The 205,354-nt window shown below is 40.5% G+C and overlaps 4 protein-coding genes and 2 pseudogenes across 16 annotated transcripts; 4 read left to right on the forward strand and 2 right to left on the reverse strand.

Annotated features, from left to right (window-relative positions):
* The first annotated feature begins 1,457 nt into the window (after nucleotides 1-1,457).
* On the forward strand, nucleotides 1,458-20,584 carry LOC130704588 (tigger transposable element-derived protein 1-like; annotated as a pseudogene).
* A 1,723-nt stretch (nucleotides 20,585-22,307) lies between these two features.
* IER3IP1 (immediate early response 3 interacting protein 1) lies at nucleotides 22,308-50,259 on the forward strand. Its single transcript, XM_057526149.1, has 3 exons — nucleotides 22,308-22,478; nucleotides 48,088-48,189; nucleotides 49,071-50,259. The coding sequence occupies exons 1-3, from the start codon at nucleotides 22,388-22,390 to the stop codon at nucleotides 49,124-49,126; spliced, it is 249 nt and encodes an 82-aa protein (XP_057382132.1). The 5' UTR covers nucleotides 22,308-22,387; the 3' UTR covers nucleotides 49,127-50,259.
* Nucleotides 50,260-54,429: 4,170 nt separating this feature from the next.
* HDHD2 (haloacid dehalogenase like hydrolase domain containing 2) lies at nucleotides 54,430-99,220 on the forward strand. 3 transcript variants are annotated; one of them, XM_057526146.1, is made up of 7 exons: nucleotides 54,430-54,583; nucleotides 67,609-67,724; nucleotides 70,535-70,738; nucleotides 75,465-75,549; nucleotides 86,757-86,973; nucleotides 89,031-89,094; nucleotides 93,541-99,220. In XM_057526146.1, the coding sequence occupies exons 2-7, from the start codon at nucleotides 67,619-67,621 to the stop codon at nucleotides 93,642-93,644; spliced, it is 780 nt and encodes a 259-aa protein (XP_057382129.1). In that variant the 5' UTR covers nucleotides 54,430-54,583; nucleotides 67,609-67,618; the 3' UTR covers nucleotides 93,645-99,220. The 3 variants fall into 3 exon arrangements, with proteins under 3 accessions (XP_057382129.1, XP_057382130.1, XP_057382131.1); XM_057526147.1 differs by lacking the exon at nucleotides 54,430-54,583 and adding an exon at nucleotides 54,764-54,894; XM_057526148.1 differs by lacking the exon at nucleotides 54,430-54,583 and adding an exon at nucleotides 54,778-54,914.
* On the reverse strand, nucleotides 89,006-198,101 carry KATNAL2 (katanin catalytic subunit A1 like 2). Of its 11 annotated transcripts, XM_057526135.1 has the most exons (18): nucleotides 197,969-198,098; nucleotides 151,698-151,768; nucleotides 137,505-137,671; nucleotides 136,154-136,196; nucleotides 132,295-132,412; nucleotides 131,104-131,202; nucleotides 128,500-128,598; nucleotides 128,213-128,290; nucleotides 125,260-125,358; nucleotides 123,088-123,151; nucleotides 122,776-122,894; nucleotides 119,651-119,758; nucleotides 118,214-118,305; nucleotides 115,952-116,062; nucleotides 102,599-102,761; nucleotides 101,678-101,780; nucleotides 100,822-101,164; nucleotides 89,006-91,107 (listed from the first exon to the last, which is right to left on the reverse strand). In XM_057526135.1, the coding sequence occupies exons 1-17, from the start codon at nucleotides 198,017-198,019 to the stop codon at nucleotides 101,025-101,027; spliced, it is 1,725 nt and encodes a 574-aa protein (XP_057382118.1). In that variant the 5' UTR covers nucleotides 198,020-198,098; the 3' UTR covers nucleotides 89,006-91,107; nucleotides 100,822-101,024. The 11 variants fall into 11 exon arrangements, with proteins under 11 accessions (XP_057382118.1, XP_028018412.2, XP_057382120.1 ...); XM_028162611.2 differs by lacking the exon at nucleotides 119,651-119,758 and having other exon boundaries at nucleotides 136,154-136,193; XM_057526137.1 differs by lacking the exon at nucleotides 125,260-125,358.
* LOC103016325 (elongin-A-like) lies at nucleotides 164,752-174,064 on the forward strand. The gene is given in 3 exon segments (XM_057527026.1): nucleotides 164,752-164,760; nucleotides 171,690-171,981; nucleotides 171,984-174,064. Coding segments are annotated over 3 exon segments (2,382 nt in total).
* A 4,550-nt stretch (nucleotides 198,102-202,651) lies between the features above and the next one.
* Nucleotides 202,652-203,147, reverse strand: LOC114235886 (small nuclear ribonucleoprotein Sm D3-like; annotated as a pseudogene).
* Between the last annotated feature and the right edge of the window lie 2,207 nt (nucleotides 203,148-205,354).

Below are 205,354 nucleotides of genomic sequence, written 5' to 3' on the forward strand. Positions count from 1 at the left end.
ATTTTAATGTGCCTCAGTTTACCTTTTAACAGCATAACAGCCAAGCATGAAAAGAGGGAGCTACAGACCCACTCTTGGGCTGGAAACTCAATATCTAGGTCACTTCCCAAGCTCCATCCCTGTCTTTGTGAACTCAGTTGCATGGTGCTCCTGGGTCCTTGTGAAGCCTGGATGCACAGACAGATTCCTGTTTTCAGGAATATATATATAATATATATATATATATATATATAATATATATATATATATTCAGTCGAGTCCGATTGCCTGAAGTTACTTGAATAGACCTCTAAAAGTAAAATATACAAACAAATGCTTAACCCACTACTTGTGTTGCTTTAATAGTCCCAATTTTACTTACAGCTAGGTCTAAAGACATAAAAGACATTTTCTATGTTCCCTGCTCCAGGAAAGTATGCTGGGAGAAAACCATGTGGTTTTCCTATTACTTAGAAAGAGGAAAGATATTCCATAATATAACAGGTTTTCAGAGCCCTCACAGCCCCCATATCCTTTCTAACATCTGTGGGCATCCTTCCTGATGTACTTTGGTTTCCCTACCCCACCCACCCACCCCATCTTTCCTGAGTCTATGAGGTTGATTCAACAAAGATTAATAAGGAAATATTTGTAAAGAGAGCTCTTTTATTTAACAGCTACATAAATAACAACAGACATAGGGAAAATCCCTTGGGAGATACTAATTAATTCTCAGAACTCCTAAGAGGTTTCCTTCCTTTAATATTGAGTAACAAACAGGGGAAAATCTTGGCAACAACAGATGGGTGTTCCATCTTCTGGAACAGAACTTTTTATTCTTAACTCACAATAAGTCAAGGTTAATTGATCCTTGTAGCTACTCCAGAAACAAACTGAACTGGTATCATATTCTCAGATATCTGAAGGCTTAAGAACTAATACTAGAGAAATAAATATGGTCTAAGGTTTTATACCACCACTTTTACCTTGAACATATTTGATGCTACCTATTGTCTACAAAATAAATCCCCAATCCTTAGCTGTTGTTCAAGGCCCTGTATACAGGCATACCTCATGATATTGCACTTTATTGCACTTTGCAGATATTGCATGTTTTACAAGTTGAAGTTTTGTGGCAAACCTGCGTCAAGCAAGTCTATCAGTGCCATTTTTCCAAAAGCATTTGCTTATTTCCTGTCTCTGTGTCATATCTGTTAATTCTAGCAATATTTCAAAACTTTCATTATTATTCTATTTGCTATGGTGATCTGTGATCAGTGATCTTAGATGACCCTATTATAATTGTTTTGGGGTGCCACAAACATGCCCACATAAGATGGCAAACTAAAGAGATGAATGTTGCATGTATTCCGATTGCTCCTCTGACCAGCCATTCCCCCAACTCTCTCCCTCTCCTCGGACCTTCCTATTCCCTGAGACACAGCAATATGGAAATTAAGCCAATTAATAAGCCTACAATGGCCTCTAAATGTTCAAGTGAAAGGAAGAGTCGCACATCTCTAATTTTAAAATCAAAATCCAGTGATGAAGCTTAGTGAGGAAGGCGTGTCGAAAGTGGAGACAGGCTGAAAGCTAGGCCTCTTGTGCCAAACTGTTAGCTACACTGTGAACACAAAGCAAAAGTTCTTGAAGGAAATTAAAAGTGCCACTCCAGTGAACACGGGAATGATAAGAAAGCAAAACAGCCTTATTGCTGATATAGAGAACGTTCTAGTGGTCTGAATAGAAGATCAAACCAGCCACAACACTCCCTTAAGCCAAAACCTGATCCAGGGCAACGTCCTAACTCTCTTCAATTCTATGAAGGCTGAAAGAGGAGAGGAAGCTGTCGAAGAAAAGTTTGAAGCTAGAAAGGTTGGTTTGAGGTTTAAGGAAAGAAGCTGTCTCTATAACATCAGAGTGCAATGTGAAGTAACAAGTGCTGATGTAGAAGCTGCAGTAAGTTATCCAGAAGATCTAGCTAAGATAACTAATGCAGGAGACTACACTGAACAATAGATTTTCAATGTAGATGAAACAGCCTTCTATTGGAAGAAGATGCCATCTAGGATTTTCATAGCTAGAGAGGGAAAAGTCAATGCCTGGCTTCAAAGGACAGGCTGACTCTCTTGTTAGGGGCTAATGCAGCTGGCGACTTGAAGTCGAAACCAATGCTTATATACTATTCTGAAAATCCTAGGGAACTTAAAAATTATGCTAAATCTACTCTGCCTGTGCTCTATAACTGGAACAACGAAGCCTGGATGACAGCACATCGCTACACAACATGGTTTACTGAGTATTTTAAGCCCACTGTTGAGACCTACTGCTCAGAAAAAAAGATTCCTTTCAAAACATTACTGGTCATTGTCAATGCACCTGATCACCCAAGAGCTCTGATGGAGATGTACGAGATTAACATTGTTTTCATGCCTGCTGATACAAAAATCCATTCTGGAGCCCACAAATCAAGAAGTCATTTCCACTTTCAGGTCTTATTATTTAAGAAATACTTTTCATAAGGCTATAGCTGGGGACCTTCAAGATGGCAGAGGAGTAAAACGTGGAAATCACCTTCCTCCCACAAATACATCAAAAATATATCTACACGTGGAACAACTCCTACAGAACACCTACTGAACGATGACAGAAGACCTCAGACTTCCCAAAAGGCAAGAAATTCCACACATACCTGAGTAGGACAAAAGAAAAAAGAAAAAACAGAAACAAAAGAATAGGGATGGGACCTGCACCTCTGGGAGGGAGCTGTGAAGGAGGAAAAGTTTCCACACACTAGGAAGCCCCTTCACTGGCAGAGACCGGGGGTGGGTGGGTGGGGAATCTTCAGAAACATGGAGGAGAGCACAGCAACAGAGGTGCAGAGGGCAAAGAGGAGAGATTCCCGCACAGAAGATCGGTGCCGACCAGCACTCACCAACCTGAGAGGCTTGTCTGCTCACCTGCCAGGGCGGGTGGGGGCTGGGAGTGAGGCTTTGGCTTCGGAGGTCAGACCCCAGGGAGAGTACTGGAGTTGGCTGCGTGAACACAGCCTGAAGGGGGCTAGTGCACCACAGCTAGCCAGGAGGGAATCTGGGAAAAAGTCTGGTACTGCCTAAGAGGCAAGAGACCATTGTTTTGGGGTGCGTGAGGAGAGGGGATTCAGAGCACTGCTTATACGAGCTTCAGAGACCAGCGTGAGCCGCGGCTATCAGCTCGGACCTCACAGACAGGCATGAAATGCTAACGCTGCTGCTGTAGCCACCAAGAATCCTGTGTGCAAGCACAGGTCACTATCCACACCACCCCACCCGGGAGCCTGTGAAGCCCGCCCATGCCAGGGTCCCATGATCCAGGGACCACTTCCTCGGGAGAACACACAGCACACCCCAGGCTGTTGCAACGTCACGCTGGCCTCTGCCACCGCAGGCTCGCCCCGCATTCCGTACCACTTCCTCCCACTGGCCTGAGGGAGCCACAGCCCCCTAATCAGCCACTCCTTTAACCCTGTCCTGTCTGGATGGGGAACAGACACCTTCAGGCGACCTACACACAGAGGTGGGGCCAAATCCAAAGCTGAACCCCAGGAGCTGTGCGAACAGAGAAGAGAAAGGGAAATTTCCCCCAGCAGCCTCAGGAGCAGCGGAATAAATCCCCACAATAAACTTGAACGCTGCATCTGTGGAATACCCAAATAGACAACGAATTGTCCCAAAATCGTGGCAGTGGATTTTGAGAGCAACTTAGACTTGGGGTTTGCTGTCTGCAGCTGATTTGTTTCTGATTTTTATATTTATCTTAGTTTAGTGTTTAGCACGTGTTATCATTGGTGGATTTGTTTATTGGTTTTGTTGCTCTCTTCTTTTTTATTATAATAAAATTTCGGTTTTTATTTATTATTTTTTTTAATTTTTATTTATTTTTTCTTTCTTTTTTTTCTCCCTTTTCGTCTGAGCCATGTGGCTGACAGGGTCTTGGTGCTCTGGCCTGGTGTCAGACCTGAGCCTCTGAGGTGGGAGAGCCAATATCAGGACATTGGACCACCAGAGACCTACCAGCCCCATGTGATATCAGTCAGTGAGCGCTCTCCCAGAGAGCTCCATCTCAACACTAAGACCCAATTCCACCCAACGACCAGCAAACTCTAGCCCTGGATGCTGCATGCCAAAAAACTAGCAAGACCGGAACACAAGCCAACCCATTAGCAGAGAGGCTGCCAGAAATCATACTAAGTTCACAGACACCCCAAAACACACCACCAGACACAGCCCTGCCCACCAGAAAGACAAGATCCAGCCCCACCCACCAGAACACAGGCACTAGACCCCTCCACCAGGAAGCCTACACAAGCCACTGACCAACCTCACCTATGGGGGGCAGGCACCAAAAACAATGAGAACTACGAGCCTGCACCCTGTAAAAAGGAGACCGCAAACACAGTAAGTTAAACAAAATGAGCAGACAGAGAAATATGCAGCTGATTAAGGACCAAGGTAAAAACCCATCAGACCAAACAAATGAGGAGGAAATAGGGAGTCTACCTGTAAAGGAATGCAGAGTAATGATAGTAAAAATGATCCAAAATCTTAGAAATAGAATGGAGAAAATACAAGAAACATTTAACAAGGACCTAGAAGAACTAAAGAGCAAACAAACAATGATGAACAACACAATAAATGAAATTAAAAATTCTCTAGAAGGAATCAACAGCAGAATAACTTAGCAGAAGAACAGATAAGTCACCTGGAAGATAAAATAGTGGAAATAACTATCACAGAGCAGAATAAAGAAAAAAGAATGAAAAGAATTGAGGACAGTCTCAGAGACCTCTGGGACATTAAACGCACCAATATTTGAATTATAGGGGTCCCAGAAGAAGAAGAGAAAAAGAAAGGGTCTGAGAAAATATTTGAAGAGATTATAGTTGAAAACTTCCCTAACATGGGAAAGGAAATAGTCAATCAAGTCCAGGAAGCACAGCGATGCCCATACAGGATAAATCCAAGGAGAAACATGCCAAGACACATATTAATTAAACTAACAAAAATTAAATACAAAGAAAAAATATTCAAAACAGCAAGGGAACAGCAACAAATAACACACAAGAGAACCCCCAGAAGGTTAACAGCTGATTTTTCAGCAGAAACTCTGCAAGCCAGAAGGGAGTGGCAGGACATATGTAAAGTGATGAAAGGGGAAAACCTACAACCAAGATTATTCTACCCAGCAAGAAACTCATTCAGATTCAACACAGAAATTAAAATCTTTACAGACAAGCAAAAGTAAAGAGAATTCAGCACCACCAAACCATCTTTACGACAAATGCTAAAGGAACTTCTCTAGGTAGGAAACACGAGAGAAGGAAAAGACCTACAAAAACAAACCCAAAACAATTAAGAAAATGGTAATAGGAACATACATATCGATAACTACCTTAAATGTAAATGGATTAAATGCTCCAACCATAAGATATAGACTGGCAGAATGGATACAAAAACAAGACCCGTTTATATGCTGTCTACAAGAGACCCACTTCAGACCTAGGGACACATACAAACTGAAAGTGAGGGGGTGGAAAAATATATTCCATGCAAATGTAAATAAAAAGAAAGCTGGAGTAGGAATTCTCATATCAGACAAAATAGACTTTAAAATAAAGACTATTACAAGAGGCAAAGAAGGACACCACATAATGATCAAGGGATCAATCCAAGAAGATATAACAATTGTAAATACTTATGCACCCAACGTAGGAGTACCTCAATACATAAGGCAAATGCTAACAGCCATAAAAGGGGAAATCGACAGTAACACAATTATAGTAGGGGACTTTAACACCCCACTTTCACCAATGGACAGATCATCCAAAATGAAAATAAATAAGGAAACACAAACTTTAAATGATACATACAAGATGGACTTAATTGATATTTATAGGACATTCCATCCAAAACCAACAGAATACACTTTCTTCTCAAGTGCTCATGGAATATTCTCCAAGATAGATCATATCTTCGGTCACAAATCAAGCCTTGGTAAATTTAAGAAAATTGAAATCATATCAAGTATCTTTTCCAACCACAACGCTATGAGACTAGATATCAATTACAGGAAAAACTTTGTAAGAAATAAAAACACATGGAGGCTAAACAACACACTACTTAATAACCAAGAGATCACTGAAGAAATCAAAAAAATACCTAGAAACAAATGACAAAGAAAACACAACAACCCAAAACCTATGGGATGCAGCAAAAGCAGTTCTAAGAGGGAAGTTTATAGCTATACAAGCCTACCTTAAGAAACAAGAAACATCTCAAATAAACAACCTAACCTTACACCTAAAGCAATTAGAGAAAGAAGAACAAAAAAAAAAAACCCAAAGTTAGCAGAAGGAAAGAAATCATAAAGATCAGATTAGAAATAAATGAAAAAGAAATGAAGGAAATGGTAGCAAAGATCAATAAAACTAAAAGCTGGTTCTTTGAGAAGATAAACAAAATTGATAAAACATTAACCAGACTTATCAGAAAAAAAGGGAGAAGACTCAAATCAATAGAATTAGAAATGAAAAAGGAGAAGTAACAACTGACACTGCAGAAATACAAAGGATTGTGAGAGATTACTACAAGCAACTATATGCCAATAAAATGGACAACCTGGAAGAAATGGACAAATTCTTAGAAATGCACAACCTGCCGAGACTGAACCAGGAAGAAATAGAAAATATGAACAGACCAATCACAAGCACTGAAATTGAAACTGTGATTAAAAATCTTCCAACAAACAAAAGCCCAGGACCAGATGGTTTCACAGGCGAATTCTATCAATCATTTAGAAAAGAGCTAACACCTATCCTTCTCAAACTCTTCCAAAATATAGCAGAGGGAGGAACACTCCCAAACTCATTCTACAAGGCCACCATCACTCTGATACCAAAACCAGACAAAGATGTCACAAAGAAAGAAAACTACAGGCCAATATCACTGATGAACATAGATGCAAAAATCCTCAACAAAATACTAGCAAACAGAATCCAGCAGCACATTAAAAGGATCATACACTATGATCAAGTGGAGTTTATCCCAGGAATGCAAGGATTCTTCAATATATGCAAATCAATCAACATGATACACCATACTATCAAACTGAAAGAGAAAAACCATATGATCATCTCAATAGATGCAGAGAAAGCTTTCAACAGAATTCAACACCCATTTATGATAAAACCCTCAAGAAAGTAGGCATAGAAGGAACTTTCCTCAACATAATAAAGGCCATATGTGACAAACCCACAGCCAACATCATCCTCAATGGTGAAAAACTGAAAACATTTTCACTAATATCAGGAACAAGACAAGGTTGCCCACTCTCACCATTATTATTCAACATAGTTTTGGAAGTTTTAGCCACAGCAATCAGAGAAGAAAGAGAAATAAAAGGAATCCAAATTGGAAAAGAAGAAGTAAAGGTGTCACTGTTTGCAGATTGCATGATACTATACATAGAGAATCCTAAAGATGCTACCAGAAAACTACTAGAGCTAATCAATAAATTTGGTAAAGTAGCAGGATTCAAAATTAATGCACAGAAATCTCTTGCATTCCTATACACTAATGATGAAAAATCTGAAAGTGAAATTAAGGAAACACTCCCATTTACCACTGCAACAAAAAGAATAAAATATCTAGGAATAAACCTACCTAAGGAGACAAAAGACCTGTATGCACAAAACTATAAGACACTGATGAAAGAAATTAAAGATGATACAAACAGATGGAGAGATATACCATGTTCTTGGATTGGAAGAATCAACATTGTGAAAATGACTCTACTACCCAAAGCAATCTACAGATTCAATGCAATCCCTGTCAAACTACCAATGGCATTTTTCACAGAACTAGAACAAAAAATTTCACAATGTGTATGGAAACATCAAAGACCCAGAATAGCCAAAGCAAACTTGAGAACGAAAAATGGAGCTGGAGGAATCTGGCTCCTGGACTTCAGACTATACGACAAAGCTACAGTAATCAAGTCAGTATGGTACTGGCACAAAAACAGAAATATAGATTGACGGAGCAGGAGAGAAAGCCCAGAGATAAACCCACGCATATATGGTCACCTTATCCATGATAAATAATGCAAGAATATACAATGGAGAAAAGACAGCTTCTTCAATAAATGGTGCTGGGAAAACTGGACAGCTACATGTAAAAGAATGAAATTAGAACACTCCCTAACACCGTAAACAGAAATAAACTGAAAATGCATTAATGACCTAAATGTAAGGCCAGACACTATAAAACTCTTAGAGGAAAACATAGTCAGAACACTCTATGACATAAATCACAGCAAGATCCTTTTTGATCCACCTCCTAGAGAAATGGAATTAAAAACAAAAATAAACAAATGGGACCTAATGAAACTTAAAAGCTTTTGCACAGCAAAGGAAACCATAAATAAGATGAAAAGACAACCCTCAGAATGGGAGAAAATATTTGCAAATGAAGCAACTGACAAAGGATTAATCTCCAAAACATACAAGCAACACTTGCAGCTCAATATCAAAAAAACAAACAACCCAATCCAAAATTGGGCCGAAGACCTAAATAGACATTTCTCCAAAGAAGATATACAGATTGCCAACAAACACATGAAAGAATGTTCAACATCATTAATCATTAGAGAAATGCAAATCAAAACTACAATGAGATATCATCTCAAAGTGGTCAGAATGGCCATCATCAAAAAATCTACAAACAGTAAATGCTGGAGAGGGTGTGGAGAAAAAGGAACTCTCTTACACTGTTTGTGGGAATGTAAATTGATACAGCCACTATGGAGAACAGTATGGAGGTTCCTTAAAAAACTAAAAATAGAACTACCATATGACCCAGCAATCCCACTACTGGGCATATACACTGAGAAAACCATAATTCAAAAACAGTCATGTACCACAATGTTCACTGCAGCTCTATTTACAGTAGCCAGGACATGGAAGCAACCTAAGTGTCCATCGACAGATGAATGGATAAAGAAGATGTGGCACATATATACAATAGAATATTACTCAGCCATAAAAAGGAACGAAACTGAGTTATTTGTAGTGAGATGGATGGACCTAGAAACTGTCATACAGAGTGAAGTAAGTCAGAAAGAGAAAAACAAATACCGTGTGCTAACACATATATATGGAATCTAAAAAATAAGTAAATAAATAAATGGTCAGAAGAACCTAGGGGCAAGATGGGAATAAAGATGCACACCTACTAGAGAATGGACTTGAGGATATGGGGAGTTGGAAGGATAAGCTGGGACAAAGTCAGAGAGTGGCATGGACATATATACACTACCAAACGTAAAATGGATAGGTAGTGGGAAGCAGCCACATAGCACAGGGAGATCAGCTCCATACTTTGTGACTACCTAGAGGGGTGGGAGAGGGAGGGTGGGAGGGAGGGAGATGCAAGAGGGAAGAGATATGGATACATATGTATACGTATAACTGATTCACTTTGTTATAAAGCAGAAACTAACACACCATTGTAAAGCAATTATACTCTAATAAAGATGTGAAAAAAAACCCAATATGATCATCTCAATAGACACAGAAAAAGCTTTCGACAAAATTCAACACCCATTTATGATAAAAAGTATACAGAAAGTAGGCATAGGGGGAACCTACCATAACATAATAAAGGCTATATATGACAAACCCACAGCCAACATCGTTCTCGATGGTGAAAAACTGAAACCATTTCCTCTAAGATCAGGAACAAGACAAGGTTGCCCACTCTCACCACTATTATTCAACATAGTTTTGGAAGTTTTACCCACAGCAATCAGAGAAGAAAAAGAAATACAAGGAATCCAAATCGGAAAACAAGAAGTAAAACTGTCACTGTTTGCACATGACATGATACTATATATAGAGAATCCTAAAGATGCTACCACAAAACTACTAGAGCTAATCAATGAATTTGGTAGAGTAGCAGGATACAAAATTAATGCGCACAAATCTTTTGCATTCCTATACACTAATGATGAAAAATCTGAAAGAGAAATTAAGGAAACACTCCCATTTACCATTGCACAAAAAGAATAAAATACCTAGGAATAAACCTACCTAAGGAGACAAAAGACCTGTATGCACAAAAGTATAGATGCTGATGAAAGAAATTAAAGATGATACAAACAGATGGAGAGATATACCATGTTCTTGGATTGGAAGAATCAACATTGTGAAAATGACTATACTACCCAAAGCAATCTGCAGATTCAATGCAACCCCTGTCAAACTACCAATGGCATTTTTCACAGAACTAGAACAAAAAATTTCACAATTTGTATGGAAACACAAAAGACCCTGAATAGCCAAAGTAGACTTGAGAAAGAAAAACGGAGCTGGAGGAATCAGGCTCCCTGACTTCAGACTATACTACAAAGCTACAGTAATCGAGACAGTATGGTACTGGCACAAAAACAGAAATATAGATCAATGGAACAGGATAGAAAGCCCAGAGATAAACCCATGCACATATGGTCACTTTATCTTTGATAAAGGAGGCAAGATTATACAATGGAGAAAAGACAGCCTCTTCAATAAGTGGTGCTGGGAAAACTGGACAGCTACATGGAAAAGAATGAAATTATAACACTCCCTAACACCATACGCAAAAATAAACTCAAAATGGATTAAAGACTTAAACGTAAGGCCAGACACTATAAAACTCTTAGAGGAAAACATAGGCAGAACACTCCATGACATAAATCACAGCAAGATCCTTTTTGATCCACCTCCTAGAGAAATGGAAATAAATACAAAAATAAACAAATGGGACCTAATGAAAACTTAAAAGCTTTTGCACAGCAAAGGAAACCATAAACAAGATGAAAAGACAACCCTCAGAATGGGAGAAAATATTTGCAAACAAAGCAACTGACAAAGGATTAATCTCCAAAATATACACGCAGCTCATGCAGCTCAATATCAAAAAAACGAACAACCCAATCCAAAAATGGGCCGAAGACCTAAATAGACATTTCTCCAAAGAAGATATACAGATGGCCAACAAACACATGAATGGATGCTCAACATCACTAATCATTAGAGAAATGCAAATCAAAACCACAATGAGGGGGGCTTCCCTGGTGGCACAGTGGTTGAGAATCTGCCTGCCAATGCAGGGGACACGGGTTCAAGCCCTGGTCTGGGAAGATCCCACATGCTGTGGAGCAACTAGGCCCGTGAGCCACAATTACTGAGCCTGAGCGTCTGGAGCCTGTACTCCGCAACAAGAGAAGCCGCGATAGTGAGAGGCCCGCGCACCGTGATGAAGAGTGGCCCCTGCTCGCCACAACTAGAGAAAGCCCTTGCACAGAAACGAAGACCCAACACAGCCATAAATAAATAAATAAATTAATTAATTAAAAAAAAAACACACAATGAGGTATCACCTCACACCAGTCAGAATGGCCATCACGAAAAAATCTCTAAACAATAAATGCTGGAGAGGGTGTGGAGAAAATGGAACCCTCTTGCACTGTTGGTGGGAATGTAAATTGATACAGCTGCTATAGAGAACAGTATGGAGGTCCCTTAAAAAGCTAAAAATAGAACTACCGTATGACCCAGCAATCCCACTACTGGCCATATACCCTGGGAAAACCATAATTCAGAAATGTCATGTAGGGCTTCCCTGGTGGCGCAGTGGTTGAGAATCTGCCTGCCAATGCAGGGGACACGGGTTTGAGCCCTGGTCTGGGAAGATACCACATGCTGCAGAGCAACTGGGCCCGTGAGCCACAACTACTGAGCCTGCGCGTCTGGAGCCTGTGCTCCACAGCAAGAAAGGCCGCGACAGTGAGAGGCCCGCACACCGCGATGAAGAGTGGCCCCCACTTGCCGCAACTAGAGAAAGCCTTCGCACAGAAACGAAGACCCAACACAGCCATAAATAAATTAATTAATTAATTAATTAATAAAAGAAAATATATCATGTACCACAATGTTCATTGCAGCACTATTTACAATAACCAGGACATGGAAGTTACCTAAGTGTCCATAGACAGCTGAATGGATAAAGATGTGGCACATATATACAATGGAATATTGCTCAGCCATAAAAAGAAACGAAATTGAATTATTTGTAGTGTAGTGGATGGACTTAGAGCCTGTCATACAGAGTGAAGTAGGTCAGAAAGGCAAATGCAAATACCGTATGCTAACGCGTATATATGGAATCCATAAAAATAGTTCTGATGAACCTGGGGGCAGGACAGGATTAAAGACGCAGATGTAGAGAATGGACTTGAGGACAAGGGGAGGGGGAAGGGGAAGCTGGAGCGTAGTGAGAGAGTAACATTGACATATATACATTACCAAATGTAAAACAGATAGCTAATGGGAAGCAGCTGCATAGCACAGGGAGATCAGCTCGGTGCTCTGTGACCACCTAGAGGGATGGGATAAGGAGGGTGGGAGGGAGACGCAGGAGGGAGGGGATATGGGGATATATGTATACGTATATGTATACATTCACTTTGTTATACACCAGAAACTACCACAACATTGTAAAGCATTTATACTCCAATAAAGATGTTTAAAAAAAAAAAAACAAGGCTCTAGCTGCCTTAGATAGTGATTTCTTCAATGGATGTGGAAACCTTTGGAAAGGACAAACCATTCTAAATGCCATTAAGAACACTCATGATTTTCCAGGGAACAAGTCAAAATATCAACATAACAGGAGTTTAGAAGAAATGGACTCCAACCGTTATGAATGACTTTGAGGGGTTCAAGATTTCAATGGAGGAAGTAACGGCAGGTGTGGTAGAAATAGCAAGAGAACTAGAGTTAGAAGTGGAGCCTGAAGATGTGACTGAATGGCTGCCATCTCATGATAAGACTTTCACGGATGAGCAGTTGCTTCCTATGATTGAGGAGAGAAAGTCGTTCCTTGAGATGGAATCTACTCCTGGTGAAGATGCTGTATAAGCATCTGGTTGAAATGACAACAAAGGATTTAGAATATGGCATAAACTTAGCTCATAAAGCAGCAGCAGGATTTGAAAGGGTTGACTCCAATTTTGAAAAAAGTTCTACTATGGGTAAAATGCATGCTACAGAGAAATCATTCATGAAAGGAAGAGTCAATCAATGTGGCAAACTTCATTGTTGTCTTGTTTTAAGAAATTGCCATAGCCTTCCCAACGTTCAGCAGCCACCACACCCTGAACAGTCAGCAGCTATCAACACTGATGCAGGATCTTCTACCAGAAAAAATATTATGACTCCCTGAAGGCTCAGATGATGGTTGGCATTTTTTAGCAATAAAGCATTTTTTAATTAAGGTATATACATTTGTTTAGACATAATGCTATTGCATACTTAATAGACTACAGTATAGTGTAAATATATCTTTTATATGCACTGGGAAACTAAAAAATTTTGTGTGACTCACTTTATTGCAGTGGTCTGGAACCAAACCCACAATATCTCTGAGGTAAACCTGTAACTTGGACCCAACCTACATTTGCCATCTTGTAGCAGGACTGTTTTCCTACATTGGCTCCCAATTCCTACCTTGTTGCCTTTGCTGACACCATTTCTCCACTTGAAAGACCCTTCTTCCTTTCTCTCTTCTTGCCTAAACTCTGTCTAATCCTCAAGGTTCAGCAGCTTAAGCCCACCCCTGGCTCTGGCTCTGAACCTTCCGATTTTCTCCCTCCTCTAAAAGCTTTAGGGGTAGTTGGTTTTCTGCACCAGTCACTTGGCCTTTCTTATGTACTGCCTTGGGTTTCTTATTACTTGCTCTATCTTATGTGTGCCCAATGAGACTGTAATCTCCTTTAGGGCAGGAGCAAGCTGTCCTGATCCTATAACATACTCCTCTTGGCTGGATAAATGCAGCTGCTCCATAAGTGTTTTCTAATGCAGATAACTTGGATGTCTTAAATGATCTAAACTTGTATATAGGTTTGTAGAGAACTGTCAGAATTTGGGCAAGGCTCAATTTACAGAAATGTGGCCAACCAAGCTAATCTTCTTTCTGAGCCATGCTCCCTTCATTATTACCACTCCTCTCTCCCTCCCCACTTATTCTCTTCATAGTCTCCATCTGTCCTCTGCTTATACATACAGATGCTTCTTGACTTTCAAACTTCCATCTAGTATGGAGCTTTTCTCCAGATCCAAAGAAGGTTAACTCCACCAACACCAACAGATGACTCTGAAGGTAGTTTGCACAGTGCCACGTATTTAAGAATAAATGAACCTACCACAGTTCTTGAACCCTGCCTTTTCCTCAAGCTGCTGCCTTCTTTCTCCTTCCTGTCACTCCCAATTCCTTTTTCTTAATTCTTTGTAGATTTATTTGCTGCTGGGAACCCAGCTTCTGCCCTCACAAATGGCCACATTCAACTTGACATTATATTGTATCATGAGTTTGTTGGTCTGCATTTTATTTTGCTGAGTCCTGATTATATTTCTTATTGAGAGAAAAGGGTGTCTTTTCTTTCTTTATTTCTTCACCCTTTCTTTCTTTCCCTCTTGCTTTCTTTTTTATTTTTTCTTTCTTTTTTTCTTTCTTTTTTTTCTTTATTTTTTCTTCCTTCCTTCCTTTCTTTCTTTCATTCTTTCTTCCGTTCTTTCTTTCTTTCTTTCTCTTTCTCTCCCTCCTTCTCCTCCTCCTCCTCTTCCTCCTCCCCCTTCTTCTTCTTCACTATATTTTTAGTTAGGATAGATTAAGAAATGTTGCACTAACAAATAAAACCCTGAAATCTCACTTGGTCAGTAGATTAATATTATGAAAGTTTATTTCTTGATCATATCACAGTCCACAGTGGAACAGGAGAAAGTTTCCTTCTATGCTGTGGCTCTAACAACACTGAGATCTTTGCAGCTCTCCATTGGCTTCAGTCTATCCATCCAGCTACCAAAGGGAAAAAAAGATCAAACAGAAAATCCCCTGTTTCTTAACTGTCTTGACCTGAAAATGAAATTCAGTTCCATTGGCTAGAATTCAATTACACAGTCCCACCTAACTGTAGGGAACACTGAGAAATGTAGACATGTTGTGTACCTAGGAAGGATCAAACTAGGTCTTGCTGAACACTAATGATCAATACCACACCTGATCACTTCTATCTTCCAGCTGATTCTCATTTTATCTATTACATAGAATTTATTTTTAGAATTTATCAATGCTTTTTAGGACTATGGCATACCATTCATTGTAGGTTTTTTTCGTTGACTGCTTAGTTTAGTTTGGTCAATTCTTATATCTTTTTGTTTTTTACCAATCTATTGCTGGAGTACATCTTCAAATAACTTTCTCCAAAAGGATTCTAGAAAATTATCTATACATAAGTTTCCTGAGGGCAGGGCCTCTGTCATGTTTATTGTTGTATATCTATTGCCTAAAATAATGCCAAAATAGGTACTCAGTAAATATTTGTTGACTGACTAGGCAAAAGCTTTCTGAGTCTTTTGTACATTTAAAAATATTTTTTAAAAAGAGTTTTGTTTAGAAAATGTTAGTTTTGCCTTTGTTTTTAAAATCTTTATCTTGCCCTCACCATTAATAGATAGTTTGATTGGCTATAGAATACTAGGCTCAAAATTATTTTCTTTCAAAACCTTGAAAGAGGCACATAATTGTCTTCTACATTTAGTGCTAATCAGTTTCTCATTTCTTTATAGATAACATTATCCCTCCCTTGAATCTTTTAGAATCTTCTTTTAATAGGATTTGAAATTTAAGATTTATGATTTACTAAGCTTTGAAATTTCATGATGGTGGGTCCAGGTTTTTCTTAAGCATTTAAACTATTAAGTATCCAGTAAGTCTTCTCAGTCTGAACATTCATGTACTTTTCATCTCTGAAATTTTTGATTTTTGTTTTTATTTCCTATCCTGCATTTCTGTCCTTATGAAGCTCACTTTTCCTATGGTTTCTTTCTGTCTCATATTTTCTGTCTCTATGGTACTTTTTTTTCTATATTCGTGAATATTGTTTCAACTTTATCTTCCATTAAACCCTTTTGGAGGGCTATCATGTTTTAACTTTAAGAATTCATCCTTTTCCTCTGATTCTTCCTTTTGTATAAAAATTTCTGTGTGGGTGGGTGGGAGACTCTGTTTAAATGCCTTTCAAATCACTTTCATTATCACTAATTGGTCTTTTTTTACTGAATTATCTCGTTTTCTCCTGAAGTCAGTTTTACTGATTTTTCATCTTAATCTTTCCTCTCCATGTTGCTGGTTTTCATCATGTCCTGGTTGCCTGTTTATATTTAATAATAATGAACTTGAGTGACTACTTGTATAATGGTGTGGGGAGAAATATCTAACTAGAAGCTCTATGCACGTGGAAAAGTATGTAATCAGCAACTCAGCTGTAGACCCAACTACTAAGGAATCAGTCATCAAGCTAACAGCTTCCCCAATGTCAAAATAAGAATGGCCCTACACTAGAGCAGCACTGTGCACATTAGAAGTCTTAGCTCTCCTCAGGTAGTTTAATTTCCTAAGAGGAAAGTACTTTCAGTCTTGCCCAGGGGTAAATGCAGACTGTTTGCTATATTGTTCAAGTAGTTTGGGAGTCAGGCTGGGAAAGTCGACTATTTCATAAATAGATCATCAGTCAATCCACCTGTTTTCAGCCCCAATTTTCCTTCTGGATCTCTGGTGTACCTCTGAATCAAGAGCTTTCGTGAAATTTTCAGGACAGTAACTTCCACTTCCATGCAACCCTTTCATGGTTCATTCTTGGCTACAGCTTTATCCACTGAGTGTCATTCATTGATATGCTTTCTTCTATTTTTTGTCTTCCAGAGATTGTTGAAATTTCTTATGTTCCTCTGTATCTTTACTGTTAGAAATGTATGTCACCTTTTTATTCCTTTATAATTTAATGGAGTTTAGGAAATAGTGAAGAGAAATACATGTGCTTTATGTGCCATCTTGAACTAGTAGAAATGCATATATATTTAAAAGCTCCCAGGTGATTCTGATGATGTGCTAAATTTGGGAGACACTGTTCCAAACTATCTTTTATTCTCACTTTCCCTTTATTTTAAGCACTGAGCATTTAATGCTTTGTAACTCCTTGCATTCTATGGCTCATTTTTCTTACTGGTTGATGACTGTCATCAGAGCAGAATATCTGATTACTACTTGTGCTTAGCCTACTGCATCTTACCCTACCCCTTGTACAATGTAAAGTACATCTTACAAGTTCAATAAATTCTCCTTGAGTAAAAGAATGAAAAATGAATGAATGAGGGCAGGAATGATATGCATTTGAGTAACTGGTTTCTCTAGTCTTTTTATGCTGCTTTCATTTACTCAGATTTTAAAAAATAGAACTAGTCAACTATATGCAGCCATTCAGGATTTATTCCCGTTAAAAATAGATACAGTAACTTATTTTTATTTTTTAAAGAAACTTTCTATTTCCAAGAGCCCTATTTCCAGAAACACTTCATATTGCACAAGCTTTCAGCTTGCAAATGGTTTCATTTGAGTCTTATACCAGGAATAGCGTGTATGAATCCATAAACATGAATGAGGCTCATCTTGTGGGATTTTCCTATTTTAGTCCAATGCTTACCTCAAATAGAATGCATTTGGGTGAATACTGCTGCCATAAACCCATTTAAACTCAAGGTAGCCACTGTAAATAGCAGGATTAAAAGCAAACATACCTCAGTCATCATTGATTCATATCTCAGACATAAACAATAAAATAAATGTCTATTAAAATATATTAGGATAAAAATGTTAAAAACCAATAATCCATTTTTATTCTTCATGGTGAATCTAAATATTTAATAAATAACATGTCTAATCCTTATCTTAATGAGTTATTTTTTAATGAATGCAGAAAAAATAGGCATGGAAAGAGCAGCCAACACGTTTATTGAAGAATTATTCTAAGATTTGACTTGTGAAATTTTTTTCTTTATCACATACCTGATATTTTTCATTGAGTTAGTAAAAGGTTTTAGTCAGTTTATATAGTGACTATTTTCTTCAATCAGCAAGTTTTTTTGTTTTTCACAAATGATTCGGGTACTGTGCATAGCGTTTAAGTCATCCGGAACAATGGGGATGCAATCAGAAAAATCCAGAATGTGGAAAGTTTTACAGAACAAATGACCCCATCCTCTCAACAAATAAATTGCTTTTCTTACTTGGTTTTAGAAGAAGTACTTGGGCTGCTCTGGGGAGGATAAACTGTAGAGAGGAAAGGGGGAAACACAGAGACCTGTTAGGAGCTATTGCACTGCTCTATGCAAGAGATGATGGTGAGTTGGATCGGGGTTTTAGTGGTACAGAAGGTGAGAAGTAGCCAGACTTGGATATATGTATGTTGAAGTTCAAGTCAAAAGAATGTGCTGATGGATTGTGTATAGAGTATGAGAGAAAGAGCTAGAAGAATGGAGTTGCCATTATCTAAAATGGGATGCAGGAGAAGCAGATTTCAGAAGGAAATCAGGAGTTCAGTCTGGGGCAAGGTAAATTTGAGATATGTATTAGATCTAAGTGGTGATCAGCTGGAAATACCAGCCAAGAGTTCATGGGTGAGTTCTGGGTAGGAGATATAAATTTGGGAGTCTTCAGAGTATATAAATATTTTTAAGCTATTAGAATAAATTAGATCACCAACAGAGTAGATAGAGATCTCTTCCTTCAAAAATACTGTGGAATGAACAACCCCGAAAGTTAGTGACTTAAAACAATCATTTATTCTCATGGATCTGTGGTTGGGTGAGGGTTTGCTGATCTAGGCTGGGCTAGACTGGGGTGATTTGGTTCTCCTCCAAGTGGCTCTCATCCTTCTCCTAGAACTAGTAGACTAGGTTTTGTTGTTGTTGTTTTTTCATGGCAATGTCAGAAGCACAAGAAGAAAAGGAGAAATATATGAGGCCTTTTGAGGTCTAGGGTTAGAGCTGGCACAGAATTACTTCTGCCTCATTCTATTGGCCAAAGCAAGTCACATAGTTGAACCCAAAGTCAAGGACCAGCAAAATGGGAAGGCAAAGGCATTGATACAGGAAAGGGTAAAAAGTAGAGTTCATTATTGCAGTCTCTCACAAGTCCAAGGACTGACTCCATCTTGAGTCATCTTAACTTTAAAAGATAAGCTTGAATTCTGTATCTACCCTGCTCCCCACATTTAATCAGTGGCCAAATGTATTACCCTAGACGTAATCTTAACCATTGCGCCCCCTTGCCTAAAGGAACTTCATTGAAGGCATCCCTTCTTTGATTCTTGTCAACGGAATAAAAACATGGACTCTATATTACTAGTTACAAAGAAAGTCTGAAGCAAGATGGTCCAGGGTGCCAACTTGTGCCATCTAACAGTCTGAAGAGAATAAAAGCAAAACAAAACTTGAAGAAGAATATGATAAGGAGACATTTGTGTCTGAAACTGGAAAAACAGTCTCAACCTCAGTAGAATTGTCTGATAGGATATCTAACATGGATGCCTGAAAACGTATCATACAGACATCAGAAGCTCAGCACCAAGCAGCAAGCTCTAATTTTAAATAGGCCATAGCCAGTAATTTTTTCAAGCCACTAATATGCAGAATATTTTATGCATTACCCAGTTCTTTGTTTGGGGACGGATTTTTTTTTAACTGAGACAACTATTTTATAAATACATTTTCAAATTCCGGAATTTGAATTTTTTTGGAAGTACAGAGATCAGAGGAACAATTCTTTTTAAGGATATAATCTGCTGTTACTAGCTTAGGCTACAAGTCTGGATTTTTGAAAAGTAATGAATCAGATAACATGGTACAAGTACTTGTACACTATTTATATTTTAAGCTGCTTTTGCTAGATCTAGAGATTTTGGGGGCTGAAGGAGCCCTAGAGATCATAATTGCCTAATTTTATAGATGATGTAACAGAGGCCCACGGAGGTTAACCTGATTCTTTTGACAATAAAAGAATCAGATCATGTGAGTTGTAACCCAGTGGCTGGTGACAGAAAGGGGTGACTATAGGATGCTTTTCTCTCACCTCCACTCCATCCGTCCCCATAATCTCCAGTCATCCCTCTTTACCCCCTCTTCAGTAAGCATCAATCTAGTAAAAACTGTAAGTCACTGCTCAACCAAAGCTTCCAGACAAGGCCCCCGGGTACCCCTCCTGCCACCCAGCCCAGTGTAGAAATCCTGGGATGGTCACTGTCCACTTACAAGGACAACCTTCCTTCTCTGTCATTAGTATCTAGGGTTTTGTGGGCCTGGAAAAACCAGAGGATTTGTTGGCATCCTGTTGTTTCTTTTATTCCCTTTACTTTATCTTCCTGTATTTCTCCCTACCTGATTTGCACTTAGGGCCAATTTTGGAGATGGTATTTATGTATATCTGTGGGAAGTGATACATCTCTTCTTCCCTGTAGGCACTAACTAGTTGGCCTATTTAAGCTTAATTTCTTCTTGGGAGTTTAACTAATTATTCTTTTATTTTGGCTAGTGTCTCTTCCAGCAGCTGCAACACACAGGCTTCCAAAGTCCTTTCTGGGTCTAATGTGTTGTTTTCCCTTTTTTTTAGGGGAAACTGAGAAGTTCAGGAGATGATTACTTTGTATATTTGCTCTCAAAAAGTATCTAAAATTTAATGTGATTGGACTCAGCCTCTTACTGCTGCTGTCAAAGATAAAACTGGACATCAGAGTGGTAAGACAGAGTTTAATCAGTAATACACTATTGCAATTTCGATTTGTACAGAAGTGACTGGGCATTTTAAAGGGAGAATGAGGGAGTAGAAAGGGAAGTGAGCAGGGGCTCAGTAGAGTTGGGGAAGCGGAAAAATTACCAAGGGGTGGTCAGTGTAAATGCTGATTAGGCCAGCTGTGTCTGTTAGCTGCAATTATCAAAATTAGGATTCTTCCTTCATACAGAGACTGGGAGACAGAGGCCCTTCCTTCCTGGAAGGGAAGGCCCTATCCTTCCTGGTGATTACATTTTAAAGGAATGGCTTTCAGGTCCTTGAGAAAGACACCCTTGAACTGTAGGAGCTACATATATATCTCAAAGGGATAGAGGAAAGATTCACAATTGTAAATCCATTTTAATAAATGCTCTAAGAAAGGATGGTCAGGGGCCTATTTTCAGGTGTTGGGTAGAACAAACAGTAAATTCTTTGGGGAGCCTTGAGCTTTTTAGGCAGGCACTTGAAGGGGGTCTAGGGTCATCCTAGGGATGACTTGAGCTGTTGGGAACTATGTTAAAGTCTTTTAACATGGGGGTAGGGGAGTGGATGAAATCATTTGTGTTGAGAATCTGTAGTTTTTACAGGCCAAGGTTTGAGGTATAGTCGAGATGAGGGCTCAGAGGGCCTGCTACAGTTTGATCAAGGAGAGAATGTTTCTCTCTGAGTAATTTTAAGACATGTTGTATGGTCAGGCCACCCAAGATGGCTGTTCTCTTGCTCTCTGTACATCCCCTACTTGACCAGTGCCTGCTTCACCTATACCCTGCTCTCATGACTGACCTTGATCTTCCTACATACTTGCCCCCACCCCAGCTAGTGACTGTATGTGCCTCACTGCCCCCTTATAACTGGTAATCTTCACGCTCCTCCCCCACCCCCAGAGCAAAAACTGCCACCATGTCCTGCCTGCCATGGGGTGTCGCTCCAGGACCTTGCTTCCGACATGTAGATCCTCCCCTCCGCACCGCCCCCCCTCCCCACCCGCCCCAATCCATTAAATCATGTATCTGTTGCTGACTCCGGGCTCTTCCTTTGGTCTTGAACCTGGGCAACTACAGCCTTACAGGCCTGTGGGGTACAGCCCAAAACATGTTATTTTAGTTTAATTTTTTAAAAAACTTTATTTGCCAAAGCCTTCCTTTTTTCCATCTGTAAAATAGGAATTACTTATTAACATCTCATACAGCTCTTAGGAGCATCTAATGCAGCGCTGTCCAATAGAAGTATTGGACAAGACTCACATGCCATTATCAGTAACCTCATAGCCACAGTTTAAAAATAGTATATAGAAATAAACAGTAAAAATTAATGTTAGTAATTATTTTATTTACCTAATATATTCAAAATATTTCAACTTGTAATCAACATTTTAAAATTATTGGGAGATTTTACGTTCTTGTTTTCGTCCTATGTATTTTACATTTACAACACCTCAGTTCGGGCCAGCCACAATTCAAGGGTTCAGTACTTCTGGCTGCTGCATTGGACAGCGCAGCTCTACAGGCCTTGCTGATGTGAGCGTGGGGCGGGTCTTAGCCAGATGGGAGCGGAGCTTTTCAGAACGCGTTTTGGGCCTCGTCGGTTGCCGTAAGAAGCGCCGGCCGTGGCGGCGCCACGTCCTTTGCCGCGGAGGGAAGGGGGTCAGTTGGGCCTCGGGGCGGGTGGTCATGGCCTTTACGCTGTACTCGCTGCTGCAGGCGGCCCTGCTCTGCGTCAATGCCATCGCCGTGCTACACGAGGAGCGATTCCTCAAGAACAGTGAGTGGGGCCGCGGGGGCGGGCCGAGGGGGACGCGGCGGGCCGAGGGGGACGCAGCGAGCTCCGGGGGCGCGGACCCGACTCGGGCCGCGTGAGTGGACCACTTGGGCCGGGACAGACGGGCGGCCGAGGGCTCTCCTCTTGGGGCCCTTCCTTGGGTGGGGAAGCCGAGCCACTTTCGTCTCACCAGTGGAGTGAAGATTGTTCAGTGGGGTGAAGATTGTTCAGCAGACGCCCACTGTGTGTCGGACCCTGGGTGTCGGGATGGGGGGAGGCGGGGGTGAGCCAGGGAACGCCCCTGCCTGCGTCCAGTTTAGGTTAGGAATTTAGTACCCTTCTCTGTGACCGCTTTTAGTTGTCAGAAACCTGGGGTGTGAGTTTTCAATGAAAAAGGAAGGGGTGTGGCTCATTTTGGAGCGTAGGTAGGTAATCAGAAGAATGAACTGATGGAAGGCCATAGGGGTTCCTGGGCTTTGGGGATAAGAGGAAAGGAGACGTGTTGGGGTTATCACGCCATCCAGTCATCCATGTTCCAAGAAAAGTTTATTCAGCACAGTTTATTGGGTGCCTAGGATATGCCAGGCTAGAATCTGAGAATACAGAGAAGACAGAAGTTATGCCTACCGGGATCTCACAATCCAGCGACCTCCATGCCAGCTGGGCAGACTGCTTTTTTTCTGCATGAGGCACAATTAAGGCAGGATACCTCATGATGTGCATCATTTGTCACAGCGTACCAAATATGTCTGTGTAGATCACTGAAACTCAAACCCATGAGCAAGATTTACTGGTTTCATTTATTCCTTCAGGAGAGATTTATTGAGCACAAATTATGCGCCAGGCGAAACTGAGGTTAAAACAGTTGCCCTGCCCTCCTAATGAAAGTTAATCTAAATAAAAACTGAACAAGTACCAATAACAAGTATGCAGAATGTTACGAAAGAGAAGTGCTGAGAGATACTAACTTGTGAATCTTTGAAAGTTTGGAGGAAGTGTGTCTAACCCGAAATCAGATAAGTCAGTAAACATTAACTAGGTGAAGGGTCGGGAGGTGATAAGTAAGAGCTGGTGTGAAAATTGGTGTGGAAAGGTTGTAAGCAGGGCAGTGACATGACTTGATTTGTGTTATTTGCTGGTTACTGTGTGGAGAACAGATCAGAAGTGTAGACGAGTGGATGTGGAAAGCACCATTCCAAATAGGGCAAGTAGAGATGGTGGGTATAATATAAGTTGAATGGGTATAATAACAATAATGATACCTAACACTTAACACTTACCATGTGCCAGGATCTGTATCAAGTGCTTTCTACATATTAACTTGTGTAACCCTCCCAACAGCCCTATGAGACAAATACTGTTTTCATTCCTGCTTTACAGATGGGGACCAGAAACACAAAAGAGTTGGTAGCTTTCTTAAGATCACACAGCTAGAGAGCAGCAGAGTTAGGGTTCAGTTCAGGCAGTCTGACTCAAGTTCATCTCTTCACCACTATGCTATCCAGAAAAGTAGAAGGAATCACACTGTGGGTTGAATTGTATGCCCCTAAAAGATATATTGAAGTCCTAACCCTTGTTTCCTTTTTTGGAAATAACGTCTTTGCAGGTGAAATTAAGTTAAGATGAGGTCACACTGGAAAAGGATGGACCCTAAGTCCAATGAGGTGTCCTTATGGGGAGAGAGAGATACAGAGACACACAGACACAGGGGGAAGAAGGCCATGTGACAACAGAGGCAGAGACGAGTGGTGCAGCTGCAGTCCAGAGAATGCCAAGGATTGCCAGTAACTACCAGAAGCTAGGAGAGAGGCATAGACGACATTAACCCAAGAGCCCCGAAAAGGAACCAACTCTGCCAACACCTTGGTTTTGGAGTTCTGGCCTCCAGAACTGTGAGAAAATAAACTTTCATTGTGTTAAGCCACATAGTTTGTGGCATTTTGATATAATAGCCCTAGGAAACTAGTACAAATCAGAAGATATTTTAAATGTAGAAAAAATAGAACTTACTGTTTGGACATTGGGAATGAGGAGAGAGGAAAAAGTCAAAGATCTCTCTTGGTTTTCTGGTTTAAGCAACTGAGTGAAGGGTAGTAGCTTTACTGAGTTGGCACTGGTGGGAAATTGTGGGGTGTGGTGCAGGTAACAAGGTGAAGAGATAAAGAAGTTTCGCACATGCTGAGGTTGAGATTTCTGTGAGATACGCAAGTGGAGATATGGAATAGTCAGTTGGACTTAAGTCCATAGACCAGAAGCAAGAGCCAGAGCGGAGGCTGAGATTTGAGTTTGTCAACCACAGATGATAAATTAAGCCATGTGAAGAGATGAAATTGTTCAGGGAACAATAGAATAGAGTACAAAGGAGAACTGTTGACCAGGACAGTCCTAAAATCTCTTCCAGTATTTAATGTTCAGGTAATGATAGAAGAGCTGACAGGAGAAATTGATGAGTGAGCAAAACAGAGAGATGGGGAAATCTAAACAGTGGGTTTCACAGAGGCCAAGGAGTGTTTGAAGCAGGAGAGGGAATACAACAGCGGAATGTTCTGAGAAGCCAAGCAAGATAAGGACTGAAAAGTGTCCTGAGGATTCAGGGTAGTAGAGGTCATTGGTGATTCTGTAAGAGCAGTTACAACAGTGGGTAAAATCCTCATTGGAATGGGGAGGAGCGAGTGGAAAGTCATAGAATGGAGACAGCACAACTATCCAAATGTATCACTGAGTTGGAGGAGATGAAATGGTAGCTGGAAGGGGATGCAGAGATATGTTTTATGATTCTTTTGTTTTTTAGGTCTCAGCAGCGACAATGAGAACTAGTTAGGTCTCTTCAATAAGTCAATGCCATGAAATAAGTGGGGAGGAAGTGACCACTGAGGCAAATATACAAAATATGAAAAAGACAAAAAGAGAGAGAGATGTAGGGAGATATTCATATGCAGCAGGTGGACATTGATTGAATTCTAGTTCAAACATATCAACTGTAAAAAACATTTTGGTAACATTTGAAGAAATTTGAGTATGGAGTAGATACTAGATGATATTAAGGAATCACTGTACATCTTGTTAGTGTGATAAAAATGCATACTGAAATATTTCAGTACCAGTAATTTATTTTTAAAGTAATCAAGCAGAAAAAAAGATGAAGCACGTAGGCAAAAAAATCAATAATTATTAAATCTGAGTGATATATGTTTTAAAACTTTCATAATTAAAGGTTAGAAGAGGAATTGCTAGGGGAAAAGATCTAGTAATGAGAGAAAAATAAAAGGTACAAGAGAGAAATGAGGTAATTGATAACTCAAGGGTTCTGAGAAGGTGGATAGGGATGGGTCCTAAGGCACAAATGGAGGAGATGGCATTAAGTGGGAGGTGGGATACTTTCTTCATTGAAAAAGGAGGAAGGATTAGCTGGAGAAGGAGAAGGTTCCCAGATTAGGTGGCAGGAAGTTTTTCTTCATTCCTTATAACAAATAGGCCAGTCACTGTGAGCTAGGTAGAAAAGATGTAGCAGTGAGCATAACACAGTATCTTTGTTCTCATATCTTAGAGTCTAATGGTAGAACAGATAAATAATTATACAAATAGCTGAGTCTAGGATAAATGCTTTGAAGGAAGAGAACTGCGTGAGAACCATGGGAATATAACCTCCTGGTTGAATCAGAACAGCATCAGTTCCTAAGGAAATAGCATTTAAAGCTAAGTCCTGGAATAGGAATAGGAATTAGCCTATTTTTAGGTACCTTTAAGACTTTAAAGTAGAGATATCATGTAGGCATTTACATATACAGGTCTGGTGCCCAGACGGGAGGAGGTCTGGGAAGGATTTACACATGGGGGTTTTCGGTGTTGGCTGGTGATTTGAAACCATTGGAATGAAGGCTATTTCTCAGAGGAAGAGGTTCAAGGATTGAGTCCTGAGATTACTCTTTCCTGTCAGGGTTCTTGGTTGCAAGCAATAGAAGCTGACTCTGCCTGATTAAACAGAAAGAAATTTACTAAAAGGTTGTTGGACAATAGAACAATGGAGCAGAGTGGAGAATCCAAATACAGACACATATTTATATGGACACTTAATTTATGATAAAGTTAACAGTAGAGTGTGATAGAAAGGATGGTCCTTCAATAAATGATTCTAGGTTAACTGGATATTCAAAAAGAAATAAGTGAATCTTGACCCTCTGCCTCAGGCTAAACACATAAGCCAATTGCAAGAGCATTGTAGATCTAAATGAGAAAGGTAAAACAAAGCTAGAAGAAAACAAACTTTTTCTGAAGGGGCCATATTAAAAATAGTAGGCTTTTGCAGGCCAGGAGGCAGAATTGAGGCTATTAAGCAGGTATCTATATAACCGTTTATAAATGTGAGACATCATTCTTTTTCCCCCCAGCTTTGAGATCTAATTGACAAATAACGTTGTCTAAGTTTAAGATGTACATGTGATGATTTGATACACGTATATATTGCAAAATGCTTACCACAGTAAGGTTGGTTAGCATATCCTTCACCTCACATAATTATCATTTTGTTGTTAATGTTGTTGTGGTGAGAACATTTAAGATTTACTCTCAGAGCAACTTTCAAGTAAACAGTGTTGGATCACCATACTGTACAGTAGATCCCCAGAGCTTATTCATCTAATAACTGAAAATTAGTGCCTTTTGACCAACATCTCCCCATTTCCCCTACCACTCCACTCCTGGCAACCACCATACTACTCTCTCTTTCTATGAGTTTGATGGTTTTAGATCCCACGTATAAGTGAGATAATACAGTACTTGTCTTCCTCTGCGTTATTTCACTTAGCATAATGTCCTCAAGGTCCATCTGTGTTGTCACATATGGCAGGTTTTCCTTGTTTATGGCTGAATAATATTTCATTATATATGTACACCACATTTTCTTTATCCATTCATCTGTCAGTGGACACTTAGATTGTTTCCGTGTCTTGGATATTGTGAATAGTGCTGCAGTGAACATGGGAGTGCAAATATCTCCTCGAGATAATGACTTCATCTGTTTTGGAAAAATACCCAGAAATGGGATTGCTGGATCATATAGCAGTTCTATTATATTTTAAATTTTTTGAAGAACCTCCATACTGCTTTCCAAAGTGGCTGTACCAGTTTACATTCCTATCAACAGTGCACAAAGGTTCCCTTTTTTCACATCCTTGCCAGCATTTATTGTCTCTTGTCTTTTTGGTAATAGTCATTCTAACAGGTGATATTTCATTGTGGCTTTGATTTACATTTTTCTGATGAATAGTGATGTTGAGCACCTTTTCGTGTACTTGGCCATTTTTATTTCTTCTTTGGAAAAATACCTAATCAAGTCCTCTGCCCAGTTTTAATCGAATTATTTGAAAATACAATTATTAATGGAAAGCACCTCCACAGTGGTAGTGTGAGAACCTCCACTGGACCCTCTTTCCAATAAAACAACTATAACTAGTGAAAATTATTTAAAAAACGAACATTTGAAGTCTCTGGGAATTGTCATAAGAGTGTACAACAAATGAAGAAACTTTTTTTTTCCCCCAAGAAAATCTATTAAAGCTCAGTAAGAGCAGTGAGAATCTCTGACATTTGAGCCACAACCAGCTCTTCCCTCTCCCCAACACACACACACACACACACACACACACACACAAAGGAAATGATAAAGATTACAGTGAAAATTAATGGAATACAGAGTAGAAAAACAATAGAATTAACAAAACTAAAAGCTAGTTCTTTCAGAAGATCAACGAAATTGGCAAACATTTAGCTAGACCAAGAAAAAAGGAAAGAAGACTCAAATTACTAAAATCAGGAATGAAAGGTGACATCACTATCTTAGAGAATGAAAAGGATTATAAGGGAATGCTGTGAACAACTGTATGCCAACAAATTAGATGACTTAGACGAAATGGACAAATTCCTAGCAAGACTACAAACTATTGAACTGACTTAAGAAGAACTAGGAAATCTGATTAGACCTGTACCATGTAAAGAGATTGAGTTAGTAACTTAAAGACTTTGAACAAAGAAAAACTCAGGCTTCATTGCTGGATTTTACCAAACATTTAAAGAAGACTTAACACCAAAATAGAGAGGAGAGAAGACATCCCAACTCATGCAGTGAGGCCAGTATTAACCTGATATGAAAACCAGACACAGCACAAGAAAAGAAACTCCAGACCAGTATCTGCTGAATATAGACACAAAAATTCTCTACAGAAGACTGGCAAACTAAACCAGATGGGATTTACCCTGGGAGTGCAGGGTTGGTTTAACATTTTTAAATCAATTAATGTAATTCATCATATTAATAAAATAAATAAAAATCACATGATATAATAGATGCAGAAAAACATTTGACAAAACCTAATACCCTTTCATGATAAAACGTTCAACAAACTAGGAATAGGAAGGAACTTCCTCAATCTGATAAAGAACATCTTTGAAAACCCCTCAGTTAACAGACTTAATGATGAAAGGCTAAGTGCTTTCCCCAGCTAGGACTAAGAAAAGGATCTTGCCACTCCGTTTTAACATTGTACTGGAGATTCTATCCATGGCAATTAGACAAGAAAAAGAAATTAAAAACATCCAGATTGTGAGGTTGAAAAAGTAAATCTCTTGTTTGCAGATGACATAATCTTGTATATAGAAAGTCCTAAGGAATCACTAAAAAACTATTAGAACTAAGAAATGAGTTTAGTAAGGTTGCAAGATACGAGATCAGGAACAAAAATCATTTGTTTTCCTGTACATGAACAATGAACAATCAAAAATGAAATTAAAAAAACATCATTTACAATATCATCAAAAAGAACAAAATACTTAGGAATAAATTTAACAGAATAAGTGTAAGTCTTATACTATGAAAACTACAAGGCATTGTTGAGTGAAATTAAAGAAGAATAAAGATTTTTAAAGATAATTAATGGGTGTAAAAACACTCCATGTTCATGGATTGGAAGACTAAATATTGTTAGGATAACAATATTTAATATTACTGATTTACAGAGTTAATGCAATGTCTATCCAAATCCCAGTTGGGTTTCTTTTGGCAGAAACTGACAAGTTGGGTCCTAAAGGAAATTCAAGGGATCCAGAATAGCCAAAACAACTTCGAAAGAGAATACAATGCCCAGACCTTACTCCAGACCTGCGTTCAAATTTCCCGGAAGTGAAGTTGAGCAGTGTGTCTTTTCCAGAATTTCTACAGATGATTGAGATTTGTGCTCCTAGATGACAACTACTGCCACAAACTATTGGAATGGCCTAGAATTGTTAGTACTTTGCCCTCCAGAACTTTGCTTTCCACATTTCCTCTTTTATCTAGAAATAGTACAGAAATATTTTGTTTGAGCATGTGTTTTGAATATGGTTTCAGAACTAAGGGAAAACACCACATTGCCTTGACTAAGTGGATACGCCATTGTTCTAAAATATCTGAATAGTTTTAAGATAGAATTTTAAAATATTTTAAGTGTTAAATATTGTTTATATAAGCTCTTAACTCTTCTTACCTAGATTTTCATAGTAACCTCCTCACTGGTCACACTCCATCCATTTTTGCTTCTCTTTGTTCTCCCTTCTGTAGGAAGCTGACCGTGTTCCTCAGTGTTTGAAATTCTGAGTTCTTCAATATCCATAGCCTTCAACATAAAATTCATACTCCCTTGTGTGACTTATAAACCCACCATAATGTTTCCCTTCCTCTCTGTCCTTCCCCTCTTTTACCCTTCCCTAATATTTACCGTGTACCTTTTTTACCATGATACTCTTCTTCACTGCTGAGCCTTTACTCAAATTATTTTCTCTGCCTGTGATGACCTTGACTTACCTCATTTCTTTGACTGGCTAACTCTTCAGCCTATCCTTTAAGGCCTACTTCTGGCATTTGCCTTTCCCAGAAACCATCTCTGACCCATTTTGTGGGTAATATACCACTGCAGTTTCTTTTCTGTCTCCTCCAGTAGACTGACAACAAGGGTCCTTTCATCTTTACACTTCATTCCATCAGTCAATGAATGTTTTCTAAATAACTTTATGTTTCCATTATCATATTCTTGTGATTCCTGACTTGAGAGCTATCATATTTATACACATAGGTTAGCCAGTATTTTGGCAATAGTGCAGAGAACGTGTTGTTTCTTTTAGTGCTCCACAATGATGCTAATTTCCTTTATGTACAAGAAAAAAATCACATAGTGGATTTTTATTTATTTATTTATTTATTTTTGGCTGCGTTGGGTCTTCGTTGCTGCGCACAGGCTTTCTCTAGTTGCGGCGAGTGGGGGCTACTCTTCATTGCGGTGTGTGGGCTTCTCATTGCGGTGGCTTCTCTTGTTGTAGAGCATGGGCTCTAGGCATGGTGCGGGCTTCAATAGTTGTGGCTTGTGGGCTGTAGAGCACAGGCTCAGTAATTGTGGTGCACAGGCTTAGTTGCTCCATGGCCTGTGGGATCTTCCCAGACCAGGGCTCGAACCCATGTCCCCTGCATTGGCAGGCAGATTCTTAACCACTGTGCCACCAGGGAATCCCCTACCTAATGGATTTTAATACCTGCCAAAATTGTTCTTACTAGGTTTCGTTTGTGATGCCCAGTATCAATTTGACATATATTTATTATGTCCAGGTTTGTGTGCCTGACACACAGTGAGGTCAAACAAACCGAAAAGTAGGAGTTTGGAGCAGAGAAAGGTTTATTGCAGTCGCCAAGCAAGGAGATCAGGTGGCTCATGCTCAAAAAGCCTGAACTCCCCAGTGGATTTTGGGGAAGAGTTTTTATAGGCAAAATTTGGAGGGAGGGCTGCAGGGTATGTGACCTTCCTCTGACTGGTTGGGTGAGGTAACGGGGTGGTGTTCCAGTCAGCCTTCTGGTCCCAGCCAGTTTGGGGTCCATGTGCTTATGCTTAGCCTGAAGTTACCATCCTCCAACTGGGTGGGGCCTTAGTTCCTGTAGAAGAACTCAGACATCTGTGTTAGATTGTTATGTATATTCCTTGAGGAGGAACCAGGACCCTGCCCTATCACTGCACTACCATTTCTTGACTGCCTTTCCTTTGTTTCTGCATTCCCTCACTCCCGTAATTAGCAACTGTTCGAATCTGCCGTTTGGAACTCAGGGAAGATCTAGGAGGCTGAAAGCCTTTTTCCTCCAAACAAGAAATGGGAAACACAGAAAGGCTTGTGTACCCAGGAGGGCCCCACAGGGTCCTGCTTGGTTTCAGTCCCACCTTTTCTTTGATACTCCTCAATTTTGAGGGGAACAGGTGTTGGACAAGGAAGGGAATAACATTTTGCTTAGAGATTTTTTTAAAAAAAATTTTATTGGAGTATAGTTGATTTCCAATGCTGTGTTAGTTTCAGGTGTACAGCAAAGTGAATCAGTTTTACATATACATATATCCACTCTTTTTAAGATTCTTTTCCCATATAGGCCATTACAGAGTATTGAATAGAGTTCCCTGTGCTATACAGTAGGTCCTTATTAGTTATCTGTGTTATATATAGTAGTGTGTATATGTCAATCCCAATCTCCAGATTTATCCCTCCCCCTCCCCCGCTTTCCCCTCTGCTAACCATAAGTTTGTTAGAGATGTTAATCATAAACTCAGCAGAGGAACTTGGTTTTAGAGGAATTCGGTTTCAGTAGTAGTTATGAGTAATACAGAAGAAACATTTCACACGTGAAACTGTATTAGCTCTGGCTATCATAACAAAGTATCATAGACTGGGTGGCTTAAACAACAGAAATTTATTTTCTTACAGTTCTGGAAGCTGGAAATCTGAGATTAGGGTGCCAGCATGTTTGAATTCTGGTGAGGACTCTCTTCCTGGCTTGCAGATGGCCACCTTCTCACTGTGTCCTCACATGGCTGGGCAGAGTCAAGATCTCTCTCTTCCTCTTTTTGTAAGGCCACAGCCCTATCAGATTAGGGCCCTACCCTTAAGATTCCCTTTAATTTTAATTATCTCCTAAAGATCCTATCTCCAGATACAGTCTCTTTGAGGGTTAGGGCTTCAGCATGTGAGTTTGGTGGGAACACAAATCAGTCCGTAGCAAACAGTTAAAATATTACAAGTTGTTATTTGACTCAGGTTTGAATGACTGCTCCAGACCACTGTAATATTAGACTTTAGAATAGTGAGAGCTGTGTGAGCCTAAGTAATAGAAAGAGAATTCCTAAAGGAGGTAGACCTTAAACAGTAAATCAGGTTTGCATAAATGTACAGAGAAATGAACGAGGCATTCCACAGGCCTTGCATATGATAGACGACATAGTATGAGCATGGCAGTTTATAAAACATTGAAGAAACCATCTGGATATGTAAGTTTCTATTTAAATATATACTCCTGAAAAACATTTGTTTAATTTCATCAGGGAATAAATGGAAATTACTGTGTTGGATTGGGAATTATATTGAACCAAGAGAGATTGGTCTAAGTATACTAGATCATTCACTTCAGCAGTGATCTTTTTGATCAAGGTAATTTTTTTAAAACTTACATTAACAGAGTTGTTTGTGTAGTTTATTAGGTACTTTTACATTTATGATAGCATTTGATTCACATGCAAATTTGGTGACACTGACAAAGTAAAGCACATTTCATTTTCTTTTATAGAAATGGAAACTGACCTCAAAGAGGCTGAGGTTTGCCAGGGTCAGCCAGTCCTCAAAACTGTAGCTAAAACTTTCTCTTCAAAATGTATCTAGCTGAGGGTTGTTGACTGAATCTGAATGGATTACCGTTTTGTGTGTGACTTTTTTTTTTTTTTAAACATCTTTATTGAAGTATAATTGCTTTACAATGGTGTGTTAGTTTCTGCTTTATAACAAAGTGAATCAGTTACACATATACATATGTTCCCATATCTCTTCCCTCTTGCATCTCCCTCCCTCCCACCCTCCCCATCCCACCCCTCTAGGTGGTCACAAAGCACCGAGCTGATCTCCCTGTGCTATGCAGCTGCTTCCCACTAGCTATCTATTTTATGTTTGGTAGTGAATATATGTCCATGACACTCTCTCACCCTGTCACATCTCACCTCTCCCCCTCCCCATATCCTCAAGTCCATTCTCTAGTAGGTCTGTGTCTTTATTCCTGTCTTGCCACTAGGTTCTTCATGGCCTTTTTTTTTTTTTTCCTTAGATTCCATATATATGTGTTAGCATACTGTATTTGTTTTTCTCTTTCTGACTTACTTCACTCTGTATGACAGACTCTAACTCCATCCACCTCATTACAAATACCTCCATTTCATTTCTTTTTATGGCTGAGTAATATTCCATTGTATATATGTGCCACATCTTCTTTATCCATTCATCCGATGATGGACATTTCGGTTGCTTCCATGTCCTGGCTATTGTAAATAGAGCTGCAATGAACATTTTGGTACATTACTCTTTTTGAACTATGGTTTTCTCAGGGTATATGCCCTGTATGCCCAGTAGTGGGATTGCTGGGTCGTATGGTAGTTCTAGTTTTAGTTTTTTGAGGACCCTCCATACTGTTCTCCATAGTGGCTGTATCAATTTACATTCCCACCAACAGTTCAAGAGGGTTCCCTTTTCTCCACACCCTCTCTAGCATTTATTGTTTGGGGATTCTTTTTGTTTGTTTGTTTGTTTGTTTGTTTGGGGATTCTTTGATGATGGCCATTCTGAATTGGTGTGGGGTGATACCTCATTGTGGTTTTGATTGGCATTTCTCTAATGATTAGTGATATTGAGCATCCTTTCATGTGTTTGTTGGCAATCTGTATATCTTCTTTGGAGAAATGTCTATTTAGGTCTCGCACCCATTTTTCAATTGGATTGTTTGTTTTTTTGATATTGAGCTGCATGAGCTGCTGGTGTATTTTGGAGATTAATCCTTTGTCATTTGCTTCATTTGCAAATATTTTCTCCCAAGCAGAGGGTTGTCTTTTCGTCTTGTTTATGGTTTCCTTTGCTGTGCAAAAGCTTTTAAGTTTCATTAGGTCCAATTTGTTTATTTTTGTTTTTACTTCCATTTCTCTAGGAGGTGGGTCAAAAAGGATCTTGCTGTGATTTATGTCATGGAATGTTCTGCCTATGTTTTCCTCTAAGAGTTTTATAATGTCTAGCCTTACATTTAGGTCCTTAATCCATTTTGAGTTTATTTTTGTGTATGGTGTGAGGGAGTGCTCTATCATTCTTTTACATGTAGCTATCCAGTTTTCCCAGCACCACTTATTGAAGAAGCTGTCTTTTCTCCATTGTGTATTCTTGCCTCCTTCATGGGTTTATCTCTGGGCTTTCTATCCTGTTCCATGGATCTATATTTCTGTTTTTTGTGCCAGTACCATACTGTCTTTTTTTTTTTTTTTAATAAATGTATTTCTTTCTTTATTTTATTTTTGGCTGCGTTGAGTCTTCATTGCTGCGCATGGGCTTTCTCTAGTTTTAGTGAGCAGGGCTACTCTTTGTTGTGGTGTGCGGGCTTCTCATTGCGGTGGCTTCTCTTGTTGCAGAGCACGGGCTCTAGGCGCGTGAGCTTCAGTAGTTGTGGCACGTGGGCTCTGTAGTTGTGGCTCACGGGCTCTAGGGCACAGGCTCAGTAGTTGTGGTGCACGGGCTCAGTTGCTCCACAGCATGTGAGATCTTCTCAGACCAGGGCTCGAACCCATGTCCCCTGCATTGGCAGGCGGATTATTAACCACTGCTCCACCAGGGAAGCCCCATACTCTCTTCATTACTGTAGCTTTGTAGTATAGTCTGAAGTCCGAGAGCCTGATTCCTCCAGCTCCGTTTTTCTTTCTCAAGATTGCTTTGGCTATTCGGGGTCTTTTGTGTTTCCATACAAATTGTGAAATTTTTTGTTCTAGTTCTGTGAAAAATGCCATTGGTAGTTTGATAGGGATTGCACTGAATCTGGAGATTGCTTTGGGTAATATAGTCATTTTCACAATGTTGATTCTTCCAATCCAAGAACATGGTCTATCTTTCCATCTGTTTGTATCATCTTTAATTTCTTTCATCAGTGTCTTATAATTTTCTGCATACAGGTTTTTTGTCTCCTTAGGTAGGTTTATTCCTACGTATTTAAGTCTTTTTGTTGCAGTGGTAAATGGGAATGTTTCCTTAATTTCTCTTTCAGATTTTTCATCATTAGTGTATAGGAATGCAAGAGATTTCTGCACATTAATTTTGTATCCTGCTATTTTACCAAATTCATTGATTAGCTCTAGTAGTTTTCTCGTAGCATCTTTAGGATTCTGTACGTACAGTATCATGTCATCTGCAAACACTGCCAGCTTTACTTCTTCTTTTCCAATTTGGATTCCTTTTATTTCTTTTTCTTCTCTGATTACCATGGCTAAAACTTCCAAAACTATGTTAAATAATAGTGATGAGAGTGGGCAACCTTATCTTGTTCCAGATTTTAGAGGAAATGGTTTCAGTTTTTCTCCATTGAGAACGATGTTGGCTGTGGGTTTGTCATATATGGCCTTTATTATGTTGAGGAAAGTTCCCTCTATGCCTACTTTCTGCAGGGCTTTTATCATAAATGGGTGTTGAATTTTGTCGAAAGCTTTCTCTGCATCTATTGAGATGATCATATGGTTTTTCTCCTTCAATTTGTTAATATGGTGTATCACATTGATTGATTTGCATATATTGAAGCATCCTTGCATTCCTGGGATAAACCCCACTTGATCATGGTGTATGATCCTTTTAATGTGCTGTTGGATTCTGTTTGCTAGTATTTTGTTGAGGATTTTTGCATCTATGTTCATGAGTGATATTGGCCTGTAGTTTTCTTTTTCTGTGATGTCTTTGTCTCGTTTTCATATCAGGGTGATGGTGGCCCTTAGAATGAATTTGGGAGTGTTTCTCCCTCTGCTCTATTTTGGAAGAGTTTGAGAAGGATGGGTGTTAGCTCTTCTCTAAATGTTTGATAGAATTCGCCTGTGAAGCCATCTGGTCCTGGGCTTTTGTTTGTTGGAAGATTTTTAATCACAGTTTCAATTTCAGTGCTTGTGATTGGTCTGTTCATATTTTCTATTTCTTCCTGGTTCAGTCTCGGAAGGTTGTGCTTTTCTAAGAATTTGTCCATTTCTTCCAGGTTGTCCATTTTATTGGCATATCGTTGCTTGTAGTAATCTCTTCTGATCCTTTGTGTTTCTGCAGTGTCAGTTGTTACTTCTCCTTTTTCATTTCTAATTTTATTGATTTGAGTCTTCTCCCTTTTTATCTTGATGAGTCTGGCTAATGGTTTATCAATTTTGTTTATCTTCTCAAAGAACGAGCTTTTAGTTTTATTGATCTTTGCTATCGTTTCTTTGATTTCTTTTTCATTTAGTTCTGATCTGATCTTTATGATTTCTTTCCTTCTGCTAACCTTGGGGTTTTTTTGTTCTTCTTTCTCTAATTGCTTTAGGTGTAAGGTTAGGTTGTTTATTTGAGATGTTTCTTCTTTCTTGAAGTAGAATTGTATTGCTATAACCTTCCCTCTTAGAACTGCTTTTGCTGCATCCCATAGGTTTTGGGTTGTTGTGTTTTCATTGTCATTTGTTTCTAGGTATTTTTTGATTTCCTCTTTGATTTTTTCAGTGATCTCTTGGTTATTTAGTAGTGTACTGTTTAGCCACCATGTGTTTGTATTTTTTACAGATTTTTTCCTGTAACTGTTATCTAGTCTCATGGCGTTGTGGTCAGAAAAGATACGTGATACAATTTCAGTGTTCTTAAATTTACCAAGACTTGATTTGTGTCCCAGGATATGATCTATCCTGGCGAATGTTCCATGAGCACTTGAGAAGAAAGTGTAATCTGCTGTTTTTGGATGGAATGTCCTATAAATATCAATTAAGTCCATCTTGTTTAATGTATCATTTAAAGCTTGTGTTTCCTTATTTATTTTCATATTGGATGATCTGTCCATTGGCGAAAGTGGGGTGTTAAAGTCCCCTACTCTGATTGTGTTACTGTTGATTTCCCCTTTTATGGCTGTTAGCATTTACCTTATGTATTGAGGTACTCCTACGTTGGGTGCATAAATATTTACAATTGTTATATCTTCTTCTTGGATTGATCCCTTGATCATTATGTGGTGTCCTTCTTTGCCTCTTGTAATAGTCTTTATTTTAAAGTCTGTTTTGTCTGATATGAGAATTGCTACTCCAGCTTTCTTTTCATTTACTTTTGCATGGAATATATTTTTCCACCCCTTCACTTTCAGTTTGTATGTGTCCCTAGGTCTGAAGTGGGTCTCTTGTAGACAGCATATATACGGGTCTTGTTTTTGTATCCATTCAGCCAGTCTATGTCTTTTGGTTGGAGCATTTAATCCATTTACATTTAAGGTAATTATCGATATGTATGTTCCAATTACCATTTTCTTAATTGTTTTGGGTTTGTTATTGTAAGTCTTCCTTGTCTGTGTTTCCTGCCTAGAGAAGTTCCTTTAGCATTTGTTTTAAAGCTGGTTTAGTGGTGCTGAATTCTCTTAGCTTTTGCTTATCTGTAAAGGTTTTAGTTTCTCCATCGAATCTGAATGAGATCCTTACTGGGTAGAGTAATCTTGGTTGTAGGTTTTTCCCTTTCATCACTTTACATATGTCCTGCCACTCCCTTCTGGCTTGCAGAGTTTCTGCTGAAAGATCAGCTGTTAACCTTATGGGGATTCCCTTGTATGTTAATTGTTGCTTTTCCCTTGCTGCTTTTAATATTTTTTCTTAGTATTTAATTTTTGATAGTTTGATTCATATGATTTTCTGCGTGTTTCTCCTTGGATCAATCCTGTATGGGACTCTCTGCCTCCTGGACTTTTTTGACTATTTCTTTTCTCATATTAGGGAAGTTTTCAACTATAATCTTTTCAAATATTTTCTCAGTCCCTTTCTTTCTCTCTTCTTCTTCTGGGACCCCTATAATTCGAATGTTGGTATGCTTCATGTTGTCCCTGAGGTCTCTGAGATTGTCCTCAATTCTTTTCATTCTTTTTTCTGTATTCTGCTCTGCGGTAGTTACTTCCACTATTTTATCTTCCAGGTCACTTATCCGTTCTTCTGCCTCAGTTATTCTGCTATTGATTCCTTCTAGAGAATATTAAGTTTCATTTATTGTGTTGTTCATCATTGTTTGTTTGCTCTTTAGTTCTTCTAGGTCCTTTTTAAATGTTTCTTGCATTTTCTCCATTCTATTTCCAAGACTTTGGATCATCTTTTCTACCATTATTCTTAATTCTTTTTCAGGTAGACTGTCTTATTTCCTCTTCATTTGTTTGGTCTGGTGGGTTTTTACCTTGCTCCTTCATCTGCTGTGTATTTCTGTCTTCTCATTTGGTTAACTTACTGTGTTTGGGGTCTCCGTTTTGCAGGCCGCAGGTTCGTAGTTCCTGTTGTTTTTGGTGTCTGCTCCCAGTGGCTAAGGTTGGTTCAGTGGGTTTTGTAGGCTTCCTGTTGGAGGGGACTGGTGCCTGTGTTCTGGTGGATGAGGCCGGATCTTGTCTTTCTGGTGGGCAGGACCACATCTCGTGGTGTGTTTTGGATGTCTGTGAACTTATTATGATTTTAGGCAGCCTTTCTGCTAATGGGTGAGGTTGTGTTCATGTCTTGCTAGTTGTTTGGCATGGGGTGTCCAGCACTGTAGCTTGCTGGTTGCTGAGTGGAGCTGGGTCTTAGCGTTGAGACGGAGATCTGTGGGAGAGCTTTTGCCATTTGGTATTACGTGGGGCCCGGTGGTCTCTGGTGGACCAGTGTCCTGAACTTGGCTCTCCCACCTCAGAGGCTTAGGCTTGACTCCCCACCAGAGCATCAAGACCCTGTCAGCCACACGGCTCAGAAGTAAAGGGAGAAAAGAAAATTAAGAAAGAAAGAAAGAAATAATAAAATAAAGTTATTAAAATAGAAAAAAATATTAAAAATAGAAAAGTAATAAAAAAAAGAAAGAGAAAGAAAGAAGAGAGCAAACAAAACAAAAAACAAATCCACCAATGATAACAAGCACTAAAGACTATACTAAAAAAAAAAAAAGCAGAAACAATAAAACGGACAGTCAGAACCCTAGGACAAATGGCAAAAGCAAAGCTATACAGAGAAAATCACACAAAGCATACACATACACACTCATAAAAAGAGAAAAAGGAAAAATATATATATATATAAAATAAAAAAAGGAAGAGAGCAACCAAATCAGTAAACAAATCTACCAGTGATTATAAGCTTTAAATACTAAACTAAGATAAACATAATACCAGAATCAAATTAGATGCAGAAAGCAAGCCTCATGTCCACAGTTGCTCCCAAAGTCCACCTCCTCAGTTTGGGGATGATTCGTCATCTATTCAGGTATTCCACAGATGCAGGGTACATCAAGTTGATTGTGGAGATTTAATCTGCTGCTTCTGAGGCTGCTGGGAGAGATTTCCCTTTCTCTTCTTTGTTCGCACAGCTCCCGGGGTTCAGCTTTGGATTTGGACCCACCTCTGCATGTAGGTCGCCTGAGGGCATCTGTTCCCTGCCCAGACAGGATGGGGTTAAAGGAGCAGCTGATTCGGTGGCTCTGGCTCCCTCAGGCCGCGGGGAGGGAGGGGTACAGAGTGCGGGGCAAGCCTGTGGCGGCCGAGGCCGGCGTGACATTGCAACAGCCTGAGGTGCACCGTGTGTCCCTCTGGGGAAGTTGTCCCTGTATCACGGGACCCTGGCAGTGGCGGGCTGCACAGACTCCGGGGTGGGGAGGTGTGGATAGTGACCTGTGCTTGCACACAGGCTTCTTGGTGGCTGCAGCAGCAGCCTTAGCGTTTCATGCCCGTCTCTGGTGTCTGTGCTGATAGCTGCGGCTCGTGCCCTTCTCTGGAGCTCACTTAGGCGGTGCTCTGAATCCCCTCTCCTCACGCGCCCCGAAACAATGGTCTCTTGCCTCTTCGGCAGCTGCAGACTTTTTCCTGGACTCCCTCCCGGCTAGCTGTGGTGCACTAACCCCTTCAGGCTGTGTTCACCCCGTCAACCCCAGTCCTCTCCCTGGGATCTGACCGAAGCCCGAGCCTCAGTTCCCAGCCCCCGCCCAGCCTCAGCTCCCAGCCCCGCCCGCCTCGGTGGGTGAGCAGACAAGCTTCTCGGGCTGGTGAGTGCTGCTCGGCACTGATCCTCCATGCGGGAATCTCTCTGCTTTGCCCTCCGCACCCCTGTGGCTGCGCTCTCCTCCATGGCTCCGAAGCTTCCCCCCTCTGCCACCCGCAGTCTCCACCCATGAAGGGGCTTCTGAGTGTGTAGAAACCTTACCTCCTTCACAGCTCCCTCCCAGTGGTGCAGGTCCCGTCCCTATTCTTTTGTCTCTGTTTTTCCTTTTTTCTTTTGCCCTACCCAGGTATGTGGGGAGTTTCTTGCCTTTGGGGAAGTCTCCAGTGTTCAGTAGGTGTTCTATAGGAGTTGTTCCACCTGTAGATGTAGTTTTGATGTATTTGTGGGGAGGAAGGTCATCTCCACATCTTACTCCTCTGCCATCTTGAAGGCGCCCCCTCTGATAACTTACTATTTTTGAAAAATTACTCTAATGCACTTCCCTCCCTATATTGTAGAATTTTATCCTGTTTTGTTGAAGAGCAGTTGGAAGGTAAATTTTTTCTGGGAGTCACTTCTCCCATTATGTAAAAGCATATATTTAAATATCTTTTTGGAATAGGTCTAAAAGATAAAAAGATTGTTGAAAATCATGGTTTCTCATAAAAACTGAGTGCATGATCCACAAAGTGGTTAAAACAAGTTCTTTTTTTACCATGTAAGAGCTTGTGGCCATGAATGGAAAGGATTGAAAATTTTAGCATTGATAAATTTCCAAAAAGGAAGTAAAGGAAATGAAACCATCTAAACCATCTAAAGGTGGTTATAAAGCAAGTTTAAATATTCAGAGTGATTCGTGGTTGAAACCCCTCTACTTTTTGGAACCCGTCCCTGCCGTCAGGATGTTCATGCTCTGGAGAGGAAGGCCTCATTCCAGAGGGGTTTCTCCAATAGAGGAGCAGCTTTACAGGCTTTCTTTTTAAATGTTATTTTTATTTTTATCAAAGCAGTATATGTGTGTGGAAAAAAGGTCAAAAAAGCCCCTTCAGTTTGTAAAGAAAGATAGAAGCCTTCTGCTCCATCTCTCCTCAACCTCCCCTGTTCTTCAAAAGCAATTATTTTCAACTCTTCCAAGTTTTAAGTCACTGACCTGCTACTGTGGAAGGGTTTAGCACAATTATGCCATCAGCAGCACTCTCATTCTTGTGTAAGCACAAGTACACATGTACTTCCCTTCTCCATCTCTCCCATCTCCAACCAATTATTGGTGATATCAATATTCCATATTTACATTACTATGACTATGAATATTACAGCTGAACAGTAAAAAAAATCATAATTTTATCCTTTCTTCTAGTTGAATTATGGTTTGGCTGTAGAATTCTAGATTGGAACCAATTTTTCTTCAGAGTTTTGAAGACATTATTCCATTTAATTTTCTCGTTTCCTTTGTTGATGTTAAGAAGTCTAATGCCATTCTGTTTCCTGATTCTTTGTAGGTAACCTAAGTTGCCTCTCTAAAAGCCTTTAGGGTATTCTCTTTATCTTTTTAGGTCTGAAATTTTACAATAATGTGGCAACATGTGGGTCTCCTTTTCATTCATTGGGCTGTGCTCTGATTGGGCCCATTTGGCCTAAAGTCTCATATCCCTCAGTTCTAGGATATCATCTCTTAATATTTGTTTGATAATTTTTAAAAATTTTTATTGGAGTATAGTTGATTACAATGTTGTTAGTTTCAGGTGTATAGCAAAGTGAATCAGTTATACATATATCCTCTATTTTTTTTTTTTCTTTTTAGATTCTTTTCCCATATAGGCCATTACAGAGTACTGAGTAGAGTTCCCTGTGCTGTACAGCAGGTTCTTATCAGTTATCTATTTTATATATAGTAGTGTGTATATGTCAGTCCCAACTTCCCAATTTATCCCTTTCTGCCCCCCACCCTACCCCCGCCACCATCCCCTGGTAACCATAAGTTTGTTTTCTATATGTGTGACTCTACTTACGTTTTATAAATAAGTTCATCTATACCTTTTTTTTTTTAAGATTCCACATGTAAGTGATATCATATGATATTTGTCTTTCTGTGTCTGACTTACTTCACTCAGTATTCACTCAGTAGGACAGTCTCTGGGTCCATTCATGTTGCTGCAAATGGCATTATTTTTTTCTTTTTTCTGGCTGAGTAATATTCCATTGTATATATGTGCCACATCTTTATCCATTCCTCTGTTGATGGACATTTAGTTTGATTCCATGACCTGGCTATTGTAAATACTGCTGCAGTGAACATTGGGGAGTATGTATTTTTTTTTTTTTGTATCAAGAACTAGTTTAATAAAAGAGGACTGGAATACTGATATTATGTTCGTTCCACAAACCCATGGTTTGTCTTCATTTGGAATAGCTAATGTATGCTTTTTTTTTTCACACATACACACACCGTATTTTATTTTTACAAGAGATAAATAGACTGACACCAAGCATTGTAAATGGATGACCACAACAAAAGCAACAATGATTGCAATTACCAAACACAAAACACACTCATAGTATGACATAATATTGACATTCAGTCCAGTAATCCTCCACTGTAACAGCTCCTTTACTTTGCAGTGAAAATTGATTTCTATATTCTTTGCCTCTGAGTCCTTGTGGGATTTTTTTTTTTTAATTCAAACAGAAAGTCACAAAAATTATAATCATCCTCATCAGTTCACTCAGTCCCATGTAATTAATTTTTTTTTATCTTGATCTTTTGTTAGCACTTTTATGAGTTCATCAGTTTTTCATTAGAGTTCTGAAAATGCTTATTCATTCAGTTCAGCAGTACAGTTACCAGAAACCGGTACTTGTCAGAGTCTTTTCTATGAATTCCTTGAAGATGAAACCCTTTTATAGGAACATATTTGCAAAAGCATCAGAGTACACCCAGAACTGTCTGTAAATGACAAAAGACTTTAAAATGACCACGGTTAAAGATATGATGAAAGTTCATAATAGTGCAATTATGGGGAGTAATTGGGGAGTATGTATCTTTTTCAATTATGGTTTTCTCTGGGTATATGCCTAGGAGTGGGATTGCTGGGTCATAGGGTAGTTCTATTTTTAGTTTTAAGGAACCTCCATAATGTTCTCCATAGTGGCTGCACCAATTTACATTCCTGCCAATGGTGTAAGAGGGTTCCCTTTTCTCCACACCCTCTCCAGCATTTATTGTTTGGAGATTTTTTGATGATTGCCATTCTGACCGGTGTGAGGTGATACCTCATTGTAGTTTTGATTTGCATTTCTCTAATAATTAGTGATGGTGAACATCTTTTCATGTGCTTTTTGACCATCTTGTTTGATAATTTTTTCCTACTTTTTTTTCTCTCTTTCTGGAACTCCTGTTATTTTGACATATTGATACTTTCTTTTTTCTTTAATTTTGCCTTGTCTGGTAGGTAACTTCAACTTAGTGTGTTGGCCTCTTCTTTTGAACTTTTTATGCTAATATAGCAAGAACAAGCTCTCCTTTTTTTTTTTTAAATAAATTTATTTATTCATTTTTGGCTGCGTTGGGTCTTTGTTGCTGCGCACGGGCTTTCTTTAGTTGTGGCGAGCGGGGGCTACTCTTCATTGCGGTGTGCTGGCTTCTCGTTGCGGAGCATGGGCTCTAGGTGTGTGGGCTTCAGTAGTTGTGGCATGTGGGCTCAGTACTTATGGCTCGCAGGCTCAGTAGTTGTGGCTCATGGGCTCTAGAGCGCAGGCTCGGTAGTTGTGGTGCACGGGCTTAGTTGCTCCGCGGCATGTGGGATCTTCCCGGACCAGGGCTCGAACCCGTGTCCCCTGCATTGGCAGGCGGATTCTTAACCACTGCACCACCAGGGAAGTCCCACTCCTTCTTTTTTATGTCCCCTTTTTTTATGGCATCTTGTTCTCTGGGGTTTATAGCTACAGTAGTTGTTCTCTCTCTAAGGATGTTTGTTTTTTTTTTTAATGAACTTCTACTTCTTGCATTGTCTCTTCCTCAAAGTCTTCTTTTCTGGTTTTGTTCTGTCTTTCCATGTTAAGAATTGTTCCCTCTTGACTGTCAGTTCATTCTAAAGAGTAAAGCACTGAGAGGCTCTTAGGAAGCTCTGTGTATGTGGTTGGGATTTGCTCACCAGTGGACCTCTCTGTAAGTTCGCTCTTTCATTAAAGCCCCCAGTATGTCAGTATCTGAAGTATTCTTGGGCAGCTGGTCAATTTCCAGAGTAATTTTACAACTTCCTGTCTGCAGAATATAAGTGTTCTTATTTCCAGGCTTACTTGAGACACAAGCAAGGAAAGTGGGCAGGAGTCTGACACTTAGGTTTGCAGACTTTAATTCAATCCACCCTCCCTAGATGTCCCCAGGTCCAGAGCTTCCATGCTTCAGTCTCTGCTGAGAGTACACCTCTGTCTTCTGAGGGTATAAGAGAGGGACATTCTTCCTATCAGTTCAGTCTAGGGAAGGGGATGGGATGGGATGGGAGGGGAAGGAGGAGCGGCGCTAACTGCTCTTGTGGAGACTTTTCAATTAGTCCTCCTGTGTTTCAGCTTTGTCGCCCTCACTGGCATTTTGAAGTTTCTTTCAAGTTTCCAGGGTTCTCAGCACGATTCACCTCAGTTTTTTATTGTGTGCTCCCTGGATGTTTCGGTTTCAGCCTTCTCTACTAAGTCAGTTTTTCTTCCCTTTATTTTTCATTGTCCAGATTGACTTCTCTTGCCTGCAGACTTCTTTCTTGTTACTCTTTTAATGTCATTTTTAGTAGGGTTTCAGGAGAAAGCTAAGATAAAAGTGTGTATCCATTGATGGAGTTCAGGACATGCTACCCCCAAATAAGGCACCGTGGTATGTTGACTATCTTAAGCTGAAGGAGTTAGAGAAAACACCAGAATCAGAGAGGTCACTCTGCCCTCCTCCCTCCCTGGCCCTTCTTTCTTGAAAGCGAGAGATAAATCTCCCGTGTGAAAGGTATCCTTCCTGTACCAGGAGGAAAGGAGACATTCTTATCACCAGAGACAGGGAATTTAGGGCCGGGAAGACTGTATAAACAGACATTATTACATTTCCTACCCATAGCCCAAACCCCTTTGTTTTGTTAATTCTTCACAAATTTGTTCTTTTGTCTAAAAGGTAGAAAAACTTCCTGCTTTGGTCAGTTTTTCAGATCCTCATTTTCTTGTGAAGACTCCCAGGTACATGTAAAAACTTAATAAAATTTGTGTGCTTTTCTCCTGTTAACCTGTCTTTGTCAGTTTAATTTTCAGACATAGCCAGGGACCCTAAGAGGGTCAAGGAAAACTTTCTCCTTCGTTACAGTAACCATTATGTTTAACCAAAACCAGGCTGCTTTCTTATTGTGCAGAGTTGTTAAGTAGGTTTATATGAGTAAGACTAAACTGGTTTGGAAAATGATACAACTGGTGGTGGTGGTCATTTTGCGTTTTATGTCTTTCTAGAGACACTATTATGAAATAGTTTTTACCACATTATAAGTAGTTAAAGGCTGGTACTACACCTTTGAACTTAAATTACAAAAAGAGGACTGCCATGTAGTGGAGGACGCTGATTGAGCTCCCTGGAAGAGTGAGACAGGTATGTGGGAGAAAGAACTTACAGTAGAACTTGTTATATGGTAAAAGTCAGTGTTGGAGAAACAGCGTAAGTGTATTTGCTTGTCGGAGAGAGAAGTAGATCCAGAAGTAGGAAGCAAGATGCAGGTGTATCTTCTGAGATTGTTTTTATCTCGGAGAGATGTGTACATTTAATATTGGAGGATTTCTTCCTCCCTCCCGCAAAGCTGCAATTGAATGATTGGTTACACTTCGTGTGTCTTAAAAATAAAGAAACATGTTTCTTTGGAAGTTTTATCTGCGATTCTAGGATTTACCTTATCTTTCTTTATCCAAAATTAACTTGGTCTGCTATAAATTCAGATTAATTCCACAAACATTTACTAAGTACTTGCTCTGGGTGGGGGAGAGGGGAAAGGTAAAGACAGACTAAATTCAGTTCCTGTCTTCCAGGAATTTATAATGTAACTTACAATCAGTAGTTACTATTTGGGGAGCAAAGAGAAAGGTTTATTATGACATGGGAGGGAATTAGGAAAGGCCCTGACATTGAAGTCAGACAAACCTAGATTCAGAAGCTGCCTTTAACATGTATAGCAATTAGTGGGTAACTGAGTAACCACTAGTTACTTGGAGGGTTGTAGTATGATACAAGGCTAGCATGTCAATTTAAGGAGTTTCTAACTTCACTCAGTAGGCAATGGGAATCATCACACATTGTGAGCTAGAAAGATCTGACACTTTAAGGGAGAAAGAAGTCGAGACGAAATTGCAGAGGCATCTATTGAGAGTCTGGCAAGAGATAGTAGAGGCTGTGATATTAACCACTGTGATAGAAGTTGTGCTGCAGGAGCTCAAAAAAGAGTGACAGCCCTGTGGATGGGGAAGGCTGTAAGCACAAGTGAGCTAGGCCTTGAAGGGTGAGTGGGAGTGAAAACACATCAGCTCTGCTGTGAACTTGAATTTTACATTAGTTTTATACCACAACACATCTCAGTGTTGATGTGACCAAAAAATTTTAAAAAAAAAACAGAAAACAAGCAAGCAACCATTATTTAACCTTTTTTTCAACCAAGTAAAAGTTGATTAAACAAAGTGAAATCTTGTTACCTGATACATGGTTCTTTCATGTATAAAATAAAAACTTGTTCTCTGTCTTCAAGTTTAAGGGTTAACATGTCAGGAATTAATTAAGCCCTGTAGTTATATGAGAGTAAAAAACTACATAGTCATGTGAGATATGAAAAGTGGACCTGAAATGAGGACAAGAGAAGGATGTTGCAGAAATGAGGCCATGTAAGCCTCCAGAAGAATGCGTAAGGCAATAAAAAAAGAATTAGCAGATAAAGGTAAAGAAATAATGATTTATATTATCAGGAAAATGATAGAAGAAGGTAAAAGACTCATTTACTGAAAATAAGTGGGGTTAGGGTTAGATAATAGGCTAAATTCCTTACCTCAAAATTGAGAAATGAAGAGGAATGATCAAGTTAAAAAGATGTGCCTCTGTTGTCAGGTTAGAGCATGCTATGAAGGCCTAACCAAGCTGCGACCAGGTTGACATGAACATTTCCCCAGGTGAACAGAGTGAAGCTCAGCTGCAACACTTTTATACTGATAATTACTTTGGGTTTTATGAATTCTGAATTGAGCTAATTATTCAACTTGACAATATGCTTTGTTTTTAATTCTGACCTGAAAAATATTTTGTTTGTTTAGAAAAACAGAAAGAAAACAATCAGGGTGTCACAACAGTCATCTTTACTGAATACAGTGCCATGGAAGAATTTATTAGACTGTAGTTTATTTTATAAAATCAAAATTGAAATTAAATGAGTTTGTGCTGCTTATCAAAAGTAAAAAATATACTCAAGTTTTTAAGTCATATAACTATACTTTATGTCTAACAAAGGCTCAAAATCATCTTTAGAAGGTGACTATTGAGGGAGCAAGGTGAGTGCATAATAAATTTTATCACAGCTAATCATCTTTATATTATGCAGTTGGCTGGGGAACAGACCAGGGAATTGGTGGATTCGGAGAAGAGCCTGGAATTAAATCTCAGCTAATGAACCTTATTCGATCTGTGAGAACTGTGATGAGAGGTAAGAAGAAAAACTAGTGGAACACTCTTAATTTTGTGGTTTGATTTAAGTAGCAAAACTTCCAAGTGTGAATGCCATTTTTGTAGTGGGAACTTTTTTCTATAATATTTAACTTGGCTTTACTGCTTAAAAGTTACTAGTTTCTTTCCTAGCTTGCCTCTTATTTCTATCTAAGCCACTTGATGCAGATGGAATGCTCAGTGATGTAATATTTGTATGCTACCTGTATGTCACCTCTCAGAGTTGAAAGATAATGGTGTTCTTGCCTTTTAGAAATTCTTTTGCTTCTAAGTAGAAAAGTCATCTAGAGTCCTGTAAGACTTTCAAGAGAAAAATACAGGTCCCATATCTGCTATTTTTATTAGAAAATATTTTAGAGCAACTCAGGAATTCAAAACCTTTTATTTGAAACTATTAAAATTAGGGTTTCTTTCCATCTCTCTCTCTCTCTCTGTTAGCTGCTTTCATCACAACTTTGGGTAGGATGATAAGTTTGATTCTTAATTTAGTGATGAAGCTACAGAATCTTCTTTGCACTGTATTTCTAATGTCAGTTGTCACTGGCAGCCATGTGGGTCTACTTCCACCTGGGTCCAGTATGCTTCTGTGTTCCCAGAGCTGCACCAGCACTATCCACAGATGACTTTGTATTGATCTTGTACCAGTGTGACCCTTATCCCCAGTCACACAAGCCCACTTTACAATAAGTTTCGGATTTTATGATCCAATGCATTTTTGAATGTTACTTTGTTATAAGGATTTGCAACGTGATTCTGATGACATACTGTATTTCCATCCTTCCTGGATGCTAGTAACTATGTCTTCGTTTTTTTCTGATTTTTTTAATAATAAAAAACTGTTTTGTTTTTTTTTCTTTGCAGTGCCATTGATAATAGTAAACTCAATTGCAATTGTATTACTTTTACTATTTGGGTGAAGATCAATGGGGGAAATGGAGACTCAGGAGAAGAGCTGCCAGCAGAAGTTATTACTTCAGTCTTTATTGGAATATACATATCTTAGCTGGCTGACCTTGGACTTGACAAAAATGTAAACCTGCCAATAAAACCAGAGTCCCTATTTATCTGATTTTTTTAAATGTTGCACTTATAGTTTTATTGCAAAAAGATCAGATCATCAGAGGCCAGACTGGAATACATTTGATTGCTGACTGCTGATAAAAGTTCATGCTATGGTAAAGATTGTTAAAAGGGTGCAGGATTGTCACTTCTGTGTTTCTAGAGGTTTCTTTCTTTGACTTCTCAGGGATGAATTTTGTTTCCAAAGTTCCTTGTGACTTAGCTATGATGTGAGAATGATTATTCTCCTAGATAAAATTTAAAGGATTTTTAAAATATAAAATGTTAGATAGGAAATTTGGATTATTTTATTTTGAACTCTTTGGTTAAATATTTTATCTGTATACTGTCTCAGCTATGAAAAATTCAAATTCATAGTAACTATTGAAGAGCAATACTCTGATTTCTGGGAGAATTCTAATTTTGTAAGTCGGTTAGTCACATGATAATTGTGTTTTTAAGTTTTAAGTTCTTTTCATGCGTTTGTTATTTTATTAATTGGCCTGAATGATGAGACCAGGTCAGTATCTACATATTTCCATAAGTAAAAAAAAATCCATATAGAAAAGTCTATGCCCTTTTTAACAATGATGACTTATTTTTTAAAATCAGCATAAATAGCAGCCTGCAGGAGCAATCCTAAACAATCACCATTAAACCATACTACGTAAGAAGACTTTGTTGTGAAGCATTTACCTCCCCAAATTATCACATTTCCGTTTCTTGGAGTAGCACATTAAGGGGTGTGATTTGTAATTCTTCATTCTGTCAGTCAGTAGAGCATTCATGGTGGATAAATTGTCTTTTTTTTTTTATGTCTTAGACCATCCCATATTTGCTTATCCCATAATACTGTTTTATGCAGAAAGATTAAAACAATGTAAATGGTTTTTCTGGGAAGTATTAGTTATAATATTTTAAAGGGGGTGGAATGGAATCTTTGTCTGTAGGAGAACTTTATTTGTAAATAAAGTTCAATTTCCAAGTCAAACACTTGTTTTTGTACTTCAGTATATAACCTGTCTGTTAATTAATCTCATTTTGTGTGCAACACTTTTATATGTTCTTTACTGTAAAATCATTGAGCACAGATTTAATGAAAGTAAACATTCACGTTCCTTTTTTTTTTTTTTCTTCAATGAATTAACAGAATTGCTGACATAATCAGGAAGACTCGTGAGCAATTTTGATTCTATGACTTAAGTTACTTCTAAAACTTCGGAGCAGGTATTGGATGCCTATTGGCCATGCCTGAGCTGGAGATGGAAAAGCGGAAGATCTCTGAGCAGGGGGACCTTGCAGCTGAACCAAAGAAATGTACCAGGGATCCTAAGTTGATTACTTGGTTCATGGGAGTAACTAACGTATTTGGCACTTAAAGGCCATGTTCTTTTGGCCTTAGGAGGATCTGACGCACAAGTTCAAGTTTAAGCTGCTGAACAGATTCAAAAGTAGCAGTTAATTGAGGGCACTCCTGTTTCTCCACAGGCAGTGAGCCATATAGAATTTTAAAGAGAAAGAAAAGAGAGACCTTGGCCTGGTACCATTTTCATTAAGACCTTACAACGCACCTTTATATTCATTAATTGTCAGAATACTCTCCAAGTTCACACTCCAATGGAAAGCAGTCATAGCAGGGCAGGATCAGAGTTTTCTGTAGCAAAGTGGTTCTGAGGAAAGTGCAGCATAGACATCAAAATATTTCATCTCTAAAGGACTCTTACACAGTTCTAGCTTTACTGTGCCTGAAGACAGGTCTGTAAGCTTTCACAGGTTAACCCTGGTTTAACCAGAAAAGTTGCAATTCAGTAACGATAGCATCTTGTTTTAGTAGACAGTAACTTAAGTGCCTGCCTGCCTGCCAACATCTTCCCCCTTAGCCATTATCAGGATTAACAATTTGTGATTATTCTGGACTCCAAATATCTGTGGTGTTAATGGGCCTGTGTATTCTGACCCTGTGTCTATATGCCTGTGACCTGTGGTGAAGGCTCTTGGCTGCAGTGTGTACATACTCAAATTCATACCCTAGTCCTTAATCAAGTACAGTGGTTTTCAAACTTTGATTATTAACAGCAGAACTGGATTTTCAAAAGAATAATCACATAGAAGTGTAATCGTCCGATATCTAAAACAGATGGGAGCAGGACCATATATCAGTTGAAGCGGGAATGGGACCCATAGGCCCACTGTTCAGCCTCCACCTCACTCTTAACAAGCTTCCTAAGGCACTTCCACGAAACCCTAAGCTTTCAAAAACATGGTTATGAAGTATCTTTTTTTAAAAAATCCTTGCTTTAGGTAGAGTAGGCACGGTGATCTGTGCTCTATAGATATTTGCAATCACTTGTGTGTATATGTGTGTGTACTCGTGAAATGACCTGAGACAAAGCAATACATCTGAGTAAAATAGGAGGCAGGATATTGCTAGTATGCTAGCCAGAACCACCTTTTATCATATGACTTAAATAAACTTCTTAAGACCTCAGTTGTTTTTGGTTCCTTCCTCTGTAAAATTGGTCAATAACTGTTTTAGAACAGAAGTCTGCTCCAGATTATACATACATATATATATATATATATATATATATATATATATATATATATAATTTCCAGGTCACTGACCTTTGATCCTAGATCAAAGAGATGTTCTTCTGAAGTAAAATGTTTTTGGTGAAATAAATTACTTTCTTACTGACTTACAGCTTCAAAGTTATTACCAATAATAAAATTTTGATACCAACCAAAATGGAAATCTTTTTTGCTAAAATTTTCCTTGGCCCCTGATTGGCCATTAGATATCAGATATAGTGAAAACATCTGTGCAAGGATCTGGGCCACGTAGTGGGCAGTGTCCACCGATACTAATGATCAAGGTAAGTTATGGAATTCTACTCTTTTTGTTTTAGTTCTGATACTGTTTTCTTTACATCTCCGCTCCTCCTCTGGGTTCTTTATCCCATCTTTTTCTTTCTCAAGTTCTCCTTTTGAAGTCCCATCCCATCTTTACTCATCTTGCCCTTTGGCAGGCAAAGCCATCTGAGTCTTTTGGTAAGGAGGAAGCCATTAGTCATGTTCCATTATTCCACATCACACTGAATGACACCATGCTACCCAATTGCCCAAACCTGGAACCTAATAATTATCTTGATGCCTTCCTCTCCCTTACCCTTAATCTAATTTACCACCAGTTTCTCTTACCTCCTAAAGATTTCTTAAATTTGTTTTGTTTGCTTTGTTTCCACACTTTTTAGTTTAAGCATCTCTCTGTGGCCCTGCAATAGATTCTTATCTGATCTCACACACATTTTGGCACCTCTCCCATCTGTTCTCCATATTGCAGCCAGAGTAAGCATTTAGAAAAATGCATGTCTTAATATTACCCACCTTCGGTGGTGTTTTAATCTGGTCAAAGACAGCTCCTAATTCTGAAGGGGAAACTAGGATCAGTTTCCATTTCCTTCAACCAAGTAGGCCCTCAAACAGAAAACTTAGACTTAGTAAATATAAGACGAAAACAACCTCCAGACCCAGTGAGGAGGAAAAGCAAAGGGTCCCTAGTCCAGGGAACAGAAAGTGTTATAGCTTACAACATGGCTGACTGCAGCAGTGGGCAGAGGGGACGTTGGTGTTCTAGCAGTAAATGAGTCCCCAGTCAAGGGCAGATCAGCAGTTTTGTCAAGGGGTTCCATAGGTGTAAACTAGAGCCTGTATTCTATTATGTCAGACTGCTCCTGAAGGCTTTTCATTTAGTAATTTTCATATAGAGTGCATAGGATGACCATCTCTGCACTCAAGGGGTTTAATTTATTTGGATCAAAGGGAGACAAGTGGAGACTCCCAGCATGTGTGTGGGAAGGGAGCAGTGAGGGAGGTGGTTCTATGTATCCCAAGATATTGCTCCCCTAGGGATAATCGGCAAGACCTGTGGTAGCTGTCCCTCAGAGAGGCAGGGTAGGAAACTTGACAGCGTAAAGTTTTGTAATAGCTGATACAAGAAAAGAGGGACATTGCTGCCAGTGGTAGTGGTTAATAAAAGACAGCAATAAGTGCCAGATGCTATTCAAGTAGTAAAGCGGGAAATGACTTAAGAGATTGGGTGTTTCAAGGGAAGTATCAAGGAGATGACTTCTGAGATAGCCCTCGAGAATGGGTGAGAAGTGTAAGGGAGAACAAACCTGACTCCATATTGGATTTGTTCCTTTCATCTTTAATCTGTGTGCTCTGTTGTCTGTTCTTAGTTACGGTGACTCTGCACCTTTGTAAGGGAATGTTGCCCATAGCCTGAAATACAGCCCATTCTCAAGGCTCTGCCTCCCAGGCTTGCCCTTTAAAGCAGGGGTCCTGGTCCTCGGCCTTTCAGGGAGCAGGCTGCACAGCGGGAGATGAGCGGCGGGCGAGCGAGCGAAGCTTCATCTGCCACTCCCCATCACGTGCACTACCGCCTGAACCAGTCCCCCGCCACCCTGTAGGTGGAAAAACTGTGTTCCACGAAACCGGGTCCCTGGTGCCAAAAAGGTTGGGGACCGCTGCTTTAAAGGTGTCATACTTTTCATTCCTGTAGAGATAAAAAGTTGCAGAACAGAGGATAACATCTGTTTTCTTGGAGGTTGACAGGAACATGGTGACCTGACTTAAGTGGACAGCTAAAAGAACAAAGGATTATCACATCCCCTCTGGGGTCTGGCTGGCACCAAGAAGTCTGCAACAACCAGCCACACCTCCTCTCCTTTCAGTGTAAAATAAGCCTTGAATTCCAACTCAGACGGGTCTTTGGGACACCAGTCCGCCACCTTCTCAGTCTGCTGGCTTTCCAAATAAAGTCACCGTTCCTTGCCCCAACACCTCTTTCTGCCCTGTTGTGAGGACTGGAAAACAGAAGTGGTGGAGTGAGCAAGGGTGGCGGCAAAGAAAGGTAATAATACTTGGTCTGACAACACTGCAGTGGAATGAGAAACTGCTACTGAGCAAAGGCAAAAGTTTTTGTTTTTCCTGCTGCATCCAGGCCCAGTAGGCCCCGCCCTTGAGGGAGCAGGTCTCGATAATAACTTACCGCTCTGTTACGCGGTGAGGAAGGAGCAGTATTAGACCGGAGAGTTGGTCTTCAAAACCGGAAAGTGGCCCTGGACGGATGGGGCGGGGACATGTGCGGAGAGGCGGGACTTCCGGCACGGCCCTTGGCCCAGTTTCCGGCGTCCTCAGGCAGCCGCTCTGGCGCATTTTTCTCCGGCAAAGACACTGCGGAGCGGAGCTTCTGTGCTGACTTCTCTGCTAGCGGGGCGTTTGCCTTTGCTGAGGACGGCGTGCGGAGCCCGGTGAGGAGCCGCACTGGGACAGGCGAGCGCCCGCCTGTCTGTAGGCTGCGTTTCTTTGTGAGCTGGCTGGAGACATACCGGTTGGGTTTCTAGGCCACCACCCTCCTGGGGCCCGGACCAACCGGGCGCTCTCTCTGTGAGGATTGCCCACCCCTCGCGGCCCTTGGCGCGGCGCCACTACGCGTGCGCGGCGCGGGGCGAGCCGCGCTTCCGCCAGGTCTCGCGTGCGTGGGGTGGATGGTGACTCTGGGGTGTTAGTCCTTTCCCCGAACGTGCCCCTGAACTGTATTTCGAAGCCGGCGTCCCTTCGGGTCAGTCTGGCGTTTGCCAGGTGCTGGAACTTGCGATGGGGGAGGGTGCATGACCAGTCTTGAGGCTCCTTCCCACCCGGGGGAAGGAGGGGATCGCAGTTGAGTTAGTGCTGAAAGAGCCTTGTTCGTGGAATCCTTCCAGTTATGGAGGCCGGGATTCATGAGTTTAGCTAATTAAAAACTCTTTATTGACCGATCAGTAGTACAGGGAGAAAGGCAACAGCTCTTTGACTCACAGGGCTCCACGGATGGAACAGAGTGAGGAGTGTACTAATGGAGCACGCTGGGGGGTCCTGGCCCGCCCAGCCTTGGGAGAAAAGGAGTTGGATTCAGGAAAGACGGAGGAAGTGATGTTTGTCTGAGACCCAGGGACTGAAGGAATTGGTCAGGGAAAGGGAGGATGTAGGCCACAGGGATAGTAGAATTCAGGGAGCAAAAACGGTTTCAGACAAAAGTCCAGCGATGAGGGAGGTAACGTACCGGACTGGTGGGCGACTGCAGTGCCGTTGAACTTTGGTGCAGGAGTAGACACAAACGAGTTGGAGAGGTAAACCAGGGCTCTGGACACCAGTGTACATTGTTCATATTTTATCCTGGGCGCAGTGGGGAGTGAGTGCATAATAACATTTGTTGAGTGCATGCAGTGTGGTTCCAGACTTTTTCACTGGAAGCACATGGGGAAGGAAAGAGAATTTGTACTCTCCAGGGGGTGAGTATAAATATGTCCAGAGACATATTCAGAAGAGCCCCAACCTCCCAGGAGAAAATTTATATTGAAATCTTTTTAAAATATTTATGCACTTTCTTAATGATAAGCCACAGTATATCCTTATTTTGGTATAAAATGTTTTCTCATATCCTCAAATTATACTAATGCTTTAGGACTGTATAATATTTATCCTGTGATTTTTGTAGCCCTTGACACATCCATCATGTACCCCCCCGCCAGCACACACACACACACACACACACACACACGCACACACCCAATCCGCATATATGACCTATAACCCAGCCTTTCTATGTGTGGAACACTGTTCACAATATATGTATTACTTCCTTTAATCTTTCAATCAACCATTAGAGGTGTTATTTCTACTTTAGAAATGAAGGAGCTCAGGCTGAGAGGTGAAGAAAATTACCCACGTGCACACAGCTAGTGAATACAAATCCAGGCATGTACAACTCCTTAGTTCTTGTACTTAACCACTGCACTGTTGCATTTCAAAAAATGGATTTGAAGCTAGAAATAGGGAGAAGAGTCGAAGCAGAGAGGACATTTAGGAAGTTGTTGAAATAGGCTAGATGAGAGATGATGATTTCAAAACTAAGATAGTTTTAGTAGCAGTGAAGAGAAGTGAGTGGATTCAGGACTGTACAGGAGGCAGCACTGACATGATTTGATTTGGCCCTTGACTGGTTAGGAAGAAGGCTTGGGAGAGTGGTGGGTACATCTACATTGATGGTGCTGCCATTCGCTCATAAGGATTGCAGGATGAAGAGCAGCTTAGAGGGTAACAAGGACTTGGATTGAGATGCCCCTGGAATATTCAAGGGGAGATGTCCTCTGAAGTATCTTGAAGAGTTCCTTTTGGGATGAGAGAGAATTTACTTTTCTTCTTTGCATTGAATATGTACCAATATCAATTGTTTATGACTTTCTAAAGTATATCCCACATAACTTGTTCAAGCCGTGCGAGATGGTGGGACGTGGACTCAATATAAACAAACATGGACCAGCTTTGAAGCCTTTTCACTTTTCTGGGGTGATACTAATAGTTTACAATTACTAACTTGTAGTTCCGGTAACAAGTATTATAAAGATTTAGTTTATCAAGTACTAACTTGTAGTTCCGGTAACAAGTATTATAAAGATTTAGACAAGAAAAGAGATCATGGCAGAAGTGGTAAAGGCCTGTAGTGGGGCTAACTGAAGAAGTATTTTTTGAGGTTTGAGTGGTACACCTCAGTTATGTTCTTATAGGCCTCAGTCACTCTCAAATAAGCTCTATAAGAGCATTTTAGAGTTTAAAAGGTATGTTCTATGGAACTGATGAAAGCGCTTTGGTAATATTAAGTCTATGTGGACCCTTCAGTAAAGATTAGAATTATCAATATTTTTATGACCGTTTAGTGGTTCTAGTTGGACAGTTTTTTCTTTTTTTGAACAGTACAATTCTTTTGTTATTTTTCTAGTCTTGTTTATATTTTATTCTTTAATCACCTTTGGAGTTAACTTTTTTTTTTCTGGCCGGGCCACATGGCTTTCGGGATCTTAGTTCGCGGACCAGGGATCGAATCCAGGCCCCAGCAGTGAAAGCACCGAGTCCCAACAACTGGACCGCTAGGGAATTCCAAATGGAGTTAACATTTTTTAATTGAATATTAGGTGCCTCTCATAAAAGTTGGGTTTTGAGAGAAGGAATTTTAGGTTCTTTTGTATATAAAAGAGAATGCTTTGTCTACATTTTGCATAGCCTTACCTTTTGTGGTGCAATGTATTTTAAATTAAAGAATCCTTTGTCACACATCCAGATAGAGTTGCTAGCAACAGTCTAGTCTTTTGAGTAACTGTTTCCCCTCTCAGGCAGGTAATAGTTGATGCTATTGTTGATGTAATCCTCCATTTCAAGGTCATAGTAAAGATCAGAAATAGAATAACATATGAGGACTGTTATAAAAGAAAGGATTTTGCAGTGGAATCTTGATTAACCAGAGCTCTTAATATCTTTTTTTTTTTTTTTTTTTTTTGCCTCTGCACTCTCCCCCCATCCCCCGGCAGATTCACTATAAAAGGCAAACAGAACCAGGGATATATTTTAAAATCAAAATACTTGATGAGGGTTATACTGATGTGTAATGATTGGACTAATTTAGTTTTTTATAAAATTAAATATATGAGAAATGACTGACTAAAACATAACAAGACTAATTTTTATTGTGAAATATGTCGTCTACACAAGAGTATGCAAAACATATGTAAGTTTTAAATAATTATAATAAAAAACACCTGTGCACTCACTGTCTAGGTCAAGAAGACCTCAGAGGCATCCTTGTGCTCCTCCTGGTTTGTATCTCCTCCCCATCGCCTGGAGGAATCACTGTCCTCACTCTTGTGTTAATCATTCCCTTGCTTCTCTTTCCAGTTTTATCACCTATGTGTGCTATAATAGGGAACCATATGGTATGTAGTCTTTTGTGACTTGATTCTTTCACTCTGTAGAAGATTTTGGAGGGTTACCTAGGATGATGTAACTGTAGTTCATTCATTTCCACTGCCTTTCGCATTCTGTGTATGAATATACCACAATTTATTTGTCCATCCTTCTGTTGATAGACATTTGTATTGTTTCCAGTTCTGGCTTTTACAAACAGTGCTGCTTTGGACATTTTTGTTTGTATTTAATGGTAGAGTATGAAAGACTCTCCCAAGGATATAATACCTGGGAGTGGAACTGCTGGGTTATAGAGCATAGTGATTCCAAACCAGCTTCCAAAATGATTGTACTGTTTTATTCTCTCACTAGCAGTATAAGGGAGTTGCCTTTTTTTTTTTTTAACATCTTTATTGGAGTATAATTGCTTTACAATGTTGTATTAGTTTCTGCTGTATAACAAAGTGAATCAGCTATACGTATACATATATCCCCATGTCCCCTCCCTCTTGCATCTCCTTCCCACCCTCCCTATCCCACCACTCTAGGTGGTCACAAAGCAGAGAGCTGATCTCCCTGTGTTATGCGGCTGCTTCTCACTAGCTATCTATTTTACATTTAGTAGTGTATGTATGTCCATGCCACTCTCACACTTCATCCCAGCTTCCCCTTCCTCTTCCCCTTCCCCGTATCCTCAAGTCCATTCTCTACGTTTGTGTCTTTATTCCTGTCCTGCCCCTAGGTTCTTCAGAACCTTTTTTTTTTTAATTTTTATTTATTTATTTTTGGCTGCATTGGGTCTTCGTTGCTGCATGGGGGCTTTCTCTAGTTGTGGCGAGCGGGGGCTACTCTTCATTGCGGTGCTCGGGCTTCTTATTGCGGTGGCTTCTCATTGCAGAGCACGGGCTCTAGGTGCGCGGGCTCAGTAGTTGTGGCTTGCGGGCTTCAAAGCGCTGGCTCAGTAGTTGTGGCGCACGGGCTTAGTTGCTCCGCGGCATGTGGGATCTTCCCGGACCAGGGCTTGAACCCATATCCCCTGCATTGGCAGGCGGATTCTTAACCACTGCACCACCAGGGAAGCCCCAGAACCATTTTTTTTTTTTAGATTCCATATATATGTGTTAGCATATGGTATTTGTTTTTCTTTTTCTGACTTACTTCACTCTGTATGACAGACTCTAGTTCCATCCACCTCACTACAGATAACTCAATTTCGTTTCTTTTTATGGCTGAGTAATATTCCATTGTATATATGTGCCACATCCTCTTTATCGGTTCATCTGTCCATGGACACTAAGGCTGCTTCCTGGCTATTGTAAATAGAGCTGCAATGAACATTGTGGTACATGACTCTTTTCTTTTTTCTTTTTTTTTTTTTTTTTTAAATGCTGGGCTGAGCAGTGGGAAGCTGGAGACCTAAATTCGTTTTTTTTTTTTTTTATTTTGTAAACTTTGGGTTTATTTATTTATTTATTTATTTTATTTATTTATGGCTGTGTTAGGTCTTCGTTTCTGTGCGAGGGCTTTCTCTAGTTGCGGCGAGCAGGGGCCACTCTTCATCGCGGTGCGCGGGCCTCTCACTATCGCGGCCTCTCTTGTTGTGGAGCACAGGCTCCAGACACACAGGCTCAGCAATTGTGGCTCACAGGCCTAGTCGCTCCGCGGCATGTGGGATCTTCCCAGACCAGGGCTCGAACCCGTGTCCCCTGCATTGGCAGGCAGATTCTCAACCACTGCGCCACCAGGGAAGCCCCATGACTCTTTTTGAATTATGGGTTTCTCAGGGTATATGCCCAGTAGTGGGATTGCTGGGTCATAGGGTAGTTCTATTTTTAGTTTTTTAAGGGACCTCCATACTGTTCTCCATAGTGGCTATATCAATTTACATTCCCACCAGCAGTGCAAGAGGATTCCCTTTTCTCCACACCCTCTCCAGCATTTATTGTTTGTAGAATTTTTGATGGTGGCCATTCTGACCAGTGTGAGGTGATACCTCATTGTGGTTTTGATTTGCATTTCTCTAATGATTAGTGATGTTGAGCATCCTTTCCTGTGTTTGTTGGCAATCTGTATATCTTCTTTGGAGAAATGTCTATTTAGGTCTTCTGCCCATTTTTGGATTGAGTTGTTTGTTTTTTTGATATTGAGCTGCAGGAGCTGCTTATATATTTTGGAGATTAAACCTTTGTCAGTTGCTTCATTTGCAAAAATATTCTCCCATTCTGAGGGTTGTCTTTTGGTCTTGTTTATGGTTTCCTTTGCTGTGCAAAAGCTTTTAAGTTTCATTAGGTCCCATTTGTTTATTTTTGTTTTTATTTCCATTTCTCTAGGAGGTGGGTCAAAAAGGATCTTGCTGTGATTTATGTCATGGAGTGTTCTGCCGATGTTTTCCTCTAAGAGTTTGATAGTGTCTGGCCTTACATTTAGGTCTTTAATCCATTTTGAGTTTATTTTTGTGTATGGTGTTAGGCAGTGTTCTGATTTCATTCTTTTACATGTAGCTGTCCAGTTTTCCCAGCACCACTTATTCAAGAGGCTAGGGAGTTGCTTTTGAAAACCTTTGATATTTTCTGACTTTTAAATTTTGCCTGTCTTTTTTGTTGTAGTGATCTCATTCTGCGTTAAATTTGCATATCCTTGATTACCAGTGAGTTTTGAACATCTTCATTTGTTTATGTGCTCTTTTGTAAAGGATATGTTGATGGTTATTCATTTGTTTCAGATTTGTTCCTTTTTAAAGGATATATTGAGATCCTGTGCCATTTTTCTGTTGGGTTGTTTGTCTTTTTCTTAATATTTACAGTTTATATTTCCTGGATTCTGATCCTTTCTCACGTGTGTTGCAAATTTGTTTTTCACTCTGTATGTTTCTACTCTTTCTTTACAGTACTTTTGAAATATCTGTCTTTTCCTTTATTCCTTTATGCTTTTTATATCATAAGAAAGCCATTCCTACCCTCAAATCATGAAGATACTCTCCTATCTAAAAGTTTTACAGTTTTGCCTTAAACATATGGTTGTTTAATCTTCCTGGGGAAAAAATGTGTATGTGGTATGATATGGGAGTCCAATTCCATTTTTTTCTCCTATGGATAGTCAGTTGTTCTAACACCATTTTTCTTTCTTCACTGATCTCAAACACTATCTCTGTCATATATCAAGTTTCCACACACTGGTTGGGGTAGGGGGTGGGGGGGTCCTTTTTTGGGTTCCCTATTCTGTTCTATTGACTTTGTCTCTTTATGTGCTAATACCATAACATCTTAGTTAATTACAAGACCTGATTAATTGTCTGGATATTAGGGAAATCAAGGCTCCCATTTTCTTTCTCTTCAATCTTGGCTGAAGTGTCTTGTCTATTTGCACTGGTGTGTAAGTTTTAGAATCAGCTTGTCAAGTTCCACAAAACCCTTTTTGGGATATTGATTGGAATTGCTTTGAATCTGTTGATCATTAAAAGGGAAAACTGCTATCTTTGTAGTATTGGATCCTTTAATAGATCTATCTGTATATTTGTCTTTTATGTGTCTTTCATTATAGTTTTATAATTTTGCCATAGAAGTGTTGACTTCTTTTGTTAGACTTTCCTGGTAACTGTATACTACTGTAAGTGATATCTTTTTTTAAATTAGTTTTCTAATTATTTGTTTGTGACGTAGTGACTTTTTTATATTAATTGCTATACTTTTTTACTTTGTTAATCTGTTTTAGATTCTTGAATTTTTTGTATATACAGTCAAATCATCTATGAATAACGATAGTTTTGTGTCTTCTTTCCAATCCTTATACCTTCTTTTTCTTGACTTACTGCACTAGCTAAGGTATCATTTGCAATGTTAAATAGAAGTGGTGAAAGTAACATCCTTGTGTTATTCCCTATCTCAGTGCTTTCAGTATATTACTGAAAAGTGATATCATAGTATAAAGTATAAGTTACACACTGATAAATATCAGTATATTACTGATAAATCTAATGTTGGCTATATATAGGCTTTTTGTAGATACTCTCTTATCAACTTAAAGAAGTTCCATGGCTCAATATAGTAATGATCTCAGTCTCCCAATATTTCTCTATAGATTCAGTGCAATTCTAGTCAGAATCCCAAAAGGGGGGTTTTGGTGTTTGTTTTGATGGAAAATAACAGGCATCAGCATGGATGAATCTCAGAAATACAATGTTGAGCAGAACATGAAAGTTGCAAAATTATGACTTCATTTTTATAAGGTTAAAAGACATTAAAGCTGTGTGACAGGTAAAAATATAAAGAAAAGCAAGAAAATGATTATCACAGAGTTCATTATGTTAATTACTTCTGGGAGGTAGGACAGGAATGTAATTGAAGGGACTCATATAGGACCCTCAGCAGTATTGACAGTGTTCTAATCTTAAACTAGGGACTGGCTAAACACACAAGTTTCATTTTTTATATTACTATTATTATTAGGTATGAAAATGTCTTTCTTTTGCCTTCAGCCCATTTTTAAGAGAGATCTTTGTAAAATTTGTTTTCCTCCAAAAGTTGAAAATTTGTAAAAATATTGCAATGAAAACCATATACCTTTCACCAAAATTCACTAATTGTTAATATTTTGCTATATTTGTTTTATGTTTCTCTCATGCATTACACTTATTTGTCATGTCTTTTCACATTCCTTTAATTTAAAACAGTTCCCTAGCCCCTTCTTTGTCTTTTATGACATTGATGTTTTTGAAAAGTTCAAGCTAGTTGTTTTATACAATTTGGAATTGTCTCATGTTTCCCTCATGATTGATTTGTGTTAAACATTTTTGGCAGAAATTCTACAAAGGCAGGACGACTACAGTGGTCTTCTCAGGAAGCACATAGTGTCAGTTTTTCCCATTATTAATGGTGTTACTTTGATCATTTGGTTAAGGGGGTATCTGGCTGTTTTCTCCACTGTAAAAGTATCTTTTTCCTTTGTAGTTAGTGGAGAATCTTAATTTGTGGGTGATTATTTGAGCCTGAGTGATTAAACAGTTGACCCTTGAATAGTGTGGGTTTGAACCACGTAGGTCCACTTATACTTAGGTATTTTTCAGTAGTAGATTCCAAGGATGCTACACAGTTGCTGGTTGGTTGAATCTAAGGATGCAGACGAACCCTGGATGTGGAAGGTGGACTCTAAGTTATGCATGAATTAACCCCTGCATTGTTCAAGGGTCAACTGTACTATTCCCCAACAATTTTTCATCCAATGGTTTTATCATGTGTTACTTATTTCTGTTATTTTTTTCTTTTTGGTGCCCCAGAATCGGCTAGTTGGAACCCCTGGTTCATGTGTCCTTTTGTCCACCTGTGATCTGGTAAAACAATATGTTGGCTCACCTTGTATTTTGGCTGACCCAGTCCAGGTTTTGTTTAGTGCACTTTAGCTGTGCTCATAGCTCTTGGAGTCTTGTTGCTTCTTGTTCCTTTTAGTGGGAGGTGCTAAGAAATATATATATATTTAAATTGCAAATTCATAATGACACCTCTGATTCCAAACCAACACAGGGTTCTTCCTGTCCTCCCATTCCATGTTTATAGCTCTTTTCTTCCATTTAAGAACCCTAATTTTTTTAAACATCAACAATATATTTACAGTGATTTGCTCAGTCCTATAACATGCACGAATTATTTTGGAACTCATACCATTACCAACAACAAACTTACTAAGTAAAGTTCAAGATTTCCTTGCAGTTCTTTTGTCCTTTGCATATATGCTATGGCAGGGCTAGAGTCAGCACTCTGCAGAAGTTGTCTTAGATTAGTTTGTGTTTGTATTCCATTTTAGGGCTGGTTTTGTTTAAGTTTGAATATAAAAACCATTAACATGGTTCAAAGTCAAAACTAAGCTTGGACAAGTTAGTAACTTCTCAGTGTCTCAGTTTCCTCCTCTGTAGGATCTCAATGATGTAGTAAAGACTACAGAGCGTTTAGCATAGTGCAGAACACCTACAGCATCCAATAAATATGAGCTGTTCTTATTTCCCTTCTTTCTTTATGAATTCCTCCCAGTCGCTTCTCTTGCTTTTTACTTTTCCTGGTTTGTGACCCCAGGCTATGCATGGGGTGGGGTAGGTGGGCAGGTGGAGGGAGGTACCTGTTACACAGTGATGAGTGGGAAGGAAGAGCGCACATCCTTTATGTTCCTACTCTGTGCTTATCACTGCCAGGCATTCTCTTTAACTCAGCAAACCCTCGCATCCCTGCAGGGTCTTTACAAGTATTCTTCCTCTTATACAGACGAAGAAATGGAGGCTTAGGGTGATGAATGCTCTTGCCCAAGGTTACTCAGCTAATCCTGGACCCTGGACCTACCTCACCCTCACCACCTGGCTCTGCTTCCCCCACCTTCTGCATCTCCCTCACTTAGGACCCAGGTTCTAGCTCACTGAAGGGAAACCCCGCTCCGGTTTGGGGAGCACATATAAGGAACAGAGCAGGCCTGGATCCAGCCGGAGCACCGTCTCTATGCCTTCCTCCCTCTGTATCCCTCCCCAGTCTGGACCATGCTGACAGGTGACCCTGTGGGAAAATGCAGTTCTCTCCAATATGCCCAGTGGCAATAATCAGCAGCTAGCACTTGCCAGCAATTGGCTACAGTTCTGGGTTTAGTCTGGGTTTATTTTTTGTATTTATACCTTGTGTGCAGAGATAGCTGACTTGGAGTAGGAGCGGTGTCTGGAAAATGAGAGGAGCAAAGGAGCTAAAAGCTAGAAGCTGGGAGGGAATTCAGGGGTCATCTTTGCTATCCCTCTGCCTCCTGACAGGACTACACCTAGGGGAGAGCAACATTTAAAAGGGTAACACTGGGCAATCTGGAGTACTGCTGGCAGCTTTGGGGGATGGACCCAGCAGGGACTAGCAGGCCCATGTTGAAGAAGAGAAAATCGGGGCGGGGGGATAGTGGTATGTGATACACTGATTCTTTCATCCCAGGTTGCCCAACTGTAGGCAGTAAAGTTTGAGGATTTGGGACTTCCCTGGTGGTCCAGTGGTTAAGACTTCGCCTTCTAATGCAGGGATGCATGTTCGATCCCTGGTTGGGGAGCTAAGATTCCACATGCCTCGCGACCAAAAAACCAAAAAACCAAAAAAAAAAAAAAAAAAAAATAGATTGAGACCTCATCTTGCCTCCCTGCCCCACATCTTGAAGAGAAACTTAGAACCAGAGAAGGCTCTAGACCAAGGTCACACAGTGAATTTTTTTTTTTTAATTTAGAAATCTGCATGAGAAGCAGAGATCAATGGTTTTCTTTTTTTTTTTTTAAGGTTTTTTTTTTTTTTTAAGTATTTGTTTATTTATTTATTTATGGCTGTGTTGGGTCTTCGTTTCTGTGCGAGGGCTTTCTCTAGTTGTGGCAAGCGGGGGCCACTCTTCATCGCGGTGCGCGGGCCTCTCACTATCACGGCCTCTCTTGTTGCGGAGCACAGGGTCCAGACGCGCAGGCTCAGCAATTGTGGCTCACGGGCCCAGCTGCTCCACGGCACATGGGATCTTCCCAGACCAGGGCTCGAACCCGTGTCCCCTGCATTGGCAGGCAGATTCTCAACCACTGTGCCACCAGGGAAGCCCACACACAGTGAATTTGAGGCAGAACCAGGACCAACACCTGGGCCTGGTGACTGCCAGTCCTGAGCTCTCACATTGATATCTCAGAGGGAGCTAGCTAGGAGAGAGAGGTCTTCCCCTCCATCCACCATGTGTCCCATGGATGTCATAAACCACCTGAGAACTCTTCTGGTAGAATTCTCCACAAATTCTTGTTCATTGACTACTTATATCTCCCCTGGTTCTTTCCCCCTTTTCTCTCTGCTTCTCACTTTAAAGAAGATGGCTCTTCCAGCTCTGCTGTCACATCAGGGCTTGACATAGTAAGTGCTCAGTACACATTTGCCCTATGAAGATACAATGAATGGGGCAACTTGGCAACATCCTGTAAGGGTGAAGATGAGCACATGCCCTCAGACGAAGGAAGACCCCAGAGAAATGTTCACACACACGGCCACCAGGAGACATGCAGAAGGATGTTCATAGAGGCGCTCTTCACTATAATAAAATGTGCAAAACTACCTAAGTCTTCATGATCAGGAGAAAAGATAAATTGTGTTTTCACACAATGGAATACCACACAGCAGTGAAAAATGAATGACCTATATCTACATGTGTTAACATGGCTACATCTCACAAACAGTGTGGAGTGGTAAAGCAAGTCGTGAAGTGTCCGTAGAAGAACAGTAATACAAAGCTTTCAGCACATCAAAATCAGGAAAGTAGTAGCCTTGGGTAGGGGGAGAAATGGAATCAGATCAGAGAGGGTACACAGAGGGCTCCCAACTCCTTCAATGATGTTTTATTTTTGAAGCTGAATGATGGGTAAAGGGAGTTGTATTATCCTTGATACCTTTTGTATGTCTGAAATATTTTATTCTAAAAATTTTTTTAAATGGAAAAAAGAATAAGTTTTAAAAAACTAAAAATGAAGTCCCATCCTATTCTCTTTAGCTTCCACACTATTCTTACCCACTCCCGTATTATCTTTAAACCACAGATATACCTTATGCTCCACTGTATATATGATATAGCTCATAATAAACATATTTTAAAGGGAAAATATGCAAAAGGAAAGTCAGACATTGTAAGGTAAGGAAAACATCTCCTGACTAAAGTTGCTGTGTAACTTGAAATTTCCTCCTCACTGACCAGTATAAATACTGGTAGCTCTTTGGCCATATATGCTGCTTCAGGATATAACAATGGAGATGGGCTATTAGAACGTTTCATTGTATATAACCAAAGAGGAAAAAGATTTTGCCAGTGATTTAGGGCTTCCTTCCATCCACCCATTCTTCAGGGTACATTTTCTCATATTTAAAAATAAATGAATGAATTGTTCCACGAAGAGTTATTTTAAGAAACCTGAAGTAAATAGTAACCTCTTTTTTTTTAACATTTTCCTTCCTATGGTTTTAATTTAAGACTGGAAAAAAAAACCCTAACTATTATAAAAGTTTTATGGATCAAATTTGGATTTTTGATTTTTTTTTTAAATTATTTATTCATTTATTTAATTTTTGGCCTCATTGGGTCTTTGCTGCTGCGCGTGGGTTTCCTCTAGTTGCTGAGAGCGGGGGCTACTCTTTGTTGCGGTGTGCGGGCTTCTCATTGCAGTGGCTTCTCTTGTTGCGGAGCACGGGCTCTAGGTGCACGGGCTTCAGTAGTTGTGGCATGCGGGCTCAGTAGTTGTGGCACGCTGGCTCTGGAGCGCAGGCTCAGTAGTTGTGGCACACGGGCTTAGTTGCTTTGTGGCATGTGGGATCTTCCCGGACCAGGGCTCGAACCCGTGTCCCCTGCATTAGCAGGCGGATTCTTAACCACTGTGCCACCAGGGAAGCCCCTGGATTTTTGATTTTTAAAAAACTTTTTTTCTAAAAGGGAGGCAGCTTAACACTAAGTATCTTTCTAGATATGAATGGTATTTTGAAGACTTACCAGCTTTTAATTGTCCATTGTTTCCTAAACTGTATTTTTAATTTCATTTGCTCTCTCTTAGGGAATGAAGGATGGCAGCACGCCGTGCATTAAAAGCTGTTTTGGTGGATCTCAGTGGCACACTTCACGTTGAAGATACAGCTGTGCCAGGCGCACAGGAAGCTCTTCAAAGGCAAGCTATCCTCCACGTTCAGCTGACAAATATGTTTGTAGGTGCCGTTTTACCAAGGCAGATCATTAGCTGGATGGATGGCCTTACGGTGGCATTTCACCAGTTTACCATATATACAGGAACTGCCTTGGGCTTAGCTAGAAGATGTATGCATTGTAATATGTTCCAAACATTGTTCTCTAAGCCTTTTGTTAGGTTTGGCCTTTTGATTTAGTCTTTTTGTTCTTTATGTGTATCTTTTTCTAAGTCAGTAGTATAAATTTGGGAATGAAAACTCGAGACTCTGAAATGTGGAATAAGTAGCATTGGAAAAATAACAAATGAATCCTGGAATCACAAAAAGAAATACACACATATATATAAGCCATAGTTCCACGTACTCTTTTTCAGCTAAGCTCTAACACTGAGTGTGCAGCTGCTCAACTAAAATTTAATTAAGGAACTTGAAATTTTAGAATTATTTTCATTAACTAAACTTAATGCATTTGAAGGTTAGAGATTGTCTTACATTTCTGATGCGTCACCATAAATTTAGATACAAAATACATAATGAAAGCTTGTTAAAGTGAACTGAATGTGAATGTTTGTTCCTCAAAAAAGTACTCCTCAGTACAACAGAACTAGTAATGTTATTCAGCATCTCATCTTCAAATAATTTAGGAGTTTTCAAAATCAACAATACTTAGCATGTGGTGCTTTATCATTTTCAAACCTTACAATATTCACAAAGTATGCTGTTGATAAGGAAATCTAGTGAGTACTATCACAGTGCCAGGTATTACGGCAAGAGATCAACACTGACTTGGCACTCTCTCAAGGAGCTTACTCTCCATTTGGGGCTTCAATAAGTGTGAAGAGATTTTAGATCTGATAGGCGTCATTTGGAAGCTGTTGACTTAGCCAGCAGTCATGACATTCATTTTACAGGTGGACAACAACATGTTTAAAGCCTGAAGTAAATCAGGTGGAGACGGGGACTTTCTCTTGACTCCTTGCCATGGTCTCTCTCAGACTTTCTAGGGAAAAGGATGTCTGTCGATCAGTCTCCTCTCCTGTTGGACAAGAGCTTTTACTGCTTCAAAGATGAGCTTTCTGCTCTGGATGGAAAGAAAAATCTTTATTTCTGGTGAACAATGAATGACATCTCTAAGTACCTCTGTAAACTATGAGCCTGCCATTCTGGAGGGGCAGGAGCCTACAGATTGTTCTCTCACTGACACTGGCGGGTTTCCATCCCAGAGAGATTGCTATACTGTCACTGCCAGTTTTGGTTTCTATAGAAACAAACAGACTAAGGGAAGTTGAGGGACTAGCAAAAAGAAAAGGTTTTTAAAATGCTCGTTAAAAATGATATGATCGGGCTTCCCTGGTGGCGCAGTGGTTGAGAATCTGCCTGCCAATGCAGGGGACACGGGTTCGAGCCCTGGTCTGGGAAGATCCCACATGCCGCGGAGCAACTGGGCCCGTGAGCCACAATCACTGAGCCTGCGCGTCTGGAGCCTGTGCTCCCAACAAGAGAGGCCGGAACAGTGAGAGGCCCGCGCACTGCGATGAAGGGTGGCCCCCGCTCGCCGCAACTAGAGAAAGCCCTTGCACAGAAACGAAGACCCAACAAAGCCAAAGATAAATAAATAGATTAATTAATAAAATTGTGCAATCTTAAAAAAAATAAAAAAAAAAAAAAAAAAATGATATGATCATTTCAGTACTTAGACTTGTTCATTTTTAAGATAATAGTTATGTTGAAGTATTCAATTTCTTTTGAGAGATAAACTACCAAATTTAATGTGTTTTTCAGAAAAGCTACTATACAGATATTATAGAGATAATCATGATTATAATGAACTATTTAATCATATAAATATGAATGCTCTTTGAATTCTTAAAAATCTCTTTTCTGTTTTATTTGCTTGCTTATTTTAAATTGTGGATAGTGCTTTATGCCTTGTGTCTATTTGGGGCAGGTATAAGATAAAAAGCAACAGGGTATTAATATAAAAATTTTAATTGTAGATAAATTATTTTTAGGTTAAAGGACTGTAGGACCAAGAAAATAATTTTTGTTTTGAAAGAAAGCTGGGCTATCATGAATTCTTTCTCTGATACCTGATTGCCAGTTTAGGTTCCAAAAGCAGATTATGGAATCAAAAGTAGTTCAAAGGGAAAACACATTCCAGTCTGTAAAAATGGAATGTTTCTTTCTCCAAGTAGTTTCTGTTTGTAAACTTAGTAGCACATTAGGGCTTAGCCAGTGTCTAATTGGCTAAGAAGAAGGAAGAACTCTTGAGGTGTCCTCTGTTCTCTTAGTATAGGGGGTCAGACCCTGTCTAGGACGTAGGCTGGAGTTCTTGTCACAGCTCCACTGCTGCCCCGCTGTGTACAGCTGAGCCCAGTCATTAATCCTCTAGGCCTGAGTTTTCTCGTCTTCAGAAGGTTACACTAGTAGATAATCTCTAAGATAACTTTCACCTCTCATATTCTGTGAGTATAGTGGTTACTAAGTGTTGGGTTTTTTTGTTTTGTTTTTGTTTTTGTTTTTGACTTCTTTACTAAAACCTTGTAGTTAAATTCAGTTAAAGTATAGAAGGCCCTTGAAAAGGTAGACTTTACAGCCTTTGGAGATGAAGCAGTCCACAGGGTGTGGATAATCTGTAAGCAATTTTGAATAGATTATAAAACCTACTGGCCACAAAAACACTTACTCAGTGACTTACCCTTAATTTTCTGACCTTTGGCAAGTGCTACCAAATTAGGTTTTATGGAGCTGGAATGTAAAATCGCCTATTGACACCTGAATTTTACTTTTCCAGGTTACGTGCTACTTCTGTAATGGTTAGGTTTGTGACCAATACAACCAAAGAGAGCAAGAAAGACCTCTTGGAAAGATTGAAAAAATTGGAGTTTGATATCTCTGAAGATGAAATATTCACTTCTCTGACTGCAGCCAGAAACCTGGTAGAGCAGAAGCAAGTCCGACCCATGCTGCTGGTTGATGATCGGGCCCTACCTGATTTTAAAGGTAGGAGAAATTCGGAAAGATTTAAAAATTGGTTCTTCATATCTGCTTATAAATCATTCTTAAAACTGGATGTTTAGAAGTATTTAGTCAGATTTCCTCTGTCAACAGTAGTTTGAATCTAAATTGGTGTTTCTCAAACCTGTTTTGACTGCACTCCAAAATAAGTGAAACACATTACATAGAAATCCAGGACGTATGTATGTGTATTTGTATATGTTAAACAATACTCTTACTTGTGAGATGTACTCTGTTTTCCATTTGGTTTACTTAACTGTGTGATTTTGGTGCTGCTTAGAGTCCTCCAGATTAGTTTCACAATCTACTAATGGATCACGGCCCACAGTTTGAAAAAACACAGGTTAAGATTTCTTTAAGTGTTATAATCGTCATTCCTGGAGCCACTGTATTAGTTTGACTATATGAGATAAACCAAGGTCAACTTGTTTAAAAATAGATGTCATTCTGTATGGTGTGAAGTTTTTGCAATGACCATGAAATATTTTCAATCAAGAGAAAATAAAACTTTTCTCTTTGGAAAAATTAACAAACTGGAAAAATATCCTTGTGTTATGAAGCTTTGCCACACTGCTTTTTGTAGATGATACTCAGAGTGAAATACACAATATAGAAAAAATGGGTATAAATACATCATTATAAAACCATGTGATAGCTTTACAAATAATGATTAGAGAACTTCAGCGTGGATATATGGTTAGGCAGAACCTCAAAACTTATACTATCAGGAAATATAACTGTATATCAATCAGAATTTGCAAAAAACAGAAACCAACTTTGGGTGAATTAAACAGAAAGTAAATTTATTAAAAGATCTGACTGCTGACAGGATATAAAATGGCACAACTCCTGCAGAGAGGAGTTTGGCAGTAGCTCTCAAAATTGCGTGTGAAGCAGTACTGCCTCTTGTAGGAATCTATCTCCAAGAAGCAATGACAAAAATGTGCAAGGACATATGAATAAGGTAGGTTGTTCATTGTGACCTTATTTGTAATAACAAAAGATTGGAAACAACCCAAATGTTCATTGGAAGAGACTGATTAAAACTATGAAATGTCCACAAGATGGAATGCTTTGTAGCTGAAAGATAAGTAATGGCGAATTCTATATCCTGATAAGAGTGATCTTCATAGGATATATTAAGTGAAAAAATTATGGTATAGAAAGCCTTACACGCTTTTTTCTGTGTAAGAAAATGAGAGGAAAATGGATATAAATGTATTTGTCTTATATTTGTGAAAGGAAGCTGAAGGAAGATAAATGAAAAACTAGTAAAAATGGTTATCTAAAGGGGGAGGGTGGGAAAAGGAGAGGTGATTTCTCTAAAAGTACGTTATTATCTAGTTTTGACTTTGGAACCATGTAAATATTTTACATATTTAAAAGACAATTAAAAAGTTAAAAACAAACCAATCCCTGAAAACCAAAAACAGATTGAAACAAATGAACTCTATATAAAGTTGGTGACATAACCACTCAGAGAAAAGAATTACTTCAGATGACTTTAAAATTCAGTGTTTTGACAGTTCATTCATGGGGGGATCAATTCTAAGGATAAAAGAACTGCAAAGAAATCTAAAACTGCATTCAGTAGTATTAGTGTTACTAGTAGTGTTGATATTAGTTTGTAATTATAGATGTATTATAGGATAAAGTAATAGTTACGCTAGTATTGTTAGTACTCCAGATTTTAAGTGTAAGTGAAAAGAGATAGAAATATAAAAATCAAATGAGGTATGTATTAATTTTGAATTAAAAATATTATCAACTCCCTTGTTCTCTCAAAAAGTACATATTATCTAGATCTTCTACTAAAAAGGCATAGAAGCAGTGAAGCCCAGTGGTCAGACTGGTGTCTACTATGGTTTCCCACTTTAGTTCCTTGGAGAAATGGGTGATTCCAGATCTGGGCAGGCGTTGTATAAGATGAGTCTGGGATAACTAATTGTTAGCAAGGAAACTATTGAAAACTAATAGGGTCATGCCTAAAGGACACTGAAGCCAATTTGAAGGGATAGTTTGAGCGTCAAAAAGAATACTGATTGCAATAGATTGCAACACATCATACATATAAAAAGTTCAAAATGATATTCAACCCCACAAAACTCATTGATCACTATGGGAAGTTGTTAGGGCAGTAACTCATTCTGAAAATGGATAAATGAAACAAGCATTTATCCTGCCTTTCCTATTTTAACTATATTTTATAGTAACTAAACATTTGATGAGGGTAAGTTCTTTATAGAAGAATTATAGCTAGTAAATGCAAAAGGAATGGCAGAATTAGAAAATCACCATTTGGCAAACCCTAGTGAAATAGGCAACAATATCAATAGATTTTAAACACATTAGGTGAAGAGTTGATGGGGAACTTCAAAATGGAGGAATCAGGCTGACACCACTTGAACCTGTTGATCAGTCTTAACATCACTGGAAGTAGAACAAGCAGAACTCTTGTGCTTCGTGATGTGATATAATTGGAAATTCATAGCATTGCCTATAAGTACTCTTGCCTAGTAATTGAATGTGAACTTATGAAGCCTCTAGATTCAATTACTGGTTTATAGGAAATAATAAGAGTAAAGGAATAAATTAAATAATATCACAAGCAATCAGCCAAATCCAGAATGTGGGACCTTTTCCAAGATTAATGATCTAGTTGCTCCAGTAAGTGGAGAGGAATGTTGCTGTAGAGTGAGATGTAAAAGATAACAATCAAATACAATATATGGACCTTGTTGGGTGCCAATTACATATCAGATGTAAAAAGACGTTTTGAGACATTTGGGGAGATTCAAATGTGGACTAGGTATTGAGTGATATTAAAGAATTATTATGAACTTTGTTGGTGTAATAATGTTAAGGTGGGTTTTTTTTTTTAGGTCTTTATCAGTTAATGATACATACTGAAATAAAGGGTGAGATGATACTGGAATATACTTAAAAGACTTTAAAAGATGTAGAGAATGGTAAATAAGATTGGCAAAACGTTGATGACTGCTAAAGCTGGGTGATGGGTACATCAGGGCTCATTATGAGCTAGTCTTTCTGTTTTTTAATATTTTTTAAATGTCCATGACAAAAAGAAAAAAGACTGTAGCCCACAGAACTAACTGCCCAGGGGAGCTGGAGATTAGCCTCAGGGACTGTGCGCTGAGGAGCAGCGTGCGACGTCTCATGCAGAACTGATCTGGCGCCCTCAGTGTCCCTGCTGAACACTGACCTCTGCAGCTTGCCTGTTCACCCCAGTAGCACTGGAGATTGGAAGTTCCAGCTAGCACTGCTGCCTCAGAATTTCCAGTGAGGTTCTCCCTGCTGCTTTATGTTCCTAGCTCCCAGTTTAAAGCCCTGGGGGGGGGGGGTGCTTTTGATTGGCAGAACCTCCGTCTCAGGCCAGTACCCGTAGCTGCAGAGAGCCTGGAAAATAAGTATCTGGTGTTTTCACCCTCTCAGGAGAGGGTGAGCTCTGCTCCTCACTAAGCCTTAGGAGCTAGTGGATTCCCTAATTATGAAAATGGTATTCAGAAACTGGGCTACCAAAAACAATGACAAATACATTCTATAATCAGCGTATTTATATTTCTGAGTTAGCTGAAGTACTGCAAAACAATTTTTTATTCAGATTTTTTACTTTATTTGAAGAAAGTTTCTAGTTGTGCAGTAGTGAGCTGGAGTTGACATATATAAGCACAGTCTCTGGTCTGGAAGAAATCTTTGTTATTTGATGTAAGACTAATCTTGCAACATCTTTGTATACATGAAAATACCCAAAGTAGATAGGTTTTTGAAGGGAATGGAAATATCTTGGCTAATATTGAATATCTTAGCCAGTGGTAGATGGAGATAATAAAAAGAACACATAAAACTCCAACTCTTAACTGTAGCCATTGATTTTATTTTCTTCCTTTAACAAACTTTAACCAATTACTCAATACTCATGGCTGCTGGTAAGGAGGAAATTGGAAATCTTGCGTATCTGCTCTGTTTCTTCCCCTCACATTTTGGTAGAATCGATAATGAGAATGCTTAAACGCAGGCAATAAGAGAGGCAAATAGGAATCGGCATATGGATAATGCACAGACACTTCAATCAGAGTTTTAATATCTGTGATGGTGAAAGTACTTGTTTGGTTCCTGTATATTAAGTCTTGTCATCAGGTACCAAGGCCTTAAAACATGCTTTAATTATAGAATAATATTTGTGAAACTAGAAGTGGATTAGGTATTATGTAGAAAACTATAGACCCTACAGTGCATTCCGTATTTATCATGATGGCGTTAGCCTCAGCTGTGTCACCTAGAGAGTCTAATTTCCCTTGCCTGTTAGGTTTTCAGTCCCTCATCAGTTGCTATTGATCTGATAGCTCATAGAGAACTGTGGCTCTTCTCGTTGATTTTAATCAGTAAAGCTTTTTGAAGTTAGGAATTGTTGCTTGTTTGAGAACATCAGGTTATAAGTTTCAGTTCAGATCTTCTAGTTACTCAGTAGCTGTTAAGACCATGCAAAAGGAATATACAGAAATACTAGGAGACCTTTTTTTTTTTTAAGTTATAGCTGATACTTCCAAAGTACACTGGGCAGGATAATCTCTTAAACTTCAGATTATTGCTATGGCAAAAATTTGTACTTGATTGACTAAAACTACTTTATAATAAAATGTGACATTACTGTTAATTGCATTTTTCAATAATTTTTTCTTTCCATTCCCAGGAATACAAACAAGTGATCCTAATGCTGTGGTCATAGGATTGGCACCAGACCATTTTCATTATCAAATTCTGAATCAAGCATTCCGGTAAGTCTTTAGCTGTTTATTTTTCATGTGATCATATACTCCCTTCTTCTCTTCTTAAGTCTTTGTCATGTAAGGTTATACATAATTTACTTTCTGGCCACCTAGATTGTAGGTGGACAGATATCTTAAAGATCACTTCAAGATCAACATTAAATATTTATTACTGTCTTCCTTAGTTTTTAAAAAATAATCAATATGTTAAAACGTGATGATCTCTGGGGTTTTTCCGGTTCGTAGGATCAATATTCTAGGGCAGAAATTCATAATCAAATTGTAAATCTAAAGCTAGGAGTTTTATCTTTTATTATCACTCCTGTGATTCTTCACTGACTATGATCTCTGAAGGAAAATAAGATCCAGGCTAATTCACCCAAAACAGTAAATGTGATTCCTCCTCCAGTGAGAATCCAGGCTATCGAAAAAAATTGGCAAGTTTGACCACACTTTCAAAGAAATTATTCGACGAGTGATAACGGTAGTCTGATCTGTGATTGTGGCAGTAGGGATGAAGAAAACGAGATTCTGATATTGTCAGCATGACTTGATGGACAGTTGGGTCAAGGGGGTGAAGAAGAACAGTGAGTCGACATCTAGATATCTAACCTAAGTGCCTGTGATAGAGAACACTCCCTGTGTGGGTTCAGGAGGTGATGAGTTTAGGGTGGGGCTCTTCGAACTGTGGGCTGTATACATGGAGGGGTTCCAGTGGCTGTTGGTAGAAATTGGGGAACCACGACTGACATGTAAAATGTTATAAATCTTCGCTTGTGTGTGCATTTTACCTGTATGAACTTTTTACTGCTACTTCCAAAAGGCAGACTGCATACTGGTTCTCATACTTCCTAAACTAAATTGGATCAGAATTTATTCGCAAGTCTACTCTAGAGTGAAATTGTGATTTTTTTTCCCCTTGGATTTTTCATTTTTTATAGATTTTTCATTTTTCATCTTACCTTTTGCTTGTTGAACATTAAACAGTGTAATTTGCCTTTAAATTTATGACAAGTTAAGTAGTCCTACATATTGCATAGATGTACATTGAACTAACTTTAAAAAAAATTTCTTTAATAGCTTGGTAAATTTGGGGAATTTAACATCATTTTCTTACCAATACGAAGATATTCAAGAATCATTCTAACGTATACTTGATGTAGATTTCACTTCTTGATGTATATGTTCTAGAATCAAAATGTTAAAACTCACTACAAGGTTCACAAATCTGGGCACATTATTTGATCTTGAAGATGGCTACCCTGTGTACAATCTATGTGGCCAGAAAGAGCCCTTTGGGAACAGTCACCTTTTTTCCATTTGCACATTAATTTTAGATCCTCGGTTATGAAAACTATGGCTACTGAATGTACTTTTATTTGTGACTCTCTTAGTTACTGTGATAGTCAAGCCTTTGTTTAAATAAAAACAAATTGACTTTTTATAATTGCTCAGTAGACATTATTTCCCGAAGATCCACTATTGTGCCAGATTGCTTGAGTATTAAAATTTCCTTGCTTCACCTACTTCAGTTTTCTACTCTAGCTTCTTGGGGGACAGGGGGACAAAGGGATTATCTCACCTGCTCCTTAAGGTTTATAGCTATAACCAAAACCAGTTTTCATTTGGAATAGAGAACCTGCTATTATTTCTTACTTCCGAATTTACCCCCTGCTACATTTTATTCATTTCTGAACCACAGAATTCAAGGAGAAGGTATTGATTGATTTTAGCTGGTAATTTAGGAAGGACCTATGTAATAGGAAGTTGGGAGGTCTCTGTCTTAGATAAATACTAGACTCAGGGTAATAAAAATGTATGTTGATATAATACTGACTTTGTAATTGCTTGGAAGCTGTCTAATTAGTACACTTCCCTAACCATATTGATTTTTTTAAACACATTTTAGAGTATTACAGTGCACTTATAAGTCAACTCTAATTTCACAAATGCACTTAACAGCTGGGTGGAAAGTTAACAAAAGGATTTTAGGTCTTGCCCTTCTCTGCATATTGATGTCTCCACAGAGACTATGCCTTCCAACCAATGACTACAGCTGTTTGGATTGTGGCATCTCAAATGCACCGCCAATTAGTTAAATTACTATTCAGGTTCTTAATGAGAATAAACATTGTATTTTAAACCCCGTTGCATAGCTGCCTTGAATACCAGCTTTAGGGGCATATTGCCCTCAGCCAGATACATCAACCTTCCACATTGCACTCTTATTTACTGTATTTTGAGTGGGTAGGCCCCCCTGAAATGCATAGTATGCTCTGTCTACAAAAATGTCTTAAATGTCTGAATAAAATTGAAAACACTGAATTTTAAAGAATTGATTTTGGGGAAGGATATGAACCACTTATAGGGGATAGACGTGATTTGGGCTTGGATTCTATGAAACATTCAAATCCTGAGAGCCATGGATGGCTTTTTTCCTTTTACCTAATACTAAAAGGTACAAAGTGTAATATAATGAATACCCATATGCCTGTCAATCGGTTTAAGAAATACAGGTTATCAACATGTTTGATATCCCCTGTGTATCCCTCCTCAGTTTTGTCAGCCAAGACCCAAAAGTAATCAGGATTGTGAATTTCTGTTTATCATTGTCTTGAATTTCTTTATACTTGTAACACATACATAGGTATTTCTAGACAATATGTAATATTATCTTGCATGTTTTATACTTTATGTACGCATCAGTTTGCTTTCTTCCCTAGAAATAATGTATGATTCATCAATATGAATACCTATAACTCCAGTTCATTCATTTTCACAGTTGTAGTACTAGCTTGTAGCAGGTCTTTTTTCATCTTCTGACCTGTTAGGAAAAAAAAAGCTTGAGCATTTTAGTAAGAGACCAATTTTAATTAAATTCTATTAGGAGAAAGCCTACCTGGGCAAGCAGATCACTTAATCTAAATGAACTTGGTATTAACAAGACTAAAAAATATCTAACCTCAAAATTAATACGTCCTCCCGGAATAAAGACACAGATGTAGAGAATGGACTTGTGGACACAGGGAGGGGGAAGCATAAGCTGGGACTAAGTGAGACAGTAGCATTGACATATATACACTACCAAATATTAAATAGATAGCTAGTGGGAAGCAGCTGCATAGCACAGGGAGATCAGCTCGGTGCTTTGTGACCACCTAGAGGGGTGGGATAGGGAGGGTGGGAGGGAGGCGCAAGAGGGAGGAGATATGGGGATATATGTATACGTATAGCTGATTCACTTTGTTATACAGCAAAAACTAACACAACGTTGTAAAGCAGTTATACTCCAATAAAGATGTTAAAAAAAATTAATATGTCCTCATTGTGGAAATTTTCAAATGCTCAAAAAAGAAACATGAATAAACAAAATTACCAGTGATTCTCCACCTAAGAAAACTACAGTTAACATTTTAGCATATAGCTAGTTTGTTTCCATGCACATATATATTTAGACAAAAATGAGAGTGTATACATACTATGCAGTAATTGCCTTTGAAAAACCCGACAATATATTGTGCGTGTTTTTCTATATTCTTAAATATTCTTCTAAAACATATTTGATTCCCAGAGCATATTCCACTTTAAAAAGTGCAATAAATTGTATAGCCATGTATTTCTGATTGTTAGTTATTTCCAGGTTTCATGAGTTAGTTTTTTAAAAAAACTTCTGAACATGTTTGTTAAGCAATATTTATATTTCCATAACATATTTTCTCAGAAGTACAGTTGCTGGATCAAAGGAATTTTGGGAAAAAGCTGCATGGAAATTGCTTAACTTAAGAATAGTTCACAGAGGGCCTCCCTGGTGGTGCAGTGGTTGAGAGTCTGCCTGCCAATGCAGGGGACACGGGTTCGAGCCCTGGTCTGGGGAGGTCCCACATGCCGCGGAGCGACTGGGCCCGTGAGCCACAACTGCTGAGCCTGCGCGTCTGGAACCTGTGCTCCGCAACAAGAGAGGCCGCAATAGTGAGAGGCCTGTGCACCGCGATGAAGAGCGGCCCCCACTTGCCGCAACTAGAGAAAGCCCTCGCACAGAAACGAAGACCCAACACAGCCATAAATAAATAAATAAATAAAATTTAAAAAAAAATAGTGATGTGCTATATACCAAAATTTTTTTAAAAAGTTCACAGAAAAAAAAATTTTTCTACATTAAGAGCAGCTGCCCTCTAGCTTCTCGAGGAGCTTATTAAAATGTTGTTACAATTGAAGATAAGTGACATCATATAACTTTCACATTTAAATGCGGAAATGAAGGCTGCTTAAGAATAATGTTTTGAAGCTTTGTTAATGCCTTCTTTCCTATAATTGTTACAAGGTACAAGAATCCTCCAAAAGTCTTAGAGGTGTGCAGAAATTAGTTTCTCGTGTGTTTGGGGAAGAGATTCTTATCCCCGTAAATGGTTTCTGTTGAATGTTGGATTGCTTTCTTTTCCCCTTCTCGTTAAGAAAAGAATAAAAAGTTTAATTACTAATATATTCAGTTCCTTACAAAAGGAAGCAGGGAAGGGGAGGGAAAAATCAACAATAATGGCCTCAGTTACTGCATTTGTACAGCAGCTCCTGAATCTTTTCTAAGAGCCCTGGGCATAAGGAATTCTAGAACAGTGTGGCAATAGGCTTAAATTAGAAATATTTCTGTGAGCTGTTTCCATTTTGAAAGGGCTGACTGCTATGCAATCTTTTTAATTAAGGTCCAGACTATAAAAATAAAACACTCTGGAGATGAGAAATTGTTGAAGACTTAAGAACTTGAGTTATTTAAAGCGTTCCATTAGTATATGCAGAACAACTTTATATGCCAATTTGAAGATCACAGAATACAGAATTGAGTTTAATATTAGTCACTGGGCTTCCCTGGTGGCACAGTGGTTGAGAGTCTGCCTGCCAATGCAGGGGACGCGGGTTCGAGCCCTGGTCTGGGAGGGTCCCACATGCCGCGGAGCAACTGGGCCCGTGAGCCACAATTGCTGAGCCTGTGTGTCTGGAGCCTGTGCTCCACAGCAAGAGAGGCTGCAGTGGTGAGAGGCCCGCGCACCGCGATGAATAGTGGCCCCCGCTTGCCACAACTAGAGAAAGCCCTCGCACAGAAGCGAAGACCCAACACAGCCATAAATTTTTTAAAAAAGCCATCTTTGGTGGAAGTTTTAAAAAAAAAAAAAAAAAATATTAGTCACTACTCATTATTTAATTAACTGGGGAGATTCTTTTATGATCAAGGCAACTCTTGCTACTCTAAATAAAAGCTTTAGGTGAATAAACCACATATATTGTTACTGATCTTTTAAAATTGATGTATAACAGGTACAATAAGGTATACAGATTGTCAGTGTACAACTCAATAAAAATTGACACATAGATATACCTGTGTAACCCCTACTCTGATCACGAGACAGAACATTTCCAGCGCCCTAGAAGGCTCTCTATCCCAGTCAATACCACCCCTTCCTCAAGGTAACCACTACTCTGACTTCTATCAATATTGCCAGTTTTTGATCTTCATATGAATGAAATCACACAGTTGTAGCATTTTGTTTTTGGTCTGTTTTTGAGATTTATCCAAATTGTTGCATGTAGCAGTACTTTTTTTGTTTTGTTTGTTCTTTATTTTTGTTGTTGTGTAGTAGTCTATTGTATGTATATTCCACAATTTATTCAATTGTTAATGGACATTTGGATTTTTCCAGTTTTGGCTGTTAAGGAGAAAGCTGCCATGAACATTCTTCTACATGTTTTTTGGGGACATATCCACTCATTTCTCTTGGGTCTGTATCTGGAAGTGAAATTACTGGATAATAGGATAAGTACTTGCTTAGCTTTAGTAAATGTTGCTAAACAGTTTTCCACAGTGATTATGTGGAGTCATATGTTATGACCCACCAGCTATGAACAAGAGTTCCAGTTGCTGCACATTCTCACTAGTCTCTCGTTAGTCTATATCATTGTAGCTATTCTTTCTGGTGTGTATAGTGGTAGCTTACTGAGTTTCAATTCATATTTCCCTGGTGAGTAATATTGTTGAAGCCTTTTCATATACTTATTGGCTATTGGGTAACTTCTTTTGTGATCTACACATTCAAGTCTTTTATCGCTTCTGATTGGGTTATAGTTTTCTTAGTGATTTGTTGGGGTTATGTATGTGTTATGTACACACAAGTCTTTGGTTGGATATATGTACTGCAGATGTCCTATCCCTGTCTGGTTTGCCAGTTCATTCTTTTAACAGTATGAGAACATGAAGTTTTTAATTTTGATGGAGTCCAATTTGTCAATATTTTCTTCTGTTATGCCTAAGAAATTTTCGCCCACCTCAGGGTCATGAAGATATTCTCCTGTGTTTTCTTCTGCAAGCTTTATTTTTCTACCTTTAGCAATTAGGTCTAAGGTCTATTTTGAGTTAACTTTTGTGAATTATGTGAAGTAAATTTCATTTTTTCTTTACAGATATCCAGTTGCTTCTGCAACATTTATTGCGTAGATCCATTCTTTCAAAAGCCTCACAGAATTGCAGTGATGTTTTAGTGCTTTGACATAAATCAAGTGACTATATATGTGTGGCTCTGCTTCTAGATTTTTTATCTATACTTGTGCACTTCCACACTGTCTTGAATACTGTAGCTCTATAATAAATCTTAATATCTGGTAGTATACATTCTTCAACTTAATCCTTTTTAAGATTCTACATCGTTTCCATATAAATTTTGGAATCAACTTGTCAATTTCCACAAAAAAAAAGCTCACTAGGAGTTTGATTGCTACTTTATTAAATCTGTGGATTTGGGTCGAATTTACTGAACAGTAATGTGTCTTCCAGTCTATGAAGATGGAATATATCTCCGTTTATTTAGATTTTAGTCTTACATTCTTCAGCAGTGTTTTGCAGTTTTTAGAGTATAGGTCTTAGAAATTTTGTTAAATTAATCCTTGTATTTCATGTTGTTTGATGTGATTATCAGTGGTATTTTGTTAAATTTCACTTTTAATTGCTTGTTGCTAATACATAGAAGTATAATTGAGATTTTGTATGTTAACCTTGTATTCATGACATTCTTACATTCACTTGCTAATTCTAATAATTTATTTATAGAATCTTTTGAATCGGATTTTCTACATGGACAGTTGTCAACCACAAATAATGACAATTTTACTTCACACCTACCAATCTTTGTATTTTCATTTCTTTTTCTTGCTTTATTACACTCTCTGGGAAGTGCAATACCAGATAGAAGTGGTGATAGTAGGTAGTCTACTATTAATGAGAAAATTGCTGTGTCAGTATGATATTGGAGATATTCTGGGGATTTCAATTAATTAAGTGTTGATGGGATTTTCTCTTGATATATTTCATGATTTGCTATTGTTTTAATTTGAACTTTTGATAGTTGTGTTTGTCAGGTTGATTGGTATTAGTTTTAAATGTATTGAATGTCAAGATTTTGGCATCACCTAGTTCATTTGTTCTCAACTGGGGACATTTTTCCTCCCCAGGGGACATTTTTCCTCCGGGGACATTCAGCAATGTCTGGAGACATTTTTGGATGTCACAACTGGGGGAAGAAGAGTGCTACTGGCATCTAGTGGGTAGGGGCCATGGATGCGGCTAAACATCCCACAGGTATAGGACAGATCTCCCCACATAAAGCATTTTTCAGTAAAAAAATGTCAGAAGTGTTGAGAGTGAAAAGACCTGATCTGATTCAGTTCCTTCATTTGATAAGAAACCGGGGCCCACAAATGTGAAGTGATTTGCTGTTACCTATTTTAAGTAGCACACACAGTACACTTCCTATATTTATGAATAAAAATAATTGTCATTACTGTCAGATAGATAGTATGAAAAAGTTTGCATATATCATCTCTATTCCCCAAGAAGGTAAGCGTTATTCCCCATTTTATAGATCAGGACACTAAGGCATACAGTGCTTCATCCATTAATTAACTTATTCGATAAATATTTAGTGAAAGGTACCAGGGTTTGTTTTTGTTTTTGTTTTGGATTTTTTTTTTTTGGAAGTAAGAAATACAGTGATGAGTAAAACTAATGGGCATAGTGGAGATTGTAAGCTAGTGAGGAAGACAAACCAAACACAGTTGAGTAAGGATTATAAACTATAGGAAGTGATATAAAGGAAAAAGGGGATGAGATAGAGATGAAATGTGAGGAGGAAGTCCACTTTGCAGGGAGATTGGGAATGGCTTCTTTGAAGTGCTGACATTCAAGCTGAGACCTGACAAGTGAGCAGAAGATAGCTGTATGCAAAGTATGGGGCTCTGTTTCAGGAGGAGGGAACACCAGGTGTGGGGGCTGAAGCAGGAAAAGACTGTACGTTTTTGGTACATAGTCAGTGACAGGGAAGGTGACTTGAGATTGGAGATGCAGACAGTGGCCAGGTAAGGCCAGGCCTTACAAGCTTCGGTAAGGACTTTGGGTTTTATACTCTTTGCAATGAGAGGTTATTGAAAGGTTTTAATCAGGGGAGGGACGCAATCCCATCTGTACTTTTAAAACTCCCCCTATTGCATGTACGATGGGTTGGAATAACAGGGGAAGAGTAGAAAACAGAAAGATGAGTTAAGACTATTGCAGAGGTTCTCCAGAGGGAGTAAGACCATTCTGAGAAATTTTTGTTTTTGTTTTGGACTTGGAAGTGACTGGATTTGCTAATAATAGGGATGTGGAAGGGTGAGGGAAAGTGAGAAATCAAGGATGACTGCTAGTTTCTGGCTTGAGCAATGGGGCCAATTTACTGCGTTGGGAAAGATTGGGGGAGGGTCGTTTTGGGGGGTGGGAAGAAAAGGACTCAGTAGTTCGATGTCAGGCATATTAGGTTTCTTAAGCTGCCGTGTAATTTCATTTCCACATGCTCCATCTTCAGCAGAAATGGTGAAAAGTTGATCATTTTTTCTAAAAAAGTGAGTTTATTTGGAAGAGTGCTGGATTGGTTTTCTGGAGTTCTGGGTTCCGGCTCTCCTTGGTCTTGGCCAGCATCGCAAGGTCATCTTCTCATCTGTAAAATGGGGCGTGTCGGACTTGGTGTTCTTTATGGTTCCTTTCAGTAACGTACTGTGGCTCTGAATTTAAGTCATCCCCTTAGCTTTCGTCTCACTGCTCTGCCTAACATTTTTATAATGTGGTCCAGCTCCCCGGCTAGGACTTTTGATAGTTTTTTTCCTTTGCCTGCATGGAATTTATAGCCATGGATTTTTGCATCAGGCCTTCTTTATGCCTTTTTTTCTTGTTTCTTGCACCTCAATGGGCTTATAGTTAAATAGAGACAGAAAATTCTCAGATTTCTTCCCAATACATTACTTCTGGTAACAAAACAACCAACTTTTTTTTGCCCTGTCTAGGAAGTGTGAAAACAGTCCCAAGTATTGGAGTGTCTATTTTCTTACATTTTGAAAATGTTTAACTATACAAAAATCTTTTAATCTGTGTCCTTGAAAATATTTACCTTTCAATCTATCCTGAACATGCCTTGGCTCTTCAAAGAGTCAGTAAAGCTTATGCTGTACGTAGAAGAATGACAGAAGCAAGAACCACTTCCCTGAGAGATGCCCATCCTCTCCAAGCTCCTGAAGAACCAGTTCCCATTTAGAGAAATGTAGAGGAACCCACAGTTTCAGCCCTTCCAGAGAAGGCACGGGAATTAAGTACACACATCAATCAAGCTGATAAGTCTCATCCCCAGTTAATATATAATAAAATATTAACAAAGCTAAATCAAATGAGTTTTTAGTTTAGCTATGTAAGTGGAAAGCAATTTTGAGGTCTGTTGCATAAAGAATTCCAGTTCCGTGGTAGAGTAGCAAATAAATGGGATTGGGGGCAGGGTGACAAGAGGGGAGATAGATAAATCACCCGTTATTATCTCATTGCTATCAGCTGTGGTTCTTTAAGGCCAACATAGTGGCCTTATTCAGGTTTCCTAACAGTTGGATTTTAAGATCTGCTTTAAGAAATAAATTTGTATTACTATTAGTGAATAAATTTGAAGGATCCGTCCTGTGCTGTGAGCAATTCGTAGTAACTAACAATAAGGCCCTGTAATAGTCCAGTATTGGTTTTTACTTAATAAAATATTTAATCATAAATGTCTGAATCCTGCATCTCCCACAGGAAGGCATTTCCATGCCCACTGACAAGAATAATTTAGCAGTTTCATAGTTGAGCGCTTAATTACTCATAATTGTGAAGGGTAAGATGTGATGAATTCTTCCTCGATGGACATACTAAATATTTAACTAAGTAGATGACTTAAAGTAAATTAAGCTGAGATCATTTATTACATTGGTTAAAAGCAGTTTAAGAAGAATATCATGTCCTGCATTCGGTTAGATGATAATATGTGTGTGACTCTCTGTGCTGTGTGACTTATAGGCTGCCCTGTTGGGATGGTTGGCAGATTTTTTTGGATGGAGGTTGGTGGGGTTTCTTAGATTTGTTATGTTTTGCCTGAGTCAGTAATGAGGATCCTTGACTATATGTAGAGTTTAGTTCTCTAACGAGAAAACTCTTTATGCCCTTTCGGTTAATATGAGAGTATTTGTCCTACATCAGGAAGACGGAAGGGACTTGACAGTATAGGCTCACCCTTAAGCCTTATTACTGCTGTGTCCTTCAGGGAAGACAGCCTGATTTGCCAAGTAAAGTCCAAAGCAGTCAAAAGGTAAAACGAAGAGGGAAAGATACAAGCAGAAAGTATTTGTAAAATGCTCTATGAAATTTCTGAATTCGAAGGAATCATATTTTGGAGCAGAGGAAAGAGGAAGCCAGGTATTTTAGGAATTAGCTGAACATGTCACTGCAGCATCAGTTGAGTCGTATTGTAAAAGGCTCAGGAGCCTGCTGCTTCCATTAGGGAGGTTGAAACAACTTGTCTCATTAAGTTAAGCTTCTTCCCTCAAGTGTCTTATTTAGCTTTACTTCCCTTAATTCTCTTTCCGTGGTGATTTGGGTAATATGTCTGAAACCACTAAAGGTAAAAGGTTGAAGCAATCCCAAATTTAATAATCTATCACCTTTCTTTAGTGTATCTGAGTGTAATTCTCAGCAGTTCCTAGCGAATTCATTAGAAGACAGCAAGTCATTAAAAGTTAATAAGAAACTATTTGTTTCTGTGAGTGTGAATAAAACCACTTTGTAAGTCTGACATTCTTTTCCAGTCATAAAAACCTTGCTTTTAGCCAATTTCCATTTTCTCTGTCTCTAGGTTGCTCCTGGATGGGGCGCCTCTGATAGCAGTCCACAAAGCCAGGTATTACAAGAGGCAGGACGGCTTAGCCCTGGGGCCTGGACCGTTTGTGACTGCTTTAGAGCATGCCGCCGATACCAAAGCCACAGTCGTGGGGAAACCAGAGAAAACGTTCTTTTTGGAGGCATTGCGGAGCACTGGCTGTGAACCTGAGGAGGCCATCATGATTGGAGATGTAAGTAGAAGAGCCCAGGAAATGCCCTGGGCTTACCTGTCATGCTGGGAGGAACCAACTTCGAAGCACTGCTTTGAAACACAAGCAGGCTCTTACTGATGATATCAGATGGTAATAAGAGGCTACCCATAAAACAGGCTTTCCAGTAGTTGTTTACTGGTATTCTAAAGAACTGAAATATTATTTCTGACGTTCTTCATAGTGTGATGAGATATATACAATTCAAAAGACCATCAACTGCAAGGCAATTAAATGCTTTATATGTCTTTTTGAAGAAAACTTCTACATAGATTTAGACTTTTTTGACTATTCCTTAATGCAAAGAACACCTATACGCAAAGAATTCTCCCGTTATTGATTTTTTTGCTAGTATATGCTTTATGGAAGAACTTCCCAGTCAGTGTGCCACAAATAGCTAAAGATATCGATTGCCTCAGGCCTAGGAGTGGCAGGGCTGAACCTGGACAATCGGGGGCTCTACCCAGTGACCTCTGGCTGTGAGTACCTTGTCAGTTTACCCCAGTGTACTGGGAACACATTATTTTCTATGTGTGCCATGAGGAGAAAAGTGCTAGAAAGCACACTGCCTTGTGGAAGTAGGTGGCAAGGATTATATTTCAATTTTAAATAATAACGCATTAGGCCAGAAGGGACCATTGAGATTGTCTGGTCCAAACCTCCTCATTTTATAGCCTGAGAAACTGAAGCCCAGAGAGGCAAACCTCCATGCCGGAATTCCCATAGCTAATGAGTGGCACAGCTGGAAGTGGAACTCGAGGCCCTGGACTCCCTCCAGAACGAACTGTAGACCCCTTGCTATCTTGTGCTGGTGCACATGGATCACAGTCCCCCGATTCCCTCTTCCGCTCCTATATCCTTGCACCTGAAACCCAATAGGATCATCGCTGGACTCAATACTGTTTTGAAAAACCATCTTTTCAGTAACACTTTTTCCTCTTGGCAGGCCTTTAGCTGACTTTCCTAGGCAAATGTGTATTCGAGAAAGTGGTTATCTTAGTCTGGAGACTTCAGAATTCTTTGTCCCTGGAGATGCTGGCATTGGGACAGGATGGAAGGTGGGAAGGGCACGCAATAGCAGTGTTCAGCTGCACGGAGGGTTGTTATTCAAGAGAGTGGAAGTTTTTCCCTCCCTTTCCTTGTTCACTTTTTCCCACCTCCCTTCCTTCTGTCCCTTTCCCCCATCTCCCCTGCTTCAACAAGGCAAGTTTAGATGCACAAAAAAGGTTTTAAGTTAGACCTTGAATGAAGATTTTGACATTTTAAGACTCATTTCCAAGGGCTGTTGTTGAATAATATGAATGATTTTTAAGGAAAAAACTTTTCTTTGGGTGTGATCTGAATGAATCCTGCTTATACACATGAGATGGTAGGACTGATTTTATTGATGATGTTTCTTCCAGTTCTTGGATTTTTATTACTTTGCATTTGTCATCACAATTAGCCAAGTATATTCACCCCAATCTTGAGTAAGAATTGGAAAACAAAAGCTTCCCTTTGAAACTGATCTGTTATTCCTAAGTGTGAAGTGAATATCAGACAGTCTCAGAATCTGTTTAAGTAAACTGATCTGATTTGATTCCCCCTGTTAGGGACGATTGGATGGAAAGTAAGGATAATATGTTACATGGACAGCACAAGAGCTGTCTTCTGAACCTAGTTCATTCACTGTCCTGCAGTTGGATCATTTACCTTAAAAGCTGCCAAATGATAGAATACTTTTTTTCCATGATCTGTTTTAAAAGGAAATCGATGTACATGTGGCAAAACATGAAGCACTGTAACTGTGCTTCTTATGTTTGGTTACTAGGATTACTACTCTGTTTTTTACCTCTACCTCTATTATGCTTCCCTTTTCCAATGGTATGCTCCCTCAGATGTGGGTTTATCCTTTTTTACACCTGCTTCTCTTTCATTTTAAGGAAAAAAACATGGGATTACAGTTGGCCATCCTAGCCTAATAAATCAAATCAATTGGTCAGTTTTGTTGGCAAGCTCACGGATGACCCTGGACTAAATGCTTCGTTATGCTTTTCTAGGATTGCAGGGATGATGTTGGTGGGGCTCAGAATGTCGGCATGCTGGGCATCTTAGTCAAAACTGGTATGTATCTTCAGTATAATACTCTGTTTCTCTAAAACAGAATGGTAGAATACACAACTGCTTAAAGAACAGTCTTTGAAGAAATGGCAAAGCCCACTGGGCACTTTAATTCTCTTTCTGCCACAAAGCAAAAATAAAATGGGCTTAGGATTGCAGGGAAAAAAGACAATGTGAAAGGGCCCGTGCTGTGCAAAGCTAGGAAGATCAGATCAGAGTTCAGAGGTATTTTAACAGTTACACAGAGATAACAATACACAATTGACCATTAGCATTTGTATGATTTTCTGGATATACAAATCACCAAAGTTGACCAAAAGACCATTGATGTGGGGCTCTGTAAAAATATGTTTTCTTTTTGCACCAGCTATAAGATGATGTTGATCTTTTAGCAACTGGCTAGCTAAGTGATGTGATACTTTGTGTTAATGTTTACATTTTTTTTAAAAACACACAAAAAACTTTTGTCTTTTCACTTACTGTTTTAGTAACAATTTCCTGTACCAAAATTAGGTAAACCGGGTGTGATCCCTCAAATAAATTTAAGGAAAGGGAAAGAACCTAATAGGGGAGACTCAGCTAATACGGTATCATGGCAACAGTGGAACAGTTTGGTGTCCTGGGTCTTGGTCTCAGCTCTACACTGACTGTGAGACTCTGGGCAAGGCCCTTCACCTCTTTGGGCCATTTACGGATGATGGGGCTGGACTGGTCCCTTCTAGCTCTCACAGTATATGCGTATTACACTGTGGAGTGTGATTAATAAAGTCCTTTCAAGGTACGGAAAGAATAGTCAATGGGAGCTGTGTGTGGGCTTGTGTGCTGTTGCACTCGGAACTTGATGAGCCTTTCCAGATAAAATTAAAAGGTCTCCCCTGCACCTGCCCCCAGCTGGCACCTGCTGAGCTTAAAACTAATAGCACGTGTTTGAGGATAACAGCCAGGAGTCTGGTCCGAGAATTGTCATTGGGCTGTTACCAGTTAAATAGCAATTAAGTGGTTCCGTAGATGGCTCTGTGAGTTCATATGCCTGGCTTCATACAGGCTGTTCAGAAAAGGGAAGATTTAAACACTAAGTCACCGACGAGCTGCCACTGGGAAATTTTTTAGAAAGAGTATATTTACTCATGACTGTGATGTTCAAGAAAATGTGGTTGCATAAAAGCTATTTTGAATTTAAAAAGAGGAACAAGAAAACATAGATGTTGCTACAATTGAATAAGAAGTATTTTCCAGGCCCTGTGTGAACAAAGAATGGGAACAGTTTTGTCATGCTGGGCGTCTGGAGTGAACCATTGGAGCCTTGCAGATAGTGACTCCAGTCACTCTAGAATTAACAGTATTGTTTTTTCACATTTCTAATTCAAAATGATCACCGTCTTCCCAGAAACATGCCCTTTGATGGAAGCAAAAAAGAGGATATATCAGGGAGTCAGGAAAAACAGCCACACTCCTCATCCTCCCCTGTATCTGAATTTTCAGACTCTTGTCATTCCTCATCATTTTATGATCTGGTCATTGAGGAAACCCTCAGATAACTATTTTCCTCTCGGGTATTGTTCCCATGAACATTTCCTTTCTTTAGGTCACATAACTAAGGATTTACACCAAGTATGAAAACTGGTCCTATGCCAGGGTCTTGTAGGCCCACCTCCCCTAGCTGGTCTCCATTGGCTCTGCCTTCTTTTCTTTTTTTAATTTATTTATTTATTTATGGCTGTGTTGGGTCTTCGTTTCTGTGCGAGGGCTTTCTCTAGTTGTGGCAAGCGGGGGCCACTCCTCATCGCGGTGCGCGGGCCTCTCACCATCGCGGCCTCTCTTGTTGCGGAGCACAGGCTCCAGACGCGCAGGCTCAGTAATTGCGGCTCACGGGCCCAGCCGCTCCGCGGCATGTGGGATCTTCCCAGACCAGGGCTCGAACCCGCGTCCCCCACAACGGCAGGCAGACTCTCAACCACTGCGCCACCAGGGAAGCCTTCTGCCTTCTTTTCTGACTGGCAGTTGGTTGTGGTCAGCCTGTCACAGAGGCATCCAGTTAGTCTTAGAGAAGCCAGCAGCTCCACACAATCAAATCTAAAATGTCTAACTTAGAAACGTAGCTAAGTACAGCTCATGAAAACAGGCCCATTTGTACTGTTCATCTTTGGTCAGAAAGAAGTCCTAAGTAAGCCCACTGTTCTGAAAGCGTACAGAGCAGCCGGCTCCACTCATAAATTTGAACTCAGTGCAGTGAACAATTGCTGGGTTTCCCAGTGTTTGAAAATTACCAGAGAGATTTTAAATTATTCGGTGATAGTCTTGAGCAGTTTTGTTTCTCAGTAACACATGATAGATGCTCAATATACATTTGCTCCACGATTTGTTAATAAAGACTTTTGACTAGCCATAACCAGAATCTATTTCTGTTTAGCATGTAAAACAACCACCTAGAAAAGATGGGATCACCCTTTGTCCACTGTTGTCAACATGGCTTCCTGCATTCTCCCTCCATTCACCATTTATTCGTCCAGGAAAGTATAGACTGCCACACTGAGTCAGGCCTGAGTGATGGTGGCCTGCTTCATTCACTCAGCCAACGTTATTGAGCATCTGCCATATGCCAGACAAAATGCACGTTGCTAGAACTATCACACATTCATGAGCCACTGTGTCAATTTGTACTTTGTAGAAACCCCACTTGCAGAGCCAGACTAAACAGAAGCATTCTGGAAGCTTATGGCTAAGAAACCTGACTTTCACACATTTGCCTTTAGACCACTGGTTCCAAGAAGTGGGTGGTATAGCAAAAGTTAGTCATTAACTTACCTGTGAGAACAAGCAGAAACCTTGCAAAGGAGTTTATACTCAACGGGATTTAAGCTTGAGGAAAAACTAGCAGTAGAGTTTGCTGTGTGGACCATACTGTGGACAGGTGCCTTGAGGACGCTAAGGTAAGTTAGCTTTGTACGTTAGATGCTGGCTCCTTTCCTGTAGGAATTCACCGTCAGCAAGACAGGACAGGAAGCATCTTCACCACCACATTGTCAAGTTGGCGAAGGTGGGTTTTCAGGCTTGGTGTTTGCTGAACAAAGCCTCTTAAAGAGTAGTTGTAGAAAACAGAAGGGATTGTAGAAAGTGGTGGGTCTATTGTTGGGGAACCCAGATTTAGACAGAGAATACTGAAAAATGCAGAAGAATAAATAGCAGAGATCACAGAAAAGGGGATGAGGGAGTGAGGAGAAAGGGCAAGTGCAGAGGCAGCACTGAGACTACAGGGCAGTCAGCCTCGTTCCCCCAAAGCCTCGTCTAAAACAGTGTTCCTCCCTCCCTCCCTTCCTTCCTTGCTTCCTTCTTTCCTTTCTTCCTTCCTAAAATGCTGTGGAATGCTCACCACGTGCTAGTCATTATGTCAGGTTCTGGGAATACCTTGGGGAACAAAACAGACATAGTCCCTGCTCTTAGAGAACTTATAGTCTTAGATGTGAGACACACATTAAACAAATAAATATATAATTACAAATTGTTATAAATACTGTGGAGACAAAGAACAGGGTACCGAGAGAGAGAGAATAACAGGGAGGGGATCTCACTTGGATGGGAAGGTGGGACCGACCCGAAGCCTGAAGGAGGTTGTCAGTTGAGAAGAATGTCCCAGGCAGAGGGAGCGGCAGGTGTGCCCAGCACAGCACTGCAGCTGGTGAGAGTGGCACGTGCTGAGGTGAGGGGTCCTGGGCCGGGTGACTGAGGGGCCTGGTGGGCAACAACAGAGATACGGGCTTCTTTCTGAAGGGCATTGGAACACATTAAGGGTGTTTAAACAGGGGCCATGCATGGTCTGATGTACATGTGTAAGAGTCTGTGACCGTGCTGTGCTGTTCAGCTGTGGGTCTTGAACTGCGGAGTCCAGGGAGAGTTGGGCAGCAGGCCCACCCTTCGGTGCCCTACCGGGCAGCCTGTGCTGCCGGCCCGCCTGTGAGCACCGTGAGCACCCATCTCTCCTTCCCTCCCACCCCCGGGCGCCCTCATTTGCCTGCTCGCAGGGCTCCTGTTTGGCAGCAGCTCATGCTGTTTCCAGTCACCCTCTGGAGCTGACAAGGCCTCTGCCCTGTGGGGTCTGGGCTTTCATTTAAAAGCACTGATTTAATCACCATCCCTATCTGTAGGGCTGCTGGGGGAAGAAAATGATTTCACCAGCTGAGGAGATTCGAAGGCACCCTTAGCCCTCAGGTGACCCAGTCCCAGTGACTGTCCATCGTGAAAGACCAGAGGGCCTGGGAAATGCTGAATATGACCTTGCTTTGAATTGCCTCATGGCATTCCTGAAGCCTGGATAAAAGGTGCCTTGGGAGCTGTGGAGACCTTGATTCTCTCATTGTAAGGGTGGTCTCTGGTGTCCCAGGTGCTCATGGGGTGTGATTAATCTGGTGTTCTACCAGTAGCCTTTGTTCACTGGCTTTACTTTCATTTCAGGGAAATACCGAGCAGCAGACGAAGAAAAAATTAATCCAGCTCCTTACTTAACTTGTGACAGCTTCCCTCATGCCGTGGACCACATTCTGCAGCATCTACTGTGAACCATTATGTGAATCAAAAGCAACCTGAAACGCAGCTTTTCATTGTCTGGCAAGAATCCCTCAACAGCTTAATGCCAGCATGGACAGACAGAGACCACTCAGCCTTGGTCACCATTTAACCCTCTTTTATTGGGCAATAATTAGAAAGAAAGGTATTGAATTGTAGCCAGACACCAAGCCTGGCTAATCCCTTTTATTTCGTAAAAGAAGATGAGATCTGGGACTTCCCTGGTGGCACAGTGGTTGGGAATCTGCCTGCCAGTGCAGGGGACACAGGTTCGATCCCTGGTCTGGGAAGATCCCACGTGCTGTGGAGTGGCTAGGCCCGTGCGCCACAACTACTGAAGCCCACACACCTAGAGCCCGTGCTCCCCAACAAGGGGGGCCACTGCAATAAGAGGCCTGTGCACTGCATCTAAGAGTAGCCTTTGCTCGCTGCAATTAGAGAGAGCCTGCGTGCAGCAAGGAAGACCCACCGCAGCCAAAAAATAAAAAAATAAAAAAAAAAGATGAGATCCAAAGAAAGGGAAAGCTGAGATTTTGTGCCATTCCTTTTAAAATAGTCATCAGGTTAGCGGCGCTGGGGAAGAGTCTGCTGCAGGGAGCTTGTTCTCTGCTGTCTCCTCCCTGGTAAATTGGAGGGGTTCAGACTCTGAATAAAGTTGAATGGTGTTTTTTAAGTTATAAAGTACTGCACTGAAGAGTGCATTAGGCTGTAGTTTTAATACTGAGTTCAACTGTGAAATCCATCAGAAGTGCCAAGTGGGGTACAGGACAGAAGAAACAAAATAAAGTGTCCTTTAGCCCAAGTGAAGGAGTGAATTTGCTTTAACAGATGTTGAAAACTAGATTAGCTACTGTATTATTTCCAGCACGGGTGACTTCTTTTTCTCTTCGTTAGCCAGAGATGAGTAATTTAAATTTAGAACCTGATTTTAATTTAAAATATTTCCATTAATAACCTATTCATTGCAGATACCTATTATACTGTGTAACAGTTGTTTTGGAAATTTTATGTAAAATTAAAACTATCAGTATTTTACAGATGTTTTAATTAGACATTGTTATTAACAGGAACAGTGCAGAGACTAACATCAAGACTTTGATGCTTACAGACCATGCATTTTTGAGGTTAGTGTCCACCCGGGTCCTGTTAACTGTACATTTGCAAGATTTCATTATTTTTGCCTCTGACACTATGGGAAAAATCTTTCAGGAGCTATTGGGACAGATTCAAGCTTTTATGTACTTGGTTACTACGGCTGTAAAATGAAATCTCATCTTGCAGCATGGATTCTTCTTCTCATGTTAAACCCACCAAAATGAAGGGGACTAAATAGGTAATGATTTTCCTAGTGCATTTGCATACTGTGATGATCCTGGGCCTTTGCAATTGTTTTACTGGGCTCTTGGGCACTGGATTATTAGCTTGTAATTGTCCATTATCATGGTGCTCACCTTATTGAAGCACACAGCAGTGTTAATGAGCTTCGGGTTTTGATGCTTGTTTAGAGATCAGCTTGGTCTTGGATGGGAGGGAGCAAAGCTAAATAAATGGCCGCTCCCTCTCCTTCTGGTAGTTTGGTGAACACTTTTCTTGTTTTTGCAGATGCCCCAACTTAGTCCTTACGATCCTAGAGTGCAAAAGACAGATGTGCTAGGGCACCACCCCCGATCAGAAGGAGGAGTGCAGTGACTGGGGGCACAGAGCAGGGAGCCTGGCCAGCACTTCCCTTCGGTGACCTTGGGCAACTTCCCTAGCCACTCCTGCCTCCTTTCCCTTCTCTGTAAAGTGGAGATACCCATAGTGCCCACCACGTAGGCTTGTTGTGAGGGTTAAATGCACAACCCGTATATCAAGGACTTTAAATAGAGTCGGACGAATGTTAGGTGTTGCCTGTTTGCGATGATGACACAGATGTAGCAGGAGTATCTGCATTTAACAATCTGGAAAAGGTTGGTAGAATTCATCTCTACAGTCAGTTCAGTGGGGAAAGTCTTCCTGAGAATTTAATAAAGAGACATTCTACTACATTTAAATTCCTTCAGGCCGGAGTCACACAGAAAAGCCCAGCGTGCAGGCAAGAGGGGCTGCTGGGCGTGTTCACCAGTGGCCTGTTCCCCGGCACCTGGGTCAGTGATTCCTTGGCCCAAGCGTCATCAAGGGTTTCCTAGCTGCTGTGTGCAAAGTACCTGCTAGGAAATAAACATTTAAGGGAAGGATTTTGCCTGGAGGGCCCTTACTAGGTGAGGAGCTAAGGAGAATACCCAAGGCAGTGTGTAGACTCCGTGTCTCCCTCGTCTGTGACGTGGTCCTGACTGCAGGATGGATGAAGTGTTCCCTCCTTCGTGCCGTGGAGCAGTTGTTAGATTATACTTAGGTCTTCGAACGTCTCTTCTCCCCACCAGACAGGACTCTGTCTGTGCTACAACACAGATGGGCACTCAGGCCGTCACCAGACAACTCAAAATTAGCTGTAAATATTATAGGAATTGAATGCTAGAGGGTACAGCTGTGGGTAGGGAGGAGAAAATGTTTCATTTTAGACTTGCTGCCCGTAGGCGAGGCCTGTTAGGCACTTAAATGATGGCTCTGATGCTCTGGAGACAGGTTAGAGCTAAAGCCAAGCAGTAGACATCACTGATGGGTGAGTGGCAGGAGGGGGTAACCCAGCTGCGTGTAACGAGCCAGCCAAGAGAAACGGCTGCTCTACTTTCCTCCATTCTCACTTGGCCCTCTAGGCCATTAAAATCTTAGTTGGCTATTTTATTTACTTAATAAACATTATATAGGACTTTCTAACTGACCTGTCCACGGTGTGAAGTTCGTGAGGATAAATAGAAATCTTGGTTTAGGTCGAGGTTACTGTAAACATTCCCAGCTCAGCTGGTTGGTTTGCCTCGGGCTTCATGGAGGAGATTTAATAACCGAAGTACGTAAAGGACTTTATTTTCCAGCCATTACATTTCAGGGGCTGTCTTGTGGTACTGACCCCAAGGATAGTGTTTGTACCAGCTTTACTATAATCCTGTCCTGGCCCCAGAAAAGGGACCAAGTGACATCTTAGGACTTGAAAGGGCATTAGAGAATGCCCATTGTCAGGAGGTGGTTATTGAGCATCTGCTGTGAGCTGGGTGAGGAGGAGGGTGAAGGACCAGTCAGGTGGGGAGACAAGGTTGTTGCACCCACTTAACTCTCACACGTCCAGAATCAGCTAGTTCTGCAGTGGCTCTACCTACCCACCATTTTATACCCCTGTCAGAGCGGATTGTAATGCCTGGAAAGGAGAAGGGGGCTGGCCCACCTCCCTAGTGACGGTTCCATCAAACACCTGCTGTTGTGGATATCAGAAACTGCCCTGGAGTGACAAGTGTCGTCATCTCACTCTTAACCCCACACTGAAAAATGACAGGAGCGAGTTGGACAGGAAAGTCAAAACACACCTGCACTGATTATGTTCAGTTGGTTTTGGATCAATGGTGGTTCATGTAGGATGAAACTGAAGTCCTTGGGCACCTATAATAAAGAATTTTTGAAACTGCACTAATCTATTTCATTAAAACACTTGCCTTGGGCAGCAGAGTACTTTCGTCCTGTTAGCAGTTGTCTGCGTAGAGCCATGTTTGCATTATTGAGTTTCTTTGACATAAGTCACAAAAGCCTTTCCCGGCGTAAATGCACAGGGCCTTTGCTGACTTTGTGTTACACCAGCCATCAAGACCTACTACCCAAAGCATGCTGCTGGCCTTGAGAGGCGAGGTGCCAGAGCACCAGAAATCGTTTATCATAATTCAAACCGCATCTGTTAAAATGAAACAGATTTTGATATCTTTTTCCTGTGTTTAATGTCATACACATCTCAATGCCTGTTTGTTTCACTGGCTGATGTGCCTGAGAAAACCAAATATTTATTTATTTTATTTATTTTAAATTATTTATGTATTTATTTTTGGCTGTGTTGGGTCTTCGTTGCTGTGTGCGGGCTTTCTCTAGTTGCGGCGAGCGGGGGTTACTCTTCGTTTTGGTGCACGGGCTTCTCATTGCAGTGGCTCCTCTTGTCGCAGAGCACGGACTCTAGACACACGGGCTTCAGTAGCTGTGGCGCACGGGCTCAGCAGTTGTGGCGCACGGGCTTAGTTGCTCCGCGGCATGTGGGATCTTCCCGGACCAGGGCTTGAACCCGTGTCCCCCGCTTTGGCAGGCGGATTCTTAACCACTGCGCCACCAGGGAAGTCCCCCAAATATTTTTAAATGCCCCTGGGAGTAAATCACTAAGGAAGACAGCAGAATGTAGCTCCAACTCCTAGATACGTATCTTCTAGTTGGGAAATTGAGCTATCTTTGGATAGTTCTGACCTCTCCAGTTCGCCACAGTCCCCCACCTCTTCCTTGTCTTCCTTTACCCATGTGTAACTATGTTCCAAGTTCCTATAGCATTTGAGTTATGACCTCTGCTTTAGAAGAAAATACCACATGTGGAATTAAGTTCAAATTTCCACCACCAACTAACAGGCCAATCTCCTATATCCCTATAAACTTAGATATACTTTTAGTCTACTTTTAAAAAAATAACCAGAGACTCTAAACAGTAGATTAGTCATGTATTAGTTGATCTCTCTCAAAGCCCCACTAAAAGAAGAGGAAAGGAATAAAGATGTTATAAACCAACAAGGACAACCCACAAGCGAATGGTAGAGGAGACAGCAGTGGATGACAGGGTTCAGTAATTCGGGAGATGGAAAGAGGATGATGGAGTGTTGACAACTAAAATCAACGCAAAGAAAAAAACCAAAATTCATCCTGTAGAACATCACCTCGAAGACTCAAGGCTTGCAGACACTGGGTAGAGAGGTCGTGAGGTGTGAGGCAAGGTTGAGAAGCAAGGAATTGGTTCAAAGCTGGGAAAGTGGCTGGAGCTCCAGAAACCCTCCCCACCCTGAGCAGCCAGATAACGCACCCCCAGCCAGGCAGGAGAGTGGGGCGTTTACGCTCTGGAGAAGTGGAACTATGAACGTTCAGGCCTTGGAGACACTGGACACAGTGGTGGGCCAGGCTGAGAGGCAGGGCTGAAAACGGAATTAGGTAAATCTCTGCTTGTTCTGCAGCCATTGTCTGGTCCCCTTCCCCTTACAACCGGGACCAGAGAGCGTGGGAATGGAGTTGAAAGTTAATCTGATATGTTTGGCCATTTAGAAGACAATATTGATGGGTATCTGACAGATATGAAAATGTTGCCCCAAAAATTAAATACTTAGAAAATTAAGCAAATGAAAAAAACGAGGCAGTTATTAATTCCAAGAAAGACAAAACTCAACAAGAAAGGAAATGTAATCCTAATCCACTAGTTGGCTCTTCAGTAAACAATGTACGGTGAACAATATCATAAAAATATTGATTATTGAGTTAACCTAAAACTGTAGTAAAACTGTTTGGGGATGATTAGGGAAAGATGTGTGTGTGGTAGGGATGGGGCAAGGGGATGAAAAGGCTATATTTCATTTCATCCAAAGCAGGAAGTCATTAGATAATGTATAATACTGATAAGCCACCAAAATAAAGGCATGACCTAAAAACATATGTGCGTGATCATTTGTAGACAGACTTTCCAAGGAATGAGGAGAGAAGGACGGACTATGTGATGGAATGTAGGTGGAAGTGTTACAAAGATGAACTTGGAGATTCTTAAAAGGAATGGAGGGAGGATGTGGAGGTGGGTTTTGGAAGTGGAAGGTTACCGGTATGTGCTGGGAGGGATGGCCAAACCACACTTACCTGAACGGAATCAGGAACTCCGGGGCAGTAAGCTAAAAGGGCCCAACCCTATCGTCACAAAGCATGCTGTCCACGGGAGTCCTCGTCTGCCCCTCTGCCTGTTCATTCTTAAGTACACGTATAGTGCACACTTGCCTGCTTTCCAACCACAGCAAATTAGCTATAATTGAGGTTCCATCCACTTGAGATTTTATGAAATCAGAAAGGGTGGCAAAGGCCACAAGCAAATGGACTAACAGCTATAAGAAATGTCAGCTGACAGCCTGACAAAATAACCCAAAAGCACAGACGGCAGATGTTGGAGATTGAACAGCACAGCAGTCTAGGCCATTGAGATTAGAGACCTCCATGTCTGCATATCAGCAGTGCTCACAGGGTACTACCTAGTGACCATGAAGAAGTTTCAGCTGAGCTTCGACTAAGATGAAATGTCTTTTTGTTTCTTTTAAACTCATTCAATTTGACTACATTTTCCATAAAATGATATTTTAAGAGGCATTTGAGAATATTCTATTCAAAATAATCAAAACCCCAAAATGTTTTTGTTTAAAAGGGTGAAATACTTTGGACTATTTAGCCAAAATGTCCCTTTTCCTGGAAGTGTTTTCTTCTCTGGAGGAGTCGGCCTTGCAGGGATGAAGAAAACAAGGCAAGGGAGACAACAGGTGACCACAGGAAAAGCGGGGGAAGGGGTGGCATTACTTAGTGGAAGCCTTCAGAATTTACCAGGAGTTGAAAGTAGATGCCTCAGATTGTGGGTTTCTGAATGAGATGTTTCTAGCTGTTTCCAACCCCATAAGGAGACATGGTAGAGCCTAAGAGCAGGGAAGACTGTTCTAGAAGCTCAGATACCCCATCCTAAGTTTTGGATCCAATCAGGAGCTGTGGCAATGGAAAGAGAAGGGCAGAACACACAGGATGTGAGATGTGAAGATGTTATTAGGGGCCAGAACTCAAAACACTGCTACTGGTAGGTAGTGATAGTGGGGTGCTTGTTACCACTGCTATTAGCTCATCTCCAGAGATGGGCCAGTGATATTCCTGAGTGGGGCTAGTCTGGTAGGGGTTTGCTCTGCTGATACAACTGACTGGAGTCAGAATCAGGGAGAGCAGATGAGATTCAGAATATTGTCAAGAGAAGCAGACGCTGTTTCTTTTCCTTGCTCCCACCCTTATCCACCCTTGAACTGTCAGCTGTCAGATGGTCTGTCAAGCTTAGCTTCTGATTGGCTCCCCAACTCAGAACCACCCTGTGCATCCCAACACAACTTTCCGTACCACGTCTTTTTCAAAATGAAAATGCCAGTTCACAAATGAGGAACACTACAAGGAATTATTCATCTAAATTTTATGGGATCTCATTGTGAGGAAAGTCTCCGTTGCAAGACCTCATAGCACACATACCTGTAATTGGAATCTTCAATATTTTGCTGACATCGACCATGAAAATATATATTTCCAAAATGGTACAGTTGTCCAAATTAATCCAGTCTTCAAGAATAATTTTCTGTTTTCTATTCCAAGCATAATGTTCTTCTTCCACTTACACTAATTAACGAGGAGGCCTCTGTAGTTGTCTTTGTGGCCAAGTCAGGGTAAATGTGATTTCACACAGACTCGAACTCGCTTTGCCAGGCTGAGTATCTCTGAGCCAGATTTTTTGCTGAAGGCTTGGTGTGGGCTAGCACATCCAAAAAGTCAGCAGTGGTCACTGTATCCAGCTGGATCCCAGGTAAACTGCTGCTCTCTAGATAAAAACACAAGAGGAACAGCACAACAATCTACCTAATGGTGATCAATGCTCTTGAAACACTGATAGACCTTCTTTCAAGACAATGCATAATGCAGCATTCTTAATGGTTAATGCAGCAACAGGCAAGACTAAAGAGGGCTGGGGAAAAAAGTCTTTAATGTGCAACTCAGCCCCTGAAGCCCATACACAAAATGTGACTTAAATGTATCATTATAAAGTATTATTTAATATTTATATAGTGCCACAAATGGATCCAGCCCAACATAGTGTGCCAGGGAAGTAAAAGCCCGAGCCCTAAGGAGTTTATCATCTGGGGGCAAAGTTGATCCGAAACAGAACAGCAGAGGAGGAAGGAGTTGGGTGCTGAAGGAGGATTTTTGACCAAAGAACGAGTGCCAGTGTAACAAGCCACAAAGAGCAGGGGCAAGGCGCCACCTGCTGGTGAAAGCCCCATTTTTAAAAACAAATTTCTCTCCCAGAGCACCTTGGCTGTCATCCTCACCATACCTGACTGCTGAGTTTCAAGGGCGTTGAAGATCTTCCTCACAGGCCGCATGGCTGCTTCCCTGCAGACTAGCTTGATGTCCGAGCCCGAGTAGCCCTCCATCTCCTGAAACAGCCGCAAACCCAGCCATTAGGCAGCAGGCAGAATGCTGGTGGTGGTTACATTCTTACAGGCAGGACGGGGTGTCAGAGCCCCTGTTTGGATTCTGTATCTGTCACCCATGGACACTATATAAAGATTCCCAGATAAATAGTGTTTAGGGGGAGAGAGGCTGCTAACGTGTTTGGATAACCTAAGGATCTGGGCAACAAACAACTTCCTAACACCACCCAAACGTAGGTGGTGAGATGCTGGTGACGACTGGCCCACCCAAGCCAGCCTACTGGGGCCCTTGTGCCCAAATTCAAGGATGGCAAAATTTGGTAGACACTTTTGTTCTTGTAAATAGGATTATAACCTGCCTTTAAGGAACCTCAGAGAACATCACATTCAGGTGTCCTCAAGGAGGCAATGACACCAGTGGGCATGGGGGTAACATGCTTTTCCTTTTGTGAAAGACTTGCATTTAATCATCACAGTAATCCTCTGTGGCCTGTTACCCATTTCACAGATAAAGCAGCTGAGGCCCAGAGAGGAAGTGACTTCCTTGATGGCACACAGCTAATAAGGGGCAGGGCCAGAATCTGACCGTAGGTCCTCAGTCTAAACCCTATGCTATTTCCACTTTATCACATCTCTCTCTCTGCTTGAATGTTTCCGAGGGACAAAGAGCTCGGTCTTTCATGAAGGAGAGGCCTGTTGCATTGTTGGGGCAGCTTGGATCTTTTCTAAGTGACTCAAGGCTCCGAACAGCTGAGAAGACCCTGCTGAGAAGACGGTCACGGGGCGGCCCCTCGGCCGAGGCGCCTCCCCAGGCAGCTCACCCGGCTCAGCAGGCTGTACTCCAGCTCCGCGCGCAGCTCCAGGGCGCTGCCCCTGCTCACGGGGGGCAGCCAGTGGTGGATCATGGCCTGCCTGGCCTCCTGGCTCGGGAGGTCCACCAGAATCCTCTTCTCCAGGCGCCGCAACATGGCATAGTCTAGCTCCCTGAGTCACGTCCAAAACAAAGGAACTGGTTGGGGCAGTAACTCACTTCTTAAGCAACAACTATATTTGAAGAACAAATTTAGCAGGAACCAATCCTGCATCTTAACTGTTACTCTACATCTATGTCTGAGTGGATAGGACCATTACTTCATGTTGTTTGGGAGAAACAAATGGTTAAAAAGAAGAAAAAAAGAAAGAGATAGGGAGGGAGGAAGGAAGGAAAGAAGGAAGAAAAAGAGAAAGAAAAAAATACATCCCCCAAATACCTCATGTGAAGGAGGTAATTTTAGGTGACTTAATTTGAGGGGGAATAAATCCAGCTAACAACAACCAAACGAGCATTCCCACTGCAGTTGTAACATCAATTATTCAACCTGATCCTGCCAATGAGTACACTATTCCTGACATAACTTGGGCACTCTGGGAAGTACGCTAATTCTTCCAAAACTCTCATATATTCTGGACTGAATGACTATCTCACCCCATTGCTCTGGTGAAGTAAAGTGCAAATGCTCCTTCCTGGGCACCCAGTGCAAATGTGGCCCTTTGAAACACTCATTCCTGGCCTCCCAAAACACTATCAGGCCAGGTTTATGCAATTTTGCATCTGCAGGCCATTTCCTTATATTTCTTAATATAAAAATTTCAAGCAAATAGAAAAGTAGAATAAAACAACAAATATCCACATACCTACCATCTTGATTCAACAACAGTTAACATTTTGCCGTATCTGCTTCATATATATTTATCTATTCTTGTTAAATTATTTCAATATAAATTACATCATGAAACCCCCACCCCCAAATGCTTCAGTATGCATTTCCCAAAAAAGGGACATTTCCTTATATAACTAGAATACCATTATGACACTAACAGAATTAACACAGATTGAATAATATGTCTAATGCCCATTCCATATTAAAATCTCTCCAATCACCCCCAAAATATCTCTTACAGTTTTCCCAACCAACATTCAATCAAGGATTATGCACTACATATGATTATGTCTCTTAAATCTCTTGTAATCCAAAGCAGTCTCCTTGCCTTGGCCCCTTTTTGAATAGGTAAGGCTAGCTGTACAAGGTCCCACATTCTGGATTCATCTGATGTTTTCCTCATGGTATCATGTAACTGGTTCCTGTATCCCCTGTCCTCCAAGACGGAAGTTAGACCTCAAAGCTTAATCAGAATCAGGATAAACATTTTTGGCGAGTATATTTCATAGATAATATGTTTTCGCATTCATTACATTGGAATCCAATGTTGGTGTGTCTCACTGCTTAGTGATGTGATGTTTACTTACTGAGATCATCTGGTGACCACAGCTCTCTTCACTGCACGGTCTCTCAAGCATCTCTTGTAAGGAGTAAATATTCTACATACAGTACTTTGGCACCATGTGAATACCCCTTTCCCCATTCCTTTCAACTAGTGGTTTTAGCATCTGTTGATGATCTTTGAATCAACTGTTTCATGAGAGTGGTGCAAAATGGTGATTTAAAACTTTTTTCCATTCCAAATGATTATTTAGAATTATTAGGTAAAGTAGAGCTTTCCCTCATTAACTGGGGCTCTTTGGTTACCTTGAGTTACCCTTCCTATTAAAAACAGATCATTTTTGAGTGTGAGTTTGCGAACTCTTTTTATGTTAAAATTTCAAGCTCCTAGACGGGAGGGAAATATCTCTCTGATTTTCTAGCACAGAAATTAGGAAATTCCTGTGTGTTGGTCTGGCTTAGCCGATAATAAAGAGTAACAGTGAAAACATCACCACCAGATTTTCTCACTCATAAAGACACCGAGAATTTCCAAAGCACCCTCCCTTTTTTCTTACTCTGAATCTATGTCATGATATTTCCTTTTAAATTGAAAACATGAAAATACCCTTCCAGGGAGCATATCTGAATCCTAAACTGGAGCGACCAGGTTTCTTAAAAGATTGTGTCTTTTCTTTACCTATTATTCCTCCCGTCCTGAGCTGAGAATCCACTCCAGGGCTGCTTTCCCGGCAATAACAATTACCTATTTCTTTTTTGCATTTGCTTTGTTCTTTATCAGCTTCACCCTGTTGAAATTCATCTCATCAGAGACAGCCACCTGCACAACCACACCCCCTCTCAGGGCCAACATTTATATTCCAGACACAGGGTCAAGGGAACTTTGCAGAGCTCTAGGAAATTATTTTTTACGTTTGAAATATTAATAAAAGCTAGTGCTTAAATAGCACTCACCAGGTGGCAGGTACTGTTTCAAGCATTTTCCAGATATTAATTAATTCTCAGAACCTACCTATGAGGTAGGTAATACCTTCGTTTAAGATGAGGAAACTGAGGCATAGAGGTCGAGTAGCTTGCCTGAGGTCAAAGCTAGTGAATGGCGGCCCTGGACTTGAACCCAAACAGTGAGACTCTGGAGACTGTGCCTCAGTAACTGGCCTGATACTAGCACAGTAACAGCAGGGAGACCCCAAGTCACATCACGGTGAAATCTCAGAACCCTGATAACGAACAGAGGATCATAAAAGCTTCCAGAGAGGAAAAACAGGTTGCATCCAATGAATGCAGAATAAGATTTCTCATCATCAATGTGAGATATTAAAAGAAGTAGAGCAATGCCTTCAAAACTCTGAGGAAAAATAATTTTTTTAAAACTATTTTATTTATTTTTATTTTTGGCTGCGTTGGGTCTTTGTTGCTGCGTGTGGGCTTTCTCTAGTTGCGGCGAGCAGGGGCTACTCTTCATTGCGGTGCACAGGCTTCTCATTGCAGTGGCTTCTCTTGTTGCAAAGCACAGGCTCTGACCACGCGGGCTTCAGCAGTTGTGGCACGTGGGCTCAGTAGTTGCAGCACGCAGGCTCTAGGGCACGCGGGCTTCAGTAGTTGTGGCTCGTGGGCTCTAGAGCGCAGGCTCAGTAGTTGTGGCGCACGGGCTTAGTTGCTCCGCAGCACGTGGGATCTTCCTGGACCAGGGATCGAACCCGTGTCCCCTGCACTGGCAGGTGTATTCTTAAGCACTGCGCCACCAGGGAAGTCCAGGAAAAATAATTTCCAGTGTAGAAATCTGTATCTTGATCAAACCATCAATTAAGTGGGAGGATAGAATAAAGACATTTTCAATATGTAGAGCCTAAAAAATATTACCTCCCATGTACCCTTTATCGGGAAAGTACTGGAGGACCAAAGGGAGAGAGAAACCAAACCAAAGGGCCACATGGGCTCCAAGAAACGGAGGGTCTGACATAGAGAGAGAAGGAAACCTCCAGGATGACGTAGGGGGTGAGGGGGCGCCTAGGGTGCAGAGGACAATCCGCTCATTTTGGAGAAGGTGAGAAGGCTCTGGAAGATATGCCTCCAAGAAGATAAACTTGACTGAATACCTGATATGTCTGAGTAAATTCAGAGCTGTTTTAGACAGTTAGCAGAGAGCTGGGCCTCGATTAGTGGCAGGAGGAGGTGAGTGAGGGGGGACAAAAGGAGGGGGGGTCAGGGAGATACAGAGAAGAGAAACCATTAGACTCACATTTAGGAATTCGGTCCAGCAACATTGCCCACCCGCCAAGTGTACTGTCACTGCTGAGTCTCCGATACACAGAAATGAATATGACAAACTCCCTACTTCAATGTAAATAATAGGCAATAACTGGGAGGTTTGGGCCTTGGACTGCAGGAATGTTGGTCCTGTAAACTTTAACAGTAAAATAAGACTTGGGAACCTGAAGCTAAAACTAGGAAGGAAGAGAGAATAAGCTGGGGAAATGGCAGTGCTGGGTTGATGAGCAGTTGCCCTATTTCCCCCAAGGCCTTTCCTTGGACCAGCTGCCCCTCCTGAAAGGGCAGGGGTTGCAGAAGGAAGGCTCTTTGGTGGGAGCACCTCTGGTCTCTTCATCCCAGCCAGGGGGACTTCTTATTGAAAGGAAGACCAGATCCCCGAATGCCCTAGGAAAATGCAGGCAGGCAGAGGGAGGTGGGAAAACAATCCCTCACTATAGATGATTGTATTGATCAGCTAATGCCCTAAAGCAAGAGATTTACCTCAAAACTGCTTGTGGGCACAAAATAAGTGCAACTCTCTGACAGCCAAGCCTGATTAATGCACTTTTAATGACATCAATAATAATATAATCATACAAGGGAGGAAACAAAGGACAAATGGAATGTACCCAGGAATCATTCTTTATGCCAATATATTTATGTGAAAAAATTTAACCTGCAGCAACCAGAAAACACTCCCTTTAGCTGCTACATTTTGATTTTTACACCCAAGTTATTCTGTTCTCACATCTCCTTTATCTTGGTCATCTGGTACTTCCATCACCTCGAAGGTCAAAAGCAACCAGCAAGAGTGACTGTGACACAGTGAGGGCTCACAGACCTCACAGCCTGGCCACTGGACCGGTGCCCACTGCTATATACAAGGTGGCAGCGCCCACTGGTCACCTAGACAGCTTGCATGGGCCAGGAGGCCTTGCACCTGAGCACCTGGGCTTCCCGCGCCAAATCTTCCGGGCCCTTCCTCAGCCCTTGGCCTGTCTCCCCTGTTAAACTGTGTTGTTCCTGGGATAATGATCATTCCAAATTTAACAGAATTTAGAAATCAAACATAATTCTAGTTTGTCCATTCCATAGTGAAAACATTAAGTTCAAACCATCTCAGCGTGACAAGAGAAAAGCAACCTTCAGTTTTGTAGGCAAAGTCTTTGCAGTATGTCCATAACCAACGTGAAGTCAGAGATCGTGGCAATCCTTGAAAAGAAGATTCAGGAATTGTATTCTTTGTTGGATGACAGGGAGTCAATGAATAAAGCACTGAAGTTTACTTTGTCTCCTGCACTGAACTCTGCGTAAGCTGACTCCTACCTACACTTCCCACTTGGGCCAAACTGCTCTGTTGGCCGTTATCTGAATCTACATTTTGCCATCCTAGTTGAGCATGTACTCAGGTCATTTTCTTTACTTGGAACTTCCAGTTTGTCTACCAAGAGCCAGGTCCTTTTCACAGGTCCAGTTCAAGTGCTCTCTACCCCCTTTTCTTTTAAATATCTTTAATCAGAAATGGCCTCTTCCCGATATAATTTTATTCTACTTATTGTCTGTACCAGCCACATGGCTGGCTGTATCCTCACTTCTTAGTTATTTGCGTTTATATCTCACCCATTGTCCCATCAGATAGCCAGCCTCTGGAGGCCAAGGATCATGGACCATGTATCTTGGGTTCACCCTCCTTCCATCATGCAGAATACTCACAGTAGGTACTCAATAGATACTACTTGAGTGAATGAATAAACTTTCAGTTCAGGGCTACTGGCTTCATGTAAGTGATCTGCTTCCTTAAAGCCCAGTCTTTATTTATGAAGGTAAATCTGCTTTGTTGAAAATTAGCATTTTATAAGCATCCTTTGTTCGAATTAACAGAGAAAACAAGCATCAACTTGGGAATAAAGCATTCTATTTTCATCTTTAGTTAAAAAAAAAGGAAATGATGATTTAAAGGGATGATTTATTCAACTCACTTGGCTGGGCAGTGCTTTTGAAGATGAGGTGAAAGATGTAGTCTCCATAGGGGGCCTCTCATCTCCAGAGACTGCACTTCTCATTCTGAAGAGTGAGCTCACAAGCAAGAGACAAGGGGATCCAACAGGAGAGCCATCAGTTCAGTCTGTGTCCTACTGATGTTAGGGTAAGAGCATCATATATTTATACTAAAGAATGACAATTACTTCGAGTTACTACAATACCAACAAGGAGATATATTCCTATTACTCTTGCCAGAAAATTTATGACCAATAATTGAGAGAAGAAATGAGAATCTTCTTTTTCCAGCAAAATGATGAACTAGATATTCAGAAATCTCTTGTTATAAAGCCACTTTAAAAGCTTGGTGAATTATAGGAAACACTTTTGGTATACACAACAAATGAGTCCACAGGAAGCAGCAAAATTCTCAAGCCCTAAAAATGAAGAGGAAGCCAAAAACCAAGACTGGGCAGCTGAAATCGAAGCTGTGGCTGAGTGTTTGCCTCTTAGTTACAAAAACAGTTTGGATTTTAAAGTCTACCTGTGGCAGAGCACAGAAGGCCTTGGGCCCATCCAAGATGGTAGGTAGAAACAAGGCCCATCACGTCAAACGAAAAACCAGATGGCTCATCCTCTATGCAAGGATGGGTTAGAAAAATCTCCCCACTAGCGATGGAAAGAACCAAGGGAATTTGTCTTATACTTTGGGGTGGGAAAAAGTCTTCACTGATAATTCAGAATCCAACCTACCCTCACTGGCATGGATGGACGAAGAAACCCTATGCTAAGAAATTAGCTTACAGTTGTCCAAAGCCTGACACAGTCAGACATAAATTTTCTGTGAAAGGACACGTGTAAGACTCTCACAGATAGAGTTCCCCTCACTAAATGTAAGCTCACCATCCAAAATTCTGAAACATATAACGAACCACCAAGAATGAGAGTCTGCAGAAGAAACTAAGAACAGAAATAAACTCCACTGATACAGACGATAAAATAATTGTGTTTAAGATGTATAAAATGATAAAAGAGGGAATCAAAAATATGAGAGAGACTCGCTTCTGGCCAAGATGGAGTAGCCCATCCTTCTCTAGTCCAACCACTACTCCTAAAATTCACTGCATGTAATACAGCATCTAAACATAGGAAGACACTGGAAAGGAGGAGGACGAGGGGCTAGGGAGCAGGGGACGTGCGGAACGACACGGCAGTGTTCTCAGGTTTCTGTTTTGCCTCCCTCAGACCTCCCACACGGGGCGCTGGAGAAGCCCACTGACAAACTGCTAACAGGCACAGACAGAAGCCTCAAGAAAAGCTCATTCTCTCTAACAAAGGACTGGGAAGAGGAGGTCCACCAGGACACAAAGCCTTTTTGATAATACCTGCCCTGCTCCAGCTACAACGTCGAAGGGAAAACTGCCCCCCACCGAGTGTCTGTGCTGGGAGTCATGGTGGAAGGAGCTTGGTCCAATGCACTGATGCCATATTAAAACCCTCAAGAGAAAGAAAAGTCAAATAAACTATGGCCCACTCATATGTGGGATTCTGTATGGAATCAGGTAGATTTTCAGAGTTGTCCACAATGCATTAAGTGAAAGAAAAAAACAGGCCATAGAACAAAATAATACGTAGCCATGAACGTTCACATGTGTTTCTGTGTGTGGGGCGTGGGGTGGTGTCTGTGTGTACAGTTATGGGGGACTGTGCACTTTCAAGCAACACCAAAGCATATAAAATATGATTTTTATAATGAACATGTATTATTTTTCTAAATAGCCAAAATGGTGAAAATGATTTCCCTCTTGGGGGAAAAAGATTACCACAGAAGGATACAAAGGCAACAAATGATAGCAAATAACCAAACCATCTTCACCATTAGGGTATATACAAAGATGATAATACTTATATCACAGTGGTGAAATTATGAGTAGTTTTTCCCTAATTCTCAAATTTTCTATAAAATGGTTATGTTAATTTTATACTTTTTAAAATTTGGTTTTAGAATTACAGTTCACATGTCAACCTGCACCCTGTTAAGATAAAGTAAGGCCACAGTAGGCCAGGCTGAAATCAATTTATGTCTGATGAAACCAAACAAACTGAGAAGGTGTGAATGGGGCAAGGGCAAGGTTACTCCTAGTAACCTCCTGCCCAGGCAGTCCTGTGTCTGCCCCGCTGCACCTACCAAATCCTGCACCACACACTTTTTTCCTGGTTGTGTCAGAATCACCCATCAACTACATATGGAGGATCATGAACTTGATATCATTGCACAGGTTAATGAAGCTTTGTATGGAGAGAAGAAATTTCAAGCAAAGCAATTTGACCACTGGTAGGCACGGACATACTATTGCTAAAAAACAAAATTCAAATGAGTAAATTTAAAGATCTAACTGGCTTTGTTCAATGATTCAGGAAACCAGGAGCATCCCATCTAGCAAACAGAAAGGAGCTCTGAAGACACGTACAAAATGGAAGATGTTTTATAGGCAGAAGGAGATGCAACAAGAAAGTTATGAGCAAAGAGTGGATTGTTTTGGGTAAGGTCACCTTCTTTTGGGGAACAGCAGAGTCTATCTAGTGAATTACCTCACTAGTACTAACCAGGTAATTCCAGACTGACTGGTTAAGATTACATTCCTGGGAGAGATTGAAACTGCTATTAGGTTAAGTATTGAGTCTCGGTTTGATGATGTGGGCTTAGAACAAGTGACTTCATTTGGGGCCTGCTGTCCCTTTTTTAAAATGATAGAAGATTTTAAAAGCCTGAAAGCATGATTGAATGCTATTGCAATGAAAGATGCAATTATCAGATCAGAGTGAGTTAATGCAAACCACTGTTTCCCGAAAGGTTTTCAAATAGAACATTGGTCTTATGAGACGCTCCTTAAGGAAGGGATTCTGGGGTCAAATAAATATGGAATGTACTGCTTTCTCATAGCTTTTCTTGGAGAGTCACAACACACAATAGCACCTTAAAGGCACTGAGAAGTCCTGCCAGGGTGGAAATCAGTTTAACTGTAACTCAGTATCTCTGAGTTAAATTAGATCCCACTAGATCCCATTTTTTGGATAATGACCTGTGGGAAACCATTCTTGGAGAAATGTTGATCTAGAGGGTAATGATAGTCAAGGCCAAAAGGTAGGACCTCAGAGAGCACAGCTTCTCCCTAGAGCCCAGGAGACACATGGAGCTACTGCGGAAAAACCCAGGCTTATGTCTGCTGACCCCTTCAATCACATGTATACACGTCTATAGGAATCTCAAGCCAGACAGGAGAGAGCCCATATGGGAAGAAGTCAGTATACATGGGTACATCCTTGCACATTCCCAGTGCCAGAATCTCTAGGATCTTATGCTTTCTTTACATATTAAGATTTTTTTTTTTTTTAATCCAGAGTGCGGTCATACCAGGTGGATGATTTTTAAAAGGGATAGTGAAATGTCTAGCCCTTTTGCAAATAACAAGGAAAAGATGAGTTTCAACACGCTTCACACATACAATTTTTATACCTTCTTTGTACGAACTATCATCAAGTGTAACAGACATCTAAAGATGGCATTTATCTTAATAGCCCTGTTCAGTATTTTGTTTCCCTTTGGACTCCTAGGCCTGAGTTTGTGAATACTCAACAATCGAGGCGGGTCAAATTAGCCCTAACTGTGCTTGTTAAACATTTCTTCCATGGCTATTACTTTAAGTGGTAATATTAAATATGCAACATCCGTTATTCTTCTCATTGCTAATTTACACATCAAATGACACAGGTGAGCTGTTATTTCTTGCTTCCTTCTTGTCCTTTGTGATGCTACAGATCAAGGAAGGCGCTCCTTGGAGGAGAAGCACTGAATAAACCAAGATGCTGCACACAACCTCACTGCTGAGAAGGGAGAAAATGACTAACCCTTTGAGACAGAATGGATTTGTCTAGGGAAAGTGATAAGTTAACAAGCAGCAGATGATAGCCTAGTGCCCTGGAAGACGCTGTAGATAAGAAATACCACTAACCAACCATAAAGAATTTCTTTGGGGATTTTACGACTGGGTTTTTACATAGTTTGGTATAATTTAGTTATTTCCCCAACAAGCAAAGACTGCTTGAATCAGGTAAGTTTATTCCCTCATCTAAGACCCTGGAGCCAAAATAAAGGTCTGTCCCAATATTCTTGATAAAAATATACTATTTCCTAATTTAAGGACTTGGACAATATGTAGCAAAATACTTAAAAAAAAAATCTATGCCCTTTCATACAGCAATCCTACTTCCAGAAATCTGTACTCAAGAAATAACTAGATTTTGGTCAAAGATTTTTATTCAAGGAAGTTCATATCAGTGTTATTTATAATAGAGAAAGTTGGGAGCATCCTTTATGTTCAACAGGAAAGGAATGATTAACTAAATTGTGGTATAGTCACATGTGGGAATTTTGGGCAGCCATTACAAAATCCAATTTTCAAGGATTATTTAATGACGTTGGAAATGTTCTTACTATAATGTTAAGTAATGAAAGCAGGACACTGGTGGGAATACAAAATGTACAACCTCTATGGAGGGAAATTTGGCAATCTCTACTATAATTTCATGCACATTAACCCTTTGACCCAGCAATTCTACTTCCAGGAACCTTCCACAAAGATACACTGGCAAACACGCAAAGTGATATATGCACACCATTACTCATTGCAACATTATTTATAAGAGCCAAAGAGTAGCAATAGCCCAAATGGCCATCAGTAGGTGATTGGGGTAGATTATCATATGAACAAGATGGAATACACGCAGCTACAAAGGGAAGGAGGGAGAACTTTCTGTACTTATTTGGAAAGATCTCCAGAACATTTTGTTATGGAAAAAATAAAAATATGGAACAATTTCTATAACATGCCACCTTTTGTGTAAGTAAACCAAGTTCAGTTATTTTATGGAGTTCTTAAAAAAAATTTGAGAGTTAATTTGTGGAGGATGTGACAGTTTGTCTCTAAATAATGTCTGTCATTCCTTCCATTAGTCCAGTGAGCCTCCGCCGGGGGTGATTTTGCCCCCCTCCCTGGGGAACATCTGGCAATGTCTGGGGACCTATTTTGGCGGTCACAACTGGGGGCGATGCTACCAGCGTCTAGCGGGGAGAGACCAAGGATGCCGCTCAGCATGGTACAGCGCGCAGGAGGCCCCACAGCAGAGAATTCTCTGGCCCCAAATGTCAAGAGTGCTGACGATGAGAAACCCAGAATTAGCTCTTCCATCTTAGTTACGCCTGTACCTTAGCTCAGCTATCAATCAGAAGGAATGATAGAATCACACCTCTAGTGAAATAAGTGATTCAGGCAGAGATCATCAGTGGATGCTGCAACCATTGATGGGAACTATAGAGCAGAGGAACCTGGCTGACACACCTGAACCCACTGATCAATCTTGGTACCACCACAGGTGGGACAACAGGGCACTACATACTTCTGCATGCGATGCAATGTGATGTACTCAGCATCACGTGTGAAGTATGTCGCCAAAAAATTATATTGATCCTGAATTGAATCTAATCAATCTAACTTTTAGTCTAGAGTAATTATAAGGGTAAGAAGAACTAGCTAAATATTACCGTGAGCGTACAATGAGCCACATCCAGAAAGTTTAGACTCTGCAGGACAACCTCCCTAGCAATCAAGTCAATAGCAAGTGGGGGAAAAAAAAGAGGGAGTCTGTTCTAGATTAAAAGATACTTAAGAGAACAACCAATTACAAAATGCAAATCTTGTTTGGTTACCAGTTCAGTAAACCAATTGTAAAAAGACATTTTTGGAACAATATGGGAAATCTGAATATAAACTGGGTGTTAGAGGATACTGAGCAATTACTGTTAATTTTGTTGGGCTTGACAATGACACTGTGATAATGTAAGAAAATGTCCTTATTTTTTTTAAAGATATATGCTGAAGTATATATATGTGAGAAATAACATGAGAATCTAGGATACAGTTTAAAATATTGTGGCAAAACAAGAGAGGAGGCAGCAATAGATTAAATCAATTGGGCAAGATGCTAGTTATGGAAACTAGGAAATGGTGGGTTCATTGTGCTCTTTTCTCTTTAGTGTTTGTCTAGAATTTTTCATCATAAAAAGTTTTATTTTAAACCCAGCGATGTTCAAGAATGGATAGGACTTACTGGTTCCCAGATATGCTGAAAGGATGCAGTCTGTGATGTCTAGGAATCCGAGCTCAGAAGCACATATGCATTTGCCATTTGACATGATGAGAGGCAATTCTTTCAGAAAAACCCTTCTAGGCTTCTTTATTTTTGATTGCTTACTAGTTTTTGTTTTTCCTCTCTGAACCATTTTAGTGAGGTTTACCAAAAACTGATCACCTTAGGGAAACTGCGGCAGCACTATAACCTCCTCAGCCAAGTCCTAGGTTTCGCTGGGCGGTAAGGGCTCTCTACTCCTCCCTGGGGGCACAGCCCTTCCCGGAGCCCGTGCACGAAGCTGTCCAGTTTTCACCCACCCTCCTCAGCTGACTCTCACAGTCCCCCTGGGTCATAAGTAAAGAGGTTATGATCAGCCCTGTTTCAAACAGGTGAAGGAATGGAGATTCTTTCTCTAAAGGATTTCACAGCCACATTTAAATGATGGTTCTCTGTTTGGATTCAACTTTAACATTGTGTGTAAACAAACACCCCTCTCTTCACAATGTAAGATGCTGATCACCTTAGCACATTAGAAAAGTCTCATAACTTTGAGAAGAGTTGAAGCTGGGTTGGAATTATGAATGTAGTTAAAATAACAGACTACACATGAACGTCATCATCCCTTGCCAGTGACTTCTTCTTCGGGAGCCTAGGTGAGCAGCGTGCCCGAGCAGAAGGGTGTCTCTTTTCACCTTGGAATGTAGCAACAGAAATGGACGAGGTAGGGGGAAGGGGAAGAGTGTCACGAGTCCCAGCTCTGCTGCAAATAGGATGTTGACTTTGGGTGGACTGACCTCCCTTGACCTTGGTACCCCCTCTGCGAATGGCAAGAGCATCATTTCCTTATCTGTCTCCTGTCTCATCTGCAGCTCAAAAGAAACAAGGTATGTGAAAATATTCTTGGAACTATAAAGGGATTATAATTATTTTTTAAAATATTCTCTCCAAGCAGATATTATTTTTCTCTAGTCAACATCTCTTATTTCCCAATTCTGCTTCTAGAATTGGTCTTAAACCACTCTGGGATACAGTCTGAATAACAGACTCTGAGAGTAGATTATATTTTCAATTAGATATTATTTAGCTTCCTATTTACTACGCAACATTAAGGTAAAGATTCTCCTCCTAACTTAAAGTTTAATTTTAACACTGTTAAAATCCAAACATACTATTTCTGGAATATTCTTTGAGTCCTGCAGATTTTAGCATGTAACCCCTGCTTAAACACAGTTAATAATTTGGCTTTAAACTCAGAATGTCCATTTTAAATATTGTCAGTGGTAGTCCTGACCTATGTTCCTTCTGTTCAGGCAGATTCTTTCACGGTACAAGTAGCAAGGATCGAGGACTTGACCAGGAAAGCCTTCAGCTTAATCTTCCGGGGCTGGAACCAAACAAGAGGACTTTTCCTAAAGTGCTCAGTATAATATCTTCATCTGTACTCAGTGGCTCATGAAAATGTATTCAGAATGTACTCTCTAGATCTCTTACCACGGCAGGTTGGAGGCTGCTAAGACAAACACGAGATCCTCGGAGCGAGCCAGCCCATCCATCTGCACCAGTAACTCTGTCTTCATCCGCAGGCTTCCTTCGTGCTCTCCCCTAGAGAAAGACGAGGAGGTGAGATGCTCCCAAGAGGCAGTCTTTGCTTCCATGACCAGAGTGACACTCATAGCAAGGACTCAGTGACGGCAGACCGGGTTCCCTTCTGACAACTAACCCCTTCCCTGCCGCATTCTCAGGAGCTACTCATCCCAGGGTTGGAGAAAACAAGCAATTGGTACTGCTTTCAAACAGTAACAGAAAGGAAGTAAATGAATATAATGATGATATTGAAAAGAAAACCAAAGGTTGGCAATGAACCAGAAAACAACCGAAGGGGAGACAGTGGCACTAGTAGATTAAAAAAGGCAGCCCGGCTGTGTCGAACTGCCGTATCCTTTACCCTTTTAAAAAATGGCTTCATTGAGAATAATCCTTTTCATTTATATAGCAGGCATGAAAGTATTTTACACACACTATTTCTTTTAGTATAATGTATGGATATAAACTGTCCAAGAAGAGATGAACTACAACACAATGTTTCATTCTCTTCTAATAAGAGACAAGATAATGACATGGAAACTAGGCTTTCCTTGCACAGCAGATTAGAGGCAGTTTTCTGTGCAAATTCATCCTCTGATTTTCCCAACACCCCCACTGCTGAGACCCTCTCGCCAAGAAAGAGCTCTCACTACACCATAGGATGGGCACAATCGAAATTGGCTCAAAGTCCTGACCAGCTCCAGGAGGCTCTCATGTGGATCAAGTTAAAAGGACAAAAAAGTGCCTTTCTAGCACAACAGGACATTCAGCTTCTCATCTCTGCCTGTATATGGTGGCAGCCCAAATTAGGCTTATGGGTTTTTTAGCAACTGTGCCCCTTTCTATCTAAGAGGAAATATAAATATAAATATCGTTATATATTTATCTAGCATTTACACATAATTACTATTCTTTTAACATAATGTGACCCCCAAAGTCTTCAGAGCACCTGCCCTTATTCCCTTATCCTTTGAAGACTCTCGTTTTAGTGTTTAACTTCCAGACAAGGAAACTGACACGCTCAAGGCTGGTAGATGAAGAGTTTCCAAAGTAGCTCAATCAAAGCTGTGGAGGGCCCTGGGGATGGAGATGAGCAGAGTGCATGTAAGGGCGAGTGTCACTGCAGTAAGGCAGGCCAGGAGCACAGGGCTTTGCAGAGGAAGTGACCACTGGGGCGGCCTGGTGGGTTCCCAGCCAGGCCCCCATGCAGTTGCCTGTTCCCGCCAGGCCCCCTTTGGAGAGGCAGAGCACCCAGCCTGGGGCTGACTAGCACCCATGAGGCCATAGAAACAGCATTTCAATCAACGACATGAATCCCATGCATCTTGGGTGCACCTTGATGGTTGTTTTTCTCTGCTGGGAAAATGGTTTTTAATAAGTAAAATTTCATAAATTATATTCTAGTTATACTTCCAACAAGATAATTGTTTACTTTTTATTAATATTAGTTCTGCTTTGATGATAGACCATTAGAGGCCATCAGTAAATGCAGCTGTGTTGAGTTTTCCCTGAGAGCTGTTTTTTCAAGCCAGGGATACCAAATTTAGTAAAAAGTTTCAAAGAAAAACACCTCTGATGAAGACAGAAAGGTGTTCTTAAAACACACACACACACACACACACACAACCTCATTACAGTCTGAGATGTGTTCTGCCTGCTGGGGACATTAGTGGACACTTAATCTTTAGAGGTGACATATGTGACATATTTAAAATCGGTCTGGCTGAGCCACAGTCTGGTGTCACAGAGAAGTGGCAGCTTCCCTGGCCTCACACGCCTTGTCCAGGGCTGCCTCTCAGGGCTTAGCCCTTGGCAGCCCCGTTCCCCCCAGGCAGCCCCTCTGACTCCAGGGGAGGTGTTCACAGGTGGCTATTTTGAGCCAGCAGGATCGTTATGGCAGCCTGGGATCAGGGGCTGGGTGATCTTCAGGCCTGAAATCCACTCTGCGGGGAAGGGGGAAGGGAGGATGACATTTCCTCTGGTTATAAAAACTACTTAAATCAGCTATTGAGTTAACGGGATCTAATTTAAAGACCTTTCCGTGTGTCTGCAGAAAATCTGTGGGCTTATTAATAGGCTCATTCTGCTGGTAAATGTTGATGGGCTTCCGACCATCAAACACACTTACGAGAGGGGAGAAGTGATGACCAAAAAAACCCTGTCTGTTACCCAGGAGCCGTGCCTCTCTGACTCATCACTGACTCCAGCTCGTCCAGGAAGATGGTGGAGGGGGCGTGATAGCGGGCAAGTTCAAATAACACCTGGGTGGGAGAAAAGCAACCACGTGTTCAAATTCATATACTTAAAGTTCTCAGATGCTCCCAGAGATTAAAAGCTTAGGATAGCTGTAATATTAAGCATTTATGCTTCACTTTGTTATTTCACAATAACTTGATAATCGTTACAGTTACTTCTCCCTAGCACTACCCCATGGTCCAATTATTTCCATTTATCACTTGGTAAAATTAGAGCCAGAGAGAATAAGTGGTTAGCTCAAGGTTATTAATCATAGGATTTCCCTGGTGGCGCAGTGCTTAAGAATCCATCTGCCAATGCAGGGGGACACGGGTTCGATCCCTGGTCCGGGAAGATCCCACATGCCGTGGAGCAACTAAGCCCGTGCGCCACAACTACTGAGCCTGCACTCTAGAGCCCGCGAGCCACAACTACTGAAGCCTGCGCGCCTAGAGCCCGTGCTCCGCCACAAGCGAAGCTACCGCAATGAGAAGCCCACACACTGCAATGAAGAGTAGCCCCCGCTCACCACAGCTAGAGAAAGCCCACGCACAGCAACGAAGACCCAATGCAGCCAAAAATAAATAAATAAAAATAAATAAATTTATTTTTTAAAAGTTACTAATCATAAATAGGAGAGCTTAAGATAAAACTCAGTTCCTGAGCTTTGTTAGTTTGTTAGCTAATTTGTTAGTTAACCCTTGAGACCCCCTGCCAATAACATGTTCCACATGGACACAAAAGCCTTGGAATACATAAAATCAGTTAATAATTTTTTTCCCTTACCACTTAGAGACAATAAGAAGGTTATTCTCAGAAGGAAGAATTGCAGAGAAAGGACAGAGTTCCAGTCATGGGCAACAAGGCTGAAGAATTTTGCCCTTTCTGCTCCCCAAATTACTCCACGGGGTCCCCAACACTGCTGTTTGGTAGGCTCAGGTACTTGAAGGCAATTCCCAATTGAATAAAATGTTCCATTCCAGAATAAAATATTATAGACTGAATAAGAACAGGAAAGCAACCAGCAAAAGAACAGCCATAAAAACAAAATCGAGAGCTCTAAAGGGAGATGTGGTGGTGATGAAAAGAGTATAAAAAACTCTACCTTTTTTTAAAAAAGCCTGAAACGAATCTCTTGAGCACCATATACAATTCTTCCCTGGTTGATCAGAGAAAGCATTAGAGATTTAGAAAAGAATAGATGTTCTTTAATAGGCATAGGAGATTTATTCTCTGTGTCACTTAGCACTAGCAAAGCATCACAGAATAAATAAGAGGGGAAGGGCTTAGAAAAGGCCAGATTGTGGTTTTCATAGCAGTAGCAGGTCGTCCCTTACAGACCTCCCTGTCACTGAATGGGAAACTCCTCACCTTCACCGATCCTTGTGTGTGTGTGGTCCCTCCATGCTCATGCGGAAGTGTTTTCCTTTCACAGAATCCTATTTCATTCAGCCAAGACAACTGGCTCAGCCCAGTGAGCTTAAGAGAACAGTGTCAACGCGGGGACACTCATCACAAATGTTTTTTGGACACAACAGAGACCAACTCATTAGCAGCAGGTAATTTGTCTTCTTGTCACAAAAAGAAAAGCTCAAATATACCTGGTATTAAGGATGATTACAACAGCAGCAATCTACCCAATGAAAAATGGCACATTAGAACACTTTTATACGCTTTTAAGGAGCTCCCCAAAGTGCAGAGAGACCAACAGCCTCGATAAGACCAAACATCCTGCTGGAAGGAGAACCACGTCTGGAGCCTATGTCTCCACATGGACCACGCCACTGCCCTTCCACTGCCAGAGAATATATAGAATCCTGGGTAAGTGCTTGGGAAGCATTAGTCTAAAATTTTCAAAAGTTCTTGGAGGAAGTTAAATCACACAACTGGGGGAGGGTGGAATGTTGAAAGATGTAAGCAACAACAGGTGTGTGCATTTGCTAAAGAGACCACTCAGCTACTCGATAGCATCCACTCCTAAGAGACATGAACATTAGGAGGGGAGGGAGAAACGTAACCGAAGGGTTCCCTATAAATAACTTTTTAATTGGAATAGAAAGAGAAGCAAATGGTAGGAAAGTGTCTCTGATTTAGGGCAAGGCCTTGAAGGGCTTTCTTTATCTGAAAGCTTCACGGTAAGAATCTTGACAGCATGACCAAGGTTTTCCAGGTGAGGCTCTTTCCAGGAGCTCAGAAAATAGAGTAATTTCTGAAAGGACAGAAGATAAGATCCTTCCAGATTAGCATTAGCAGAGTTATCTGTTTTCCTTTTTTTTTAATTAATTACTTTATTTATTTATTTTATTTTTGGCTGTGTCAGGTCTTTGTTGCTGCGCGCGGGCTTTCTCTGGTTGCGGCGAGCGGGGGCTACTCTTCATTGTGGTGTGCGGGCTTCTCCCTGCAGTGGCTTCTCTTGTTGCGGAGCACGAGCTCTAGACTCGCGGGCTTCCGTAGTTGCAGCACGCAGGCTCAGTAGTTGTGGCTCATGAGCTCTAGAGCGCAGGCTCAGTAGTTGTGGTGCACGGGCTTAGTGGCTCCGCGGCATGTGGGATCTTCCCGGGCCAGGGATTGAACCTGTGTCCCCTGCATTGGCAGGCGAATTCTTAACTACTGCACCACCAGGGAAGTCCCTGAAAGGCTACTTTTTAAATGTATGGTAAAGGAAGGGGAAAAAATTGGGGGCAGAATCATTTCCTAACTCTTAGAAGTCTAACAAAACAATACTGAAGCAGAGGAAAACTTGAGTTAAATAAAATGTTCACACAGAATGGAGCATTCTAGTTAAATGACTTTTCTGGCTATTCAACATTAAACAAGAAAGTCCATTTAGTTTAAATCTTTGTTAAGAATATTCATTAAACATCTGAATTTCTTCTTTGCCTGGGTGAGTCTTGCCCAGGGAAACGGATGGAATCTTTCTCCGAGCACCTTGCAGTATTTCGTGCTTATAGTTCAAAACACCACTTTTCATAACAGGAGATTAATCTAAACTGATTCTGGGGGCACCTTGTAAGTTTTGTGTTCCTCATCACACAGAAATGGAATCTTAAAGAAAAAACTCTTCAGGCTGATAAGAATTCTAGTTTGTTGGATATAAGCTAATTGAAATCTAGCTAACTAGAATCACATGGAACCCATAAATTTAGGAGCAGCTAAATTTAAACCCTGTCTGGCACTGAGCTAGACTCAAGATGAAGAACAACGAAATAGAAGATGTCAACATAGATTTCCATGAATCTGGTAGGAGTGATAAGAATTTATAAAAACTTACACATGGGCTTCCCTGGTGGCGCAGTGGTTGAGAATCTGCCTGCCAATGCAGGGGACACGGGTTCGAGCCCTGGTCTGGGAAGATCCCACATGCCACGGAGCAACTGGGCCCGTGAGCCACAATTACTGAGCCTGCACGTCTGGAGCCTGTGCTCCGCAACAAGAGAGGCCGCGATGGTGAGAGGCCCGCGCACCGCGATGAAGAGTGGTCCCCACTTGCCGCAACTAGAGAAAGCCCTCGCACAGAAACGAAGACTCAACACAGTCATAAATAAATAAATAAATAAATAAAAGAACGTGAATTTCTTTAAAAAAAAAAAAAAAAAAAAACTTACACATTTGAAGTAACTTGAGAACAATCACAAAGTAATAAGTAATAGGTTATTTTAGGTAAATCAATCCTTTAAAAATATTTTATTATCACTTCCAAATAAGCCACAATATTTTGAAAATAAGTCTATCCAAAGTAATGTAATTTAAGCATAATATTTTAGAGTAATTTCTTTTTAGAAAATGTATCATATTTATATCCACTTTGTTTTGATTACTTATCAGTCACCCTACAGAGTGCAATAGTTCAACAGGATTTCTGAGCAGGACCCACCTTACATTGAGGAGGCATAAATCAAAAAACAAGCGTCCTCATAAGGTGACTGGAAGATATAGTAAAAGTTTATAATATAAAATATACCATATACTATGAATGAGATATTGTAAAGATGGAAACAATCTCTTAAGGGAAGAAAAAAATCCCTACAGGCTATGGGCTCTGCAAAGGAAAGTTGCTCAGAGCACCTGAAAGAATAATTAAGTTTTAAGTTTCTTGATTCTTCCTTAGAGTATCTAGTATAGGGACTAGCATACCGTAGTAGCCTCTCAATAAATGTTAACTAAATATACTGCACATGCTTAATAATAAATGCTTCTTGAATGAAGAAAAAATAGGCCACTTCAGAGACAATTTTTTCCAGCTTCTATTCCCAAGTCACATGAATCGAAAAAGGGCTGTTGGTCAAATTCCCAAAGGAAGGGAGATCATGTTTGCTGATAGGGGCATGACTGATAGCCACATATAGTAGTCAATCTACCTCCCAGGTTTTTGGTAATTAAGATCCAGGATAAATTTGAACATACAAATCACTTAAAACAAATAAGATATAACCTCATTTTGTACCACGGTATTTTGCCGGAACTTATTCTAAAAAAACAAAATCAAGAATCCCTACCCGAACAAGTTTTTCTGAATCCCCTCTCCATTTGCTTACGATGGTAGATGCAGAAATATTAAAGAAGGTTGTCTTGCATTCCGTAGCCACAGCTTTGGCCAGCAAAGTCTTTCCTGTACCTATAATCACATGTGGGTAAAATATGAGCGGCCCTCGAACTCCATTCCTCTGCCTGCAGACAGAAGGCAGTCACACAAGCAAAAATGGTGGTTACTCAGCAGGCACTGCCCCAGCCCTGAAGTAAGGACAGATGGGGCAACTCGTCCTCTGCACACACGCTTCATACCAAGACCAAAACAGAAAGCCCTTTACCTGGAGGTCCGTAGAGCAGCAGTCCTTTCCAGGGGGAAAGAATTCCTGTAAACAGCTGTGGGTACTATGGGAACAAGGAACAAGGATGAGATTTAGTACCTGTACGTCAGCCTGCGCGCCCTGAGCTCAGGCAAGCTAGGGGAGCTAGGGTGAAACACACGCAACTCTGCGTCAGGCCCTCCTTTTTTGAAGGCTGGCTGTCTCCTTCCCCACCCCCTCTCTCTCTATATATATATATCTTACTTATCCCAATTTTACTTTCACACTTGATAGGATGCATGGCTTAATTTTTGTCACTTTTTAAAAGAGCAGTTATTTTAAGGAGAAGAAAGGCATATGTAGGTACTTTCCTCTCTGTTTCAATAGTCATTTCTCACATGCATAACATCATTTCCCCCAGAGTTCGATATATATGCAGAGCATCTGGCAATCTTTTGAATGTTGTGAAGCAGGTATGCTCTTTAAGATACACACTAGAACCAACATACAAAAGCGTATGTGAATAAAGCTCAAAGCTACGGTGAAGCCTGATTTGGAAGTTGAGAACATTCAGTGCAGAATACATTATGAGACACTGACTCCAAACAGGACATGCGTGGACTTTCAGTGAGTCTCTCCCATTAGTTCAAACTCAAGCCATCTGGAGTTGGTAGAGAACCAAGAAGAAGGAAAAATAATAGTAAAATTGTAACTAGCTATTAGTTTCTTGCTGATGCTGATGTCAAAATGTTGACATCATGTGGAACTTCTAATACCATGGAGATAACACAACCAGAGAGTCTCAATGGGAAGTTCTATTCTTTCGTAGAATAGAAGTCTTGTACAATAGAGCCCCTCAGAGGAAATAGGGAATAAATACATTTCTACTAATTCTGAACACCAGTATATTTCTTACCCCCATGTCTGAACACAGGAAGGAAGAAAGGGAAGACAGTCCAAATTTACTGATTTTGTCCCATTCGAATAGAAGCATCCAAAAATCAGGGGCTGCAAGGGCCCAGTGGTAAGAATAAATAGATTATTCAATAAAGTAAATCTGTAATCCTAACTGCAGGAGATTACAAAAAATGGCCACAAATTATTTGCAGCTCCTTCCACCAAGAGGCAGAGGATATTTCTCTATCACTTGAATCTGGATTTGGCCTTGTGAATTTGGCCAGTGGGACATTAGCAAATAGAAGAAGAGACTTGAAAATAGAGACGAGCAAATATACGGAATATAAGAAGAGACATGGGAAAGGCTCACGGATTGGGCCCTGCCCTTTCTTGCTTCTGTCTGGGAACTCTCTGCACCATGTGAGCAAGACTTGGGCTCTCCTGCCAGAGGACGAGAGGCAGAGAGGCCTCAGCTGCCCTGGTGATCCCAGCTTTCACAGCTTTTCCATATTTTCCAGCCACCCTGGCTGATGCCCCAGACGAGTGAGTGAGCCCAACCAACATCACGTGGAAAAGAGCCAAGCCGGCCCAGCTAAGCCCAGCCCAAAGAGCCCACCCACAGAACTGCAAACAAATAAATGACTGTCATTCTAAGGCACTAAGTGTTGGGGTGGCCTGTTATACAGCAAAAGCCATGTGGTACACTGACCTTCTCATCACCACTGTTGTAAACCAAACATGAAGAGTCTTGTTTTTCTATTTTCCTTCCTATTTAGTGAGCCACTCTGCACAAAAATCTGTCAGGAATAAGCTGAGCACAGCCCTATGGCTCTATGGCCAGTGCCCTGGAAGGGGCTGTCTAGTCTTTACAACCAGCTGAAAGCAAAGCCCCCGATGATGGGGGTGTTGGGGGCAGGGGGAAGATCTATGCAAACAAAGTCAGATGCTCTCTCTTATGGCAGGTATTTCTACTATAATAAGTATATTCTTAGGGAGGCAGGCTGATTTGAACCTATAGTAACTGACAAATCATATATACTATAGAGTCTTAGCTCTTAAATTACCTCTTAGAGCAGACACCTGACTTCAATCAGTATGTAACATGATTTCAAATTGCCTAGAATGGACTGAGCCTTGGTGCTCCAGTGTTGACAAAATATTGTGACACAGGCAAAAAGTTAACTTGTGGACAGAAAATCACCCTGTCGTTCTCTTCCTGATGGGTATATGACATATAGCTTGTCCAATGGATAATGAACAGAAATATCTCCCAAGAGGCTTCCTTCCCATCCTTACCCTTGTAGGATACACAACAGCTTCTTTGACTAACTGCTTGGCTGCATCGAGTCCAATAATGTCATTCCACTTTATGTTTGGATTATGGAGATAAATGTCCTGCAATGCACATTTGATCATTTTGTTAAAACTAATGTTCTCCTCCACAGCTGTAATAAACATTGGAGCAGCAGAATACCTGACTTACAATAGGACATAAAGGGCTTGTGATAAACACTTCTCCTATTAGATACATGTGTATGTACACATTGTAATTTGAGGCTAGTTCACCAAAGGGATGTCATGAAAATATTCAGTGATTTTCTCTGAAGAAGACATTGCTGATATAATATGGTACTTTTAGGGTAAAAAAAAAAAATCTTCTAATGAGGGACTATACCTGTCTTCGGTCAATAGCAAACCATGCTGATTTACAACCGTAATCAAAGAAGCTACAGAATATGCCTACAAATTACATTAGCTTTTACTCCGAAACATAGTTCCTAGCCGTTGCCTGGCCTCTCTCTTGCTCCTTGATCTCGAAAACACTTTCTTAATTTGCTGCCTAAAAGAGATAACGCTGCTCTGAAACCAATTTCTCTTTTTCCCTAGTGATCACTCCCTACTTCCATCAGGAGCAATTGCTTCTACAAAATCCAAGGAAGCCAACAACCAAGCGAAAGTTTTCCCCTAGCATAGCAGAGCCCTGTAGCAACCACTGTGGGTAATCAATTAAGGTAGCTTTCACTGATACTAAAGTTTCCGAACTTCAATTTCACTAGATGCTCAGAACAGTCACTTGGGGGCCTTTCTCAGTAGGAGCTGTTTTGGGCAAACTGAATGTCTAGAGTGTTACAGCCAAAAACAAAACAAAACAAAACAAAAAAACCCACCTCTTTTCCAAAGTCATTCTGAGTGACTACAGAACAATCTGGAAACTACTTTTATATTTATTTAATTTTTAAATAAGTAATACATGCACATGGTTCAAAAATATACAAACATATTTTTAAAATGCTGGTGAGATGTTATACCCCCCTTCTGTCCCCCATCCTCCCAGTTCCCTCCACCAGAAGTGACAAATTTTATTAGAGAAACTATTTATGCAGGTGATTTTCATGGTGTATAATATGTATGATGCATTCCTGGGTGAGAGGACAAAGGTCTCAGTCTTCCAAAATCTTGGGAGAACCACCCTGTCTTTAAAGGACCACCCACTCATTCTTATCACCACACTTTCTTAGGAAAAGCTTGGCACACAGTGGGGATTCAACTACCTTGGAGTCCAAGGCATCCATAGGTAATAGCAGTATTTCTTGCCTTCTTCTAGAGTTGACATTGAATTCCATGTGGTACTGTTTAAGTTCCCAGTAGGAAGTCCCTCCTTATATCAATCAAAAGTTCTCAAGACTCAGCAGGACTGCCTCAGGAGGTGGTGAGCTCCCATCCCTGTCAGCATTCAAGCAGGGTCTGTATGACTACCTCCCACTGTACTGTGGCAAGGGTTCCAAATGGAATCCTTTCAGGCCACTTCTACTCTACAACTTTATTATCACTAGTCCTGGTATCCTTTTGCAAAAACACTACCAAGACTATTGATTTGGGGGTATAAAAATATTTTTCTCTGCACTCTTACGCATCCTAATTACCACAGCCTGGATCAATCCCTCATCCTCTCACTGGCAATAACTTCAGAGCTGGTCTTCCTATCTCCATGTCTTTGATAGCGTTCCACACTGTCATCAGAACAAGCTGTCTAAAAGTACATTTGATTGCCCCATTCTCCTGATGGATGACTTTCGAAGATTCCCAGTCTCCTACAGACTGACTCCAGCCCTGGGTCCTGTTCGCAGCACCCTTACACGCAGGAACCCTGGCCTCTCTCTCCAGCCCATCTCCCACCATTCCTTGCGTGCCAGTCGGCTCCTGAGAAGCACTGCACAAGCGCTACAATTTCACAGGTCTGTACCTTTGCCCAGAACGCCTCCCCCCACGCTCGTCTACTCTTTTTTCATGTGGCTATTTCCTGCGTATCTTCTTCCCTAACACTTTCCCCACTCCTTGGCGCAACAATACCCATCCGTTATGCTCTCAAAGTGCACCTTGCCCGTGGGACGAGAAACCCTTGTGGGCAAGGACTGTGTTGAGTCGTTCACCTTTGTGTTTCCAGCCACCAGCACACACCTGACACATCAGAGGCGTGCAGGGGACAAATGCTGGGCTGAAAGGAGACCTGGGGGACCTTAATGACCTCAGAGCAGCTGTTAAGTTCTTGCATCATTTTAAACATCTCTCTGAGCCTGTCTAGGTTTCAGTCTTTCATTAAATACGAGATCACTGGAAATTAGAAAAACCTCCTACAACTCAGGAATCTATTCTATTCCCAAGGAACTTGCCCAAAGTCACACAGCTAGAAGGAGGAGGATCTAGGAATCAAATCCAGGTCAACCTATTCCACAGCCTGTGTCGTTAACCATTAGACTTCACTGTCTTTAGGTCCTGAGGGCCAAGCTTGAAAAATCAGTAGTTTGGATGGTAAGATCTTTCCTACTAATCTGTTTCTTCATGAAAATTTCCAATTATGAAATCAGACTCCCAACATCTCTATTTCTAGGCTTCAACTGTTTAAACAAGACGCAGACGTGCTCTTTCCTTCTCTGAGAGGCTTTCTTTCCTTAAGTCTTGGCTCGGCTCTAAACCCTTTCACCTGTCCCTTGCACTCTAAGTCTTTTTCTCTTTGGGTTTTCTTGGCCTCTATAGTGAGATGGTGGGCTTTTTATATTGTAATTTTACGATTCTATAATTTATTCATCATGCATTATTGTGCCTCTAAACAATATGAGTGCCTTTGCAAGTGGGGGCACTTTATAAATAAATGATTATATTTATTGTTATTAATAAAAGCAGCAGCCCACAATGCTCCAGGAGCCCCAATCCGCCTCCGTAAATTTGTGAATTGAATATCAGATCTTACCCGGCTCACCACGGCTGCCAATTCTCGCATCTCACTGTTCATGCCAATAAATGCACTCAGAGGTTTCAACAATCGTTCCTGACGATGGGAATAGAAAGCCTAACGTTACAATATTACTTCATCACTTGGGAAGAAAAACAGGGCACGGATCTCCAGGACACAAATGGTGGCAGGTTGCTATGAACTTTGACTTGATCTCAAGGTTTCTCTGGACTCAAAATTATATTCCCAAAGTTCATCTGGATTTTGGCAGTTTGCAAGATGAATGTCCCATCTTAGCCACTTACTGAAGGGTCTGGGTTACAGTCGAAGCTGTTCAAGCCAAGTTCGCTGGTTGCTCCTTTTATGGCATCTGTGAGCAGCCCTCGGAAGTCAATGATTTGGCCCTGAAAGGGAGTAACAGTTATTGAAACAGCTATTAAAACATGAGGGGAGGGCTTCCCTGGTGGCGCAGTGGTTGAGAGTCTGCCTGCTAATGCAGGAGACACGGGTTCGAGCCCTGGTCTGGGAAGATCCCACATGCCGCGGAGTGGCTGGGTCCGTGAGCCACAGCTGCTGAGCCTGCGCGTCTGGAGCCTGTGCCCCGCAACGGGAGGGGCCGCGATAGTGAAAGGCCCACGCACCGCGATGAAGAGCGGTCCCCGCACCGCGATGAAGAGTGGCCCCCACTTGCCGCAACTAGAGAAAGCCCTCGCACGAACCGAAGACCCAGCACAGCCAAAAATAAATTAATTAATTAATTAAATAAATATAAAAAAAATTAAAAAAAAAAAAACATGAGGGGAGACTAACCTTAATAGCTCAGTTTCATTAAGTTAAGACACATTTATGTACCTTGTTATGTAGCACAAACTTAAAGTAAAGCCTCAAAAAGAAACTGCACTAATAATGAACAAGATGATTTCCTCAAGTTGGGGCACTCTAGGAAAAAGAAACAAGTTATAAAGAAATTCTTCAGAATGGAGTTGGTTTGGATAAAACTCGCAAGCATTTGTCAGTTCCTGACACACCATCTGCTTCCTACATGTCTACTTCCCCTGTATTGTCTCGTCCTTTTTAAACATTCCACACGCAGGAAGACCTCATTGGCACAAGAATATTGATAGCTCCTACTTATGGACTACACTGTACATTTACCACTCAGGAGACTGCCTGGCACAAAATAGGTGTGCAAGGTACTTGTGAGGATTATTTCCAATCCTTCTAACACTTCTGCTAGTCGGGAGTGGCATCCTAGTTTTACAGATGTGGAGGTAAGGCCAGAGAAGTTAAATGATCTGCCCAGGGCCACACAGCTAACAAGTGACTTAAGACCAGGATTCAAACCCAGATATCTGTCTCCCCTACCCATACTCCTTCTGATGCCACCTGTCTCCCCTAGAGGCAGAATGAAAAAGCAAGGATGCCTGTAAAAAATAAAAGACAATAACAGTAGCCAACATTTACTGAGTGTTTATTATGTGCTGGGTGTAAGACTAAGGCACTCCATTCATTATGACCTTGGAAGTGGACACTATGATTATTTCCATTTCTCAGATGAGAGAAATGAGGCTTGGAGAGATTAAACAACTTGCCCAAGATTCACAGCCAGGAAGGTCTGACCTGGGGTTTGAACCTAGGCAGGCTGACTCCAAAGCTAGTGCCTTTGGAAACAGCACATCTACAAAATTTGCACAGGGGCCTGGGAATCATGAAGCTAGGGGCTCTGAGATGGTGATGAAAGACCCATGTTGGAGATAGGCCCCTGACCATATGCCCTCATTCAGCTTATGAAATGCTAGGGAGAAAACCGTTCACAGTTTACCCTGAGGACATTTCTGCTGCAAAGAGAATTTATAGCCAGATTCTTTCAAAGGTTAAGTGCTGGGTTAAATAGCCCCTTCCTTGACCTGATCAGAAACATCCATTCATATTAACATGAGATGTTCATGAGAGCAGCATTGCTGGGCACACAAGTGACCAAAAACGTGACATAGGTAGTGACGGTGAGCAGGGAAGTATTTCTCCATGGGCAGCAGGGATTCGAATGTGTCACCTCCAGGAATCACCCATATAATCGAGGCCCTAAAAGGAGCCAGTTCTGGCCCATGAAGCAGCTCCCCTTGATTTCAGGGAGATGCTCCCAGTTCCCCTCCAAACACGCACACCCAGAGTTTAGTTTGCCTGAGAAGAGCTGGCCAGCAGTCCTGTACGATCGAAGAAAGAAAGATGACTCAATGATATTCAATCCCGAAAAGTTATAATCAAGAGAAACACGTTGGTGTCGATGCTGCTTTTTATTTCCAAGTGACCCATTTTTACCTACCTTTGGCCTACAACTACCCAATATGGGTCTTTTCTGTTTGAGAGACTGTTATTTACGAATCAGGACATGAGGTTCATTTGGAAAGGGGTAAAAATCTATTAAGGACAAGATCAACCTTATATCAACTGAGGTTTCATGGTTCACATGAAATTACATTCAAGCCTGGAACCGTATCTCCAAGGAGAAAGGAACACTGCTAGTCAACGCCTACTGACAGGGCAGAAAAGAATGAGTGCGAGGCCACAACTCCTCAGGTAATGCAGAGCACTCTGTTACTGTCATCACAGAATTTTTAAGCTGAAAGGAACCTTAGAAGCCATCTCTTCCAAACCCAGCAATTTACAAATGGGAAACAGCCCCCTGGAGACGGGGCCGTTCGTTCAAGTCCATCCACCCAGGAGGGAGATCCAGACCAGCACCTCAGGGTCTCATCCTCAGCCAGTCCCTTCCCAATTCACCCCACAGCCAACCTTTGATCATCACATATTACCTTTCCTCTTTGACAAATGTAACACTTAAAATTTTTCATTTTCAAAAAGAAAAGGGAATTCCCCCATTTAGTGTTCAGTTCATGAGTCACACTTACTTCTCGTGGGTGGACGTTTTCTTCTCCACTGCCTTTGTTGATTCCAGATATACTTAAGCCAAAGTCAGCACTCTCCTTGTGAGTGTGATTGACAAGCTCCTGGAGAAAGAGGAAGACAGTGAGAAGTCGGCTGCGGAAAGCAACTTCGAGATGCTGGCTGCAGCTGCCTGTCCCGTCGTCCCACACCATTCTGCAAACGGGGACTCCCATGTGTGATCCAACCACTGCTGTGCAGACCCAACGAGATGAATAAACTCTGCCTGTGCCGGGCAGGAGGAGCTGTCCCAGGAAGCCACGGGCTCTGAGCAGCACAAGCAGTGGAGGAAATGGTTGGGCCTTCACCCATGCCCACTCACTGGCCTGTCTTTTCTCCTCGGACCAGAGGTATTTGTGGGCACAGTCGACAGTTAGCCAGCCTCCTGTGGGATTCATCCTGCCCCCCTTCACCTCCCCTCCACCTGAGCCAGTTTGCAATGGCCAGGACCACACAACCTCCTTGCAGGTGAGAGATTCCTTTTGACCAACTGAGTTTTGTGATGATGCCTTTCTATCCCACCAGTCCGCTTTGACATGCATTCTTCCATTCCTCTACACCATTTCCATTAGTTCTCTTTCCTTTGAAACCTGGTATGTTTTGTCCTAAACCAGAAGGTTCTTGGCATGGATTTCACCCGCCTGCTGGGTTCTCTCCTCTTGCTACCCATCTCTTTCCCCAGAAAGTCCAGTGTGGAGGTCCGGGGTGGTGACCCACCGTGTGTGCCTTGGAGAAACCCAGCAGGAGACTGTGAGGTCCAGCCACACCCGAGACTACACCGGCCTACACTTCGGATCCCAGGGACACGCTTCAGGACAGGAAGAGCTGACACCTACAGTTCCCTCAAGCGGGAGGATTGTGCTTCGTGAGAACCAGGCCCTCCTGCTCCGACTGGGCCTAGGACTCACCCCTCAAGGCCTGTCACCCAGCACTCAGACCAGCGGAAAGCTTGTGGGGAGGAAGGAGTCCTCCTTCCAAATGAAGAAACGTTAGGAAGCCTGGGGATCTGCCCGTCCTTTTAACCCAGTGAGCTGGAAGAAAATCTACAATTTAACAAAATCAAATTGTGCTCAATAAACAAATAAATGTGCCCTTTTTCTTGGGGCTGTTTCTCAGCCACCTGCAATTTTACCAACGTCAAGTAAAGCCGTCCTGACCTGTTTAGGATGCTCCCTGTGGAGGGGCTTGCTGCCCCCTGGCTTCCCCACCGTGGTTTTGGACCGTGGCCTCTGCTGGCTGATCTTGGGAAGATTTTGACAACTGTCATTCATCGCTCTAGAGGAGGGAACAAAGACATGGTGGAAGTCCTTTTAACTGAATTTGAGGTAGCTAAACACCTTGCATAGTGCATTTAAAGAGAGTTCTGGAAAGATCTGCAGATGCAAATCTGTCTGCACCGTGCTCCCACTCTGCCCAGCCCGGCCCTGTCCCTCTTCAGTCTATCCGGTTCCTCCAAGACTGGGCTAGAGGGTCCACATCCTCCTGGAGGTCCCCGACACCCTCTCTTCATTTCCCCTTCATACCACCTGGCTTCTACAGATAGCTTTCTATCCCTAAGAACACACTGTTCTACAAGCATTCCTCCGATGTTTCTTACCACCCTCCTTAAAGAAGAGCACTCAGACCAGGGGAAAGGTGGGGGGAGGAAAGAGTCCTCCCGCTCAAATTAAGAAACGTTAGGAAGTCTTGGGCATCTGTCCGTCGTTTCAATCCATCGTGCTGGGTGCACCCTGCCTACTGCCTTTCAAGCCGCGCACAGCCAGCATCAAAAGTGGCTTGTGGAAGGGAGGCAAAAGTTCCCTCAGCTCTGCTGTCACAGATCATTCATATTTGCAGAACAAATTTTCACCGATATTGTTCACTTGAGGGAAAATGAACTGATGGGGCAGGAAGTCCCAGTGGTAGCTAACTCTGGTGGAGACGGGGAGCCTTGCCTGGAAGGGGGCCCGCCCGGCGGTGGGACTTGTGGTGGTTGAAAGAGTATGCATGCATTTGACTGTGTTTATGTCATACATCAATTCAAAGGTAAAATAAACCTGTCGCTACGTCCGCATAAGTAGACATGGGATATTTTCAGGTAGGCGATGATATCCAGAGAGAGGCAGGGTGTGCTCGGGGGGGCAGACATGAGCTCCCCCATGGGAAGTTGTTTGGTTCTCGTACCTCACGTGAGGAGCATTTACAGGACGTTCGCTAGAAGTATTTCTCCCCATGTTCTAAGTGGTCTCACAGAGCTGCTATTTCAACCCCATTTTTTTGTAGGAAAGAAAAAGTTGCTGGTGTCTAATATAAATGCATAGTTATTTGGCCAGCAAGACCACCCACGCCAATTCCACCACCAATGTCCGCTCGTGGTGATCCCAGTGTTGGGCCCACTGGGGTGAGTGTCATAAGAGGTGGACAACTGGCGGTTTCTCCGGGCATTTGTCTTTCATCTGTAACCTAGGAACAAGAATGTCTGTCCCTTAGGCATTTTGCTGGCACAAAAATCAAATATCTATGAAATGAGTGTCAAGCATTGTACAAGTACAAACCCTCTGAATAGCACTGATTTAAATGAAGGATATATATATATATATATATATATATATATATATATATATATATATATATACACACACACACACACGTATATATACGTGATATATATATAAAACGTGCCTAAATATCCTTGTGAGGCTGGCGAGGAACTGGGAGTCATTTTCCCACTTTGATTTCCCATTGGAGGTAACTGATTCACAGATTTGCTTTGACACGACGAAAGACAAGTGCACTAATGTACAAGCAATGCAATTCATTTCCAATCAGCTCTGAGGATTGTAAAATTCTTCCAAGTATGAAACCAAATTCACCCTGCTTTAACTTTAGTCACCAGTCCTTGGTGTGCCCTATGGAATTCTGCAAAGAAGGCCCAATCCCTCTTCAGAAAGTGAAGACTGCCAGCGTGTTGTTCTAGGCGCCCACCCCCACCCCAAGTCTTCTGTTCTTCAAGCTAAACACCTACAGTTGCTCCAAGCACTCCTAAGGTTACCTGGCTCCCAGAGTCATCCTCATCCTGGTCATCTTGCCTTTGTCCACTGTCATCTGACTGAAATAGAGTCACTTCCTACTTTTTGGACGCTGTGTTTCTACTGATGAGGCCCGAGACCACATTAGCAATCACATCATACTGGTGACTCACACTGCATCTTCTGTCACTCAGATTTCTAGGTCTCAGATTTTGTAATAAGGGAGCTATTTGTTGTGAATCTTTGATTAGACCTTAAACATTATTTCATTACAGTTCATCTTGCTATTCTGGACCCATCTCCTAATTTGTCAAGATCTTTTGGCATCCTATTTCTGTCATTCGTCACACAAGATAACCTTCCCTCCTTTGGGTCACCTGCAAATCTGTAAAGTGGGAGCTTGCTCTCTGGTGTGAGATGCAGGAATTAGGAAAAAGCACTTTCATTTGTTAACAACCAGTCTCATGGCACAACCTCTCATTTCAATAACTATTTTGAGTAGAAAATTATACACAAACACCATGCATCACTTTTCTAGTTATCCTTCCTGACGCCAACCATTTGCCATCCAACCTCGATGGTTGCCATGTACAAACAGCTACCCAGAGAGGGGCTGAAGAAGCCCCCAGCTGTCCTATGCCACCACGCTCCAGCCCTAAAGGGAGGCAAAGGGCTCCAGGGACATTCACTCACAGAACGTTCTGCCAGGTAAGGAAGGCTGAGGAAGTTCCAGACATGAATGTGTGGCTGCAAAGCCATCAGAATCCAAATGCGCTCCAAAGCTGCCTCTTAAAATGCTTGTCACTGTTTCTGTTCCCAAGTAGTTATCATTTATTACCAGAGTCTGACTAGCTTTATGGAAACTATAAATAAAAGAAGAACACTTTGCTCAGAACAGTAAACCTGTTGCTAAAGGATCGCACAAAGCAAAGGTAGCCCCAGGCTGACCATCACCGTGCATGTCATCACGAAGCAGGCGCGGGCTCCACGGCTCTTCTGTCAGCGAAGTCAAACACCTTCGCTCCTAAAAGGTGAGGTGTCTCAGTGCCTTCCTTCTTAGGCTGCAGGCAAGGGACTGGAGTCACAGAGCAGAGAGCCTAGTGGGCTTCGTGGAACTCACAACACTTCTTGACGGCCTAATGAGCTGCTTATGATCACAATCTAAGTTTTCTCCTTTCAATTGCATTCTAAGATTTTAAAAAATTTTGTTCACTGCCTGAGTGGTTGTGTGGCCCCTACCGGAAGCCCACTTCCACCTTCCCCTGAGGTCTGGGCTTTATTGTAAGAGCAAAAATCCACAGGCCTTGATGCCCCAAAGCTCTGCCGTCCGGGGCATTTCTGAACAGGCTCTGACGACAGGGGTGTGGTCTGGAGTGGAGAGGAATGGGATGGACACTGAGGCAAGACTAGGGGCCTGTGTCAACCCAGGATGGTCAAGAGACAGAGGGGCCCTAATCAGATACCGCAAGTGCCAGATGAGACTTGGATTTGAGAAGCTGGAGAAAGAAATATAAGGTGAGCATGAGAAAAGGAGAGGAAAAGATAGACCTGATTCCCTTCAGACAGTCAGGACATGTGATCTGGAGTGCACAGAGAAATGACAGGTACGATTTGAAAGGGGAAAATAATATTTCTTGGGTGCTTACTATGTGGCAGGAACTCACTATGTGTCAGACTCCTGCTCCAAGCTTGTAAGTGGCAGAGCTGGGAGCTAAACATGGGTCTTTTAATCTCTGAGGTCCATATTTTTCATACCACCCAGCCTAGAAAGACAGAGCATCAGTGGATGCAATTCTTTGTGGTAAAACCAGAGAACCAACAGACATTGGTACATGTCCTGAACATCTGTAACATGAGGGGAACCCATGGCTGGGTCCACCAAGGTCACAGGACCACAGTCTGGTATTGCTGGTAGGCAGACATGGAGCTGCACTAGAGAATCTTCTGGAAATGGATCCCACAAACTCCTAGAGTCGAGTTGGTCAAGAAGAATTACCATTTACTTTACCTTCTGGTCTTCCCTCCACTTCTTTGTGGTAAATTATTTTCTGCTGTGGCAAAACAAATATTGGGAGGAAAAGGAAAGATTTAATTTTTAAGAGAAAGCGATTTTTCAGGTATGTTTGTCCTTTTACATTGTTCTTAAAATGTGTGCTACATCCAGAAACTCTAAGCTATTCTCATCCAGAGAGGAGTGGAATTACCTACCGGCGAAGAGAAAGAAGCCCATGCTTCCCAAGCATTTCCACACAAGGACCCCAAAGATCTCAGATATTAAAGATGTTGGAGACCACAGACTCAGTGGCACGGCCAATGTGGGCTAGCTTTATAGTTACCATTTTATTAAGTTTTCATGAACTCGACACCATTTTGCTGTGGTCCCTGGGACACCAGGATGATTGCATGAGCCTGGCAGGGAACACTTGACAGTCTATTCTGCCTGTTTACCTTAAAAAAAAAGACATTGTGTCCAATATCCTAGGAGAGTGTGGTTCCAAGCTAGAACTAGCATTCTAGATATCAGATCGTGTCAATAACAGTCCTGGTGGCCCAGTGGTTAGGAGTCAGTGCATTTTCTGCCAAAACCCAGATCCAACAACCAGCCAAGGATGTGGAGCTTTGAACCCTGCATTGGAAGGGAGCTCAGATAAAACACCACCCTCTCGGAACACCTCCAGCTCTGAGATTCAGTGCTGGCTAGTTTTAATTGATATTCCTCTTGGTTTCCTGGTCCCCACGTGAAATGTTAAAGTCTGTGGCTTAACAAGTGCCTTGTAAACAGGACAATGATCTCCCTTGGTTTATAATTACTTCCCCCATTTACAGACTTCTAAGTCAATGTCACTACAAAACACAGGGCCCTAACTTTAGATCTTTCCTCCAGCCAGCCTCCTTGACTGTTAACCTATACTGGGTCTTTGCATTATATTGATCATTATTTGGATTGATGGCTTTCAAAAGCATTTCATTATCTATACATGAGCTATTAGCCTCACCAATACTCATTTTCATGTTATTTTCAAGCTAGATAATAGGTCTTCCCAACAAGAAAAAAGTCTTCTGTCATTTACTGTCTTCCAACAGCTCTTTTCATCTCTAAAGAAATGAAAGTAATGTTGATCTTCTAAAAAGTACCTGTGACACACTGGGGTTTTGCTTTCACTGCCCTAAATCACACAGTCCTCAAACAAATGCCAACGTGACAAAAGGGACGTCAATGTCCAGATGTCATGTTTAAATTGTCTGCACTGGATCTAAGAGAGGCTACACAATCCTTCTGGTCTATTCCTTCACTGTAGGGTGGGGGACATCATCTATCTGGAAATAAAATGAGGAAGAAACACGAAACTTAAAGATACCTGTGTCTGATGCCTTTTTGACAATTTTGGGGTATTTCTGAAATTTTACAAAATAATAGCTCTCATATTCCATCAAAATAGTTTCAAGATCAACGTTGTCACAAACTTCAAAGCGTCGTAACCCCAGTTTAGTTTCTTGTTCCAAAGCATTGGCTGCATCAATATATCTGGCCATTTCACAGAAGAAAGAAAAAATTAACTCTAGGTAAAAAGAATAAAGGCAAACAGGCATCATGAGTCCAAGGAGACTCAATACAAATAGTAAGCTTATATTAAAGAGTACATCAAATGAAAACTAGAATATATGAGGTTTGCCTATAGAGTAAGAAGCCCCACATAGGTTAAGTATATCCAAATTGTCTTTCAAAACATTTCGGAAGTACTTAAAAGTCAAATATGTAAATCAACTAAGAAAATGTCTTGTAATTTACTTTTACTCATTTTTAGCCAAAGATGATTATTTGCCCAACATGATTACTTCTTTATTTACCAGTATTCATTTTAGGTAACATTTGACAATTGATAAAACCTCAATTCAACCCCAACAGGCAAGATTTGCCATCATTGAGGCAACTCAAAAGAATATGTCAAGTGCTCTAAAGGGAATTCCAAAAATATGTTGATCAACATCACCGAGGAAATGCAGTATAAGAAGATGTCATCTACTTGGATGTATTATATTTCTGATAATTTCGTCACCAGTCACAGATTATACTACCAGGTGCCTCTGCATGCATGTAGTGTCATCACCATGGGTTTCTCACTCATTTTTAACGTGGTCAGGTGTAAGGCCATCTGACTTAAGTGGTCTTAGCAATGAAGGCAAGCTCCTTGTCTCACAATCCTCTGAAAGTGGAAAAACTCTCTGGTTTTCATCTGAGTCCCTAACTTCTTTTAAAACCAAACATTCTCTCCTGAAAAATGTGCAATATGCACAAATTAGCATACAATTCCAGGAGCTCATCCAAGGACCTCAGATTAAGAATTTTCATTGCAGTTATTAGAGTTCTTTCTCTTTGATTTCAAATCTGGGAAGGTAGAGGAGAAAACTTTTTTTTTTTTTTTTTTTTTTTTATTTTTTTTAATGAGGATCTTGAATCAGATGCGTATGTTTGATTGATTGATTGATTGATTGATTGATTTTGGCTGTGTTGGGTCTTCGTTTCTGTGCGAGGGCTTTCTCCAGTTGTGGCAAGCGGGGGCCACTCTTCATCGCGATGCGCGGGCCTCTCTTGTTGCGGAGCACAGGCTCCAGACGCGCAGGCTCAGTAGTTGTGGCTCACGGGCCCAGCCGCTCTGCGGCATGTGGGATCTTCCCAGGCCAGGGCTCGAACCCGTGTCCCCTGCATTAGCAGGCAGATTCTCAACCACTGCGCCACCAGGGAAGCCCCGAAAACTTTTTTTTTATTATGCTTCCTTCCCTGTCCCAGATTCAGATCAGTTAGAAGATTGGACTTCCTTGAAAGAGGTTGCCGTGGCTATTTCCAATGACCTTGCTAATTTTAAAGAATTTGCAAACATCAATTGACTGTAGTCTGTCAGCTTCTATACTTATTAATGGCTCACCACGCTTCTACTCGATGTCTTAATCCCCATTTTACAGACAGAAAAACTAAATACATTTTTTATTAATAATTTTTGTTTAGTATGATGTAATACATGTTCATTTAAGAAAACACTAGAAAATACAGATGAGTCAAAAGAACATTCCACTACTCAGAGATAATGACTGTTAACATTTTCCCTCTTTCCAAACATTTTTAAAATAACTAAAAACACACATACTTACATATATGCACTTGTTCAAAAAAAAAAAAAAGGAAGATGGGACCCTACACTATAGATTGCTTGTATATATAAAGATTGCTTTTATTGTCAGCAATATAAAGATTGCTGACATCACATTACCTTATGAACTCTTTCCAGGATCATAGGGTTTTTTTTGGGGGGGGGGGAGTCTTTTTTTTTTTAACATCTTTATTGGAGTATAACTGTTTTACAATGGTGTGTTAGTTTCTGCTTTATAACAAAGTGAATCAGTTATACATATACATATATCCCCATATCTCCTCCCTCTTGCGTCTCCCTCCCCATCAGAGGGTTTTGACTTAAACAAAAATTATAAGACTAGATGATGGGGGGCGGAATCAAGATGGCGTATTAGGAGGATCTGGAATTTGCGTCTCCTCACAACTAGGGCGCCTACCAGGCACCGGAGGGGAACCATGGACACCTAAGGGGACGGGGGGAACCCCCAGCGACCGGGTAGGACGTGGGGTGTGGGGGGAGTGCAGGGGGAGGAGAAGTGGAGGCGGGACGGGAGTGGCGCCCGAGGGGTGGCTGGGGGAGAGGAAGGGATCCCATGCCCAAAGTGGGAAACTGGGGAACACTGGGAGGGCAGAGGTTCCAAAGGGAGCGTGGCCAGGTTTCCCCTGCCCACTTGGGCCCCCAGGAACCTGCTGAGATCCCCGGCCTGATCCTCTGCCCACCTAGGCCCCCTCCAGCCACACGGGTCCTGAGGGAGTGGGAGGGAGGGAAGGGGGAGCAAAAGGAAAGGCCAGACCTCCAGGACCGGCATCCCTGAGGGGTGGCTGGGGGAGGGGAGGAGTTCTACACCCAGCGGGACCCACGCACGGTTAGGGGTCCGGCGGCAATGGGGGCCAAACTGGGGGAGATGGTGGGGGAGGGGCATGAAGGAACGGAAGGGAATGGAGCCAGCGCTTTCCCTGTCCACTTAGGCACCGGGAAGCCTGTTGGACTCCTGGGCCTAATCCTCTGCTCTCAGAGTCTCCCTCCTGCTGCGCAGAACCCAAGCCCCACCCCTACACCCCCATCCAGGGCCCCACCTCTACACTCAGAGACCCCCTCCAACGCGATGGGCCTAAACCCCACCCACACACCCTCACCCAGGGCCCTACCTACAAACTCCGGAACTCCACACTCCAGAGGCCCTCCTTTCCACGTGCTGCCTCTCCCCTTCCACACAGGTCCTAAGCAGAGGCCCCGCCCCACGCTTGAACATCGCCCCGCCTAGGCCCCACCCCCAAGGCCTTTTCCGGGCTGCATGGGTCCTGAGCCTAGGCCCTACCCCACGCACAAACGTCACCTCCCACCAGCCTAGGCCCCGCCCCACCCTAAACCCCATCCCTGCCTAAATTCCACCCCGCCTAAACTCCACCCCCATAGCCAAGGCTTTTTTTTTTTTTTTTCTTTTTTCTTCTTTTAGATCGGGCTTCTGTTTTACCTTGTTAATTCATTGTTGTTGATTCTTTTATATTTTTATTTTTCCTAATAAATCTTTTATTTTCCTAATTTTCTTTTATTCTTTATTCTTTGTTATTGTTCTCTCCTTCTGGCTTGTTCCCCGCCCCCCCCCCACCACACTTTTTATTTTCTTTTTTCTGTTGTGGTTTTATTTTACCTTGTTGTAGTTGTTTCAATTATAGTTTTATTTTTCCTAATATATATTTTATGTATGTAATGTTATTTTGTTTTTTATTCTTTGATATTGTACTGATCCTTCTTTCTTTCTTTTTTTTTTTTTCCATGCCACGAAGCTTGCAGGATCTTGGTTCCCAGGCTGGTGGTTGGACCCGAGCTCCTGTGGTGGGAGCTCTGAGTCCAAACTGCTGGACTAACAGAGAACCTCAGACCCCAGGGAATATGAATCAGAGTGAGGCCTCCCAGAGGTCCTCATCTCAGCACCAAGACCCAGCTCTATCCAACTGAGTGCAAACTCCAGTGCTGGACATCTCAGGCCAAACAAACAGTAAGACAAGAATACAGCACTACCCAACAACAAAAACAAAAAACTAAAACGACAAAAAAATATGTTACAGATGAGGAGCGAGTTAAAAACCTACAAGACCAAAGAAATGAAGACAAAATAGACAACCTACCTGAAAAAGAATTCAGAGTAATGATAGTAAAGATGATCCAAAATCTCGGAAACAGAATGGAGAAAATACAAGAAACATTTAACAAGGATCTAGAGGAACTAAAGAGCAAACAAACAGTGAGGAACAACACAATTATTAAAATTAAAAATACTCTAGGGCTTCCCTGGTGGCGCAGTGGTTAAGAATCCGCCTGCCAATGCAGGGGACACGGGTTCGGGCCCTGGTCTGGGAAGATCCCACATGCTGCAGAGCAACTAAGCCCGTGCACCACAACTACTGAGCCTGCGTTCTAGAGCCCGTGAGCCACAACTACTGAGACTGTGTGCCACAACTACTGAGCCTGCACTCTAGAGCCTGTGCTCCGCAACAAGAGGAGCCACCGCAATGAGAAGCCCGCTCACTGCAATGAAGAGTAGCCCCGGCTCTCCGCAACTAGAGAAAGCTCGCACACAGCAACGAAGACCCAATGCAGCCAAAAATAAATAAATTAAATAAATAAAAATAAACACTCTGGAAGGAATCAACAGCAGAATAACTGGGGCAGAAGAATGGATAAGTGAGCTGGAAGATAAAATGGTGGAAATAACTGCCAGGGAGCAGAATAAAGAAAAAAGAATGAAAAGAATTGAGGACAGTCTCAGAGACCTCTGAGACAACATTAAGAGCACCAACATTCGAATTATAGGGGTCCCAGAAGAAGAGAAAAAGAAAGGGTCTGAGAAAATATTTGAAGAGATTATGGTCGAAAACTTCCCTAACATGGGAAAGTAAATAGTCAATCAAGTCTAGGAAGCACAGAGAATCCCATACGGGATAAACCCAAAGAGAAACACACTGAGACATATATTAACCAAACTATCAAAAATTAAATACAAAGAAAAAACACTCAAAGCAGCAAGGGAAAAGCAACAAAAACATACAAGGGAATCCCCAGAAGGTGAACAGCTGATCTTTCAGCAGAAACTCTGCAAGCCACAAGGGAGTGCCAGGACATATTTAAAGTGATGAAAGGGAAAAACCTACAACCAAGATTACTCTACCCAGCAAGGATCTCATTCAGATTTGACAGAGAAATTAAAACCTTTACATACAAGCAAAAGTTAAGAGAATTCAGCACAACCAAACCAGCTTTACAACAAATGCTAAAGGAACTTCTCTAGGCAGGAAACACAAGAGAAGGAAAAGACCTATAGAAACAAAGCCAAAACAATTAATAAAATGGTAATAGGAACATGTATATCGATAATTACCTTAAATGTAAATGGATTAAATGCTCCAACCAAAAGACATAGACTGGCTAAATGGATACAAAAACAAGACCCATATATATGCTGTCTACAAGAGACCCACTTCAGACCTAGGGACACATACAGACTGAAAGTGAGGGGGTGGAAAAAGATATTCCATGCAAATGGAAATCAAAAGAAAACTGGAGTAGCAATTCTCAAATCAGACAAAATAGACTTTAAAATAAAGACTATTACAAGAGACAAAGAAAGACACTACATAATGATCAAGGGATCAATCCAAGAAGAAGATATAACAATTGTAAATATTTATGCACCCAACATAGGAGCACATCAATACATAAGGCAAATGCTAACAGCCATAAAAGAGGAAATTGACAGTAACAGAATAATAGTAGGGGACTTTAACACCCCATTTTCACCCATGGACAGATCATCCAAAAGGAAAATAAATAAGGAAACACAAGCTTTAAGTGACACATTAAACAAAATGGACTTAACTGCTATTTATAGGACATTCCATCCAAAAACAACAGAATACACTTTCTTCTCAAGTGTTCATGGAACATTCTCCAGGATAGACCATATCTTGGGTCACAAATCAAGCCATTGTAAATTTAAGAAAACTGAAATCGTATTAAGTATCTTTTCTGACCACAACTCTATGAGACTAGATATCAATTACAGGGAAAAAACTGTAAAAAATACCAACACATGGAGGCTAAACAACATGCTGCTAAATAACCAAGAGATCATTGGAGAAAACAAAGAGGAAATCAAAAAATACCTAGAAACAAATGGCAATGAAAACACGACAACCCAAAATCTATGGGATGCAGCAAAAGCAGTTCTAAGAGGGAAGTTTATAGCAATACAATCCTACCTCAAGAAACAAGAAAAACCCCAAATAAACAACCTAACCTTACACCTAAACTAATTAGAGAAAGAAAAACAAAAAAAACCCCAAAGTTAGCAGAAGGAAAGAAATCATAAAGATCAGATCAGAAATAAATGAAAAAGAAATGAATGAAACGATAGCAAAGATCAATAAAACTAAATGCTGGTTCTTTGAGAAGATAAACAAAATTGATACACCATTAGCCAGACTCATCAAGAAAAAAGGGAGAACACTCAAATCAATAGAATTAGAAATGAAAGAGGAGAAGTAACAACTGACACTGCAGAAATACAAAGGATCAGGAGAGATTACTATAAGCAACTATATGCCAATAAAATGGACAACCTGGAAGAAATGGACAAATTCTTAGAAAAGCACAACCTTCCAAGACTGAACCAGGAAGAAATAGAAAATATGAACAGACCAATCACAAGCACTGAAATTGAAACTGTGATTTAAAATCTTCCAACAAACAAAACCCCAGGACCAGATGGCTTCACAGGCGAATTCTATCAAACATTTAGAGAAGAGCTAACACCTATCCATCTCAAACCCTTCAAAAATATAGCAGAGGGAGAAACACTCCCAAACTCATTCTACGAGGCCACCATCACCCTGATACCAAAACCAGACAAAGATGTCACAAAGAAAGAAAACTACAGACCAATATCTCTGATGAACATAGATGCAAAAATCCTCAACAAAATACTAGCAAACAGAATCCAACAGCACATTAAAAGGATCATACACAATGATCAAGTGGGGTTTATCCCAGGAATGCAAGGATTCTTCAATATATGCAAATCAATCAAGGTGATACACCATATTAACAAACTAAAGGATAAAAACCATATGATCATCTCAATAGATGCAGAAAAAGCTTTTGACAAAAATCAACACCCATTTATGATAAAAACGCTCCAGAAAGTAGGCATAGAGGGAACTTTCCTCAACATACTAAAGGCCATATATGACAAACCCACAGTCAACATCATTCTCAATGGTGAAAAACTGAAACCATTTCCTCTAAGATCAGGAACAAGACAAGGTTACCCACTCTCACCACTATTATTCAACATAGTTTTGGAAGTTTTAACCACAGCAATCAGAGAAGAAAAAGAAATAAAAGGAATCCAAAATGGAAAAGAAGAAGTAAAACTGTCACTGTTTGCAGATGACATGGTATTATACACAGAGAATCCTAAAGATGCTATCAGAAAACTACTAGAGCTAATCAATGAATTTGGTAAAGTAGCAGGATACAAAATTACTGCACAGAAATCTCTTGCATTCCTATACATTAATGATGAAAAATATGAAAGAGAAATTAAGGAAACACTCCCATTTACCATTGCAACAAAAACAATTAAATACCTAGGAATAAACCTACCTAAGGAGACAAAAGACCTCTATGCAGAAAACTATAAGACACTGATGAAAGAAGTTAAAGATGATACAAATAGATGGAGAGATATACCATGTTCTTGGATTGGAAGAATCAACATTGTGAAAATGACTCTGCTACCCAAAGCAATCTACAGGTTCAATGCAGTACCTATCAAACTACCAATGGCATTTTTCACAGAAGTAGAACAAAAAATTTCACAATTTGTATGGAAATGCAAAAGACCCCGAATAGTCAAAGCAATCTTGAGAAAGAAAAATGGAACTGGAGGATTCAGGCTCCCTGACTTCAAACTATACTACAAAGCTACAGTAATCAAGACAGTATGGTACTGGCACAAAAACAGAAATATAGATCAGTGGAACAGGATAGAAAGCCCAGAGATAAACCCACGTGCATATGGTCACCTTATCTTTGATAAAGGAGGCAAGAATATACAATGGAGAAAAGACAGCCTCTTCAATAAGTGGTGCTGGGAAAATTGGACAGCTACATGTAAAAGAATGAAATTAGAGCACTCCCTAACACCATATACAAAAATAAACTCAAAATGGATTAAAGACCTAAATATAAGGACAGACATTATAAAACTCTTAGAGGAAAACATAGGAGGAACACTCTATGACATAAATCATAGCAAGATTCTTTTTGACCCACCTCCTAGAGAAATGGAAATAAAAACAAAAATAAACAAATGGGACCTAATGAAACTTAAAATCTTTTGCACAGCAAAGGAAACTATAAACAAGACGAAAAGACAACTCTCAGAATGGGAGAAAATATTTGCAAATGAAGCAACTCAGAAAGGATTAATCTCCAAAATATACAAGCAGCTCATGCAGCTCAATATCAAAAAAACAAACAACCCAATCCAAAAATGGGCAGAAGACCTAAACAGACATTTCTCCAAAGAAGACATACAGATTGCCAACAGACACATGAAAGGATGCTCAACATCACTAATCATTAGAGAAATGCAAATCAAAACTACAATGAGGTATCACCTCACACCAGTCAGAATGGCCATCATCAAAAAATCTACAAACAATAAATTCTGGAGAGGGTGTGGAGAAAAGGGAACCCTCTTGCACTGTTGGTGGGAATGTAAATTGATACAGCCACTATGGAGAACAGTATGGAGGTTCCTTAGAAAACTAAAAATAGAACTACCATATGACCCAGCAATCCCACTACTGGGCATATGCCCTGAGAAAACCATAGTTCAAAAAGAGTCATGTACCACAACGTTCATTGCAACACTATTTACAATAGCCAGAACATGGAAGCAAGCTAAGTGTCCACTGACAGATGAATGGATAAAGAAGATGTGACACATATATACAGTGGAATATTACTCAGCCATAAAAAGGAATGAAATTGAGTTCTTTGTAGTGAGGTAGATGGACCTAGAGTCTGTCATACAGAGTGAAGTAAGTCAGAAAGAGAAAAACAAATACTGTATGGTAACACAGATATATGGAAACTAAAAAAAAAGGTTCTGATGAACCTAGTGGCAGGACAGGAATAAAGACACAGACATAAGAGAATGGACTTGAGGACACGGGGAGGGGGAAGGGTAAGCTGGGACGAAATGAAAGAGTAACACTGACATATATACATTACTACATGTAAAATAGATAGCTAGTGGGAAACAGCTGCATAGCACAGGGAGATCAGCTCGGTGCTTTGCGACCACCTAGAGGGGTGGGATAAGGAGGGTGGGAGGAAGACACGAGAGGGAGGGGATATGGGGATATATACCTATGCATTTGGCTGATTCACTTTGTTATACAGTAGAAACTAACACAACATTGTAAAGCAATTATACTCCAATAAAGATGTTTAAAAAAGAAAAGAATAGATGATGGCAGGCCCCATATTTCCTAAACTAACTGATCAGGGGAACAGAACTGCTTCTGTGTTCCTATTCCACTGTTTGGGCTTGAATGATGTCTGAACTTAATAGGGTTGGCAGGAGGAACCACTGGAAATTCTTAACCAACAGAGTGACAGGACAAGACTTCAAAAAGAGGCATGAGCAGTAAAGAGAAAGACAGAGTAGGAGAGACGAGGAGGCTGTTAACAGGGACTTAGGCCAGAGGAGATGCATGTGCAGACCTAGAAGAACCTGTAGCCATGACCCTCCACTGTCTGATCTCACTAACTCTCCCTCATGCATTCGAACTCTGCTCTTTCTGTTTACCTAGTGGTTCCACTTACACCCTGCCCCTTCTTTCTCTGTGCCCCTGCCTAGAATGTCCTTGTCCATCCCATCTGTCTATCCATATTCTACACATTTTTCAAGACCAGCTCACATCGCCTTCCCTACAAAGCTTTCTCTGATTGTTTATTCCAATCCACAATAATCTGTCCTCTTTGTGAATTCTCAGTTTTTCGTTAAAGGCAGGTCTACTTTTCTGATACTGATATGTCCTTAAAAATACCTATAGTTTAGTTTTCATCTTGATAATCCACTCGTGAGTCCCTTTCCCAGCAGGTCTCAGGAAAATGATCAACTCTAGTATAATTTTCATCGATTCTAGATTCAAGAGGCCATCTTGTGGCAAAAAGGGGAAATGCATGCTTTGTAAATAGGAAACTCTTGAGGCCATAATAATAGCACCTGCAGGAGAAGGGAAAGCTATCTGACTTTTGTCTTTTTGTTTTTACAGTTCTCCTTTCTGATACAGTTTCTGAAATACAGAATACATTACAATAAAAATCAAGAATTATCTGTGTAAACGACTGAGTCGCTTTCTAATTATTCTACCCATCTACCTGCTAGTAAGTTCTTTAATGGCTGTTCAAATAACATTTACCGAGTATCTATTAATACAATGCTCAGAGTGTTGCGGTCTTGTAAGGTGAGTTCAGGTTTTAAAAGGATCAATTAGGGCTTCCCTGGTGGCGCAGTGGTTGAGAATCTGCCTGCCAATGCAGGGGACACGGGTTCGAGCCCTGGTCTGGGAAGATCCCACATGCCGCGGAGCAACTCGGCCCGTGAGCCACAATTACTGAGCCTGCGCGTCTGGAGCCTGTGCGCGGCAACGAGAGGCCGCGATAGTGAGAGGCCCACGCACCGCGATGAGGAGTGGCCCCCGCTTGCCACAACTAGAGAAAGCCCTCGCACAGAAACGAAGACCCAACACAGCCATACATACATACATACATACATACATACATACATACATAAAAAGAATGTAAGCAGACAAGAATATCATTTAAAAAAAAAAAAAAAAAAAGGATCAATTAATCTATGAAGGCAGCATTTCTCAGAGTGTTCCATGGAAAACTAGTCCCTAAAGCTGGCCTGAGGAAAAAAAGGGTTCCTTGGCCAAACTGGTTTGCAAAGCCCTGAATACTGTGACTTTAGCACAGATATTCCCATTGCACATTAATAAGTCAGAGGATCTGAGAAGTCCTGAAATAAGAGAACCTGTTTAACCCGGTTTAACCCAATGTTTGCCAAGCTTACTTGACCATAAAGCTCTTTTAAAGTTACATCAATTGGGCTTCCCTGGTGGTGCAGTGGTTAAGAATCTGCCTGCCAATGCAGGGACACGGGTTTGAGCCTCGGTCCGGGAAGATCCCACATGCCGTGGAGCAACTAAGCCTGTGCACCACAACTACTGAACCTGCACTCTAGAGCCCGCGAGACACAACTAATGAGCCCGTGAGACACAACTAATGAGCCCGTGTGCCACAACTACTGAGCCCGCACACCTAGAGCCCATGCTCTGCAACAAGAGAAGCCACCGCAATGAGAAGCCCACGCACCGCAACGAAGAGTAGCCTCCACTCGCCGCAACTAGAGAAGGTCCGCGCGCAGCAACAAAGACCCAAAGCAGCCAAAAATAAATAAAATAAATAAATTTATAAAAAAATAAATAAATAAAATAAAGTTACATCAATTAACATTCTGCAGAACGATTGTTTCAGTGTTCCACGCACTTAGAAAACAGTGCCTTGAGGTAATTTAGCTCAGGGTTTTTTGAATGGAGCTGAGATTTTATCAAAAGATAACGTAAAATGGGCCAAACCCATATTCCCACTGCTTCAAGTCCTTTGCTGAACCAGGTTGGGTATTAAAAGAATAAAATCCAACTCCTACCTCCTCCATAGTAAAAATAGCAAGGACTCATATACGCTTACTCTGTGCCAGGCACTATTCTAAGCATGTCACATATTTAATCCTCATAATAATAACATCTGCCTGACACTTAAATACTATCTTCCATTACTCCATTTTACAAGCAAGGTAACTGAGGAACAAAGAGAATAAGTAACTTGCCCAAGGTCGCTGGTTAGCAAAGAGTAGAGTGGGCATTTGAACCAAGGCAGGCTGGCTCCTGAGTCTGTGTTCTTACCCAGGAAGTAACCCCCTACCATGCCAACCCGCCAGCCCTTGTCTTAGAGCAGACACTCAGCTCCATGCTGCCCTTGGAATTGCTTTCCATGGATGGATGGTGAACAGTGTGGAGCAACTTCAGGAACACTCTCATATTCCAGATGGGGAAAAAAAGGCACAGACAGGACCAAAGTCAGCCTTTCTCTGCTCGGGCTCTCGCTTCCACCCCCTTGCTGTGTGTGGACAGAGATCTAGCAGTTGAGCATCACCTGATTGGCCTGCCTGCCAACCATGGGGGGTGGGGAGGGACTCATTTCTCTGGTCTGAGACTGGTGGTGATGTGGAAAGAATGAGCCATTTTCTCAATAAAATTTAAATCCCCAACACCAAAAAGAGAACTGTCTGACAAAACTGTTTCAAAATAAGTGGACTGAGAAATGTTTTTGTGTTAAAGACGATACAATTCATCATATTTACCCTGAGAAAAGGGCCATTTCCAAAATTGTGATGTTACGGTATTATGAAAAAGGCCACATTTTGTAATTGAAGATCTTACGTGGTCAGTCCAGGGGAGAAAATAAATCAGATTACTCAATAACAAAGTTTGTTCAGGAGTGCAGTGTTATAATTGGTCACCAAAATGCAGTGCCTCTGAAATTTTGGCAAAAAAATTCAAATCCTTCAATGACTTAGATAATAAAAGAATGCTTAAGTACAGTTGCAGTGATTTCATTTTCTGACTTTAAAAAGCCATCATTTTTTTAAAAAACTCATAAAATATGCCCCACATACATTCTGATTTTCCTGAGGTGACCCTCAAACAAAACTAAATCTTCCACACTGGAGCAGAGGAATTGGACCCTGAAGACTCTTGGGGTGAGACAGGCCTCAAAAGTGCCCCCACCTAGCGCCAGGAGACTTCTGGCAAGTTCCTAGACTCCTCTGAGCCTCGATTTCTTCAAATGGGGACCCTAATACTACTTCCCTTAAAATTTAACAGAAAAATTCCTCAAGGTCCCTAGAACGGTCATTCCCCTCAAGAAGGCACTAGATTCATTTAAAACAGCTGTTGCTGGCCCAGCTCAAGAAACAAGGATCAACTCTCAGTCTCGTCCCAGCTGCCTCCTGCCCTCCCGCCCTCATCAGCTTTCCTTCCTACCTCAGCGCTAGGGTTACTAGATTCTCAAATGTGGCTTTTAGTTACGGTAGCTCTCCTAGTTCACTGATAGCTACTCTGTTTATCAGAGGAAAAGATGCTCTTTCAACCTTTTGGGAAAATACAGCAGCGGGTTGGTTCCTCCTGCTCTAAGGCAGGGTTTCTCCATCTTGGCGTGATTGACATTTGGCGCCGTCCTGCGCGTATGAAGGATCCTGGTCTCCTCCCATTAGATGCCAGTGTGCCACCCGAGAGGTCTCCAGACATTGCCACATGTCCTCTGAGGGGTTCTCCAGGTCGAGAACCACTGCTCTGATTTGAAAGTTTTGAGCCCGAACCCTGAAAACTGAATATTTTCTTCCTGGCTGAAAACTGAAACGAAAGGAAACTCTAAAGCGTAGCCTTCGGATACTTGGTGGTCTCTCTCCCTCTCGCAACTCCCAGCATATCAGCAGCCTTCATGTAAGTGCTCGCACATGAGGTAGGTGCCAAACTCAAATGATTCCAAATTTCCTCCCCCTGCCAGCTACAGAATGGGCATCGCACAGGAAAGAGATCTGAGCACAGGTCGTCCAGGGAAATGCAATACTTTTATTCTGAGAGAAGGAAAATTGGGGAGACAGAACGTTATCTTTATGTACATTAGCCAGCAAGCAGTGGGACCCCGGAAACCTTCTTTGAATGGCCTACACTATCTTCAAACCTGAATGGGAAACGGAAAGTATCCCATGAACTGGGTAGCTTTGTTAATGAAGTTTTCAAATGCATAATGTGAAAAATATCTAGGTAAATGAGACAATAAAAGTATGTGTCTAGGTTGCTGTGGGTGGGCAGGGGTAGGTAGGGCACAAGAGATTTTAGGGCAGGGAAGCTATTCTGTACGATACTACAATGGTGGATATGTGACTTTATGGCTTTGTCAAAACTCCTAGAACTGTACAACACAAGAGCGAACCCTGATGTAAACTATGGACTTTAGCTAATAATAATATATCGATATTGACTCATAAATTACAACAAACGTACCACACCAGTGTAAGATGTTAGTAACAGGGGAGACGGGGCAGGGTGGGGTATTGCTGGTGTATGGGAGCTGTCTGCACTTTGTTTTATTTTTCTGGAAATAGAAAACTACTCTAAAAAATAAAGTTATTAACTGTTTTTAAAAGTGAGTATTTGGAAGAGCAGAGGTCAGAGAAAGAGAGGAATCATCTCTGTAAATATTTGTAATGTAACATACCCTTCTTGTGTTAAATAATGCAAAATCAAAATAAGAAGATTTTTTCGTCGTGCTTCTGTCCTCATCTCGCACTGTGAACAAAAAAGAAAATGTAGGTGAGACGACAATGAAATATAACACTCCTTTTATAGCAATAAACCCTTGACGGTAAATGTAACCTGTCAAAAGCAAGAAGCATAACTTAAAGGCTGGAAGGCAGTTTGACGTCTCTAAGGGTATATAAAGTTGTTTTCCATTGTTATTTTCTTCTCAGAGCTGCCTTCTCAATTGTAAACTGAAGGTACAATGATTTCGATTGGGATTGCACTTGACTAGTTAACTTCCTACTGCCAAGCTAATTGGCATTTTGTTGCTTATCACCGCAAAGAAACAAATATATGCACGTTTATTTGGACCAGGTGAAGGAAAGTGATGATAAACTCATGAGCCAGCAATCAAGCTGTACCACCACAGGTACTGACCTGCTACTGCATCTTAAATTCACTCGGAGTCCCACCCAGACTCTGCACAAACGTGGAGATGAGTTCCAATAATCCATTCAGGGGGACCCCGCAGCTGAGCACTTAGAATATCCACTGAGTAGCAGAGGCCATAAAGGGGACATTCCTGCATAACAATGTCCATATACAAACTGGATGAATTTGTACTTTTACTCACAGTATTAATGTGCTACATTACGTTATCTGGTATCTCAAATTCCCCTGAAATGTATTCATAAAATATTTACTTTCACTAATACTTCCCTTATTTGAAAATAACTTACCTTTATCTAAGGAGAACACAGGTAAGAACTGGACGAAAGCAAAAAAAGCCCCTGAGTGGCCCAAATTATGTCATAAAATCTAGGCACAAACACACTGATGACACATAAAAATTTTTCAGGCATTCATCCACACTTTCTAAAAATTAATGTAATAAAATTAAAAATGCATACAGTTACTTAAAAATCAAATAGTACTATATTTTCTTTCATTTTAAGTTGCTTTTTCATTGTGATAAAATATACATAACATAAAATTTACCATTTTAACCATTTTTAAGTGTACAGTTTAGTGGCATTAAGTATATTCAAACTGCACAACTATCACTACCATCCATCTTCAGGACTTTTTATCTTCCCCAACTAAAACTCTATATTCTTTAGACAATAACTCCGTCCCCCTAACCCCTGCCATCACCATTCTACTTCCAATCTCAGTGAATTTGCCTATTCCAGGTTCCTCGTATAGGGGGAACTCATTTGTCCTTTTGTGACTGGCTTATTTCACTTATCATAATGTCATCAAGGTTCATCCATGCTGTAGCATGTGTGTGGCTCAGTAATATAGTACTATACATTTTTAAGGAAAAACAATAGACTCTGTCCCACTCCACTACCCGCTCCCCCCACTCCCGAGAGGCAACAACCTTAATTACTTTAGCTGTTTCTTCTGATATTTGCCTCCATGTTTTTAAACATATCACTGTTTCATAATATATGAATATTAGACATTAAGCTATTCACTTCTTGTTAAGGTAGATGAGCAGTAAGCTGCCTTACGGACTTCTCACCCTCTCCTCCCCTTACAGTTATAGCAGTATGCAGTGATTACATTATTATGACTGTGTAAATAATGCTGCTGAGTCAAAAAGTACTGTGGTTACTTTACCATTTCTGGACAACATTATTTTCCTTGGAATGAAGAATTGCCTCATTTTAAAAATTTGGTTACTTTTCTACATACCTATTGCTAATTTTCAAATCCCTACATACCTCTAAAGGCCCCTCACATCACTTTCCACACCATCAAACACATCAGACAATGTGTCAGTTACACTCCCGCCAGCCATGGCTTCCCTGGAGCCTCCACCCTCCCTCTCCACTCTAGGTTGCTGACTGTTAGGCCTGCTATGGGTGCTCATCAGGGATTTCCCTTTGAAACTTTCCTGCATTGGATCCCCTAGGAATGGAGTCTTCCCCTTTACTGGTCACTGGTTTGGTTTAGTAAAGCACACATCCTCTAAAGTAAAGGTACACGGAGATAAATGTGGTTGAGAATTTGCATGCCTGAAAGTGTTTTTATTCTATTTAAAAATTTGATAGTATGAAAGGGCATAACATTCTTATTCCTTTGCAGGTAAAGGATCTTTTATTCCCAGGAAGCTTTTAGAATCTTATTTTTAACTCTGGTGTTCTGAAATTATACAACTTCGTTTTTCCATTCACTGTGCTGGCCGTTGTCAAGCTGGACATTCTCATGCTTCCGTTCTAAAAGAAAATGCCTTTTATTATTTCTGTGATAAATTACTCCCCTTTGTTTTCTCCAGTTTATTTTTAAGAACCTCTATTAATTGAACGGGATATAACCTGGATTGATCTTTTAAGATTTTTTCTCCTATAGTGTCCCTTTTCTTTGTCTCTTTTTTCTATTTTCTGGGCAACCTCCTTGGCCTTGTCTTTGAACCACTTTACAGAATTTATTTAGACAATAATATTTTTAACTTCCAAGAGCTTGTTCTTATTCTCTGATTGTTCCTTTTTCACAACATCTTGTTCTTTTTTTTTTTTTTTAAGACATCTGGCAGTTTCCCAATATTTATTTGTTTGTTTGTTTGTTTTTGCCACACCATGCATCACGTGGGATCTTGGTTCCCCGACCAGGGATAGAACCTGCGCCCCCTGCATTGGAAGTGCAGAGTCTTAACCACTGGACCGCCAGGGAAGTCCCTTGTTCTTGTTTTTTGAATGCACTATTCTCTTATGATTCAATGTCAGTTATGTTCAATATTTGCTGTTTATGTAGGCAGGTAAAACACTATTTTATAAAGATATCCATCCAAAATGATTCAAATAAAGTTTTGTTGCTTAAGGTAATAAGTTTTTATTCAGACTGCCAGAAAATAAAGAAAATGAAGCAACCTGTGTTTCAAAGAGCTTGTGAAGGAAGTATAGTAGCACTTTTTCAACGAAAAGGTATTCTGTTTTCTGCCACTCAAAAGGTAGTTATTGCTTTTTTAAAAAACTAATTTGCATTTTATTTATCACAGTTTTATACACATTTTGTTGTTGTTTTTGTTAGTTTAATGTTTTGCTTTGAATTCAGGCTAAAATAAATGAAATCAAGTTCTCAGAAGTCTAAGAGAAAAGGAGATTAAAGGAAAATTATAAGCCTTGAAGTAATAAAATATATAACACAAAAAGTAGCGACTTAGACTGGGATAAAATATTTACAAATGACACATCTGATAAAGAACTATTATTAAAAATATACAAAGAGCTCTTAAAACTCCACAATAAGGAAATAAACAACCCAATTAAAAATGGGCAAAAGAGATGAACAGACACCTCACCAAAAGAGATATATGGATGGTAGATAAATATATAAAAAGATGCTCAACATCATATGTCACCAGGGAATGACAAATTAAAACAACAACAAGATAGCACTGCACACCTCTTAGAATGGTGAAAATCCAAAACACTAACACCACCACCTGCCGCTGAGGATGTAGAGCAATGGGAACTCTCATTTATTGCTGGTGGGAATGCAAAACAGTACAGCCACTTTGGAAGACAGTTTGGTGATTTCTTACAAAAATTAAACATACCCTTACCATATGATCCAGCAGTCACGCTCCTTGGTATTTACTCCAGAGTTGAAAACATGTTTACACACAAACTTGCACACTGAAGCTGCTGATGCAGCTTTATTCATAATCGCCGAAATCAACCAAAATGCCCTTCAGTAGATGAATGGATAAATAAAGTGTGGTACATCCACACGATGGAATATTAATCAGTAGTAAAAAATAATAATAAACTACCAAGCCATGAAAAGACATGTAGGAAACTTAGATGCATATTACTAAGTTAAAAAAGCCAATCTGAAAAGGTTACAATGCAAGAAATTTTCACATATTGAGGTATGGGGAAGTCACTCTGGCATATACATGATTTGGCTTGAATAGAATAGCCTGTTCTGTAGCCTATCAGACAAATTGTACATCTGCCTTAACCATTAAGGAAAAGATGCGTTTAAAAATCAAAACGGAGTAACTGTGGTTCAGGCATCCAAAATGGAGCCTGGTGGCCATTGTGGATATGGTTTCAGACACGTTCCTGCATTACTAAGAACTTGAATTTCTGAACTGTATCAGACTCAAGGACACCACCAGCCATTCTCAAAACAAGATCTGCTAGCAGCTGCAACCATTTTGGACCCAGCCAATACTTACTTAACAAGCACCCTTACTTCTTGCCAGCCCCAATCATAATTCGTGATAAACAATTCATGTAACTAGTTGTAACCTTGCAGTTTTTGCCTTGATAATCCTCCCCCATTTTGTAGTCCTGCAGAACACAATTCAAATGCTTCTTGAATCTGTGTCTCCTGGACTATAGTCCTCAATTTGGCTCAAATAAAACTCCTTTTTAGTCCTTTTATAGATTGTTTATTGGTTATTTGTGTCAACAGTTTTATACTGTATGTTTCCAACTATATGACATTCTGGAAAAGGCAAAACTATGATGACAGTAAAAAGATATGGTGGCCAGTTTCGGGGAGCAGAAGGGAGGCAGAGCACAGAGAATTTCAGGGCAGTGAAATTATTCTATATGATACTATCATCGTGCCTACATGTCATTAAAGATTTGTCAAAATCCATAGAATGTGCACCAGAAGTGAACTCTAATGTAAACTACGGACTTTGAGTGACAATGATGTGTCAAGGTAGGTTCATCTGACACAGGAGGTTGATACTGGGGAAGCCGGTGCATGTGTGGGGCAGGGGGTATATGGGAATTCTCCATACTTCCCACTCAGTTTTGCTGTGAACCCAAAACTGCTCTAAAAAATGTCTATTCTTTTAAACTATTAACTGATTTTTAAACAAATATATCAGACCTAATATATTTAAATGGAGTCACCCTTCAACGTAGTTACCTCAGCAGGTCATGCTTTTATTCCATTGCTCAAAACATTTCCGAAACTCCTCTTTTAAAATTGTCTTCAATGTAGATTAATGACCACAGTCTTCCCCAGCCCACATTTACAAAAATAATATGTGGCCCTGTAGAAAACTGGGACGATGCATAAAGGCACAAGAAAAAAATTAGATATTTTGGTCACATTCTTTCCATCTTCTTACAAATAGGTTTCTCATGTGTTTTGATAACCTGTGCTTTTTCTTCTTAAAAATATCAATACTTTGTAAATATTTTCCCAGTTATTAAAAGTTTTTCTAAAACATGACTTTTAATGACTGCAGAGAATGCACCATAACTTAATCACCCCTCAGCTGTTGGAGAGTCCTCTTATTTGAAGTTGTGCCTCACCAAATTTAAGAACGCACTTTATTAGCAGTTTTGACTCTTTCTAAAATCCAAATTTGCCCTCAAGGACAGATCTGATAACATTTGGAGAGCTTTAAAACTGTATGACAGGTTATTCTTAAAAGATGACCTTTGGTACATTTCTACCTCTGTCCTTGAAGAAACCCCTTTTGTCCGAGTGAGTTAAAAAAACCGGAGAGCAACTTACCAAGACGAGTTAAAGACTCAAGAAGGCAATTACAGTAATCTTCTTTGCTATGTTTTTATTGTTATTATGAAATATGTAATTCATATAGAAGAATGTATAAAACATCCATTCATTTTTAATAATTAAAATAATAGTAATAACAAGCATCACCCTGGTTAAGCCCCAGAGCACCTTCAGTGTCTTAGAAACTCCCTCGTGCTGTTCCTTTCAGACGTTTCCCCTCCTCCCACCAGAGGTAACTTCCATCCTGACTTTTACACTCATCATTCCCTTTTTCTTTATGGTTTTTACCAACTATACATCCGTAAAAAAAACAGTGTTTAGTTTTTACATTTTTGAATGTTATATGAATGGAATACACATTTATTTCTTGTGACTACTTTTGTTTCACAGTATGTAATTTCCCCCAAAAAAATTCATATCAGAGTAAGAGCTTAGGTATGATCCAGCTATTCCATAATATCTTCACTTCAATTATCTGCTTCCACAGTTTTTTAGTCTGTGGGCATAATTTTACAGTGTCTTACAGGGTTGCTTTCTAAAGCTTCTCAAGGTAACTCTTCTCTTTCCCAGAAAACAGAAGTATAGTTAAGTATTTCTTCATGGTGCCCCCAAGTACCTGGCATGGTGCCAAGTGCTAAGCAGAGACTGATATTTCTTGATAGGTCCACTAGAAAATTGTTTTTGTCAAACTACAGGTCATGAAATCAGTGGGCAACAAGCAGCATAGTTCAACGCAACAGAATTATCACAGAATGCATAACAGGTAAGAAGGCTTAGTATTGCTTCGTGAAACTTCTGTTGCGTTTGCATGTGTGTGTCCACTGGATCCCAGTCTAAGACGTCTCACAGTTGGTCACAGTAAAAAAAAAACTTGAAAGCCACTATACAAAATGACATCCTATTAAGATGTCCAACACTGGCAGTTTTCCCTCAACTTTCTGAAGATGCTGACACAACAACTCTTGGTGAAGACTGAAGCCTTTCTAATTTACCAAAATTATCCTTGGTAGTCAAAGTCTCTATTTTTCTAAGTTGATTTGCCTCGCCTGTAGTGCCATCTAGTGTATGAGGAAGGGAAGTACTTCATGAAATTTAGGTAGTTCCAAATTACTACTTACATAATAAAAAAGATGACAATCATCACAAAATTTAGTCCAAATCAAGTTTGCAAAATAAAAATAAAACTGCATATTAAACAAGCAGTAATAAGATTGATGGGATATGTTTCTCAATGTCCACATTCTCAAACTCATGCTTGGGGGTTAGACTCAGAACCGAGGTCTCTGGTACCCGGCCTGTGCCCTTCCCTCCATCAACTCCTCCCCTGCATTAACCCCTCCTCATCAGTGTCTACTCCTGCCCCTGCACATTTCACATCTGACCAGAGAGAAGCTGCTGTTCTAATCTGCCAAAAATTGTGCCAAATTTGCCAAAATCAAACAACCGTGGTTGCCAGTCTTAGCTGAGCTCACATAGCAACAAATGGTGTCTCTTACAATTCCTCAAACATAATCTCACAATTTTAGTGACCATTTCAAAGCAACTACTGGCTAGACCTCAGTTAGTTAGTCACCCTGCTGCACCAGGAGTAGTGCGTCTTGTAGGAGATTATGCCTTTAATTCCTGAAAAACACAGTCCTGCTGTATGTGAAGCCCATCCATCTCATTTGTATGCAAAGGTCTTTGAGAACAAAAGGATTTGAATTAAAGAGCCATGAAAGCCATGAATATCCCCAGAGCGACTGCACTCGACACTGACTAGGTAGGTCCATTTCCACCTGGTGTTTTGCAAACTGTGGGGTGCTCTGCCAGCATCAGGTCAGTGTTTGGTGGGTACTTAACAGCTGTTAGTTGCTGGTGGGTACTTAACAGCTGTTAGTTGCTTTGTTCATATAGTTCAGAGACCCTCCATCCTTCACTCTGAAAGCACATGCTTCTTCCTAATCTAAACACGCACTCATGCAAATGGTCCCTTATGACTAAGATGCTGAGAAAAAACAGCCAGGAGTGTTTTGCTTGTGCTCCTCAGTACGACACACACTGCACTGGCTTTGACTGACAGCCCTGAATTTCCTAAAGGTGGTCACCTGGGTAGAGCCCAGATTTATTCACAGATTTATACAACTATCACCATGATAATTTAAAAACATATTCATTACCCCAAAAAGAAACTCTGCACCCCTTAACCGTCACCCCCTGTCCTTAAAAGCCATAGAATTGCACACTTTAAATGGGTGAGGTGGACTTCCCTGGTGGTCCAGTGGTTAAGAATCCGCCTTCCAATGCAGGGGACGCGGGTTCCATCCATGGTCAGGGAACTAAGATCCCACGTGCCGCAGGGCAACTGAGCCCCTAGTGCGCCTCAGCTAGAGAGCCTGCACACCACAACTACAGGGACGCCCGCACGCCACAACGAAGATCCTGCATGCCACAACGAAGACCCGACACAGCCAAAAAAATAAAAATCTAAAAAAGGAATCATCTTAGAAAAATAAAAAAATAAGTGGGTGAGTTGCATGGTATATGAATTATATCTCAATAAAGCTGTTTTAAAATGCATAAAAACAGGGAGAGTTAGGGAGAAAAAGGCTAAAACGAATGTAAATAATATGAGCAATGTTTTGAGTAATATAAAATAAATGATATGACTGGAAATAGAAATGATTTCGTGCAATATTTTGAAGTTATTCAAAATGGAAATGGGGGGGCTGCTTATCACCCACACTGCTGTGAGGGCCTCCTCACCACCCTGATGGCAGAGCCTGGTCATGTCTTGGGATGCGGCAATAATGCTTCTTTACTTGCTCTGATGAATTGGCTGTAACAAGCTTGCTGAGTCATTGTGGCTACAGGGTAGACTCCCCAGACAGAAAAGAAAACACAAAATCATCTAGGCAGATATTTCCTCTATATGTTTTCTTTCTGGTTTTATCACAACTTGCAGTACACAGAAAAGTTGAAGAAACCACCTTAAGTATTGTTAATATTTCCTCAGTTCATTTGGAAAAAAAATAAACTTCTTTCAAAAAGAATCTCAAAATTTTTTAATGCAGAAATTTAAAAATTTGTATCCAGATAATATTCAGAGTTGGCAAGGTGTGAAAGAATATGTACTCAGATACAATTGGTGGAAATATAAACTAGTACAACACTTTTATACAGCAAAATGAAACATGCACATGCCCACTGACCCCGCAATTCCATACCTCACCATTTATGCCAGATCAATTATACTATATTATAGAAATACTTCACATGTGCAAAATAATAAATGTTCAAGGATGTTTAATACAGCATTATGTGTATTCCACTCCAAAATTAGAAATACTCTAAAATGTCCATTAGTGGTTAACTAAATCATGATACAGGCTTAATATGTATCACTATGCCCCAGTAAAAAGAACGAGGTAGATCTATATACACTGACGAGGAAAGATTTTGAAGACATTGTGTTTTCTCTCCACCCACTTGCTGTCCACTCCTAAATAGGAAGAAAGTGTGAATTAAAGGTAATGTTTAACTCTTTGACATAAATCACAGCAAGATCCTTTTTGACCCACCTCCTAGAGTAATGGAAATAAAATAAAAAATAAACAAATAGGACCTAATGAAACTTAAAAGCTTTTGCACAGCAAAGGAAACTATAAACAAGACCAAAAGACAACCCTCAGAATGGGAGATAATATTTGCAAATGAAGCAACTGACAAAGGATTAATCTCCAAAATATACAAGCAGCTCATGAAGCTCAATATCAGAAAAACAAACAACCCAATCCAAAAATGGGCGGAAGGCCTAAATAGACATTTCTCCAAAGAAGACATACAGATTGCCAACAAACACATGAAAAGATGCTCAACATCACTAATCATTAGAGAAATGCAAATCAAAACCACAATGAGGTATCACCTCACATGGGTCAGAATGGCCATCATCAAAAAATCTACAAACAATAAATGCTGGAGAGGGTGTGGAGAAAAGGGAACGCTCGTGCTTTGTTGGTGGGAATGTAAATTGATACAGCCACTATGGAGAACAGTATGGAGGTTCCTTAAAAAACTAAAAATACAACTACCATATGACCCAGCAATCCCACTACTGAGCATATACCCTGAGAAAACCATAATTCAAAAAGAGTCATGTACCACAGTGTTCATTGCAGCACTATATACAATTGCCAGGACATGGAAGCAACCTAAAAGTCCATCGACAGATGAATGGATAAAGAAGATGTGGAACATATATACAATGGAATATTACTCAGCCATAAAAAGGAATGAAATTGAGTTATTTGTAATGAGGTGGATGGACCTAGAGTCTGTCATACAGAGTGAAGTCAGGAAGAGAAAAACAAATACTGTATGCTAACACACATATATGAAATCTAAAAAAAAAGGTACTGATGAACCTATTGGCAGGGCAGGAATAAAGACACAGACGTAGAGAACGGACTTGAGGACACAGGGGTGAAGGGGAAGCAGGGACGAAGTGAGAGAGTAACACTGACATATATAGACTACCAAATGTAAAATGGATGGCTAGTGGGAAGCAGCTGCATAGCACAGGGAGATCAGCTTGGTGCTTTGTGACCACCTAGAAGGGTGGGGTAGGGAGGATGGGAGGGAGGCTCAAGAGGGAGGGGATATGGGGATATATGTATACTTATAGCTGATTCACTTTGTTGTACAACAGAAACTAACACAACATTGTAAAGCAATTATACTCCAATAAACATATAAAAAAAAGGTAATGTTTAAATTTGACAAAGAAAAACTTCGATTACTACAAAAAGTTTAAAAAGAAACGTTTCTCTCTTCACCCTATCCACCATTGTTAATTTCTCATGTAATCATTCTGAAAGGGGTTTATGAATATATCAACATATATATGCACAAACTCTTTTAAATTTGCAAAAAATTTTATCATTTTGTATATACTTTTGGGCATCTTGCTTTTTCCCCCACTTAATAATATGTCTTGAACATCTTTCTATGTGAGCAGATGCAAATCTACCTAATTCTAAGACATATGTAAGGTGAAAAATCACAGAAATACATACCCACACTCTTCCATTCATAGAAAAAGAAAGGAATAAAAATCTAGATGTGGGTAGAGGAAAGGGATGGGGGCACAGCGGCTCAATTTTTTATCCATAGACTTCTGAATTGTTTAACTTCAATACTTTGGCAAGTAAAGAGCAAAGAAACACGTCAGCTTGGGTTCAACTGTTCACAGATCAAAACACTTTAGGCTAAGGAATTCCATCATCACCTTGGCAGAGCCACTCTGACATCTGGGTTCCCTCCCCTCCCCTCCCCTCCATCAGTAGATATGGGGGTGGGGTGAGAAATGTCCTGATACTGATGATGGCCTTGGGTGTTCCATTCACTAGGAGGGAAAGATCCAGACAAAGTCACCCAAAGGCAGCTCCTCCTCCACACTACACTTCCTACTCCCACGTCCCCCTGAATTTACCTCCCTCCCTCCATGTGCATATACACTGAGGGAGAGAAACATAGGAGTCTTATTGTCCACTATCCATAGGGAGAGCTTTGGCTTTCACAGCTGTCCTCATCAAACTTGAGCTGGAGGATTTGTCAGAATAATCTCCCTCAAATTCCTTTTAGAATCTCTGGAGAGTCGCTTAAACAGTGAACCACTGACCTTGTGAACTCATGGTACATCAGGATGAATAGGAAGGCAAAGCTCTAATTCTTGGGATGGACTTCTGGATCCTGAGCTGATCTGAGCAATGTTGATCATATTCTTGAAAGACTATAAACAATCTATCAGAGGGACTTGTGCAAAGTTTTTATTATATTCCTGGAAAACGATAGCTGTCCCAACTCCAATCAAGAGTATTTCTAGGGCTTTATGGCTGGAATCACAAAGTTTGGCAAACAGTCCTGATCTCTACAGCAGATGATGGGGATTGAAGGATACTCTTTGGTTCAGTGACTTAGAATTGTTTGATAATGAGGTTGCTTCAAAAATGGCTTTCTTACCATGCAGACTGTGAAACAGCTTATAGTTGGGGTGCCCAGGCCTTAAAATAATAATGCTACTTCTTCTTTAAGTTTGATGGAAATTCAGAATTTAAGGAGAGATAAGAAAACTCTATTCAAATACCTAGTGTTAAATATTTAAGGCGTGCGGTTACTTGAAACACAGAATATGGTCTTATAAATTTGTTAATTAAAAGTATAAAGTTTGCCAGATCTATAACACCTTTCTACTCATGCCATTCAAATTATCATAGAAAATTGTCTTCTGAATTAAAAGACTAAGAATAGGCCACCACCAATGGTCAATTTAAACTGCAAAAGATGGTGTGCCCCTGAAATGGACACAATTAGATGCTCAATTAGTTTCTGTCTACCAAAGAAAGGTGGCCCAGAAGTGAGCATCTAACTGGGGTGTCTCATTTGTCTCTGCTTCAATAATCTGGCTGTTTTCGACTTCCTTCATTTCCTTTGTGGGCTATTGTACAACAAAAGTGCCTCCATTATCAGATTCAAAATTGAATCCTATGATACTGTAGCCTGAGGAAAAGAAAGCATTGAATATCATTCCTAGCTTTAGACCCAGAAGATATTTAGGAAATGTTACTGTATATACACCACAAACAGCATTAGTGCTTTAAATTTCTTTTTTATGGGTGCAATGGAGATTAATTTGCATGAGCTCGTTTCAATTTCTGTAATAAGATCCAAATTTTGCATTAAGCTTTCCATCTCAAAAACAAAGTTAAAAAGGACAGATTTCTTCTTTCAAATGTTTTTATTATAGTTCTATTTTACAGTCCTTGCATCTAATATTCACTTAAAAGTTTGAAGATATATATACCCATAGATTCTAATTTGTTTCCTGATTACCTCCTGTTTCTACCAAGAAACATCCCAAGTTCCAAATGCTGCACAACTTGACAAAGCACTAGAACTACCAGAAGGGGTATCTACAGATCCAGGGAAGGTATTTATTGTATTTAATACAAAATCAGAACAGGTCAACTACGCTCAGGAACAGTGTTCCATGAAGGGAGGCATTTGTTGTAAATCCTGAGATTGAACTGGTTATAGAATTGGGGATTTCAGGGAAGTGTAAAGCCTACTGAAACACAGGGGACTTGCTGTGCCATGCCATTGTTCTTCAACATGGAACTAGATTATGGACAGGCTACCTTCTAGTTGCAACATAGCTGCATGATGGAGAGATCAGACTGCCGTCACAGGAAGGTGACACCACGGTCTCACCAGGGATAGAACAGCAGGTGAAACCTTGAGGAAACAATCAGACAACTGTAGAAAGGGAGATGTTCTCCAAAACAATTGGCATGGTTTCTTGAACAGGTTAGTGTCATTAAAAATAAAATAGGAGAGAATGGCCAAGATGGTGGAGTAGGAAGACCCTGAGCTCACCTCCTCCCATGGGCACACCAAAATTACAACTATTTACAGAGCAACTAGTGATGAGAAACACCAGAAGACTAGGAGGAAAGTTCTTCTACAACTAAAGACATAAAGAAGGAACCACAATGAGACAGGTAGGAAGGGCAGAGATGCTGTATAGTCAAGACCCACACCCGTGGGTGGGCAGCCCACAAATGGGAAGATAATTACAATTGCAGTGGTTCTCCACAAGCAGTGAGGGGTTCAAGCCCCACATCAGGCTCCTGAGCCTGGGGGTCCTGCACCAGGAAGATAAGCCCCTAGAATGTTTGGCTTTGAAGGCCAGTGGGGCTTACTTTCAGGAGAGCCAGAGGGCTGTGGGAAATAGAGACTTCATCTTTAAAATGCACACAAAATCACATGTGCTGGGACCTAGGACTGAAGCAATAATTTGAAAGGAGCCTGGGTCAGATGCACCTGGTGATCTTGGAGAGCCTCCTAGAGAGGCGGGAGGAAACTGGAGCTCACCCTGGGGACACAGACACTGGTGGCAGCCATTTTTGGAAGCTTGTTCTACCACAAGGACACTGTTGCTGGCCAGTGCCATTCTGGAATCCTCCCTCTAGCTTATTAGCACTGGGACTGGCCCCACCTACCAGCCTGGAAGCACCAGTACTGGGACATCTCAGGCCAAGTAGCTAGATGGGTGGGGATAAAACCTCACCCACCAGTAGGCTAGCTGCCTTAATACCCCCAAGCCCACAGCTGCCCCGGGACCCAGTCCTGTTCCCCAGAACCCTCACACCAGTGAACCTGCACTAGCCCCAGGACCTCATGGGCCTCAGCCTCACCCACGGCAGGCTGCCACTAGTCCTGGGAACCCCTTGGCCCTGGGCCCATCCACCAGCAGGCCAACACTAGCCCCAGAACCCCCCCAACCCCAGGATCCAGCCCCACTCACCAGCAGGCCAACACCAGCTTTAGGACACCCCAGACCCCACAGACAGCTGTGTCAGGAACAGGCCCCACACCAGCAGGCCATCTAGTGGATCCGGGACACCCAGCCCCGCAACCACCATCCTAGAACCTGGCTCCACCCATCAGCAGACTAGCATAGCCCCAGAACACACCAGGGCTTTGTACCAGGCTGCCTTGTGACCCCGCCTCACCCACCAGTGACTAGCAGCTTCAGTGCAAGACAGGGCCTGGCAACAAACCAGTTTTTCTTTAATACATATATATATTGCTATATATAAACCAGCCAGGCATACCAGACCACCCACAGTAGTCAGCCTGTCACAACAGAAGGACCCACACAGCCCACATGGGGGGCACCCCTAGAGTATATAGCTCTTGTGACCAGAGGGAAGTGCATTGCTGGGAAACACAGGACATCTACAAAATTCCACTTCTCCAAGGTCAGGAAGCATAACCAACCTACCAAATATATAGAAATAAAAACAGCAAATTAGGCAAAATGAGGTGACAGAGGAATATGTTCCAAATGAAGGAACATGATAAAACCCCAGAAGATGAACTAAGTGAAGTGGAGATAATCAATCGACCCAATAAAGAGTTCAAGGTAATAACTGTAAACATGCTCAAAGAACTCAGGAGAAGATTGGGTGAGCAGAATGAGAAGTTGGAAGTTATTAATAAGGAGTTAGAAAACATAAAGAAGAACCAAACAAAGATAAAGAATACAGTAACTGAAATTTTAAAATACACTAGAATTAATCAGCAATAGATTAGATGATACAGAGGAATGGATCAGTGAGCTGGAAAACAGAGCAGTAGAAATCACACAAGCTGAACAGAAAAAAGGAAAAAAATTTTAATGAGGATAGCTTAAGAGACCTCTGGGACAACATCAAGGTACTAACATTCACATTATAGGGTCCCAGAAGGAGAAGAGGAGAGAAAGTGGAAGAAAACTTATCTGAAGAAGTAATAGTAGAAAACTTCCCTAACCTGTGAAAAGAAATGGACATCCAGGTCCAAGAATCACAGAGATTCCCAAACAGGATCAACCCAAAGAGGACCACACCAACACATACTGTAATAAAAATAGCAAAAATTAAAGATAAAGTGAGAGATAAAAATAGCAAGAGAAAAGCAACAAGTTAAGTACAAGGAAACTCCCATAAGGCTATCAGCTGACTTTTCAACAAAAACTCTGCAGGCCAGAAGGGAGTGGCAATGTATTTAAAGAGATGAAACGGAAAAACCTACAACCAAGAATGCTTTACCTGGCAATGCTTTCATTCAGATTTGATAGAGTGATCAAAAGGTTTACAGACAAGCAAAAGCTAAAGGAGTTCAGTACTACCAAACCAGCTTTACAAGAAATGTTAAAGAGACTTCTTTAAGTGAAAAAGAAAAGACCACTACTAGAAATAGGAAAATTATGAAAGGAAAAATCTCATTGGTAAAGGCAAATATACTATAAAGGTAGTAAATCAACCACATGTAAAACTAATAGGAAGGTTAAAAGACAAGCATACTAAACTCATCTATATCCATATTAAGTATCTAAGGGATACAAAAACCAAAAAGATGGGAAATATGATGTCAAAAACAATAAACATGGGGGAGTAAAAATGTAGGACTGTTAAAATGTATTTGAACTTAAAAGGTCAGCATCTTAAAATATATATTGGTATATATAAACCTCATGATAACCACAATCCACACAATAGATACACACACACAAAGAGAGAAAGGAATCCAACCATAACACTAAAGATAGTCATCAAATCACAAGGGAAGAGAGCAAAAGAAGACAGGAAGAAAAAGAACTACAATAACAACCCCAAAACAATTAATAAAATGGCAATAAGTACATATCTATCAATAGTTACTCTAAATGTAAATGGACTAAATGTTCCAATCAAAAGACATAGAGTGGCTGAATGCACACAATAACAAGACCCATATATATGCTGCCTACAAGAGACTCACTTTAGATCTAAAGACACACATGGACTGAAAGTGAAAGGATGGAAAAGGGTATTCCACGCAGACTAAAATGAAAAGACAGCCAGGGTAGCAATACTTATATCAGGTAAAAGACTTTAAAACAAAGACTGTAACAAGAAACAAAGAGGGACATTACATAATGATCAAGGGATCAATCCAAGAAGACAATTGTAAATATATATGCACCCCATATAAGAGCACCTAAATACATAAAGCAAATATTAACAGACGGAAAGGGGAAAACTGACAGTATTACAATAATAGTAAGGTAATTTAACAACCCCCACTTACATCAATGGACAGATCATCCAGACAGAAAATCAATAAGGAAACACTGGCCTTAAAAGACACATTAGGCCAAATGGATCATATCCATATATATGAAACATTCCATCCAAAAGCAGCAGAATACACATTCTCTTCAAGTGCACATGGAACATTCTCCAGGATAGATCACATGCTAGGCTACAAAACAAGTCTCAGTAAATTTAAGAAAACTGAAATCATAACAAGCATCTTTTCCAATCATAACACTATGAGACTAGAAATCACATACAAGAAAAAAATGCAAAAACACAAACATGTGGAGGCTAAACAATATGCTACTACACAACCAATGGATCATTGAAGAAATCAAAGACAAAATTTTAAAAACCTGGAGAAAATTAAAACAAAAACACACTATCCAAAATCTATGGGACAAAGCAAAAGCAATTCTAACAGGGAAGTTTATAGCAATACAAGTTTACCTCAGGAGACAAGAAAAATCTCAAACAACCTAACCTTACACCTAAAGGAACTAGAGAAAGAAAAAAACCACAAAATTAATAAAAGGAAAGAAATCATAAAGATCAGAGCAGAAATGAAATAAAGACTAAAAAAAGAAATAGAAAAGATGTATGAAACTAAGAGCTGGTTGTTTGAAAAGATAAACAAAATTGATAAACCTTTAGCCAGATTCATCAAGAAAAAAATAGAGAGGGCCCAAATCAACAGAGTCAGAAATGAAATAGGAGAAGTTATAACCAATGCCACAGAAATACAAAGGATCATAAGAGGTAACTACAATTATATGCCAATAAAATGAACAACTTAGAAGAAATGGACAAATTCCTAGAAATGTACAATCTCTCAAGACTGAATCAGGAAGAAATAGGAAATATGAATAAACCAATTGCCAGTAATGAAATTGAAACAGTAATAATAAAAAAAAAACTCCCAACAAACAAAAGTCCAGGACCAGATGGCCTCACAGGTGATTTCTACCAAGCATTTAGAGAAGAGCTAAAACCTATCCTGCTCAAACTATTCGAAAAAACTGCAGAGGAAGGAACACTTCCAAACACATTCTTCCAAACATGAGGCCAGCAACACCCTGATGCCAAAAGCAGACAAAGACATCACAAAAAAACCAGAAAATTACAGGCCAATATCACTGATGAACATAGAAGTAAAAACCCTCAACAAAATATTAGGCAAAACAATCTTCAGAAAATAAGAACAAAGCTGGTGGTATCACACTCCCTGATTTCAAACTGCACTACAAGGCTACAGTCATCAAAACAGTATAGTACTGGCACAAAAACAGACACCTGGATCAATGAAACAGAATAGACAGCCCAGAAATGAACCAAAACTTACATGGGCAGTTAATCTACAACAAAGGAGGCTAGAATATACAATGGGGGAAAAGACAGCCTCTTTAATAAATGGTGTTGGGAAAACTGGACAGTTACATGCAAAAGTATCAAACCGGAATACTCTCTCACACCATGTGCAAAAATAAACTTGATGCATTAAAGACTTAAATGTAAGACCTGAGACCATAAAACTTCTAGAAGAAAACATAGGCAGTACGCTCTTTGACATTGATCTTTGTAATACTTTTTTGAATATGTCTCCTCAGACAAGGGAAACAAAAGCAAAAATTAACAAATGCGACTACATCAAAGTAAAAGGCTTTGTGCAGTGAAGGAAACCATCAACAAAGTGAAAAGCCACATACTGAATGGGAGAATATAACTGCAAAAAATATATCCAATACAGGGTTAATATCCAAAATATACAAAGATCTCATACAACTCAACATCAAAAACAAACAACTGGATTAAAAAACAGGCAGAGGATCTGAATAGACATTTTTCCAAAGAAGACATACAGATGGCCAACAGGCAGATGAAAAGATTTTCAACATCACTAATCATCAGGGTAATGCAAATCAAAACCACAATGAGATATCACCTCATACCTGTCACAATGGCTATTATCAAAAAGACAACAAATAACAAGTGTTGGTGAGGATGTGCAGAAAAGGGAATCCTCTTGCACTGCTGATGGGAATGTAAATTGGTGCAGCCACTATGAAAAACAGTATGGAGATTCCTCAAAAAATTAAAAATAGAACTACCATATGATCCAGCAATTCCACTCCTGGGTATTTATCCAAAGAAAATGAAAACACTAATTAGAAAAGATCTATGTACCCCTATGTTCATTGCAGCATTATTTACAATAGCCAAGATATGGAAGCAATCTAATTGCCCACCAATAGGTGAATGGATAAAGAAGATGTGGCATAATATATACATTTAAATATTACTCAGCCATAAAAAAAGAATGAAATATTGCCATTTACAATGACGTGGATGGACCTATAGGGTATTATGCTAAGTGAAATAAATCCAACTGAGAAGGACAAATACTATATGGTTTCACATATATGTGGAATCTAAAAAACAAAACAAATGAACAAACATAACAAAACAGAAAAAGAGTTATAGATACAGAGAACAAACAGGTGATTGCCAGAGGGGAGAGGGAAGGAGGAAAGAAATAGGTGAGGGAGATTAAGAGGAACAAACTTCTGGCTGCAAAATAAATGAGTCATGGGTAGGAAATGTACAGTGTGGGGAATATAGTCAATAACTATATAATATCTTTGTATAATGACAGCTCAAAACTGACTTACCATGTTGATCATTTTGAAATTATATAAATTGAATGTATATCAAGTCATTATGTCATATAACAGGAATTAACATAGTATGGTAAGTGAATTAAACTTCAAAAACAAACAAACAAACGCATAGAAAAAGAGATCAGATTTGTGGTTACCAGAGGTGGTGGGTGGAGGGAGGAGGAATTGGATGAAGGTGGTCAAAAGGTACAAACTTCAGTTATAAGATAAATAAGTACTAGGGATATAATGTACAACATGGTAAATATAATTAATACTGCTGTATTTATATATGAAAGTAGTTAAGAGAGCAAATCCCAAGAGTTCTTATCACAAGGAAAATTTTTTTTCTATTTCCTTAATTTTGTATCTATATGAGATGCTAGATGTTCACTAAACTTGTGATAATCATTTCATGATGTATTAAGTCAAATCATTATGCTGTATACCTTAAACTTATATAGTGCTGTATGTCAATTATATCTCAATAAAACTAGAAGATAAAATAAATAAAATAAATAAAAATAGAGAAAGTAGGGGATGGGGGGAGCTGTGCAAATTCAAAGAGACATAGGGGATACAACCAGATACAATGCATGATCCTGTTTTGCACTCTGGTTAGAGAACTACTTGGTTAAAGAACAATATTTACAATACAATTTCATTTTGATAAAACATACGGGTGTGTGCATGTATGTGTATATACACACATAGCAAAGGATCTGGAAAGATATATGGATATACACCAAGGTTCACTGTTGGGTAATAATACCTTAGTGTATCTGGGTTGTGGGAATGTGGTGGTTTTACTTATTTATTCCGTTTGTTACCTATTATTTCTTTAAGCTTGACTTATTATTACGTAAGTAACCATTAGAACTGTCAATTTATACTACTGAGAATATTGAAAACAAAAATAACCGTCAGGAATTCTTAGATCTAATAAATTCTAAGACTTTCAGTTTACTCACCCGTACAATGGGGATAATATAACTCTTCTTTGGTTGTGTAGAGGCTGGAATTAGTCGATGGCAAGCGCACAGCGCTAGGGTGGTCGTCACTGTTGGTTGATTCCCGCTGCTCTCGGGACCCAAGTGGGGCGGGGCGGCCCAGGGACTCCCGACTGGTGATGATGTAATTTGGGCACAGCTCTCAGCCCCTCAGGAAGGGGGCGCTGGGGCTTCCTTGCGTCCCGGACGCGCGCTGGTGGCGTTCCCGCGGGAGCTTCGCGCTCCTAACGCCAGAGGCGGGGCCGCGCCGTGTGCACCCGGAGGAGCTCGCGGCAAGGCAGGGCCAGGCGGCGGCGTACCGGCACGAAGTTGCGGAGGAGGCTGTGAAGGGACCAGAAGCGCCACTGGCCTCGCCCGTTCCGGCGGCCGTTTCACGGAGAGCAGGGTCGGCCCGACGGCCAGTCGCTGGCACAAACGCCAGCGCGTCGGAAGCCTGGCCGGGACCTGGCGGCGCTGTGGAGGAGGCTGGTTCCAGTGGATGGAAACCCCAAGCCTGCCGAGAGGGACCCGGGGAAGAGCGATTCCCGACAGCGCCCAGAGGACGCTCCCTGGGAGAAGGAGGCGATGGAGGGGCACGGCCACGCACACCGCGCAGCCCGCAAAGACCGATCGCACGGCCGCGAGCACAGACCGGAGCTGCACAGACACCCCTCAGAGCTCGTGAGGCCCTGCCACGGGTCCCACGGCCGGGAGAGGGGCGAGGACAGAAGGCGGTGCCGCGGGCGCTCCCCAGTTTATTCTTCGGAGCGGGGATCATCTGGTTACAGCCGGTCCCCTCCACAGTCTATGCATCCTTGTCTGATGTACGGGGACTGTCACAGACGCCTGGCGGAGGCCCGTGTTGCACAGCAGAGGCCTGGAGAAGGCCCCTCAGATGCCCCTCGGGCCAGACTGGAGCTCGGCCGAAACCACCGCCTGGGTGCACCCCAGGGGAGAGGGGCTGGGAGTCTAAGCAGGGGACACCAGCCTCCCCACAGGGACGAACGCCTGGTCGGTACCAAGGTACACGAGAAGTCCTCTGCTTTGACCAGACGAAAATCAGGCCTGGCCTTCTCCAGAGAGGAAAGGCTGCAGTCTCTCTCCCGGGCCAGCGCAAACGAGAATCCGCCCTCTAGTGGTGTCGAGAAAGAGAAGGAAAGAGAGGGCCGCGGCATACAGTTTTTACCTCCCTTCAGACAAGCTTCAGACCTTAAAAAGCGAAAGCACGAAGACTCCGAGAAAACCAAACCGGACAAAAACAAGCAGAGTCCCGACCGCTTGGACATAGCAGAGGGGGCAAGAGGCCTGTTACCCAAGGTGAAAGAGAAGGTTTCCAATAACCAAAAGGTTCAAGAAGGTAAAGTAAGACCTCTTCATTTGGATGGAAAGCCTGAGGGCTCCCTCCCTAAAGGGGAGGAGGCAGATATGGATAATGAATTCAAGCCGCCCACCATGTCTTCTGAGTCATACTTCAACCACAACCAGCCTAGGGAGAAAAAGAAAAAGATTATGAAAACTTCAGCCACTGCTCTTGAAGAAAAAGGACCTAAAAAAAATGATTCAAGGGAAAACTTGGACTTGGTTCAGGAACTACCTAAGGTGAATGAAAACAGATCAGAGAAGCTGCAGCCCTCTGGAAACGTCTGGGCCAAGCTGGAAAAGGTCCCCACTGATGCACCAGTGTGGCCGGACCTCCCATTACCCAGGGTCCAGGCCAATGACCGTCCACTTCTTGCCTCTGGATTGATGTCCTCCTTACGACCAAAGCAAAAAGCACTGTCTTCACCCCAGGAAGAGGAAGAAGTTGGATTTACTGGATGCAGAATGAATTCTAAGATGCAAGTGTTTTCTGGCTCCAAGTGTGCCTATCTTGCCAAAATGATGACCTTGCGCCAGCAGTGCATCTGGGTACTTAGAAACAGCATCAATTCAATCTTTAAAGTGGGAGGAGTCCCATATTCGGTTCTTGAACCCATCTTGGAGAGCTGTGCACCTGATCAGCTGTATCGCATAGAGAAATACAATCATGCACTAGTCCAAGAAACAGACAAATTATGGAAAATTCACTCTCACCAACACTTTAGGAAAGAAAGGCCAAAAGAGCACGAGACATGGCGAGAGATGTACATGCGGCTTCAGGATGCCCGAGAGCAGCGGCTTCAAGCACTGACAGTGAATATCCAATCTGCACAAGCCAATAAGCCCAAAGGCCGACAAGCAAAGATGATCCTTCTCAACTCTCTGGCCAGGCCACCTTCTGACGTTCGAAGGAGGCAGGAGAAGTTTGAAATAGGAGAAGCAGCTGCCCCTGAAAAAGTCAAGATCAAGCCAGCCCTGTACCCTACAGGAACCATCCATACCCCCTCCAGCAGAAACAGCCTTAACCTCACCCATGAGAAGCCAGCCGGAGCCTGCTCAAGCACCACCAGTACCCACTTGCCGCGGGTAGTCAGCGGCAGGAAACCTGTAAAGAAAATCACCCCCATGATGGCCAAGACAATTAAAGATTTCAAGAACAGGTTCTCCCGATGGTAAATTGAGGCCTTGCCTTGGAGCTGGAATTCCAGAGGAGGAATACAAGGGCAGTAGGTGTTAGGGAATGGGACTTCCAAAGGAGACTGGAATGTTTTGCTTTGTGGAAACTTTTGGACTCTGACTCTTGTAGTTTTCAAGTGCTGCACCTGTGTGCTGCCATAGCCACTGCTTCCTGCCTGGAGAACACTTCAGAATTCTTAAGATGAGACACCTCAGTCCCACTGACGATTTTAAGACCCATTATACTTTTGTTGTTAACTAGCCTCTTTGTAAACAATATGACATAGTCTTAACAAATATTATCCCCAGATTGTGTTTATATCAATAAACAAAAGTACTTAACATGAGATTTTTTTTTTTTACTCTCAGAGTAGATGAGGTCTTCTTAGACACAAACCCAGAAGCCATTAATTAAAAAGACTGATATAGGGCTTCCCGGGTGGCGCAGTGGTTGAGAATCTGCCTGCCAATGCAGGGCACACGGGTTCGAGCCCTGGTCTGGGAAGATCCCACATGCCACGGAGCGACTAGGCCCGTGAGCCACAATTGCTGAGCCTGCGCGTCTGGAGCCTGTGCTCCGCAACAAGAGAGGCCGCGATAGGGAGAGGCCCGCGCACCGCGATGAAGAGAGGCCCCCACTTGCCACAACTAGAGAAAGCCCTCACACGGATACGAAGACCCAACACAGCCATAAATAAATAAATAAAATTTAAAAAAAAATTGTTTAAAAAAAAAAAAAAAGACTGATATATCTGACCACATAAAAATTTAGAAATATATTAAAAAAAAAAGGTCGAAAGATAAACAACAAACTGGGAAAGATATTTATAACTCAGTTAACATTCAGAAGGCCAATTTCCTTTATATATAATAAGGGCCCACAAACTAATGAGAAAAAAAAAACCAATAATTTACTATAAAAATGGGCAAACATAGGAAAAGATGGTTCACACAAAAGGAAACACAAATGACTTAAATATATGACAAGATGCTCAATCTTACTAAAATGCAAATAAACATAATATGAGGGAGGTGGTGGTGGTGAGATGAATTGGGAGATTGGGATTGACATATATACACTAATATGTATAAAATAGATAACTAACAAGAACCTTCTGTATAAAAAAATTAAATTCAATTAAATTCAAAAAAAAAGAAAAAAAACATAATATGATACAAATTTTCACCTATCAGTTAAGTAGAATTCAAAAGATTAATAGCCTGCTGTGTTGGAGCAGATGATCATACATTACTAGTAGATGATAAATTGATACAACTTCTATTGAAGTTAATAGGCAAATGTTAAATATATATTCTTTGGTACTACAATATCACTTTTAGGATGAGAAACTGAATATATAAGTGACTAATGGCCAGAACCACATAAGCTCAGGAAGCCAAACCACAACCTCTGCAGCAACCATCCCAGAAAACCAAATCACAGACTCTCCAGCAATCAGTCCAAGAAACTAAATCACAACCTCCTTAGCAATTGGCCCAGAATGGTGAGGATTTGGTCAACAACTGCCAGCCTCCCTATTTTTGCCCTCAGTCTCCAAGTCAGGACCAACCAGAGAAAGCCAAATATGATCTCCAAATCAATCACATAAGATGCCCCACTTCTAGTTAGCCCAACTCTGGATTTCCCAAGTCAGCAACCTCCAATCAGAAAATACTAAAGCCTTCCCTTTTTTTTTTTCGCTATAAAGCTTTCCCACTCCCCTGCCTGCCAAATGCAAGTGATGGTAGCTGACTCCCTTGCTATAGCAAGCTCTCAATAAATAGCCTCTGTTTGTTCAGTTTGGGTGGTTTTTATTTATTTCCACAAGAACTGTATTCTACAGATGCACATATATCAAACATACACATATACAAACTCTGATATAGCAATTTCACTTATAGGATTTTATTCTCCAGACACAATTGCGTGTGTTTGTGTGTGTGTGTGTGTGTGTACTCAATTAATACAAAGACATGACCATGGCATTTGAATCGAATTTTTTTCCAGGACATTTGCCTGCCTCTAAGAGGCTAAGATGCTGAGTAGTGTGTTTGACAACCTCAAGGTGCTACAGGTGCAAAAGTTCTAATCCAAGACCCACCAAGATAGGGGACCCTGGTAAAACCAATGAATACTCAGTCCTTATTCAGTCCAAGGAATAAGGACAACGGATAAGTTAGGCTGCCTAAGCTCTGTATGGCCCGGAAAAATCTCAGTCCCTGAATTTGGACTGAGATATTCCTAGATTACTAGCTCCTCTCCCCAGGCACAAGACAAACAAGCCTAAATTACCTCTACAGGAAGATATCATCATCCTTCATCTCAAATTATTTCTAAAACCAAACCATCAACTACACTGCCATATACAGTCTAAGAAAAGAACAACATAAATGAAAAACATTAGGAATAACAGACAATTGAAACAGATTCACATGGGCCTCAAGATACTGGAACTCTCAGACACAGACTTGAGAAAAACTATTTCAACCAATATCATTTACAATAGTATATAAAAATCAAATAGGAACAAATCTAACAAAAGATGTTTCAGATTTCTTTTGGGGGCTGAACTGTGTCCTCTCCTCCCCAAATTCATACATTGAAGCCCTAACCCTGAATAATTAAGAATGTGACTGTATTTGGAGATAGAGCCTTTAGGGGGTGATTAAGTTAAAATGAGGTCATTAGGGTGGTCCCTAATCCAATCTGACTGGTGTCCTTAGAAGAAGAGGAAATTTGGACACACAAAGTGACACCAGGGATGTTCTCCAATGTAGGAAAGATCATATTGAGGCCACAGCAAGAAGGTGGCCATTTGCAAGACAAGGAGAAAGGCCGCAGATAAACCAAACCTGCCAACATCTTGATCTTGAACTTCTAGCCTTCAGAACTGTGAGAAAATAAATTTTTGTTGTTCAAGCCACCCAGTCTGTGACATTTTGTTATGGCAGCCCTAGCAAACTAATACAGCCTCTATGCTGAAAATGACAAAATAGGGATAAGAGGTACTAAAGAAGATACAATGTTTATGAATTGGGAAAATGAATTTTGTTAAGATGTTAATTCTCCTGAAAATTGATCTATAGATTGAATGAAATCTCATGAAAAGCTCAGCAGACTTTTTTGTATAAATTGAAAATCTGATTGTAAAATTTATGTGGAAATTTAGAATAACCAAGAGAGCACTGAAAAAGAGTTAAGTCAGAGGATTTACACTACCAGTTTTCAAGGCTTAATACTAAGCCACAATAATTAACATAGTTTGATATTGGCACAGAGATAGATAAATCTATCAATGGAACAGAACAGACAGTTCAGAAATAGACCCACAAATATATGGTAATGTGATTTTTTACAAAATTGACACTGTAATTCAAAAAAATTTGTAAAGGTACTGGAGCAACTGGATAACCAAATAAGAAAAAAATAAAGCTTAACCCCTATCTCACATAAAACACACAAATTAATTGAAGATAACAATCCTAAATTTTTATGTACATAATAACATGGCATCAAAATAAATAAAGCAAAAATTGACAAAATAAAAACGAGAAATAGGCAAAAAAATACAATCACAGTGAGAGATATTTATATGCCTTCTTCAATAAGTAACAGAACAAGAAGAAAAAAATCTGTAAGAAATAAAAGATTTGAACAACACAATTAAGAAACTTAACCATACACTGAGCCATAAAACAATTCTTGACAAATGTTAGAGGACTGAAATCATGTAGATTGTTATGCAGAATATTGTTATGTAAACACAATGCAGTTAATCTAGAAAACAATGTCCAAAAGGTATCAATAGACTTCCCATATGCAAATAATACACTTCTAAATACTTATGGGTCAGAGAAAAATCATAATAGATGTTAGAAAATATTTGAAATTGAATGAAAAGGAAAAAATTAAAATGCTACATATTAAAACATGTGGAAGCAGGCAAAGTAGTGATTGGAGGGAAATTTAAATCTTTAAATGCATCTCTTAAAAGAGAAAAAAGGTAAATATTAATAAGTTAAGCAACTATATTAAGAAATTAGAAAAAAAATAATACAATAAACCCAAAGAAAGTATAAGAAAGGAAATAATAATTTTAAGAATGTAAACATAGAAAAATAGAAATCAAATGTACAACAGACAGGATCAACAAAAGTTGCTTCTTTGAAAAGACTAACAAAATTGATAAACCTTTGGTAAGACTGGGGAAGAAAAATAAGAGAGAGAACGCACAAATAACCAATGTCAAGAATAAAAAGGGAAGACGGTTACAGATCCTGTACATATTTATTTTTTAAAAAAGGATGTATCATGAACAATTATGCCAATAACTTTGAAAATTTAGATGAGATAAATAAATTCCAAGAAAATACAATATACCAAACTGAAACCAAAAAGAAATTTACAAGTATCAACAGTCCTGTTGAAAAGAACTTGAATCCGTTAAAAACCAACCAACCAACAAACAAAAAACAAAACAAAACACTTTCTGTGGGAAATCCATACCCAGAATTCTTTTAAGGCAAATTCTACCAAACATTCAATGACAAAAACAATGCTAATCTTCATAAATTCTTCTACTGAATGGAAAAAGAGTGAACATTTCTCAATTTTTATGAGGACAATGTATCCCTCATACAAAAACCTGACAAAGACACTCAGAAGAGGAAAATAATAGGCCAATCTCACTCATTAACATAGATGGAGAGAGGAGCTTCAAGATGGCAGAAGAGTAAGACGTGGAGATCACTTTCCTCCCCACAAATACATCAGAAATACATCTTCATGTGGAACAACTCCTACAGAACACCTACTGAATGCTGGCAGAAGACCTCAGACCTCCCAAAAGGCAAGAAACTCCCCACGTACCTGGGTAGGGCAAAAGAAAAAAGAAAAAACAGAGACAAAAGAATAGGGACGGGACCTGCACCAGTGGGAGGGAGCTGTGAAGGTCCCATCCCTATTCTTTTGTCTCTGTTTTTTCTTTTTCTTTTTCTTCCTAGTGTATGAAAAATTTCCACACACTAGGAAGCCCCGTTGCGGGCGGAGACTGGGTGGTGGAGGGGGGAAGCTTCGGAGCCACGGAGGAGAGCGCAGCAACAGGGGTGCGGAGGGCAAAGCGGAGAGATTCCCGCACAGAGGATCGGTGCCGACCACCACTAACCAACCCGAGAGGTTTGTCTGCTCACCCGCCGGGGCAGGTGGGGGCTGGGAGCTGAGGCTCGAGCTTCGGAGGTCGGATCCCAAGGAGAGGACTGGGGTTGGCTGCGTGAACACATCCTGAAGGGGGCTAGTGCGCCACAGCTAGCTGGGAGGAGTCCATGAAAAAGTCTGGAGCTGCCGAAGAGGCAAGACACTTTTTCTTGCCTCTTTGTTTCCTGGTGCGCAAGGAGAGGGGATTAAGAGCGCCGATTAAAGGAGCACCAGAGACGGGCGTGAGCCACGGCTATCAGCGCGGACACCAGAGACGGGCATGAGACGCTAAGGCTGCTGCTGCAGGCACCAAGAAGCCTGTGTGCAAGTCCAGGTCACTATCCACACCTCCCCTACTGGGAGCCTGTGCAGCCCGCCACTGCCAGGGTCCCGTGATCCAGGGACAACTTCCCAGGGAGAACACACGGTGCGCCTCAGGCTGGTGCAACGTCATGCCAGCCTCTGCTGCCGCAGGCTCACCCTGCATTCCGTACCCCTCCATCCCCCCAGCCTGAGTGAGTCAGAGCCCCCGAATCAGCTGCTCCTTTAACCCCGTCCTGTCTGAGCGAAGAACAGATGCCCTCAGGCGACCTACACGCAGAGAGGGGTCCAAATCCAAAGCTGAACCCTGGGAGCTGTGCGAACAAAAAAGAGAAAGGGAAATTTCTCCCAGCAGCCTCAGGAGCAGCGGATTAAATCTCCACAATCAACTTGATGTACCCTGCATCTGTGGAATACCTGAATAGACAACGAATCATCCCAAATTGAGGAGGTGGACCTTGGGAACAACGATATACATATTTTTTTCCTTTTTTCTCTTTTTGTGAGTGTGTATGTGTATGCTTCTGTGTGTGATTTTGTCTGTATAGCGTTCCTTTTACCATTTGTCCTAGGGTTCTGTCTGTCCATTTTCTTTTTTTTTAGTAGAGTTTTTAGCACTTGTTATCATTGGTGGATTTGTTTTTTGGTTTCATTGCTCTCTTCTTTCTTTCTTTCTTTCTTTTTTATGACTTTAAAAAATTTTTAATAATTGTTTTTTATTTTTTACTTTAATAACTTTATTTTATTTTACTTTATTTTATTTTAATTTATCTTCTTCTTTCTTTCTTTCTTTTTCTCCCTTTTATTCTGAGCCATGTGGATGACAGGCTCTTGTTGCTCCAGCCAGGCATCAGGGCTGTGCCACTGACGTGGGAGAGCCAAGTTCAAGACACCGGTCCACAAGAGACCTCCCAGCTCCACGTAATATCAAATGCCAATATCTCCCAGAGATATCCATCTCAACGCCAAGACCCAGCTCCACTCAACAACCAGCAAGCTACAGTGCTGGACACCCTATGCCAAACAACTAGCAAGACAGGAACACAACCCCATCCATTAGCAGAGAGGCTGCCTAAAATCATAATAAAGCCACAGACACCCCAAAAAACACCACCAGACATGGACCTGCCCACCAGAAAGACAAGATCCAGCCTCATCCACCAGAATACAGGCACTAGTCCCCTCCACCAGGAAGTCAACACAACACACTGAACCAACCTTAGCCACTACAGACAGACACCAAAAACAACAGGAATTACGAACCTGCAGCCTGCGAAAAGGAGACCCCAAACACAGTAAGTTAAGCAAAATGAGAAGACAGAGAAACACACAGCAGATGAAGGAGCAAGGCAAAAACCCACCAGACCTAACAAATGAAGAGGAAATAGGCAGTCTACCTGAAAAACAATTCAGAATAATGATAGTAAAGGTAATCCAAAATCTTGGAAACAGAATGGAGAAAATACAAGAAACGTTTAACAAGGACCTAGAAGAACTAAAGAGCAAACAAACAGTGATGAACAACACAATAAATGAAATTAAAAATTCTCTAGAAGGGATAAATACCAGAATAACTGAGGTAGAAGAATGGATAAGTGACCTGGAAGATAAAATAGTGGAAATAACTACTAGAGAGCAGAATAAAGAAAAAAGAATGAAAAGAATTGAGGACAGTCTCAGAGACCTCAGGGACAACATTAAACCCAACAACATTTGAATTATAGGTGTCCCAGAAGAAGAAGAGAAAAAGAAAGGGACTGAGAAAATATTTGAAGAGATTATAGTTGAAAACTTCCCTAAAATGGGAAAGGAAATAGTTAATCAAGTCCAGGAAGCACAGAGATTCCCATACAGGATAAATCCAAGGAGAAGCACACCAAGACACATATTAATCAAACTATCAAAAATTAAATACACAGAAAAAATACTAAAAGCAGCAAGGGAAAAACAACAAATAACACACAAGGGAATCCCCATAAGGTTAAGAGCTGATCTTTCAGCAGAAACTCTGCAAGGCAGAAGGGAGTGGCAGGACATTTGTAAAGTGATGAAAGGGAAAAACATACAGCCAAGATTACTCTACCCAGTAAGGATCGCATTCAGATTTGACAGAAAAATTAAAACATTTACAGACAAGCAAAAGCTAAGGGAATTCAGCACCACCAAACCAGCTTTACAACAAATGCTAAAGGAGCTTCTCTAGGCAGGAAACACAAGAGAAGGAAAAGACCTACCATAACAAACCCAAAACAATTAAGAAAATGGTATTAGGAACATACATACCAATAATTACCTTAAATGTAAATGGATTAAATGCTCCAACCAAAAGACATAGACTGGCTGAATGGATACAAAAATAAGACCCATATACATGCTATCTACAAGAGACCCACTTCAGACCTAGGGACACATACAGACTGAAAGTGAGGGGATGGAAAAAGATAGTCCATGCAAATGGAAATCAAAAGAAAGCTGGAGTGGCAATTCCCATATCAGACAAAATAGACTTTAAAACAAAGACTATTACAAGAGACAAAGAAGGACACTACATAATGATCAAGGGATCAATCCAAGAAGTAGATACAACAATTGTAAATATTTATGCACCCAACATAGGAGCACATCAGTACATAAGGCAAATACTAACAGCCATAAAAGGGGAAATCGACAGTAACACAATCATAGTAGAGGACTTTAACACCCCACTTTCACCAATGGACAGATCATCCAAAATGCAAATATATAAGGAAACACAAGCTTTAAATGATACATTAAACAAGATGGACTTAATTGATATTTATAGGATATTCCGTCCAAAAACAACAGAATACACATTCTTCTCAGGTGCTCATGGAACACTCTCCAGGATAGATCATATCTTGGGTCATAAATCAAGCCTTGGTAAATTTAAGAAAATTGAAATTGTATCAACTATCTTTTCCAACTACAACGCTATGAGACTAGATATCAATTAGAGGAAAAAATCTGTAAAAAGTACAAACACATGGAGGCTAAGCAATACACTACTTAATAACCAAGATATCACTGAAGAAATAAAAGAGGAAATCAAAAAATACCTAGAAACAAATGACAATGAAAACACAACGACCCAAAACCGATGGGATGCAGCAAAAGCAGTTCTAAGAGGGAAGTTTATAGCAATACAATCCTACCTTAAGAAAAGAGAAACATCTCAAATAAACAACCAAACCTTACACCTAAAGCAATTAGAGAAAGAAGAACAAATAAACCCCAAAGTTAGCAGAAGGAAAGAAATCATAAAGATCAGATCAGAAATAAATGAAAAAGAAATGAAGAAAATGATAACAAAGATCAACAAAACTAAAAGCTGGTTCTTTGAGAAGATAAACAAAATTGATAAACCATTAGCCAGACTCATCAAGAAAAAAAGGGAGAAGACTCAAATCAATAGAATTAGAAATGAAATAGTAGAAGTAACAAGTGACACTGTAGAAATACAAAGGATCATGAGAGATTACTACAAGCAACTATATGCCAATAAAATGGACAACCTGGAAGAAATGGACAAATTCTTAGAAATGCACAACCTTCTGAGACTGAACCAGGAAGAAATAGAAAGTATAAACAGACCAATCACAAGCACCAAAATTGAAACTGTGATTAAAAATCTTCCAACAAACAAAAGCCCAGGACCAGATGGCTTCACAGGCGAATTCTATCAAACATTTAGAGAAGAGCTAACACCTATCCTTCTCAAACTCTTCCAAAATATAGCAGAGGGAGGAACGCTCCCAAACTCATTCTACGAGGCCACCATCACCCTGATACCAAAACCAGACAAAGATGTCACAAAGAAAGAAAACTACAGGCCAATATCTCTGATGAACATAGATGCAAAAATCCTCAACAAAATACTAGCAAATAGAATCCAACAGCACATTAAAAGGATCATACACCATGATCAAGTGGGATTTATCCCAGGAATGCAAGGATTCTTCAATATATGCAAATCAATCAATGTGATACACCATATTAACAAATTGAAGGAGAAAAACCATATGATCATCTCAATAGATGCAGAGAAAGCTTTCGACAAAATTCAACACCCATTTATGATAAAAACCCTCCAGAAAGTAGGCATAGAGGGAAGTTTCCTCAACATAATAAAGGCCATATATGACAAACCCACAGCCAACATAGTCCTCAATGGTGAAAAACTGAAACCATTTCCACTAAGATCAGGAACAAAACAAGGTTGCCCACTCTCACCACTATTATTCAACATAGTTTTGGAACTTTTAGCCACAGCAATCACAGAAGAAAAAGAAATAAAACGAATCCAAATAGGAAAAGAAGGATTAAAGTTGTCACTGTTTGCAGGTGACATAATACTATAGATAGAGAATCCGAAAGATGCTACCAGAAAACTACTAGAACTAATCAATGAATTTGGTAAAGTAGCAGGATACAAAATTAATGCACAGAAATCTCCTGCATTCCTATACACTAATGATGAAAAATCTGAAAGTGAAATTAAGAAAACACTCCCATTTACCACTGCAACAAAAAGAGTAAAATACCTAGGCATAAACCTACCTAAGGATACAAAAGACCTGTATGAAGAAAATTATAAGACACTGATGAAAGAAATTAAAGATGATACAACTAGATGGAGAGATATACCATGTTCTCGGATTGGAAGAATCAGCATGGTGAAAATGACTCTACTACCCAAAGCAATCTACAGATTCAATGCAATCCCTATCAAACTACCACTAGCATTTTCCACAGAACTAGAACAAAAAATTTCACAATTGGTGAAAAATGGAAACACAAAAGACCCCGAATAGCCAAAGCAATCTTGAGAAAGAAAAACGGAGCTGGAGGAATCAGGCTCCCTGACTTCAGACTATACTACAAAGCTACAGTAATCGAGACAGTATAGTACTGGCACAAAAACAGAAATATAGATCAATGGAACAGGATAGAAAGCCCAGAGATAAACCCACACACATATGGTCACCTTATCTTTGATAAAGGAGGCAAGCATATACATGGAGAAAAGACAGCCTCTTCAATAAGTGGTGCTGGGAAAACTGGACAGGTACATGTAAAAGAATGAAATTAGAACACTCCCTAACACCATACACAAAAATGAACTCAAAATGGATTAAAGACCTAAATGTAAGGCCAGAAACTATCAACCTCTTAGAGGAAAACATAGGCAGAACACTGTATGACATAAATCACAGCAAGATCCTTTTTGACCCAGCTCCTAGAGAAATGGAAATAAAAACAAAAATAAACAAATGGGACCTAATGAAACTTAAAAGCTTCTGCACAGCAAAGGAAACCATAAACAAGACCAAAAGACAACCCTCAGAATGGGAGAAAATATTTGCAAATGAAGCAACTGACAAAGGATTAATCTCCAAGATTTACAAGCAGCTCATGCAGCTCAATAACAAAAAAACAAACAACCCAATCCAAAAATGGGGAGAAGAGCTAAATAGACATTTCTCCAAAGAAGATATACAGATTGCCAACAAACACATGAAAGAATGCTCAACATCATTAATCATTAGAGAAATGCAAATCAAAACTACAATGAGATATCATCTCACACCGGTCAGAATGGCCATCATCAAAAAATCTACAAACAAAAAATGCTGGAGAGGCTGTGGAGAAAAGGGAACCCTCTTGCATTGTTGGTGGGAATGTAAATTGATACAGCCACTATGGAAAACAGTATGGAGGTTCCTTAAAAAACTACAAATAGAACTACCATACAACCCAGCAATCCCACTGCTGGGCATATACCCTGAGAAAACCATAATTCAAAAAGAGTCATGTATCAAAATGTTCATTGCAGCTCTATTTACAATAGCCAGGACATGGAAGCAACCTAAATGTCCATCATCGGATGAATGGATAAAGATGTGGCACATATATACAATGGAATATTACTCAGCCATAAAAAGAAACGAAATTGAGTTATTTGTAGTGAGGTGGATGGACCTAGAGTCTGTCATACAGAGTGAAGTAAGTCAGAAAGAGAAAAACAAATACAGTATGCTAACACATATATGTGGAATCTAAAAAAAAAAAAAAAAGAAATGGTCATAAGAACCTAGGGGCAAGATGGGAATAAAGACACAGACCTACTAGAGAGTGGACCTGAGGATACAGGGAGGGGGAAGGGTAAGCTGGGACAAAGTGAGAGAGTGGCATGGACATATACACACTACCAAACGGAAAATAGATAGCTAGTCGGAAGCAGCCACATAGCACAGGGAGATCAGCTCTGTGCTTTGTGACCACCTAGAGGGGTGGGATAGGGAGGGTGGGAGGGAGGGAGATGCAAGAAGGAAGAGATATGGGGACATATGTATATGTGTAACTGATTCAGTTTGTTATAAAGCGGAAGCTAACACACCATTGTAACGCAATTATACTCCAATAAAGATGTTTAAAAAAAAAATAGATGGGGCTTCCCTGGTGGCGCAGTGGTTGAGAATCTGCCTGCCAGTGCAGGGGACACGGGTTCGAGCCCTGGTCTGGGAAGATCCCACATGGCGCGGAGCAACTAGGCCCGTGAGCCACAATTACTGAGCCTGCGCGTCTGGAGCTTGTGCTCTGCAACAAGAGAGGCCGCGATAATGAGAGGCCCGCGCACCGCGATGAAGAGTGGCCCCCGCTCGCCGCAACTGGAGAAAGCCCTCGCACAGAAACAAAGACCAAACACAGCCATAAATAAATAAATAAATAAATAAATAAATAAATAAATTTAAAAAAAAAAAAAAAGAAAAAAAAAAAAATAGATGGAAAAATCCTAAGCAAAATATTAGCAAATTGAATCAGCATTATATAATATAAAACTTCAGTGTATCCCAGGAATGAGGTAAGGTTGTTTTAATATTAGAGAATCAATCAGTATAGTTAATGCACCACATTACAAAATAAAGAGAAATCATATGATCACTTCAACAAATGTAGAAAAGTGTTTGATAAAAATCAACCCACTTTCCTTGATTAAAAAAAACCCAAACAACTGTGGGTAAACTAGGAATAGAAGAAAGCTGCATTATCTTGACAAAAAGATATCTACCAATAAAACCTATAGTATACATCATACTAAAGGGTGAAATGTTAAAAGCTTTCTCTTTGAGCTTGGGGAAAAGACAATAATGCCTCTTAACTCCACTTCTGTTCAACATTATATTATATTGGAGGTCCTAATCAGTAAGATTAGGCAAGAAAAATAAATAAATGGCATAAGAATTTAAAAAAAAGATTTAGCTCTGTCTTTTATTCATGGATAATTTGACTGTGTATGTAAAGAAATCAAAATAATTCACAGATAGTTATTAGAATTAATAAATGAATTTAACAATGTCACTAAAATAATCAATATACAAAATCAATTGCATTTCTACATATCAGTCATACATATAAAATAAATTTAAAAAACCAAGAAACCATTTACAATGACATAAAAACCATTTAGAATAGTATCAAGAAACTAAAATTATTTCTAACAAAAACAGGCAAAACCTCTATGAAGAAAACTCTAAATTGCTACTGAAAAAAATTAAGAAACCCAGAATAAAAAGAGATACTACACTCTTCGATTGTAGAATTCTTTATAATTCTCATTATTTTTAAATTGTCAATTCTTGGGACTTCCCTAGTGGTCCAGTGGTTAAGAATCCATCTTCCAAAGCAGGGGACGTGGGTTTGATCCCTGGTTGGGGAACTAAGATCCCACATGCTGCAGGGCAACTAAGCCCACACACCACAACTACTAAGCCTGTGCGCCACAACTAGAGAAGCCTGTGCGCTGCAACTACAGAGCCCACGCACTCTGGAGCCCACACGCCACAATGAAGAGTCCGCGTGCCACAACTAAGACCTGACACAGCCAAAAAAATCATTTAAAAAAATAATAAATTAAAATTAAATTGTCAATTCTTCTCAAATTTATCTTCAGATTCAATGCCATCTCAATCAAAATCCGGCAACCTTTGTGGAATTTCACAAGTTGATTCTAAAATATGTAAATACATGTTGTCAATAATAGTGTGACCAAGGATTGGTTCAAGATGGCAGAGTAGAAGGACGTGCACTCTGTCCCTCTTGCGAAAGAACCAGAATCACAACTAGCTGCTGAACAATCATCGACAGGAAGACAGTGGAACTCACCAAGAAAGACACCCCACACCCAAAGACAAAGGAGAAGCCGCAATGAGATGGTAGGAGGGTTGCAATCACAATAAAATCAAATCCCATAACCGCTGGGTGGGTGACTCACAGACTGGAGAACACTTATACCACAGAAGTCCACCCACTGGAGTGATGGTTCTGAGCCCCACGTCAGGCTTCCCAACCTGTGCGTCTGGCAACGGAAGGAGGAATTCCCAGAGAATCAGTCTTTGAAGGCTAGCGGGATTTGATTGCAGGACTTTGACAGGACTAGGGGCAACAGAGACTCCACTCTTGGAGGGCACACACAAAGTAGTGTGAGCATCAGGACCCAGGGGGAAGGAGCAGTGACCCCACAGGAGACTGAACCAGACCTACCTGCTAGTGTTGAAGGGTCTCCTGCAGAGACGGGGGGTGGTTGTGGCTCACTGTGGGGACAAGGACACTGGCAGCAGAAGTTCTGGGAAGGACTCCTTGGCGTGAGCCCTCCCGGAGTGAGGCCTCCTGGAGTCCACCATTAGCCCCACCAAAGAGCCTCTAGGCTCCAGTGCTGGGTTGCTTCAGGCCAAACAACCAACAGGGAGGGAACTCAGCCCCACCCACCAGCAGACAAGCAAATTAAAGTTTTAATGAGCTCTGCCCACCAGAGCAACACCCAGCTCTACCCACCACCAGTCCCTCCCACCAGGAAGCTTGCACAAGCCTCTTAGATAGCCTCATCCACCAGAGGGCAGACAGCAGAAGCAAGAAGAACTACAGTCCTGCAGCCTGTGGAACAAAAACCACATTCACAGAAAGACAGACAAAATGAAAAGGCAGAGGACTATGTACCAGATGAAGGAACAAGATAAAACCCCAGAAAAACAACTAAGTGAAGTAGAGATAGGCAACCTTCCAGAAAAAGAATTCCAAATAATGATAGTGAAGATGATCCAGGACCTCGGAAAAAGAATGGAGGCAAAGACTGAGAAGATGTAAGCAATGTTTAACAAAGACCTAGAAGAATTAAAGAACAAACAGCTAGAAGAATTAAAGAACAAACAAACAGAGATGAACAATACAATAACTGAAATGAAAAATACACTAGAAGGAATCAATAGCAGAATAACTGAGGCAGAAGAACGGATAAGTGACCTGGAAGACAGAATGGTGGAATTCACTGCCGTGGAACAGAATAAAGAAAAAAGAATGAAAAGAAATGAGAAGACAGCCTAAGAGACCTCTGGGACAACATTAAATGCACCAACATTCACATTATAGGGGTCCCAGATGGAGAAGAGAGAGCGACAGGACTGGAGAAAATATTTGAAGATATTATAGGTGAATACTTCCCTAACATGGAAAAGGAAACAGCCACCCAAGTCCAGGAAGCACAGAGAGTCCCTGGCAGGATAAACCCAAGGAGAAACACGCCAAGACACATACTAATCAAATTGACAGAAACTAAAGACAAAGAAAAATTATTAAAAGCAACAAGGGAAAAGTGAGGGAGTGGCATGATATATTTAAAGTGATGAAAGGGAAGAACCTACAACCAAGATTACTCTACCTGGCAAGGATCTCATTCAGATTCGACAGAGAAATCAAAAGCTTTACAGACAAGCAAAAGCTAATAGAATTCAGCACCACCAAACCAGCTCTACAACAAATGCTAAAGGAACTTCTCCAAGTGGGAAACACAAAAGAAGAAAAGGACCCACAAAAACAAACCCAAAACAATTAAGAAAATGGTAATAGGAACATACATATTGATAATTACCTTAAACGTGATTGGATTAAATGCTCCAACCAAAAGACACAGGTTCACTGAATGGATACAGAAACAAGACCCATATATACACTGTCCACAAGAGACCCATTTCAGACCTAGGGACACATACAGACTGGAAGTGAGGGGATGGAAAAAGATACTCCATGCAAATGGAAATCAAATAAAGCTGGAGTATCAATACTCATATCAGATAAAATAGACTTTAAAATAAAGAATGTTTCAAGAGACAAGGAAGGACACTACATAATGATCAAGGGACCAATCCAAGAAGAAAATATAACAATTATAAATATATATGCACCCAACATAGGAGCACCTCAACACATAAGGCAAACGCTAACAGCTATAAAAAAGGAAATCGACAGTAACACATTAATAGTGGGGGACTTTAACACCTCACTTACACCAATGGACAGATCATCCAGACAGAAAATTAATAAGGAAACACAAGCTTTAAATGACACAACAGACCAGATAGATTTAATTGATATTTATAGGACATTCCATCTGAAAACAGCAGATTACACTTTCTTCTCAAGTGCATACGGACATTCTCCAGGATAGATCACATCTTGGGTCACAAATCAAGCCTCAGTAAATTTGAGAAAATTGAAATCATATTAAGCATCTTTTCCGACCACAACGCTATGAGATTAGAAATCAATTACAGGGTTTGTAATTGATTTCTAATCTCATAGCGTTGTGGTCGGAAAAACGTAAAAAACACAAACACACGGAGGCTAAACAATAAATAAATAAATAACCAAGAGATCACTGAAGAAATCAATGAGGAAATCAAAAAATACCTAGAGACAAATGACAACGAAAACATTACAATCCATAACCTATGGGATGCAGCAAAAGCAGTTCTAAGAGGGAAGTTTATAGCAATACAATCCTACCTCAAGAAACAAGAAAAATCTCAAATAAACAATCTAATCTTACACCTAAAGGAACTACAAGAACAAATAATAGTGTGACCATTTGACAAAAAAAGAACAAGTAGAAGTCTTTGCTCTAATGGATATCAAGAATGGACACAACTATATTTATTAAGACAGTGTGGTATTAGCACAGGAAATAGACAAAAAGGCCCATGGAACAGACTTGAGGACCCAGAAACAATTCTGCATATTTTTCAAGTCTGTAAGTTCCGTTTTATTCTTCTTATATCTTCTGTTTTTCTCCTTTTTATAATCATGTTTTCCTTAAATGTTTAAACATATTTATAATAGCTATTTTTAAAGACCCTGTCTGCTAATTCTGTCTTTTGTTGTATTACTGGATCTTCTGTTGACTGATTTTTGTCCTGGTTTTGGCACATTTTCCTGGTTTTTATGACCACTAGTAGTTATTTCCTTGGATGCCAGTCTTGTGAATACCTAGATTATATTGCCTTCTTTTAAGTATTTTGAGGGTTTTGAGGGGGCAGATAGTTTAGTTATTTGCAGGTAAGTCTGATTCTATCAAGCTTTGTTAGGAAGGAGGTTATCCAAAGTCACTTTTATTCTAAGCCTAGTTTAGGTTACTCTTAATGCATTGCCTTCCTGGAATCTCTACTAAATGCTCTGCTGTTCCACAAGAAGTCTCCACTCAGGTTGGCTGGACTTCAAATGTCTCTCAATGTTATGTGAGCACCAGTAGTTGTTCAGCTTATAGTTCCCTGATAATTGGTTTTTCCCCAGCTTCATACATTTCCACTCTGTGTATGCACAGCTTAGTATTCAGCCAAAAACTCAGATGTATGGAGCAATTTGTTTGCCTAGCTCTCTCCTCTCTGGTCCTCTTCCCTCCCAATCCTAACCAGGTAAGTCTTCCCAAACTCAACTCCCTGTCTCATCTCTGCAAAACTGCTGTGCTCTGCTTGGATACTCCCTTGTGTGCTAGAACCCAGTTACTGCTTCCAGGCAGAAGATCTTGTCTCATGATCACATTGCCCAACGTCTGAAAACAGATTATTCATATATTTAGTCCAGTTTCCTAGTTACCTATAGCAGGAAGGCTAGTCTGGTACCATTTACTCTACCACATTTGAGAGCAGAAAGCTTTATCATTTTTTTTAATGTTTATAAGATTGACCTGGGTGGAGAGATATATACTTTTTATACTTAAAAATAAAACCTAATAAAATTAACGTTATTTTTACAAAAGAAAGAAAGGATGTTTTTAACCCAAAACATCAAATATACAAAGTCATATCTGTATATTCTCATATTCTCAGTTAGTGGTTAAAAAGAAAAATAGAAAAAAGAACAAATCTCCAAGGGTAGCAATGTGACACTAGCAAAATGTTCCAGGTTGTCTGATCAGCCTCCCTTTCTTGGTCCAGGTACAGGAAGAATGGGGTTCAACAGCACCCACAGCACTTTTAAAGATGCCCACAAGGCTACGGCAGTGTTCGGTAGTGAAGTGGTTAACCTTCCTTATGTAAGAGCAGAGCTGAGAACTTAAAACGTGAGTTACTTAAAATTCAGCTTAGCTTTATGGTGAGGTAGAGTTTGTTTAATTAGTATTTAGAACTGCACATTGTTTATAGCTATTGGTATTTCATTAGATGCTTAAATGTTTGAACATTTAAAGCTTAATAAGCCTTAGTTCTCTGAAGAAAAACATTGATGTAATTAAATTTTCAGTTACTCTAGTTTTTTTTTTTTAGGGGCCCATGCAATTAATAAAAGCTAAGGCATTTAACAACGCTCATTTAAAAACCTAATCTGACACCTCATTAATTAGCTAACACCTATACCAGATATTTTTAATATAAAAATTTCACACAAGCAAAGTCACAACTTTTGAAAAGTACATGTAATGACACATGAGAATAAATAAAAGTAACTATTTTTCAGATTATTTTGTGTGTACACATGAATGTGTGGATCAATTATGGCTTTCTAAAAACCATTCTTCTGCACTGAGACCAATTACTGTTTGTTTGGTTTTAATTGTATGGTCAAACTAAATACACTGAAGCAATTGCTCCTCAGAGCTTCCTTGCCCCCAGGATCTTACCTTCAAGTTGAAAAAAAGAAAGTGGCGGAGGTTTACAAATTGCATATAGTCTTATTTTAATTAAACACTAAATTTAAAATGGAATAGGAGAAAATTCTCCACTCACAGATTTTGCTACCCACAGATCACTACAGCATCAGCACCACAAGGGAGTTCATGATTCACGCCCCATCCAGAACTACTGGATCACAATCTGAATTTTCAAAGCATCCCAGATGTTTAGTGTGCACATTAAAGACTCAGAAGCCCTGCAGAAGCATGATCAGTTTACCAGTCAGGAAAGAAACTTGCCAGAGTCCTTGCCCTCAAGGAGCTTATAGTCTACTGGGGTCAGGGGAGGCAATCAACAAGGAAAAATTCAATTATAATTTCCTGAGATAAAGGTGGCATGGTGATGTCTACTCATTGCATCAAGGAGGGGCACTTTGTCAAGTTTGGGAAGCAGGCTGACCAGGAAAGGCAAGTTCAGATCCTAAAGAACAAAAATGTAAGGGGCAGAGAAACATAAGCGCATTAAGGAGGCCAAGAAGGAAAACAGAACTCTAGGAGACTGTAGCATCATGAAGACCAAGAGAAGAGGCATTTCCTACCGATAATCAACCGTGTCAATGCACAAAACATCATGGGTATCTCAAAACACCATGTTTTATACATAGTAGTCACTAAGTAAGTGTTCATTGTATGAGTTGATGAATAAATGCATATTTACCTCAGCGTTAAGTAAAAACCGGGGTATGAATTCAAAAGTATCTAATTCCCATTCTTATGCTGCCACCAACCCCTATCATATGCAAAGAAATAACCATATTTAAAAGTAAATTTTAATATATAAACATGTATGACAAATGCCTAACTTGAAACCAACAATAACAAAATAAATCAAATAAAGCTGGAGTATCTTTTAGGTATGAATCATATATTCGTCCTTTTTGTTTTTTTACATTCACCTCTCTGAAACCACCCCCTGCAAAAGCAACTAGTACGAGTCTTTGTACCCAGTAGGCATTCAATAAATATCTGTAAAACAAAAACTGTTCTAGAGATTGTTTATCTCTGCTCTCTCCCAAAATCACATTAAAGTGATGGTAAAGGAATTTTTTTTAAAGGAAGGAGTAATTAAGTATAATTTATACACTGAACAGTGAGGAGAAGCCCACCCACCCACCCACCCCCACTCAATTGTCTTTCCCTGTTCAACTCCAACAGTGGTGGCAAGCATGCTTGTTTTGCCCTCATTCCCTGTAGAAGGGTGAGAAGGACTTCTCCTTGGAGAAATTGAAGGCCTCAGAGCAAAGAACTACAGACACTGACTGGCATTTGGGGATGTCCCAGTGAAAAGGCCCCTGGCTTCGTGATCATCCTACAGAGAAACCCATCTTTATTTGAGGAGCCTCTTCTAAAACACACAGATTCTAATTAGCTTTTAGGTGTGTCACCTCAGGCAAGGTTCACTAGACTTCTGAGGAAAACCTCCTACGTGAAAGACAGAGCACCAGGGAAAAAAGCAAAGAAAAACCTGAGGGGAAACAGACATAATGCTAGGAGCAAAAGACAAAGAGGGAGGGAGGGAGAGAGAGAGAGAGAGAGAGGAAACCTCAGGGAGATAAAAGGAGCCATGGCATCTTGTAAGAACAAGATGCCATGAAAAAGGAACATTGAGACAATAAGAAAGTACCTGGAAATAAAAATATGATAGCAGAAATTTAAAACTCAGCAAAATGGGATAAAAAGTTGAAGAGGTCTCTTGATAAGAAAAGTAAGCGATGTAAAATAGAAAACAGCATGATTAGAGGTTCCATTTGGAAGTCAAATATCCAATTAATAGGACTTCCAGGGAAAAGAAAAACATTAAAAATACAAAAGGAAGGAAGGAAGGAGGGAGGGAGGGAGAGAAAGAAAGAAAAAGAAAGGAAGGAAGGAAGAGCAAGAGAGGAAAAAAAAAGAAAGGGAAAAAATTATCTAAAGAAATAATGCAAGAATATTTTCCAGAATTGAGGGCATGAATTCCCTGATCTAAATGGCCCATAACTGCATACCAGCGCTGTGAATGAAAAAGGATTCTCAACAAGTGATACTTTCATGAAAATTCAGAAACCAGGGACGGTAAGGAGAAGATTCTAAAAGCTTTCAGAGAAAGAATAGCACCAGACTTGTTGCAGTCACATTGGAAGCTAAAAGATAATGGAGAAATGCCTTCTCAAATGAGATGAAATCAATTCCAGCCTAGAATATTAATCTCAGCCAAACCATCAACAAGGTGAGAGAAGAACAGAGTTTCATACATAGTACCTTACTTCAAAAACTTTGCCTCCCATGTACCTTTTCTCAGGCAGCCATTGGTCAGTATGTTTCACTAAAACAGGGATATAGGACAAGAAGGAAGAAGACATGGGGTCCAAGAAACAGGGTTTCTGACACAGGGAAGAGGGGAAGGGATTTCCCAGGAAGAATGCTGCATAGCAAGCCCAGAGAGCAACCAGTCTACAAAGCAGGAGATGCAAGAGGTCCAGAAAGGATGTCACTAAGAAAAAAAAAAAAGAAACTGCAAGATTTCCTGGTGAGCTTCACCATATGGAGAGGAGTTTTACAATTCCTTCAGAAAATTTAGGAAGAAAGTAGTTATCAAATATACAGAAAATTAAGCCAAAGCGTAAGGCATACTTAAGCTATGATTGAGTCCTGCCCAAAGTTAAATAAAAAATAAAATATAACCACAGGGTACCATATCAGCTGTGAATAACATTTTCATGGTCAGATTAATATACATAACTGTACTGAATATGTATTTAACCAAAAATTGTGATAAAATGATCTTGGGAAAATGGAGGAAGGGAAGTATGGGCTAGTGATAGAGGATGGGGAAGGAGTGAGGTAGGTTAAAAAAAGCCAAATGCTCATTTTCCACCGAAGTAAATAGAATTTACATCTGAGAATGAAAAATCAGAATTCAGAAGTTTTAACTTGTTATTTTGAAGAAGCTGCTAAGAAGGGCAAAAGCAGTTGCTTCTGGGGAGCAATATTTGAAGGCAGTGTGAAGGGAAGCAGGAAACTTTTTTTTCTTAAGTTTTGTAGAACTATTAAATGTTTTTAAGCTGAGTGCTGGCATTACTTTGTTTAAAACAGAAATCCTATATATATATATATATTTAATATATATATTATATATATATTTAAAATTTGAAACTACAATAAAAATTAACCAAATAAAAAGGAAGTATTCTTGAAATCCTAATACAGTAGACAACATAGATGATCAAAATTCCTTGTGGACATGCAATCGTCTTTATATCCAACTCACTGATCACCTCCCCCACCTCAACCTTATTCCCTCCACAGACACAGTTCCTTGCACTCAGACCCCAAGAGTTCAAGACATCAATGAGCATACCTAAATATGGCTCTTAGTCCCATCTAGGGAATAGAACAAAAAAATAAGACTGGGTCTCTGTTTCCAAGTCACATGAATTCTGTTTGAGAGGCTATGTCACATGCAGGAAATAGGTAATCACATAAATTAATCACAATTAAATGGTAACCTGTGTGGTACAAACTATATGGAGTTCAGAAACATGTCAGATCTGAGACAATGTGCCTGGACCAGTGTGAGGCAATATGGAAAGTGGTGAGAAAGAGGCTGGATGCAGAAGTTGGGCCACATCACTGCCTGCTCTATAGATCATGTCAAGGTTGGGGGTTTTATCCCAAGTGTAATGGAAAGCCATTAAAAGGATCCCAGCCAGGGAGTGACACAATTTTAAGATCACTCTGATCATTAGATGAAGAATGGACTAGAAGGAGGCAAAACCAACAGGGGGAATAGTTAAGAGGCTATCGAAATGGTTCAAGTGAGAGATGATAGTGGCTTGGACCCGTATAAAGGCTATTATTAAAGACCCATTATAGAAATAGAATCAGTAAGATTTGCTGATGCCTTCCTTATGTAGAGGACGGGGGGCGGGGGGAGGAATTAGCAGGAAGAAGGAGCTAAGGATGATTCCCAGAATTCTGATTGGAGCAATTGGGTGGATGGTGGTTTCACATTCCCAGAGGGAGGAAGACTGGGAAAGATAACAGGTTTTAGAGAAGAAGGTTAAATGTTAGGGGTTGAACAAGTTAACATGCAGATTCTTGAGATTCCCCACTGGATTTGTCAAACAATCAATTGATTCATTGTCCTCTCCGTGTTCCATATTCTAGGATATCACATGGGTTTGGGGCTCAGCAAAGAAGTCCAGTCTAGAGTCAGTTTGGGGGAGTTGTTGGTATACAGATGGCACTGGAAGTCATGAAAATGTATAAGACCACCTAGGACAGTGGTTTTCAAACCTGGAGTGTGCATTTACAATGCAAGTTTCAAGACCCCCATCCCAGAGAGTTTCTGATTCAGTAATTCTCAGTGAGGTCCAGGAATCTGCTTTATTAAAAGCCAGTCCAAAATGTTCTGATGCAGGTAGTTCAGGCTCAGGTTGGAATGGACAGAGGTGAGGAAGTAGCAACAGCAAGTCTAGCCAATCCTTTCCAGAAGCTGGAGAGAAATTGGAGAAGTTGGAGAGAGGTTGCTAGGTAGAGGGGATGTGAGGCCAAAGGGTTACCTTTTTTGTGTGTTATTAGTTTTTTTTAAAGGTGGGAGACACTAAAGTGGTGGTTCATAACCTTGGCTACACATTGTAATCACCTATTGAGATTTTCTAAAATATCAATGCACAGGATACACCAAGACCAGAATCTCTGGAGGTGGAGCTTAGATACCAGTATTTTTTAATTTAATTTGTTTTTAAATCATTTTCCCCCCTAAAGCATTGTTTTTATTTCCCCAGTGCCTGGCATATAGTACATCTTCAATTCACGTTTTTTGTTGTGGAAAGTATTGCTGAGCCAGTTAGCGGATAACACAGACAACAGGAAACAGTATGTATTGTAAAATCCATGTGATCTTCCTGTGAAAAGGATTATAATCCAATTACCTACTTTCAAATGGGGAACAGGAACCTGAGAGAGGAATTAAGTTCCTAAGGTCTGTCAGCCTTGGTAGTAGTGAATCAGGACCAGAACCCAGTATTCCAACTCCCAGGTCAGTGTTGTCCTGTCTTTGAACAATCCCATTTTGAACACACCCCAAACCCGCTCACCCATCAAGACTCGGCCTGCCTAATAATACCTCCCCCTCGACACCTCATTTCCTCAGTCACAAACCAACCCTGCCGTCTCTTTCATCAAACCCGTTGTCAAGCCCAAACCCGCCTGCGTCCCAGACCCAACCTTCCCTCACCCCTGCCTCAAACCCAGTCCCCAGACTTTGCGCTTGCTCCACTCGGGCAGCGGACTCTGCCACCATAGCAACTGGAGACACTCGAATCGGCCCGCAGCAACAAGGGGAGAGGAGCTCCTGGTAGTACAATTCTTTTTTTGTATATGCTTTCCTTACCGCTTCCCGCGCCTGATGCGTGAATTTGAGAGTCTGGTAAGAAAGCTCCATCAGGACACTGTGTTAGGGACCGAGAGAAGGGAGAAAAGGAACCAGTTTCTCGGCTGACCTGTACATCCACCGATGGCGGCTCAGGGAAACCTGACGCTTAACCAGCCCGCCCCCTTCAGGATTGGCCAGAGTCTGGACATGCCAGCCAATCACTGGGCAAAGATGGAGTCTTTACTCATGCCAATCAATGTTAAAATAAATCTGTCAATCCGGAGCTTTTGCACGGCACTGACCAATCGAGAGACAGAAAGGGGATGATTGGCAGGTCTTGGGTCATTTGCAATTGTTTTGTTTCCCTTAATTCTGTCTCTAAAGTTTATGCACCATAGTATTTGTCCTTGATTTCGGCAGTTGTTCAGGCCTTCGTGACCCAATGCTTCTGTTCCCAAGACTCTATTTTGGCATCCGGTCTTCTCTAGGCCCCCCTCCCCCTCCTGATTAAGGTAAAGGTTTGGAAATTCCTTCCTGCTTTACTTTGAAATTGTCTGTACTTGGTCCATCTAGACTGATAGAATCTGATGTGGACTATGGCTGCCAGGGGCTTTCTTGGATGCAAACTGTGCATTAAACTTTTCCTTCCCCTCCAATTTCCCCCACATCAGACCTACTCATTAGAAGTGGACAAACATGGACTTTACTTTTTCCTCCGCTTTATTTTCTTCATGTACTAACTACTCTTGTGTCTTCAATGTCTTTCCCTTCAGTCTCTTTTGCTATGAATCTTATTCTAAACCATCCTCTACTCATTATCTTTGGCTTCCTTCATCCATTCTCCCCTCAGGATACAAAAATATTCAAGTCTCCTCAACCTAAAAAAAAAGTTCTCATCTTGTAATTGTTAAATTGAATCACCTCTCTGGCACTCACTTCATGCTTTCTGGAAGGACTGGCTATCCTCTTCTTCACTTCCTCACCTCCCATTTATTTCTCAACACTTTCTGCCCCTACTCCTTTGAAGCTGTTCTTGCCAAAGTTGCCAATAACTTCCTAAATAGGAAATCCAATTATAGATTATTTTACACTTTACCATCTTTAAACTTGGCACCATTTGAAGTTGTTCACTGCTCTCTCATTAGTAATAATAGCTATAATTTATTAAACATTTAAAGTAGGGCACCAGGCAATGTACTATGTGATTTATGTGTTTATCCAATTTACTCCTAACACCCCATGGAAAGTTATTAATACTCCCAATTTACAGTTGTGGAAACAGGCTCAAATAGCTGAGTTAACTCATTTTAGGTTATCCAACTAGATAGAGTTAAGATGCAAACCTAGGTCTCCTGACTGAAGCCAGTGTTCCTTTCCACTACACTCTCTTGCTATTCTTTCTGTCCAGTTTCACCTGTCATTCCCACCCTGACCCAGACACCTCCCCTCATCTCTCACTCCAGCATAAATGAACTGCTTACAATGCTTGTGAACCAGTCCTGAGCAGTTCCTTTTGCTTGGAGGATCATTCCTACCTCATTTGCCTAACTGAAGCCTATTTTGCCTACTAAGAGTCAGCTCAGGAATCACTTTCTAGGACAATTCAGTGGTGTTTGTCAGATCACAATACTTACTCCAGGCAGAGCTTAGGTGGAGAGAAAACTAATTCCTGATTCCACTATATATCCTTTTACGCTACACTTAGCACATTCTTTTGTTGACATGACTTTCAAAAAAGTTAAAAATATGACTCTCTTTGATATGAACGGACATCATGTCAAAGGTTTTATCTAACTCACTGAGGGAGCCAGTAAGACGGTAAAGCTGGTTTAAAGAGCATTTTGAGGAACTGGGTATTTATAGGCATTTTGAGAAGAAAGGTTAGGATAAGATTGCTAGCTTAGATACAAAATTAGTTAATGTTCTACAGGGCAGTAAAATCTTGACATTTTCTTTTCTAAAGGACATAGAAACATTCCTCTAGTTTTGGCCATTTACATTTAAATTTTAACTAATTAAAATTAAATAAAGTTAAACATTCAGTTCCTCAGTCACACTAGCCACATTTCACGTAGTCAATTGTCATATGTAGCTAATGGCTAACATATTGGACAACACAGATAGAGAACATTTCCATCATTGCAAAAAGTCCCTTTGGAAAGCAGTTGGGCCTCTTAAACACTGCTCTAGTACGACATTGAAAGGATATGCTGTACTATCTTTTGACTTATTTCCAAATGTAATATAAGTTTTTCTAAAGAATTTTCTCCACATAACCACTGGCTTTCAAATGTTTCCAACTGAGCACACATTAAGAAATACATTTTTGGTCAACTAATGTTTGACAAGGAAGCCAAGAATACTCAATGGGTAAAGGATAGTCTCTTCAATAAATAGTGTTGGGAAAACTGGATATTCCCATGCAAAAAAATTAAATTGGACCCTTATCTTATACCATTCACAAACACTAACTTGAAATGGATTAAGGACTTAAATGTAAGACCTGAAACCATAAAAGTCCCAGAAGAAAACCTAGGGAAAAAGCTCCTTAACATTGGTCTTGGCAATGATGTATTTTTTTTCAATATAACACCAAAAGCACACATGACCAAAGCAAAAATGAACAGGTGGGATTATATCAAACTAAAGGCTTCTGCACAACAAAAGAAATGATTGATAAAAAGAAAAGGCAACCTATGGAATGTAAGAAAATACTTGCCATCTTTCTGATAAGGGGTTAATATACAAAATGTGTAAGGAACTCACACAATACAATAGCAAAAAACCAAACAATCCAATTTTAAAATGGTCAGAGGACTTGAATAGACGTTTTTCCAAAGAAGACATACAAATGACCAACAAGTACGTGGAAAGGTGCTCAACCTCATTAATCATAAGGGAAATGCAAATCAAAATCAGAATGATATATCATCTCACACCTGTTGGAATGGTTATTATTAAAAATACAAGAGATAAGGATGTGGAGAAAAGGGAACTGCACTCTCGGTGAAAACAAACTAGTACAACCACTATGGAAAATGGTATGGAGGTTTTTTCAAAAAATTAAAAATAGAACTATCATACGGTATAGCAATTCCACTTCTGGATACATATCCATAGGAAATGAAATCACTATCCTGAAGAGGTATCTGCACACCCATATTCATTGCAGCATTATTTACAGTAGCCAAGACATAGAAACAACCTGAGTCCAGAGGATTATAGAAAACATCTTTAAAGTGCTGAAAGAAAACAAAATACTGTCAAGTTAAGAGTTCTATATCCAGTGAAAATATTCTCCAGAAATTAAGGTGACTTTGAAAGGGTGACTGCTAGGAGCTGGGAGGTCAGAAAGGAGGCTATGTAGCCTAGATGAGGGATAATGGGGCAGGGACTATAAGGAATGAGAGGACCTCTTTGGAGGTCACTTGACCCCTGAGTTACTCCCAGTGTTAGTTTTCTAGAATAGAGATCTTATCACACTACTGCCTACAAAATCCTGTGACCTAGAGCATTCAAATCCCTCAATTTGACATGTACATCACTCCCCAATCTCATCTCACTCTGTCTTAAAATTAGTTTTTTTTTCTCTTCTTCAAATATTTTTTTAACATCTTTATTGGAGTATAATTGCTTTACAATGGTGTGTTAGTTTCTGCTTTATAACAAAGTGAATCAGTTATACATATACATATGTTCCCATATCTCTTCCCTCTTGCATCTCCCTCCCTCCCACCCTCCCTATCCCACCCCTCTAGGTGGTCACAAAGCACCGAGCTGATCTCCCTGTGCTATGCGGCTGCTTCCCACTAGCTATCTATTATACGTTTGGTAGTGTATATATGTCCATGCCACTCTCTCACTTTGTCACAGCTTACCCTTCCCCCTCCCCATATCCTCAAGTCCATTCTCTGGTAGGTCTGTGTCTTTATTCCCGTCTTGCCCCTCGGTTCTTCATTACCTTTTTTTTTTTCCCTTACATTCCATATATATGTGTTAGCATACTGTATTTGTTTTTCTCTTTCTGACTTACTTCACTCTGTATGACAGACTCTAGGTCCATCCACCTCACTACAAATAACTCAATTTCGTTTCTTTTTATGGCTGAGTAATATTCCATTGTATATATTTGCCACATCTTTTTTATCCATTCATCTGTTGGTGGACACTTAGGTTGCTTCCATGTCCTGGCTATTGTAAATAGAGCTGCAATGAACATTTTGGTACATGACTGACTTTGAATTATGGTTTTCTCAGGGTATATGCCCAGTAGTGGGATTGCTGGGTCGTATGGTAAAATCAGTTTTAATTAAAGCTACCACTTTAGAAAGAAAACACAAAGGCAGCAGCATGTGTTTTTTCCTTTAAGAGAGGAACCCATTTTTTCTCACTGAAATTCTCCAGCTAGATTTGTTGGGCTACAGCAGGGTCTCTCTATCTCAGCACTGTTGACATTCGGGGCCAGATAGTTCTTTGTTGTGGGGGGCTAACCTGAGCATCGCAGGATGTCTAGCAGGTCCCTCGCCTCTACCCACTAGATACCAGCAGCACCCCCAAATTGTGACAACCAAAAATATCACCAGACATTGCCAAATGCCGATTGTCCCCTGGAGGGCAAAATTGCCCCAGGTTAGACCTATCTCTTTTTCTCAAGAAGAAAAAAACCCCCACTGCCATGTTTATTAAATTTAACATTTCTCCTCATCTAAAGAGAAAGATGTCAAAGAAAACCTAGGGCATATACATAAGCATGCACTTCATCACCACCACCCCCCAACCCAGATAACCTAAAAGAAAGAATAAGGGCAAAGTTCTCTTCAACAATGTATCTTTGCTTTTGGAAGATGTTTCCACATCCCATTCCACATCCTCTTTCTCCTGTGGCCACTTGGGCCTTCAGAATAGCAGTTTTTCACCGGCTGGCCCCGAGCCTTGGTTTTTCTTTTTCATGCTTTTTAATGTGGGTGCGTTTTTCAGCAAATCTGGCAAGATCAGAAAGCGGATCTTCCTGCCACGCATGTACACTCCAGGTGAGCCGCCCATCACCTCCGCAGGGGACTGAGATCTTGCCCATCGGGCAGTTCCTGTTGTCCTCCGCCTCGTGAACTTCCCACGATACACGTCGCCGGGTTTGTCTCACATTCACAATGTGGTCCTCAGCCTCGTGTAGGACTTGAACATGCACAGCAATAGACATCTCTGAGGAAGAGCGCGCTGCTCCTGCCTCCCTTTCTTTTGCGACTCCAGGGACAGGTGCGCGAACGACCCACCCGCGCTGCCAGAACCATTTCAAAAAATGTGTCCATTAATTGCTTCCTATACTATTCATACCTACAGACAAAAGAAGAACTCCCCTCTTTCTAAGGAAATTTTTATTTTCCTCTCCTTTTATAAAACATTCGTTAAATTTCTTATCCTTGAGTTTTAAAACATTGTTTCAATAATCACCAAAGTAGCAAAATTGCGTCCGGTGTCCACGTTATCGATGCTTCCAAGTTGTGTCATTTGACGTGTATGAAACAGAGCCAAAGCTTACCTCTTGTTTCTCAAGAGATATTATTTCTTTTTTTTTAAGGCATATTATTTCTAAAATACTTAAAAACACAGTCCAACTTCAGTTGGAGAAAACGAGTTATTCCACTTGTTCTTTCTCTTAGAGCAAGAATGTTTTATAGGGTGAATTCTGAGTGTTTTTTATTCATAAACTTTTTTGTTTTATTGATTATGCTCTTCAAGTTGTGCGTGAATCCATCAATGCCTTTCCCTTTCTCTTCACTAGCCTCTTCCCATACAAACACCTTGGAATTCTGTATTCACAGCCTCACTTATGTCAAACCACCTTCCACAGAGCTTCTCTAGGCATGCAAGAATGAGGGAGAGTTTTCAAGAATGACAAGAAAGATACCTGCCTAACTGCAAACCCTCTGACAGTCAACTATAACTCGTCTCTGAATATATATTGTTAAAACTCCATTTTTTATGTCACCTAAAAAGAATGTATCCTGTCATTCTTTAAAAACTGTCACCTCTGTCAGTGGATAGAGAAAAAGTTTTAATCATACAGACATTCTGTGTTGGTATAAATCTCTCTCTGCCAACAGTTGTTGAAACATAGGAATAGAGAGCTTTTACTGGATCTTATCCAAAAATAGAATGAAGTCTGGTTTTTACCCTTCACTGTTATGTGTCATTTTCTAATTTACCCTAAGTGGTATCAGAATGTGTGCCCTGTCTTCCTAACTTTATCTCTGAACAGTCCTCCTGCTGCCATTCCTGCAGCCACATTCAGAGGCACACAGGCCAGGATTGCAATCTTGCCCTATCACTTACTGCTCTGTGATTTTAGGAAAGGTATTGGACCTGTTCAAGCCTTGTATCCTCATCTGTAAAATGGGAACAGTAATACCTTCTCATAGTGAAATGAGACCTTGTGTGGGAAAGACAGCCCTAGGCAAGTTTCCCTGATTAAGAGATTGTTAATTTCTGTTGTTGCTGTCGTTGGTTTGTTTCTAAGAGAATGAATAATCAACAAAGAAAGTAACCTACCTGTATTAGTTTTAAAAATGAAGGGAGAGGGTTTTTCTGGAAGAATAGTCGGGTAACCTTTGTCATTAGCCAATGAAACATTGAACAACAAGGTTCAGAAAGGGTAGATACCAGTGCAGCTTTCAGGACCTCAGCAGCTGTTCCTTTCACTCAAAAATGTCCTGCCATTAACATGACTCATCTTCAAACTTCTTTAGCGCACACGTCACTCAGGACAAATTTTCAAGAAAAAGAACCTGATTGCTTCACCCTGGCTAACATATGGGTTTTTCTCAGTCCCCTCTCTTCCAAATCCAATCAGCTGTGGCTAGGAAGGAGGTTGCCATGTCTCAGGTTTGCAGGGCCTCTGAGGAGAGCAAGGCTGACACGCGCCCCAAAATGTAAGTGGTTCTAGTGCTTGGAAATGCACATAATGAGGGCTTAATGGGTCTTAGCAATTGTTGTCATTGTTGAGAGTGTACCCTGTCATTTTCAGGCTCCATACATTTGATTACATCATTTTTTATAACCACTGAAATGTTATTCCTCCTCTATTTGAATGAAAATGAAATCATTCATTTTTTTCATTCATCCAGAAAATATTTATTTTATGCTTAATATGAGTCAAACGGTGTTCTTGGCAGTGGGGATACAGTGGAGGACAAAGTCCCTGCCTTCCTGGAACTTATATTCCAGTGGGGGTGGGGACTCTGGGAAGAACTGTACCCATAAACCATGAATTAATATAATTTGAGGTAGTGAGAAGTGCCACAGTTTGAGGGAATAAGTAATGACAGTGGAGGAAGAATAAAGGCTAAGTGTGGGAGATAAAACAGGGCCTGTGGACTGCGGTAAGGAGTTTAATTTTTATTTTTAGAG

This window comes from Balaenoptera acutorostrata, chromosome 13 (genome assembly GCF_949987535.1).
Source record: "Balaenoptera acutorostrata chromosome 13, mBalAcu1.1, whole genome shotgun sequence".
Taxonomy (NCBI): Eukaryota; Metazoa; Chordata; class Mammalia; order Artiodactyla; family Balaenopteridae; genus Balaenoptera; species Balaenoptera acutorostrata.

Coding starts and splice junctions, on each gene's coding strand:
- IER3IP1 (XM_057526149.1), top strand. CDS start 22,388: ATGGCCTTTACGCTGTACTCGCTGCTGCAGGCGGCCCTGCTCTGCGTC. Junction 22,479..48,087: donor GGAGCGATTCCTCAAGAACA/GTGAGTGGGGCC, acceptor TATATTATGCAG/TTGGCTGGGGAACAGACCAG. Junction 48,190..49,070: donor TGTGAGAACTGTGATGAGAG/GTAAGAAGAAAA, acceptor TTTTCTTTGCAG/TGCCATTGATAATAGTAAAC.
- HDHD2 (XM_057526146.1), top strand. CDS start 67,619: ATGGCAGCACGCCGTGCATTAAAAGCTGTTTTGGTGGATCTCAGTGGC. Junction 75,550..86,756: donor ATTCTGAATCAAGCATTCCG/GTAAGTCTTTAG, acceptor CTCTGTCTCTAG/GTTGCTCCTGGATGGGGCGC. Junction 89,095..93,540: donor GGGCATCTTAGTCAAAACTG/GTATGTATCTTC, acceptor CTTTCATTTCAG/GGAAATACCGAGCAGCAGAC.
- KATNAL2 (XM_057526135.1), bottom strand. CDS start 198,019: ATGGAGCTTTCTTACCAGACTCTCAAATTCACGCATCAGGCGCGGGAA. Junction 132,413..136,153: donor AGTGGAGGGAAGACCAGAAG/GTAAAGTAAATG, acceptor TCCCTCCTCTAG/AGCGATGAATGACAGTTGTC. Junction 122,895..123,087: donor GCTGCTCTACGGACCTCCAG/GTAAAGGGCTTT, acceptor ATGTGATTATAG/GTACAGGAAAGACTTTGCTG.